The sequence below is a fragment of the Ranitomeya variabilis genome, chromosome 4 (genome assembly GCF_051348905.1).
Source record: "Ranitomeya variabilis isolate aRanVar5 chromosome 4, aRanVar5.hap1, whole genome shotgun sequence".
Classification (NCBI taxonomy): Eukaryota; Metazoa; Chordata; class Amphibia; order Anura; family Dendrobatidae; genus Ranitomeya; species Ranitomeya variabilis.
Window position 1 is genome coordinate 319,341,019 of NC_135235.1, and position 267,540 is coordinate 319,608,558.

Below are 267,540 nucleotides of genomic sequence, written 5' to 3' on the forward strand. Positions count from 1 at the left end.
CCAAATCTACAATTACAGCCACATGTGTAGTTCCCTAAATTCCCACTGGATGTCAGCAGAGCACCAGGGAGTTTTCTCAAAAGTTGAATGAAAACTCCCGTCTTGGGTCATGTGACTATATTGGCCGCGACTTCATCTGCATGTTTCTTGGCAAAAATAGAAAATGGATCCCTGTAGAGAAAAGTGGAGGGCGTTCCGCTCCTTTGAGGAATTAGAATGTGTTTTTGGTGAGTAATCTTGTTTAGATGCTACTTTGCAATCATGGAATTACACTGGCTGTACAGATTGCTAGCTTATTCAGACAGGCTGACTTGTGTTCTGATGCGCACAGAATCGTCCTTGTTCTCGGCAGCACAGTTCCTGTTCACACAGGACAATGTGCTGCCGAGTGATTATTATTATTAAGCTAGCTCAGCAATCATTTCATTTTTAGTGTTTTACTCATTCGCTGGATGATCGGTATCTGGTTTACACTGCACATTGTAGGGAATTAAGCGTTATGGGTGTCATTACACCCTGAGGCTGTGTTTACACGTCGCATCTATTCAGTGGTTTTCCTGCTAAAAATGCAGCGTTTTCCTGTCCAGATTTCTGGATTCTCATTCACACGATGCTTATTGTTTCCTTCCAAAAATTGACCGATCTAAAACGGCTTCACATCTGCAACATTTTTCATCTATTTTAATGAATGGAAAAAACACATTAAAAATGCGGCAAAAATCTGCATTTCCTGCCATCACATCAGTATTTGCAACAGATTTGTAGCAGATAAGACTTACAAGAGGCCAGAAACAGCTCACTGACTGGTTCCTAGTTAGCCCTTTCTGCAGCAGCAGTCTATCATCTGACTAAATCTTTACAAGACAGCACCATATATTTTATAGTGACATATCAAAGTCTTGGACAACCCCTTTAATCTTGTTCATAATACAGTTTGTCATTTAAAGGGAACCTGTCACTATGAAAATGCCGTCCAGTCTGCAGTCTCCATGTTGTAGAGCAGGGAGCTGAGAAGACTGACATACAGTTTTGTGAGAAGAGGTGCAGCATGACCTGGGTTTTAATTGTGTAAATGGCACCTGTCATGTCCCCAAACACTATTAACCTGCAGATATCAGGTTAGGCCTCATTCAGATGTCCGTAGTTTTCACATATGTAAATAAATGGTGCGTGAGTCATCGGTGTTTTATCAGTGATGGAGTAATAAATTACAAAGGTTCTCCTGTTCATTATAATGCTAATTATGAAGCGCACAGATTTGACATTGTTGCCATCCATGTGCGGTCGGTGATTTTCACAGTCCCATAAACTTTGCATTGGTACTTATCTGTGCTGTTGGAAAAAACAGACATGTGAATAGCTGCCGAGATTTTCATAGATACGTGTTATATCCGTGAAAAACATGTATGTACAGCAGGGACGTCTGAATGAGGCCTTACTGAAAGTGCGGCTACAGGGAGAAAATGAACTTATTTCCTCCCAGGAGCTGCCGGCTTTCAATTATAGAGGTGTTACCGGAGCAGCAGCGGAGAGAGCTGTCAGTCAGTCCTGGGGCGTGCGTATAGCTGGGGCGTGCCTATAGCTGGGGCGTGCCTATAGCTGGGGCGTGCCTATAGCTGGGGCGTGCGTATAGCTGGCGCATAATGTGTGATGAGCCGTGACTGCAGCCTTTCCGAGCACTGCCTCTGTGACTGAAAGCTGGCGGCTCCCTGGAGGAATCAGGTTAGTTTCCTCCCAGTAGAAGGTCTTTTGGTGCTGCAACCGGGCAGCCTTAGAACACAGATTAACCCTATAGCTGGTGTTAATAGTGTTTGGGAACATGATGGGTTCCCTTTAATCCTCTGCTCTTTCGGGGATTTCCAGTCTGGTGGGCGGTACTATCAGTGCAAAGAAAGCTGTCAGTCACTGATAGGACCACCCACTATACTGGAAATCCCAGAAAGAGCAGAGGATGAAATGATGAAAGCACAGGTTATGTCCATCTACTCTGCTCCCTCCTCTATAGCATGCTGCCTGCAGATTGGGCAGTGTCTCCTGGTGAAAGGATCACTTTAATAAACGTTTCTTATTAACCCATCGCTTTTGGATAAAACCATCCTGCCCTCCACGCTCCTCCGATTTATGCTTCATTCTTGCCTTTTGCAGAGCTTTGGATGATATCCGAGAAAGCATCAAGGAACTTCACTTTTACAGGCAGCACGTTTTTAAGAAGGTGACCGATGAGAAGTAGGACTGCGAGTCTCCCGGCATCTGGCAGTGTATCCAGCATCGACCCCGGCGTTATTACTATGCACGTTCATTGGTAAAACCCAAGTGTGATTGTTTCTTCCAGGGTGATTGGGGGAAGGGTTGGAGCACAGGAACATTTTACATGTTTGATAAAGTTGCTTATTTTGAATTTTATTACCAATAAACTGTTCCCCCAACAGTCTGTATTCATTGGCATATAAATGTAATAGCGGCGTATATCATCATCACCGACTGGTAGTAACTAGGGTTGAGCGAAACGGATCGGACAATTTCAAAAGTCGCCGACTTTTGGCAAAGTCGGGTTTCGTGAAACCCGAGCCGATCCCAGTGTGGGATCGGCCATGCTGTCGGCGATTTTCGCGCCAAAGTCGCGTTTCATATGACGCGTTCAGCGCCATTTCTCAGCCAATGAAGGTGGATGCAGAGTGTGGGCAGCGTGATGACATAGGTCTCGGTCCCCACCATCTTAGAGAAGGGCATGACAGTGATTGGCTTGCTTTCTGCGGCGTCACAGGGGCTATAAAGGGGCATGCACGCCGACCGCCATCTTACTGCTGCCGATCTGAGCATAGGGAGAGGTTGCTGCAGCTTCGTCTGAAGCAGGGATATTGTTAGGTAGGAAAGATAAAACCCAAACCGCTTGTGCTGTAGCGATTTCCACTGTCCAGCACCACCTTTTCTTTGCAGGGAGGCTAGATTTCTGTGCATCAGCTCTGTAGCTTATAAGACTCCCTGATAGCTGCATTGCTGTTTGTACGCCGCTGTGCAAACCAACTGCTTTTTTCAAAGCAAAAATCCTGTTGCTTCTTTCTGCACAGTTCTCTTGTTTCTTTGTCCACACTCTTGTGTGCAGCAGTCCTTTTTATTGCTGCCATACTTGTCCTTTGATCATTGTAGGGAGATTGAAATTCTACTACAGCCCTTGTATTTTTTGATATATCTGCCAGTCACTTTCTGCCTTTCAAACTGTGTAGTGTAATACAGTGGGCCTGATTTTTTTCCTGCATTCTCCTACACATAAAAAAGGGAGATTTATACTGCCACTGAGTGCATCTGCGTCAATCCTGTTTGGCGTATATCTGCCAGCCACTTAAACTGTGTAGTGTAATACAGTGGGCCTGATTTTTCTGCTGTCTCCCACACATAAAAAGGTAGATTTATATTGCCACTGAGTGCATCTGCTTCAGTCCTGTTTGTGGCGTATATCTGCCAGTCATTTTCTGCCACTCAAACTGTGTAGTGTAATACAGTGGGCCTGAATTTTGCAGCAGTCTCCCACACATATAGAAAGGGAGATTTAAATTCACAACAAGTTTACATACACCTTCTACCTTGTTTTACAGTACCATATAACGGTTGTTAGTTTGGTTACATTTTCCCAAGAATGAGGAAGTCTGGTGGAAGAGGTCGTGGCCGTGGGTGGTCATTGCCAGCTGGTAATGATGGTAGTGGTGGTGGTCGTGGAGCATCAGGTGGTCGTGGGAAAAAGCAATATAGCACCTAAGTCTCCAGTTGTTGAGCCAGCGTCATCGTCTAGCTTCACAAGGCCTCGAACGCTCCCTTTTCTGGGAGTAGGAAAACCGCTTTTAAAGCCGGAGCAGCAGGAAAAAGTTTTGGCTTTCCTTGCTGACTTTGCCTCTAGCTCTTTCGCCTCCTGTTCGGAAAGTGCAAAATTTAAAAACAGCACGTCGTCAGTGGATTCTCCCGGTCAGGAACAAGTCGCTTCCTTGTGTCCTTCACCCAGAACAACAGTGAAGGATGCGTCAGGCGACACAACAGGTTACTCCATGGAGCTCTTTACACATACCGTGCCTGGGTTAGAAAGGGAAATTAACAGGCCATGCCCATTACAAGATGAATCGGTCATGGAGTGCACAGATGCACAGCCACAGCTAGATTATTATGCTGTTCCATTGACTCAGATCACAACATTGCCCACGCAGTGTACTGAGCCAGAATCTGACCCTGATGAGACTATGGTGCCCCGTCCCGAACGCTATAGCACCGGCTTACACGGTGACACAGAGGAAGGTGCACAGGACATAGAAGAGGAGGTGATAGATGACCCAGTTGTTGACCCCGATTGGCAGCCATTGGGGGAACAGGGTGCCGCTGGCAGTAGCTCTGACGCGGAGGAGGAGGAGCCGCAGCAGGCATCAACATCGCAACAGCTTTCATCTGGCAGGCCCGTATCTGGCCAAAAACGTGTGTCAAAACCAAAAACAGTTGTAGATCAGCGTGGCCATCCGGTTAAAGTAGCACAGTGTGCAATGCCTGAAAAGGTATTCGATAGTAGGAAGAGTGCAGTCTGGCAATTTTTTAACCAAGATCCGAATGATCAGTGCAAAGTGATCTGTAAGAAATGCTCAAGGACCTTTAGCAGAGGTCAGAATGTCAAAAATTTAAATACAACTTGCATGCGTAGACATTTAACCAGCATGCACGTGCAAGCCTGGACTAACTACCTAACGTCCCGTAACGTTGTTGCACCCGCTCACAATGAAGCTAGTCAGCAACGCTACATTCCTTCCCTCACTGTAAGCCCACCGTTTACGACACCACCTGCAGCAAATGTGGAGGTATCGTCGCAAGGCCAAAGCAGTCAGGGAATCACCAGGTTCTTGGTAGGAAACACTGCATGTAGGCCAACAGCAAGAATACCATCACCAACCCTCTCTGTCTGCCATGTCCACCACCACCCCCGCTAATTCCACCATATGCAGCTCTCCAGTCCAGCTCACCCTACAAGAGACTCTCGTTAGGAAAAGGAAGTACTCATCCTCTCATCTGCGTACACAGGGTTTGAACGCCCACATTGCTAGACTAATCTCGTTAGAGATGATGCCCTACCGGTTGGTTGAAAGCGAAGCTTTCAAAGCCCTGATGTTCTACGCAGTGCCACGCTATGACCTACCCAGTCGACACTTCTTTGCGAGAAAAGCCATCCCAGCCCTCCACCAGCATGTCAAAGACCGCATTGTCCATGCACTCAGGCAATCTGTCAGTAGAAAGGTGCACCTCACAACAGATGCATGGACCAGTAGGCATGGCCAGAGACGTTACGTGTCCATCACGGCACACTGGGTTAATGTGGATGCAGGGTCCACAGGGGACAGCCATATTGGCACAGTTCTGCCTAGCCCACGGTCTAGGAAACAGTTGGCTGTAGGCGTTCGCCACCCCTCGTCCTCCAGCAGAAGCGAGAGCTCGTCCACAGACTGCAGTCGCACGACCACTCCATTCGCAGCTGCCAGTGTTGCCCACGAGGTGTCCCATTATGGAACAGCTAGTGGTAAGCATCAGCAGGCTGTGTTGGAAATGAAGTGTTTGGGCGACAACAGACACCGCGGAAGTTCTGTCCGAGTTCTTGCAGCAAGAAACTCAGTCATGGCTGGGCAGTGTACACTCACCGGCCACTTTATTAGGTACACCATGCTAGTAACGGGTTGGACCCCCTTTTGCCTTCAGAACTGCCTCAATTCTTCGTGGCATAGATTCAACAAGGTGCTGGAAGCATTCCTCAGAGATTTTGGTCCATATTGACATGATGGCATCACACAGTTGCCGCAGATTTGTCGGCTGCACATCCCAAAGATGCTCCATACAAGGCAGGATGGATCCATGCTTTCATGTTGTTTACGCCAAATTCTGACCCTACCATCCGAATGTCGCAGCAGAAATCGAGACTCATCAGACCAAGCAACGTTTTTCCAATCTTCTACTGTCCAATTTCGATGAGCTTGTACAAATTGTAGCCTCAGTTTCCCGTTCTTAGCTGAAAGGAGTGGTACCCGGTGTGGTCTTCTGCTGCTGTAGCCCATCTGCCTCAAAGTTCGACGCACTGTGCGTTCAGAGATGCTCTTAGGCCTACCTTGGTTGTAACGGGTGGCGATTTGAGTCACTGTTGCCTTTCTATCAGCTCGAACCAGTCTGCCCATTCTCCTCTGACCTCTGGCATCAACAAGGCATTTCCACCCACAGAACTGCCGCTCACTGGATTTTTTTTCTTTTTCGGACCATTCTCTGTAAACCCTAGAGATGGTTGTGCGTGAAAATCCCAGTAGATCATCAGTTTCTGAAATACTCAGACCAGCCCTTCTGGCACCAACAACCATGCCACGTTCAAAGGCACTCAAATCACCTTTCTTCCCCATACTGATGCTCGGTTTGAACTGCAGGAGATTGTCTTGACCATGTCTACATGCCTAAATGCACTGAGTTGCCGCCATGTGATTGGCTGATTAGAAATTAAGTGTTAACAAGAAGTTGGACAGGTGTACCTAATAAAGTGGCCGGTGAGTGTACATCTTGAGGCAGGCAAGGTAGTGATAACGGAAGGAATTTTATGGCTGCCATAGCCCTTTTACAACTGAAACACATTCCTTGCCTGGCTCACACCTTGAACCTGGTGGTGCAGTGCTTCCTGAAAAGTTATCCGGGGTTACCCGCCCTGCTAGTGAAAGGTGCAAAGACTTTGCTCGCACGTCCGCCGTTCGCCCGTACACTCCAGCCGTATGCAGAACCATCAGCGATCTTTGAAGCTTCCCCAGCACCGCCTAATAATCGACGTTGCAACAAGGTGGAACTCCACACTGCACATGCTTCAGAGGCTGTGCGAACAGAGGCGTGCTGTTATGTATTTGTGGGAGGATACACATACACGGGTAGGCAGTTGGATGGCAGATATGGAGTTGTCAGGTGTGCAGTGGTCAAAGCTACAAGACCTGTGTCAAGTCCTTCAGTGTTTTGAGGAATGCACACGCCTGGTTAGTGCAGACTTCGCCATCATAAGCATGAGCATCCCCCTAATGCGTCTGCTGATGCAAAGTTTGACGCACATAAAGGAGCAGGCATCTGCAGCCGAGGACGAGGGAAGCCTTGATGACAGTCAGCCATTGTCTGCTCAGGAAAGTCTCCCGGACGAGGTGGCGGACGAAGAGGAGGAGGATGATGGGGATGAATATTTATGGGAGGAGGAAGCTCCTCAGGGGGCAATAGAAACTGGTGGCGTTGCAAGGTCAGGTACAGGGTTTTTGAGGGAGACAAGTGAGGTTGATTTGCCAGAAAGTGCTCCTCAACCCAGCACAAGCAGTGAATTGACGCCTGGAACATTGGCCCACATGGCGGATTATGCCTTGCGTATCCTAAAAAGGGACCCCCGCATTATCAAAATGATGACCGATGACGATTACTGGTTGGCCTGCCTCCTGGATCCACGCTATAAAGGGAAATTGCAAAATATCATGCCACATGAGAACCTTGAGCAAATATTGGCTACCAAACAAGCAACGCTTTGTTCAGGCTTTCCCAGCACACAGTGGCGGTGATGGTTCTCACACGAGCTGCAGGGGGCAACATGGCAGAGGTGTTATAGGTGCACAAATCAGAAGTGGTGTTGGACAGAGGGGTTTTATGACCAGGTTGTGGAGTGATTTCGCACTGACACGACAGGTACTGCTGCATCAATTCGAAGTGACAGGAGACAACATTTGTCCAGTATGGTTACTAACTATTTTTCCTCCCTTATTGATGTTCTCCCTCACACGTCATTCCCATTTGAATACTGGGCATCCAAAATAGACACCTGGCGTAAATTGGCAGAATATGCTTTACAGGAGCTTGCTTGCCCAGCTGCTAGTGTGCTATCAGAAAGAGTATTCAGTGCTGCTGGTTCAATACTGACTGAAAAAAGGACTCGTCTGGCTACCCAAAATGTTGATGATCTAACCTTCATTAAAATGAACCAATCATGGATTTCTAATTATTTTGCCCCACCTTTCCCTGCTGACACCTAGCTTTCCTGTAAAAAGGCCTACTACCTGTGTCTGTCTGCGCCACTTAATACAGCTGTCCTCCTCTGAAAAAAGCTGAGCTTCAATTGTCAGGTTCTCAGCCTATAGGAATTTGAAAACTGCATTGGGGCCACTAGTTTGGTTGGGCCTACTAACGGTGTCTGCTGCTCCTTGGTGTTCCCAGGTTTTTTTTCCTGAGCTTCAATCTTCAGGCTTTCGGCCTATATTTTTAATATGAAACTGCATTTGGGATACTAGTTTGGTTGGGCCTACTAACGGTGTCTGCCGCTCCTTGGTGTTCTCCACTGAACAAAGCTGAGCTTCAATCTTCAGGCTTTCGGCCTATATTTACAAATTTTAAACTGCATTTGGCCTACAAGTTTGATTGGGGCCTACTAATGGTGTCTGCCGCTCCTTGGTGTTCTCCTCCACTGAACAAAGCTGAGCTTCAATCTTCAGGCTTTCGGCCTATATCAGATATTAAACTGCATTTGGCCTACTAGTTTGGTTGGGGCCTACTAACGGTATCTGCCGCTCCTTGGTGTACTCCTCCACTGAACAAAGCTGAGCTTCAATCTTCAGGCTTTCGGCCTATATTTACAAATTTTAAACTGCATTTGGCCTACTAGTTTGGTTGGGCCCTACTAACGGTGTCTGCCGCTCTTTGGTGTTCTCCACTAAACAAAGCAGTGCCGCCTGTTTACTCCTATTACCAATTTTGAACTTTATTTGGGCCTACTAACTGTGTCTGCCTCTCATTACAGTTGTCCTCCACTGAACAAAGCAATACCACCTGGTTAGTCCTGTTACCAATTTTGAACTGCATTTAGCCTACTTTATTCTTTGGGACTATATCTGTGTTTCCTCCTCATCCTGCCCATTGCCCAGCCACTGCTAGATGAGTCTGCTGGTACATTGACCCAGACCACTACATTCCCCTTGCACTCTACACAGCCAGAATCTAACCCTGCTGAAAGTCAGGTTCCCCTTCCCGCATACTATACCACCTTACATGGGGACAAAGAGGAAGGCGCAGATGAAAGTGCAGGTTCCTTCATCAGGTGGGGAGGGCATACTCGTTGGCAACGTCACTGTCACAGGGCCCCTCATAGTACGCAAAAGTATCTCTGCCGGTGGGAGGCGCCCCCGCCGTCAAACACAACGCCGTACTTTGAGGGGCCCTGTGCCAGTGCCAATGCGAACGAGTGGGCCCCCACTGCTTGCTCAGGATCACAGCACTTGCAAAGTTGAAATACTGACCTCTCCCTGCTCCACCACCGTGACGTAGTCCGCGTTTCCTGGGCCCACGAAAAACTTGAGCCAGCCCTACCTACCCCCCCACAACTTTAGCCAAATGACCCCCAATTTTCAATGCCTAACTATTATTATAAGGTAAATTAAGATTCACAAGCTTAAGTGACACGAATTGATGCTTTTGACATTAAAATGGGCACTGTTGGTGTTTTCCTGTCCTCCACTCACTGCCGACTTTGCTTCCCCATTGACTTACATTGGGTTTCGTGTTTCGGTCGATCCCGACTTTGCGCGATAATCAGCCGATTTCACTCGACTCGACTTTTGACAAAGTCGGGTTTCGCAAAACCCGACTCGATCCTAAAAAAAGTAAAAGTCGCTCAACCCTAGTAGTAACGCATTCACCGCCAATAATGCTTCTCTCCAGCTACTATTCCACGCAGGTGTACAGTGAGGAAGAACTTGGGGGCCCTTCTAGAAAGTAATAGGGGGATCAAATGGGGCCCCCACAGCTGACACATGCTGAGGATCAGTGGCGGACACAGACAGAAAGGGCCCCTGTGCAAGAAAAGTATATGGGCCCTTTCCAGTCCACTAGTTCTGCTATGACAGGAGCTCCTTGCTGCCTTGGAGGTGGTAGTGGCCCCTTACTGCCCGGGCCCCTATGTGACTGCACAGGTTGCTGTAATGACACGTCCGCCCCTGCTGAGGTTAGGTGCCCCATGCTGGTGCAAATTTGCATCCTTCTTGCAAGGAGTTTAATTGAAAAATTCACAACAGGTATTTGATCTATGAATCGCCAAATAAATTTCAAGGTTCAATTAGAATTGGTATTAAACAGTCCTCATCATCTGCCTGTTCACATATTGACATCATGAGACCAAGACGACACCTAACAATTGATGAACAGGACCTCGCCATTGCAAGGCTTCAATCAGGATGTTCCCAGAAGGAAGTGGCCACCGAGCTTATCACAGTCATCAGCAGGTGACAACAGAGATACTGGAAGAGTCACAGAAAGGCAGAGACGTGGACGTCCTTTTGTAAAGGTCTAACGGGCTGTCATGTGTCTCTTCCTTTCTAAACAGTGTTGGTACAAAATGTGTGCTGGTTTGTGACTGTTATATGGTGCTGCATAGAGTTCTATGAGCACTAATGTACGCGGTTAATGTGATATATTGTGATTCATGTATAGTGTTATTTATGGGATAAGTGCAGGGCATAGGTATAGCATAGGGTTCATGGTTTAGGGTAAGATTGGGTATACTGCAGTGGTGGCACAATAAGTTCAAGAAGTAGGCAGGTTTAGGATAGAAACAGTGAATGTGTTCAGTAACAGCCCCAGTATGGGAGAGAAAGGGACAGTTAGCTAGATGAACACTTACTGGTTAGGTGAGATAGTTGGGGATCAGATTGGAGGATAAAGTGTTAGCAGTGCTGAAGGCCAGAGGGCTGGACCGCTGTATAAGTACAGACTGTTCGGGCAGCATGAGGACATCGGCTACTGTTTTCACCAGACATCCCTGCAGTGTTTGGGGCCTTTGGCCAGCACTAGACACTGAGAAGTGTGTCTTGGTCTACGTTCACATTTGCGGTTTGCGCCGCAGCGTCGCCGCATGCGTCATGCGCCCCTATATTTAACATGGCGCATGGACATGCGTCGCACTTGCGTTTTGCGCCGCATGCGTCCCTGCGGCGCACGCGTCCGGGCGCAGAGGACGCAGCAAGTTGCATTTTTGCTGCGTCCAAAATCAATTAAAAAAGGACGCATGCGGCGCAAAACGCAGCGTTGTGCATGCATTTTGCTGCGTTTTTGTTTGCGTTGTGCGTTGCGGCGCCGACGCTGCAGCGCACAACACAAATGTGAACGTAGCCTTATTCCCCTCCCACAAGGGGAAGATGGAAGGGGAGACGTGTGAAGGAAACTGCACAGGACTCATGCGAGCCGCGAGGCCAAATAGATTATCCCAGGGGCCACTAAACACTATACATATAGAAAGGGAGAGGCATCTGACTGCTCCTGTCACACTCTTACACTTTGGCCAAGTCCCACACCAATGACCGCTTCATTGTGAACAATGCCCTTCTGAACTGGATGATGCATGAATGATTTACAGCTACTAGCCTGCTTGATTGCATGTGGGAATTCCATAGCAACCAGGCAATCCCCACATGTACTCAGGCTGGCTAATAGCTGTAAATCATTCAGCTGAGGCGATGAAAACAATCTCCGAACACTAACAAATACTCTGAGGTCACCCGAGCAACGAGTATACTTGCTCATCACTAATTGAGCACTTTTCAGTTATTAAGCTGTCTTATTTTGATCCACTGTATACATTTCGTGGTCTTCCATGTTTTTACCTTTTTCTTGCTTGCAATGTGGGTGCAACTGACGTAATTTTCAATGTATTTAAAGTCGGCCAAAGTGTCATGATGTTATGCCATCTCTTACATGATAGAGGCCTGTGAGCCTTGAAATGCGTTGTTGGAGACTCTGCGAGTAGTGTCCCTGTGTGAGCTATTTAATAATACCCCCCGTTCCTGTGAAGCATCTTTGGTATACCTGCATCGTTTATCACACCAAGCTGAGTCCAGCCACATTTTTTTTCTACGCCATTCTTGGAGATGTGCCCTCTTTAGCACAACCAAACATGGTGAGCCCTCAGTTACCTTCTTCCACTGTTTTGCCGTACTAACCCTGTGAGCCCTTGTATTCTGGTTCTACTTTAATCCTGGTTTCCTGTTCTGTGGGATAGGATCAGGCAGAAGTGTGGTTAAGACGTCCAACTGCACTTCCCAAGAATTGTGGTGGCCGATCTGAGCGGAGGAACCACAGGGAGTAAAATGGAAGGCATCAGGTAGGATGACAATACATGTGGAATTTACAGTCACTCTTCAGTCCCAGGGTGGAAGGTGGTTTGGCTCCCATGTATATTGACCATGTTGCCCCCTCTGGATGGCTAGTGGCCCAGTTTTTATATGAATCTACAGAATTCATTCCATTCCATGAAGCGCCTGAGATTGTGGACGTCCACATTCCTTCTAGTCACATGCTACTTTGCCCAAGATCCTTCCTCCGCAGATGTTGGATAAACAGAAATGTATCTATCACACACACATAATACACTGAACACCAGTTGTTTCCGCCTTGTTCAATGGATTATTATTAGTGATGAGCGAATATACTCATTACTCGAGATTTCCCGAGCACGCTCGGGGGTCCTCCGAGTATTTTTTAGTGCTCGGAGATTTAGTTTTTATTGCCGCAGCTGAATGATTTACATCTGTTATTAGCCAGGCTGAGTACATGTGGGGGTTGCCTGGTTGCTAGGGAATCCCCACATGTACTTATGCTGGCTAACAGATGTAAATCATTCAGGTGAGGAAAACAAAATCTCCGAGCACTAAAAAATACTCGGAGGACCCCCGAGCGTGCTCGGGAAATCTTGAGTAGCGAGTATATTCGCTCATCACTAATTATTATATATTGTATTTACATCACGTTCCATAAAAGTCAGACTCGTCTGATTTCCAATACAGTGACTCAAAGCCAAAATCACCTTTTCAGCACAAAAGATCATTCCTGCCGCACCAGCCCTATATTATATGCAGTAATCAAGGGAAGAGATGGGGGAGATGTTTGAATGCATTGTAATCAGATTTTGGGCAAAAACAAAATCTGTACACTGAACCACCAATGTGACAGAAGTACCCTTATAATTTTCAAAAGTACTCCTGTGGTCAAATATTCACCCACATGTGACGTGTCTATAACACCCTACCCAGGTATCACATGTACATTAACATGAACATCCGTTTGACCGATTAACAGACTGTGGCCCAAGCGGCGACCCGTATTCTCTGAACGTTCAGTTTGCAAACCATTCCTCTTTTCACGTGATCTGTTACGTCACGGCAGGTCCTGCTCCGGAGAGCGTTAACGCCAGGGAGCAGAGAACTCTACAGAAGCCGTGACACACCCAGGATCTGAGAAATCCTTCACCGAGGATACAGCGAAGAAAGGACAACTACAACGTATGAGCTCCATCGAAGGTAACAGGTGGCACGTATAGCGGGATTCCGACCTGGTTTATCCGGCGTCCATACGTTGCTACACCTGGTTCACTGAAGTTATGCTACCGGCCGGGGCAGCTTCGTAGAGTACTTTGGGCTCCATACCCTCTGTTGTGCATGGTGCACTTTACCGTTTTGTTGTTTTTTCCTACGTATGCGGTTTATTGCCGGTTTTATCGCTTTTTTTTTTAGAGATCTCTCTATGTTTTTTAAAGACATTTATTCAATATGAATTGGTAGGTAGGAATCCATTGGTGCATATAGAGAGGATACTAGTCACTCCCATTCATTTCTATTGATATCACATTCAGATTAGGGAATCAGGCTAGTGCCTTCGTTTATACATTGGTGCATAATCTCATTGTTTTTTCGCATGCGCTTAATATCAATTAGTGTTGTGCAATTACTATTTCTTATTTTTCTATTAAATACATAAATATTTAATATTCGTATATTGGGTTTTCTGCGCAGATTTAATTTATTATTTATCATATAGAGGATTTTTCCTTCAACCACAGTGTGGTGGTGGTATTAATCTGCAGCATTACATCCAAGCTGGTCTCTAAGCGCCACTGAATAAAACCATAAAAAGGAAAATGGGCCAATGCCCATTGGACACCCTTGGAGATTTGTGTGCTCAGATAACTTTGACCAAGGTTTCAGACCTTTATTAGCCTGTTAGGGTTATGGTTTGTTCACCATCATCGTTAGGAAAGACTAAGTGATGCAAATTTCTGAGCTTTATAAAAAGCCAGACTCCTCTAACGTTGTGCCAAAAACAGCCATGGGTTCTTCTGGGCAGCTGCCTAGCACTTTGAAAATGAAAATGGTGGAGGTCCACAAGGGAGAAGGCGATAACAAGATAGCAAAGTCTTTTCAAGTTGACCGTTCCTCAGTTCCAAATGTAATTAAGAAATGTCAGTTAACAGGAACAGTGGAGGTCAAGATAAGGTCTGGAAGACCAAGCAACATTTCAATGGGAGCTGCTCATAGGGTTGCTAGAGAGGCAAATCAGAATCCCTGCTTGACTGTAAAAGACCTTCAGAAAGATTTAGCGGACTCTTGAGATGTGGAACATTGTTCTACTATTCAGAGACACCTGCACAAATATGGCCTTCATGGAAAAGTCATCAGAAGAAAACCTCTCCTGCATCCTCACCATAAAATTCAGGAAGTAGGCAAAAGAACACCTAAACGAGCCTGATGTATTTTGTAAACAAGTCCTGTGGACCGATGAGATTATAATAGAACTCCTAGGCTAAAATAAACAAAGGTATGTGTGGACAAAAGAGGGCACAGAGTTAAAGAAAAAGAACATCTCGCCTACCATAAAGCATGAAGGTGGATCAATCATGCTTTGGGGTTGTGTTGCAGCCAATGGCACGGGGAACATTTCAGGGTAGAGGCAAGAACAGATACAATGAAATTTCAAGCTGAACATTTACAATGGCCCTCTCTGTCCCCTGATCTGAACATCATTGAAAATCTGTGGCTAGAAATCAAATAGCAGTGCATGCAAGACGACCCAGGAATCTCACAGAACTGGAAGAATTTCCCAAGGAAGAATGGATGAAAATCCCTCAAGCAAGAATTAAAAGACTGCTGTCTGGCTGCAAAAACCAATTACAAGCTGTGATACTTGCAAAATGGGGTGCTACTAGGTACTAACAATGCAGGGTGCTAAACCCCTTCGCAACATATGCCATACATGTCAGCTGATTTCATCAGCTGACGTGCTCCTAACAGCCACGGGTGTAATTGCGATCCACCCGCAGCTGTTAACCTGTTAAATACCACTGTCAATCTCTGACATCAGCATTTAACATGATCGCGAAGGAAGCGCGTCACTAATCCTGCCCATCAGCACCTGAATTACAACCCGCGGTCTGCAGGACACCCCTGTGGTTGTCATTGCTGGAAGCAATGATCTCTGCCCAGCGCTCATAGCGATCGGATGATAGCAGCTTCTAGTCTCCCATGTAGACTATTGAATCAGGTGTAAAGTAAAACATTTTTTTTAGTATTTTTAAAAAATAATAATAAAAAAAAATATATAAAAGTTTAAACAAATAAAACAAAAAAGCACACACTTGGTATCGCCGCGATGAGAATCACCCGATCTATTAATAAAAAGAATTAGTACAATCGGTAAATGGTGCAACGAGAAAAAAAGTGAAAACGCCAAAATTATGTTTTTTTGGTCACTGCAACATTGCATTAAAATGCAATCACAGGTGATCAAAACATCGGATCTACACCAAAATGGTATCAATAGAAACGTCAGCTTGCAAAAAATAAGCCCTCGCCCAGATCATAAAAAATGGAGACGCTATGGGTCTTGGAAAACTATGCAATTTTTTTTTAGCAAACTTTGAATTTTTTTTCACCACTTAAAAAAAACAAAAAAAAAACAACCTAGACATGTTTGGTGTCTATGAACTCACAATGACCTGGAGAATCATAATGACAGGTCAGTTTTAGCATTTAGTGAACATGGTAAAAAAAAAAAAAAAAACAATTGTGTAATTGCACTTTTTTTGCAATTTCACTGCACTTGTCAATGATATCATTCAAAAGTGCAACTTGTCCTGCAAAAAACAAGCCCTCACATGGCCATATTGACGGAAAAATAAAAAAAGTTATGGCTCTGGGAAGAAGGGGAGTGAAAACACCCTCATGCACTAAAGCATGCAATTTGTATATACACATTATGTATGCATGAACGCATGGAACACAATTATGCATAGTACACACTTATCTACATAATACGTAGAAACATACATTTTACACACACGCCATATTTCCCTGAAATACTTGGAAAATTGATCAAATAATGCTAAGTTCAAACCAGGTGTTTTTGCAGAGTTTTTTTTAATGTAAATTTTCAGCTGCGTTTTACAGTACCAGCACAGTATATAAGATTTCAGAAATCTCATGCACACACCTTGGTTTTTTGCCATCGGGATTTTGTGCTCTGCATGTTTTTTTGCACAATGAAGCATGCAGATTATTTCATGGTTTTTTTTCCGCGTTTTTCACCCACTGACATGCTTTGGTGGTGAAAAAACCTTGAAAATCCACAGCAAAAACGCAGATATCAGATTTTGCAAAAAAAAAATTTTCTGCAGCTTCTTTCCTGCCAAGAGATCAGGTTTTGCTGCAGATAAAAAAAACACAGGAAAAAAAAGCCCAGTGTGAACTTACCCCAAGTGTACGTATAGACAACTGTATGATGCAAATCTTGCTTTCTTCCAATGAACAAAAAAATATTTTTGTTTTCAACTTTTCACATCCATAACTGTAACAGCAATAACTATGTTATTTTTACATCAACATTTGCTGCATCTGGTCTTGTTTTTGCTGTACTGTCGTTAGCTGCTGTATAACCCTTTACATATGTTACCGTAACATTTATGTTAACTTTTATTATGCACTAGATGGTGGCCTAATTCTAACGCATCAGGTATTCTAGAATATGTATAGTAGTATATAGCACAACCCACGCAGTATATAACACAGCCCACGTAGTATATAACACAGCCCCCACGCAGTATATAACACAGCTCACGTAGTATATAACACAGCCCACGTAGTATATAACACAGCCCACGTAGTATATAACACAGCCCACGCAGTATATAACACAGCCCACGTAGTATATAGCACAGCCATATAGTGTATTGCACAGCCCACGTAGTATATAGCACAGAGACGTAGTATATAACACAGCCCAAGTAGTATATAACACAGGCCACGTAGTATATAACAGCCCATGCAGTATATAACACAGGCCACGCAGTATAGAACAGCCCACGCAGTATATAGCTCAGCCCACGCAGTGTATAACACAGCCCATGTAGTATATAATACAGGCCACGTAGTATATAACACAGCCCACGCAGTATATAACAGCCCACGTAGTATATAACACAGCCGACGCAGTATATAACAGCCCATGTAGTATATAACACAGGCCACGCAGTTTATAACACAGCCCACGTAATATACACTCACTGGCCACTTTATTAGGTACACCTGTCCAACTTCTTGTTAACACTTAATTTCTAATCAGCCAATCACATGGCGGCAACTCAGTGCATTTAGGCATGTAGACACGGTCAAGACAATCTCCTGCAGTTCAAACCGAGCATCAGTATGGGGAAGAAAGGTGATTTGAGTGCCTTTGAACGTGGCATGGTTGTTGGTGCCAGAAGGGCTGGTCTGAGTATTTCAGAAACTGCTGATCTACTGGGATTTTTGCGCACAACCATCTCTAGGGTTTACAGAGAATGGTCCGAAAAAGAAAAAAAATCCAGTGAGCGGCAGTTCTGTGGGCGGAAATGCCTTGTTGATGCCAGAGGTCAGAGGAGAATGGGCAGACTGGTTTGAGCTGATAGAAAGGCAACAGTGACTCAAATCGCCACCCGTTACAACCAAGGTAGGCCTAAGAGCATCTCTGAACGCACAGTGCGTCAAACTTTGAGGCAGATGGGCTACAGCAGCAGAAGACCACACCGGGTACCACTCCTTTCAGCTAAGAACAGGAAACTGAGGCTACAATTTGTACAAGCTCATCGAAATTGGACAGTAGAAGATTGGAAAAACGTTGCTTGGTCTGATGAGTCTCGATTTCTGCTGTGACATTCGGATGGTAGGGTCAGAATTTGGCGTAAACAACATGAAAGCATGGATCCATCCTGCCTTGTATGGAGCATCTTTGGGATGTGCAGCCGACAAATCTGCGGCAACTGTGTGATGCCATCATGTCAATATGGACCAAAATCTCTGAGGAATGCTTCCAGCACCTTGTTGAATCTATGCCACGAAGAATTGAGGCAGTTCTGAAGGCAAAAGGGGGTCCAACCCGTTACTAGCATGGTGTACCTAATAAAGTGGCCGGTGAGTGTATATCACAGCCCACGCAGTATATAACACTGCCCACGTAGTATATAACACAGCCCACGTAGTATATATCACAGCCCACGCAGTATATAACACAGCCCATGTAGTTTATAACACAGGCCATGTAGTATATAACACAGCCGACGCAGTATATAACACAGCCCATGTAGTATATAACACATGCCATGTAGTATATAGCACAGCCCACGCAGTATCTAACACAGCCTACGTAGTATATAACAGCCCACATAGTATATAGCAATGTGGGCACCATATCCCTGTTAAAAAAAGAATTAAAATAAAAAATAGTTCTATACTCACCTTCCGGCGGCCCCCGGATCCAGCCCAGGCATTTAGCGATGCTCGTCGTTGACGCTCTGTAATGCATTGCGGCAATAACACGTGATGATGTAGCGGTCTCGCGAGACAGCTACGTCATCTGAGGTCATTGCCACAATTCATTCTTGGGACCGGAGCTTCGCGAGGAGCCGGAAAGGCTGCCGCGGATGACGGAAGGTGAGAATATAATGATTTTTTATTTTTTTTTATTATTTTTAAACATTAGACCTTTTTACTATTGATGCTGCATAGGCAGCATCAATAGTAAAAAGTTGGTCACACAGGGTTAATAGCAGCGTTAACGCACTGCGTTACACCGCGTTATGCCGCGGTGTAACTCAGTCCGTGTAGCGGACTGCTAAACCGCTATGGAGGCACTGAGTGGAGGGGAGTAGGGAAGGGGAATTCGCAGCCGGACTGTGCCTGTCGCACCGATCAGTGACCCAGGATTTCCGTGACAGACAAACAGGCGGAAGTGACCCTTAGACAATTATATAGATAGATTAAATGGAGAAAACAAACAAAAACGTGGCCAGTGATTGGCTGCAGTGGTGAAGTGTCCTGTCGATGTGACATCACCTCTGTAATGAAAACACAGACAGCGGCAAGGAGCTGGCTCCGGACTAGGGAGGATGAGTACTATCTTTCTTTATTATTTAAAATTACTGGAATCATGAATGCTCCACTTTTCTAAAAAGTGGAAAAGCCCTTTAAAGTGAATTTGTCACCAGGTTTCCTCTATGCCATCTGAGAGCAGCATGATGTAGGGGCAGAGACCCTGAGTCCAGTGATGTGTCACTTACTTGCCTGCTTACTGCAGTTATGATAAAATCCCTATAACCCCTCCCACACCACTGATTGGCTGCTTTCTGTGTACACTTTGAATAGGCAGAAAGCTGCCAATCAGCAGTGGGGGCGGGGTTATACAGAGCTCATGAATATGGAGGACTACATGGCAGCAGGTTTATTAGACCACTTGTAATAATCTTATGTGGATAAAACAATGATTTAATCAAAACTACAGCAGGCAGCCCCATAGGTGACATCGCCAGAGTCAGCGCTTCTGCCTCTTTATTATGCGGGGTAGCAAACACCTGGCGACAGATTCCCTTTTAGAGCACTGATAGCTACCCCAGCCTCATAAGTGCAGACGTAGCGTTCCGCTTGCATCACAAGCCCCCTCTCTAGGAGCACTCAGCTTGTATTGTAGTAACTTATTACAGAGATTTCTGGCCGGCTCCCCCCGCATTCCACAAGGTTTCCTGCCACAAACAGACTACGCCTTCCCACCAGAACTTTGGACGTAACACACAGACAGGATCTGCTCAGTTTGCAGCTTGCCCCTGTTGTAAAGCTCCCGATCAATATGTCGGATTTTACAAATACAAGTGAATATGAAGAGCAGTTTGATCCACGGCTGTATCTGGAAACATATTTCCATTTGGGATCTGGCAGCCTGGGTGATGAGTTCCTGAAGTTTGTTCTTGGAAATTTTAACAAGACTTTAAAATCAGGTATGGATTCTAATGAGAAACTTCATTTTCAGCGAAGTGAACAGAACTTGTATGTAACCCCTTGTGATCGCATTATAACAAGCTTACCAGTTCATCAATCAGGTCTGGGAGGTTATTTTGGAATTAATTCAATTAAAGGGAACCTGTCACAACTCAAAACACTATTAACCTGCAGATTTGGGGTTAATCTGCAGGTTAATAGCAGTATACCCCCTTCACGACATGCGCCGTACTAGTACAGTGCATGTCGTGTCCCTCCCTTTGATGTGGGCTCCGGCGCTGAGCCCACATCTTTCCTGGCACATGTCAGCTGTTTTGACCAGCTGACATGTGCCCCTAAGAGCCGCGGGTGGAATCGCGATCCACCCGCGGCTGTCAACCCATTAAATGCCGCTGCCAATCTCTGACAGCGGCATTTAATGTGATCGCGTCACTAATCCCGCCCATCGGTGACCCCGTCACATGATCGTGGGTCACTAATGGATCAGCATGACAACCAGAGGTCTCCATCAGACCTCTATGGTTGTCATGGCCGGATTGCTATGCGCGCCGCCCGGTGGTCGGCGCTCATGGTAAGTGAGCATTTCTGCTACACACAGGCAATCTGATCATCGTCTGTGTGTAGCAGAGGAGATCAGGCAACTGTAGCTTCTTGTCTCCCATGGAGACTATTGAAGTATGCAAAAAGTAAAAAAATAAATAAATATTTAAAAAAAATAAAAAATATAAATGTTCACATAAACCCCCATTCACCCCATTCAAAATGAAACAATTAAAAAATACATATACACATATTTTGTATCGCCATGTTCAGAATCGCCCAATCTATCAAGCTATAAAAGGAATTAATCCAATTGGTAAATGGCGTAATGAAAAAAAGGAAGTCGAAACACCAGAATTACGTCTTTTTGGGTCGCTGCAACATTGCATTAAAATGTAATAACAGGCGATCGAAAGATCATATCCACATCAAAATGGTATCAATAAAAACATCAGCTTGCCATGCAAAAAATAAGCCCTCACCTGGTCCCAGATCACAATTTTTTTTTTTTTTTTTAAACAAACTTTGGATTTTTTTTCACCATTTAAATGAAAAACAACCTAGAAATGTTTGGTGTCTATGAGCTCGTAATGATCTGAAGAATCATAATGGCAGGTCAGTTTTAGCATTTGGTGAACATGGTAAAAAAAAAATCCAAAAGACAGTTGTGGGATGGCACTTTTTTTGCAATTTCACTGCACTTGGAATTTTGTTCCTGTTTTCGAGTACATGACATGGTAAAACCAATGGTGTCGTTCAATATTACAACTCGTCCCGCAAAAAATAAGCCCTCACATATTGACGGAAAAATAAAAAAGTTATGTCTGCGGCATGAAGGGGTTAAACTTGTGCGGCTGCTCTACTGAAAGTGTGGCTACTGGGATGAAATTATCTTTATTCCTCTTGGTAGTATTGGGCTTTCAGTTATAGAGGTGCAGCCCGGTGCGGCTTAAGGTATTGCTCAGTACATAGCGAGCGCTGGCTGTGGGTATGTGCACACGCTGCGGATTTTGCTGCGTTTCCGCAGCTGCGGGTCTACAACAGTTTCCCATGAGTTTACAGTACAATGTAAACCTATGGGAAACAAAATCCGCAGTGCACATGCTGCGGAAAAAGACGCGCAGAAACGTAGCGGTTTATATTCCGCAGCATGTCAATTCTTTGTGCGGATTCCCCTGCGGGTTTACACCTGCTCCAATAGAAATCTGCAGGTGAAAACCCGCAGAGGAAACCGCACTAGAAACCGCGATAAATCCGCAGTAAAAACCGCAGCGGTTTTGCACTGCGGATTTATCAAATCCGCTGCGGAAAATTCCACAATGGAATCTGCAGCGTGTGCACAAGCCCTGTAACTTCCCCCAGACACTGACTGACAGCCGACTCTGTACTGCTGTACTGCTGATCCAGCTGTCAGTCAGTGCCAGGGGAGTGGCTACAGCCACCACTCGCTATGTACTGAGCTGTGACTGAAGCCACGCCTCTGTGACTGAAAGCCGCAGGCTGCTTGGAGGGATACAGTTCATTTCCTCCGGTAGCCGGGCTTTCAGGGTGGCTGTATGGGTTTAGAACGCTATTACCCTGCAGATTAACCCCATGTCCACAGATTAATAGTGACTTGGGACATGACAGATTACCTTTAAACACTGTAGATCTTGAAGGTATGCGAGTGGCGTCTTCATCAGTCTTCTACAGTCTTCTACTGAACTAATTGTCCCAATATCTACAAAATCCTTAATTTGCCACCTGTCATGAATTGTGTGAAGTCATTCAATGGACAGTATACAAGAAAATTGATTTCAGCTCGCGCCACTTGCTAAGATAATGATCTCAACCACGTGGGTTAGAACCAGGTAAGACACCTGTGACGATACACGTATAAACATGAATTTTAAAAAGGACGGAATAAATATTTGACCAGTTGATGGGTGACGCTGATAATTGCATTGGGATTTACCGTGGAGCCCCAAAATCAGGATTCCAATAGAACCTCCCCCGATGGAACCATACTGTGAGGCAGAGAGTAGCATAGGACGCCATCTGGCCTCCATCTTGACTGTGTTTGTGTTTTTCAAAAAGATGCAAATATGGGGCAGAACATGTTTGTGTGCAGATCTGAGAAAGAAAAATCACTCCTGACATGGTGGCCAGACAGTGTCCACAGTACCCAGTAGTGAATGACTACTTTGGAACTTCCATCCCAATCCACTTTTAGGGGGACTCCGACAAAACCCCAATGCAGCGCTCAGTGGAGGTTCAGCGTATGTATAGCCTTAGCCTTAGGCTGCCGTCACACTAGCAGTATTTGGTCAGTATTTTACATCAGTATTTGTAAGCCAAAACCAGGAGTGGAACAATTAGAGGAAAAGTATAATAGAAACATATGCACCACTTCTGCATTTATCACCCACTCCTGGTTTTGGCTTACATATACTGATGTAAAATACTGACCAAATACTGCTAGTGTGACGGCAGCCTTAGAAATAAGGCTTCAATGTTCAAAACAGAAAATCTGAGTTACCTTTCTTCAAAAGCATGAGGTAGCAGCTGGATGTGTGCTGTTGTTTACTTACAATGAAGGTTTTATCACTAGGAGATATTCACTGCCAGGACAGCAGCTCCTGTGAGCTCCTCCCCCTTCTCTGATAAGCAGCTTACTGTCAATAGACAGTGTACACAAAAGCTGTGATGTGGGTGGGGGCAGCTTTCTCAGCTCTGCTGCATTCTACATCTAATAACCCTGATTGTGTCCAACTGCTGCACCCAGTAAACTAAGTCATACATTGTTGGGATCAGGATTTCCTGCCCTATATTATGCTGCTCTCAGATTAAATAGCAAAAACCTGCTGACAGATTCTCTTTAAATACTCTACTCACCCTGGTAAAAATAAAAATACCCTATAGTCATTTACAGTAATGCCGGCACCAGTCTCCACAATTGTTATGCCACGTGAGCCCTGCAGCCAATCAGACGCCACTATTGAACTGCTGTGCTGTCACATCCTTTGGAAGAACTTCAGATATCAAAAGACAATGAGAGAATTGCAGCTGCGGGTATGCTGCAGGGTTCATGGGGCATAACAATGCCACACCAGCCGTGGGAGATTGTCACCGACATCGCTGGCATCAAGCTTGGACTGTCCAACTGGAGAACAGGTAAATCCCCCGATGGGCCTCTGGGTAAAAGTTGGTCCTTCAACACCTTATATGAGCAGTAGTTGACACAATACACTTGATTCACTATCTATAGACAAAGGCAACATCTCATCATTCACTTAACAGTGCCCAGTTTATTATATGGCAAATTGTTGAATGCAGATATTGTAATATATGTATGTATGTGTATAGAGGGCCTCCAGAGTCAATATCACCGGTGGGCCCTTGGTACCCCAGTCTAACGCTGGCTGGAATGATAAGTTTCTTCCAGCCAATCCCCTTTAGCCAGGAGTTCTTATCGCAGGGCGCCCAGCGCTTTGTGTCCATTGTGGGAAAAGCGTACTACAAATGCTTGCTGTGTAACATCCTTCTCTCCCCCGGGCTGTAGTGGGACGGAGAAGACCACATTCACATGTTTCTGCAGCTCCATCACAGGAGACATTAGCCTTTGATGTGACGGATAACCATACTGGGTCCTCTGGATCGGAGGAGAGATGCTGTTTGCAGACCTGTCTCATGACGCTCTACGTCCTGGTACATATAACATTCGCTCTGTTCACCAGGTGCCGTGAGAGGATCCACCCTTATTGATATCGGCACAGCTCCTTCCATCTACCAGCTTCTCTCAGCCTGCGAACACTTTGATGATATTACGGTTACGTGGCATACTAACCGAGAACGGCTGGAGCTGCAGAAATGGCTGAATAACCAACCTGATGCGTTTGACTGGTCCTCTGTAGTGAAACATGTCTGTGAAATAGAAGGAAGCAGGTTGGTATGAAGGAACCGGCCGAGATACACCACAGCACGTACGCCATTAGTGTTGGTATAAGGAAGTCATAAGCGTGGGAAACACTGATTGGGCTGTAGTGGATATTTCAGGAGCTGCAATAATATATTGTCATTGCTTGTGCTATTGGAAGACTTTTACTAAATTTATGCTTTTTATGGCAGATACGGACGCCGGTATCTTCTCTCATCCAAGAAAATCGGGACAATTATGCAAATTACATTGTGACCAGAGCGTCATCATAGTATGATCCGATTCTCTCAGATGAGAAGATGGAGAAAATAAATTTTCCATCTTCTCCATTGTGTCAGTCCGCAGAAATTGGCCTGCACTTAGACGTAATCCGAGTGCAGTCCGATGGTTTTAACGCACTCATTGACTTGAATAAATCAGATCAAATTCAGGCATGCAGCGATTTTCTCCTTGGACAGACTCTGTGTGTATACCTGTATATACACAAGGCAAGCATGTGTGACCCTCATTATGTAGCATCTACTGCCTTCACTTTAAAGAAGCACTCTTCCTCCTCCTCCTTCTCGCAACAAAGCTTTTATCCTCTTAGTATATTGCAGTCATCATACTATATAGCACTATGTACTTGCAATTGCTCATTTTGCCTTTCTACCTAGCTAATTCTTCTCTTGTCTCTGCTCTATGTAGAAACAGGAAGTCTATTGTCCCTGCATTTATCATTTCCCTCTTCAAATCCTGACCAAGCTACGACCTTCTCCCCCACCATCGACTTTTTCAGTGATTCATGGATGGCTCATACAGGGAAAATTGACCTCCTGTTTCCTCCTAGAGCTTAGTAGGATTTAGCTAGTCTGTTTTTTATCATGTGATGTCAGAGACTTAATGGAAAGGAGAAGAATTAACTAGGTAGAAAGGCAAAATGAGCAATTGTAAGTACACTATATAATATGATGGCTGCAATATATTAAGAGGATAAACATTTTCATGGGAGGAGGAGGAGTGCTTCTTTATAGAGGTCGCCTGGTCAGAAGTTACTGATGACCTATTCTTGAGATAGGTTATCAATATCAGAACGATAGGGATCTGACACTCGGCTCTCCCACTTCAGCTGCTGGATATAAACACATTTCTGGAGAAATTTACACCACCTTACTTTTCATCCATCAGACAGGTGGGCATAGCCTCACCCTGTTCTGCTCATGCGCCTCCCATTTTGGTGGAACTGACTGGGACTGGCCTGAAAACGCCAAAACTTTTTTGACTTGTTAAAATGTTTTAAGGCAGAAAACTGTTGAAACCGCCTTAATAAACCGGGATTAATGTGTTTACTTCTTGTCGCTGATGGACAGTATAGCAGCTCGGGACAAAAGATGTGAAAAGAAAGATGGTTGGTAGAAGATAGCCATGATTTATGGCCTGGAGATCCTTATGGGGATGGTATAGTGGGAGACATGAGAAAGACTTTGGTGAGGATATTGTAGGGAAAAGTTTCCAGCTTGTTGTGAAGCCTTTGGCTCTATGACAAGATATGCAGATGCCTCGGAGTTGATAAGAGCAATCACCTTCATGTTACACCAGACCTGACCTCTGCAGTGATTGTGCAAGGCGATAAATCCTGCCCAGGACTTTGTGGTTGGAGGACATGTCAGACTGGGGTTGTATGGGTCAACCAAGGGGAATTACTGTTGGACTAAGCGTCAGTTTTACAAAACCAATGTCCAGCGACATTATTTGCTTCATTGCATCACTTACAGGTCGTGGTATTGATAGGAACCAACGTAAGAGTGAAGTAACTCAAATTGTGAAAAACAAGAAAAACTTCACTAGCTTAGTTTTACCAACAACTCAATAGCTTGAACATCCAGTCTCAATAACACATCACTAGGGCAGTGCTTTTCAATTTCTTACCAAGGACTTCTCAGGCATCTGCTCCAGGTAGAGAAGTGCCCATCATTTATCTATGCCATGCTCTGTGAGTTCAAAGGATCGGCAGAAGCTGGAAAAACCTCTCCACTGGTTTTCTAGGAAGTATGGACTGTTTAGCTCACAGAGTACAAGTACAAAATGGTGTTTACAGTATGTTTACTATGGTCTCAACCACGGCAAGGACAACATCTGCAAGGAGTTTGTATGTTCTCCCCATTTTTGCGTGGGTTTCCTCTGGGTTCTCCGGTTTGTTTCCACACTTCAAAGACATACTGATAGGGAATGTAGATTGTGAGCCCGAATGGGGGCAATGACCATCATGTCTGTAAAGAGCGGTGGAATTAATGGCGCTATACAGTATAAGAGAGACAATAAAGAAAACTAGATGGGTATTTCCTGAAGGAACTACAGATAGTGCTTTGGAATGGTGCACGGGCTGCCCCTGCAAGACTTTCACACTTGGGTGCCCCTCAGGCGGTCCGATTTGGTGGGTTGGGTCAATCTGGGTCTGATTTTGTGGGAGGGGTAAATCTAGGTCCGATTCGGTGGGCGAGGTCACTTTTGGTCCGATTCTGTGGGCGCGGTCACTCTGGGTCCAATTCGGTGGGCGGGGCACCTCAGGGACCGATTTGGTGGGCTGGGCATCTCAGGGTCCGATTTGGTGGGTGGGGCCACTCGGGGTCCGATTTGGTGGGTGGGGCCACTCGGGGTCCGAATTGGTGAGCGGGGCAATAATTATAATATGACTACAGATAGTGCTTTGGAATTATGCTGTGCTATCACTTTAAGAGCTGATATTATCTGACAAAACTTGTGTGCTGGGCTCATGTAGAGTTCATAGGCGTTGGCATAGTAACTGGGTCTGACTGCGCTGTACACTGCGCGGCTCTGCGCTGTATACTGCGCGGCTCTGCGCTATATACTGCGCGGATCTGCGCTGTATACTGTGCGGCTCTGCGCTGTATGCTGCGGGGCTCTGCGCTGTATGCTGCGGGTCTCTGCGCTGTATGCTGCGGGTCTCTGCGCTGTATGCTGCGCGGCTCCGCGCTGTATGCTGCGGGGCTCCGCGCTGTATGCTGCGGGGCTCCGCGCTGTATACTGCGGGGCTCCGCGCTGTATACTGCGGGGCTCCGCGCTGTATGCTGCGGGGCTCCGCGCTGTATGCTGCGGGGCTCTGCGCTGTATACTGCGGGGCTCTGCGCTGTATGCTGCGCGGCTCCGCGCTGTATACTGCGTGGCTCTGCGCTGTATACTGCGTGGCTCTGCGCTGTATACTGCGCTGTATACTGCGGGGCTCTGCGCTGTATACTATGTGGCTGTGCAATATACTACGTGGACATGCATATTCTAGAATACCCGATAAGTTAGAATCGGGCCACCATCTAGTAATAATAATAAGACTACAGATAGCTGCGCGGCTCTGCGCTGTATGCTGCGCGGCTCTGCGCTGTATGCTGCGCGGCTCCGTGCTGTATAATGCGCGGCTCTGCGCTGTATACTGCACGGCTCTGAGCTGTATACTGCGGGGCTCTGCGCTGTATACTGCGGGGCTCTGCGCTGTATACTGCGGGGCTCTGCGCTGTATGCTGCGGGGCTCTGCGCTGTATACTGTAATAATAATAAGACTACAGATAGTGCTTTGAAATTGTGCTGTGCTGTCACTTTAAGAGCTGATATTATCTGACAAAACTGTGACCTGGTGGAGTTGGTAGGCGTTGGCATAGTAACTGTGTCTGACTGCGCATATCAATGAGCTAATCAGCCAGGTGGCATTTGGCAGTTAAGTTATTTTTAGAAATTGCCTCAGAAACCAGCCCATTTTAAACGTATAGGAAAATTTCCCTATTGAAATGCATTGAAACAATGCTTTCCAATGAGGGGGAAACAATTTTCAAATGCAAATTGCACCAAAACTACAAATCCGATCGACATGAAAATAACTTAGCACACCTCTCGTGGACGCTGGCTTCAAAATGACACCTCACTGGAGTCTGTGCGTTCAGCGGTTCGGGCCGCATTAACTGCGAAAAAAAGCCTAATAATAATAATAAGAAGAAGAAGTTTACCACGATGGAATAACAGTATAGTGCTTTGTTCCAAAGCACTATAATAATAAATAAGTTCAACCACTGTGAAGTCCCACCTTAAATCAGTAGTATCACAAAAATTAATGTACTGTATGTATCTACTTATCAATAGATTTGAGATAGACAGATACATATATATGCATTATCAACAGAATTATCACATAGTTATTGAAAAAACAACAACCAAGAAGCAATGGTAGAATTATGTTTTGCACATTACACTTTAAGAAATAACTAAAAATTAACCAACAGATTTTTTGTAATGAAAAATTATAAAAAAAAATAAAATACCCCAGATATATAAAAAAAATGCAGCTTTGTGCCTTCAAGTCAAAATTATCTACATCCGGGTATTGCAGTCTGAAAAAAATTACTCCCTATAGTCAGAACTCCCACCGATCACCAAAACTTTTATCCCCTTTTTCTCTTGATCACAAGGCCAAAGCCGGCAAGACTTGAATGGGGTGGCAATTATAGTGACTGCCATGAAAAAGAAATGAGAGAAATGGTGATGGCCGTCCGACAGTGATCTAACAGTTATCAATTATGGGATCATTTTTGTAGGTTAAAAAATCCCTTTCATTGCAGCAAGCTATAGAATTGCAGTATTACAGTGTGTTGTGCTGGATGTAGATTATAGGGTTTTATTGTAAACGACAAATATCATGTTGTGTAATCCAAGGTCCGATATGTGGGGAAATGAAATGTGAAATGCATCATTTAGTTTCCAAGATTTATTTATTATATGATGTTTTAATTTTCCTCTGCAGCATGGACCAGAAAGCGAAGGAGGAGAAACTGAAAGGAAGGATAAAAAAAGTTTTGATGTGCGACGTCAGTAAGAGTAACCCATTGGCCCCTCATGAAGCACCCAAAGCCGATTGCCTGGTTACAACCGTATGCCTGGAGGCCGCCTGCCGGAGCTACGATTCTTATGGGACGGCCCTGAAGAACCTTTCTAATCTTCTTAAACCAAAGGGGCACTTGCTAATGGCAGGAGACATTGGGGCCAATTATTATGAAGTTGGTTCCAATAAAGTTTTTTCTCTGCCCGTTAATGAGACTTTTCTGAAAAAAGTAATCAGTGAAAGTGGCTACAAGATCGTAGAGCTGGTGTCTTTCGGGAAGCCAGAAGATGCTGAATTTGATAACTCTGATTTTGAGGGCTTTTATTTTGTTCATGCTCAAAAAATATAAGAAATTCATCACTTTGTGGAAAAATGAATTTACCTAAATGTATCTCACCAGAAGTAGGATAATTAAATACATCCGTATATGTTGGGGTTTTTGGGGGGTCTCATCATGTAAACAGTATAACAGAAAATAAACAGTTTTTCTCAAAGTCTGGCTGTTCTCCTGTCCTACTAGTTATGTGCTATTGTTGTAACACTGGAGACTTGTAATTTAGGATTATAAAACCACATGATTGAAGAATAATCTCTCCAGGAGCTGAGGATTCAGCTTTCATAGATATAAAAATAAATACCCCTCCTTCATTATTACTTAGAATTGTATTTTGCTCTGCATGTACGGTGTTGCCTTTACTTATCTGGCCTTGTGTACTTGTATGTAACCACAGATCGACCAAACCGCTGCACGACCAGCTCTACCCTCACCTACTGTATCCTCACCCATCCCTTGTAGATTGTGAGCCCTCGCGGGCAGGGTCCTCTCTCCTCCTGTACCAGTTGTGACTTGTATTGTACAAGATTATTGTACTTGTTTTTATTACGTATACCCCTCCTCACATCTAAAGCGCCATGGAATAAAGGGCGCTATAATAATAAATAATAATAATATACAGTGCCTTGCGAAAGTATTCGGCCCCCTGGAACTTTTCAACCTTTTCCCACATATCATGCTTCAAACATAAAGATACCAAATGTAAATTTTTGGTGAAGAATCAACAACAAGTGGAACACAATTGTGAAGTTGAATGAAATTTATTGGTTATTTTACATTTTTGTGGAAATTCAAAAACTGAAAAGTGGGGCGTGCAATATTATTCGGCCCCTTTAACTTAATACTTTGTTGCGCCATCTTTTGCTGCAATTACAGCTGCAAGTTGCATGGGGTATGTCTCTATCAGTTTTGTACATTGAGAGACTGAAATTGTTGCCCAGTCTTCCTTGGCAAACAGCTCGAGCTCAGTGAGGTCTGATGGAGATCGTTTGTGAACATGCCTCAATCACACCTATCTTCAAAAAGCCCTCTCTTGACCCATCCGCTGTATCTAGCTATCGCCCTATATCACTTCTCCCTTATGCCTCAAAACTACTGGAACAACATGTCCATCTTGAACTGTCCTCCCATCTATCTTCCTGCTCCCTCTTCGACCGCTTACAATCAGGCTTCCGGCCACACCACTCCACTGAAACTGTCCTAACTAAGGTCACCAATGACCTATTAACCGCCAAGAGCAAGCGACACTCCTCTATCCTCCTCCTCCTGGACCTGTCCTCTGCCTTTGACACAGTGGACCATTCCCTGTTGCTGCGGACCCTCTCATCCCTTGGCATCACAGACTTGGCCCTATCCTGGATCTTGTCATACCTAACTGACCGAACATTCAGCGTCTCCCATTCACACACCACCTCCTCACCTCGCCCCCTATCTGTCGGAGTCCCGCAAGGTTCAGTTCTAGGGCCCTGCTCTTCTCCATTTGCACTTTTGGCCTCGGACAACTCATAGAATATCAAGGTTTTTAGTATCATCTCTATGCTGATTATACACAGATCTACATCTCTGGACCAGATATCACCACCCTACTAACCAGAATCCCTCAATGTCTATCCGCTATTTCATCCTTCTTCTCCGCTAGATTTCTAAAACTTAACATGGACAAAACAGAATTAATTGTCTTTCCCCCATCTCATGCGACCCCCCAATGAACCTATCCATTACAGTAAACGGCTGCCCACTCTCCCCAGTCCCACAAGCTCGCTGTCTCGGGGTAATCCTCAACACTGATCTCTCCTTCAAACCGCATATCCAAGCCCTTTCTACTTCCTGCCGCCTTCAACTCAAAAATATTTTATGGATCCGTACATTCCTAAACCAAGAATCTGCAAAAACTCTAGTCCATGCCCTCATCATCTCCCGCCTCGACTACTGTAAACTCCTGCTCTGTGGCCTCCCCTCTAACACTCTCGCACCCCTCCAATCTATTCTAAACTCAGCTGCCCGACTAATCCACCTGTCCCCCCGCTATTCCCCGGCCTCTCCCCTCTGTCAATCCCTTCACTGGCTCCCCATTGCCCAGAGACTCCAGTACAAAAGCCTAACCATGACATGCAAAGCCATCCACAACCTGTCTCCTCCATACATCTGTGACCTCGTCTCCCGGTACTTTCCTGCTCGCAACCTCCGATCCTCACAAGATCTCCTTCTCTACTCCCCTCTTATCTCCTCTTCCCACAATCGCATACAAGATTTCTCTCACGCATCACCCCTACTCTGGAACTCTCTACCACAACATATTAGACTCTCACCTACCATCGAAAACTTTCAAAAAGAACCTGAAGACCTACCTCTTACGGCAAGCCTACAACCTGCAGTAACCACCGATCGACCAAACCACTGCACGACCAGCTCTATCCTCAGGTACTGTATCCTCACCCATCCCTTGTAGATTGTGAGCCCTCGTGGGCAGGGTCCTCTCTCCTGTACCAGTTGCGACTTGTGTTGTTCAAGATTATTGTACCTGTTTTTATTATGTTACCCCTCCTCACATGTAAAGCCCCATGGAATAAATGGCGCCATAATAATAAATAATAATAATAATAACAGCAGTTTTCAGCTCTTTTCACAGATTCTCGATTGGATTGAGGTCTGGACTTTGACTTGGCCATTCTAACACCTGGATACATTTAATTGTGAACCATTCCACACAATTGGAACACATTTGTGAAGTCGAACTAAATTTATAGGTTATTTTAAATTTTTGTGGAAATTCAAAAACTGAAAAGTGGGGCGTGCAATATTATTCGGCCCCTTTACTTTTCAGTTTTTGAATTTCCAAAAAAATTTAAAATAACCAATAAATTTCGTTCAACTTCACAATTGTATTCCACTTGTTGTTGATTCTTCACCAGAAATTTACATTTGGTATCTTTATGCTTGAAGCATGATATTTGGGAAGAGGTTAAAAAGTTCCAGGGAGCTGAATACTTTCGCAAGGCACTGTATAAGGCTGGTTTCACATTTGCAGTTGTGTCCGCAGCATTTGTGCCGCAATTTTCCGCATGTGTTGTGTATTCCTATCTTTAACATTAGCGACACATGTGTCTGCGATTGGTTGCGTTTTGCCGCATTTGATGACGCATGTGTAGTTTCGTCGTCTGCGGTTTGGTGTGGTAAACGCTACATGTAGTAATTTTAGAGGCTTCAATTTGCCGCCTAGAAACGTATACGGTTGTTAGCGGAAGGAATGTGGCAAAAAAACGCATTACGGTCTATGTGAACCCATGCGTTCACAAGCACATGTGTTTGCATGCGTTTGTGAACGCATGCGTTGCACCACAGGAAAACATGTCTGGACACTGATTAGCCACCCCCACATACAAACTGATAAAAGGAGGGAGTGGGCATCTGCAGATCACTACCCAGCAGACAGAGAAGCAGAGCAGATGCAGGCAAGAACCTTGGAGCAAATGGAGCGCCCCCACACCGCCGCAGGGCCGAGGGGTACCCGGAGCCGGGCCTCAAGTTCTCAGTCTCGGGGTTGTCACGGTGGCTAGACCCGGTCCGTGGCCCTGTCCGTCAGTGGGGGACGTCCGGTGCAATAGGTGGTAGTAATGGTAGCGATGTAGCGGTGCAGTTGTGGGGTGTAAGTCGCGGTAAATAACGAGGACACCAGGTTGCAGTCTCTTTACCTCTTTACTGGAGATCTCTGAGTCCTCAGTCCAGAACACGGTTCACCAGGCTGCGCAAGTCCGGCCGGTCCAATGGCACCTCCAGAGTTCTCCTCTCAGGTGGAAATCTGTGCCTTCCTTCTAGCGCTATGTGTTGTAGTCCTTCCCTGCTGTGCTCACGGAAAGTGACCCCACAACGGTTGTGTCTGTTTCTTAAGTTCCCTCACAACTCGATTTGATGTTCCTCTGTAATCCACCCCTTCCCTGTATTCAGGTTGGAATGGCACCCGTTTGTCAGGTAGGCCTGGAGTTCTTCCGGGACCCTAGAGTCGCCCCTCTCCCGCAATTGCCCCCCAAGACTTCATAGGTGATATGTGGTAGACAGCCCGCCTGAGACCGACTGTCCTGCCGCTGTTTGGAGTATGGCTTGAAGCTGTATTCTAGTCCACTCCCTCGGCGTTCCGGCCACCGGTATTGCGCCTCAGCAGGGTGCTGCCTCTTTCAACAAAACCCCTGCTGGTATTCTCCTTCTGCTTGATCTCGTTTCTCACTCAGCACAATCTATCTCGCTTCTAGTCCTTTCTTGAGTCCCGCCGCTTCCAGGAGCCTGCGCGGACCCGTTACGTTCTTTCAATGCCAAGCCTCTGCCAGGATCCCACCCCTGGCAGAGACCCTACAGTCTCTCCCTTCACAACACCCCCTGCCACAGGGTGTTGCTCCGTTCAATCCCGTCAGCGTTCTCTCTAACTTCCTGCCTGACCCCCAGTTTACCCACTATGGTGGGGAGTGGCCTAATGAATAGCACCCTTAGCTCCCCCCGGAGGCCCTGCTGTGAAACATATTGGTGTCTGTGATACCTGATTGGAGGAACTCCTTCGGTGCCATCGAACGTACCATGGCTCCCCTTAGCGGCGAAGCCACAGCACTGCAACGACCAGGACTCTGGGGCGCTGCACTCCCCCCTGGTTAAACACAGTACTCCGGGACTGGGAAGAAAAACAACAATACAGATTAGCAAAAAGACATACAATTTTGTTGAGTGCAAAACGATAAGTATACTTGAACAGGCTTCCCTTTATGGGAGGTGAGGACACTTTTAACGTTACAAACATAGTCAACTTTATAAATTACAGGCTATACATAACTCCTGTTACCCAACCGGGTATTCTACTTAGTGCAAATTCTGGAACAATAAATTAACATTGCCTTTAAGAAACATACACTCTTAGTTTACCAAAGGCCTTCCTATAATCACATTACAGGGTAAGGTAACTTCACATTCTCCTACTTTGAACCTGCAGGACCGCCTGTCCCTATGGCACCAGACCTACTGCCTCTCCTTTCTTTTACAGGACCGCCCCGTTCAGCCAGGGCCTACTGCCTTTCGCTACTATACATAGTATAGACATAACATTCCTTTCGTTTAAAGAACTCTGAGCCCGCTCTACTCGGCTCCTTTAAGGACTCACTCTCTAACCCTTACGGGTTCGCCTTCTGTCCTTAGTAACAAAGTAACTTTCTATGGGGACGCAGGGTTGACCTTCTATCCTCACCTTCATCATTACTTCCTTACTTTCAGCTATGCAGATCTCTATCTCTACCCCTACGGGCTCTCTGCATCTTTTCTTTCTGCAAAACATTATTTAGATTTCACATGTCAACAAATTCAACACATATAACTTAGCATGTAAAACAGTTACATTTCTTTTCAAAGCATCATCATGGCATTACTGTTCTGCAACAGTATCTTTCTCAAGTTCAATTCTTCACATCCCCTTTAAGAGGGGACCAAGTCTTTCCGAGGTAGCTCGTCTCCTCAGCCTACCAGCCCACGCAAAGGTTCCGGTATGGTATCTTCGCAAAGTGTCTTTAACTAGAACCGGTAGGAAAGGTATCTTCACAAAGTGTCTTTAACTAGAACCGGTAGGAAAGGTATCTTCACAAAGTGTCTTTGGCTCAAACCAATAGGGCAAATATCTTCGCAAAGTGTCTTTGGCTAAAACCAGTAGGGAGCACCTTTAAGAAGGTGCAAACTATTTACAAAAGAAAGTTCGAATCATGCACAGTCCATGATTTCTGCAGTTTGTATAACTTTGTGCATAAACTTCAGAAAAAGGAAAACAAACAAACAAAGGGGATCCCGGGTCAACAGAGGGATCCATTAACCCTGGACGGGTTTAGCAGCAACTTAAAAGAACAAACAGTAACTATTTACATTTTTCATGGTATCGAGGTTTATTCTTCTTCCGGTGGCTGGGGCTCCCGGCCCCCGGCCACTGCAGCACCAGTGTCCTCGGTTCGAACATGCAGATGGACTCGACTGGCCAACTCCGGGGCTGCCACTAGGCGTACCGTTGCGATGGTGACAAGTTCAGGCGCTCCCGGGACCAGGTCTGGGGCTGCAGGTGCCGCAGGCCCAGACATACACCGCCGAACATTCCGTGCATACCACCCAAGTGGGTTCAAGTGGCGGCTGTAGGTCACAGGATCCCCCTTCTGTAACGGTTCTCCGCTTCGGCCACAACAGGGAGCCCTCACGTTACAATGCGCAACGAAAACATCAGTATCCAGTCCCGGCTCGTGTATGAGGCCCCACCCCCTTTTTACATGGTAGGCCAACACAGTGCCTCGCCTTACCGCGTCTCTGTCATCCCATGCCAGGGGGGGTTGTTGTACTTTCGGTGGGCCCATCGACTCAGCTCCTCTCCGTCCTTTCCACTGCAGAATCAAGCACTGTCTATATTGTTCCCATGTAAGCACCGCAAGAGTGGACCCGTTCTCCCGGGATCCATCTGCTCTAAACCAAGGGGTGTCCCACCGAAGAACCACTCCATCTAAGCTCACATCCACAGGCTCCCCCACTCCAGTCGACAGCGGTGGCACCATCCTCCCCAGGTCGTCGGGGGATAGCACCATTAGCCCTGCCGAGATAAGTCGCTCCCTACTGCGATGGAGGTGGGCCATGGAAGCGGGCTCGTGAAGGGGAGCAGGGGCGTCGGCCATACCTGCGTCTAATGTGGTTCCATCGGTGTCGCTCCGGTCCGTTAACAAGGACGCTGGAATCGGCTGCAGCCCGGACCGGGGCCCCGCCAATGGGATGCTCGGATTCCGCTCCGCTTGCAGTGGTTCCTCCTCCTCTAACTCCAAGGTCGGGATTGGTGGACATAGCTCCGCTGTCGGATCCGCAGGCTTCCGGTCCGTCTCCGGTGAAGAAGGGCAGGCCGGAACCACTTCTTCCTCGCTCAGGCACTCGCCGTTCATCATCGCTGCCTGATAGTCGGTGGCAGTGCATGCACCTAGCTCCGCCATTTCTCTGAGGTCGGGCTTCTCCATCACCCGCTTCCCGCCGTTGCATATCAAGGGGTGTTTCTCTTCTGCTTTGGGGCAGGTCATTCCTCTGCAGCCAGAAGTGCAGGGGGCGGTAGCCATTTCTCACGCCACACTGGGAGTCTCCGCCCATAACACGCCCTCCTTTCCCTTGGGTGTAGCAATGGCGGCGCCTTTTGGCGGGAACTTTTGGCGGCTAATGGCGCAGCACAGTCTTTGTAATAAAGTACAGTCCAAGCACAACAAATCACAGTCTTTAGGCACACATGACCTGATTCTTCAGGCTTAAGTAGATCCTGTTCGTGACGCCAAGTTGGAGCGCCCCCACACCGCCGCAGGGCCGAGGGGTACCCGGAGCCGGGCCTCTAGTTCTCAGTCTCGGGGTTGTCACGGTGGCTAGACCCGGTCCGTGGCCCTGTCCGTCAGTGGGGGACGTCCGGTGCAATAGGTGGTAGTAATGGTAGCGATGTAGCGGTGCAGTTGTGGGGTGTAAGTCGCGGTAAATAACGAGGACACCAGGTTGCAGTCTCTTTACCTCTTTACTGGAGATCTCTGAGTCCTCAGTCCAGAACACGGTTCACCAGGCTGCGCAAGTCCGGCCGGTCCAATGGCACCTCCAGAGTTCTCCTCTCAGGTGGAAATCTGTGCCTTCCTTCTAGCGCTATGTGTTGTAGTCCTTCCCTGCTGTGCTCACGGAAAGTGACCCCACAACGGTTGTGTCTGTTTCTTAAGTTCCCTCACAACTCGATTTGATGTTCCTCTGTAATCCACCCCTTCCCTGTATTCAGGTTGGAATGGCACCCGTTTGTCAGGTAGGCCTGGAGTTCTTCCGGGACCCTAGAGTCGCCCCTCTCCCGCAATTGCCCCCCAAGACTTCATAGGTGATATGTGGTAGACAGCCCGCCTGAGACCGACTGTCCTGCCGCTGTTTGGAGTATGGCTTGAAGCTGTATTCTAGTCCACTCCCTCGGCGTTCCGGCCACCGGTATTGCGCCTCAGCAGGGTGCTGCCTCTTTCAACAAAACCCCTGCTGGTATTCTCCTTCTGCTTGATCTCGTTTCTCACTCAGCACAATCTATCTCGCTTCTAGTCCTTTCTTGAGTCCCGCCGCTTCCAGGAGCCTGCGCGGACCCGTTACGTTCTTTCAATGCCAAGCCTCTGCCAGGATCCCACCCCTGGCAGAGACCCTACAGTCTCTCCCTTCACAACACCCCCTGCCACAGGGTGTTGCTCCGTTCAATCCCGTCAGCGTTCTCTCTAACTTCCTGCCTGACCCCCAGTTTACCCACTATGGTGGGGAGTGGCCTAATGAATAGCACCCTTAGCTCCCCCCGGAGGCCCTGCTGTGAAACATATTGGTGTCTGTGATACCTGATTGGAGGAACTCCTTCGGTGCCATCGAACGTACCATGGCTCCCCTTAGCGGCGAAGCCACAGCACTGCAACGACCAGGACTCTGGGGTGCTGCACAAACAAGACACTGAACAATGTGAGTGTATCCTAGCCAATGTCTTTATTTACTATTTTCTGTCTCTATATGTCCTAATTTCTGGCATTTTATTTCTTTCTGCATGCATCAGAATGTCATCTTCTTCTTCTGAGGAGCAACGTCCTGGGCCTGCACAAGCTGAACATGTCAGTGAAGTGAGTACTCACCTCTTCAGATTGGTAAGTACTCACTGTCATATCTACACATATGACAATTTTTTTTTCCTTTTTTTAGAGCACTTCTTCCACTGCGGCAGAGGCTGAGCAGGAACAGCGGGTTCATGGTCGAGTGGCTAGGCAGTAGCGTGTAAGTATACCTGGCTGACTGTTTATTGTATCCTCACTTTACTATTCTTGAATGTTAATTTCTTTACATTCCTCTTTCTTTACCTTTTTCTTCTTGACTCCTGTTTTTCTTGACTTTCAATATTTATGCCAGTTTTCTGTCTCTTTTCTTTCTTTTCCTTATGTTAATGTCTCCTACATTAATGTCTTTATGTATTTTTTAGGTTCCAGAACGGGATGAGCACCTCATTGAAAATGACCTCCTAATATCCCTGGTCCATGAGCGAGTCCCGTTGTGGGACACCCGGGTTCCGCAGCACTCGGACAACGTGACGATCCGGCGCCTGTGTGATGCAGCAGTGACCTTGGCCGTGATCACACAACTGTGTGTGATGAGAGAAACTCTCAGGAGTTTCTCTCCTCACACACAGTTGTGTGATCATAGTCCAAAGTGCTTTGTCTAACCATCATTTCTATTTTCCAACAGTGCTCAAAGTCAAAAAACTTTGGCGTTCGATGAAGGACCGCTTCAACAAGGACCTTCGTCAAGAGAGCCGGGTTCCTAGTGGTTCTGGAGCAAGGATCTGCAAATGCAAATATCACCGAATCCTGACATTTTTGAGACCGGTCCTTACCCAGAGAACGTAAGTATTTTTTTGGTGTATTAGGTTGTGTTGTATTGCCTAAATCTGTATGTTTGTATTCCACAGGAGTTGGCGCTTAACTTTTATAAATGTTTGGTATTTTTTTTTCTTCTTTTTTCACAGCACATGGAGCAGCACTGTTGACCCTGGTTCTGGAGCGGTCCTTCATCAAACAGCCACGGACCCGTCCCAGCCTTCCAGCAGCGCTGCAGCAAGTGAGCCTGCCACACAGACTGGAGACCAGGAAGCTGGTCCATCAGGTGTTCCCCTGTCCAAGTCCTCTGCCTCTTTTTTGGGGGGCTCTTCCCGGCAGCATGCAGAGGGCCTCGGATAGGTCACTCATGCCCGAGATTTTGCACTTGAGCTCGGTCTTTCATGATGGACTCAAGGCGATGGGTGACTGACTGGATAGTGCCATAAACCATATGAATACACTTATCCAGGAGGTTACCAAAAGCCTTGACCAAGTGAAAGCCGACCTCCAGAGGCCAGCACATAATTTTTTTAATCAAATAGAAAAGGGCATGTCGGAACACCTTACTCCTGATCTCCAGCTTAGTGTTATGCAGGCCTGCAATGTTGCTTACGTGCAGGCTATGCAGCAGAGTCGGTATTTTCAGCAGACAGTGACGGCATATCCACCTGTGCCTACACTGTCATGCCTGACCTCAATGCCGAGCTCTGCTGCATACCACTGCATGGCCACCTCCATTCCAAGCAGTGCCGGACACCACTACAGCACCACCACCATGCCGAGTGCTGTTGGACAGCTCACCGCCACCACATGACAACTGCTGCTCCTGCTTGGACCTCCTCCACTGCCACCACCATGCAGCAGCAGCACCCAGGTCAGGACAGGTCGGCCACCATCACCAGGTCCCAGCTGCAGCAGCAGCAGCAGCACCCGGATCCTGGCATGCTTTTCAGCACCAGCATGCAGCAGCACCCGGACCCTGGAATGGCTTTAACCACCACCAGGATGCAGCAGCAACACCCGGATCCTGCCATGCTTTTCAGCACCAGCATGCAGCAGCAGCACCCGGATCCTGGCATGCTTTTCAGCACCAGCATGCAAGAACAGCAGCAGCACCCGGACCCTGGAATGGCTTTCACCACTACCAGGATGCAGCAGCAGCACCCGGATCCTGCCATGCTTTTCAGCACCAGCAAGCAGCAGCAGCACCCAGACCCTGGAATGGCTTTCACCACCACCAGGATGCAGCAGCAGCAGCACCCGGACCCTGGCATGGCCTTCCCCACCACCACAACCATGCAGCGGCACATGGACCCTGACAGGTCACCCACCACGACCAGGCCGCAACAAATGACCCCACCGAGGCTCCCCAGACCGCAGCGCCGATCCCAAAAAGGGAAACAAAATAAAAAACAAAGGACGATCTCAATTCTTCCCCCCGCACCTCCCAATGTGTCTGTAAAGCGGGGGGGGGGGGCTGTAGGAACGCAGTTAAACGAAAGCTCCCCATGACTGCGTTGCCAAGGGAACTGGGGGAGCATTGTTTAAAATAGGTCAGGGGCAGTGGGGATTGGTTTAAGGGGTAGGAGGAAAGGGGTGGTCTGGAGCTTGGAGGGCGGGTCTTTAGGGAAAAGTGTGGGAAAGAGGGGCATTACCTTCTGGTCAGCGAAGAGAGAAGACGTGCATGATGTCCTCCGTGGAAGCCATACTGGGGCAGCTGCGGGAGATGGCTCGGTCCAGGCATGGCGGCTGGCTGGAGGACCAGCTGGCAACGTTGCTGGGTGGTCCTGGAGGCTGGGGGACCAGATCGAGGAGGACCCTTCCCCCGGAGCGTTTTTCCCCGGAGCGAGGAGCACGCGGCAGACGCCGGCCACGGAGCCCCTACCGGGACCCTGCGGAGGGCGCGGGACGCGGGTCACCAATCCATCCTGGCCCGCCCTCCGGCAGGAATCCTCCAGCTGGGTGGCGGTCGGGAGCAGCAGCGGTGCAGGCCCGAACAGAGGCGCGGGCTGCACCGGAAGTACTTGCGGCGGATCCGGGTCAAGGGCCAAACATGGCGGCGGTGAGAAGGAGCACTACCCGGCGTGGAGCAGCACGGGCTGCAGCGCCGGCACCGATGAGGGGCCTACAGGGAGCAGCGGCGGTGCAGAGGGTCAGCAACGATGGTGGCAGTAGTTTGGCGGCGGATGACCCGGGGTCAGACTCACCGCGGGTGCCTGGCAGGACCGGCGATTTGAGAGGCCGGGCGACGGGCAGGCATATCTCAACCCCTCAGCCTGGCCCAGTTCGGAGGGGTCGCAGTTTAACAGAGGCTGGGGCTCGTGGCAGGGCACAGCAAGAAGACAGGCCTGGAGACGGGCTGGCAGCCGCCAGGTCCAGGTCGCCCAGGAGGTCGAGGGAGAGGTCCGTTTCTTCTGCTCCGGTCCCCCCTGGTGACGAGGAGGCCAGGGGCGCGGGCCAGGAGCAACACAGCGGCGCGGATTCTGGATCCGGGAGTGACCCACGCGAATTCGGTGATCGCATGGCTGGCGGGGATACAGCACCTGCGCAGCTTCGTGAGTATGAGGCTGATTCTTTTGCGGTGTTGGATAGTGGAGTTCGGTCTGGGGATAGCTGGTATGGGGGGTCAATTTGGCAGGGAGAGGTGGGGCTAGCACTGTTGGGGTCCCGGGGGTCAGGGAGCTGTTGGCGGGTATGTCACAGATTTTGAGGAGATTGGATGGGGGGGGCCCTGATAGCTCGCGGCTGTCTCCAGTAGGAGCATGGTTGCCGGCATCTGGCCAGGGTGCAGGAGTGGTAGTGGGGTCCGATAGAGCGAGTGGCGTAGAGCAAGCGTCGGCTGCAGGGGTGTCGGTGTCGGTTCAGACGGAAAAGGACAAAAGGGATACGATTAAATTGGATGATAGAGCAAAAGGGGAAGTTTGTGTGTGTTTTGAGGGGCCGTTAGGGGCTCATTTAAAGAAAGAAATAAAAGAAAAAATTTGGAAAGATGAATATGAGGAGATTTTCTCCCTCCTGCCTTTGGAGAAGTTTAATTTAGACAAGGGTAAGAAGGAGGATAGTAAAAAGGAGGAGGAAGAGAAGAGGCGCTGGCGATTAATACCGCAGACGTTTGTGAATTGGCAGCAGGCTTTTACAATTTTGACAAGTGTTATCGGGAAAAAGTTTCCGGAGAACTGTTGGGGCCTGTTTTGCTACTTGGATGCTATAGGGGAGGCATACAGGGTGTACGGGGCCAGGCGTGGCTACGGTATGATGAGCAGTTTCAGCAAAGGAAGGCGGTCAGGCCTGAGATAAAATGGGATCAAAAAGATATAGGGTTGTGGTTGAAAGTTATGCCTCCAACACGGTTTGGGCTGTCCTTTCATGGGGGGGAGGGAGTAGCGGTCAACAGTCAGGACAGGGAGCTGGGGGACAGGGGTCGCAGGGGGCTAAGGACAAAACAGGAATGTGTTGGCAGTTTAATGACGGCCAATGCAAATACGGCAGTACATGCAAGTTCAAGCATGTCTGTTCTCACTGCAGCGGGGCCTCGCATGGAGCGGCCAAATGTTTTAAAAAGGCGAGGGGCAAACCAGCAGTGGGAGGCGGTCAAGGGGGTGACACCAGTGAAGGATGGCCCCTTATCTAAGTAGGTATCCAGATCGGGAAAAGGCGAGGCTGCTGTGGGAAGGTTTTTCGGAGGGTTTTCAGATTCCTCATCCGGCTCATACTATTCCATTTTCAAAAAAGAATTTGAGGTCGGCCAATTTACAGGCGGACATAGTTACGGCTAAATTGGCGAAAGAGGTTGAGTTAGGGCGTAAGGCGGGGCCGTTTAGTGTTTTACCGGTGGAGGGGGTGGTTGTTTCGCCTCTGGGGGTTGTCCCTAAGAAAGAGCCTAATAAGTTTCGTTTGATCCAACATCTGTCATATCCAAAGGGCCAGTCTGTTAATGACGGTATCGCTGATGAGCTTTGTTCTGTGGTATATACTTCTTTTGATGCTGCGGTACAATGAGTGCGTAGGTATGGAGCTGGTGCGTTAATGGCTAAGACAGATGTTGAATCGGCTTTCTGTTTGCTTCCGGTTCACCCTGATAGTATCCCGCTGTTGGGATGTTTTTGGAATGGGGTTTTTTATTTGGATAGGTGTTTGCCTATGGGCTGTTCGATTTCATGCTCGCTGTTTGAGTCCTTTAGTACTTTTCTTGAGTGGGTTGTTCGGGATGTTTCCCAGGTTCCGTCTGTCATCCATTACTTGGATGATTTTTTGTTTGTCGGCCCGCCGGATTCTTTGTTGTGTGGAAATTTGTTGGCTACCATGGAATGGGTGGCGGGACAATTTGGTGTGCCTTTGGCGCGGGAAAAAACGGAGGGCCCTTGCACGGTTTTGAGTTTTTTGGGTATTCTCATAGACTCGGAGAGGATGGAGTGCAGGTTACCTGAGGAGAAGTTGTTGCCTTTACGGCAGGAGGTGCTGAGATGTGAAAAGTTACGCAAGGTTACATTAAAAGAGTTGCAGTCGCTGTTGGGACGTTTGAATTTTGCGTGCCATATCATGCCTATGGGCAGAATATTTTGCAGGAGATTGTCCGGGGCGACTGCTGGAGTGCGGTCGGCACATCATTTCATGCGTTTGAATAAAGAGCATAGGGAGGATTTAGTCATCTGGTGGCGTTTTTTGGATAATTATAATGGTAGAGCTTTGGTTCAACAGGAAGATTTGAATGATTTTGATTGCAAAATTTTTACGGACGCAGCGGGCAGTGTTGGCTATGGGGCCTATTGTGCAGGAAAATGGAGTGTTGGAAGATGGCCTGATTGGTGGTGCGAAACTGGTTTAACGAAAAATTTGGCGTTGCTTGAGCTGTTTCCAATTGTGGTTTCGGTGTTTATTTGGGGTGGTATGTTTAAGGATAGGCGGGTACATTTCCATTGCGATAATTTGGGTGTGGTGGCGGTGATTAATAGTCTTTCTTCTTCCTCTCCCCCGGTAATCAGACTGGTTCGGGAGTTAGTCTTGCGGTGTCTGGAGTTAAATACATGGATTTCCGCTGTACATGTTCCCGGCGTTCAAAACTCTATAGCGGATGCTTTGTCTCGTTTGCAGTGGGAGCGTTTCCGGGAGTTGGCTCCAGAAACGGAGGATGCAGGAACAACATGCCCTTCTCATTTGTGGCGGATTGTTGTGGACGAGGAGGTCGGTTGATACAGGCCTCGGTGTCAGAAAGGATGTGGTCAGGTTCCGAATCATCATGGCATATGTGGGAAGAGTGGTTGGAACAGTTGGGCTCGGTTGAATCAGATGGTGACAAGGTGATGGCGATTTTGCTTTTGATTGGGTCGGCGGAGGAATGGGGTTGGTTGGTGTCAAAGCTGAACAAATTTATAGCTGCTTTGGCCTTTGGTTTCAAGCTTCAGGGTTCCGTGGATGTTACTAAGGATTTCTTGATTCGGCAGGCGTTAAAAGGTTTTCGGAAGGGTTCGTCAACTTGCGATGCGCGTAGGCCCATATCTTTTGGGACGTTGGAACGTTTGGGGGAGGCGTTGGGGGGAATTTGTAGTTCTCACTTCGAGGCGGTTTTGTTTCAGTTGGCGTTTTCATTGGCCTTTTTCGGGGCGTTGAGACTCGGAGAGTTGGTGTCCCCTGATAGGTTTAAAGCGGGGGGTTTGTTAGTGGAGGATGTGGAATTTGGGGCTGGTGGAATCGCCTTTTGGATTAGGCGGTTAAAGACCGATCAGTTGGGTAAAGGAAAACGTGTGGTTTTAGGGAAGGTGGTTGGGGGTTTGATGTGCCCTCATCGGTGTTTGGAGGATTATTGGGGATTGTGGCCTGACAGGTCTGGCCCACTTTTACGGCACCGACAAGGTGAGTTTTTGTCGCGGTTTCAGTTCACGGCAGTATTGAGGAAAGGTCTGACATTGTTAGGCCTTGACCCATTTTCCTTTGGGTCACACTCATTTCGAATTGGGGCGGCATCTGAGGCTGCTGGTTTGGGTTTGGGGCCGGAGGTTATTCGGCGTATTGCCAGGTGGTCATCTAATCGGTATTTGTCTTATGTTCGACATTGATGTTGGTTACTTGATTGATGGGTATTAATTGTTGTTGTATTTTGCAGGTCGGACCCCACTGCTGGCCTGGATATTCGGACACTCTTTTGTTCATTGGGGTGCGATTCATGCCGATGCTAGGCAAGATGGTAGGCAACTGGGTTTTAAGAGAGATGCGGTGGTGGTCCGATGGTTGGGTTTTCGGGGCATGTTGTGGTGCAGGATTTTATCAAAGTTTGCCCGCGCTGCTAGTTTGGATCATTCCCCGGACATTGTTGTGGTGCATTTGGGTGGGAATGATTTGGGGTCTAAGCTGGTGAGAGAGTTGATTCGGGATATCCGTTTTGACTTTTTGAGATTGTGGGTATCCTTTCCAGGGATGGTTACAGTTTGGTCGGACATCGTGCCTAGGAAAACGTGGAGGGCGGTACGTTCCCTTAAGGGGAACAATAGGGCCCGGGTGAAGCTTAACAGGGCCATGACAAGTTTTGTCTCCCGGAATGGGGGTGTGGCAGTTCGGCATTTCGAATTGGAGGCTGGTGTGGGAAATTTTTGGAGGAATGATGGCGTTCATTTGAACGATATTGGTTTGGATTTGTGGATGTTGGCCATACAGGAGGGTGTTGAGAGAGCCATGGCGGTGGTGGGGCACTTGCGAGCCTGAGGTGTTCAGTGCTGCTCGTGGTTGGCGGGGGGCGGGGTTCTTGGAGTTGGTGTTTTATGGGGCTGATCTGGCTTTGGTTTACTGGCTCTGGACGGGGAGTTTACCTCGGGAGTTTTGGGATTTGCTTGCCCGGAAAACGGGTTACATGGTGCCCTCGAGCTGGTGGTTACGGCTGAGGGTAAAGAAGATTTTCGTTTAAAAAGTTGGTTCGGGCTTTTGCCTATTGGGTGCCAGATTTATTAGCTCCCTCCCCTCAAGTTTTTATACAAATGTATAAATGGTGTTATTTATGTTTGTTTTGTTAATAAAAATGGCCGCTGTGGCCAAATTATCCAAAGAAATAATGGTCATGTCTTAATTGAGAGTAAGAAGAATAACTTTGGGGGAATGTGGTCGGGGTTAGGCCCTATGCGGATCTCGAAGAACCAATCTTGGCGATACGCAGTCATGTCAGGTTTGTCTCACCCTTCCAGTGTGTCTCTGCCCTCTCAAGCATCAAGCCCCATCCCCGAACTCCCAGACCCCACTACCTTAATTGCTCCTTCTCCTGCCACCCCTGCGTCGTCCACAGTTAGCCAGGCCTCACAGCTACACCCCCCCCCCCCATTTCCGTCACTCTACCCCAAGTAGGCGCAGTTAAATTAATTGTTTTGTTAAAGAATAAATAATAATGTTTTTTGCCCCCAATAATGTTTGGTTAATTGTGTATTTCGCCGCCGACAACACACACCGTGTGCCAAATAAAACACTGCGCCGCACACTTTATTTTTTGGCCAACTCATAACTCCAGTAGTTATTAAGTAGAACACTGTACCTTTGTGTGTTTGGTATAGAGCTATGAGGTGGCAAGAAAAAAACAAATTACTTGTATTTTCTCCATAATCTCTTCAGTCTGATTAATCTGTGTCGCAGACTGAAGAGAAAATGGCGGTAATACAAAGCAGAACTATACTCAACAGGTCATGTTTCAAAAAAATAATTATTTATTACATCTGACCTGGTGAGTAGAGAACTGCCATGTATAACCTCCATTTTCTCTTCTGTGTATGTAATCTATTTCACACAAAGTGAAGAGACGATGGCTCTCATACAAGGCATATCTATACTCACCTGGACAGGTGTCAGAAATAGTGAATTCATGAGGCTGTTATTTGTGCATCATGAAGTCATTATTTATGACACCTGACTTGATGAGTGTAGATCTGCTTTGTATTATACCTCCATCGTCTCTTCAGTCTGCGTCCAATAGATACTGCAGAACAGAATCAGAACGTAATAACGTCAGCTACCTTACCACTAGCAACCTTAGTGGTTTTTAGAGGAAATACATAGGAGACTTGGTCAAGATATCAAAACACGTAGTTTATTAACAAAAAATATTAGTAACATTTAAAACATAACTGGTACAGACCCAAACCCAACAGGACATTTTACACTATATTGTCTTGCCATGCCACACGTCCAATATCAGGATCAAAATAGGCAGCAAATTGGTCCCGCATGTGGCCAACTTCAACAGTTGACCGCAGCTGGTGGTGCTGGTAATCTGGCAATGGGTTTGCAACTGGTTCATCCAGTTCAATGTTGAGTCACTCCTTAGCCATTATGTAATTGTGGAGAACCACACAGGCTTTGACAACCTCATCGACTGTCTCCATTTTTAGATTAATGGCTGTCCCAAGAATGCGCCATTTTGAGACTAGAATCCCAAAGGTACACTCTACTGTTCTTCATGCCCTGGTCAGTCGGTAGTTATAAATTCTTTTAGTGTGGTTGAAGTCCCGACTGGAATATGGCTTCAGTAGGTTTTCACACATCTGAAAGGCCTGATCCCCAGCCATAACAAATGGCATCAGTGGGCCTTGAGTGTTGGGGAGAGGTCGTGGCAGTGGAAAATTAAATTTTTTGCCATACACACGTTGGCCCATATCAGAGTTCTTGAAAGTCTGGGAGTCATTGCCAGGGCCAAAAGCTCCAATGTCCACAGCGATGAAGCGACAGTCTGTATCTGCTATTGCCATGAGCACAACTGAAAAATATTTTTTGTAGTTGAAGTACTCCGATCCTGTTCTGGCTGGTTTGATAATGAATATGTGCTTTCCATCCACCGCACCCAAACAGTTGGGGAAATCACACACACTCCAGAATTTCTCTGCAATTTCCATCCACATGTCCTCGGTCGGTAGGTGTATAAACTCATCCCGGAGAACATTCCACAAAGCCCGGCAGGTGTCCACAACTATTCCAGACAAGATGGAAATTCCAAGCCGGTACTGAAAGTGGAGGGATGATAAGCTCCCTCCGGTTGCCAGAAATCTGAAATAAAATTACAATCAATTCTATTTATGGTGGTGTTTAGCTAAAGACATAAAGGAAAATACAAAGAATACATGTCAGAACAACCAAAATTAGGACTGGCATTTGTTTAGAATTATTACGTACCTTAATGTAACCAGGAGACGTTCCTCTGGTGGATTCGCTCTACGGAGCTGGGTGTCCTGTCTCCGGATGGCTCCTTGGACACGACCAAGCAAATCCCAAAAAGAGTCTTGAGACATCCTGGTATATTCCGGGAACTTGTCCGGGTTGGCATTAAGCTCGCCATATAGCGTGTGATAGGCTCCACGGCTCTCCCGGAGTTCGATAATGGGGTGTCGCCAAAAACGCAGACGCCGTATCCTTCTCTGTCTTTCTGTATTTCTTTGCTGCTCCCAAGCAAATGCACAGGCAAGAAACAGCTTGATGCTTAAATCCAGGTTGAAATAAAAGCTCTCCATGCGAAGATCCATCATGACACAGGATACAGTAGCAAACTGTGAAGATTTCAGCAGTCCAAGGGTCTATATATAGAGATCCCATAATACACGCCCTCTGTAGTCCCATTGGCGGTGTCTGTTTATCTAGATTTTTCTCCTGTTAAATTTTTCACCATGCATACAGAAAACACAAACGCATGCAAAACGCATGGAAAAGCGTGAAAACGTCACGTTTTTTAAACGCATGCGTTAACGTATGCGTCTAAAAAAACGCTGCATTTGTATGCGTTTCAATGCGGTTTTTCCTGCATTTGCGGTTGCGGATTAAACGCTGCGGATTCTAATGTAAATGTGAAACTAGCCTAACATGGCTGCAATTTTTAGCTAAATTCTACAAATTAAAGAAAAAATATATATCTTTAGACATTGTTTAAAACATAAATATGCACAATGTGCTAATATTCTTGTATTAAGGTACCTTCAATCTCAACATATCAGTGCAGGTCACAGGAACTCCACTTCTGACTCAAGAGAGGATCGGGTGTTGTCCGGCGACCAGAGCTGTGCGTGAAGATGGCTGGATGACCGGCTCATTTTGAAGCCCTTTTCTGTCTATCGGCCATGACAGAGAAGTTGCCTGTCTTCGTTATTAATATGCAAGTGTATTAATATGTTTTATATATTTAGATCTTCCAACTATCCAGTGATTTTTTTTTTCAAATTGACAACCCCTTTAGGCTGCCGTCACACGCTCAGTATTTGGTCAGTATTTTACCTCAGTATTTGTAAGCCAAAACCAGGAGAGGAAAAGTATAATAGAAACATGTCACCACTTCTGTATTTATCACCCACTCCTGGTTTTGGCTACAAATACTGATGTAAAATACTGACCAAATACTGAGCGTGTGACTGCAGCCTAAAAGGGAATCTGTCACCCCTTTTTTTCAATTTGAGATAAAAATATGGTTCAATTGTGCCTGAGCTCTGCTTTACATTAGTACCTTTCATATCCCCCGATTCCCCACCTTTGCTGAGAAAATAGCTTTGTAATCTCTCCGTTTTCCTATGTAAATTACCCCGGTCCGCTCCGATAGGTGGGGCCTATTCACCGTCTCTCCCCCAGCTCCTCGGCGTTCTCGACATAACGAGATCTTTGAATAGCACAGATCCCGTACAGTTTCTGAGCTCGCACATTGAATTGGCCTCTAGCACCAGCGCAGTATGCTTTATCCAACTGTGGTCAAGGCATAAAATCACTATTGCGCATGCACCCGCATTTTTCATTACTTTCTATGCCTCCTTGCATGGCAAGACTTCCGGGGCACAGAACGTGATGTAAAATGGCGCATGCGCAATAATGATCTTTATACTTTGCCCACTGTTGGGCAAAACATACTGCGCACGCGCAGGAAAACAGCGCCAAGCAAGGCAGGAGGTGGGGAGAAACAGCAAATAGGCCCTGCCCATTGGACCGGACCTGGGTAATTTACATAGGAAAATGGAGAGATTACAAAGGTATTTTCTCAGCAAAGGTGGGGAATCGGGGGATATAAAAGGTACTGCTGTAAAGCAGAGCTCGGGCACAATTGAACCATATTTTTGTCTCAAATCGAAAAAAAGGGGTGACAGATTCCTTTTAAGGTCTTATGTACATGGCAGAAGACTATGCCCAAAACCAGTATAATTTTTTTTTTAAAGTAATTCCCATCTTTAGAAATGATCACATCTGCACGACAGGTTATAACTTGCTGATTGGTGGGGGTCCGGCTGCTGGGACCCCCCACTGATCCCGTGAACAGGGCTCCAAAATGCCCCATGCGGATGAAGCGGAGGCTGAATATGTAGAGATAGTCAAGTACAGAGCACTGAGAAACAATGGAGCCGTGGTGGAAATGCCCAGCCACTGGTCGATTTAGAGTCTCGTTCTATGATCAGAGGGGCTCCCAGCGGAAGAAGTATATCTACAGCCACTGTATATGGACACATTCCAGCAGACTTTTGGGGTACAGAGATATTCTCACCTACATGCATCGTTTATAGAGGAGAGAACCTCTGTACATATGGAGGCCATAGGAGCGTGCCACAATTTCTTTCATTCAAATTACAGAAAAACCAAAATGGAGCCTTAGTACATTCACTCCCTCTTCTAGACGAGAATATATAGGCACAGAGGACCCCATACAGTGGTCAGCACGGTGGCTCAGTGGACTCAGTGGGGTCCTGGGTTCAAATCCCACCAAGTGAAACATCTGCAAGGAGTTTGTATATTCTCCCCATGTATCGTGGGTTTCCTCCAGGTTCTCTGTTTCCTCCCACATTCCAAAGACATACTGATAGGGAATCTAGATTGTGAGCCCCATTGGGGGCAGCGATGATGTCTGTACGGCGCTGTATTATGAATTAATGGCGCTATATAAGTGCATAAAATAAATACAGGAACCACCTAATGTGTATCTCTATGTGCCCCCCTGTAAAGCCTCCATGCACAGGGCTCAGTTTTGTTTATTGATCACTAATATTTATTTAATTTAGAAAATGATTGACACACGATATAGAAACCTGATAGTCAACAGTAAATAAAGACACAATGTTATTTTTGCCTTCATTTTATTAATTTAACATTGAAAATCAGAATAATGGCAATATTTGCATTAAACGTTATGAATCTGAAGCATGAACGTGTAGCGTTAAGAGGGATATTTTTTTTTTTTGCCAAAAAACAAGAATCTGCACAGAAAAGCAATAAATACCAGATGTTATATTGATATTTACATATTATGGCACATAATTACGTTCGGGTGCCTAGATACAATACTTGTGATACCTGCCTCCGAAGAACCAGTGCATTTGCTAATCCCCCTAGTGGAGGCGCAGGTGCAGCGTATCGGTCGGGTGTATGAGTAGAACATATTGGGGTGGACATCTTATTGTTTATAGCATCTGATTTTGATGCTGGGACTCTCACGTATCGTCTTGGGTGTCCCTGCCTTCTAGTTTGCCATCCCTTTCCTCGGAGGAGCTGGGTGTAAGGTGTTTGTAGTTGACAGAATTGAGGAAGAGCGCTGGACTATTAATATAACGTTTGGAAATCAAGAGTGTAAAATATTATAGGAAAGACGTGTCTTAAACGGAAAGGTGGTAGTGATTCCTAAAATTCTGCTGAAATAACATTTGGCACCATTCAGGGTATAAACGGGGCACATTTGCTCCTTAGGTTCCGAGTAGAAAATTTATGTCACAAATTGTCAATAAACCGTTAATCCACAATCGTAATCTGTGATAAAGTCCACATGTAATATTTAGCCACAGATTTCACGGACAGATTCTTTTCAGTCACAGTGAGTTAACTTTAAAATGAGACTATTGGCACAAAATGACTGTTCAAACCAAGCGCAACATCTGGTCGGGAGAAAAATCCCTAATAAAAATCCTCCTTACGTGTCTAAATCAAAAGCTGCGTTTATCAGAAATCGTTCTCTTTTTCAATATGGTAGTGAGGCGCTTGGTGCACCCCTGGTCCACCAGGTTAGCGCACTTTATCATCTACTTGTTTTCCATGCCGGCTGTCCGCTAGCTCTACTACTGCCAGGTCTGTAAAGAAGAGGGGTCTAGATAGATGGAAAACAGGTAGCTTGGAGGTGCACTGAACCGCTCGGCCATGGCGAGGGTGCACCGGGCACCTAATAAACATACTTGCCTAGAGAAGAATTTCTGCCAATCACAGCAATGGATTTGGGCTATGCCCCATACAAGGTGCCGCGCTTGGTTTGCACAGTCACCCTATGCTTACTCCATATAAAGAGAATAGAAGAACGTATATAGACTAATAGGATATCGATAGAAGTTCTGTGTACGTAATTCAGGAGATATAGGTGAGGCCAACAGCTCCTGGCTGCTCTACAGCTAATATACGTCTGCATCTGCCTTAGGAGTGGGTGGGATTTGATCTGCATTTATAAGTGCGATTAAAGGGAATGTGTCATCAGATTTTGCTATGCAATCAGAGAGCAGCATGATGTAAGGGCAAAAATCCTCATTCCAGGGATGTGGCACTTACTGGGCTGTGTTTTGCTGCTTCAATACAATCAGTGTGTTATCATCAGTAAATTATCTATATAATTTTATCACAGCTGCTGAACACAGTAAACTACTGTAAGTGACACGTCACTGGAATCAGGGTCTCTGCCTCTACATTATGCCGCTCTCAGATTATATAACAAAACCTGCTGACAGATTCCCTTTAATGTATTAAATCCTAATGTCAGGCTGAAAGAAGGAGCTGCTGGGGGAAACGATGCATTTTGAATAATGAGAAATACATACTGCTCTGCCCAATGACATTTACTTAGACCTCTGCTTTTCTATAATGGTACATACAGAAGTGTTTCGAGAGTCTCAGCACTACAGAATGTCAATAACGAATGATACATAATGATTTGGGGTATTTGTGCCAGTAGATGAAAGCCGAACTGGTGATAGCTGAAATGTACAAATGCGATTCACGTATAGTATACAGTGTTTTTGATCTTTGATTATAAGTGTGATATAGTTTGTAGGGATCCTAGGGGTAATGTTTCTCCTTGTGGAGAGTGACATGCCCCTGTAAGGAGACTTATAGGCCGTGCAATGCTCCTCTGGGAAATTAAATATGCAAAGAGAGGAAGTGGACTAATTTGAGCACCACATGTTGGAAGTAGGAATCCTAAAAGTCAATATCGACCCTTTAACGAGCCTTGCCTCATGACTTAGGAAAGAAGCAAAACCAGAATCTCAATTTGCAGACACCCCGAAACACAGTGTCTGTGAACTGAGATTCTGGTTTGGCTGTTATCCTAAGTCATGTGACAAGGGTCGATATTGACTTTTTTGCTACTTCCAATAGGCAGCACTAGACTTCAAGTCTTTGTCATCTCTGAAGTGGTTATTTGCATAGTTTATAGGAACATTGCTGTTACACAAAAGTATAAATCCTCTTACTAATCACACACTACGTGGCAGACATATTGACGAATTATGAAAAAAAATACTTTGCCAAATATCGCAGCACTCTTGTGTCCGATATTGCACTTGTATAAGGATGAGCTGCAATAACAGACACAGCCTGTGAACGGGAGTGGCGCTGTTTCTTTAAAAAAAAAAAAATCACAATCATTTTCCGTGTCCTAGATGACATCCTTCACAACATGTGAACGCATTTACAAGTACAGGAATGCAAAAAGAAAAAATAATGTTACCTATAAACAATAATGTCCTAGTTGTTGTGCCTAATATTAGATTGCTTTTAAGGACATGAAAAAATAATAATTAAAAAAAAATAAATGCCAAGCCGCGTTTCCTTTATAATGTGCAACTGATGTATTAATCTAAATTCTAGCACAATAACTGGTGGCAGCCAATATTAATGTGAATTTCATCATCATCGCTTCTATCTCTTTAGCTAGGATGTAATGTCTATATGGTGTAAGTTCAAGCTTTTCCTGAGTTTCCTTATAGTCACATATTGATATAAGATAGCACACAACCTCAGATTCACTCAGTCCTGTCCTAAGAAATTCCCCGGAGTAACAGCAGCTTCCTTCTGTTACTTCATTTTCGGTTATATAATATTTTAATGGTTTTCAATGCGAAGTTACGTACAATTTGTGATCTACCTTACATTGTTTCCTACTATTCTGTAGATTTTTAGACGACTAATGTTTCCGTACATCATTTCAAGAAATGCAATGAGATGGCCCCCACTAAAAAAAAAATATAAAAAAAAAATGATTTTTTTTTTAACTGAAAGTAAATAAGTAAAAAAAAAAAAAAAAGACTTAATTAACTGAAAGAAAATAAGTAAAAAAAAAAAGATTTAATTAACTGAAAGTAAAAAGTGAAAAAAAAAGTTTTGTGAAGTCTTGAATTTAAAGTGTAGATAAATGGTTGGCCCGTGAAATGTGATAGAGTAACCTGACGAACCCCAGTTGGGGAAAGTTAACAGGTTACACATACAGCCATTTATTGCTTGGAAAAATCACTCAAACTGCGTTTAATTAAATATCTGAGTATACATTGTAAGAATGTCTTTTTATTCTCTCTCTTGCACATTGCAGAATTTAGTTTCCGGGCCTACAGTTTCCCAAATAACATCTTCATTTCCAGTCCCTTCGTTAGGTTAATTTTCAGTTTTATAAATAAAATCCAAGCACGGAGATCGGGCATAAGAGTAGGTAAAACAACCAGGTATTGTGATGCACCGGAGAAGAGCTGGAGACTAAAAGAAAGGAAGAAGAAAACATAAGGTTAAACGTAGACGACAAAGTTCAGTTGGTAAATTATAATTTTTTTTTTTTATTTAATGATTTCTAATTAAAAAAAAGGAAGGAAAAAAAAATCAGATTCTATCATTAGCTGGTACAAATAGCACCAGATTGTGTTATGAGGACTGGTAACAATCCAATTTGTAAGACGGTTCAGTGCTCAGGGTAAAGACATGTGGAAAGAATCTGACTCCCTTTGTCATAAAGGACAAGAGACAAAAGGAGGAAATTTAATGAAATTGTGGAACCCTGAAACGGGAGATCAAATGCGTGAGAATTGTGAGCGGTGAAGACGGTTTCCTTAGTCATATTATAATGCCCTATATACATTTCCTAGGTCACGAGTGGTCAAGCTGACTAAATGTGGTCCTCAACTTTATTAACCCCTAACAGACCAAGCAATGTTCTGTCTAAAGAGTAGGACATGACACATTTTTTATTTTTCCTGATCGTAAGCTTGTGGTCTGTTTTTTTTACCCGTAGGATATGACAATGATGACCTTTGCCAATTTCCTGTGATCGGAGAACCGCTTTAATATTGGTTAATTTCATTTTAGGGGTTCACAAAGAAGAAAGCACAATTCCTCCATGCATTTTATTTCTTTTACCAGTTCATCGAAGACCAAAGCGAAGGGTATATAAAAATGGGTAGACTGTTACAGGGGTACTCCAATCTTGGAGTTGGAAAGTGCTTCTTAAAATATGTGATTTTTCAATGTACATCTTATTAACAAGTGAGACAGTTCCCAATTTATCTTGTCCTTGCTGCCCAAGAAACCAGACTAGGGAATTAGGCTGAACATGCACAGTGCTTATACTCTTTTCTATTGAACTTGTAAGCACTACTCTGAAGTAGGCTGAGATCTCCGGAAAACACTGTTAGGCCACCTTCACACTATCAGTATTAGATCAGTTTTTTTACCTCAGCATTTGTAAACCAAAACCAGGAGTGGGTGATAAATACAGAAGTCGTGATGTGTTTCTATTATACTTTTTCTCTGACTGTTCCAAACCTGATTTTACAAATACTGAGGTAAAATACTGATCAAATACTGATAGTGTGTCCGTAGCCTTAGCTATAGAAACGGGTCATCTTCAGTGCTTCCAAAAAGTCACATCTCCACCAGGACCTGGTCCTGAAATGTATGCTTCTGTCACCAGGTGTCGCCGTATTTATTTTGCAGGTGGTGCTGATGATAGAAAAGACATCAGAACCGGAGGTTGTGGATGGCTCAGTCTCTGTCCAGCCATTAAGATCGGGGTGGCTGAAATCTGTATGTGTTGTACTCACTGCTCCAGGCAATTGGAAAGCACCACAGCCTATTTAAGCTTCCAGCTTTCTGATAGAAGCTGCCAGATATACTCTTGTTCTCCCCTGGTTTAGTCATGTCTGTTCAGCCCCGGTGTAGTGTATTTCTTTCCTGTTTTGACTTCTGCTTGTCTTACTGACTATTCTTGCGTCTTCGGATTTTGCACTTTTCCTGGTGTGATAATAATGTACAAAAGAAAATGGTAATCACTGTCCAAAGTCCAGAGCAGACTGTCTATGTTGAAACTGTTTTAGTACATACAGGCTATCCTGGAGTTGCGTACATCCGACTTACATTAGACTTGTAGTTGTGAATGTGAGATGTACAAAAAATTATTCAGAACACGGACTTATAGTCATTTCAATGCTCATCTCTCCTTCTACCCTACTGCTCACTGTCCGTTTTTCTTCTTTTCGCCATTGTGTGCTGTATCTCTGAACCTTTCAGTATAAACCATGATTTCTGGCCACATCCAGGCCTCGGAGGCCACTGCGTGTTGCAAGATCGCAACATCAAGATATGTGCTGCAAGCCTGCTACCTTATAACTCGCAGTGACATACAAAGTCTGGATGCATCCAGAAGTTCTGGCCTATAGTGAAATGGACAGAGATGCATCTTGTGACAACGGAAATAACAAGGGGCAGCGAGCAGTGGGGCACATGGAGAAGTGAGCAATGAGGTGAGTATTACGTTTTTACTATTTGCCGGACTTCTATGGTTCAGCAAAATGGCGTCAAATTATGAAAAATGTGTTTTTTGGAATATACAGATTTTTGTAACATTTGAGTAGAATTAAATTCCACTGAAATAAATTTGTCCAACTTGAATATTAACCTTTCTATATGCTATCCAACACAAAACAATAAAAAATTGTCTGCTGTTACTCTTAAAAATGTACCTAAGCCAACTTACAAACAAATTCAACTTAAGAACAAACCCACAGAACTTATCTTGTTTGTAACCTGGTGATTGCCCGTAATTAGATGACCAGAATTATTAGCAAGTGGTTCCGAACTGGTTCCAGCTTCTCTATACAAATCACTGAAATATTATTTTCAGCATATAAAAATAACTTACTGAGACTAAAAGACTAAAAAATGGCTATGAAAAATATTCACTAATTGCGGTAAGGTAATGTTTATGTTAAAATATTTTTTTTAGTACAATTACTAACATACAGTAAGGAACCAGCTATAAAGCTTGTAATTCACACAGGTCTGTTTCACAGACCAAGGCTATTTAATTGCTCACAGCAAGTACATCAAAGTTCAGATGAAATATGAGCTCGGTATGTGTTAAACAAACCACTTTAGTGTACAATTTAGGCTGGGGTTACACAGTGACATAGGCTGCGACACAGGTGGTATGGCCAAAGATCATTCTGTGCAGCTACTACATTGCAGCGTAATGCAAGCGAATGGGGTTGCTGTTGTGAATTCCGTTCTCGAACTCCCTCCTGTGGTCATGAATGGTACTTCGGTGAGTTCTGTCCTTGGACTCCCTCTGGTGGCTGTGAGTGGAGCTGCTGGTTCTGAGATTCCTTCCCCAGCTGCCCTCGTTTAGGGCTAGGCTAGGATTCTCTATTTAACTCCACTCAGATCGTTACTCCATGCCAGCTGTCAATGTTCTAGTACTGGTTCAGATCTCTCCTGGATCTTTCTGAGGACCTGTCTACTCCAGCAAAAGCTAAGTTCCGGCTTGTTCATTTGTTACTTATGGTTTTTCTTGCTAAGTTCTAGTCCAGCTTGCTATCATGAAACTGCCTGGCTAGCTGGAAGCTCTGGGGGTGCAGAGTGGCACCACCACACCGTGAGTCGGTGCAGGGGTATTTTTTGCACACTCTGCGTGGTTTTCGTAGTTTGTTGTGTTGACCGCAAAGATCCCTTTTCTATCCTCAATCTGTTTAGTTAGACTGGCCTCTCTTTGCTAAAGCCTATTTCATCCTGTGTTTGTGATTTCCTCTTAACTCACAGTCAATACTTGTGGGGGGCTGCTTTTACCTTTGGGGAAATTTCTCTGAGGCAAGTGAGGCTTTGTTTCCTTTCTTTAGGGGTAGTTAGCTCTTAGGCTGTGAAGAGGCGTCTAGGCAGAGTCAGGCACGCTCCACGGCTATTTCTAGTTGTGTTCATAGGAGTAGGGTTTGCGGTCAGCAGAGTTCCCATTTCCCCAGAGCTCGTCCTGATTCCGTGTTTAACTATCAGGTCATTCCTGGTGCACCTAACCACCAGGTCCATAACAGGTTGCATTGCGTACCACTTGGGTACCACAATGAAGAAATCGCAAAAAGCCAGAACAAGGTGGAATTTTTGTAGCTAACTTGTCAAAGTACTCTAGAAGTCACAATTTAACCCCATTTACCTGAAATATGTTGCAAATCATCATTGATCATGGCCAAAATTGCCATATAGCCCCAGTGAGACTTTAGGCAAAACTTATGCTCTGTGTTTTGCCACTTTCACATGTTTAGTTTTTGGTCATTATTTTGCTTCAGTATTTGTAAGCCAAAACCAGGAGTGGAACAATCAGAGGAAAAGTATAATAGAAACATGTCACCACTTCTGTATTTATCACCCACTCCTGGTTTTGGCTTACAAATACTGAGGTAAAATATTGAGGAAATACTGAATGTTTGAACATGGCCTCATGACCAGTTTTTGTTCAAAGTGCATGATGCAGAACCTGGCATTCTTTGTGACGAATACAACCCCATGTATCATAGACCGCCCCCTTCTAACCTGCATATGGCAGAGTAATAGAAAGTATATCAGTTATTTAAATCCTTGGGCCTAACAATGTTGTCTATATTTTCATAGGTGAATTCTCTGTGAACCCTCCTATAACTTTGGAATAACTTGGGGCGGCGCTCCATCTAATGCCAGCAAATCCAGTATACCGTAAATGTATCCAATGCACCAGAATTTTTCCTCAACTAGATTCAATATTCAGATGAATAACATGTCAAACCCCAAAACAGTAATAATATAGCCTCAAGCGGCCTTTGTCAGGACAGATTATAAAAAAGACAATTATACACATGACATATAGAGATATTTATCCAAATGGATCAACCAGTAACTCATCCAAGTGGAGTTCATACACCTTTCTGTACTAACATGTCTAGTGGTTACAATGTGATTTTTTTTTTAGATATTTTATTTTAATTATGAGCATGCCTAGACTATATCAGGAGTGCATACAGTGGGTACGGAAAGTATTCAGACCCCTTTAAATGTTTTACTCTTTGTTTCATTGCACCCATTTGGTAAATTCGAAAAAGTACATTTTTTTCACATTAATGTACACTCTGCCCGCCATCTTGACTGAAAAAAAACAGGAATGTAGAACTTTTTGCAAATTTAATAAAAAAGAAAAACTGAAATATCACATGGTCATAAGTATTCAGACCCTTTGCTCAGACACTCATATTTAAGTTACATGCTGTCCATTTCCTTGTGATCCTCCTTGAGATGGTTCTACTCCTTCACTGGAGGCCAGCTGTGTTTAATTAAACTGATAGGACTTGATTTGGAAAAGCACACACCTGTCTATATAAGACCTCATAGCTCACAGTGCATGTCAGACCAAATGAGAATCATGAGGTCAAAGGAACTGGCCAAGGAGCTCAGAGACAGAATTGTGGCAAGGCACAGATCTGGCCAAGGTTACAACAGAATTTCTGCAGTCAACTATCAAAGTCAACTATCACTGCAGCCCTCCACCAGTCAGGCCTTTCTGACAGAATGGCCCGACGAAAGCCTCTCCTCAGTGCAAGACATATGAAAGCCCGCATAGAGTTTGCTAAAAAAAACACATGTAGGACTCCTAGACTATGAGAAATAAGATTCTCTGGTCTGATGAGACAAAGATAGACCTGTTTGGTGATAATTCTAAGCGGTATGTGTGGAGAAAACCAGGCACTGATCATCACCTGCTATGGGGGTGTTTTTCAGCTGCAGGGACACGATGAATGCAGCCAAGTACAGAGATATCATGGATGAAAACCTCTTCCAGAGTGCTCTGGACCTCAAACTTGGCCTAAGGTACACCTTCCAACAAGACAATAACCCTAAGAACACAGCTAAAATAACAAAGGAGTGGCTTCAGAACAACTCTGTGACCATTTTTGACTGACCCAGCCAGAGCCCTGACCTAAACCCAATTGAGCATCTCTGGAGAGACCTGAAAATGGCTGTCCACCAAAATTCAACCTGACGGAACTGGAGAGGATCTGCAAGGAAGAATGGCAGAGGATCCCCAAATCCAGGTGTGAAAAACTTGTTGCATCATTCCCAAGAAGACTCATGGCTGTACTAGCTCAAAAGGAGCTTCTACCCACTACTGAGCAAAGGGTCTGAATACTTATGACCATGTGACATTTCAGTTTTTTTTTTAATGTGCAAAAATTACTACATTTCTGTTTTTTTCAGTCAAGATGGGGTGCAGAGTGTACATTAATGAGAAAAAAATGAACATTTTTGAATTTACCAAATGGCTGCAATGAAACAAAGAGTGAAAAATGTAAAGGGGTATGAATACTTTCCGTACCCACTGTATAGGCATGTGGAGGTGGGGTACATACACACTACTGAGTCTTAAGAGTTATTATTATCAGTGGTGTAAATAGAGTCCAATGGGCCCCGATGCAAAATTTTGACCTGTCCCCTCCGTGCCCCTACATGTTGGTCAGATGTATGAGCCCTTGTAACGTTCTAAATCCTATAAGGAGATACAGTACAAGCTCCACCCTCCCCCATTATGTAGTAATGTCCACCATCTTGGGTTCCTTCCTAGTATATATGTCCCCTATCCTGGTATATATATATATATATATATATATATATATATATATATATATATATATTCCTCATCCTAGTATATATGTTACCGATCCTGGCCCCATCCTGATATATATGGTATTCCCCATTCTGGACGCATCCTGGTATTTATGACCTCCATCCTCGTATACATGTTCCCCATCCTGGGTCTCATCCTGGTGTATATGTTCCCCACCCTGGTATATATGTCCCCAATCCTGAGCACATCCTGGTTTATAAGATTCCCCTTATCCTGAGCCCTGTCCTGGTATATATCCCCCATCCTGGTATATGTGTTCCCCTTCCTGGCTCCATCCTAGTATTTGTCCCCTATTCTGCCACTGCTCTTTAATGAACAAAAATAAATGATTATATACACCTTCCCTCCGCCGCATGGTGTACTCTCCTGAAGACAGCAGCTGACTTCAGTGTGCAAGCGACAGGAGCGCATGGCATCACTGCCATGCGCAACCAGTCACGTGTATGCCGATGTCAGCTGCTGACCTCTGATTGGCCAGCAGCGTGTATTGCAGAGGGCTGAGTCCCCTACACCACAATACACTCCAACTGAATGTGGGTCCGAGGACACGCATCCAGTTGAAGTTTGCGCCGGTGTCAGCGGGCCCTTTACCTGCGCAGGCTCGATTGCGACCTCTGTGGATATTATAAAACTCACACAAATGGGATCTGTCATTAAAATTGTTTTACTTGTATTCTTGGGTGATTTGAAACTTAATTTTGTTCTTAACAAATTAAACAATTTCTATCAGTAAAGATTTTCAATTTAAATATTGTTCATCAGATTGGACGTGTGATTTAAGTGTTCCCTTTTTTAGCACTGTACTGTGTATATACATGCATTTTCTTACTTGTCTTTTAACAATCAAGATTTTTTTTGCAGCATAAATATTTTGTGCTTTGTACTTTTGTTGTCGATACAGTGAAGCAATTCTCATGTCCTAGTCCATTGGCCATAATGGTGGTCGGTAGTCACTTTTTTTTATTTGCTGGCCTGCTGTGACATCACATACGCATCACGCTACAACAATGACATCACACCAGGTTGGCTAACCAAAAACAGAGCTGCAGATGGTGTGGGGTACGAAGAGGCTCCTCTGCTCCCATCCAATGGCTACAGAAAACTGTTGTGACTGATATGTACAAACCGATTCACACTAATAGTCCCTGTTCTTTTAACTTCTTGTGCTCTTTTTTTTCAGAAAAAATCTGTTTTTCCTAAAATAATGCAATATGTTGGAAAAATAATGAACCTATTACCAAGATATTTTCAGATAAATTGACGCATCGAAGATTTCTTAAAATGAGTTAGGTCCTGATGATAACAGTGTGGAGCCGAGGCATTTTGTCATGCCATTCCTTTTCAGGCTATGTAACCTGTTTTTGATTTTCCTAAAAATGGGAAGTCTGAGAAAAGGGGAAATGGTGATCCTCTTTACATTGCACATGTAACCGTGGGTGGAGGCTGGCCTCAGCTGGGTCCTGTCTTCTTTCAATGGGCCACATTGCAGCTGTCTCGACTGTCTGTATGGTATGTAAGCTATTGATTGATTATTTCAAGAGCAGACAATGCTCACACATTTCAATGTAAAGACGTTAATATAATACTACTAGATGGTGGCCCGATTCTAACGCATCGGGTATTTTAGAATATGTATGAGTAGTGTATAGCACAGCCCACGTAGTATATTGCACAGCCACGTAGTACATTGCGCAGCCCACATAGTATATTGCACAGCCCACGTTGTATATTGCACAGGCCACGTTAGTATATTGCGCAGCCCACGTTGTACATTGCACAGCCCACGTTGTACATTGCACAGCCCACGTTGTACATTGCGCAGCCCACGTTGTACATTGCGCAGCCCACGTAGTATATTGCACAGCCACGTAGTACATTGCGCAGCCCACGTTGTACATTGCGCAGCCCACGTAGTACATTGCGCAGCCCACGTAGTATATTGCGCAGCCTACGTAGTACCGTATATTGCTCAGCCCACGTTGTATATTGCCCAGCCCACGTAGTATATTGTGCAGCCCACGTTGTATATTGCGCAGCCCACGTTATATATATCGCAGCCCACGTTGTATATTGCGCAGCCCACGTTGTATATTGCGCAGCCCACGTTGTATAGTCATGTAGTATATTGCCCAGCCACGTAGTATAAAGCACAGCCCACGTAGTATATTGCCCAGCCCATGTAGTATATTGCCCAGCTCATGTAGTATATTGCCCAGCTCATGTAGTATATTGCCCAGCTCATGTAGTATATTGCCCAGCCCATGTAGTATATTGCCCAGCCCATGTAGTATATTGCCCAGCCCATGTAGTATATTGCCCAGCCCATGTAGTATATAGCAATGTGGGCATCATATTCCTTTTTTTTTTAAAAAGAAAGAAAATAAAAAATAGTTATATACTCACCTTCTGGATTCAAGCAAAGCGGTTACCGACGCTGCTCTTGCGCTCCGGTCCCAAGAGTGCATTGCGGTCTCGCGAGATGATGACGTAGCGGTCAGCGAGACCGTTACCTCATCATCTCACGAGTTCGCAGCATGTGCTGGTTACCGGAGCATCGCGAGCGGGGAAGGCCTGTTGTCGATCCGGGGGCCGACGGACGGTGAGTATATAACGATTTTTTTATGTTTTTTATTATTTTTAACATTAGATCCTTTTACTATTCATGCCGCATAGGCAGCATGAATAGTAAAAAGTAGGTCACACAGGGTTAATAGCAGCGGTAACGGAGTGCGTTACCCGCGGCATAACGCGGTCCGTTACCACTGCCATTAACCCTGTGTGAGGGCAAACTGGAAGGGAGTACGGAGCGGGCCCTGACTGCGGGGAGGAAGGAGCGGCCATTTTTCCGCCGGACTGTGGCCGTCGCTGATTCAGCGACTTGGATTCCATGACAGACAGAGGCCGCGACCAATGAATATCCGTGACAGACAGACAGAAGGACAGACAGACGGAAGTGACCCTCAGACAATTATGTAGTAGATGAAAATGACCTGACAGCAAAATACTACTAAATACTCCATAGATATTTGTGTTATGGTTTCCATTTGGGCAGCACGGTGGCGCAGTGGTTAGCACAGCTGCCTTGCAGCGCTGGAGTCCTGGGTTCTAATCCCACCTTGGACAACATCTGCAAAGAGTTTGTATGTTCTCTCCGTGTTTGCGTGGGTTTCCTCCGGGCATTCTGGTTTCCTCCCACATTCCAAAGACATACTGATAGGGAATTTAGATTGTGAGCCCCATCGGGGACAGCGATGATAATGTGTACAAACTGTAAAGCGCTGCGTAATATGTTAGCGCTATATAAAAATAAAGATTATTAAATAAAGATTATTATTACAAAAACCATAATACGGATCAGTTATATGACTGATACCTCTGTGCACGGACTTCCAGTGGGGTCCACCAGATTCCTCCGAGTCATGCTTTCTGTCATATATGACGGAATCCGGGCAGGTTATTACGGTGCATATATCAATGAAGCCTAAGATGTTTCTAAAACAGATTTTTTTTCTTTACGAAACCTTGGAAAAATGGTTTCTTTCATAGTTATCAAGGATTTGTCTTACCTCGGCAACTTCTTCCATCGTCCTGAAGGGTCCCGGTCACGCAACTACAAATTGGTCCATCCAGTCTACTTGTACAGATTTGCTCACACCCTCCATTTTCCTCACACCAGTCCAAACCTAAGAGGTAATAAGAGATTCGATCATACTCTTATAATATTGATACCATGGTTTCCCTTACATAGTGTGTGCGAGTAAGGTAGGATATCTAGTTTGTAGACTGTCCTAGCGTGTGAAGCAATATGAATGAAGTCCTACACTCACGTCAAATAGAAATAAGGAAACAAAGAAAACTCAACTCTTTTCTTAAAGTACCAAAATACTCTGTTTGTTCTACATTTCTTTGGTGCCAAGTACAAACTTATTGCACATCTGTATTCTGCATAAGACAAGAAAATTAAAGAAGAAAGATAATAGCAAAGCAGCACAGAGTGAAAAGCAAAAATAGAAAATACTAACGTTTTCTTCTAATCGGGCCAACAGAAATTATTTGCTCTTTGGAGTCTTGCACATGATCGCTGGCACTCCTGGAATTCTGTGGACAATTCTGCCAAAGCGTAAAAATATAGAATTACATGAGCATTTATACATTTGAATAAGTACATAGAAGGGGAATTAGAAATTATTTCTTGATTTGATACCTCCTGAGGAAGCGAGACCTCGCGAAACACGTGTTGGAGAATATGTGTCTCTGGTAACTCTGCATTGTGTATTAGATTATGGGAAAGAGCATTTGTGTCATGTGCAAGTAAATAGATGAGTATATGTGTGTTTATATGTATAAAATGTAGGTTCTGATAATTGTGTCTATTATTTGGAGGTTAAAATATTGACCTCAATTGTAAATATCTTATATTGCAACATGCAGCACCCAGTTGCCAATGTTCTGGTTTTCGTCATCTATGTTTTTGGTATAGATGTAATTGTAATAAAAATATTTTTTAGCTAAAAGCTCCTTTCTTTGTTATTGTATAACATAGTAAGAGAATTAGAAAAAATCTCTTGTTTCCACTCCAATTCTGGATTGTATTAGTAAAAAAATGAAATAAAACATATACCGGTAATAGTTACATTTTTAAATGGAATCACACATTAATTTGTGTACTGTATGTATGGATCGCCTTTTGGCTTCAATGGGGCTTCTAGAGAGGGGTAAAACACAGGATGGCCAAGTTGCTTATTTTAATAGGTGGTGAGAACATATGCAGAGATCCAGTAAACACTGGTGATCATACAATTTTAGCAAATGGATGATGTAGTGAAATCGATAGCCTGCTGTGATGACTCAACGTGTTTTCTTAATTATGCCAGACGTAAATTGTGTAGGCCCAGAATCAGAAACTGTTGTCTGAAGTATTGTCTCTTCTTGTAGGACGAATATTAACCCCTAATATTATCTCCTACAGTTTATCTTCTGTTATCTTTGTAAAACAGTAAAGCTGGAGTCACACTAAACGACTTACCAACGATCACGACCAGCGATACGACCTGGCCGTGATCGTTGATAAGTCGTTGTGTGGTCGCTGGGGAGCTTTCACACAGACAGCTCTCTCCAGCGACCAACGATCAGGGGAACGACTTCGGCATCGTTGAAACTGTCTTCAACGATGCCGAAGTCCCCCTGCAGCACCCGGGTAACCGGGGTAAACATTGGGTTACTAAGTGCAGGGCCGCGCTTAGTAACCCGATATTTACCCTGGTTACCATTGTAAAAGTAAAAAAAAAAAAAAACACTACATACTCACATTCTGATGTCTGTCACGTCCCCCGCCGGCGTCCACAGGGTTAAAACTGCTTTCGGCAGGAGCGCTGCTAATGCACGCGCTGCTGCCGAGAGCTTCCCTGCACTGAATGTGTCAGCGCCGGCAGTAACAGCGGTGACGTCACCGCTGTGCTCTGCTTTACGGCCGACGCTGACACAGTCAGTGCAGGGAAGCTCTCAGCCGGAGCGCGTGCATTAGCAGCGCTCCTGCCGAAAGCAGTTTTAACCCTGTGGACGCCGGGGGACGTGACAGACATCAGAATGTGAGTATGTACTGGTTTTTTTTTTTTACTTTTACAATGGTAACCAGGGTAAATATTGGGTTACTAAGCGCGGCCCTGCGCTTAGTAACCTGATATTTACCCTGATTACAAGTGAACACATCGCTGGATCGGCATCACACACGCCGATCCAGCGATGACAGCGGGTGATCAGCGACTAAAAAATGGTCCTGATCATTCCCCAACGACCAAAGATCTCCCAGCAGGGGCCTGATCGTTGGTCGCTGTCACACATAACGAGATCGTTAGCGGGATCGTTGCTACGTCACCAAAAAAGTGACGTTGCAACGATATCGTTAACGGTATCGTTATGTGTGACTCAGCCTTAAGGCATGCCACTGAACAATGATGTTTGCTGATATGCTAATTATGTATTGTGTTATGGAGCCAGTTTGTTGACTTCGAAAGCAGAAAGGGAAAACTATGCAAATAGTTTAAATAATCAAGTAATGCTACTTGAGCTAATCACCATTCTTCCACTTATCTGTGGGACACTTGTTAAATATAAAAATAGGTTACATGCCACTATATAAAGAGACTTCTTCTTCTGGTTGTTGTGTCTCTTTAGGATCTCAGCTTAGGGTACTACGGACCCAGCTGGTAGAAAACAGGACTTCTTCATTTACCATTACTGAAACCCGAGAGACCAAAGCAAGTAAAAAACAGCTGACAGCACATCAAGGTAGGATGCCTGCTCCAGTCCAATGACCCAATTGGAAAAAGAACAGTACATCAGAAAAAAGGTACAGCATCCAGTCCAGGTGATGAAAAAATCCCAATAAACATGCTTGACAAAGACCTATACGAAACGTTGCATCATCTGCAGAATGTAAGCCCGCAAGGGCAGGGTCCTCGCCCCTCTGTATCAGTCTGTCATTGTAAGTTTGTCTACTGTAAGTGATATCTGTAACTTGTATGTAACCCCTTCTCATGTACAGCACCATGGAATCAATGGTGCTTTATAAATTAATAATAATAATAATAATAATAATAATAATAATAATAATCATGGCAGAATAAAGTTTATTGGGATTTTTTCATCACCTGGACTGGATGCTGTTCCTTTTTTATGCGTGAAGCCCCAGAGATGTCTTAAAAAATCCAGATTGGAACAGTCGGTTCACCTGGCCACATACCTCACTGCTCTCAGCTTCCTAAGCATGTAGTTACCTCCTCACTGTGGGGGCCTGCCAAAAGTGGGGAGCCACTGGTGGGGGTATGCGACCCTGGAAGCAACTGTAATCCTGGTGAGTCAGCAGAACGGTAAGACTCTGTAATTTCACCATCTTGGGTATTTTCTGGGTCTGTTCTGTAAGCTATTGTGTGTTGGTGGTTCAATAAATTATTGCCACACCATTTTACCTTCACCCTGTTTTGTCTGAGTAGTGTTCTGCCAACATTAAAAGGAGAGCAGGCGATCAGCGGGATGATCCCTGGTTCATGTGGTTCCGGCCAGCGGACCTGAGCGCCCACTGATCCCCCGTGTCTCCACACCTGCTCGGTTTTACAGGATACAGTGATTTTAGCTATATACTGCAATCCTATGGTCTTGCAGTAAATAGTACAAGCGATCAGATGATCGCCGAATCTAGTCCCTAAAGGGGACTTAAAAGTAAACTTAAAAATAGTTCTTGAAAATATAAAAAAAATCTAAAAATTCAAAATCACCTCCCTTTTACCCCTTTAAAAATTTAGAAATATGAAAAACATATTTGGTATCACAGCACCTGTAAAAGTCTATCTATCTAGTCTAAATAAATATAAAATGAATTAACCTGTACAATAAATGCCATAAAGAAAAAAACTTCCAGAATTCTGTTTTTTTTTATTTTGTTTGCCCCAACTCCATCAAACAATGCAATAAAATACAATAAAAATGTCACATGTACCCAAAAATGGCATCAATAAAAACTTCAGCCTCCATGCAATAAAACAAGAACTCAAATCGGTCAATTAATGGAAAAATGAACACGATGCGGGTCTCAGAATATGGCAACACAAACCATCTTTTTAATTTTCAAATATCGGCGCTTTTTTTTACCACTTTACAAGTTTGGTATTGCCGTAATGGTACTAACCTGAAGAACCATGATTTCTGGTTCCTTTTTTTTACCACACAATGTATTCCAAAAGAAAAAAAAAAACAAAACAATGCCAGAATTGTTTTTTTTTTATTTCACCATTTCACCGCACTTTTTTTTCTTTTTTCCAGGACATTGTATCTTAAATTACATGGTGTCATTCAACACCACAACTTGTCCTGCAAAGAATTAAGCCCTCAATTGGCTACTTCGGTGGAAAAATAAAAAGAGGAGAAGCAAAAAACAAAAACAAATGAAAAATGGCCGACATAAAGGGTTAACACTAATGTAACACTTCCAGTCCTACCTAGGTTCCAATGTGGCTGTAAAGAAATAGTGCATCCGACATGGCTATAATCCCTCTTGGTAACTGAATTATCACCACATGAGGCGTATGACTTCATAACCCCGCATATTTCAATAAATGTTATTTTTTCAACGGTTGTTAAAACTTTTTCTGCTGTAGAATCCAAGACAATTCCGCACATGAGGTTTGAACTGATCAGTATTTTTCTTTTTTTTTTTATCAGTGCCCCAAATGTTATTAACATCCAAGACAATCTCCATATTTAAAGAGTAATCGTTATTTTTTATTTTTACTTTTTTACAGAAATCATGAAAATAAAAAGCTTTGTAATAGATCTTATCTGAGCAATCTGCTTCTTTCTCTTTCCAGACTGATCTTTCATTTTTAATTAATGGGAAAGGATGAGATAAGTGATGACAGTTGGTGCTCATTAAGTTCTATGGAGAACCATAGCTGTCATTTCAGTAGAACCTCCCGCAGAACGTCTGTCTCCGCCTCTAGCTCCGCCCCTCTCCATAGAATTGTAAAGCACCAACTGTCGTCTCCTATCTCAGTAATGGCAAAGTCTGTCTCCACTGAATATAGATTTTACCCATGAATTAAGAATTAATGATCCATCCAGGAGGAGAAAGAAGAAGGTTTTTCCGATAAGATATATTATGAAGTTTTTTATTTTCATGTCTACTATTGATTTTTTAAACAAAAATTAAAACACCGTTTACACTTGAAGTTTGGCACATTGAGAAAAGCAAGCAAGTTCAGGGTCCCCTCCAAAAAACACTCGAGACCCCCAGAGTCACCATACATTACACGCCGGTCCATTTAGTCAGCTTTGATTGGCCCGAGGGGTGTCCTTTGACCAGTAATATCTCCATAGAAGCTTTGTACTTACAATTTTGCAGGAGTATTTCTCAGAGTCGCACAACGACACCGCACAATGGAGATGGACTTCATCATAATCCCCTATGAATTTAAATACTGTGACATGAAAGCGGCAGGTTAGAGAAATCCCGTTCTCTTCAATTCCAATGGTGTTGTCTTTGATATTCGGACACCTAATAGAAATACGAATAACATAACCTCATATAAAATAATGAAATAACAATAAAGGACATTAAAAAATGTTACGAACGACATGAAAAAATCAAGATGTTTGTTCAAGTGAAAGTCCGGGCAAAATAATATAATTCTGAATCCAGACGTACAAGGGTCATATAACAGCAGGATCGGTAATTCTTTGTCTCTTGTCACCACAAGCTCACGCTTTATGACCTTAGGTCCTTCTAGAATTACTTCTTTCCAAAATGATAAGTTATCCCCTATTCATCATCTCTGCTCTGGAGGTCTCGGCAGTTGGACCCCCAGTGATCAGTACGTTTTCCTGGGAATAACTCCTTAAAGATGTTGTCCACTACTTTTACATTGATGCCCTTTCCTTAGGATAGGTCATCAATGTCTGATCGGGTGGGATCCGGCACCTGGCACACCCACCGATCAGATGATATCGGTGGAAGTACATACTTGCGGTGCGGTCGTCTACTGGTAGCGGCCGGGACTTGTTATTGCTCATCCACATCCTATTGATTTGTATAGAAAGTGGATATGTAGTACCCTGCGGTGGTCACTACAAGTAGAAGGCCAGCTCTGCAAGTAAGTACTTCTGGCCAGCATCTGCTGCTCCCGATATCGGTGCTGGACCCTGGCTGATCAGACATTGATGACTTATCCTAATGATAGGCCATTAATGTAAAAGTCGTGAGCAACATCTTTAAATAGGATAAAAGTTTGGGCACCCTGCATGGTTAGTAATTAGTAGCATCCCCTTTTGCAAGTATCACAGCTTGTAAACGCTTTGTGTAGCTGGACAAGAGTCTTTCCCTTCTTGTTTGAGGGATTTACATCCATTGTTCCTAGGAAAATTCTTCCAGTTCTGTGAGATTCTGGGCTGTCTTGCATCCTCTGTGTTTTGAGGTCTAGTCACAGATTTTCAATGATGTTCAGATCAGGGGACTGTGAGGGCCATTGTAAAACCTTCAGATAGTCTATTGTGGATTTTCATTTTCAGAGTGCTGGGCAGCTGCTTAGAAGAACCCATGACTGCTGTTTTTTTGGCACAATGTTAGAGGAGACTCAATTTGTATAAAGCCGGGAAATGTGCATCACCTAGCCTTTCCTAACGATGATTATGAACAAGTCATAACCCTAACAGGCTATTAAGGTCTGAAACCTTTTTCAAAGGTGCCTGAGCGCACAAATCTCCAGGGGTGCCCAAACTTTTGTATCTGTCCATTTTCCTTTCTGTAATTTTTAAAATTTAAAAGATGAATGAGTATATATATATATATATATATATATATATATATATATATATATATATATATACTACCTGAAATACAGAGGAAATGTGCCATCTCTAACTTTAGGCCTTTTAGAGGTCATTTCATGTTCACAATAACAGTAATTTTGACCAGGGGTACCCAAACTTATACTTGCCACTGTATCTGTACCTTGGGAGAAAGGCTCAGGGCTATGTCGCTGCCATATAAGTATAATGTGAGCTCATTGTCTCCCATTTTTCGAAAGTATAGTCTTAGTGTATATGCTTAGTGCTTTTGTAAAATGTGCTTGTTATTTTGGCCCTCCTCTCAGGCTGCACAATTCTCTAGCTGCTGGCGGAAGAGCATGTGGCCAGATCTGTCCACGGCCTCCTCCAATGAAAAACACCTTTCCCATGTGCAGTGTCTTTCTATTGGAGGAGGCTGAGGACAGGTCTGGTCACATGCTCCTCCACCAGCGGCCATTGTAGGGACAGAAGAGCTGTGCAGTCTGTGAGGAAGGTGGCACTAATAAGTGCAGGAGGAGAACCTGTCATTCTTATATATACCGTATACACTCGAGTATAAGCCAAGATTTTCTGCCAATTTTTTTAGGCTGAAAGTGCCCTTCTCGGCTTATACTCAAGTCATTGTCCCAGGAGGGTCGGCGGGGGAGGGGGAGCAGCGGCTGTGACATACTCACCTGCTCCCGGCGTGATATCTGCATCTCTGATGGTCTCTGGGTGCTGACAGCTTCTTCCAGCGTTGAGCGGTCACATGGTACCGCTCATTACAGTAATGAATATGGACGCGACCCCACTCCCATAGGGGTGGAGCCGCATATTCATTACTGTAATGAGCGGTACCGGTGACCGCTCAACGCTGGAAGAAGCTGTCAGTGCCTGGAGAAGACCATCAGGGAAGCTGCCAGGGACCGCACTGGGAGCAGGTGAGTATAATGGGGAGGGTGAGCAGCATTTTGTGATATTCACCTGTCCTCGTTCCACCGCCGGGCACCGCTGTGTCTTCTTCGTCGTCTGCTGTGATGCTCAGGTCAGAGGGCACGATGACGTGTATAGTGTGCGCACCCTCTGCCTGAACATCAGTGCAGAGGACGCGGAAGACACAGCGGCGCCTGGCGGTGGAACGAGGACAGGTGAATATTGCAAGTGCCGGGGGCCTGAGCAATGAGAGGTGAGTATTTGTGCAGCATTATATGGGGCAAATATCTCTATGGAGCATCTTATGGGGCCATAATCAACGTTTGTGCAGCATTATATGGGGCAAATCTCTCTATAGAGCATCTTATGGGGCCATAATCAACAATTGTGCAGCATTATATGGGGCAAATATCTCTATGGAGCATCTTATGGGGCCATAATCAACGTTTGTGCAGCATTATATGGGGCAAATATCTCTATAGAGCATCTTAAGGAGCCATAATCAACTTTTGTGCAGCATTATATGGGGCAAATATCTCTATGGAGCATCTTATGGGGTCATAATCAGCATTTGTGCAGCATTATATGGGGCAAATATCTCTATGGAGCATCTTATGGGGTCATAATCAGCATTTGTGCAGTATTATATGGGGTAAATATCACTATGGAGCATCTTATGGGGCCATAATCAGCATTTGTGCGGTATTATATGGGGCAAATATCACTATGGAGCATCTTATGGGGCCATAATCAGCATTTGTGCAGCATTATATGGGGCAAATGTCTCTATGGAGCATCTTATGGGGCCATAATCAACATTTGTGCAGCATTATATGGGGAAAATGTCTCTATGAAGCATCTTATGGGGCCATTATTAACCTTTGTGCAGCATTATATGGGGCATATTTTAATATGGAGCATCTTATGGGGCCCATCATAAACTCTATGGAGCATTATATGGGGCGTATTTTGTATGGAGCATCTTATGGGGCCCATCATGAACTGTATGGAGCATTATATGGGGTTCCTGATTCAATATGGATATTCAAAAACACTTAACCCACTGATGTCTCAATTAATTTTACTTTTATTGGTATCTATTTTTACTTTTGACATTTACCGGTAGCTGCTGCATTTCCCACCCTAGGCTTATACTCGAGTCATTAAGTTTTCAGTTTTTTGTGGCAAAGTTAGGGGTCTCGGCTTATACTCGGGTCGGCTTATACTCGAGCATATACAGTAAGTAAGTGGCACCAAATGATGTACCCAATACATTATACATTTTTAAAAAATAAAATGAACAACCTCTTTATTAGTTATTTGTCTTTAGGTAAAAGTGAATTTCACCTCAGCCAAATAAAGAAAATGATCTATTCAGGATCTGTCATAAAATAAGCAGAAAATTACTGCAGACTATTGTGCGGAGACACATAGAACACGATGCTTTATTACATTTGCGCCTGATTTTTTTTCTCAAGTTTTTAGCATTTTTCTCCTATTTTTTTTCCTTTGCGTCATATTAATTAATCTTTCCATTTGCATCTTTTTGAGGTCCTGTTTATGTGCCTTCACCTATTTATTTTTTCACATTCTTAATTATGGGTGCAGCTTAGAGTTTCCAGCTGGTTTTTGCCGACTCATCATTTACAACTCTTAGAAAAGTCGCAAAATCTGTTGCAAATCAATGCCAGGCTCCCCCTCCTCAGAATAATTTTATGTATGCCAGATATTTTAGCGTAATTTATGTACCATTTTGCAAAATGTATGACATTTTGTGATGAAGGGGGTCGAAATAGGGAAAAGGCAAAAATATAGATGATTTTTTAATTTGCACAAAATTTAGAAAACAGTTAAAACTTTTTGAGGAATTTGGCACAAAAAGAGATACAGCAAATATTACAAGATGAGAAAGAGTTGAAAAAAATTGAAAATTATGTAAAACCAATGTATGTTTTGGTTCAGACGGGTGCCAAAAGTATCCTTTTCAAGAAATGGACTGCAAAAATAATATACAACACTTCAAATACATCAAATAACAGAAAAGCCCTAGCAAAATGAAAAAAAATGACAAAGAAAAAAAAGATAAGAAAGTTGCAATTTTAACTTTATTGAAGGAAAACTATCAGACATTTTTTGCTTTTTAATCTGAGAGTAGCATACTGTAGGGGAAGAGAGCCTGATTCCAGGGATGTGTCACTCGCTCAGCAGCTTGCTGTAGTTTCAATAAAATTAATGTTTTATGAGCAGGAGATGATCACTGCAGGACTAGGTGTCGCGTGCCAGACAGTCCAGCTAATCTGTGTAACCCCGCCCCCTCCACTGATTGGCAGCTGCTGACAATGTACAGTGTACACAAGAAGCTGCCAATCACTGGTGTGGGCGCGGTTATACAGAGCTTAGTATTCTCAGTGCTGCAACATCTACAACAGATAAAACAGGGATTTTATCAAAACTGCAGCAAGCAGCCCAGTAAGTGATACATCGCTGGAATCAGGTCCTCTGCCCCTACAACATGATGCTCTCAGATTCCATAGCTAAAATCTGCTGACGGATTCCCTTTAAAGAGTTACTTGCTTCATCTGACTTTTGGACAGGTCACATGCTTGTCCATCACCACCAATTTTGAGAAACCAGAGAGCTGTGTAGTCTCTGAGGAAAGCCACAGTAAAAAAAGCAGGAGGAGAACCTCTAATACTTTCCACAAAATCATATACCCAACAGAATTGTACAAATAAACTAAAGTAGCCAACCCGTTCTAAGTATTTTCACAAGATTCTGATATTCCGGACACCGTGCACGTCAGGTACTGACCCTCCCTCAATGATGAAGTAGCGCAGCTTGTCATTACTGTCTCTGGATGGTGTCGCGTAGCATTTATTTAGTATCAGTATAAGATGAGTAGAGTCCGCGCCAACCACAAAGACCCCAACAAAGAGGACATCTCGAGTCGTCAGCACCACTTCCCCCTGACGATATGGATGCTTATATGAGGCATTTTTATATAGCGCCATCTTGGTAGTAAAACTTCCTTCTTGAGTGGGGACAGTCAGGTTTATTACACTGGAAAAAGAGATGAATTGCATTGATTAATGTTTATATACGACAAATCCACTCAAGATATCTAAACTGGCTTGTTTCATTCTCATTCATGTGAAAGATAATACAAATCATTCCATTCATAGCACAATAGCTAACAACTATACAGTACACTCCTCAACACTGAGATTGCAACACCAAGAAGTAAAACTGGTGGAATTATGGAAGTCACAGAATCAATAGACATGTTACTAATCTGCAAATGATAACAACATTTCAAAAACATCAGTAAACCTAATTTGGACGTGTCCGTGTGTCTGTGCACTATGAGCCATCCACAGCTGAACAGTAACTTAGGTATCCATAGTTACTACCACTAGCAGCTAACTGCGTGGGCGTAACCATGGATACCTAAGGAGAGGAGCTCTCCCTGGTGGCGAGTAAAGTTAAGGCATAAGCCTTTTTTGAACGTTAGCTTGTGAGGCAACACTGTGAGGCAACATTGTGAGGCAACACTCAGACAACACTGAGGCAACAGTGTGAGGCAACATTGCAAAGATGGATCAAATTGAGTGCGCTGCTGCACGTAGAGAAGCGAATTGCATACGGATGCGTAACCTGCGTCTTAATGAAACAGAAGATGAACGAAATTGTCGAAGAACTGCTGATTCAGCCCGACAGAGGGTGGACAGAGCAAGAGAAACAAATGAAGTAACTGAATTATGTAGAGCATCTAATGCTGCACGACAACGAGCAACACGCAATGCACAAAGTGATACACATATTTCACAAAAAAGAGAGCAAGATAGAATACGTGTCCAAAATGCAAGAGCCACTCGACGATGGCAAGTTACATTTGCGGCTAGAGGACTTCTGAATCAAATTGATGAGACACGTATTGAAGAGCACTATGCTGGCAAACTGACATTTCAATGTCAGTTCTGCCAATCTAAAAATTTCAAATAAGAAATGGCGCAGGACAAAACATTCCCTTCCTGCTGCAAGAGAGGGCGCATCCAATTACGTCCCATTCGTATGGATAATCAATTAGTCAAGTTGATGAAAGGAGAGCATCAGCACTCCAATAACTTTATGGCTAATATAAGGCAATACAATAGCTCGCTTGCTTTGGCATCAATGAGAGCACAAGTAGAGCCACCTCCTGGGCATGGTCCATACTGTTTTCGAATTCATGGACAAATTTACCACAGAACTGCCCCATTGCATCCCGCTGTGGGAAGTACTCCCAAGTTTGCCCAGATTTATATCTTGGACAGTGAAGAAGCATTAAGTACAAGAAGTAAAGCAAATAAAAAGTGCCTCCCAGCACTGCTATCATCTCTTGGTGAGAAAATGAAAGCAAATAACCCACTCGCAAGAGCCTTCACAATGATGAGGGAATTTGAAATAGAGAAAGAGAGGATTGCTGAATTAGAAAATCGTGATCCACTCGAAATAATGTCAATTATAAATGACTACAACGATGACCAGAGGCGCTACAAAGCACCAAGGTGCAATGAAGTAGCTATAATTTATCAAAATGCAATGGGTGAACCTCCATTTAATAGGGACATCAGAGTTCACCTCAAAAGTGAAAACCAAACTGTTCAAATCAGCTTTTTTCACAGAAAGTGTGATGCAATGACATATCCACTTCTTTTCCCATATGGGGACAGTGGATGGACAATGTATTTGACAACTCCAATTGCACTAGGTGTGCAACATCAAGGAATTGGTGACATTCATCTACCATCCATACCAATGGATCATGATCGACAAGAAAAAATCACCCTGTTGCAGTACTATGCATACAGGCTTGCCATTCGTGACCAGTTCAATCCCTTTTAAATGCTAGGAAGTTGACGCAACAATTTATCGTTGAAAGTTACATCAAAATTGAATCCGACAGGATCGAATATATAAAACGAAATCAAAAGGTATTACGCGTCGACAGTCATGCCGGCGTTAGGCTCACATCCATAATGCTGCGTTACACCAAGGGCTAAAAGCTGGGACACCAGTAATTTTACCTTCCACATTCATTGGAAGCCCAAGAGCTATGCAGCAAAATTACCAAGACGCCATGACAATTGTCCGAAAATTCGGAAAGCCAGATCTTTTTGTTACGATGACCTGTAACCCAAAGTGGAAAGAAATTACTGAAAACTTAGAACCATGGCAAAGGCCAGAGTTCAGACCAGATTTGGTTGCACAAGTATTTAAAATCAAACTCCAAGCCGTTCTTAATGAGATTTTGAAAAAAACACATTTTTGGCCGTGTAGTTGCCTATGTGCATGTAATAGAATTTCAAAAGCGTGTATTACCACACGCTCACATGCTCTTAATCCACGGAGAGGAAGATAAACCGGGGGACAAAGAAATAATTGATGAATTGGTCTCTGCTGAAATCCTAAATGAATCAGCAAATCCAAAACTGCATGAGGCAGTGATGAAGCACATGATTCATGGCCCATGTGGCGAAGATCAACCTGGTGCTATATGCATGACAGATGGTCAATGCGCAAAAAAATTCCCAAAGGAATTTAATACAGAGACAATCCCCAATGTTGATGGTTACCCACAGTATCGTGGACGCAATACTGGGAAAACCAGACAAGGAACACGAGAAATAGACAATAGATGGGTAGTTCCATACAACCCCTATTTATTACTCAAGTACAATTGCCAATATGAGAACGTCTCAGGACGAAGTTGAGTACAACTCATGGTTACTGAAACTTGGCAATGGAGAGTTGTCAAATGTACAGTTAGGTCCATATATATTTGGACAGAGACAACATTTTTTTAGTTTTGGTTATAGACAATACCACAATGAATTTTAAACAAAACAATTCAGATGCAGTTGAAGTTCAGACTTTCAGCTTTCATTTCCGAGTATCCACATTAAAATCGGATGAAGGGTTTAAGAGTTTCAGCTCCTTAACATGTGCCACCCTGTTTTTAAAAGAACCAAAAGTAATTGGACAGATTCAATAATTTTAAATAAAATGTTCATTTTTAGTACTTGGTTGAAAACCCTTGGCTGGCAATGACTGCCTGAAGTCTTGAACTCATGGACATCACCAGACGCTGTGTTTCCTCCTTTTTGATGCTCTGTCAGGCCTTCACTGCGGTGGTTTTGAGTTGCTGTTTGTTTGTGGGCCTTTCTGTCTGAAGTTTAGTCTTTAACAAGTGAAATGCATGCTCAATTTGGTTGAGATCAGGTGACTGACTTGGCCATTCAAGAATATTCCACTTCTTTGATTTAATTAACTCCTGGGTTGCTTTGGCTTCATGTTTTGGGTCATTGTCTATCTGTAGGATGAAACGATGACCAATCAGTTTGGCTGCATTTGGCTGGATCTGAGCACACAGTATGGCTCTGAATACCTCAGAATTCATTCGGCTGCTTCTGTCCTGTGTCACATCATCAATAAACACTAGTGACCCAGTGCCACTGGCAGCCATGCATGCCCAAGCCATCATATTGCCTCCGCCGTGTTTTACAGATGATGTGGTATGCTTTGGATCATGAGCTGTACCACACCTTCGCCATACATTTCTCTTTCCATCATTCTGGTAGAGGTTGATCATGGTTTCATCTGTCCAAAGAATGTTCTTCCTGAACTGTGCTGGCTTTTTTAGATGTTTTATAGCAAAGTCCAGTCTAGCCTTTTTATTCTTGATTCTTATGAGTGGCTTGCACCGTGCAGTGAACCCTCTGTATTTACTTTCATGCAGTCTTCTCTTTATGGTAGATTTGGATATTGATATGCCGACCTCCTGGAGAGTGTTGGTCACTTGGTTGGCTGTTGTGAAGGGGTTTCTCTTCACCATGGAGATTATTCTGCGATCATCCACCACTGTTGTCTTCCGTGGGTGCCCAGGTCTTTTTGCATTGATGAGTTCACCAGTGCTTTCTTTCTTTCTTTCTCAGGATGTACCAAACTGTAGATTTTGCCACTCCTAATATTGTAGCAATTTCTCGGCTTGTTTTTTTCTGTTTTCGCAGCTTAAGGATGGCTTGTTTCACTTGCATGGAGAGCTCCTTTGACCGCATGTTTACTTCACAGCAAAACCTTCCAAATGCAAGCACCACATCTCAAATTAATTCCAGGCCTTTTATCTGCTTAATTGAGAATGACATAACGAAGGGATTGCCCACACCTGTTCATGAAATAGCCTTGGAGTCAATTGTCCAATTACTTTTGGTCCCTTTAAAAACAGGGTCGCACATGTTAAGGAGCTGAAACTCCTAAACCCTTCATCCAATTTTATTGTGGATACCCTCAAATGAAAGCTGAAAGTCTGAACTTCAACTGCATCTGAATTGTTTTGTTTAAAATTCATTGTGGTAATTGTCTATAACCAAAATTAGAAAAATGTTGTCTCTGTCCAAATATATATGGACCTAACTGTATATGGTCTACCAGAAGACACAATTGAAATCCTGAATTCTTTTATTGAAGAGGGTGATTTAATCACTACTATTTTTGGCGACTCAATTGAGATTACCGATGCAACGGTAGAAGCAATTGCCAATAAAGCAATTCTTACACCATTGAATGATGACGATCACGCCTTGAACAACAAAATTCTTAGTCAAGTTCAAGGTGAACACTCAACATATCGCTCTGTCGACACAATTGCGGAAGAGGTGGGTGTGATTCTCACAGATTACCCTGTAGAGTTTCTTAACTCTTTGAATCCCACTGGGATGCCTCCTTATGAACTAAAGCTGAAACCAGGAGCTGTAATTATGCTCCTGCATAATCACAACAGAAAGCGTGGCCTTTCTAATGGCACAGGGCTTTATGTGAAAAGCTTAAAAGCAAACATTATTCATGCCGTTGCTTTAAATGGAAAAGCAAAGGGTCAGACAGTTCTTATTCCAAGAATTGACATGATTTCCAAAGATAAAAACATTCCAGTCCAGATGCAACGGCGGCGTCAGTTTTCTGTCATGTTGGCTTTTGCAATGACCATCAATAAATCTCATGGACAGTCCTTGGATATTGTAGGAATGTATTTGCCTCTCCCAGTGTTTTCACACGGACAGTTATATGTGGCTTTCTCCAGGGGAAGGAAGAGCCAACAAATTAGGGTCAAAATATTTGAGACACAGAAGCAGGGTAAACTTATTCCTAACATTGACAAATGGTTTACTGTCAGCTGTGTGTACAAAGAAGTCATTTATTACGCTTTTCAACAATTGTAAAAGCCAAAAAAATGTGTACACAAAAGTGGGACTAACTCCTAGCTGCGGTCTACGGACCAAACATTGGGCAAGGGCAGGGCCTGGGGGCAGATCCCAAGGGTGCTCAACCATGTGAAATAGCTTACGCTCAGGAACATTGAGGAATAGCACTGTCGGATAGCTCTACCAGTTCATTTCCTCTAGTAATAGGGCTATGGGATAGCTCTAACCGTTCACTTTCTTCATGGATAGCGCTATCGGATAGCTCTACCCAAACAGTATTAAAGGGAACCTGTCACCTGAATTTGGCGGGACCAGTTTTGGGTCATATGGGCGGGGTTTTCGGGTGTTTGATTCACCCTTTCCTTACCCGCTGGCTGCATGCTGGCCGCAATATTGGATTGAAGTTCATTCTCTGTCCTCCGGAGTACACGCCTGCGCAAGGCAATGGTCCCGCCAAATTCAGGTGACAGGTTCCCTTTAACTACAGAGCTTTTTCATACACAAGGTAGGAGTGGCAGGAGAGGTTCCCCAGGTATTTATGTTTGCTATTAGTCTGGACATACGCCAGTCTGGTGCGTGGTTACACCCCATTGCGAGGTCAGTCTGCTGCGTGGTTACACCCCATTGTGTGGTGCGTAATCACGGCGCGCAATCATTCATTCAATATCGAGTATAAGCACCACATGGAGAAATCCATAAACTTACACATATTGGCTGCTAGCTATTAATGAGATTAGTAATGGTTGTCTGAGGAATCTTTCACCTCACTGAATGCACGAGAGCAAATCATCAAGATCCGCTGTTGGCGGCTCCCTGTGCAATTGCCAACCCATGACATCATAGATGTGCTTAATGGGAGACAAGACCAGAGACGCCGCAGGCCATGGTAGCTTATATAGGCCACACAAGCTGCTGTTGAAAGCGAGTTGAAAAACAGCTCCTGGGACTCATTCACTGTCTCTTGTGAAGACCTATACATGGATAACTTTTTCCTTTTTTTTTTAAAATAGCCTTTTGCTCAGTCCCTTCATGGATAAACAAAGATCGATCTTGTTCAAGCCTAGATAGGTCCACCAGGGTTTTCTCCACCATTATCTTGATAGTATCAAACCATTGAGTTTCTGGTCTTCCTCTTCACCTTGTTCCTTCTATTTTTCCAACCATGATGTCCTTCTCCAGTAATTGCTCTCTTTGTCTGATGTGTCCAAAATAGGCAAATTGTGTCTTGTGATCCTTGCTTCCAGTGACATGTCTGGCTTGACTTGTTCCAAATTTGATTTGCTTGTTCTTCTTGCCATCCATGATATTGATAACATCCTTCTCGAGAACCACATTTCGAAGGCATCGATTTTTCCTCTGTCTTGTTCCTTTGTAGTCCAGGTTTCACACCCGTATGTTGCTACAGAAAACACCAAACTATGTACAAGCCATGTCTTCATCGCAAGTGAAATGTTCCTCAACTAGTAGGTGGGAATTCCTCGGCCATGCCCAAGGTGAACCAAGTGCCTCCGTATCAGGTTTGAATAAATATGTGACACTAAAACCACGATTTTTATTACAGCTATGTGTCCTGCAATAATGGTCAAATACATGTATATTACATAACAAGAAGTCACATTCAGCATGAATTAGTGAAGATTACCCGTGGTCTCAGGACTTACCTAAGCATGGGTCGGATGACAGAATCCAGAGAAATTTTGATGTCTAATTCGTACGCACATGAGAACTCCACATTGATAGTTCGGTCCCGAGTAATGATGTTACCGGTGTTGTTTGCACTCTCTATCCACACGGTGTTTTTGTACAGTATATGAGTGCCATTAGACTGTAAGGTAAAGCATAAAAAGCACAAGTCTTCCTGATACCATTTAATGCAACAACCGATCATATTAACATTTTTTGGCCAGGATTAGGACAAGGAGACCAGAACTGTCGTAGGAAATATTTATGGATTATGACACGCAAGCTCTACTGCCCTGTGGCTTCCTCTATGATTGCCTATGATGCAGCGGCGAGGTGCAATCTTTGGTCTTGTATTTTGTGGCTATAATCTCTGTGTAACTCCATCATTATTAGTGACAGAATGCGTAGGTGTAAATTCACACCAACCATTAAATGAATCACTCAATTATAGTATTTCTGGTATGTTAACACATGGTGTTTGGCAGCAAAAATCTGAGTTTTGGCATGAAAAAATGTTGTGTAAATGATGAACGTTTTTGCCATATTTTGGGCTCTTTTTTGTGCATTTTTTTCTAATTCTTTAGAAAACGCTGAAATAATTAGCATGCAAAAAAATTCCCAGCAGCTCAAAAAACGTAAGGAAAAAAACCCCCACAAGCACGCACATTAGAATTTTGAAATCTCATTCATTTTGCTGATAATGTGATACGCAGCATTTTTTCCGCAAAAACTCCATGTGTGAACATACCCTTAGGGGAGAACAAATGTAGGAATGTTCATCCCTTAAAAACGTGTTTTCTTTCATTAAAATATCATCTCAGCTGCTGTAGATGGGTTATGTCTGGACCCTACAGGCTGAAACGGGATGACCAGATGTACGACATTTACAAAAACTGAGCTGTTGTCCAATGCAAATCTTGGAGAATAAATCAGGCATATGCCCAAGAAGATCGGCGCTCCTGTACCTGCACGATATTCCCACAGTTGCCTTTTGTGTTATTTATTTGGAAAGATATGAAATCTTCTCCCTCGATGCCGGGGCAGTGTCTGTCATTAATCCGTACTCCTTCCCTCTCGAAACCAAGCTGGAACAATTTGCATTTTGATATTGATACTTCCATTTGTGCCGCTTTACATGTAACTTCGGCATCAATAATGTCGTGGGTGTCTAGAAACAAAGCATAAAACGGCGCTAAGTACAGGGTTTCGCATCACTCATTCTCCAACAGCAAGGTATGCCACTTTCTAATTTTCTTTCTGCCTGATGTTCAGCCATTCGTGTGTCCATCACGTAACCAGGACTGAATTTTAGCTTCTAGAAGTAATCAGTGAAGGTTCTCATGCAATAAGTGTAAGCAGAGGTAAAAGCACCTAACGATAGATCCGAGAGCATTGTAAAGACTTAGTAATGCAAGCTAGATGTACCGTTTCCATAGACAGGAGGGTCCATGCAGCCACAAAGCTCTCCTCCATTGTCCACCTCACAGCTTCTGTTGGGGCAGTCCGCTCCTACACAAGGGTCTTCAATCACTCCTGCTATAGAAAAGAAGTAGAGGACAAAATTAGACTGTTTCAAAAATGGACATTTTATTAGCTATTATATGCAGCATCATTAGCAGTATTGTTACACTCCATGTCCATAGTAACTGTTTTAAAAAAGTCAATGGTCAGTAGAGAACTTTTGTCTATGAATTTGTGCACCCCTTCTAGTTAACCTTGGTATTTTGTTTTGATATTTTCCTTGATCCCTTTCTTAGCTGTTGTCTATCACTTAGGGTAGGCTGCCAACACCAAATTAGTTGGGATTTGATAGAAAAATATTTAGAATTGAGAGTCCTCAGTGGTTGATACCTTTTAATGGCTAACTGAAAAGATGGTAACAAATTGCAAGCTTTCGAGACTACATACATCTCTTCATCAGGCAAAGACTAAAACAAATTCGGAAGAATCACATATTTATGCACAACATAGTATAGAAAAAAAAAAAAGGGAGAGGGGAAAAAAACCATGGATAAGCCAGGTGACATGAAGCAGAATTACCATGGGTGATAAACAGTTACGTCCATAAATATTGGGCCAATTCTTAGATAAGGATTGTTTTATTGTCCTGTGATTAGGGTCTGGTTCTGTTGTGATGACCCCACATGGTCATTGGGATTTGATAGCACTTAGTTGGGATAGCACGTAGTTGGGATAGCACGTAGTTGGGATAGCACGTAGTTGGGATAGCACTTAGTTGGGATAGCACTTAGTTGGGATAGCACTTAGTTGCACTTAGATAGCACTTTGACTAATGTTATGCAATGGGCAGTACAGATGACTGAGTTTTTTCAATACATTTAAAAAAACTGACCGTCACATCCAAACATAGACTAAGTATGAACATTCTCTCTCTCCGTGGAGGGGTACTGGACCTGTTGCGATTAAAACACCTGTGGCTAGGAGGCGGAGTGCTCGGTCAGAAGGCTAAAGAATACATTTCAAAAAACTGACTGTCACATCCAAACATAGACTAAGTGTGAACAGGTGCTGAACCTAGAGTCACCAACTCATATACAGTCAAGTAAATAAGGTAGCACACTGCAGCGCTGAAACATGCAAACATGAAACATGAAAACTGAACTGCATTACTGCACTAGAAATATGAAAAATGAGAGCTTTAGCGCATAAAAATGGCCAATTTTATGTGTATCTGGTAGCCACTTTAGGGCATCTCTCGTATACCAGGTCCTACGCTTTCCTTTCCTCGCTGAGAATAAATGTCTCCATCTGAATGGGTGCCTGTGAAAACCTCTTCTTAGACTAACATTCTCTCTCTCTGTGGAGGGGTAATGGACCTGTTGCGATTAAAACACCTGTGGCTAGGAGGCGGAGTGCTCGGTCAGAAGGCTAAAGAATACATTTCAAAAAACTGACCATCACATCACAGGTACCCATTCAGATGGAGAGAGAATGTTAGTCTAAGAAGAGGTTTTCACAGGTACCCATTCAGATGGAGATGTTTATTCTCAGCGAGGAAAGGAAAGCGTAGGACCTGGTATACGAGAGATGCCCTAAAGTGGCTACCAGGTACACATAAAATTGGCCATTTTTATGCACTAAATGCTCTCATTTTTCATATTTCTAGTGCAGTAATGCAGTTCAGTTTTCATGTTTCATGTTTGCATGTTTCAGCGCTGCAGTGTGCTGCCTTATTTATTTGACTGTATACGAGTTGGTGACTCTAAGTTCAGCACCTGTTCACACTTAGTCTATGTTTGGATGTGACGGTCAGTTTTTTGAAATGTATTCTTTAGCCTTCTGACCGAGCACTCCGCCTCCTAGCCACAGGTGTTTTAATCGCAACAGGTCCATTACCCCTCCACGGAGAGAGAGAATGTTAGTCTAAGAAGAGGTTTTTACAGGCACCCATTCAGATGGAGACGTTTATTCTCAGCGAGGAAAGGAAAGCGTAGGACCTGGTATACGAGAGATGCCCTAAAGTGGCTACCAGGTACACATTGTTTCAGCTGCTGGGGTCATCTGAAGGCAACTGTCTATGCTGTGAAGATATGAGATGTGCAGCATCTGAAACAACGGATACTGGAAGTCTGTGCTAGCATTTCTTCTGCGGTGTTGCTATCAGTGTGTCAAGAGTGGGAGAATAGAGTTGCATTGACAATCCAACACAATGGGCAGCACTTTGAACACATTTTATAAGTGGTCATAAACTTGTAAATAACTCATGAAAGAATAAAGTTATGTTAAAACCAAGCACACCATTGTTTTTCTTGTGAAATTCTCAATAAGTATGATGTGTCACATGATCCTCTTCCCATTGGAAAAAATAAAGTTATATATATATATATATATATATATATATATATATATATATATATATATATATATATATATATATGTGTGTGTGTATCACTGACATCTATATATCCTATGTGTATATATCTATTCTATCTATTCTAACTTGTCAGTGTGATTTTACTGTACGCGGCACATGAATTGCCGGCTTTTCTTCTATCTATCTATATAATATATACATATATGTGTGTGTTACTGACATCTATATACTGTATATGTCTTCTATGCATATATATCTATTATATCTATTCTAACCTGTCACGCTGTGATTATATTGTACATGGCACATGAATTGCTGGCTTTTCTTCTATCTATCTGTCTATCTATCTATCTATCTATCTATCTATCTATCTATCTATCTAATATACAGTGGGGAAATAAGTATTTGATCCCTTGCTGATTTTGTAAGTTTGCCCACTGACAAAGACATGAACAGTCTACAATTTTAACATTGAGAGATAGAATAGCAAAAATAAAATCCAGAAAATCACATTGTATAAATTTTATAAATTTATTTGCATTTTACAGTGAGAAGTAAGTATTTGATCCCCATTAAGAGTTCTGGCTCCTACAGACCAGTTAGATGCTCCTAATCAACTCATTACCTGCATTAAAGACAGCTGTCTTACATAGTCACCTTTATAAAAGACTCCTGTCCACAGACTCTAACCTCTACAACATGGGCAAGACCAAAGAGCTTTATAAGGATGTCAGGGACAAGATCATAGACCTGCACAAAGCTGGAATGGGCTACAAACCATAAGTAAGATGCTGGGTGAGAAGGAGACAACTGTTGGTGCAATATTAAGAAAATGGAAGAAATACATAATGACTGTCAATCGACATCGATCTGGGGCACCATGCAAAATCTCACCTCGTGGGGTATCCTTGATCATGAGGAAGGTGAGAGATCAGCCTAAAACTACATGGGGGGAACTTGTTAATGATCTCAAGGCAGCTGGGACCACAGTCGCCAAAAAAACCATTGGTAACACACTACGCCGTAAAGGTTTAAAATCCTGCAGTGCCCGCAAGGTCCCCCTGCTCAAGAAGACACATGTGCAGGCCCATCTGAAGTTTGCCAGTGAACACCTGGATTATTCTTTGAGTGATTTCGGAAGGTGTTGTGGTAAGATGAGATGAAAATTGAGGTCTTTGGCATTAACTCAACTCACCGTGTTTGGAGGAAGAGAAATGCTGCCTATTACCCAAAGAACACCAACCCCACTGTCAAGCATGGAGGTGGAAACATTATGTTTTGGGGGTGTTTCTCTGCTAAGGGCACAGGACTACATCATCACATCAATTGGAGAATGGATAGAGCCATGTACCGTAAAAACCTAAGTGACAACCTCCTTCCCTCAGCCAGGACATTAAAAATGGGTCGTGGCTGGGTCTTCCAGCAAGACAATGACCCAAAACCTACAGCCAATGCAACAAAGGAGTGCCTCAAAAAGAAGCACCTTAAGGTCATGGAATGGCCTAGCCAGTCTCCAGACCTTAATTCCATAGAAAACTTATGGAGGGAGTTGAAGCTCCGAGTTGCCAAGCGACAGCCTCAAAATCTTAAAGATTTAGAGATGATCTGCAATGAGGAGTGGACCAAAATTCCTCCTAACATGTGCACAAACCTCATCATCAACTACAAAAAACGTCTGACAGCTGTACTTGCCAACAAGGGTTTTGCCACTAAGTATTAAGTCTTGTTTGCCAGAGGGATCAAATACTTATTTCTCACTGTAAAATGCAAGTACATTTATATAATTTATACAATGTGATTTTCTGGATTTTATTTTTGATATTCTATCTCTCAATGTTAAAATTAACCTACCCTTAACGTTATACATTGTTCATGTCCTTGACAGTGGGAAAACTTACAAAATTAGCAAGGGATCAAATACTTATTTCCCCCACTGTATATACAGTACATACGGTATATATACAGTATATATATATATATATATACATATATGTGTCTCACTGACATCTATACATATATGTATTCTATGTGTATATATCTATTCTAACCTGTCAGTGTGATTTTACTGAAAAAATCATGAGTAAAAATTAGACAACACTCGCATGGTCGGAGTGCTGTGCGATTTTTTTTCTTGCACCCATAGGCTTGCATTGGCGAGTCTCGGCTGAGCCTCGGTGACAATCGCAGCATGCTGCGATTTTACACGCACGCAGAATACTCCGGAGAAAAAATACGGTGATGTGAGCTGCCCCATAGATTAACACTGGGCTGAGTGCTATGCAATGTTTTCACACATAGCACTCGCCTGTATTATAAGGTAGTGTGACGGCGGCCTAAGGGTAAAACTGTGGGTAACAGCGCTCTCATCAATCCCCACAGTCTACAGATGTGCGCACGTGGCCTGTTTTAGATGTCAGCATACCTCCTGAGTTTTCCATAGGAAGTAACTTTAGGACATGCCAACATCTTTTGTGTTGAAGCGTCTTTTTCTGACATCTTTTTTTATATTTTGTCTCCTTGTTTTCGCCAGCGTTTTTTTTCTTTTACATAAATTATTGAGCAGCTTCCAAGTTGCAGCTGACTTAAAGGGGTTATCCTGGACTTTGCTTATTTTTCCCTATGGGCTATAAACTTACAGGCAGGTAGTTGCTAACTACTTGCCTGATCTGTCTGGTGCCAATCTCTGCTGGCTCAGAGCTGTCATGGATCACTCCTGCCAACTATTCTGCAATTTTTGGTGATGTCACGTTGACAAAGTAGCTTCTTTTCTTCATCTCTGCTCTGTCAACGGAACATCACTGCTCTGTCAATGGAGCATCACTGCTCTGTCAATGAAACATCACTGCTCTGTCAATGGAGCATCACTGCTCTGTCAATGGAGCATCACTGCTTTGTCAATGGAGCATCACTGCTCTGTCAATGAAACATCACTGCTCTGTCAATGGAGCATCACTGCTCTGTCAATGGAGCATCACTGCTCTGTCAATGGAGCATCACTGCTCTGTCAATGGAACATCACTGCTCTCAATGGAGCATCACTGCTCTGTCAATGGAGCATCACTGCTCTGTCAATGGAGCATCACTGATCTGTCAATGGAACATCACTGCTCTGTCAATGGAGCATCACTGCTCTGTCAACGGAGCATCACTGCTCTGTCAACGGAGCATCACTGCTCTGTCAATGGAGCATCACTGCTGTGTCAATGGAGCATCACTGCTCTGTCAATGGAACATCACTGCTCTGTCAATGGAGCATCACTGCTCATGGAACATCACTGCTCTGTCAATGGAGCATCACTGCTCTGTCAATGGAGCATCACTGCTCTGTCAATGGAGCATCACTGCTCTGTCAATGGAACATCACTGCTTTGTCAATGGAGCATCGCTGCTGTGTCAGTGGAGCATCACTGCTCTGTCAATGGAGCATCACTGCTCTGTCAATGGAGCATCACTGCTCTGCCAATGGAGCATCACTGCTCTGTCATGCTGATTGACAGTCGTCTCCCACCTGCCTGACTGCAGCAGGAAGGCGGTGGACCCACTTGAAAGACACCGTGTGCACATACACAAAGCAGGAGTCCAGACCTTTTGTTAACAGTTCTGTTCAGTTGACCTTAAAATAAACATAATTCACAATATTTCTCAGACTTACAGCAATTCTCCTTCTCAATCCACTCTGTACTTAGAATTCCAAATGACCGGCACGCTTCTCCATAGGCGGCCAAAGAGCCACACAACTGAATCTTCTTATTATTGTAGCAACCATCCAGAAAACAAGATTCATAGAAAGGAACAGGATCCAGTAGACCATAACATGGCTGGAAGAAGCCTTTCATATCGGTCAGTTTTAGGCAGTATCCATCACTCTGAAGCGTTTGGATTTGGACATTGTCACAAGTAGATGCATACTGAGAGTACTGAAGCTCATTGCAGCTGAAAAACAAGGTCACTCCATTAGCAAATACTACCACGATGATATTTTGTTCTGATTTTCTTTACATGACACCATCATCTACACAAATTAATAGAGTACAGGAAATACTAATTTGATTTATGCGGAAAGTACGCTGACCTGTTACTGCAAAAGGACCTGCACACACCAGGACATAATCATATGTGGTATTTCCATTAACAAGATTCTATCCCAATATGTAGTAGATGTATAATAATAATAATAATATTATCAAATATCTCCAAATACCTCTAATTAGAAATGTAGTATAGTTTTCCTGATTCACTATGTCTCTTTCTTCATGTACCGGCATTGCAGGACCTTAGATATCCATGGTTACGACCACTGATATAGTGACAGCTAGTTGCTAGTGGTCGTAACCATGGATTCCTAAGGTCCTGCAATGCCCTGCACAGGAGGAATGAGACATACCAAGTCGAAAAAACTATACTACATTTCTTATTGAAGGTACTTGCTAATATTATTATTATTATTATTATTATTATTAAACGTACTACATATTGGGATAGGATCCTGGAGATGGGAATACCCCTTTAAGCCAGAGGACAAGGCTACATTAACCAGAGAATGAGTAGCTGTATGTAAGCGTCTGGGGTGAGAAATTGTTCAGATGGTCTGGCTCAATATCTGTATTTTTAGGGTGTCTGAATTTAAGGGTTCTGGTCTGGGATCTAGCTTATAGGTCTGTAGTTGTTTAGGGAAATATGAGTGTCTGTATGTATATAGAGAGTCTCATCTTGAATCTGTTTTTATTTTGGGGAATTGGTCAGGGGGTCTTGTTCCGTAATCTGTATTTAGGAGGATCTACAGGCTGTTATAGTCCAGGAAGTATTATTTTAGTTGGTTTGATCTGGGGTCTATAATTATTATGGGGTCACTTAGTTTACTGGGTGCAGCAATTGTGATACAATAAAAGTTTTTAGATGTAGCATGTAGCAGAGCTGAAAAGCTAACCCCACTCATACCACTGATTTTTGTGTACAATATCTATTAACAGTAAGATACTAATCAGTGATGGGGTGGAGCTAGACCAGGAGGCACATGGGCAGCTAGTATGACAGTGATAATCTCCTGCTGATAAAACACTCATTATATTGAAAAAAACAGCACCCAGCCTAATAAGTGACACTTTGCAGAAATCAGTGTCTCAGCCCTGATGATGACCGATCCCCTTCAATCAGCCACTGAGAGGCACAGCATGGATATATGCTGAAAGGCAAATCTAAAAAAAATTCTATATAATCAACCTTGAGTATTGGTGTAGATTATCTTGAGTATCTGGTGTGGATTTGGCCATGCTAGCCCCAGGTGCTTGGAGTCATTGGTGCCCCCTTTAGTTATGAACCACGTAAGGAGGACAAGCCTTGGTGTATGACCTGAAGTGTAGATGCGGTACTGTCTTGGTTTAGCAAATCCCTTAATTCTATTAACAGAGCCAGCAAAGTAAATGGTAATAATTCTGCTGACTGTCGCTTCAGAGTTTACTGAAGATGGATTTAATCCTTGCCCATTTTTACAATACTATTGAAAACAGAGCATCCTGTAATGCCAGGAGAAGGGCAATTTGAAGTAATAACGAAGCGATCTCCATTTCTGTTATATACACCACTCATAGCTCCATCACAGTACAAAGTTCATGCTCAGTACAGGAAGAAATATACCTTTTTTGCATGCCATTGGTTTTCCAGCTCTGTGCCAGCACTACGCTGCTTACTACAGGCTTTCCTCGTAAAGTGACATAATCATCAGTTAAATCTCCATTAAAGTTGCCACAGAGGCCACAGACTTTGTTCTGCAGTCTCTCACTGATGGTAATTTTAATGATGTTGAATCCATTGTAGTGAATCTGAATGTCAGGGCTTGTGTCAATTACCAAGAATCCCTCCATGCTGTATATCTTCGTTGACAGTCCAGTAACAAAGGGGACTGTCACTTGTGTTCCATTTACCTGTAATTATACCAAAAAGATTCCATGAATTTTCAAAGTTGCACATTTTATAATGCTATCGTGACAGCATGCAGCCACATAAAGTGAGACCAATCGCAAAGTGAATATGTGAAAAATGTAAAAATGGGAAAACTTTATCCTATCATTTTTGCATTGAGAAAGAACTGTTGTGTAAAAAGGAGTGCAGAAAGTCTTTATCTACTGTCTTGGTATTTTCTTTTGGTGCATGTCCATGGGTTTTATACTGTAGTGATTCTATGTGGAGGCCTAAATTGAAGCTTCTGAATCCCAATCCAAAACTTGTAAGTGGACTCTATCATTCAGCTTTTTTTTTTTTTTTTACTGATGTCTTTTTTTGGCGTAGACACCAGCGCCTCAGTGATACCGAAATCTCTGCACCCGCTGTAGTATATGACTCAGTTTACTAGACTTGCTAATTGCTAATACGGTAGAGCTATTCTAATTAGTGTCACATTTTTGGAAAATATCTGAACCCAGTGAATTCAATTTGTGATTTGATTTCCACCAATTGCCAAAAAATGTCTACTGAAATATAACACAAAAAAAGATGAGTTCACAAGATTTCAGGCGGGGCCATGTAAGTTTCTCTATAATGCCTTTCAGCTATCATGTCACATAGTTTAGTAAAGGCAATCAGGAGAAACTATCATAGCCTATATAAAAGTAGAGGCAGGGAACGAAGCAGCGATTTTGTAATGAATCTGGATGGTGAAAGGCTATCACAACTCACCGCTTAGCCACAGAGATAGAGAGAGAAAGCCATAAAACACTGAATAAACATTACGGATAGACTCATAGTTTCTTCATTAGAGCAGAAGGCTTCTGCCTATATCACACCCAATGCAATCTGGGAATCACATTAGTCTACTCCAGTCATGGCAAGTTTCATGGAGATTTGTTCTGTGTCTTAATAACACCTGCTATGGGTCATTTGTCTCACTGGTTTTTGCACATTCTATATTTATGATGTGAAAGGCCAACTAGAGAGATAACTAAGATGCATTTATAGAAGACCTATCACTTGCTCAAAAAAACTGCGTTAAATACTGTTAGGGTTTGCGGAACGCACCGAATATATTTATTGATGGGATTGGTGCGTTCGCAACCCGGGATCCACCGTGCAGGAAAGATCCTGCTGCTAGTGAATGGCGGCACAATATGGCGGTATGAACCAGCTCTGTTAGCTTCACAGAGCGGCCCAGAAAGCAAAGCTCTGTGCCCTGTTAGACTCTCACAGAGGCACAGGCTAACTACCCAAATGAGAGCAGTCAGTGGTCATGCATGCACACAACACTCCTCGCCGGAGGTGCCAGCATTCTAGGGGCTTATTTCAGCCGGGTCCCTGAATACTCTCATACACAATCTCCTCGCCGGAGGTGCCAGCATTCTAGGGGCTTATTTCAGCCGGGTCCCTGAACACATTCAAACACATGACCACAGTGGCGCAAAGCACATAACTTTGGAAGATACTAGTGCATGGCCGTGTGGCCATGCGAGCCTTAAATAGCTGCAGCACATACAGGACCTTCCTAAAAGGACCAATGAGAGACTGCTACAGAGACTGCGTACCTACAGGACCTTCCTAGAAGGACCAATAGATTTGGCTGCAGTACCTGAGCATGTGACCCTTGATCTCCACTGAGAGATCTTACCCTGGGCATGCTCAGTGTGTGCAAAGCAGGACTTAGTCCCAGAAAAGCCTGCTCGCCGCAGATCAGTGCAGGGTACAATAGCAGAGCCTGGAGAGGCAGCAGTAACCCTTTGCACAGAATCAGTCCCAGTGAGACGCTGGGACCGACGTCTCGCTGAGCAGACTCCATTGCGGCCTATGGAGAATGGGAGACCGCAGCAGACACGGATCGAGATTCCCCCTGTGCAGCAGAGGAAACTCGACTCCTAACATTACCCCCCCTCCTAGGGCCCCCCCTCCTTGAGCCTCGCTACGCTCAAAAGCTGCAATGAGCAGCGGAGCCCGAATGTGCTCTACAGGCTCCCAGGTTCTATCCTCTGGACCGTGACCCTTCCAATCCACCAGATAAAATTTCTTGCCACGTACCACCTTGCACCCTACGATAGCATTCACCTCAAACTCATCCGTGGATGAACCCGATGTCCCGGTAGATGACTCAGAAAACCGGGACAAATGAACGGGCTTTAAGAGGGAAACGTGAAAAGTATCGGTGATACCAAGGCGTGGAGGAATAGCCAAACGGTAGACCACAGGGTTGACCTGTTCCAGAACCTTGAACGGGCCAATGTAGCGAGGCGCAAACTTAGTAGACTCAACTCGCAGCCTGATGTTACGGGCGGAGAGCCACACTAAGTTGCCAGGAGCAAAGGTCGGAGCGGGGCGCCGGTGTGTATCAGCCAAAACCCTCATTCTCTCCTTGGAGGCCCGGATGGCATCCTGTGTGCGATCCCAGATGTCACGTGCCTCCACCGCCCAGTCTGCCACCCTAGAATCGGTGGATGACACGGGCATGGGCACTGGGACACGCGGATGCTGGCCGTAATTGAGGAGAAAAGGAGTCTGACCAGTGGAATCGGCTACGGCGTTGTTCAAGGCAAATTCCGCCCAAGGTAGCAAAGATGCCCAGTCATCCTGCCTAGCAGAGACAAAATGTCGCAAGAATGTCACCAGATTCTGGTTGATTCTCTCTACCAACCCATTCGTCTTGGGATGATATGCAGAGGAGAGATTCAGCTCTATGCTGAGTAAACGGCAGAGCTCTCTCCAAAACCGAGACGCAAACTGGGGACCCCGGTCGCTGACAATTTTATCAGGCATTCCATGTAAGCGGAAAATATGTTTAATGAACAACGCCGCCAAGGCCCGTGCAGAAGATAACCGTGGAAGCGGCACCAAATGCACCATTTTAGAAAAATGATTGGTGACTACCCAGATAACGGTGCAGCTACGAGACTTGGGTAAGCCCACCACGAAGTCCATCCCAACCATTTCCCAGGGCCTGTCTGCCACCGGCATGGGGTAAAGTAACCCAGCAGGCCGTTGCTGAGGGGACCGATTCTGAGCGCAGGAGACACACGCCCGAATATAGTCCCCGACGTCACGAGCCATATGTGGCCACCAGTACGTCCTCGCCAAAAGCTGAGATGTCCTCTTGGTCCCAAAATGTTCACCCACTCTGGACGAGTGAGCCCAAGAGAGAACCTCCGGTCGCAAATTCGCTGGTACGAAAGTCTTGCCCGGGGGCACGGACTCAAGCGAAACCGGAGCCACAGTTCTCAGGCTCTCAGAAGGGACAATAAGCCGAGGCTCCTCCTCCTCCTCAGATGACACTACGGAGCGGGAGAGAGCGTCGGCACGAATGTTCTTCTCCCCGGAGAGAAAATGAAGAGTAAAATGGAACCGGGAGAAGAACAGGGACCATCTAGCCTGGCGAGAATTCAGCCGCTGGGCCGTCTGTATATACACCAAGTTCTTGTGGTCAGTGAACACTTGGAAGGGAAAGCGAGCTCCCTCCAAGAGGTGTCTCCACGCTGAAAAAGCCAACTTCATGGCTAGCAACTCCCTGTCCCCGATGGAATAATTCCTCTCCGCTGGTGTGAAGGTCTTGGAGAAAAAGAAGCAAGGATGCTTCCGACCTTGAGCATCCTTTTGGAAAAGGACTGCTCCAGCACCAACGGATGAGGCATCCACCTCCATGATAAATGGCTTATCTACATTGGGGCGATGTAGGATGGGAGCGCTAGCGAAGTGTGACTTAATCGAGAGAAAGGCCTTGGAGACCTCCTCTGACCACAACTTGGGATTTGCTCTCTTCTTGGTGAGGGCAACCAAGGGAGCTTCCAAAGTTGAGAAGTGTGGAATGAACTGGCGATAGTAATTTATGAACCACATAAAGCGCTGCACCGCTTTAAGAGAATGGGTTTCCTGCCAGTCCATCACAGCCTGTAGCTTGGCAGGATCCATAGCCAAACCCTGGGCAGAGATGATATAACCAAGGAAAGGCAAGGACTCCTGCTCAAACACACACTTCTCCAACTTGGCGTAGAGGGAGTTTGCCCGTAAGAGGTCGAAGACTTTGCGAACATCTCTCCGATGGGAGTCAATATCTGGAGAGTAGATGAGAATATCAACCAGATAGACTACGACCGAGGTAGTGAGCATATCCCGGAAAATGTTGTTCACAAAGTCTTGGAAAACGGCTGGCGCATTACAGAGCCCAAAGGGCATCACCAGATACTCATAATGCCCATCCCTGGTGTTAAAAGCCGTCTTCCATTCGTCCCACTCACGGATGCGAATCAGGTTGTAGGCACCCCGCAGATCTAATTTTGTAAATACCCTTGCTCCCCGTAGCCTATCAAAAAGCTCAGAAATCAGGGGTAATGGGTACTTGTTCTTAACTGTGATAGCGTTAAGACCCCTGTAATCTATGCATGGAAGTAAGTCTCCTGTCTTCTTCTCTATGAAGAAGAACCCTGCTCCTGCAGGTGGCACTGACTTTCTAATGAATCCTCTTGCCAGATTCTCTTGGATGTACAGAGACATTGCCTCCGTCTCCGGGAGAGATAACGGGTAAACTCGACCCCGGGGAGGCTCAGCACCAGGCAAGAGGTCAATAGGACAGTCATAGGGATGGTGAGGCGGAAGGGTCTCCGCAGCCCTTTTGGAGAACACGTCTGCATAGGGCCAATAGTGTTTGGGGAGAGAGGAAAGATCTGCGGGTACCTGTGTTGTAGCAACCTGAACGCACTCCCTCTGACATCTACCCTCGCAGGATTTACTCCATCTCAAAAATCTCCCTGAGGACCACTCTATATGAGGAGAATGGTAGCGTAACCATGGTATCCCCAACAGGACCTCATCAATTCCCTCAGGAATGACTAATAGGGAGATAATCTCCTGATGTGATGGAGACACAGAAAGCGTGATAGGAATGGTTTGGTGGGTAATCTGAGTGGGTAGTGTCGACCCATTTACCACTCGAACGGTTACTGGTTTGGCGAGCATAACCAGGGGTATTGCATGACGCTGGGCGAAAGCAGATGACATAAAATTACCCTCCGCCCCAGAGTCCACGCATAGCTCTACCATAAGAGTAGATGGGCCAAAGGTAATTGTCCCCTTGAAGGACAACTTTGAGGCAAACGTCGCCGTGTCTAGTGTACCTCCTCCTACTGCCACTAGACGCTGACGTTTCCCCGACCGCTGAGGACACTTGGAGGCAAGATGTCCTGACTGCCGGCAAACATGACAGACCTTATGTGCACGAGCGGACTGGGACTTGGGTCCCGCTCGTGTCACCTCTATGGCCTCATGTGACGGACGCCTGGACTGGAGATTCCAGAGGTCTGGCGAAGGTGGGAGGCAGCCGAAACCTCTGCCTACACTGGGCTCGCTCCAACCTTTGCTCATGAAAACGAAGGTCTATGTGAGTTGATACAGCTATGAGATCCTCCAGTGTGGCGGGAATCTCCCTAGTAGCCAAAGCGTCCTTCACATTGTCAGCCAGCCCCCTCCAAAATATGGGAATGAGGGTTTTATCTGGCCACTCTAACTCAGACGCTAACGTCCGGAAGTGAACTGCAAAATGGCTGACCATGTCTGAACCCTGAGTCAAAGCCAGCAGCTGGAGCGCTGTATCATGGGTGACTTGAGGTCCTACAAAGACCCGTTTCAGAGTGTCCAGAAACTGAGAAACACTCCGCACCACATGATCGTTGCGCTCCCACAGTGGCGTAGCCCACTCCAATGCCCTGTCCGACAAGAGAGAGATTATGAATCCCACCTTTGCCCGCTCTGTGGGAAAACGTGCAGCCAGGAGCTCGAGATGTATACCACACTGGCTCACGAAACCCCTACAGGACTTACTGTCCCCAGAGTATCTCTCAGGCAATGGGAGGTGAGATATGGTCAGAACAGAGGTGGCAGTGGGTAAAGCTGCTGCAGCCACGCTAGCAGCCTGAACAGCTATTATAGCGCCCCCACTGCCGCAGGGCCGAGGGGTACCCGGTACCGGGCCTCTGGGTCTCTGCTCTGGGATTGTCACGGTGGCTAGGCCCGGTCCGTGACCCTGCTGAGGGGCGTACAATGAAGGGTGTGGATGGAACGATGATGATGTTGTGGTGGTGCGATGCAGTGCCGGTCGCAGTAAATAACGAGGACACCAGGTTGCAGTCTCTTTACCTCTTTACTGAAGGCTTCAGGATCCTCAGTCCAGAATACGGTTAACCTGGCTGCGCAAGTCCGGCCGGTCCGATGGCACCTCCAGAGTTCCCTTTACAGGTGGAAATCTGTGCCTACCTTCTAGCGCTTGTGTGTTGCGGTCCTCCCCTGCTGTGCTCACGGGATAGTCCCAACAACTGTTGTGTCTGTTTCTCGTGTTCCCTCACAACTGGATTCTGATGTTCTTCTTCGTCCCCCAGATGATATGGCTAGGACGCACCCGTATGACGGGTAGGCTCGGAGCTCTTCCTGGACCCTAGTGTCACCCTTCTCCTAGTGTGCCCCCCATGTCTTCATAGGTGATTGGTGTGAGACAGCCCGCCTATAGCTGACTGTCCTGCCGTAGGTTTGAAGTATTGCTTGGAGCCTGATACTTCCTCGGCGTTCCGGCCACCGGCTACGCGCCTCAGTAGGATGTTGCCTCGATCTTACAGCACGACTCCTACTGGTATTTCTCCTTGTTGCGTTGATCTCGTTTCTCACTCAGCACAATATACCTCACTTCTTGTCCTTTCTTAGGGTACCGCCGCAATCAGGTGCAGGCGCGGTCCCGTAACGTTCTCTCTGTTCGCTAGGCCTCTGTCAGGATCCCACCCCTGACAGGGACCCCTCTGAGTCTCTCCCCACAACACCCTCTGCCACAGGATGTTGCCTGTTCGATTCTCAGTCAGCTTCTGTCTAACTTTCTGCTTAACCCCCAGTTTTACCAGATTGTGAGGAGTGGCCTAATACATAGAACCCTTAGCTCCCCCTAGAGGCCAGACTGTGAAGTGTATTGGTGACTGTGATACCTGGTCAGAAGAACTCCTTCAGTGCCATCAGACGTACCATAGCCCCCCTTAGCGGCGGAGCATCAGTACTGCAACGACCAGGACTCTGGGGCGCTGCACTCCCCCCGGTTAAATCCAGTAATCCGGGACTGGGAAGAAAACAACAATACATGTCAGCAAAAAGACATACAATTTTGAAAATGCAAATAACAATAAGTATACTTGAACAGAGCTTCCCTTTATGGGAGGTGAGGACACTTGAACGTTACAAACATAGTCAAATACTTTAAATAACTTACTATAAATAACTTTTCTTACCCAACCGGGTATTCTACTTAGTACAAATTTCTGAACAATAATTTAACATTGCCTTTAAGGACGTACACACTGAATCCACTAAAGACCTTCTTATAAAACATTATAAGGCTAATCAACTTTTTTTCTTCATTTTCCATCTTTACATCTGCAGGACCGCCTGTCTATCTGCCCCAGGCCTACTGCCTCTCGTTCTGTTGCAGGACCGCCCCTTTCTGCCCGGGCCTACTGCCTTTCTGCTACTATACACAGTATAGAACGTATTATCCATCTCTCAGTTCAGGATCACTGAGCCATCTCTGTATGGCTCCTAGGAGGACTCACCGACTAACCCCGTACGGGTTCACTTCCTGTCCTCATTCTCTAACACATTATTAAACATTTCTTACTATCAACTGTCTGACTACATATAACTTTTTATACGTAAGCATTATTAGTACTTTCTTTTAAAGCATCATCACTCTTTAAGTGCTATCGATGAACGTTCCCTTTAAGAAGGAACCAAGTCTCTATGAGGTAGTGCAACTTCTCAAGCTGCAAGTCCGTACGCAGTAAGGACTCCGATGCTGTTTCCAAGAACAGCTTCTTCGCAAAGAGTCCTTTCTTTTATAAAACCAGTAGAGGGCACCTTTAAGAAGGTGCAAACTATTTACAATAAGTTTGTAATCATGCAGTGTTCATGATCCAGCAGTTCTTTCCACAATGATAAAACAGGAAACAAAAACAAAAAGCAGAAGAAGGGATCCCGGGTAAACAAAGGGATCCCTTTAAGAGTTAACCCAAGTCGGGTTGTAGCAGCAGAAACAAGCAAGAAGACAAACAATTAAATGAACTATATACATATCCATGGCATCGAGGTTTACTCTTGCTCTGGCAGCCGTAGCTCCGCATAGACCTCGCTCAGCAAGGTGATCGGCGAGATCGGGGCCTTTAAGAAGTGCTCCATACCCGTGGCCTGATCCCAGGGTGTAAGGCGCTGGAGTCTATAGGTCCCAGGGAGAGGGGCTGCCGCGACGGGGCCTATCAGCAGGTCCTCTGCTGGCGGGGCAGGGTCGTTCTTCATACCTGCTTCAGATGCGGTCCCTCCGGTGCAGATCTGCTCTGTCTCCGCTGGGATCTGGAGCGCTGGTTGCAGGGCCTTGCGCTGCGGCGTTGTCATCTCCGTTTGCAGCATCTTGCTTTCCGGCAGGGCCTTGCTTTCTGGCTTCGGAGCGCTGGAACTTCTTTCCTGCTCTGGACCAGACGAGGCTGCCGACAGACGTCTGGTGAGGCTCCCGATGACGGTCTTCTTCCACCCGGCCTCAGTGCTCAGCTGCATCCGCAGGAGTTGGTCGCTGAGCTCGTCCACTCCGGCCTGCAGGAAGTCAGAGCCAACAGGTGATGCCTGGCTGCGGTATCTCTCTGGGTAGCTGGGGGAGTCCTCTGCTCCGACCCCACGCTCCGGCTCCGGGCGGCTGGCCATGGCGTCCTCCATGTCGCTCACTTCTTCTTCCTGGTCCTTTTCCCGCTCTCTCCTTCGTGGGCGGTTTCGTTTTCTTTGTCTCTGCCCACCATTGAGGATCAGGAGGCGGATCTCGGCTGCTGACGGACACGTCCTCAAGGGGCCGAAATATTTAGACTGGGCGGCCATTGTCTTTCGCGCTCTTCAGCTTGTTTACGCCCACTTCACGCCCCTCTTCTTCTCCTGCGCTCTCCTTAGCGCTGTAATGGCGGCGGTTTTGGCGGGAACCTTTGGCAGCAAGTGGCAATACACAGTCTTTGCAATAAGTCACAGTCCAAGTCCAATAAATCACAGTTCCAAGGCACACATGACCTGATTCTTCAGGCTTAAGTAGATCCTGTTCGTGACGCCAGGTTGTAGCGCCCCCACTGCCGCAGGGCCGAGGGGTACCCGGTACCGGGCCTCTGGGTCTCTGCTCTGGGATTGTCACGGTGGCTAGGCCCGGTCCGTGACCCTGCTGAGGGGCGTACAATGAAGGGTGTGGATGGAACGATGATGATGTTGTGGTGGTGCGATGCAGTGCCGGTCACAGTAAATAACGAGGACACCAGGTTGCAGTCTCTTTACCTCTTTACTGAAGGCTTTAGGATCCTCAGTCCGGAATACGGTCAACCTGGCTGCGCAAGTCCGGCCGGTCCGATGGCACCTCCAGAGTTCCCTTTACAGGTGGAAATTTGTGCCTACCTTCTAGCGCTTGTGTGTTGCGGTCCTCCCCTGCTGTGCTCACGGGATAGTCCCCACAACTGTTGTGTCTGTTTCTCGTGTTCCCTCACAACTGGATTCTGATGTTCTTCTTCGTCCCCCAGATGATATGGCTAGGACGCACCCGTATGATGGGTAGGCTCGGAGCTCTTCCTGGACCCTAGTGTCGCCCTTCTCCTAGTGTGCCCCCCATGTCTTCATAGGTGATTGGTGTGAGACAGCCCGCCTATAGCTGACTGTCCTGCCGTAGGTTTGAAGTATTGCTTGGAGCCTGATACTTCCTCGGCGTTCCGGCCACCGGCTACGCGCCTCAGTAGGATGTTGCCTCGATCTTACAGCACGACTCCTACTGGTATTTCTCCTTGTTGCGTTGATCTCGTTTCTCACTCAGCACAATATACCTCGCTTCTTGTCCTTTCTTAGGGTACCGCCGCGATCAGGTGCAGGCGCGGTCCCGTAACGTTCTCTCTGTTCGCTAGGCCTCTGTCAGGATCCCACCCCTGACAGGGACCCCTCTGAGTCTCTCCCCGCAACACCCTCTGCCACAGGATGTTGCCTGTTCGATTCCCAGTCAGCTTCTGTCTGACTTTCTGCCTAACCCCCAGTTTTACCAGATTGTGAGGAGTGGCCTAATACATAGAACCCTTAGCTCCCCCTAGAGGCCAGACTGTGAAGTGTATTGGTGACTGTGATACCTGGTCAGAAGAACTCCTTCAGTGCCATCAGACGTACCATAGCCCCCCTTAGCGGCGGAGCATCAGTACTGCAACGACCAGGACTCTGGGGCGCTGCACTATTGCGGTAACATCCACTGCCGAGGATGCACGCTCAAGAGACGTCAACCGACCCTCCAGCAGCTGGATGTACCCCTGCAATCGCTGTTCACCCACCATTACTTAGCTAGATCCTGGCGCTAGTATACTGTTAGGGTTTGCGGAACGCACCGAATATATTTATTGATGGGATTGGTGCGTTCGCAACCCGGGATCCACCGTGCAGGAAAGAACCTGCTGCTAAGTGAATGACGGCTCAATATGGCGGTATGAACCAGCTCTGTTAGCTTCACAGAGCGGCCGCGAAAACAAAGCTCTGTGCCCTGTTAGACTCACAGAGGCACAGGTTAACTACCCAGATGAGAGCAGTCAGTGGTCATGCATGCACACAACACTCCTCGCCGGAGGTGCCAGCATTCTAGGGGCTTATTTCAGCCGGGTCCCTGAACACATTCAAACACATGATCACAGTGGCGCAAAGCACATAACTTTGGAAGATACTAGCGCATGGCCGTGCGGCCACGCGAGCCTTAAATAGCTGCAGCACGTACAGGACCTTCCTAAAAGAACCAATGAGAGACTGCTACAGAGACTGCGTACCTACAGGACCTTCCTAGAAGGACCAGTAGATTTGGCTGCAGTACCTGAGCATGTGACCCTTGATCTCCACTGAGAGATCTTACCCTGGGCATGCTCAGTGTGTGCAAAGCAGGACTTAGTCCCAGAAAAGCCTGCTCACCGCAGATCAGTGCAGGGTACAATAGCAGAGCCTGGAGAGGCAGCAGTAACCCTTTGCACAGAATCAGTCCCAGTGAGACGCTGGGACCGACGTCTGCGCTGAGCAGACTCCACTGCGGCCGATGGAGAATGGGAGACCGCAGCAGACACGGATCGAGATTCCCCATGTGCAGCAGAGGAAACTCGACTCCTAACAAATACCCTGTAAGAATCCCCAAGCACCCCTGATTCTGCAGCTCTTTTCTGTTTTTTGTTGTGTCACTCTATTTCAGAGATATTCACATCTGTGTCTTCTGGAGCGCAGCAAGTGAAATCTCTGCTTGCAGTCCAACTGGGCGTTTCTTCACAGGCCTCAGATGCTGCCAAACTGTGATTTAAGAGAAAGAGAGAGGTGAAAGCGCAAGCCCCAAGAGAAAACAGTGAAGAAACGCCCGGTTGGACTGCAAAGCAGAGATTTCATATATTACACTCAAAAAAAAATATCAAGAAATGTGAATATTCCTGCAATAGAGGAACTCGTTGAAAAACAGAAAAGAATGTCGGAATCAGGAGGGCTTGAGGATTTTTAGAAGAAATTTAAGTCAATTTTTTTCGTGCAAGTGACAGCTTCTCTTTAAGAATGAAAGTTCCTTAGTGAGTGCCTGTGAGAACAGAAAAAAAGAATTGTAGGCTTGAGAGATCTTTGTGGAGAGTCTTCCAAATTTAGACAATGAGATAGCATAGTGTTTATCCACTCCATTCTTTGAAATTGGCAGCGAATTGTCTGTGGATTCCAGCATACAGGCCTTGAGTCGGATCTTCTATGGGTTTAGCATTTGGATTTCAAAAGAGCCACAGGATTTTTACTTTTCTTATTGCCTATTCAATATTCTGACACTTATCCTTTGTGATTAGAATCTGTGTCATTTAATAGGGTAGAAAAGCCTTCCCTCCAGGACCCCAAGCCTTTCTTCTCCATCACAGTTCTTGTTAGGTCAGAATCCAGTAGAGCTGCTGAAATAATGACCATACAGTTCAATTGTTCGAAATCTCATTTATCTTAGTTAATGCTGTTAATAATCCTTACTATCACCAGTAAAATCTCATTAATATTTCTTAGAAAACGATTCAGAATTCCATTAGCATTTTGTAATTTGGCTTTTATGCAGCAGTTAATTTTTTTTGTTTCTGGTAATTGAATTACAGTCTAGTCATGAACGTGGCTTAATCTCATTTGTTCTTGGGTGACAATAACGCTTTTTTACGAGCCAGTACAGAGTGTCACTTTCTAAGAGCAGCTTCTACTTAATATCTATTGATGACTTATCCTTTTGAGGAAAGTCTAAAACCCGACAACCCAACCGATCATCTGTTATTAGAAGGTCCTGGAGATCAGCTCCAATTCAAAAGAGTAGGCGCAAATAATTCATGATCCTGGACATAGGTCATCAATATTAGATTCAACCCCTCCATGATATCCATATATTACTGTACATGGACAGTCATTGAGAAAAAAAAAAGAATTCATGGCACATCCACTAAATTAAAAATTTATCGGTATTTAATTACTATCCATTAAAAAGACAGTATCCTACATGATGTAAAAAAAGCTTACACATCTCTGTTGGTTGTGTTAAATGCCCTTAGTCAAAGTTTATCACATGGGAATAGGATTTAAAAGCCTTTTTAACCCATCATACATATGAAGACATGTACAGTACCTTGAAAAAGTATTCATACCCCGTGAACATTCCCCATTTTTCACATTGTACCCACAAACGTTTATCAGGAATTTATGTGGTAGATTAACAAAAAGCAGCAAGTATTTGTGAAGTATAAAGGAAATGGTTCAGATTTTTCTAATTATTTTAAGAATATAAATCTGAAAATTGTGACATGCATTTGTATTCATCCCCCTGAGTCAATACTTTGAAGGACCACCTTTGGCTGCAATTACTGTTGCAAGTCTTTTCGGGTATGTCTCTACCAATTTTGCATATCTAGAGCTGAAAATGTTGCCCATTCTTCTTTGCAAACTAGCTCTATCTCAGTGAGATTAGATGGAGGCGTCTGTGAACAGAAATTTACAAGTTACAAATTCTCAATGGGGTTTAGGTCTGGACTGTGACTGGGCCATTCACACACATGGATATGCTTTGATCTAAACCATTCCATTGTAGCTCTGGTAGATCCTGTATGTGTACTTGCAACACAGCTTCTGTCAGTTGAGACATAGGTCTCAAGAGGTTTTTGTTTTTTTTCAGACTTCAACCCATACCTGACACATCTCTAGGATGGACTGCCATACGAATTACATCATGGGGTCATTTTATAAAAGTTTTATGTCTGGAATGTGATTGGGCCATTAACACACACTTGGATATGCTTTGATCTAAACCATTCCATTGTAGCTCTGGTAGATCCTGTATGTGTACTTGCAACACAGCTTCTGTCAGTTGAGACATAGGTCTCAAGAGGTTTTTGGTTTTTTTCAGACTTCAACCCATACCTGACACATCTCTAGGATGGACTGCCATACGAATTACATCATGGGGTCATTTTATAAAAGTTTTATGTCTGGAATGTGATTGGGCCATTAACACACACTTGGATATGCTTTGATCTAAACCATTCCATTGTAGCTCTGGTAGATCCTGTATGTGTACTTGCAATACAGCTTCTGTCAGTTGAGACACAGGTCTCGGGAGTTGTGTTTTTTCAGCCTTCAACCCATACTGACTAGCATGGGCTGCCATGTGAATTACATCATGGGGCCATTTTATAAGTTATGATATGTTATATAATTATAATTTGGAGGCAGATCTTCAAATAGACCGCTTTTTTCTTGTATGGTGGCACTCCAGTACAACAGCAGTGCATTGACCATCAGCACAGCTCTATCAGGTCATTATGACTATGTTGACCTTCCTTGCATTGCTGCTGAAGAAGTTCATTCTTTTCATAGTGTGATGGCAGTTGGATCTCATTAACTGGAAGCACATACTTTAGCAATAATAATATGAACGAGTAACATCAAACATATCTATTATGCAGCCTGGTTAAATAACGCAGAATTCAAGAATTAATAACAAAACATTTATAATGAATGGCAAAACCCATTACCTTTACAGTATTGCGATCATTAATGAGGATTTGCTCTTCGTTAATGTAAAAATAAACTGGAGATATGACAGTCAAGTTCGGTGAAGACCATTTGTCAAAATTAATAATCAACTGGAAGGAGATATCAGGGAGCTTTTGGCAAATGGTAGAAAGTACAAATGCGCAGTTTGCCGGAAAACGGAGAAAAGCTCCATCAAAGGTCCTGAAGACGCCGCCTCCTGCGGCAATGCAGTAAGAGCTTTTCTTGCTAAAACAGCCTCGGACTCCATTCCTTAGGGCACATTCTTCATCTGACTTGCAGTGTCTTGGATCGCACTGGATGAGATTTCTCCCAAAGCAGCGGCAGCGTCTCGTACAGTCACTATTCCAGAATAATTGCTTAGGCTAAAAAATAAAAACAAAACTAATTATCTCCCAAAATTTATTCATATGATTTCTAAATTTACAGCACTGATCAAAAATAATGTTCATCAGTAGAATGATTCCAGGTGTAGTCAGCCACTGCAATATTTTAGTGCAAATTGCTGTCATATTCAAAACAATTAATGACTTCAACATTTTGCATGTAAAAAGGCAGCTTTACCCACAAGGCTGTACAGCTATTAATCTGAAAACGGAGCCAGTCTGCAGTAAATCTGGGCGTCCGCGCAGCTTTCCACTGCAGTGAGGCCTCACCTTAGCTGCGCTAAGGTTTCTGCAGATTTTAATTTACATTTATGGATACCAATTGGGTAAAATGGTGTCCATCTGGCTAAAGTAGGATTTTAGGCCTCCTTTAACCCCTTCATGACCCAGCCTATTTTGACCTTAATGACCTGGCCGTTTTTTGCAATTCTGACCAGTGTCCCTTTATGAGGTAATAACTCAGGAACGCTTCAATGGATCCTAGCGGTTCTGAGATTGTTTTTTCGTGACATATTGGGCTTCATGTTAGTGGTAAATTTAGGTCGATAAACGCAAAAATTATTTGTGAAAAAAATGGAAACTTGGCTAAAATTTTGAAAATTTCGCAATTTTCAAATTTTGAATTTTTATTCTGTTAAACGAGAGAGTTATGTGACACAAAATAGTTAATAAATAACATTACCCACGTGTCTACTTTAGATCAGCACAATTTTGGAAGCAAAGTTTTTTTTTGCTAGGAAGTTATAAGGGTAAAAATTTGACCAGTGATTTCTCATTTTTACAACGAAATTTACAAAACCATTTTTTTTAGGGACCACCTCATATTTGAAGTCAGTTTGAGGGGTCTGTATGGTTGAAAATACCCAAAAGTGACACCATTATAAAAACTGCACCCCTCAAGGTACTCAAAACCACATTCAAGAAGTTTATTAATCCTTCAGGTGCTTCACAGCAGCAGAAGCAACATGGAAGGAAAAAATGAACATTTAACTTTTTAGTCACAAAAATGATCTTTTAGCAACATTTTTTTTATTTTCCCAAGGGTAAAAAGAGAAACTGGACCCCAAAAGTTATTGTACAATTTGTCCTGAGTACGCCGATACCCCTTATGTGGGGGAAACCACTGTTTTGGCGCACAACAGGGCTCGGAAGGGAAGGAGCGCCATTTGACTATTTCAATGAAAAATTGGTTCCAATCTTTAGCGGACACCATGTCGCGTTTGGAGAGCCCCTGTGTGCCTAAACATTGGAGCTCCCCCACAAGTGACCCCATTTTGGAAACTAGACCCCCCAAGGAACTTATCTAGATGCATAGTGAGCACTTTGAACCCCCAGGTGCTTCACAAATTGATCCGTAACAATGAAAAGTACTTTTTTTTCACAAAAAATTTCTTTTAGCCTCAATTTTTTCATTTTCACATGGGCAATAGGATAAAATGGATCCTAAAATGTGTTGGGCAATTTTTCCTGAGTACACTGATACCTCATATGTGGTCACAAACCACTGTTTGTGCACACGGCAAGGCTCGGAAGGGAAAGCGCGCCATTTGACTTTTGAATGAAAAATTAGCTCCAATCGTTAGCGGACACCATGTCGCATTTGGAGAGCCCCTGTGTGCCTAAACATTGGAGCTCCCCAACATGTGACCCCATTTTGGAAACTAGACCCCACAAGAAACTTATTTAGATGCATAGTGAGCACGTTGAGCCCCCAGGTGCTTCACAAATTGATCCGTAAAAATGAAAAAGTACTTTTTTCTTCCCAAAAAAATTCTTTTAGCCTCGATTTGTTCATTTCCACATGGGCAACAGGATAAAATGGATGCTAAAATTTATTTGGAAATTTCTCCTGAGTACACTGATACCTCACATGTGGGAGTAAACCACTGTTTGGGCACACGGCAGGGCTCGGAAGGGAAGGAGCGCCATTTGACTTTTTGAATGAAAAATTAGCTCCAATGGTTATCGGACACCATGTCGCGTTTGGAGAGCCCCTGTGTGCCTAAACATTGGAGCTCCCCGACATGTGACCCCATTTTGGAAACTAGACCTCCCATGGAACTAATCTAGATGTGCAGTGAGCACTTTCACCCCCAAGTGCTTCACAGAAGTTTATAACGCAGAGCCGTGAAAATAAAAAATCATTTTTCTTTCCTCGAAAATTATTTTTTAGCCCGCAATTTTTTATTTTCACAAGAGTAACAGAGAAATTAGACCCGAAAAGTTGTTGTCCAGTTTGTCCTGAGTACGCTGATACCCCATATGTGGGGGGGAACCACTGTTTGGGCACACGTCGGGGCTCGGAAGGGAAGTAGTGACGTTTTGGAATGCAGACTTTGATGGAATGGTCTGCGGGCATCATGTTACGTTTGTAGAGCCCCTGATATGCCTAAGCAGTAGAAATCCCCCACAAGTGACCCCATTTTGGAAACTAGACCCCCCCCAAGGAACTTATCTAGATATGTGGTGAGCACTTTGAACCCCCAAGTGCTTCACAGAAGTTTACAACGCAGAGCCGTGAAAATAAAAAATCATTTTTCTTTCCTTAAAAATGATGTTTTAGCAAGCAATTTTTTATTTTCACAAGGGTAACAGGAGAAATTTGACCCCAATAGTTGTTGCCCAGTTTGTCCTGAGTACACTGATACCCCATATGTGGGGGTAAAACCACTGTTTGGGCACACGTCGGGGCTTGGCTGGGAAGTAGTGACTTTTGAAATGCAGACTCTGATGGAATGGTCTGCGGGCATCATGTTACGTTTGCAGAGCCCCTGATGTGCCTAAACAGTAGAAACCCCCCACAAGTGACCCCATTTTGGAAACTAGACCCCCAAGGAGCTTATCTAGATGTGTGGTGAGCACTTTGAACCCCCAAGTGCTTCACAGAAGTTTACATCGCAGAGCCATGAAAATAAAAAATAATTTTTCATTCCTCAAAAATGATGTTTTAGCAAGCAATGTTTTATTTTCGCAAGGGTAACAGGAGAAATTGGACCCCAATCGTTGTTGTCCAGTTTATCCTGAGTATGCTGGTACCCCATATGTGGGGGTAAACCACTGTTTAGGTGCACGACGGGGCTCGGAAGGGAGGGAGCACCATTTGACTTTTTGAACGCAAGATTGGCTGGAATCAATGGTGGCGCCATGTTGCGTTTGGAGACCCTTGATGTGCCTAAACAGTGGAAACCCCTCAATTCTAACTCCAACACTAACCCCAACACACCCCAAACCCTAATCCCAACTCTAGATATAACCCTAACCCCAACACACCCCTAACCACAACCCTAACCCCAACACACCCCTAACCCTAATCCCAACCCTAACCCTAATCCCAACCCTAACCACAACCCTAACCCCAACACACCCCTAACCATAACCCTAACCACAAGCCTAATCTTAACCCTATTTCCAACCCTAGCCCTAATTCCAACCCTAACTCTAATTCCAACCCTAACCCTAAGGCTATGTGCCCACATTGCGGATTCGTGTGAGATTTTTCCGCACCATTTTTGAAAAATCCGCAGGTAAAAGGCACTTCCTTTTACCTGCGGATTTACTGCGGATTTCCAGTGTTTTTTTGTGCGGATTTCACCTGCGGATTCCTATTGAGGAACAGGTGTAAAACGGAATCCGCACAAAGAATTGACATGCTGCGGAAAATACAGCACAGCGTTTCCGCGCGGTATTTTCCGCACCATGGGCACAGCGGATTTGGTTTTCCATAGGTTTACATGGTACTGTAAACCTGATGGAAAACTGCTACGAATCCGCAGCGGCCAATCGGCTGCGGATCCGCAGCCAAATCTGCACCATGTGTGCACATAGCCTAATCTAACCCTAACTCTAGTTCTATCCCTAATTCTATCCCTAATTCTATCCCTAGCCCTAACCCTAACCCTAGCCCTAACCCTACCCCTAGTGGGGGAAGAAAAAAAAAATTTTCTTTATTTTATTATTGTCCCTACCTATGGGGGTGATAAAGGGGGGGTTCATTTACTATTTTTTTATTTTGATCAAAATGTACCTGGAACGAATCTGCCGGCCGCCCGCCATTTTGGAAGATAGTGGCGCCCATGAAGAAGACGGACGGACACCGTGAGGCTCGGTAAGTATGAGGGGGGAGATCGGAGCACGGGGGGGATCGGAGCATGGGGGCGTGGATCGAAGCAGGGGGGGAGCGGACAGGAGGACGGGGGAGCGGACAGGAGGATGGAGGGGAGCGGACCACAGTACGGGGCAGAAAGGAGGACTGGGGAGCAGATCGGTGGCGGTGGGGGGGGGGGGCAAATCAGGGTTTCCAGCCATGGCTGATGATATTGCAGCATCGGCCATGGCTGGATTGTAATATTTCACCATTTTCATAGGTGAAATATTACAAATCGCTCTGATTGGCTGTTTCACTTTCAACAGCCAATCAGAGCGATCGTAGCCACAGCGGGGTGAAGCCACCCCCCCTGGGCTGAAGTACCACTCCCCCTGTCCCTGCAAATCGGGTGAAATTGGAGTTAACCCTTTCACCCGATCTGCAGGGACGCGATCCCTCCATGACGCCACATAGGCGTCACAGGTCGGATTGGCACCGACTTTCATGACGCCTACATGGCGTCAAAGGTCGGGAAGGGGTTTTAAACACATATTTCAGCATTTTTAAAATGCTTGTAAAAATGACCATGCATTTCATGCATTCTTCATATACATCCCTTGGTTTTCACTTACTTTCATGCTTACCAACATTTCTGTTGGGGCAGTATGGCCTTTATGTCCTATCCCCCGCCCAGGAGCATGCCAACCCTCTCAGAAATGTCCCTGCCAAACCCATAGTGCCAAGATTATATCTCAAGATTCCTGATAAATACAGGATAGTTGGCATGTGAGTATTTGTAAAACGTGTATAAATATTTCTGTTCGCACCGGCAAGTATTTTGAAGGCTGTAAAATACAAACTACAGGTGAAATTGATTTCTGAATCTGTCAGAAGGAACAGCTCTCCTTGGCCGTCAATATAGTCATATAGGTCATAGGAAGCTGAGTACTATGATACCTTGATATCTGTGATCCGATATTTTATAAGATAACGCGGTCTAGTGATGAGCGCTAGGCTGGTGATGATAAGAGCCAGGAAGGATTAAAGGTGCAAACCTTTATTGACTCATAAGTCCACTGAATAATAAGTCCACAACGTGTTTCAATGGCGTTCTGCCGTCTTCATCAGGTGCCACTAGTCCTGCTCATTCGCCCCCCTGTTCGCTTTTTTATTGCAATTGTAAATGACAGGTGGCGTTACCAGTGTGAGACATGTAACTAACAAAGGACAGTAGAACTGAACTTTATCTCCTAACAAACATATTTGCTGTAGCTCTCACAGCTCTGCTGTTTTCTAACACTGTCTACCTGTGAGGTGGAAGCTTACTGAAAGGACACCAGCAGATGTATTTAAATTGATTGTCCGGCCTTAAGCTACAAGTCTGTAGTCACTGTATGTGATTGCAGTCTTGTGAATCCTCACAGTGTGCTCACTCTGCGCTCTGAGGATTCTTTGAAGTCGGAAATGGGCGGTCATGTGACTGCAAGTATGTGATTTGCATACTTCTGACTACATGCCGACTAGACTGTATCCATCCTTGCTCAATATACTTGCTTTGAGTGAGTCCGTAGCCATCTAGTCAGTACTTGACCGTATGTATGCAAATCACATATTTTAAGTAACACACCAGCTACTCTGAAGAATCGTCAGAGCGTGCGTGGATTGTCAATTCACAAGACTGCAGTCACATACAGTGACTGAATACTTCTGGCCGGACAATCACTTTAATGCTGTCCTGTGTACAATCACACACAGCTCTGCAGTGAGATCAGGAAAGCAAAGAGCAGCCGTTACACATCACATTGGTAACTCCCCCTTCATGTAAAATAAGCTTCAGAGGCAGATTCTCAGGGAGATCTATGTCAGCCCATAGATCTTAATCGCTCATTTACATATTGAGAAAAATGTGGATTTCTCTGGAATAAGACATCAGATTGCAGATATCAAGATATCATTGTATTCAGCTTCCTTTGTCCTGTATGCCCATTTAGATGGCTTTGGAGGGTGGATCCTACTGACAGATTCCCTTCAATAAAATTTCAGTTGTTATTTTATAAATATAATAAAGATAGATGGATTCTTACCTCATAGTATTTGCCATCAGCATAACAGCCGCAGTTATGAGGGAGAATACAGCTTTTTCCATTTAGCACATACCCAGGATCACACTGACAACCCTCCACACAGTAATGATTGCAGTCACTTTTCAGTCGAATAGCAGCACAGCGAGGTTGGCACACACTAACACAACTCTCATAGTGACTGTACGCAGGACACGTCACAACTGCAGGCAAGATAGACAAGTTACTAGATGCATATGCTAGAAGAAAATGACAATCTGACTCTTCTCTGCTCAGTTACGTCTACCATAGTGGAATTTGTATGCTATAAAGCAGTGGTTTTAATCTCATGGCTCCCCAGGGGTGGCTGATGCCCATCTGATGCCAAACTCATACTAAGGCCACGTTCACACGGTCAGTATTTGGTGAGTTTTTTACCTCAGTATTTGTAAGTAGGGTTGAGCGAAACGGATCGGACATTTTCAAAAGTCGCCGACTTTCAGCAAAGTCGGGTTTCATGAAACCCGACCCGATCCCACTGTGGGATCGGCCATGCGGTCGGCGATCTTCGCGCCAAAGTCGCGTTTCATGACGCTTTCCCCGCCATTTTTTCAGCCAATGAAGGAGTGTGGGCAGCGTGATGACATAGGCTCCGGCTTGCTTTGTGCGGTGTCACAGGGGGTAAAACCGCCATCTGAGAGAGAGAGAGAGAGAGAGAGAGAGACCTGCATTGGGTTTCGTGTTTCGGTTGGCCCCCGACTTTTCACAATAATCGGCCGATTTCACACGATCCGACTTTCGAGACAGTCGGGTTTCACGAGACCCGACTCGATCCTAAAAAAGCAAAAGTCGCTCAACCCTATTTGTAAGCCAAAACAGGAGAGGAGCAATCAGAGGAAAAGTATAATAGAAACACATCACCACTTCTGGATTTATCACTCACTCCTGGTTATGGCTTACAAATACTGACGTGTAAAACTCACCAAATACTGAGCACGTGAACGTGGCCTAAGGGTACCGTCTCACAGTGGCACTTTTGTCGCTATGACGGTACGATCCGTGACGTTCCAGCGATATCCATACGATATCGCTGTGTCTGACATGCAGCAGCGATCAGGGACCCTGCTGAGAATCGTACGTCGTAGCAGATCGTTTGGAACTTTATTTTGTCGCTGGATCTCCCGCTGTCATCGCTGGATCGGTGTGTGTGTGTGTGTGCATTCGCTTGTAACCAGGGTAAAGTAAAAGCAGAGCACAGCGGTGACGTCACCGCTGTGCTCTGCTTTCACTTTACGGCCGGCACTCAGTCAGTGCGGGAAGCAGACGGCTAGGGACCTGATGGACACCAGAATGTGAGTATGTACGTTTTTTTTTTTTTTTACATTTACGATGCTAACCAGGGTAAACATCGGGTTACTAAGCGCGGCCCTGCGCTTAGTAACCCGATGTTTACCATGGTTACCCGGGGACTTCGGCATCGTTGGTCGCTGGAGAGCTGTCTGTGTGACAGCTCCCCAGCGACCACACAACGACTTACCAGCGATCACGGCCAGGTCGTATCGCTGGTCGTGATCGTTGGTAAATCGTTTTGTGTAACGGTACCCTTAGAGTTGTAGTTTTACAACAGCTTGAATGTTGTAGGTTGGATACTAATCATTTTATTAATCTCAGGCACAATTCAAAGATTAATAATGTAGAGCACATGTTCGTTCTGTCGGCACCATTATAGTCTATGGTCCAGTCAGCACATATATCCGAATCCCGTTTTGCGGGGAGATTCAGACATAAGCCCCGACTGAACTGATGCCTAAACACAATGTGAAAGCACCTTTACTTGAAATGTATATATATTGGAAAGCCCCTTTAATAGGACAGATGGACAGATGCCTGTGAGCATGTGCTGTAGGAAGCTCTGTTCCTGTCCCTCATGTCTAGGAAGATGTGCACTCAATGCATATATAGGTGTAATACTAGAGATACGAGGGGTACTAAGGTAAGAAGAGGCTCCTCACACTGCTGTCCATCCTGTCTATCTGGTCAAATACAGGAGATACTAGGCATGTAGAGGCAAAAAGAGGCCACCCACACTGCTGTCCACTCAGTTTATCTGATCTAACACTTTAGATACCAGAGGTGCAGAGGTATCTGAACTAATACTGGAGATACAAGGAGTGCTGAGGTAAGAAGAGGCTACTCACACTGCTGACCACTCTGTCTATCTGATTTAACACTGGTGGTACTAGGGTTGCTGAGGTAAGAGGAGACTGCTCACACTGCTGTCCATCCTGTCTATCTGATCTAACAATGGTGGTACCAGGGTTGCTGAGGTAAGATGAGGCTGCTCACACTGCTGTCCATCCTGTCTATCTGATCTAATGCTGGAGATAACAGAGATGCTGAGATAAGAAGAGGCTGCTCACGCAGCTGTCCACCTTGTCTATCTGAAATAATACTGTAGATACCAGGGGTGCTGAGGCAAGAAGAGGCTGCTCACACTGCTGTCCACCCTGTCTATCTGAACTAATACTGGAGATACAAGGAGTGCTGAGGTAAGAAGAGGCTACTCACCCTGCTGTCCACTCTGTCTATTCGATCTAACACTGGTGGTACCAGGGTTGCTGAGGTAAGAGGAGGCTGCTCACACTGCTGTCCACCCTGTCTATCTGATCTAATACAGGAGATACCAGTGGTGCTGAGGTAAGAGGAGGCTGACCATGCTTCTGCAGTGCCCCAGGGTCCTGATCGTTGCAGTAATATCATTCTCCTCTGGGGGGAGTGATGTTACGTTTGGAGGAAAATAAAGATAACTGAATCCAGGTATCACAAACATGCAATACATTTTGCACTCCAGGCCACCAGGGGGAGCTATGCTCCTATTTATTAGGGCACTTCTCACACTTAGGTAAAACTGGTTGCCTGGAGTGGAAGTTAGGCAGTTGCTGGCTGAGCTTCGCTCAGGTAGTTGGTCCCTGACAGGGGTGGGATCCTGTCAGAGGCTGAGACAGAAGGACACGGAGCTGTGCCTGCCCTGAGTGCAGCAGCCTCCCAGAAAGAGACATTGAAGGAGAATTGTACTGTAGAGAGGGTGAAGAAGTCGTAGCAAAGGAGTGGATATCAGAGGAGTTCTGCCCTGCACAGGCTGCCTCCTTCTGGGCACAAGATCCCGGTAGTCGGCACACCGAGGGAGCAACAGTCCTTTATGCCTTGCTCCAGAGACCGGCAGGACAGCTAATTTCATGTTACCTGCCCACCCTATACCCAGGAGGCAAGGTGGCACCCACGAGAGGCAGGGGCATGATAGAGACCCTGTAAAAAGCCTCAAGCCACCGGTCATACGGGTTTGTCCTATCCATCCTGGGGACAGAGAGAGAGACATTACATCTGTAACATCTTCAACAGTTGTGAGGACCTTATGAGAAGCTTAGCAGTAAGGTACTACAACACGCGGCGCTAGAGGAAGGCTACTGATTTCTACCTGGATAAGGGGACTCTGGGTTTGCCTCTAAACCGGCCTACCCTGTGGTCTGTGCTCTGGACTGTGGAATGCGAAACCTTCAGTAAAAAGGTAAAAAGACTGCAACCCTGTGTCCTCGTTCTTCACTGCGCTTCGCATCATCCACCATCTACACACTGGGAAGCCCTGGGGACATACTTCACCTGTGGGAAGGTATACCATCTAGCTGCCATAACATCACCCCAGCGGACCCCTTAAAGCAGTGTCGGTCATCCTGACCGAATACCACAGGTGGCGTCATGAACATTCCCTTTAAAGACCTTTCCCTTTAACACGGACGTCCCAAGGGCCTCGGACTGGGTCAGCCACCGTGACATCCCCCTTGAGAACTGAAGGACCCGGTTCCGAGTACCCCTAGCCCTTGGGTGCGCACCACTTCTGTCCACCATTTTTTCTTTTTTAACTAATACAGGAGATCCCAGGGGTGGTCTGGTCACACTTACAGCAAGATGTATGGTTCCTCCAACCAGTGACAGCAATTCCTTGTGTTTGGCATGTACTTGCGTAGTTCTGTAGCCAGCTACAAGCAGTTTCCACAGCACCTCCATCAATGCATGAGTCAAATAAGCAATTTTTGAAGAAAAATCTTGGATTTACTTTGCTGTGACACTTGGCAAATACCCCATTTCTGTTGGGAATAAAGCTGCAAAGCTGTTGTGCTTTCCAAAATCCATCCACCTTTGTGCAGGTAGGACATCTATCACCACATCCAACTTGGCAAAAGGTGTCTCTTTTCACCCAACTGTGGCCAAACTCATTGACGTTCATACTTATGAAGCCACTAGAAGTCTGCAGGTCATCTTCCATATTACCATTGTACCTTCCACAAAGGCCATACGTGCTGTTTTGCATGTAACGTGGAATTGTGACAGAGAGGAATGTCTTCCAGTCATATACAACTTTTAAGCCAAACTCAGTTTCAATAACAATATGGAAACCAAAGGCAAAAATATTAACTTTTCCATGACTTAACTTTAGAGGCAAATACAGCCTTTCATTATTTACCTGCCAAGGGAAGGGCACATATATAGTTTAGGGACATTAGAGCATGCCATGTTGGACAAAAAAGGTTAAGAACTCACAAAACCAAAGTTATAAATCCAATAATGTCAACTTTGTTCAATTTTATAATGCAAAAGCGATTGTTCAGAGTTATGATAAATGTTCTCGGCAGACACCACTTCACAGTGAATGGAGCTGTTCTGGCTTCATTTACAGTTTACATTCGACTGCTGGAGCTGAGAACAGCTGATCAGTTCGGGGTGCTGGTGTCGGATCTTCACCGATCTGATATTGGTGACCTATCCTAAGCATAGATCATCAATAAATTCAGTACCGAGATCTTTCTATTGACATTTTTACACCTAGGCCTGTAACAATTAGAAGGGGCCATGCTCTAAATCTACTGGAAAGGAGATTCTGTCATCACAGACGTGGACCATGTTGTGATGGATAAATTCATTGGCAAAATGTAGGGGTCTGGATGATTTTCTTGGAAAATATACAATTACAAAGGGGAAATTGTCATCATCTTCCATAATAGGGGGTATTTTCTTCTCTTAAATATAGTAGTATAATAGATTCAGGTGATCAATTTGTTTTATATTTTCCAACTATGGATTTAGTGTTTTATTTGTTTGGCGATTTACATTCTAAAAATGTCTCTTTTTCATCAGACATTGTACAGTATTTTGGTGCTGGAAAAACTATTTGGATTGTATTATACGTCACACAATCAGAATATTAAAACCACTTGCCTAATATTGTGTTGGTCCCCCGTGTGCCATTAAAGCTGTTGCAGCTATGCTAGGCATGGATCAGATTTGTATTTCCAGTGTATTCCACAGATGTGTGCAGATTAAAATCTGGAGAATTTCAAGGTTAAATCAACACCTTAAACTTTTTTCATATTTCTCAAACCATTCCTGAATAATTTTTGCACTTTTGCATGGCGCAATACCCAACTAAGAGAAGCCACTGCCCTAAGGTAATACTGGTGCCAAGAAGGGGTCTACATGGTCTGCAACAGTACGTGTCACAGTAACATCTTCATGACTGCCACTACCTAAGCAGAACATTACCCAGAGCTTCACACTGCCTGAGCAAACCTACCTACCTTCTATACCTCATCCTGGCAATCTTCCTAAATGAAGCAATGCACATGCACCCAGTCATACTGAAAAGTGATCATAGGCTTAGGTCCACCATGGTTCCCCAAATCAGGCCACCTACTACTATTTCTCCATGCTCCAGTTCTGACTAGTTGTCCATTGTCGGAGCTTTTGACGCTGCTCAGGGCTCAGCATCGGCATAGCATCTGTCGCTATGCACGCTCATATGCATCAAGCCATAATGGACTGTATGTTCTGTCATTTTATATTCTAGCAAGCATTAATTATGCATTCATTCATTAGTTGGGTTACCCTTGATTGCCCATAGCCCTGGTGTCAGTTCACTAGTTGTCCTTCCTTGAACCACTTTTGGAAAGCACTACCCATTGCACACCAAAAACATCCCAAATGACCTGCCATTTTGGAAATGCCCTGACACTTGCCTATTTTTCCAGTTTCTAACAGAAGAACATTAGATCCTGACCAGAAACTAACTGTTTAAATGGGTTATCCACTAGTAGGAAAACCCTTTCTTACTCTGAATGTTTGTCCTAGTTCAAATAAAAACACTTATACTCACCTCCTGTGCCAGTGACATTGCAGAGATGTTGGAACTCACGTTCCCAGGGCTCCCATGCAGTTGTTACCACACATGAGCCCTACACCGAATCAGCGCTGGCGTCACTGTCCCACCTTTGGATGTATAAGTCATCCAGAGGAAGTGAGATCTGCATTTTGGCAAGTAAGTGTTTATATTTTAATGGTGGCAAACATTCAGAGTGAGAAGGGGTTGTCCTAGTAGTGGACAGCCCTTTTAATACATCCCACCCTTTGACCGGTGTCATTTCTCACTAGTTAGTAAATATTATTAATACACTTCATCTGCCAGTGGTTTAGTGCCATGGATGAAGGTATGGAAGTTCAGGCAAGCTGATCTATAACCGGATCAGCACACGATAAGTAATGCAACGCTATTACAAAGTTCTTAAACTTTTTCTCAGTTGATCATAGTGTTCTTAAAGTTCTTAAAACATGAAGTTCACTTACCAGGACGGTGTGTTTGTATGCACGATAGATGACAATATTGAAATTGTAGACTTCTACCTCCACTTGCTTTACCCATAGGGCGAGAGAAGCATCTCTGTCCTCGTTCTTAGCGGTAACTGTAAATCTTGGGACGGTGTCCGCTTTAGAATTAGTAACCGTAGTGCAAAGAATTAGAGAGCAGCTGCTCTGGAAATCAAATGGAAGGCCATCGAACGTAAGGTAATGTCCATATCCTGAGACGATGCATGAAGCATCTGTACGCGGCTGGCAATAAAAGAGGCCATTGTCTTCCATGCAGTACTCTTCATCCCTACATGGCATAGTCTCACAGTACACACTGTTGTCTGACCCATTACAGTAACAAAAGGATTTACAATCGAGGTCAATCCAGAATGTCTCATTAGTGGAAACCTGGTGGCCATCAAAGTTACAGCCACATTCACTCCTTGGGACACACCGGGTACCCTGTAAAGCAAGTCCTTCATCACACTGGCATCCTTCTGTGCAGCTGTCAGAACAGACTGGGCCTGTGGCTAACGTTTCACAAGTTTCAGAACAGGTAATGCATTCTTCAAAATGGCTGTTTTCAGGGCACATGAGAGCTGAAACATTGAAACACATTAAATTGAGAATGATATATCGCTCCAAAGTAACAGCGACTACTCTACAATAATTCCTTACAACAAATAACAAGGGATGATACACAGGTCAATTTGATATACAAAATATAAACTTTATTGTTAAAAAATCAATTAACAACTGGTGAGGGTGAAAGGGATATACAAAAACCATCACACACAATGTACTGTGAAGATGGAAGCGCATGGGCCTGGGCAAGTGGCAATGGGAAATGTTCAGCATCTACCTGTGTATAATATCCAATTTCAATCTATACGTCACATTAGACAGTGTGTTCAACACGGGGCAAATCACTAAAGGATTGAAATCCTTGCGCCATGGTGGGTGCCAAGCGCCATTAAATATATAAGCAACTTAGTAAAGACAGTATAGGGGTGGTCACTACCAAAAATAGGGCGCATTCCACAGCCCAGGAGAATGCGCGTCCGCCCCAACACGCGTTTCGGTCCTGCCTTCGTCAGGCCCCCAGTGTCCATTGTGAACATAATAATTATTTAAACAATATGTCATTTTTCCTGATGCATTTCCTTTAAGACCCAACTATATAATCGATGGTAGAAGAAAGCTAAGAATGAGCAGCAGGGTTGCCAACTTGTTTTATTTTTTCTGTACAACTTATCCACAAATGATGGACAGACCAGTGGCGTATCTAGGGGGGGGGGCAGCCGGGGCATGTGCCCTGGGCGCAGCCGGCAGGGGGGCGCAGTCGGGCCGCCTAATTCGGCAGTCCGCAGTGTCTCCCCCGGCGGCAGCATTCTGCCGCCCCCGGTCTGGGAGTCAGCTGTTCTCTGTGCCGACTGTCAAGCTGACAGCCGGCACAGAGAAGCTGCAGAGCGCCGGCTCCCAATGTGTGCAGAGGGGGAGGGGAGCCCCTGCAGAGTGGCTGCGGCGGGCAGGGAGAAATCCCTGCAGCTCCGCTGCCCAGCGATCTGTCTTCCTGCTTCCTCTCACACAGACGCGCCGCTGGATGACGTCATCATTCAGCGGCCGGCTGTGTGAGAGGAAGGTGATGGAGATGCTGCGGCAGAGCGCTAGGAGAGGTGAGAGGTGTGTGTGTGAATGTGTGTGTATGTGAGTGTGTGTGTGTATGTGAATGTGTGTATGTGAGTGTGTGTATGTGAATGTGTGTGTGTGTGTGAATGTGTGTGTGTGAATGTGTGTATGTGTGTGTATGTGTGTGTTTGTGTGTGTGTGAATGTGTGTATGTGTGTATGTGTGTGAATATGTGTGTGTGTGTATGTGTGTGTATGTGAGTGTATGTGAATGTGTGTGTGTGTGTGTCTGAATGTGTGTATGTGAATGTGTGTGTGTGTGTGTGAATGTGTGTGTGTGAATGTGTGTGTGTGAATGTGTGTGTATGTGTGTGTGTGAATGTGTGTGTGTGTGTGTGTGTGTGTGTGTGAATGTGTGTGTATGTGAGTGTGTGTGTGTATGTGTGTGTGTGTGTGTGTGTGTGTGAGAATGTGTGTGAATATGTGTGTGTGTGTGAGTGGCTCAGTATTGGGTGTGTGTGTGTGTATCGCGCTGCAGGGGAATGTGCAGAGAAGTGAATGGTGTGTGTGTGGGGGGAGGAGAGGGCAAAGATCGGGCTGACGGGGAGAGAGCAATGATGGGGATGGTGGAGGAGGAGAGGACAATGATGGGGCTGATGGGGGGGGGGGCACCAAAATGAATTCTTGCCCCGGGTGCCAGAAATGCTAGATACACCTCTGGGACAGACAACATACTTTATGGACCCAGTGGAAGGCCATAATGAATCATTAAGATTTTTAAATCATACATGACTATTAGTAGCATTCACTGTGAATTTTCATCAATATCCGATGTCACGTAACCACTGCTACCAATCAGCGACCACTGATTGGCTGCAGCTTTCATATTTTGTCCGAGCAGGAAGAGAAATATTTCTTCCTGTACAGGCAAAAAGTGAAGATGTCAGGCGATCAGTGGACACCGATTAGCTGCAGAGGAATTGTGTAGGTTTGGGAGGAGAGTATACAGTAGTTTTTTTTTTTTAATATCTCCCACCACTCTGGGTCAGGATGGCCAACTTGACTTTTATTTTTTCTGCACGGCTTCTTAAAAATTTATAGACTTTTTTGTTATGGACACATTAGATGACCCTCGTTATGATTAGTAATACGTGTCTACATACCATAAATACTATATGGACACATCAGCCGCATTCACTGTGAACTATAAAAGGGTGAAAAATACAGTAGTAGAATCTGTACAAGTCTCTGCAGCTGAAAAAAAATCACGGACGTATCAAATTTTTTTTTTACTGACAGGGGAATAAAGTGCCCTATTTTTACGGACTGTCCAGGTATGTCTGAAAAATTTGCAACCCAGTTATGGGTCCATTAAATTTAACTGATAAAGTAGGTGACAATACCTTTACATATTGTAGCCATTTTTTAAAACATTCCCAAGGTGGCCAAATTGGATTGTCTGTGTTGCTAGTTCAGTAGGGAGTCAGCTTTACAGTATGTCAGTTCCAATAAGTTGAAGTTAACTGTCAGAAATGTCATAAAGTGATGGAGTGCTGCTCTTGTCCTTGAAGTGACAGGAGAGGTTCATACAGAGCCCATCTGTGGATATAGTGTTACTATCCTGCCTCTTTTAGGCCTCCCACGGTACAATACATCTGTAATCCCTCACCCTTTGCTGTCTAAAAAAAACAGATAACAGACATGGCACAAAACTAAAGTCATTTAAAATGGCAACTTTCTGGCTTTAAGAAACAGTAAAATAAATCAAGAACAAAAATGTGGTAGTCAGTAATGGTTACTTTTTGTAACCAAGCATAGGGTAAAAATTATGGAGTCACTTTATGAGGGAAAAAATTATGGAATCACCCTGTAAATTTTCATTCCCAAAACTAACACCTGCATCAGATTAGATCTACTCGTTAGTCTTCATCTAAAAAGGAGTGATCACACCTTGTAGAGCTGTTGCACCAAGTGGACTGACATGAATCATGGCTCCAACACAAGAGATGTCAACTGAAACGAAGGAGAGGATTATCCAACTCTTAAAAGAGGGTAAATCATCACGCAATGTTGCAAAAGATGTTCGCAGTCAGCTGTGTCTAAAATCTGGACCAAATACAAACAACATGGGAAGGTTGTTAAAGGCAAACATACTGGTAGACCAAGGAAGACATCAAAGCGTCAAGACCGGAAACTTAAAGCAGTATGTCTACAAAACAGGAAATGCACAAAAAAACAAATGAGGAACAAATGGGTGGAAACTGAAGTCAATGTCTGTGACCGAACTGTAAGAAACCGCCTAAAGGAAATGGGATTTACATACAGAAAAGCTAATCAAAAGCCATCATTAACACCTAAACAGGAAAAAACAAGGTTACAATGGGCTAAGGAAAAGCAATCGTGGACTGTGGATGACTGGATGAAAGTCATATTCAGTGATGAATCGCGAATCTGCATTGGGTAAGGTTATGATGCTGGAACTTTTGTTTGGTGCCATTCCAATGAGATTTATAAAGATGACTGCCTGAAGAGAACATGCAAATTTCCACAGTCATTGAGGATATGGGGCTGCATGTCAGGTAAAGGCACTGGGGAGATGGCTGTCATTACATCTTCAATAAGTGCACGAGTTTATGTTGATATTTTGGACACTTTTCTTATCCCATCAATTGAAAGGATGTTTGGGGATGATGAAATCATTTTTCAAGATGATGATGCATCCTGCCATAGAGCAAAAACTGTGAAAACATTCCTTGAAAAAATACACATAAGGTCAATGTCATGGCCTGCAAATAGTCCAGATCTCAATTAAATTGAAAATCTTTGGTGGAAATTTAAGAAAATGGTCCATGACAAGGCTCCAACCTGCAAAGCTGATCTGGCAACAGCAATCAGAGAAAGTTGGAGCCAGATTGATGAAGAGAACTGTTTGACACTCATTAAGTCCATGCCTCAGAGACTGCAAGCTGTTATAAAAGCCAGAGGTGGTGCAACAAAATACTAGTGATGTTTTGGAGTGTTTTTGTGTTTGTTTTTCATGATTCCATAATTTTTTCCCTCATAATTGAGTGACTCCACAAATTTTACCCTATGCTTGGTTTAAAAAAATTATCCATTACTGACTACCACATTTTTTGACCTTGATTTCCTTTACTGTTTCTTAAAGCCAGAAAGTTGCCATTTCAAATGACTTTTAGTTTTGTGCCATTTCTGGGATCTGCTTTTTTTTCTACAAAATTAAACAACTGAATGAACATCTTCCAAGGCCGGTGATTACATAGCTTTTGCCAGGGGCTGTATGTCCCTCATCCTGGTATATAAGTTCCTTATCCTGGGTCCCAACCTGGTGTTTGTTCCCCATTCTGCTGCCGTTCTTTAATGTATAGAAGAAAATAAACCATTATGCTCCCCAGGTAAGTACATAAATGTCATGGGGCTCCATAGAAGAAGTATAATGCAGTCCCCTTAGTCTTCTATATAGTGTAATGCATCCCATAGTCCTCCATAAAGTATAATGTACCCCTCCAATCCTCCATATAGTATAAGGCATCCCATAGTCCTCCATACAATAAAGTGCACAGCCCACAGTCACCGATAAAGTATAATGCACCCCCATAGTCATCCATGTACTACTATGGTGTCACGGGGGTACTGGGTAGACTACAGCTGATTACCCGGGCCCCTGCGATATCCCTCAGATTAGGGAAAACCCTGTCTGTCCCTCTCCCAGAATTTATACTGATGTTGTGCTTGTCTGGGCCGCCAGGCCTGACCCTGACTCCTGTTTCAGCCCTATGCTGAAACCTCCACCCGCCACCCAGCGATTAGACCACACACCAACCTCCACAGAAAGCACAGACAGGGAAAACTAAAAAGCGCACCACGCCGCAGACACACAGGAAAACACTATAATGTGCACAGGGCAAAACAAACACAAATATAGGAAGGAGAAATATGACAAAGGATAATACACCACCAAATACGATATTTCTTCTCCTAGACCACCACTCCAGACCGAGATCACCAGGCACAAGACACAAGCTATAATCGGCGACGCCCAATGTCCAGAATGACTATTTAAAGGCCACGGGCGTGACCCAGCCTCCAACCAGATTACCAGCTAGATTAACCCTGGACAACCTGGTTAAAATCTAGCCGGTGCCACTGAGCGTATAGTGGACGAATGTGGAATTACCGCTGTCTGTCGGACGCCCTAGTGTGAATAGCGTCCGACATGACAGTACCTGTTATGATCCTTAGTGGCTGAGGATCACGAATAGACCAGCAAGTGAATAAACTAAGGACAAGCTCTAGGGAGATGGTAACTGGACTGTTGTGAAATTGGATTCTGGGCTCCCCCGGTGGCCACTGGTGGAATTGAACTTGTGTGCATCATCCTCTCTGTTCACCTGTTCCCATCAGGATGTGGGAGTCTCTATATAACCTTGCTCCTCTGTCAGTTTCATGCCGGTCAACAATGTAATCAGAAGCCTTTCTTTGCATGTTCCTGCTACTAGACAACTCCCAGCTAAGTTGGACTTTCGTCCTTGTTTGTTTTTGCATTTTGTTCCAGTTCACAGCTGCTGTTTCGTTACTGTGTCTGGAAAGCTCTTGTGATCTGAAATTGCCACTCTGGTGTTATGAGTTAATACTAGAGTCTTAAAGTAATTTCTGGATGGTGTTTTGATAGGGTTTTCAGCTGACCATGAAAGTGCCCTTTCTGTCTTCCTGCTATCTAGTAAGCGGACCTCGATTTTGCTAAACCTATTTTCATACTACGTTTGTCATTTCATCTAAAATCACCGCCAATATATGTGGGGGCCTCTGTCTGCCTTTTGGGGAAATTTCTCTAGAGGTGAGCCAGGACTGTATTTTCCTCTGCTAGGATTAGTTAGTCCTCCGGCTGGCGCTGGGCGTCTAGGGATAAAACGTAGGCACGCTACCCGGCCACTGTTAATTGTGCGGCAGGTTTAGTTCATGGTCAGTTTAGATTCCATCTTCCAAGAGCTAGTTCTTATATATGCTGGGCTATGTTCTCTCGCCATTGAGAATCATGACAGTTTGACCGGCCCAAAAGGGTTAAATTATTGGCTGAGAAAGGAGAGAAAAAAAAGTCTGCTGAAAATTTTTTTTTTTTCCTCTAGTTCTGAGTGTGCTCATAATTGAATCACTTGCTAGTCTGCCTATACTGCAGCCTTCCTCTCTTTCTCTCCTTCTAATCCTTGAATGGCTCTGTGTTCACCTGTTTGAAATGGATCTTCAGAGTGTAGCTACAGGTTTGAATAATCTCGCCACGAAGGTACAAAATTTGCAAGATTTTGTTGTTCATGCACCTATGTCTGAACCTAGAATTCCTTTGCCTGAATTTTTTTCAGGGAATAGATCTTGCTTTCAAAATTTTAAAAATAATTGCAAATTGTTTTTGTCCCTGAAGTCTCGCTCTGCCGGAGATCCTGCACAGCAGGTCAGGATTGTAATTTCCTTGCTCCGGGGCGACCCTCAAGATTGGGCTTTTGCATTGACACCAGGGGATCCTGCGTTGCTCAATGTGGATGCGTTTTTTCTGGCCTTGGGGTTGCTTTATGAGGAACCTCATTTAGAGCTTCAGGCGGAAAAAGCTTTGATGTCCCTATCTCAGGGGCAAGATGAAGCTGAAATATACTGCCAAAAATTCCGTAAATGGTCTGTGCTTACTCAGTGGAATGAGTGCGCCCTGGCGGCGATTTTCAGAGAAGGTCTCTCTGATGCCATTAAGGATGTTATGGTGGGGTTCCCTGTGCCTGCGGGTCTGAATGAGTCCATGACAATGGCTATTCAGATCGATAGGCGTCTGCGGGAGCGCAAACCTGTGCACCATTTGGCGGTGTCTACTGAGAAGACGCCAGAAAATATGCAATGTGATAGAATTCTGTCCAGAAGCGAGCGGCAGAATTTTAGACGAAAAAATGGGTTGTGCTTCTATTGTGGTGATTCAACTCATGTTATATCAGCATGCTCTAAGCGTACTAAGAAGCTTGACAAGTCTGTTTCAATTAGCACTTTACAGTCTAAGTTTATTCTATCTGTGACCCTGATTTGTTCTTTATCATCTATTACCGCGGACGCCTATGTCGACTCTGGCGCCGCTTTGAGTCTTATGGATTGGTCCTTTGCCAAACGCTGTGGGTATGATTTGGAGCCTTTGGAAGCTCCTATACCTCTGAAGGGGATTGACTCCACCCCATTGGCTAGTAATAAACCACAATACTGGACACAAGTAACTATGCGTATTAATCCGGATCACCAGGAGATTATTCGCTTTCTGGTGCTGTATAATCTACATGATGTTTTGGTGCTAGGATTGCCATGGCTGCAATCTCATAACCCAGTCCTCGACTGGAAAGCTATGTCTGTGTTAAGCTGGGGATGTAAAGGGACTCATGGGGACGTACCTTTGGTTTCCATTTCATCATCTATTCCCTCTGAGATTCCTGAATTCTTGTCTGACTATCGTGACGTTTTTGAAGAACCCAAGCTTGGTTCACTACCTCCGCACCGGGAGTGCGATTGTGCCATAGATTTGATCCCGGGTAGTAAATACCCTAAGGGTCGTTTATTTAATCTGTCTGTGCCTGAACACGCTGCTATGCGAGAATATATAAAGGAGTCCTTGGAAAAGGGACATATTCGTCCTTCGTCATCTCCCTTAGGAGCCGGTTTTTTCTTTGTGTCTAAGAAAGATGGCTCTTTGAGGCCGTGTATTGATTATCGGCTTTTGAATAAAATCACGGTTAAATATCAATATCCGTACCACTGCTGACTGATTTGTTTGCTCGTATAAAGGGGGCCAAGTGGTTCTCTAAGATTGATCTCCGTGGGGCGTATAATTTGGTGCGAATCAAGCAGGGGGATGAGTGGAAAACCGCATTTAATACGCCCGAGGGCCACTTTGAGTATTTGGTGATGCCTTTTGGTCTTTCAAATGCCCCTTCAGTCTTCCAGTCCTTTATGCATGACATTTTCCGCGATTATTTGGATAAATTTATGATTGTGTATCTGGATGATATTCTGATTTTTTCGGATGACTGGGACTCTCATGTCCAGCAGGTCAGGAGGGTTTTTCAGGTTTTGCGGTCTAATTCCTTGTGTGTGAAGGGTTCTAAGTGCGTTTTTGGGGTTCAAAAGATTTCCTTCTTGGGATACATTTTTTCCCCCTCTTCCATCGAGATGGATCCTGTCAAGGTTCAGGCTATTTGTGATTGGACGCAACCCTCTTCTCTTAAGAGTCTTCAGAAATTTTTGGGCTTTGCTAACTTTTATCGTCGATTTATTGCTGGTTTTTCTGATGTTGTTAAACCATTGAGTGATTTGACTAAGAAGGGTGCTGATGTTGCTGATTGGTCCCCTGATGCTGTGGAGGCCTTTCGGGAGCTTAAGCGCCGCTTTTCTTCCGCCCCTGTGTTGCGTCAGCCTGATGTTGCTCTTCCTTTTCAGGCTGAGGTCGACGCTTCTGAAATCGGAGCTGGGGCGGTGTTGTCGCAGAGAAGTTCCGACTGCCCCGTGATGAGACCTTGTGCTTTTTTTTCCCGTAAATTTTCGCCCGCCGAGCGGAATTATGATATTGGGAATCGGGAGCTTTTGGCCATGAAGTGGGCTTTTGAGGAGTGGTGTCACTGGCTTGAGGGGGCCAGACATCAGGTGGTGGTATTGACTGACCACAAAAATTTAATTTACCTTGAGTCTGCCAGGCGCCTGAATCCTAGACAGGCGCGCTGGTCGTTGTTTTTCTCTCGGTTTAATTTTGTGGTGTCATACCTACCGGGTTCTAAGAATGTTAAGGCGGATGCCCTTTCTAGGAGTTTTGAGCCTGACTCCCCTGGTAATTCTGAGCCCACAGGTATCCTTAAGGATGGAGTGATATTGTCTGCCGTTTCTCCAGACCTGCGGCGGGCCTTGCAGGAGTTTCAGGCGGATAGACCGGATCGTTGCCCACCTGGTAGACTGTTTGTTCCTGATGATTGGACCAGTAGAGTCATCTCTGAGGTTCATTCTTCTGCGTTGGCAGGTCATCCTGGAATCTTTGGTACCAGGGATTTGGTGGCAAGGTCCTTCTGGTGGCCTTCCCTGTCACGAGATGTGCGAGGCTTTGTGCAGTCTTGTGACGTTTGTGCTCGGGCCAAGCCTTGTTGTTCTCGGGCTAGTGGATTGTTGTTGCCCTTGCCTATTCCGAAGAGGCCTTGGACGCACATCTCGATGGATTTTATTTCGGATCTGCCTGTTTCTCAGAAGATGTCTGTCATCTGGGTGGTGTGTGACCGTTTCTCTAAGATGGTCCATTTGGTTCCCTTGCCTAAGTTGCCTACTTCTTCCGAGTTGGTTCCTCTGTTTTTTCAAAATGTTGTTCGTTTGCATGGTATTCCGGAGAATATCGTTTCTGACAGAGGGACCCAATTCATGTCTAGATTTTGGCGGGCATTCTGTGCTAGGATGGGCATAGATTTGTCTTTTTCGTCTGCTTTCCATCCTCAGACTAATGGCCAGACCGAGCGGACTAATCAGACCTTGGAGACATATTTGAGGTGTTTTGTGTCTGCGGATCAGGATGATTGGGTTGCTTTTTTGCCATTGGCGGAGTTCGCCCTCAATAATCGGGCCAGCTCTGCCACCTTGGTGTCCCCGTTTTTCTGTAATTCGGGGTTTCATTCTCGATTTTCCTCCGGTCAGGTGGAATCTTCGGATTGTCCTGGAGTGGATGCTGTGGTGGAGAGGTTGCATCAGATTTGGGGGCAGGTAGTGGACAATTTGAAGTTGTCCCAGGAGAAGACTCAGCTTTTTGCCAACCGCCGTCGTCGTGTTGGTCCTCGGCTTTGTGTTGGGGACTTGGTGTGGTTGTCTTCTCGTTTTGTCCCTATGAGGGTTTCTTCTCCTAAGTTTAAGCCTCGGTTCATCGGCCCGTACAAGATATTGGAGATTCTTAACCCTGTGTCCTTCCGTTTGGACCTCCCTGCATCTTTTTCTATTCATAATGTTTTTCATCGGTCATTATTGCGCAGGTATGAGGTACCGGTTGTGCCTTCCGTTGAGCCTCCTGCTCCGGTGTTGGTTGAGGGTGAGTTGGAGTACGTTGTGGAAAAGATCTTAGACTCCCGTGTTTCCAGACGGAAACTCCAGTATCTGGTCAAATGGAAGGGATACGGTCAGGAGGATAATTCTTGGGTGACTGCCTCTGATGTTCATGCCTCCGATCTTGTCCGTGCCTTTCATAGGGCTCATCCTGATCGCCCTGGTGGTTCTGGTGAGGGTTCGGTGCCCCCTCCTTGAGGGGGGGGTACTGTTGTGAAATTGGATTCTGGGCTCCCCCGGTGGCCACTGGTGGAATTGAACTTGTGTGCATCATCCTCTCTGTTCACCTGTTCCCATCAGGATGTGGGAGTCTCTATATAACCTTGCTCCTCTGTCAGTTTCATGCCGGTCAACAATGTAATCAGAAGCCTTTCTTTGCATGTTCCTGCTACTAGACAACTCCCAGCTAAGTTGGACTTTCGTCCTTGTTTGTTTTTGCATTTTGTTCCAGTTCACAGCTGCTGTTTCGTTACTGTGTCTGGAAAGCTCTTGTGATCTGAAATTGCCACTCTGGTGTTATGAGTTAATACTAGAGTCTTAAAGTAATTTCTGGATGGTGTTTTGATAGGGTTTTCAGCTGACCATGAAAGTGCCCTTTCTGTCTTCCTGCTATCTAGTAAGCGGACCTCGATTTTGCTAAACCTATTTTCATACTACGTTTGTCATTTCATCTAAAATCACCGCCAATATATGTGGGGGCCTCTGTCTGCCTTTTGGGGAAATTTCTCTAGAGGTGAGCCAGGACTGTATTTTCCTCTGCTAGGATTAGTTAGTCCTCCGGCTGGCGCTGGGCGTCTAGGGATAAAACGTAGGCACGCTACCCGGCCACTGTTAATTGTGCGGCAGGTTTAGTTCATGGTCAGTTTAGATTCCATCTTCCAAGAGCTAGTTCTTATATATGCTGGGCTATGTTCTCTCGCCATTGAGAATCATGACACTGGACTGATCGCAAATCTGAACCTATCCAAGACAACTAGAGGTAGCCGGTGAACGTGCCTAAAAAATTCCTAGACGTCCCGAGCCAGCCTAAGGAACTAGCTACCCCTAAAGAGAAAGAAAGACCTCGCTTGCCTCCAGAGAAATAATCCCCAAAGATATAGAAGCCCCCAACAAATATTAACGGTGAAGTAAGAAGAAGGCACATACGTAGGGATGAAATCAGATTCAGCAAAAGAGGCCCACTAGTACTAGAAAGCAGAAAATAGAGCAGGGGTCTATGCGATCAATAAAAAACCCTTACAAAATATCCATCCTGAGATTTCAAGAACCCACGCACCAACTAATGGTGTGTGGGGAGAAACTCAGTCCACTAGAGCATCCAGCCAGCGAGGGAATCACATTTTAGCAAGCTGGACAAGAAAACATGATAAACACTGCTGATCAAAAAATGAGCAAGGAAAACTTAGCTTGTCCTGGATGGACTGGGAGCAAGGTAGTCAGAAGGAATCTGAGTAGCACTGATTACATCGACAGCCGGCAACAAGTGGAAGTAAAACAGAGCTATATAGGAACCTCCCAGAGGATAACGAACCAGCTGATAGCCAGAGACCAGCAGGATAACAAACAAAGCCACCAGGGGGAGCCCAAAGCAAAAGTCACACCATACCACCAGTGACCACAAGAGGGAGCCTGAAAACAGAGTTCACAACAAGTACCCCGCCTTCTACGATGGACCCCAGGGCCCTCACGACTTATAGGACCCGGCTTGTCCGGATGGCGGCGGTGAAACATACTGACCAGCCGGTCCGCATGTATGTCCGAAGCTGGTACCCAAGACCTCTCCTCTGGCCCATAACCACGCCAGTGTACCAGGTACTGTAATGTGCGGCGCACTATACGAGAGTTAACCACCTTGGAGACTTCAAACTCCAAATTGCCATCCACCAAGACTGGAGGTGGCATCGGTGCCGCGTCCACGGAACCCACCACCTTCTTTAAAAGAGATCTGTGAAACACGCTGTGTATTTTATATACCGTAGGAAGCTCCAATCGGTAGGCTACTGGGTTAATGATGGCGGCGACCCTAAATGGACCAATAAACCTTGGACCCAATTTCAGGGATGGTACTTTGAGTTTTATGTTTTTTGTGGACAACCACACCCAATCACCCACACTCAGGTCCAGACCTGGCACACGTTTACTGTCAGCCACTCGTTTGTACCTTGCACCCACCCTCAGCAAGCGCTGTTTCACTTTCCTCCAAACAGATGACAGTTGTGCTCCTAGCTGGTCCTCCTCCGGAACACCAGCAGAGCCACCCTGACGCAGAGTACAAAATTGAGGATGGTGCCCGTAAACACAAAAGAACGGGGACTCCCCAGACAATTCCTGGTGGTGATTATTAATGGCAAACTCAGCCAAAGGAAGGAACGTCAACCACTCCTCCTGGTTGTCAGAAACAAAGCAGCGTAAGTACTGCTCCAAATTCTGGTTCATACGCTCGGTCTGACCATTTGACTGAGGATGAAACGCCGAAGAATGCGACAACTTGATCCCCAGCCGTGAGCAAAATGCTTTCCAAAACTTTGCCACAAACTGAGTACCCCTATCCGACACTATGTCAGACGGGACCCCATGAAGTCTGACCACCTACTGCACAAAAACCTGAGCCAGAGTCTTCGCGTTAGGCAACGAAGGCAAGGACACAAAGTGCAACATCTTTGAGAACCGATCAACAACCACCAAGATGACCGTGTTCCCAGCTGAGGAGGGTAGGTCTGTAATAAAATCCATGGAGATCTCCGTCCATGGCCTACTGGGTACCCCTAGAGGATGTAATGAGCCAGCAGGATGGGAGCGAGGCGTCTTATCCCTAGCACACGTGGTACATGCTGATACGTACGAGACCACGTCCTGTCGGATTTTGGCCACCAAAACCGACGCGACACCAACTTCAAGGTACCCCTAACCCCTGGATGGCCAGCCAGAACAGTATCATGATGCTTACCCAACACATTTAGGCGAAGATGGAGCGGTACAAATGATTTGTTAATGGGAAGCTCTGGTGGTACTTCTTCCTGAGCCTCGGCAATCTCAGCCTCAACCTCTGTCATGAGAGCCGAGACCACTACACACTTTTGGAGGATGGGTACCGGATCTTCCCGAGGTTCTCCCCCCGGAAAACACCTGGATAAAGCATCTGCCTTAGTGTTCTTAGACCCCGGACGGTACGTGACAAAAAAGTTGAATCGCGTGAAAAACAATGCCCAGCGAGCCTGCCTGGGGGACAGACGCTTGGCTGACTCTAAATAAAGCAGATTTTTATGGTTGGTGATAACTGTAACCTGGTGGACCGACCCCTCCAAGAAGTGTCGCCATTCCTCAAAAGCCAACTTGATAGCCAACAACTCCCTGTTGCCGATATCATAGTTACGTTCGGCGGGCGACAGCTTCTTGGAAAAGTAGGCGCATGGACGCAACTCGCCCAAGGATGAGCCTTGTGACAGCACCGCCCCCACTCCAACCTCAGACGCATCGACTTCCACGGTAAATGGTTTTGATACATCCGGTTGCACCAGAATGGGGGCCGAAGCAAAACTGTTCTTCAGAAATTCGAATGCGCGCACAGCAGCCTCAGGCCAGGCGGAGAAATTGGTACCCTTTTTCGTCATGTCAGTAAGCGGTTTAGCAATGGTAGAAAAATCTTTGATAAATTTTCTATAATAATTAGAAAATCCAAGGAACCGCTGGAGTGCTTTTAGGTTATCAGGCCGTTCCCAATGCAGCACCGCTTGCACCTTAGCATCCATTTTAAACCCTGAAGCAGACACAATATAACCCAAGAAAGGCAACTCCTGAACCGAAAAAACACATTTCTCCAGTTTTGCATAGAGCTTATTTTCTCTGAGTAGCTGTAACACCTGCCTCACATGCTCTAAATGAGTATCACGGTCGCATGAATAAATGAGAATGTCATCTAGGTACACAATAACGAATTTCCCCAGTACATGCGAGAACACATCATTTATGAAATGTTGAAATACAGCAGGCGCGTTTGTCAACCCAAATGGCATCACCAAATTTTCAAAATGACCCTCAGGAGTATTAAAAGCCATCTTTCACTCATCACCTTGACGGACTCTTATGAGGTTGTACGCCCCCCTGAGGTCAAGCTTGGAAAACCACTTAGCACCAGCCACCTGGTTGAACAAATCAGGTATCAGTGGCATAGGGTATGGATCACGAACCGTAATCTGGTTTAACTCCCTGAAATCCAGACACGGGCGTAGTCCGCCATCTTTCTTCTTAACGAAGAAGAACCCCGCTGCCACCGGCGAGGACGAAGGCCTGATGTGCCCTTTGCTCAAACTCTCAGCAATGTAGTCTTTTAAAGCTTGCCTCTCAGGACCAGAGATGTTAAACATCCTAGCTTTCGGCAATTTGGCCCCTGGTTTAAACCTAATAGTACAGTCATAGGGTCGATGTGGTGGCAATTCTGAGCAACCCTTCTCAGAGAACACATCTGCGAAATCCAGCAGTGACTCAGGAATGCTAGGAGTCACAGCAGACACACATGTGGCCAGGCAATTCTCCTGGCAGAATCGGCTCCACTGAATTATGTCCTGAGTTTTCCAGTCAATCACAGGGTTGTGCATAGACAACCACGGAAAACCTAGAACCATTTGTGCAGGAAGATTACTGAGCACCCTACATGTAACTTGCTCAGAATGTAGGACCCCAATGTGGAGTTTAACCTCAGCCACAAACTCAGTAATCTCCCCCTGTGGGAGTCGAGTAGCATTGATGGTGACCACCCGGATAGGATGAGGCAGTTTTTCGACCGTGAACCTGGCCGTGCGCGCAAACTCCTCATCAATGAGATTAGTGGCCGACCCACTATCCAAAAAAACAGTGATTGGCAGCTCTCTGCCAGCGACCATAACTCTGGCAGGGAGCATACATTGAGAGATTACCATGGAGGATATGCATAAGCTCAGATTGGCCTCCTCCACACCCTCTGAGCTTAGTAGTTTTCTTAGAAAACAGAGGACAAGCATTTACATAATGCCCTTTTTTACCACAGCAAAAACAGGCTCCCTGCTTCCTGAGTGAGGGGGCTCGATGATGTGACACCCCTGCGATTTGCATAGGCTCCGTGGGCTCACCTGCAGCAACCTCACGTGCACCTACGCCCTCCTCCATAAGAGGCATCTCTTGCACCCCCTGACGCAAACGGCGATCAATGCGGACAACAAGACTCATGGCAGACTCTAGAGAAGCAGGAGTCTCATACATCAGGAAGGCTTGTTTAACCCTTCTCGAAACCCATTGTACAAACTGACTCCGCAGCGCCGGGTCATTCCATTGTGTGTCCACCGCCCAGCGGCGAAATTCAGAACAGTAATCCTCCGCCATTCGCTCTCCCTGGCGGAGAGCGCGTATTTTAGATTCTGCTAGAGCCAATCTGTCAGGATCATCATATATGAGTCCAAGAGCAGAAAAAAATTTTTCCACTGAGTTAAATGCAGCTGAATCAGATGGTAATGAAAATGCCCATGCTTGAGGGTCTCCGTTCAGTAATGACAATACCAGGTCCACACGCTGAGCCTCATTACCTGAGGAAACTGGGCGCATACAAAAATATAATTTGCAAGCCTCACGAAAAACAACAAATTTACTGCGTTCCCCAGTAAACCTCTCAGGTAAAGGAATCTTTGGCTCTGCAACTCTACCTGCATTTTCAGCTTGCACATTAGATACTACAAGACCCTGTTGCTGAACTGCCCCCTTCAACTCAGTGACCTGTAAGGACAGCGCCTCCAACTGGCGGGTTATGGAAATCATGGGATCCATGGCATCCAAAATTTATTTTGGCCGATTATAATGTCACGGGGGTACTGGGTAGACTACAGCTGATTACCCGGGCCCCTGCGATATCCCTCAGACTAGGGAAAACCCTGTCTGTCCCTCTCCCAGAATTTACACTGATGGTGTGCTTGTCTGGGCCGCCAGGCCTGACCCTGACTCCTGTTTCAGCCCTATGCTGAAACCTCCACCCACCACCCAGTGATTAGACCACGCACCAACCTCCACAGAAAGCACAGACAGGGAAAACTAAAAAGCGCACCACGCCGCAGACACACAGGAAAACACTATAATGTGCACAGGGCAAAACAAACACAAATATAGGAAGGAGAAATATGACAAAGGATAATACACCACCAGATACGATATTTCTTCTCCTAGACCACCACTCCAGACCGAGATCACCAGGCACAAGACACAAGCTACAATCGGCGACGCCCAAAGTCCAGAATGACTATTTAAAGGCCACGGGCGTGACCCAGCCTCCAACCAGATTACCAGCTAGATTAACCCCGGACAACCTGGATAAAATCTAGCCGGCGCCACTGAGCGTATAGTGGACGAATGTGGAATTACCGCTGTCTGTCGGACGCCCTAGTGTGAATAGCGTCCGACATGACATATGGCCTCACCTTTCCTACTATACTCACTTTTTCTTCACTCCACTGTCACGCGCATTTTCTTGTGAAGCCAGCAGCTGACTTTGGCGTGTGATGGGAGCATATGACGTCACTGCCATGCACACCGTTAAGTCAGCTGCTGTCCTCTGATTGGCCGCCAGCGTGTATTGTTGCGCATGGACCCAATGAGTATGTGCAAGGCAATACACTTCACCTGGATGTGTATCCAAGGATGCACATCCAGCTGAAGTTTCTTCTCGTCTGGGTGGGCCCCTGACACGCTGGGCCCAATCGCAGCTCCTTACTGTTTCCTCACTTCCTGGTTTCTATCAAGTGCTTTATTTTGGAGCATGTGCACTGCTATCTTAGCATTTACACACAGAAATAACAGGGCATTTGAACAAGCACAGAGATCTAACAGCTAGATCAGAGATCCATGATTAGAAGACCTGCTGTGAAAGCTTACGACTGGTGAAATATAACTGCATCTCTTCAGAGGATGAGACAGGAGGGAAGGAGGCAAACAGCAAACTGCTATATAGAAATCAATGAGCTGGAGAGAGCTGGCTGGTATGCTAGGAGTCAACTCGTCTCCTGAAATGTAATCACTGCACACTCTCAGCTAGGGTATGAAGACCAAGTTTCATGGAAACCAGCTGTACACTAAAAAAGGTATAAAGTATCACAGCAGGAAAATTACAGCAGTTAGAAAAAAGCAAGTGAATTGTAAACTTGCTTATTTTTATGCTGTCTAACAAACTAAAGCAATTAAAGAACACATCTTTAAGTTAATTCCATTGATATGGTCAAAAACATTTATCTAAACTAAAACCTTAAAATGTAAATTGTATGGACTTACGGCAGAAATTTCTACTCCTCCACTGGCCAACATCTACTGCAGCATTTTGGCAAGCCATGGCATAACGGCTGACTGAGTCACAAAGTTCTGTTTGGTTCCCTCCACTTTGGCACAAACGAAATAAGCAGGTCCTATAGTAAGCAGACACATTAACCACAGCATGGCAGTCTAGAAATGAGCTATTGCTGGGATCATTAATTATTCCGCACTTGGATCGGCTTTTGTAATACTTGAGCAGTTCCGAATCATTGTTGCAAGCCTTCAGCAGATCTCCACATTCTCCATTGCAAATCTCGTCAAAAGTGGTCCAGCTTTCTAAGAATACGGCCACGTTGTCTGTACATTTACCATTTGGGAAGCAAAATTCATCTTCGCTATTTCCGTTGAAGTAACCACATAGTCCTCCGGTGCAGTTGTAGTAAAATGTGGAGAGAGTGATGTGAAGGAGACCTTGGTCTGAATACTGTATTCGAACCAGTCCTTCAGACTCAATTACTGTGCCGTTTTTGTTACGATATATTTCCAGCTCACCAGATGGCAGATAATATGGAAGCTCCACTTGAAATCCATTAACCTGGAAGATCAAAGCAGAACTTGTTAACATGAGGCAAAGCACAAAGACGGGGAGAAGTGTAGTATTTATCACAAAATACTTATAGCATTATTTCATATAGTTAAAGGGGTTGTCTGGGCAGAGGCATTTTTTGAAAATTCTGTGAAAAAACAACAATACTTGCATTATCAATCCCTTACGTTCAGTATTTGGTCACAATTTCATGTTAGTATTTGTAAGATAAAACCAGGAGTGGGTGATAAAGTGGTGATGACGTGTTTCTATTATACTTTCCCTCTGATTGTTCCTCTCCTGGTTTTGGTTCAGAAATACTGATGTAAAATACTGACCAAATACTGAAGGTGTGAATGTGTGAATGTGGCCCAAAGGTGAGTTAAACATAGCATTTTGCAGAAAAATGCTACTTTTCTAATGTCATTTTTCATGGTGTTTTTTGTTTTTGTCTTTGCCTTTGGGACAAAACTCTGTCCCCAGTTGTCATTATATATTCTGCTATGAAATTAAGAAACCACTACATACTACATATTTTATATTCTAACTTATTTGTGGCAGTCTAGAACAGTAACCTCTGCGGAACGCTGTAAAAAATGGATATGATATAACTTCCTGATATGTGCCATAAAGTGGCTGCATTTTTTCTTTGTATGTGAAGAACCTTGATTTTATATATATATATATATATATATATATATATATATATATATATATATAATTTTATATATATAAAATTGGGGTCACACGTGGACGCTCTACATCATGGATGCCATAATACAGCCATGTGTTCATTAGTTTTACCATGACCTAGAGGGAGGCCAGAATACATTTGTTTTTGCAAAAGCCCAGATGCATATTCTCAATTCAAAAAACGCTATTTACCTGCAGATATAGTGATAATCTGTAGGTCAACAACATTCAGATTACATGTTGATGCCTTATTGGATCAGCAGCTACAGGGACAAAATAAACTTACATTCTCCATGCAGTTACAGATATCAGGACGGTGCAGGGAGCGGTTACAGTTCCCATTCACTATGAGGTGAGCTGTAGTCACTCCCCATGCATATTGATTGATATGCTGTTCTGCACAGACAAGCTGCACACACACGTTGAGGTGTTACCTATCAATTAATGTGCTAGGGAATGATTACAGATGCATTCATGATGTTGGAAGTGGTGATTGTAACCCCTCCCTGCACTGCAACAATGACTAGAGGAGAGCCGCTGCAGAGAGGATATAAAACATGTAAACATGTACACTAGATTACCATTGATGACCTATCCTTAGGATAGTTCAGCAATGTATGATCGGTTGGGATCTGGCACCCAAAACCCTCGCCAATCAGCTATTATCAGTGACAGCAATGTCCGTCGGCCGTAAGTACTGACTTGTAGAGATGGCTGTCTTCTGATAGTGGCCGGGGCTTGGTACTACCCATCCGCCTCCTATTCAAATCAACAGGAGGTGGATGTGCAGTATCCTGTGGTGGCCACGATCAGAAGACGGAGCAGCTCCGCAAGTGAGTACCTCCAGCTGGTGGCCGCTGCCACCAACGACAGTTGATCGGCAGGGCTGCTGGGTGTCAGAGTCTGAACGATCAGACATTGATGACTTATGCTAGGAAAAGATAAAATCAATGATAAAGTAGTGGACAACCTCTTCAATTTTCTCCCTGTAGCCACTGCTCTAGTATGGCAGTCAGTTACGATTTAAATGCTGTTTAGCGGTAGATTACCATTATATCTCTAGGCAAACAGCATTTTTGTTAGTGATAGATTCACATTTAGTAAGGATCACATGAGGATACGAAGAATTATCCTATTTTCATCGATATTGCTATTGATGCTCCATCTGTGTGCCCTCCTTGTATTCGTGTGCCCTCCTTGTGCCTGTGTGCCTTCCTTGTGTCTGTGTGCTCTCCTTGTGCCTGTGTGCCTTCCTTGTGCCCGTGTGTCCTCCTTGTGCCCATGTGCCTTCCATGTGTCCATGCGCCCTCATTGTATCCGTGTGCCCTCCTTGAGTCGTTGTGTTCTTGTGTCCATGTGCCCTCCTTGTGTCCGTTTGCCTTCTTTGTGTCCGTTTGCCTTCCTTGTGTCCATGTGCCTTCCTTGTGTCCGTGTGCCTTCCTTGTGCCCGTGTCCTCCTTGTGGCCGTGTGCCCACCTTGTATCTGTGTGCCCTCATTGTGTCCGTGTGCCCTCATTGTGTCTGTGTGCCCTCCTTGTGTCTATGTGTCCTCCTTGTGCCCATGTTCCCTCCTTGTGTCCATGTGCCCTCCTTATCTCTGTGTGCCCTCCTTGTTTCCGTGTGCCCTCCTTGTGTCCGTGTGCCCTCCTTGTGTCCGTGTGCCCTCCTTGTGACTGCGTGCCCTCCATGTGCATTCCTTGTGTCCATGTGCCGGCCTAGTGTCCGTGTGCCTTCCTTATGTCCGCATGCCCTCCTTGTGTTCGTGTGCCCCTTTGTGCCCATGTGCCTTCCTTGTGTCCATGTGCCTTCCTTGTGTCTGTGTGCCTTCCTTGTGTCCGTGTGCCCTCCTTGTATCCATGTGCCTTCCTTGTGTCCGTGAGCCCTCCTTCTGTCCTTGTGCCTTCCTTGTGTCCGTGTGCCTTCCTTGTGTCCATGTGCTATCCTTGTGTCCGTGTGCCCTCCTTGTGTGCATGTGTCTTCCTTGTGTCCGTGTGCTCGCCTTGTGTCCGTGTGCCCTCCTTGTGCCTGTGTGCCTTCCTTGTGCCTTCCTTGTGTCCGTGTGCTCTCCTTGTGTCCATGTGCCTTCCTTGTGTCCTTGTGCCTTCCTTGTGTCCGTGTGCCTTCCTTGCGTCCCTGTGCCTTCCTTGTGTCCATGTGCCTTCCTTGTGTCCGTGTGCCTTCCTTGTGTCCGTGTGCCTTCCTTGTGTCCATGTGCCTTCCTTGTGCCCGTGTGCCTTCCTTGTGGCCGTGTGCCCACTTTGTATCCGTGTGCCTTCATTGTGTCCGTGTGCCCTCCTTGTGTCTATGTGTCCTCCTTGTGCCCATGTTCCCGTGTGCCCTCCTTGCATCTGTGTGCCTTCCTTGTGTCCGTGTGCCCTCCTTGTATTCGTGTGCCTTCCTTGTGTCCATGTGCCCTCCTTCTGTCCTTGTGCCTTCCTTGTGTCCGTGTGCCTTCCTTGTGTCCATGTGCTATCCTTGTGTCTGTGTGTCCTCCTTGTGTGTATGTGCCTTCTTTGTGTCCGTGTGCCCTCCTTGTGTCTGTGTGCTCTCCTTGTGTCCCTGTGCCTTCCTTGTGTCCGTCTGCCCTCCTTGTACCTGTGTGCCTTCCTTGTGCCTTCCTTGTGTCCGTGTGCCTTCCTTGCGTCCCTGTGCCCTTCTTGTGTCCATGTGCCTTCCTTGTGTCTGTGTGCCTTCCTTGTGTCTGCGTGAACTCCTTCTGTCCTTGTGCCTTTCTTGTGTCCGTGTGTTTTCCTTGTGTCCGTGTGCCCTCCTTGTGTCCATGTGCCTTTCTTGTGTCCATTTGCCTTCCATGTGTCTGCGTGCCCTCCTTCTGTCCTTGTGCCTTCCTTGTGTCTGTGTGCCCTCCTTCTGTCCTTATGCCTTCCTTGTGTCCGTGTGCTTTCCTTATGTCCGTGTGCTTTCCTTGTGTCCATGTGCCCTCCTTCTGTCCTTGTGCCTTCCTTGTGTCCTTGTGCCCTTCTTCTGTCCTTGTGCCCTCCTTCTGTCCTTGTGCCTTCCTTGTGTCCGTGTGCTTTCCTTATGTCCGTGTGCTTTCCTTGTGTCCATGTGCCCTCCTTGTGTCCATGTGCCTTCCTTGTGTCCATGTGCCTTCCTTGTGTCTGCGTGCCCTTCTTCTGTCCTTGTGCCTTCCTTGTGTCCGTGTGCTTTCCTTGTGTCCGTGTGCCCTCCTTCTGTCCTTGTGCCTTCCTTATGTCCGTGTGCCCTCCTTGTATCTGTGTGCCTTCCTTCTGTCCGTGTGCCTTCCTTGTGTCCGTGTGCCCTCCTTCTGTCCTTGCGCCTTCCTTGTGTCCGTGTGCCCTCCTTCTGTCCTTATGCCTTCCTTGTGTCCGTGTGCTTTCCTTATGTCCGTGTGCTTTCCTTGTGTCCATGTGCCCTCCTTCTGTCCTTGTGTCTTCCTTGTGTCCTTGTGCCCTCCTTCTGTCCTTGTGCCCTCCTTCTGTCCTTGTGCCTTCCTTGTGTCCGTGTGCTTTCCTTATGTCCGTGTGCTTTCCTTGTGTCCATGTGCCCTCCTTGTGTCCATGTGCCTTCCTTGTGTCCATGTGCCTTCCTTGTGTCCATGTGCCTTCCTTGTGTCTGCGTGCCCTTCTTCTGTCCTTGTGCCTTCCTTGTGTCCGTGTGCTTTCCTTGTGTCCGTGTGCCCTCCTTCTGTCCTTGTGCCTTCCTTGTGTCCGTGTGCCCTCCTTGTATCCGTGTGCCTTCCTTCTGTCCGTGTGCCTTCCTTGTGTCCGTGTGCCCTCCTTCTGTCCTTGTGCCTTCCTTGTGTCCGTGTGCCCTCCTTCTGTCCTTGTGCCTCACTTGTGTCCGTGTGCCCTCCTTGTATCCGTGTGCCTTCCTTGTGTCCGTGTGCCTTCCTTGTGTCCGTGTGCCCTCCTTCTGTCCTTGTGCCTTCCTTGTGTCCATGTGCCCTCCTTCTGTCCTTGTGCCTTCCTTGTGACCGTGTGCTATCCTTGTGTGCATGTGCCTTCCTTGCGTCCCTGTGCCCTCCTTGTGTCCATGTGCCTTCCTTGTGTCTGCATGCCCTCCTCGTGTCCGTTAATAATGACAATGTACTGTATATGTAAAAATCAGATGCTATATGAATGTTCCATGTTTTTTGTGCACCCACAGACTTGAATAGACAAGTCTCATCCGATATACGGAGGAGTATATAGCTACATGCTGCAATGTTTTTCACATGGACCTCGTGAAAGAACTGTCATTGAGTAACATTGGTCAGTATGCTATCTCAGACAGCACACGTCCCTATAATACCCTCGTCTGAATGAGCCCTTAAAGTGAACCTATTTCTTTAGGTGATGTTTAATAGAAGTTGTGTGTTTGTTTGAGGAAATACATTATTTCAAGCCATTGTAGTCCACATTTTGTTAGCATTTTTTTCATGCTACAGACTAGTCACTTATCAGAAAAAGTAACAAAGGAAATGCTAATTGATAGTGAGGGTATCCGTAATGCGTAGTGCGTATGCGGTTATAAAAAATAAAATAGAAACCCTACAACCAAGAAAGCCGGACCAAGTGATACAATGTTGACAATCGGATATAAATACAAAACTAAAAAAGGTCAAAAAAAGTCCAAAAGTAAATAATTTATTATTCAATACAGGTTAAAAAAAATGACGGATAATGAGCAAAGAAAAGGGACGCACAGCCCAGGAGTATACAAAGATGAAAAGCTATGGTGTTCAAAGAAATAACCCAAAACAATATACTCACAAAAATTATGTATAACTCACAGTGCAAAAGAGCACATGGTTACGATGGAATGGAAGTAAGTTCAATAAAATATAGTGCAAAGTGTAAAAAATATATACAACAGTGAACAATAAAATCTAATAACCAAGTAGTCACCAAAAGTAAACGCATAATAAATAACAGTACCATAGCAGTAACAAAAATTAATTCATACCATATAGTGATAGGAGCGACATTGTATTAGCATAAAAAGGGGGTGTAGATGAAACGTGCAGTGAAAACAGAAAAGGATTGTAAAAAAAATATATAGCCAAAGTGGGGAATCACTTATACATAGTGTGGTACATTTTGCTCCTGGATGGCGCCTGTATTGAATAAATTATTTACTTTTGGACTTTATGATCAGTTTCCTTCTTGCTTTTTTAGACTGTAGTCACTGGACGGTTCAGCGGCCTATTTGTATATATCTTTGCCTCTCTCCCAACCTAGTCCCTTCTCCCTCCATAGACTTCTATAGACAGCGGTTATAATTTGATCAATCACTGAAAACAAATCTGAAGACAAGTAGTTTTTGTGAGTGAATGATCATGAGTGCAGGTACAGGGAAGGGATAGAGAAGAATTGACTGATATGTGGAAAATAAATGTTCTCTAATAAGATACATTTTTGTGCAAAAGTTTTAGGTGGACGTCGGGCACTCAGACCATCATCATGGAGTCGGTTTCTAACTGTTTGTGCAGACACATGCACATTTGTGGCCTGCTGGAGGTCATTTTGCAGGGCTCTGGCAGTGCTCCTCCTGTTCCTCCTTGCACAAAGGTGGAGGTAGCGGTCCTGCTGCTGGGTTGTTGCCCTCCTATGGCCCCCTCCACATCTCCTGGTGTACTGGCCTGTCTCCCGGTAGCACCTCCAGCCTCTGGACACTACACTGACAGACACATCAAGCCTTCTTGCCACAGCTCGCATTGATGTGCCATCCTGGATGAGCTGCACTACCTGAGCCACTTGTGCGGGTTGTAGAGTCCATATCATGCTACCACGAGTGTGAAAGCACCACCAACATTCAAAAGTGACCAAAACATCAGCCAGAAAGGATTGCTACTGAGATGTGGTCTGTGGCCCCCACCTGCAGAATCACCCCTTTATTGAGGGTGTCTTGATAATTGCTAATAATTTCCATCTGTTGTCTATACTATTTGCACAACAGCATGTGAAATTGATTGCCAAACAGTGTTTCTTCCTAAGTGGACAGTTATATATATATGTATATATATACACTCACCGGCCACTTTATTAGGTACACCTGTCCAACTTCTTGTTAACACTTAATTTCTAATCAGCCAATCACATGGCGGCAACTCAGTGCATTTAGGCATGTAGACATGGTCAAGACAATCTCCTGCAGTTCAAACCGAGCATCAGTATGGGGAAGAAAGGTGATTTGAGTGCCTTTGAACGTGGCATGGTTGTTGGTGCCAGAAGGGCTGGTCTGAGTATTTCAGAAACTGCTGATCTACTGGGATTTTCACGCACAACCATCTCTAGGGTTTACAGAGAATGGTCCGAAAAAGAAAAAAAATCCAGTGAGCGGCAGTTCTGTGGGCGGAAATGCCTTGTTGATGCCAGAGGTCAGAGGAGAATGGGCAGACTGGTTCGAGCTGATAGAAAGGCAACAGTGACTCAAATCGCCACCCGTTACAACCAAGGTAGGCCTAAGAGCATCTCTGAACGCACAGTGCGTCGAACTTTGAGGCAGATGGGCTACAGCAGCAGAAGACCACACCGGGTACCACTCCTTTCAGCTAAGAACAGGAAACTGAGGCTACAATTTGTACAAGCTCATCGAAATTGGACAGTAGAAGATTGGAAAAACATTGCTTGGTCTGATGAGTCTCGATTTCTGCTGCGACATTCGGATGGTAGGGTCAGAATTTGGCGTAAACAACATGAAAGCATGGATCCATCCTGCCTTGTATGGAGCATCTTTGGGATGTGCAGCCGACAAATCTGCGGCAACTGTGTGATGCCATCATGTCAATATGGACCAAAATCTCTGAGGAATGCTTCCAGCACCTTGTTGAATCTATGCCACGAAGAATTGAGGCAGTTCTGAAGGCAAAAGGGGGTCCAACCCGTTACTAGCATGGTGTACCTAATAAAGTGGCCGGTGAGTGTATAATAGCAGTACAGACAGAACAAACATGCATAGTTTTCATCAGTCTATGTTGTTTTATATCAGTTTCTATAACTATGAAAATATAGTACCATCTTTTGGAAGCAAAAATCCTAAAATACAATATCAAGCCTTTAAAGGGTCTTGTCACATGTCTTAAAATAAGAAGCCAAAAAAGACACTCCATTTGTATACTCATGTTTCAGGGTCTTTGCAACTCATCAATGCAGAGTAGGAAAGAACTGATTTGTCTGGGTAGGAGGCCTCCTCTAACACAGGATCTAAGGGGTAATATTTCTTCTGGTGGAGAGCACCAAATCAGCTTAGGGATACTTAAAAGCCACACAATGCTTCGCTGGGAACTAAAATATGCAAATATCCTGTTCAGAGAGGAAGATTAATGTAACTTTTGTGCCACTTATTGGAAGTAGCAATCCTAAAAGTCAATATTGACCCTTAAAGTGCCTTACCACATGACTTAGGATAAAAAACTGAACCAGATAATCTATTTGCAGTAATGTGTTTTTGGATGTTTGCCCCTTGTCAATGAAGGTTTTGGTTTGTTATGTGGCAAGGCCCTTTAGAAGGCCAACATTGACTTTTTGGATCACTGTTTCGAATAGCTGGTGCTAGAGATCCTGTCTTCTTGATCTCTGAGGAGACTAATTGCATACTTAAATTCCCAGGAGCTTTGCATGAACTAAAAGTCTCCTTACACCAACTTGGTACTCTCCACAAAGAGAAAATGTACCCCTCAGAACCCCAGTTTCTACAAAGGAAAACAGCTGTTGTTGAATATTGTGCTCACCACTTGCTTCAGTTCTCAGCAGCTTCTTATCAAAGTTACGGATGCCAGTCATTGATACATTTGTGCTAATAAATATCTTGAAGCTCTTTACCTTGATTTCAGATGTGCTACCCCCAGCGATCCTTATTTCTTGCTTAGCCACTTGGATTCTTAGAGGCCGCAGCCAGTAGGGCCCCGAGTCAGGTTTCTTTTTGCTAATGTCAATTTCAATAAACTCCGATTTGTCAGGGCAAGTCTTCAGTAAAGTGTAAGAATATTCCATTGGGTACGGGAAACTTACTGAGTCAAAAGTATGTATCACTTGATTTTGGCTGACCAAGCAGACACTTTCTCTTTTTGGGAAACAGCCTTGAAATCCGTTCTCCACAGAGCAGATCTCCCCATCACGACAGGTAGTGTTGAAGCATAGTACGTCCCCTCCATCTTCACACCAACACTGTACAGTGCAGTCCGCTGTTGTCCAGAATGAGTCGCCAACTGCGTAATATTTCCCGTCCATCTCACAGCCACACTTGTGCATAGGGACACACTCATCTGCACTAAGAACATAGCCATTATCACACTCACAGCCTTCTGTACAGGGGGTGCTGCAGAGCTGCGGAGCCGTCAGGTCAGAACAAGTTACCGGGCAACTGCTTGTGCAAACCGAATAGTGGCTGAACTCAGGACATTGCACCGAAGCCGCTGAAATGCAGAAAGAGAAGACAACAAAATGAATCATGTCAACTCCACACAAACGTACAGTATGTCTCATGAAAAAGGTATTTATCCCCATTTTGTATATCAATGTATACCGATTTGGAAGGATCCTAACTTCACACAAGGAACACAAAATAAATTATTTGGAGTATGGAAGGGGAAAGGAATTAAACTTTTGGAAGATGTATTAAAAACAGAAGACGGAAGGCTATAAAGCTGGAAAGAATTCTCAACCAAATTTAAACTAGAAAATAGCCACTATTTACAATTTTTGCAGGTGACTAGCCAAACAATTTTGACACTTTAATCAGTAGGGAATTAAATCTGGATTCATTATCCAACATACAGGTGCTTCTCACAAAATTAAAATATCATTAAAAAGTTAATTTATTTCAGTTCTTCAATACAAAAGGGAAGCTCATATATCATACTGACTCATTACAAACAGAGTGATCTATTTCAAGTGTTTATTTCCGTTAATGTTGATGATTATGGCTTACAGCCAATAAAAACCCAAGTCATTATCTCAGTAAATTAGAATAATTAACAAAAACACCTGCAAAGGCTTCCTAAGCGTTTATAAAGGTCCCTTAATCTGTTTCAGTAGGCTCCACGATCATGAGGAAGACTGCTGACTTGACAGATGTCCAGAAGGCAGTCATTGACACACTCCACAAGGAGGGTAAGCCAAAAAAGGTCATTGCTAAATAAGCTGGCTGTTCACAGAGTGCTGTATCCAAGCATATTAATGGAAAGTTGAATGGAAGGGAAAAGTGTGGTAGAAAAAGGTGCACAAGCAACCGGGATAACCACAGCCTTGAAATGATTGTTAAGAAAAGGCCATTCAAAAATTAAGGGGAGATTCACAAGGAATGGACTGCTGCTGGAGTAATTGCTTCAAGAGCCACCACACACAGACGTATCCAGGACATGGGCTACAAGTGTCGCATTCCTTGAGATAAGCCAATCATGACCAGTAGACAACACCAGAAGGCCAGGGAGAAAAATACCTGGGCCATACATGGCCCCATTCCTGGGCCAAGGAGAAAAAGAACTGGACTGTTGCTCAGTGGTCAAATGTGTTGTTTTCAGATAAAAGTAAATTTTGCATTTCATTTGGAAATCAAGGTCCCAGAGTCTGGAGGAAGAGTGGAGAGGCCACAATCCAAGCTGACTGAGGTCTAAATGTGAAGTTTCCACAATCAGTGATGGTTTGGGGAACCATGTCATCTGCTGGTGTAGGTCAACTGTGTTTTATCAAGACCAAAGTCAGCGCAGTTGTCTCTCAGGAAATTTTAGAGCACCTGTCTACACTGCCAAAAGTACCAAAACCTGGTTTAAAAACAACAGTATCACTGTGCTTGATTGGCCAGCAAACTCGCCTGACCTTAACCGCATAGAGAATCTATGGGGTATTGTCAAGAGGAAGATGAGAGACACCAGACCCAACAATGCAGATGTGCTGAAGGCTGCTATCAAAGCAACCTGGGCTTCCATAACACCTCAGCAGTGCCACAGGCTGATCGCCTCCATGCCAAGCAATTGATGCAAAAGGAGCCCTGACTAAGTATTGAGTGCATTTACTGAACATACATTTCAGTAGGCCAACATTTCAGATGTTAAACTCATTTTTCAAGCTGGTGTTATAAAGTATTCTAATTTCCTGAGATAATGACTTTTGGGTTTTCATTGGCCATAAGCCGTAATCATCAACATTAACAGAAATAAACACTAGATATAGATCACTCTGTTTGTAATGACTCTATATAATATGAGTTTCACTTTTTGTATTGAAGAACTGAAATAAATTAACTTTTTGATGATATTCTAATTTTGTGAGAAGCACCTGTATATAACCATATTAAGACACAAACACAAGTCCTCTGGAAAACCAATAATTTTGAATCATGGGGGATGATTACAGCAGATTAAGACTTATATGAAAAAATGATGTTAGGTTGGGCGAAGATTAGAAGAATAATGATAAATGAACAATGGAGAGAAATGCACTTCAAATTGATGCATTGTGCGATATACGCCTTTAATTTTTCATACAAAAGTGCTCCTGCTCATTTCCTTAACAGCTGTCCGAAATGTAATCTACAGAAAGCTAATTTATTATATAGCATATGGGAGTGTCCATACATTCAAGAAGTCTGGGAAGACGCAATTATACATATCCAAAAATATGGAAAGTGAAAATCCCCAAAACCCTACAATCCTGTTTATTTCATTTTATCAAATTGGATAGTAAAAAATAACACAAAAGTTGGTGTTGTACCAGATAATGTTCATTTAGGTCTTTTAGTAGTAAAAAAAAAATTTATTCTTAGACACTGGTTAGAACAACAAGTACCTAAAATGCCAGAAATAACTGGTACTTTGAAATTACTATTACTATTAGACATAATTGACACAGAAACACAAAAGGAGAAAAACACAGGAAATTTTTTTAGAACATGGAGAACATTTATTGAACAGAGCTATGCACAGACAGAAATCACACAGTTGATGAAGGTCTTTAGAGGCACATCATGGTACAATTTGGAAGATCTAGGGGAAACGTGGGGACTTTGAAATGTTATTTTTTATATATTTGATACATGGTGATCAGCTGAAGTACTGTAATATTTTAAATGTAAAAAAAATGATGGGACTGATTTTGTAATGATGACATATGTAAATTTTGCCCATCTATGTGGACATGTTTATCTGTGTTCTCACCAAATAAAAAAAATTGCTAAAAAAAATAGTATTTATCAAAGGAGACATGGATTTATATATGTAGTATAAAAGATTTCTCCACCATCTTTCCTGTCATTGGTACCTAACCTCTTAAACATGGTTGCACTATCATGGACAGCTGTAATTGCATTCAAACAATTTATAGAAATTGTTATTACATTCTTATTACAGTGCAAGCAATTTTACCTACTCTAATTTAGAGAATTGCTTTAACTTTGACACATGGGTTTGCAATTATGCAGAAACTCATTGGTCCCGATTCATCACAGCTTTAATGCCAGAATTCTGGATTAGAAAGCTTTGAAAAGTCACAACACTTTTGGAAATGTTGCAAGTTTTGGCATTTTCAAGCCAGTTTTGGCCAGTTGCAGCAAAGTAAGCAGAGCTTGGGCTGAAGTTGGGCGCGTTGAGGGTGTGATGCTAAGGCTTGTCTAATTCAATGATGAACTGTGACGTTCTTTACATCAGAAATCCTACTCTGGTCTCCATTTAAAAAAAGATTTGTGGTGAGGCGCATGAGTTTCGTCCCCTCAACAAAACTGCAAGAAAATTGCTGGTCTTGATGAGTTGGGGCCATTGTTTTAGGTCTAGAGATGATTGAATCTGCAATCCCTTCAATAAATTGAAATGGTAGTGCCTTTTCAGAAAAATCTTGCTCTTCAGGTGGAGTTTGGTATAAGAAAACCAAACAAACCGTGCTTTACTGATTGTCCCAGGTCCAACAATGAGTCTCTGCTTCTGATGTCTCGTATTGGCTGCAGTGATGATGTCACATTATCAGCACGGCATCCAATCACTGAGCTCAGTGACTTTGTGGGGGGCTGCGGTATCAACGTGACATCACGTGATTTTTTTGAAAGGGGACAACTCCTTTAAGCCACTCCCAAAATGGGAAGGTTCTGCATCTCATTTAACTGTTAATTGTGTCCTTGCTGCAAGTTCTGGATGTAACTTTTTAACTTTTCCCTGACCCTCTGTCAGTGTCAGTTCCACTTATCCCCAATATCATCACATTCAAAAGGCATTATAATAAAATAAACCGTTATATCAGGCATCAACCAGCAGATAATGCGTTAGTGTAACACGTTACAGCATTAATTCATTATAGCAAAATCTTCAGGCAGTGCCTACAATCCTTTACAAAACTGCCATACATTGCAGTACCTCTGCTAATCAGAATGTGCTACTTAGTCAAACTATCAAACCACAAATTACACCCCAAAAGGAATAATACCATAGGGTGCCAGGAAATGTATAGAAGGTTACGTGCCACAGTATGTATTAAACCAAAGCGAAAAATAGCACCAACAACCAAGAATAAAAGTTAATAAATTGTATCAATATCACAAGAAAAAACAAAGGAGAACAATTAAAATAGAGTATAACAGGAAAATGACAAGGGATCACTCAAAAAACGGATGGCAGAGGGGTTATCCACAGGCGCGCATATAATAAGTAGTCCACTGGTGCAAAGATAGCAAGTCCGCAGAAAGGAGCAAAATCTGTATTCCTCACAAAGTGCACATATATAGAGTAATAGAGGTATCAAAAAAGAGTCTCAAGCGGATATAGGTTATAAATTGCACACAGCCCAAAAAGGTGAATAGATGGTAAGTATAGCGCCTAATTACCTGTGGGACCACGCTGCCAGCCACCCCAACGCGCGTTTCGGCAATGTGCCTTCTTCCGGGGGCATGGCATCATGGGATATAGAGGTCATTATAACCAGTGCTGCGTCCAATCAAAAAGGTACGACGTCAAGACCAAGAACTGCCAAAAATTTGATGGAAGAGGGACTTAGATACACCCTGTATTAAACATAAAGGAGGGCCCCATACACATTGTGTTCAAATTGTCATGTAGAGATACTTCTAGACCCATAAAGGCTATGCATTAAGTGCAAAGCCTGACAAAAATTACAAGCAGGATCATCCATACATCCTTAACCCCTTCACCCCCAAGGGTGGTTTGCACGTTAATGACCGGGCCAATTTTTACAATTCTGACCACTGTCCCTTTATGAGGCTATAACTCTGGAATGCTTTGACGGATCTTGGCGATTCTGACATTGTTTTCTCGTGACATATTGTACTTCATGTTAGTGGTAAAATTTATTCGATATAACTTGCGTTTATTTGTGAAAAAAATGGAAATTTGGCGAAAATTTTGAAAATTTTGCAATTTTCCAACTTTGAATTTTTATGCCCTTAAATCACAGACATATGTCACGCAAAATACTTAATAAGTAACATTTCCCACATGTCTACCTTACATCAGTACAATTTTGGAACCAAAATTTTTTTTTGTGACCGAGTTATAAGGGTTAAAAGTTGACCAGCAATTTCTCATTTTTACAACACCATTTTTTTTTAGGGACCACATCTCATTTGAAGTCATTTTGAGGGGTCTATATGATAGAAAATACTCAAGTGTGACACCATTCTAAAAACTGCACCTCTCAAGGTGCTCAAAACCACATTCAAGAAGTTTATTAACCCTTCAGGTGTTTCACAGGAATTTTTGGAATGTTTAAATAAAAATGAACATTTAACTTTTTTTCACACAAAATTTATTTCAGCTCCAATTTGTTTTATTTTACCAAGGGTAACAGGAGAAAATGGACCCCCAAAGTTGTTGTACAATTTGTCCTGAGTACGCTGATACCCCATATGTGGGGGTAAACCACTGTTTGGGCGTATGGCAGAGCTCGGAAGGAAAGGAGCGCCATTTGACTTTTCAATGCAAAATTGACTGGAATTGAGATGGGACGCCATGTTGCGTTTGGAGAGCCCCTGATGTGCCTAAACACTGAAACCCCCTACAAGTGACACCATTTTGGAAAGTAGACCCCCTAAGGAACTTATCTTGATGTGTGGTGAGCACTTTGACCCACCAAGTGCTTCACAGAAGTTTATAATGCAGAGCCGTAAAAATAAAAAATCATATTTTTTCACAAAAATGATCTTTTCGCCCCCAATTTTTTATTTTCCCAAGGGTAAGAGAAGAAATTGGACCCCAAAAAATGTTGTGCAATTTGTCCTGAGTACGATGATACCCCATATGTGGGTGTAAACCATTGTTTGGGCGCATGGCAGAGCTTGGAAGGGAAGGAGCGCCATTTGACTTTTCAATGCAAAATTGACTGGAATTGAGATGGGACGCCATGTTGCGTTTGGAAAGCCCCTGATGTGCCTAAACATTGAAACTCCCTACAAGTGACACCATTTTGGAAAGTAGACCCCCTAAGGAACTTATCTAGATGTGTGGTGAGCACTTTGACCCACCAAGTGCTTCACAGAAGTTTATAATGCAGAGCCATAAAAATAAAAAATCATATTTTTTCACAAAAATGATCTTTTTGCCCCCAATTTTTTATTTTCCCAAGGGTAAGAGAAGAAATTGGACCCCAAAAAATGTTGTGCAATTTGTCCTGAGTACGATGATACCCCATATGTGGGTGTAAACCATTGTTTGGGCGCATGGCAGAGCTTGGAAGGGAAGGAGCGCCATTTGACTTTTCAATGCAAAATTGACTGGAATTGAGATGGGACGCCATGTTGCGTTTGGAGAGCCCCTGATGTGCCTAAACATTGAAACTCCCTACAAGTGACACCATTTTGGAAAGTAGACCCCCTAAGGAACTTATCTAGATGTGTTTTGAGAGCTTTGAACCCCCAAGTGTTTCACTACAGATTATAACGCAGAGCCGTGAAAATAATTTTTAATTTTTTTCTCAAAAATGATTTTTTAGCACCCAGCTTTGTATTTTTACAAGGGTAACAGAATAAATTGGACCCCAAAATTTGTTTTCCAATTTGTCCTGAGTACGCTGATACCCCATATGTGGGGGGGAACCACTGTTTGGGCGCATGACAGAGCTCGGAAGGGAAGGAGCGCCATTTGGAATGCAGACTTAAATGGATTGGTCAGCAGCCGTCACGTTGCATTTGCAGAGCCCCTGATGTACCCAAACAGTACAAACCCCCCACAAGTGACCCCATATTGGAAACTAGACCTCCCAAGGAACTTATCTAGATGTGTTTTGAGAACTTTGAACCCCCAAGTGTTTCACTAAAGTTTATAGCGCAAAGCCGTGAAAATAAAAATTCTTTTTTTTTTTCACAAAAATGATTTTTTAGCCCCCAGTTTTGTATTTTCACAAGGGTAACAGGATAAATTAGACCCCAAAAGTTGTTGTCCAATTTGTCCTGAGTATGCTGATACCCCATATGTGGGGGGGAACCACTGTTTGGGTGCATGACAGAGCTCGGAAGGGAAGGAGCGCCATTTGGAATGCAGCCTTAAATGGATTGGTCTGCAGGCGTCACGTTGCATTTGCAGAGCCCCTGATGTACCCAAACAGTACAAACCCCCCACAAGTGACCCCATATTGGAAACTAGACCTCCCAAGGAACTTATCTAGATGTGTTGTGAGAACTTTGAACCCCCAAGTGTTTCACTACAGTTTATAATGCAGAGCCGTGAAAATAAAACATCTTTTTTTTCCCACAAAAATGATTTTTAGCCCCCCAAATTTTTATTTTCCTAAGGATAACAAGAGAACTTGGACCCCAGAAGTTGTTGTTCAATTTGTCCCAAGTACGCTGATAACACAAATGTTGGGGTAAACCCCTTGCCATGTTTTTTTTGTGCATCTCACTCCATTCCTTACTTGGAATAAGGTTTCCGATGGAGTTTGGTGCATTTCTGCAAGTTTTAAAGAAAAAGTTTTTTGTTTTTTTTTAATTCGTTTATTAATTTCAGAATAAAACAAACATTACACATATTTGCATTTGTCATTGTCAATTATACCATAGGATACAAACAATTGCAAAGTTTCATCTTATCCAAAGTTTACAGGGCAATAAACTGTGCATGTTGAATCACTAGTATCTTATAAAATACCTATTTAACAACTTTAACCATCTATAATAAGTCGCCGAAAGGAAATCATACGTGAATCCTGCTCTGCAAGCGATGCCCCCAAAACCACACGTCTACCTCCCTGTGTAAGTATTTAGTCAGTGTAGACTATAGGGTATGATAAAAGGAATTCCATCTACCCCAGATCTTTTCAAATTTACCTGGACATCCTCTATTTCAGTACAGTGTTTTTTCATACGGGATAATCGAATTTACCAAATCTATCCAAGCCCTGAGAGTCAGGGGGGAACCACCCATCCACCTTAATGCCAGCACCTTCCGTGCCATGAAGAGGGTTTCTTGAAGAAAGATCCCAGTATAATGATCCCAAGTCTCCGTATCCCACACCCCGAATAAACAGGTCAATGGCTCAAGTGAGACAGGAATCGACAACAAAGATGTTAGTAGTGTCGTCACCCCTTTCCAGTAATGTAGAACTACCGGGCATTCCCAAATCATGTGGATAAAATCTGCATCATGTGTATGACACCGTAAGCAATCTGACGAGAGGAGGCGACCCATTTTGAAGAGTCGTGTCAGGGTCAGATAAGTCTGGTATATAATATATAACTGGGTCATCATATTATTTACTGAAGGAGAAACTTTAGTTAGAGATTCCAGAATCTCTTCCCATTCCTCTCCCAGTACATCGGGAAGACGTCCCTCCCACTTCCCTTTGATAGAATTGATGGTGGACTCATCTCCCACAGATAATAAATATGTATATAAAGAAGAAATGAGTCCTTGGGGGCCCTGTGATTTGAGGATACCTATCAAAGGTAAAGATGAAATCGCCCGACCTGTACCCACACTTCGTATGTGCGATTGGATAGCTGACCTTAGCTGTAAATACCGGAAGAATTGAGATCTTGGGATGTTATAAGTATTTTGTAGTTGTTCAAAGGATACAAAAAACCCCTGGGCATGTACGTCACCTACCGAGAGAACACCATATGAGATCCAGAAGTCAGTAGACGGGTGATTCAGTAGCTCTGGGAAACAACTATTGTTCCACAATGGCATTTCGGCTACTATATCTACAAATTTAATGACTCTTAATTTGTCTCCATATTAATCTCGCCAGTCAGAGTAAAGGTAGCAAACGAGGAGTACTGACTTTCTCCATCTCCAAGAACCCCAGTGGACAATCAATCCGGGCAGAATGAAGTAAATGACTCTCAGAATTAGGTAGGGAGTTATTGGGCATCCATTTATTTATCGCCTTAGCTCGTCCGGCAAGATAGTACAGATAAAAATTTGGCAGGGCCGCCCCACCCCCCTTTTTCGGTCTCTGCAGAGCAGAAAACTTAAGTTTGGGCCTAGTTTTCCCCCATATAAAGGATGTGATTAAGAAGTTTAAACTTGCAAAGAAAGACTTGGGTATTGATACAGCACTATGTTGAAAACAGTAATTATGTTTGGGAAGCAATATCATTTTTATTAAATTAATGCGGCCTGCAACAGAGAGAGGGAGTTTGCTCCAAGTTATAAATTTAGATTTGACCAAATTCAGTAGTGGATAAATGTTAAGTTGTAGGTCCAACCGACTACATTGAGACATATGGATACCTAGATATTTGAAATTAGAGACGATAGGCAAAGATGAGAGAGTTTCGAGACAAGGCATCGGAGCATGAGATAGAGGCATCAGAGCAGATTTATCCCAATTTATATAAAGACCGGAAAATGTACTAAATTTATCTATGGTTGCTATTACTTGTGGTAATGTTTCTTCTATTTTATCTATAAATATTATCATGTCATCGGCATAGAGTCCTATGTTATCCACACGGTCCGCAATATTTATTCCCTTAAGATCCATAGAGGATCTTATGCGTATTGCCAAAGCCTCTATCGCAAGAGCAAAGAGGGCCGGAGACAGAGGACATCTTTGGCGGGTTCCTCTATGCAGGGCAAAAGAGTCAGAGATGGAGTTATTCACAATTATACGTGCCCTGGGATTCCTATATAGTGTGTCTATCCCTCTAATAAATTTCTCGCCAAAACCGTATCTTCGCAGACATGCAGAGAGGAAAGACCACTCGAGAGAGTCAAACGCCTTGGCTGTGTCTAATGATGCTAGTGCCCAGTTATTATCTGACTCTAGAGGACTATATTGAATCACCGATTGGACCCGACTGATATTGAAGGAAGTGATTTTTCCAGGCATAAAGCCAGTTTGATCTGGGTGTATAAGGTCTAGTATGATCGTATTCAACCTAGTAGCTAGAATTTTGGTAAAGATTTTATAATCTACGTTCACCAGTGATATTGGCGATACGATCGGCACTCCAGAGGGTCCTTCCTCTCCTTCTTAAGTACAATAATATTTGCATCATAAAATGTTTCAGGCATGGAGTCTCCCTCCCATATATTCCGGAGTACCTTCAGTAAAAGTGGTGCCAGGTGACCTCGATATTTCCTATATAACTCAACGGGAAATCCATCAGGTCCAGGGGCCTTCCCAGTGGCCATATCTGTTATAGCATGCTCCACTTCCTCCAAAGTAAACTCAGCCTCCATAAAGGCTTGTTGGGCTGGACTCAGCGAGGGGAACATTATGTCCAATAAATAGTCTAAACATTCAGGGACACCAAGACCACTACCAGACTTGTATAATGATTTATAGTAATCATGAAAACACCGGAGAATTCCCTCAGTAGAAGATACCAATGTACCATCAAGTGCCCGGATTTGTAGTATTGTATTAGAGGTGTTATGTTGGCGTACTAAAAAGGCTAGAAGTGTACTGGCCTGATTTCCCAATTCAAAGTAGGATTGACGGGTAAAGAATAATTTACGTTTTGATTTAGTGTCTATATGTTGAGTATATAACCTCTGGGAAGTAAGCCATTCCGCCCTGTTACCACTGGTTTGACTAGTCACATATGCGGCCTCCGAGTCCCTCAGCCGCCGCTCCATCTCTTCATCCTCCTTTAGATATAAGAAATCGTGGAGGACAGACATCCCCTTAGGTATGCTTTTAGAGTATCCCAGAACAAACCAAGATTTGAGGGTCTGGATGGGTAGAGATAAAGCAGTTCAGCTGATCAACCGTTCTATCACTAGAATCTATTAATTTCAACCAGAAGGGGTTCAATTTCCAGGGTATATTATTATTTGATTGACCGTATTTAAGTTTAAGAATAACTGGACTATGATCCGATATCCCCCTGTTGCCATGTTCAACACTATCTACCCACAATGCCAGACAGCTAGATCCAAATATGTAGTCTATACGAGATAGAGACCTCCTAGTTGATGAATGGCAAGTGTATTCCTTTATCTCATGGTGACGTATTCTCCACAAGTCCAACCATCCACTACCATCCATAAACAGTGCCAGTTGTGAGGGGGACTGGGGAGAAGGCCCCCCAGATATTACGTCATCTAGTCTCAATCTGTCCATGGAATTATCCATGACTAAATTAAAATCCCCCATACAAATAACGCTAACATCAGGATAATTTAGGGAGAAACCCATTGCCATGCGAAGAACCGATATATTAGCCGGGGGAGGGTTATAGACACATAATATCATATATTCCCGTGTGTTAATAAAGGCGTGCACAAAAACGAAGCGACCCTCGGGATCTCGTCGTGCATCCCTAGCTTCCCATCTAACATTCCTATGTATCAGCAGAGAGACCCCTCTTGAATAACTGGTATGGAATGCGTGAAGGGACCACTGCACCCAGGGCTTTTGTGTACATTTAACTGTGTCTCTGGTCAGGTGTGTCTCTACAAGAGCTACCACATGGGGATGATAACGTTTAATCTGCCAAAATACTTTGATTTTCTTTCGGGGAGTCTTAATACCCGGTATGTTCCATGTCATGCATATAATCTCAGACCCCATATCCACACTTAGAAAAAGAAATAATATACACCATAACCTGAACAGGAATCAGGGACATCCCGCAGAGCACAAAATTACCAATGGTGACTAACAAACATATCAAACAATCAAAACTGATGTAAAAACCTATACAAAACAAAACTTGAACAGTGGAGGAGTAGAATCCTATACTCCTATAGTCAGATAGAAAAGGGGATACCCTCACTGGAACCAGCGTCCGGTATTGTTGATAAGCTCAGCACCAATACGGAGAGCTCCAATTTGTGTTGCCATTAAACAAGTAGAGCAACTCAAGAGTCCGGTGCATTAGACACCCTGTATGACCGTAACCATTCAGCTGCCTCCGCCGGATCTGTAAAGAACAAGGAAGAGCCTTCATGGACAATGCGGAGCCAAGCAGGATAAAGCATGGAATAGATGATATTTTTATCCCTGAGCTGCTTCTTAACCTCCACAAACTGAACCCGCTGTTTTTGGAGCTCCATGGAGAAATCAGGAAAAATTGAAATTGTAGCGTTATTGAACTTAATAGGGCCCTTCAAGCGAAGAATCGCATCCCTGTCTCTGCAATTGAGGAGACGCTCCAAAAAAGGCCGGGGCGGAGTTCCGGGGGGAAGAGGCCTCGTTGGGACCCTATGGGCCCTCTCCACAGAAAATGTTGAGGAGAATCCATCTCCCAAGGAGGTTTTAAGCCAGTCCTCTAGAAATTGCTCAGGTTGCTGACCCTCCGATCGCTCCGGCAGGCCGATGATTCGAATATTATTGCGGCGCAATCTGTTTTCAAGGTCATCTGCTTTTTGTTTCCAGGCATTCACGGAGTCGGCAGCCTTTGACAACTTAGCTTCCATAGGGGTAATGGTGTCCTCTATATGAGACACTCTCGTTTCAACCTCCGAGATACGCCCTCTCATAGCTTGCATATCATGGCGCAGACGACCCACTTCCGTATGTACGTCCTCTATCTTTTCAGTAAGAGAGGATCTAGTAAGGGCTATGGCCTGCATTAATTGCTCAGATGCTTGAGTCAGTTCGTCTTGTTCTCTCTCCTCATTACTGTCAGAGAGACGATTTTTCCGTTGGTTCTGCGTAGGATTATTTCTGAGAGTGCGTACATTATCAGAGGTATCCTCTCTGGCATATTTCCTTAATTTGTCAGCAGCCCCCGCACCTTTGGAATGCTGCATGGCGATCAACAGAAAGACCCCACAGAAGGATCACCTTTGTAATTATGGCTAGTCAATTCCCCAGCAACAGTCCCGGCAGAGTTAAATACCGAAGTAGATCTCAAAAGGTTACTGGCCAGGCAGAAAGGTTATCAGGGGTTTATCAAGTAGCAACTGAGGATCCGCCCAGGCACTGCGCCCCGAAACAGCCCCACAGCCCTCACAGGTGGAGCAGCAGGGAGGGGGTTAATCCCTCCAGAGTTATGGCGCCAGCAGGAGTTTATCTGATAAGAGGGGTACAGGGCCCAATCTTCCATGGCACACACTGCACCGCCCCCCTACTATTTCAGGTCACGAGCTCACCTCCTGAGCTGCACCGCAAGTGTATTATAAAGTGCCGCTCTCCTTGCTGCTGGAGTGCACGCTGCAGTAATATCCGCTGCCTCCCCGGGCACCGCCGACCACTCCGGACCCCTGCACCTGTAATCTGGCGTTTCCCAGCGCTCCCTCGCTGCAGTGCAGGTATCCGCTGTGTCTCAGGGGAAAAGCACCCGACTGGCGCTGTGTCCTGCCCGCCGGAGCGCGCTTTCAAAGATGGCCGCCGCAGCTCAGGGATTCTGCCGCCCTTCCAGGCTGCCTCCGCGTCCGACGTCCCAGGGCTCCAAAACTGCCAATCAAAGAAGCCACCGGGCTCCTGAGGTCCCGAGAGTACCGTTCCAGCCGGTACAGTCGATGAATCAGGGGTTCTTTATGGCAGGATGAGGATCAGGATGGCCGGAGCTCCATGAGGTGCGTCCTCTCTCTAGTGCTGCATAGCCACGCCAGAAAAAGTGACTTTTGGTGCTAAAAAAATCGCAAAACTTATTAAAGACAAAAATAAAGAAGATTCTTTACTTTGCACTAAATTAATGAACTGTTTGAATACCGTAAATGAACGTTTTGAGAAATTTTGCACAAAAACGTCAATGAAAATCACAAGAAAAAAAAAGTAAATTTACAATTTATTGAAGTCAATTATGAAACGGGCCCATAATATTGTTGACTAAACCTTAGGATAGGTCACATCCTAACAATGATAGACCAGTAGATCACCTGGAGCAGTGCGGCGAAGCTGATTGACAGATTCCCTTTGATGTAACTTTTTAACTCAAAGTAACCTCTAATAACTTATATTTAATGCAAGATATAAAAAATAGGTCAGCTGGTCAGTTCCATTAAATGTTAAGGATTGATAGGACACTCAAACAACTTTCCTTTATCTTTTTGCAAGAACATGATTTGTTCCATGTGGTGTCCATAGTCTTTACTAACCATAACTTTGCTGATATAATTCACACTGACTAGAACCTCTGTACTTAGCTGACAGATGACCTTATTTATCGATCATATTGATGTTTTTTTATTATTTTGCTAATGCAGATTTATCATTTATTTTTGTAAATTTATGCTCCAAATGTCACTCATGAATTGAATTAATAAGAGAATCCATACTATGGCACAGTATAGGCTAAGCTGCTCTTTTTTAGATTTTAATATTCTTGTTTCGTCTTGTCTAGACCAGAGGGACGTTTATGTGATGAATAGGATTAACCCCATGTCACAAAAATGTGAACCCTGCAGGTTGTACCTTTTCAAGTTCCCCTAAGGGTACATTTGCATTCGTTAAAACACATTTGTAGTATTTTCCACAGTTGCAAAACATTGGAAATGAAGACTCCTAAATGAAGGCAAAATACACGTTGTGGCTTGGCACCACACAAGACAGAAGTAAATAGATGCCATTCTATTGCTACAGAGATGTCTCCAATCTACTTTAACTATGTTTCTATAGGTATTTCGATGGTTGTGTAGTCTTATGTCGGCTTTTCATTCCTATTTTTCAGAAATATGCAATCATATTACTTTATTGGTATCTGTATATCTCATTGGCCTGGAGTTCCTTACATGCACTTTACATTTGGTGTGTTTTGATGCCATCCGTTGGATGACTCACTTTTTATCTTCTTTTTAAATGTTTTTTCTACTCAAAAAAGTTATATAATTTTTGGTTCTGTGTGCACTATTTTTTTAACGTTAATAAAAAAACGGAAAGTACAACCCACAATCAAATCATGCATTGGTCTTTACAACTTTGACTTCATGGATAGCTTTTCACATGGGGTTTCAAAAGACAATACAGCGGTGGGATAAGCTTTAGTGTCACCATGTATGCAGATGACTTCCATTTTTCACGTCTATTCTGCAACTTTCTAAGTTGGCATGAACAAGCGTCACCAGGCTACCTGAGTCCAACAAACCATTAACCAAGTGTCCTTCTGACATCAGATGGCAAGTTTATCTCTATGTACTATGGGATGGCAAGGCAAAATAGGCAGAACTAACAAATATTGACTTTCACCGCCAACTATCACACTCCAAGGGTTTATCCACTAGCGGACAATAGGCAGTCACAATACCTAATCCTTGACAGCACCAGAGAAAATTGTTCTTGCCATGTGAAAACATTTAAATACTAACTGGCTTAAATGCCCTGGCTACAAGGTAATCAGCTCCAACTTTATGGATTTCCTCTACCTCCTATAAATTGGAAATGTCCTTACCCAGTTCAGAGGTCGTTTGTTTTTTGGGGATCGGCTGGGTAGGAGAGATACCCTTTAGATAGCTATAAGTATTTAAACATCGCTCCACTAGGGCAACTAGGTGATCAACTAGGTGGAGTCCACTTGTCTCACACAGAGTTGTATCTGAAATGGAAGGGCTTGAACAAATCGGTCCAGGACCACTCTTTCCTCCACTTGTCCAGCAGTAGACACTTCCGGTGGCAGTCATTTTTATGCCCTATGGAATAGATCATACATCTGCGATCTCACAGGCTTGTCCAGCTGGATTGTACAGGTGTGAACCCTCTGGGCTCTGAAAGGAGGTATAACAACTAAGTGAGCAAGAAGTTCACCCTTTAAACTTGTGTTATTGTCTTACATCTTACTTGCTTAAGTCAAAGTATGCCTTCTGGGGCTCCCCATTCAGAAAAGGAGCAACTGTATCCACCAACTGCTGGAAGTTCCTCTCTCTGCAGCTCTCTCAAAAATATTGAGAAATGGTTCAGCGTCATCCTTCAGTGTCATTTTCTGCAATGAAGCTTGTTGTCTCCAATGAGAAGATATGGATTCTGCCTGGACTAGAGGTTTTTCTACCAATACCTTTTTTTCTGCTTCAACAGACATCTCTGATACTTCTTAAGAAAATGGTTAGTTTCTTGCTAATTAATGTTTGCAGTTTCTTGCTAATTAATGTTTGCAAGTTTCAACTGTTTAACAAGTTCCTCCATTTCTGCGGTGTTTGGTTTTGCACATGTTTGGTTTAATCCATGACAATTCGCTGGATATTTGCGTCAGCGCAGACTCTACCATATATAACAGGTTAGCGGATTAGCTGATGGGATCACCTTCTTACTAGATTTTTTACACTGTATAAGGGAGGGACCTAACCTAAGGGAAATGTACATACCATCAAACCCTTTTCCCCTGGTCCTATTGAAATACATAAAAGTTAAACAAAAATGCCTCAAAAAATGTCCAGAAAGACTCCAAAAAGAACCTTTAGAACAAACACTGCCAGTGGTTTCCTGAAGTGTCTTCTGCATGAAAGCCTGATGGTTCACTTGGGTTTAAAAGTTGTCCTGTGTGCATACCCTTACTCCCCCCTCCACCAGTCTGAATTGTCAACACTTGATAGAAAGAAGAAGCCATTGATTCGTATTGCTATTGCTAAATTCTGACCTTCACATCAACAAGCCAAAGAGCTTGATATAACAGGTTCAGCAGAACTAATAGGTTATTTTGAGCAGAGACGTATAGTTTGTATAGATAACAATGGTGGGCACAACGATGCTAGTGCTCATGTCACTTTGCACAGGCCCTGCTGGCACATTCTGCTTTAGTAACTTCTCCCTTACTTTGGAATAACCTTCGTTACAACAGTCTGATGGCACTCTTTCTTCAGCACTATGTTTCTTCAGGGTATAGGCCTACAACATTATTTATTTGCCGTCGCATCCAATAAGTTTTGCAAGCAGAAGATGCGTCTTGAAAATGCCGACTCTATTTTTCCTGAAGCATCTTTTCTGACAACTTTCCAGGCTTTTTTAATGGCGACACCAACATTTATTTTTTAACTTGTATGCAATAAATAGTGGGCGACTTCTATGCAAAAGCCATCTCAAGAATGGTCAGGTCACTTTGAAAACCTACAGCTGTTAAAAGACTCTCAAAAGATTACAGATATGCACAGCAAGTCATCTTAAATTGCAGTGCATATGTTTATTTCTTTACGCATTTCTTTGGCACTTTTTGAGGTGGTTTAGGTGGTGGAACCGCTGGAAAAAGATGTGTGCACATATTGTGAGGCAGTGTCCGGTGTCATATGTGAGGGTTGTTATGTGTCCCCCAGGATGTGCTCAGAAGCGTATTAGATCGTTGGAGAGCCTTGTGCTCACAGCAAGTTGCCTGTCAGTCACAAGGAAGAATATAAGTGAGTTTGAACCTGGTCAAGTTATTTTTTATCAAGGAGCTTGTTCAGGAAAACCCGGTATGGGACCGTTTCCTCCAGCTCAGATCTTATAAGTGGCCCGTGGCCACAGAGTGGCGGAAAGGAAAAAAAAAACCTGCAGGAAGGGTTTTAGGTGTGTCAGTTTTGGTCTTGCGAGCAGACAGAGCAGTTGGTCTGCAGAGCACTCTCTGTGTGAGGCAACAGAGGGTCAAGAGGAGCCAAAGGGTCTGGCATCCCTGCGTACAAGGCAGTGTCGATGCTCACGGCAACCGAACCCGGACTGTCTTGTGTTTTCCCGGCTGTGATCCGGAGGATACAGCGTGCTGTGCACTGTGTGAGTTTTGGACATTAAACACGTTTTGTTTTGAACTTGTGTAACACCCCAGGTTCCTGGTTGTTACAGTGGCATTGCTTACCTCCCAGGGAGAGTGATGTTACGTTTGGAAGCGAGGAAGGATCTCTTTTGGCAGGTAATCACAAGCATGCAATATGTTCATATTCCAGGCCAGAAGGGGGAGCTCTGATCCAGCTTGTGGTTGGCTCCCCTATATATATTCTGGTCTGGAGGGGAAGTGAGGGAGTTCAGTTCAGTTAGTGAGTGCCAGACAGCAGACTGGAGCAGTCTGAGACAGAGAGGAAAGAGAGGGGCCGTGCAGCCACGAGAGGTGCTGCAGCTCCTGGAAAAAGAGAAGAGAAAGCAGAACAGATTGTAGTGAGCGTGTAGGGGAAGCAGAGCGCAGGAGAGTGAAGAACTGGGGAGTTAGCTGCAACTGGACTACCTCCCTGCTGAGTGCAGACACCGGTAGCCGGAACACCGGGGTTGTGAGGGACTCCACGTCTCACAGCAGAAACCATCAGGACAGCTGGATTACAAGTCACCTGTCCACCATTGAAACCTGAAGACACAGCGGCACAGAGAGCCCATGTCGTGATAGAGATCCTGTAAAAAGGCTCGAGCCACGTGTTATACGAGTTAGTGTCCTACCAACCTGGACGACAGAGAAAACGTGAGGACCTTGTGAGAGGCTTAAGGCAGCAAGGGACTACACCACAGCACTAGAGGGAAGGCTTCTAACCCCACCTGGTAAGGGGGACTCCCAACTCGCTTCCAAGCTGGCCGGACATTTGACACCTGTGATTCGGTACCCTGGACTGTGACTGTCTGAATTCTCCAGTAATCCAGGTAAAGAGACTGCAAACCTGTGTCCTTCGTTTCTTGCTACAACATTCACCATCTCAATCTATACACCGGGAGCCCTGGGGACCCAGCTTCACCTGTGGGAAGCCATACCATCTCTGCTGCCACAACATCACCCGAGAAAACCCCTTTATGCAGCGTTGGTCACCCTGACCGAATACCACAGGTGGCGTCACGAACACAAACTTTATTCAAACCCATTTAAAGACCTTTCCATTTTACTTGGGCGCCCAGGGCTACGGACCAGGCCGCCGCCGCTGTGACACATCCCCTTTAAGTGCCGGACTCGGTACTGAATACCCCACAGCCCTGGCAGGCATTACACTTGCTTGGGTCACTGCCTCATCGCTGCACAGCGTGGACACCGCTGCACTACAATACCCTTAGGCTATGTGCACACATTGAGGATTGCATGTGTTTTTGCCACGTTTTTCGAAATCGTGGGGAAAACGCATGGACAACACAGTCCATTGAATTCAATGGGATTCCGCAATACTGTGCTAATGCTGCGTATTTTTCCGCAATGCGATTCCGCCACGGAAAAATATGCAGCATGCTCATTCTTTGTGCGGAACCGCAGCGATTCGGCACACATAGGAATGCATTGATCCACTTACTTTCTGCATGGGGCTATGCCGACCATGCGGGAAGTAAGCGGATCATATGCGGTGGTACCCGGGTCTGGAGGAGAGGAGACTCTCCTCCAGGCCTTTGGGAACCATATTTCTGTTAAAAAAAAGAATTAAAATAAAAAATATTGATATACTTACCTTCCGATGGCCCCGGAGTCCTCCCGCCTCTCAGCGGTGCATGCGGCCGATTCCGTTCCCAGGGATGCATTGCACGAAGGACCTGGGATGACGTCGCGGTGACCGTGACTTCAGAAAGGTCCTTTGCGCAATGCATCCCTGGGAACGGAAACAGTCGGGAGTGCCGCTGAGGAGATCGGGGGCCGTCGGAAGGGGAGAATAACTTTTTTTTTTTTTTCATTATTTTTAACATTAGATCTTTTTACCATTGATGCTGCATAGCCAGCATCAATAGTAAAAGTTGGTCACACTTGTCAAACACTATGCTTGACAAGTGTGACCAACCTGTCAATCAGTTTTCCAAGTGATGTTACAGATCGCTTGGAAAACACTAGCATTCTGCAAGCTAATTACGCTTGCAAAACACTAGTGTTTAGCGGTAAAACGCATGCGAATTCTGCATGCGTTATACCCGTGGCAGGGAGTTGCAGAATTGCCGTGGAAATTTCCGCGGCAATTCTGCAACGTGTGTACATAGCTTTACACTTTCTGCTGTACCTTGAAACAGTCTCTGTGTCACAGCCATCGTCAAAGTCAACTCTCTTGCCAGCCATGCCCTTCCAGTAGCTATTGCCTGACAGTTTGCGTGCTCTTGCAGCCTACTCTCCTACTGTAGTTACTAGGGTTGAGCGACTTTCACTTTTTTAGGATCGAGTCAGGTTGAGCGAAACCCGACTTTGTCAAAAGTCGAGTCGAGTGAAATCGTCCGATTATCGCCAAAAGTCGGGGATCGACCGAAACACGAAACCCAATGCAAGTCAATGGGGAAGCATAGTTGGCAGTGAGTGGAGGCCAGGAAAACACCTACATTGCCCATTTTAATGGCAAAAACATCCATTCTTGTTACTGAAGCTTGTCAATCTTAATTTACTTTATAATAATAGTTAGGCATTGGAAATTGGGGGTCATTTGGCTAAAGTTGTGGGGGGTAGGGCTGGTTCAAGTTTTTAGTGGGCCCAGGAAACGTGGACTACGTCACGGCGGTGGAGAAGTGAGAGGTAAGTATTTCAACTTTGCAAGTGCTGTGATCCTGAGCAAGCAGGGGGGGCCCACTCATTCGCATTGGCACTGGCACAGGGCCCCTCAAAGTACGGCGGTGTGTTTGCACGGCGGGGGCGCCTCCCACCGGCAGCGACACTTTTGCGTACTATGAGGGGCCCTGTGCCAGTGACGTCGCCAATGAGTATGCCCCCCCACCTGATGAAGGAACCTGCACTTTCATCTGCACCTTCCTCTTTGTCCCTGTGTAAGGTGGTATAGTATGCGGGAAGGGGAACCTGACTTTCAGCAGGGTCAGATTGTGGCTGTGTAGCGTGCAAGGGGAATGTAGTGGTCTGGGTCAATGTACCACAAGACTCATCTAGCACTGGCTGGGCAATGGGCAGGATGAGGAGGAAACACAGATATAGGCCCAAATAATAAAGTGGGCTAAATGCAGTTCAAAATTGGTAACAGGACTAACCAGGCGGCATTGCTTTGTTCAGTGGAGTAGAAAACCCAGGAGCAGCAGAAACCGTTAGTAGGGCCCAACAACACTAGTAGGCCCAATGCAGTGTAATATTAAAAATATAGGCCGAAAGCCTGAAGATTGAAGTTCAGGAAAATAACACCGGACAACACCAAGGTGCGGCAGACACCGTTACTAGGGCCAACCAAAGTAGTAGGCCAAATGCAGTTTAAAATTCCCTATAGGCCGAAAGCCTGAAGATTGAAGCTAAGCTTTATTCAGTGGAGGAGACAAGCAAGGAGTGGCAGACACCTTTACTAGGGCCCAACCAAACAAGTAGCCCAAATGCAGTTTAAAATTCCCTATAGGCCGAAAGCCTGAAGATTGAAGCTAAGCTTTATTCAGTGGAGGAGACAAGCAAGGAGTGGCAGACACCGTTACTAGGGCCCAACCAAAGTAGTAGGCCCACTGCAGTGTTATATTAACAACTACTTAATGAGAGCCTGATGATTGAAGCTCAGGCAAGTAAACCTGGAGAACACCTTGGAGCGGCAGACACCGTTAGTAGGCCCCAACCAAACTAGTAGCCCAAATGCAGTTTAACATTCTAAATACAGGCCGAAAGCCTGAAGATTAAAGCTCAAGAAAACCAAACAGGAGAAAACCCAGGAGCGGCAGACACCGTTACTAGGCCCACCCAAACTAGTAGCCCAAATGCAGTTTAACATTCTAAATACAGGCCGAAAGCCTGAAGATTGAAGCTCAGGAAAACCAAACAGGAGAAGACTCAGGAGCGGCAGACACCGTTACTAGGCCCACCCAAAGTAGTAGCCCAAATGCAGTTTAACATTCTAAATACAGGCCGAAAGCCTGAAGATTGAAGCTCAAGAAAACCAAACAGGAGAAAACCCAGGAGCGGCAGACACCGTTACTAGGCCCACCCAAACTAGTAGCCCAAATGCAGTTTAACATTCTAAATACAGGCCGAAAGCCTGAAGATTGAAGCTCAGGAAAACCAAACAGGAGAAAACCCAGGAGCGGCAGACACCGTTACTAGGCCCACCCAAACTAGTAGCCCAAATGCAGTTTAACATTCTAAATACAGGCCGAAAGCCTGAAGATTGAAGCTCAAGAAAACCAAACAGGAGAAAAACCCAGGAGTGGCAGACACCGTTACTAGGCCCACCCAAACTAGTAGCCTAAATGCAGTTTAACATTCTAAATACAGGCCGAAAGCCTGAATATTGAAGCTCAGGAAAACCAAACAGGAGAAAACCCAGGAGTGGCAGACACCGTTACTAGGCCCACCCAAAGTAGTAGCCCAAATGCAGTTTAACATTCTAAATACAGGCCGAAAGCCTGAAGACTTAAGCTCAGGAAAACCAAACAGGAGAAAACCCAGGAGCGGCAGACACCGTTACTAGGCCCACCCAAACTAGTAGCCCAAATGCAGTTTAACATTCTAAATACAGGCCGAAAGCCTGAAGATTGAAGCTCAAAAAAACCAAACAGGAGAAAACCCAGGAGCGGCAGACACCGTTACTAGGCCCACCCAAACTAGTAGCCCAAATGCAGTTTAACATTCTAAATACAGGCCGAAAGCCTGAAGACTTAAGCTCAGGAAAACCAAACAGGAGAAAACCCAGGAGCGGCAGACACCGTTACTAGGCCCACCCAAACTAGTAGCCCAAATGCAGTTTAACATTCTAAATACAGGCCGAAAGCCTGAAGATTGAAGCTCAAGAAAACCAAACAGGAGAAAACCCAGGAGCGGCAGACACCGTTACTAGGCCCACCCAAAGTAGTAGCCCAAATGCAGTTTAACATTCTAAATACAGGCCGAAAGCCTGAAGATTGAAGCTCAAGAAAACCAGGAGCATTCCCAGGAGCGGCAGACACCGTTACTAGGCCCACCCAAACTAGTAGCCAAAATGCAGTTTTAAATTCTAAATACAGGCCGAAAGCCTGAAGATTGAAGCTCAGCTTTTTCAGTGGAGGACAGCGGTATTGAGTGGCGCAGACAGACAAAGGTAGTATGTGTTAAATAAAAAAGTTGGCTCTATGCAGTTTTAAATTGGTTACAGGTGTACACAGGCAGCATTGGTGTGTTCAGCGGAGGACGATTGCAAGGAGGGACTGCAGACAGACTTCCTAGGCCTAAAATAAAAAAGCAGGCTCTATGCAGTTTAAATTAGGCTACAGGGGTACACAGGCAGCATTGGTGTGTTCAGCGGAGGACGACTGCAAGGAGGGACCGCAGACAGACTTCCTAGGCTTAAAATAAAAAAGCAGGCTCTATGCAGTTTAAATTAGGCTACAGGGGTACACAGGCAGCATTGGTGTGGTCAGCGGAGGACGATTGCAAGGGGGGACCGCTGACAGACTTCCTAGGTCTAAAATAAAAAAGCAGGCTCTATGCAGTTTAAATTAGGCTACAGGGGTACACAGGCAGCATTGGTGTGGTCAGCGGAGGACGATTGCAAGGGGGGACCGCAGACAGACTTCCTAGGCCTAAAATAAAAAAGCAGGCTCTATGCAGTTTAAATTAGGCTACAGGGGTACACAGGCAGCATTAGTGTGGTCAGCGGAGGACGATTGCACCGAGGGGCAGACACAGTTAGTAGGCCCAAAAACGTAATAGGCAAAATGCAGTTAAAAATAGGTTACAGGAGTACGCAGGCGGCCTAGCTTTGTTCAGTGGAGGAGAACTGTTAGGAGTGTCTGACACAGTTAGTAGGCCAAAATAATAAAGTGAGGTTAATGTCTGGCAAAAAAAAATAATTCACAAATAAACTGGTGGCATACCTAGGTACAGGGGTGGGCTCCTCTGCTGACTTGCAGACAGTGGTAGTTGGCGCAAAGTATTAACTGGTGTAAATGTAGGGCAGGGCCCCTGAATATTTTTACTATCAACAATCATGTCAACAAATTGGTATTGGCAGTGCCATTGAAGGATTTAACAGCACAGACTAAACAGTGGTGGAGCAGTGAGAGGTAATTTTGCAAGTGGCAGAGCACAGTTTGAGCTGGGGGGGGGGACACTCTCTCGTGGGCGGCGGTACTGGCCCAGGGCCCCTCATGTTACAACGGTGTGTCCGACATTGGGTGCGCACCACCACCGCCAGAGACACTTCATTGTACTATGAGGGACCCTGTGCCAGTGCCGTCGCCCAAAAGTGGGCACACCCACCTGTTCAGCCAAACGGCACTCGCACGGGTGCTTGCGCCAAGTGGTGCCCACGGCCCCGTGGGGGGAGTCAGCCCATTTAGGGAGGTGTAAAAATGGCCTATGGTGGACATACAGCAGCTGCAAATGGAGAAATTGGAGCAGTCAGTAAGACGAGTCCAAAAGCAAGACCTTTTTACAGGAAAGCTAGGTGTCAGCAGGGAAAGGTGGAGCAAAATAATTAGAAATCCATGATTTGTTCATTTTAATGAAAGTTAGATCATCAACATTTTGGGTAGCCAGACGAGTCCTTTTTTCGGTCAGTATTGAACCAGCAGCACTGAATACTCTTTCTGATTGCACACTAGCAGCTGGGCAAGCGAGCTCCTGTAATGCATATTCTGCCAATTCAGGCCAGGTGTCTATTTTAGATGCCCAGTAATCAAAGGGGAATGAAGTGTGAGGGAGAACATCGATAAGGGAGGAAAAATAGTTAGGAACCATACTGGACAAATGTTGTCTCCTGTCACTTTGAATTGACATAGCAGTGTAGTTAGTTTAGTTCTCGTAAGTACACCGTACATGACTTACCGTTTGGTCTTTAGGTCCATATGAGCTGCCGCTTGTCCTATGCTGTTGCCCGGACACCTTCCCTTATCTAAAATGGCCGCCGCGATGGTGCGCATGCGTGGTGGGATCTCCGGCAGTCGGCGCCTCCTAGGGCATCATTTAACAGCGTCGCGCAGTTCTTTGACGTCACGGGAGCTTTTCTCCCTTTCTGTGCGCCGCTGTGATTGCCGGTGGAGGCGCGTGTCTGGCGTGGGGTCCCTCCCGCATGCGCCGCATAGGTCGCGTGTTAATTGGCCGTGACAGCGGCATGCACCTATTTAACCATCACACATTTAGTTTCCACACAGCCCCCCGAAGAAGCACATCACGCGAAACGCGCGTCGGGGCTTCCTGCTGGACACCGACCACATTGGAACACACATGGGTAAGCCCAATAGATGCTATGGCCTTTAATCACTTGTGCACTTTATGGGCATTGCTGCAATATTAGAGGTACTTAGGAGTGATTGGGATAGGCATAGTATATGCTATTTGCTGCTACTCTTTTCAGATATCTTTGCCTTTCCTCGGCTCCCCTCTTATTTACACCCAGCAGTATATTTTACTGCTTGGGTGACATAAATTGCTTGGGCTACTTACATTCAAAAAACCCTTACTATATTATGTGTATATTCCTACGTGGCTGGTTGTCCTTTTGAGTTATTCACCTTGTCCTCATCCATTCTGTTATTATATGTATTTGATATTTATGAATGTCATTCATTAATAAATTTACACTTGTTCAGCAATAAGTGTCATGAGTTTATATGGGGCAACAGGCTCTTGGTAGTTGATAGGATCATTGCATTTGGGGAGTTTTGCCCCCCGTTTCCCGTGTAGGAGTGCTATGGGCACTCCCTGTCACAGGGATTGTTCGAGTATATGTCACGTCCATAGATTCGGTTTTTGTAAAGTGTTAATATTTTTACTGTGTATTTTCACAGCCTCTCCTACCGATCGCATGGATCATAGAGACCGTGAACAAAAGTGGCTCACTAAACTGGATGAGGTCTTTGGTGATGACTCATGTGTGGTTTTTAAATCCAGAGAAGCAGAGGATTCTGTTACAAAACTTAAATTTTTATTAAATAAAAAAACACGTCTTTGGTGGAATAAGGCCTTCTTAGAACGCTATATTAGTAAAGGCCTAATCCCGAGAGGGTTGCGGATTCAAGTATTCCCGTCATTCACCATGGCTGATGAGCTCCTTAGAAAACAATGGGAGGAATTATCATCGAATTGCTCTAGAGGGTACATGGAGTTGTTGGTGAAATCAAACTCGACCTCCTTACAAGAAGTAGAGAACGAGATCAGTACCATTCAGGAGGAACTTGTTAGCACCCTGTCGGTGGCTGCTAAAACAAAATTAAATGAGGAATTAGAGGGAGATTTCCAAAAGTGGGAGAAAGATATTGTTGCATCAAAGACCAAAAAGTATCATCGTGATGTATTGGACTATAAGAATGGTCAGGTGTACAGATGGAGGAAGAAACAGTCCATTCAGACTAAACCTCCGGTTCACCGCAATTCTTTCTCATCCGCTTCATCTATGGATGAAGAACCAGTGGGTACAAGTCACTCCAGTAATACCCTCAATGAGAGATTGGGACTGGGTAAACCTGGAAACTATAAAGGAAAGAATAAGCGTCGCTTTACTCCACCCCAATCTCGGGAGAAAAAATCTAAACCAACAAATAGTCTGGAGGTAATAAACCTGTCTGAACGAGTGTTGTCTGAGGATCAGATACAGGTTCTAGGTTTAGGGTTAACTTTTGTCCCCACTAACAATTTCAATTACTTTACAGCTATGAAAGACACACAACTTTTTTTAAGGAAGGTCATCTTACGAAAACTGCATGCGAAACCTTTTGACACGTTTAACCCTGATACTTCCTTGGAACAAGAGGCGTTGGAGGCTCTGGAGGGGCTTGCAGCAGAAAACGACTCACCAGCTACAGGTATCTTCCCTGCTTCCGTTGCACCGAGATGCACCACATTCCCTCCCTTTTCTTTGTGCCCCCAGATTGATATTTTCAACAAATTGGTATTGGAGGATTTTTAAAAAATTCCAAGTGATAGGAGGGGCGATAATTTGACATTTGTACAACGCAGGGCCCTTAAAGAATTGGGGTCGATGCACGATGTCGTGATTAAGCCGGCAGACAAGGGAGGGAATGTAGTAGTCTGGCCTACGGTGAAGTATGAAAGGGAAGCCTTTCGCCAGCTCCGAGATCCGGAGGCGTATACACTTCTGACTGCCAATCCAGTATCTGGCTACTCCGGTATTTTATTTGAAATTTTAGATCGGGCCCTGACACGGGGGATTATATCTAAAAGAGTGTTTGAAGGCTTAATGGTGCAATATCCTGTGACTCCTACCTTCTACCTGCTGCCGAAGATTCACAAAGATCCGTTGGAACCCCCGGGGCGTCCGATTGTTTCTGGCATGGGAGGATTATGTGACCCTGTTTGTAAGTTTATTGAATATTATCTACATCCATTGGTGGAGTCGCTCCCCTCCCATGTCAGGGACACTACGGACGTCCTGAGGAAACTCAACGGCCTTACACTGGAACCCGACATGGTATTTGCGACGATTGACGTCGAGTCTTTGTATACTTGTATTAAACATACGGATGGTCTGGAGGCTGTGGAGTTCTTCTTACGCAGCAGTAATATGGACACCCTGATGTGCACCCTGACCCTGGAGCTACTACAATTCGTATTGACTCATAACTTTTTCACGTTCAAAGATCGATATTATTTACAGAACCGCGGCACTGCCATGGGCGCGGCGTGTGCGCCCTCGTACGCTAACCTCTTTCTCGGTTTTTGGGAGAGGGAGGTTTTTGGCGGGGGCGCATCCGCCGCTTCCCATGTGCAGTGCTGGTATCGGTATATCGATGACGTGTTGTTGATTTGGCAGGGTCCTGAGTGTGGCCTCTTGGACTTCATCCGTGGACTAAATCATAATAATCGTAACATCCGCCTTACATATAGGGTAGCTGTGGATAATATAGATTTCTTGGACATCAAAATTTGTAGATGTACAGATGGGGAGATACAGACTGATGTATTCAGAAAAGAAACATCAGTCAATGCTCTGTTACATTCTACCTCAGCACATACTAGATCTACAATACGTGCCATACCGATTGGCCAGTTTCTTCGTATGAAACGGATTTGTTCCACGGATGAGGTCTTTGAGTGCCAGGCTCGGGACCTTTCCTGTCGCTTCCGGGATCGGGGGTACAGTAGGAGGTCCATTAAAAGGGGATATCTTCGAGCTAGAGGCACTCCCAGAGATCGGTTACTCTGCGGACCTCCTGTGTCTGTCCCTCAACAAAGGGATCAACCCTTGAGATTTATCTCCCCATTTAATAACAAATGGGACGACATCAGGGAGGTTCTGCAGAGACACTGGCCTGTGTTAAAAACAGAACCCACCCTAAATAAAATTCTGCCCGACCGTCCTCTTATGACGGCCAGGAGGGGGAGGAGTATCAAAGATCAGCTGGTGAGGAGCCACTACAGCCCAGCCCCTCCAAGAATCTTTGGAGCAGGACCACCAAGGTGGGGCTGTTATCCATGCGGATCCTGCAAAGCATGCAGAAATATTGTGCGGGCTACCACGTTCTCGGCGGCAGGTGGGGGTAGGGAGTACAGGATCACCAGCTACATCTCTTGTAGCACCACTTATGTGGTCTACTATGCCACTTGTACATGTGATTTGATTTACGTGGGTCTTACCTCACGTGAACTCCGTGTCAGGGTCCGTGAGCATGTCAGGGACATTGTGGCAGCTAAGGAGGTGACCGATGTCTTGGAATTGAAAACACTACCAAGGCATTTTAGGGCATATCATGACTGCAACCCACGGGCACTCACGGTACGTGGCATTGATAAGGTCCACTCTGGCATCAGGGGTTGCAACCTTAAAAAGACACTATCACAAATTGAGTGTCGATGGATAGTGTCATTGGGGACAATGGCCCCCAATGGCCTGAATGAGAAGTTGTCCTTTGTTCCATTCCTTTGAGAAGTGTTTTACAGTAATCCTCTTTCTCTATATGTGTTTTTATTATTAGTGTATGTGGTATTAATTTTGTTGTTTTACTACTTTTTTCTTTAGTGATTGGTCTGTCATCTATTTATTGTGTTTCATCTGTCTACATCTACACTTTCGTGCTCGGTGCATCATCTCAAGAGATGTCTAACAATTATACATGGGAGGAATTATCCTTGACACCTGGAGCTGCCATCGTATGGGGACTTTTACATCATGATGAGAAAGAAATTAATCTCCTTTTTGGCTGCAATTATATGTCATACTATCACTTTATACCTCTTTGTGTAATTGGATATATGTTCTTTTATATGTATATACACTGCTTGTATACAACAGAGCATTCGTTTAGCAGTGTAGTTAGTTTAGTTCTCGTAAGTACACCGTGCATGACTTACCGTTTGGTCTTTAGGTCCATATGAGCTGCCGCTTGTCCTATGCTGTTGCCCGGACACCTTCCCTTATCTAAAATGGCCACCGCGATGGTGCGCATGCGTGGTGGGATCTCCGGCAGTCGGCGCCACTGGGCCAGTGTTCCAGGTGTCAAATCAATGCTTGTGCTGGGTTGAGGAGCACTTTCTGGCAAATCCACATCACTTGTCTCCCGCAAAAAACCTGTACCTGACCTTGCACCACCAACACTTTCTATTCCCCCCTGACATGCTTCCTCCTCCCATAAATAATCATCCCCATCTTCCTCCTCCTCCTCTTCATCCGCAACCTCGTCCCCGAGACTTCCCTGAGCAGACAATGGCTGACTGTCATCAAGGCTTCCCTCCTCCTCGGCTGCAGATGCCTGCTCCTTAATGTGCGTCAAACTTTGCATCAGCAGACGCATTAGTGGAATGCTCATGCTTATGATGGCGTCGTCCGCACTGACCAGTCGTGTGCATTCCTCAAAACACTGAAGGACTTGACAGAGGTCTTGGAGCTTCGACCACTGCACAGCAGACAACTCCATGTCTGCCATCCAACTGCCTGCCCGTGTATGTGTATCCTCCCACAAATACATGACCGCACGCCTCTGTCCGCACAGCCTCTGAAGCATGTGCAGTGTAGAGTTCCACCTTGTTGCAACATCGATTATAAGGCGGTGCTGGGGAAGCTTCAACGATCGCTGATGGTTCTGCATACGGCTGGAGTGTACGGGCGAACGGTGGATGTGAGAGCAAAGTCGTTGCACCTTGAGGAGCAGGGCTGGTAACCCCGGATAACTTTTCAGGAAGCACTGCACCACCAGGTTCAAGGTGTGAGCCAGGCAAGGTATGTGTTTCAGTTCTGAAAGGGCTATGGCAGCCATAAAATTCCTTCTGTTATCACTGACTACCTTGCCTGCCTCAAGATGTACACTGCCCAGCCATGACTGAGTTTCTTGCTGCAAGAACTCGGCCAGAACTTCTGCAGTGTGTCTGTTGTCGCCCAAGCACTTCATTTCCAACACAGCCTGCTGACGCTTACCACTAGCTGTTCCATAATGGGACACCTCATGTGCAACACTGGCAGCTGCGGATGGAGTGGTCGTGCGACTGCGCTCTGTGGATGAGGTTTCGCTTCGGCTGGAAGAGGAGGAGGAGGAGGAGGAGGGGTGGCGAACGCCTACAGTCAACTGTTTCCTAGACCATGGACTAGGCAGAACTGTCCCACTGTGGCTGTCCCCTGTGGACCCTGCATCCACCACATTAACCCAGTGTGCCGTGGTGGACACGTAACGTCCCTGACCATGCCTACTGGTCCATGCATCAGTTGTGAGGTGAACCTTTCTACTGACTGATTCCCTCAGTGCATGGAGTATGCGGTCTTTGACATGCTGGTGGAGGGCTGGGATGGCTTTTCTCAAAAAGAAGTGTCGACTGGGTAGCTCATAGCGTGGTACTGCATAGGCCATCAAGGCTTTGAAAGCTTCGCTTTCAACCAAGCGGTAGGGCATCATCTCTAACGATACAAGTCTAGCAATGTGGGCGTTCAAACCCTGTGTACGCGGATGAGAGGGTGAGTACTTTCTTTTCCTAATGAGAGTCTCTTGGAGGGTGAGCTGGACTGGCGAGGTGCATATGGTGGGACTTGCGGTGGTGGTGGTGGTGGACATGGCGGATTGAGAGAGGGTTGGTGATGGTATTCTCGATGTAGGCCTACATGCTGTGTTTCCTACCAATAAACTTGTGATTCCCTGACTGCTTTGCCCTAGCGACGACACCTCCACATTTGCTGCTATTGTTGTTCTAACCAGTGGGCTTACAGTGAGGAAAGGAATGTAGCGTTGCTGACTAGCTTCATTGTGAGGGGGTGCAACAACGTTTAGGGACGTTTGGTAGCTTGTCCAGGCTTGCAAGTGCATGGTGGTTAAATGTCGATGCATGCAAGTTGTATTTAAACTTTTGACATTCTGACCTCTGCTAAATGTCCTTGAGCATTTCTTACAGATCACTTTGCACTGATCATTCGGATCTTGGTTAAAAAATTGCCAGACTGCACTCTTCCTACTATTGAATACCTTTTCAGGCATTGCACACTGTGCTACTTTAACCGGATGGCCACGCTGTCCGTAAAATGGTTTTGGTTTTGCCAAACTTTTTTGGCCAGAGACGGGCCTGCCAGATGAATGCAAATGTGATGTAGATGGCTGCTGCCGATCCTCCTCCTCCGCTTCTGAGCTACTGCCAGCGGCACCCTCTTTCCCCAATGGCTGCCAATCTGGGTCAACAACTGGGTCATCTATCACCTCCTCTTCAATCTCATGTTCAGCTATCTCTGTGTCACCGTGTAAGGTGCTATAACGTTCGGGAATGGGCACCATCGTCTCATCAGGGTCAGTTTCTGGCTCAGTACACTGCGAGGGCAATGTAGTGATGTGAGTCGATGGAACAGCATGACAATCTAGCTGTGGCTGTGCATCAGTGCACTCCATGTCCGAATCATCTTCTAGTGGGCTGTTAACTATTTCCCTTTCTAACCCAGGCACGGTATGTGTAAAGAGCTCCATGGAGTAAACTGTTGTGTCGCCTGACACATCCTTCACTGTTGTTTTGGGGGAAGGACACAAGGAATCTACTTGAACCTGACCGGGAGCATCCACCAACGACTGGCTACTTTTTAATTTTGAACTATCCGAACAGGAGGTGAAAGAGCTAGAGGCAGAGTCAGCAAGGAAAGCCAAAACTTTCTCCTGCTGCTCCGGCTTTAACAGCGGTTTTCCTACTCCCAGAAAAGGTAGCGTTTGAGGCCTTGTGTAGCCGGACGATGACGCTGGCTCAACAACTCGAGACTTAGGTGCTATTTTGATTTTCCCTCTACCACCCGATGCTTCACCAGCACCACCACCACCACCATCAGCATTACCTGATGGCAATGACCACCCACGGCCATGACCTCTTCCACCAGCCTTCCTCATTCTTGGGAAAATGTAACCAAACTAACAACCGTTATATGGTACTGAAAAACAAGGTAGAAGGTGTATGTTAACTTGTTGTGAATATAAATCTCCCTTTTTATGTGTGGGTGAGTGCTGAATAAATCAGGCCCACTGTATGACAATATAGTTTCTGTGGCACAAAATGACTGACAGAGATACCACAGACACGACTGGCACAGATGCACAGATTTGGCAATATTATTCTCCCTTTAGTTTTATTATTTTTATATGGGAGACTAGTGAATAAATCAGGCCCAATGTATGACAGTATAGTTTCTGTGGCACAAAATGACTGACAGAGATACCACAGACACGACTGGCACAGATGCACAGATTTGGCAATATTATTCTCCCTTTATTATTATTTTATATGGGAGACTAGTGAATAAATCAGGCCCAATGTATGACAGTATAGTTTCTGTGGCACAAAATGACTGACAGAGATACCACAGACACGACTGGCACAGATGCACAGATTTGGCAATATTATTCTCCCTTTATTATTTTTTTTTTATATGGGAGACTAATGAATAAATCAGGCCCAATGTATGACAGTATAGTTTCTGTGGCTGAAAATGACTGACAGAGATACCACAGACAGGAATGGCACAGATGCACAGATTTGGCAATATTATTCTCCCTTTAGTTTTATTTTTTTATATGGGAGATTAGTGAATAAATCAGGCCCAATGTATGACAGTATAGTTTCTGTGGCACAAAATGACTGACAGAGATACCACAGACACGACTGGCACAGATGCACAGATTTGGCAATATTATTCTCCCTTTAGTTTTATTTTTTTGGGGGACACTAGTGAATAAATCAGGCCCACTATATATACAGTATAGTTTCTGTGGCACAAAATGACTGACAGAGATACCACAGACACGACTGGCACAAATGCACAAATTTGGGAATATTATTCTCCCTTTAGTTTTATTTTTTGGGGGGACACTAGTGAATAAATCAGGCCCACTATATTACAGTATAGTTTCTGTGGCACAAAATGACTGACAGAGATACCACAGACAGGACTGGCGCAGATGCACTGATTGGCAATATTAATCTCCCTTTTCAGGTGTGGGACAGTGCAGAAAAATACAGACCCACTGTTTTACACTACACAGTTTCAGAGGCAGAAAGTGGCTGGAAGATATATAAAAAAAAAATAAAAGGGACTGTACTACAATTACTATCTCCCTACAATAATCTCTGAAAAGTATGGCAGGCAACAATAAAAAGGACTGCTGCACACAAAAAGTATGGACAAACAAACAAGATAGCTGTGCAGAAAGGAAGGAGCAACAGGATTTGTGCTTTTAAAAAAGCAGTTGGTTTGCACAGTGGTGTACAAACAGCAATGCAGCTATCAGGGAGCCTTCTAGGGCAGCCCAATAAGCTACAGAGCTGATGAAGAGAAATCTAGCCTCCCCTGTCCCTGCAAAGAAAAGGTGGTGTTGGACAGTGGAAATCGCTACTGCACAAGCGGTTTGGGGGTTAATGTACCCTGCCTAACGCTATCCCTGCTTCTGACGAAGCGGCAGCAACCTCTCCCTATGCTCAGCTCGGCAGCAGTAAGATGGCGGTCGGCGTGCACGCCCCATTAGAGCCCCTGTGACGCCGCAGAAAGCAAGTCAATCACTGCCATGCCCTTCTCTAAGATGGTGGGGACCGAGAGCTATGTCATCACGCTGCCCACACTCTTGCGTCCACCTTCATTGGCTGAGAAAAGGCACTGAAAGCGTCATACGAAACGCGACTTTGGCGTTAAGGTCGCCGACCGCGTGGCCGATCCCACACTGGGATCGGGTTGGGTTTCACGAAACCCGACTTTGCCAAAAGTCGGCGACTTTTGAAAATGTTCGATCCGTTTCGCTCAACCCTAGTAGTTACTGTTGATCAGTCCTTCCCACAAAGTTATCAGCTTTCATCCACTTTACCCTCAGTCAACACTCAGACTCTTCTGATGTGGCAATCCTCACAATCAGTATTAAGCTTATATTCTTTCCTCTGCTCTGACAGATCCTAGCCCTTTAATGGCAACTATGGTGGCTTCATGAGTAAGTCTACATACACCACCCTCTCTGTTAGGCCGGTTTTACATTTGCGGTTGTGTCCACAGCGTTTCTTCCGCAAATATCCGCATGCGTTGTGTATTCCTATCTTTAACATTAGGGACGCATTCGTTTGCGATAGTTTGCGTTTTACCACGTTTGACGCCGCATGCATCGTTTCGTCGTCTGCGGCTTTTCGCGGAAATGCAACATGTAGTAATTTTTAGAGGCGTCAATTTACCGCCTGGAGACATATGCGGTCGATTGCGCAAGGAATGCGCCAAAACGCATTGCTGTCTATATGAACGCATGCATTTACAAGCACATGCGTTTGCTTGCGTTCGTGAACGCATGCGTTCCACAAGAGAAAAACATGTCTAGACACTGATAAGCCACCCCCCACATACAAGGTGATAAAGGGAGGGAGTGGACAGTTGCAGGTCACTACTCAGCAGACACAGAAGCAGACGAGACGCAGGCTACATCCTTGGAGGAAAACAGGACACTGAACAATGTGAGTATATCCTATCCAATGCCTTTATTTTCTATTTTCTGTCCCTACATGTCCTAATTTCTGCCATTTCTTTCTTTCTGCGTGCATGCATTCTGATGAGGAGCAACGTCCTGGGCCTTCTGAAGTAGAACATGTCAGTGAGGTGAATACTTGCCTCCGCAGATTGGTAAGTATTCACTGTCACATCTACACATATGACAATTTTGGTTTTTAATTTTTTTAGAGCTCTTCTTCTAGTACGGCTGAGACTTTCGCAGGAGCAGCGGAGTCACGGTCGGGTGGCAAGGCGGCAGCATGTATGTATACAAGGCTGACTGTTTACTGTAACCTCACTTTAGTATTCTTGAATCTTCCTTTCTTTACTTTCCTCTTTCTTTACATTTTTCTTCTGGATTCCTTTTTTATCTTGACTTTCCTTATTCATGCCATTTCTCAGCCTCAGCCTCTGTTTTCTTTCTTTTCCTTATGTTAATGTATGCAACATTTAATGTCTTCATTTATGTTTTAGGTTCCAGAACGGGATGAGGACCTCATTGACAACGATATCCTCATCTCCCTGGTCCATGAGCGAGTTCCGTTGTGGGACACCCGGGATCCACTGCACTCAAACAACGTGACGATCCGGCGCCTATGGAATGAGGTGGCCATAGCAATGTGGGATGGCTGGGACAACGCCCCGAACCGGGTCCGAAGTGCATTTGGTAAGTATTGCAATGCAGTGTGAAGCAGCAGAGACCTTGGCCGTGCTCACACAACTGTGCGTGATGAAAGAAACTCTCAGGAGTTTCTCTCATTGCACACAGTTGTGTGAGTACGGCCAAAAGTCCTTTTTCTGATTTTTTTTTTTTTTTTTTAACAGTGGCCAAAGTGAAAACACGTTGGCGTTCGATGAAGGACCGCTTCAACAAGGACCTGCGTCAAGAGAGCCGTGTTCCCAGTGGTTCAGGAGCAAGGATCAGAAAATACAAATACCATCGCGTTCTGGAATTTTTAAGACCGGTCCTTGCCCAGAGAACGTAAGTATTTTCCCCTTGCATTTGGTTGTATTGTATTGCCATAATCTGTATATTTCTTTTCCACAGGATTTTGCGTCTGGTTAATTCTTGGTATTAATTTTCTTTTTTCTTTTTTCACAGCACATGGAGCACTACTGTTGGCCCAGGTTCTGGAGCGCTCCTTCATCAGACATCCACGGACCTGTCCCAGCCATCCAGCAGCGCTGCAGCAAGTGGGCCTGCCACACTAACTGGAGACCAGGAAGCTGGTCCATCAGGTGTTCCCCTTTCCCAGTCCTCTGCCACTGCCTCTTTTTTTGGAGGCTCCTCCCGGCAGCCGCAGAGGGCATCGGACAGGTCCCTCATGCCCGAGTTTTTGCACTTGAGCTCGGTTTTTCACGAAGGACTCAAGGCTTTGAGTGACCGAATGGATATTTCACTTAGCCACATGAATACACGTATCCAGGAGGTCACCAAAAGTCTTGACCAAGTAAAAGCCGACCTCCAGAGGCCAGCACATCATTTTTTTAACCAAATTGAGCAGGGCATGTCGGAACACCTTACTCCTGATCTCCAGCTGAGTGTCATGCAGGCCTGCAATGATGCTTACGTGCAGGCTATGCAGCAGAGTCAGTATTTTCAGCAGACAGTGGCGGCATATCCACTTGTGCCTTCACTGTCACGATTATCCTCAATGCCGACCTCTGCTGCATACCACTGCACGGCCACCTCTATTCCTAGCAGTGCCAGACACCAGTACAGCACCACCACCATGCAGAGTGCTGTTGGACAGCCCAATGCCACCACCATGACAACCACTGTTCCTGCTTGGACCTCCTCCACTGACACCACGATGCAGCAGGACCCTGGCATGGCCTTCCGTACCGCCACCACCACGATGCAGCAGGACCCTGGTATGGCCTTCCGTACCGCCACCACCATGATGCAGCAGGACCCTGGCATGGCCTTCTGTACCGCCACCACCACGATGCAGCAGGACCCTGGCATGGCCTTCTGTACCGCCACCACCACGATGCAGCAGGACCCTGGCATGGCCTTCCGTACCACCACCACCACGATGCAGCAGGACCCTGGCATGGCCTTCTGCTCTACGAGCGCTGTGGACTCTGGCATGGCTGCACGCTCTACGACCACTATGGACTCTGGGATGGCTGCACGCTCTACGAGCACTATGGACTCTGGCAAGGCTGCACGCTCTACGAGCACTATGGACTCTGGCATGGCTGCAGGTTCTACGAGCACTATGGACTCTGGCATGGCTGCACGCTCTACGAGCACTATGGACTGTGACACAGTGCAGCCAGACCTTGACAGGTCACCCACCACGACCATGCCACGCCATATGAGCCCACTGAGGCTTCCCAGAACCCGGCAATCCCAAAAAAACAAACAAAAAAAAAAAAACAGCGGACTCTAAGTATTCCTGCCCCTTCACCTCCTAGTGTGTCTGTAATGTCAGGCTTGTCTCACCCTTCCAGTGCGTCTCAAGCCTCTCGTGTGTCAAGCCCCATCCCCGAACTACCAGACCCCACTAGTTTAATTGCCCCTTCTCCTGCCACCTCTGCGTCGACCACGGTTAGCCAGGCCTCAGTGCTTCACACCCCCCGTTTACATCACTCTACCCCAAGCCGGCGCAGTTAAATAAATATTTTTGTTGTTTAAAAATAAAAACTATTTTTTTTGGCACAATTATGTTTGGTTTACTGTGTCTTTCGCCGCCGGCAACACACACCGTGCGCCAAATAAACTTTGCCACACACTTTATTTTTTGGCCACATCATATCTCCAGTAGTTAGCAAATAAAAGACTGCAGCTTTGTGTGTCTTTAGTATAGAGATATGAGGTGGGCCAAAAAAGTAATTAATGTATTATCTCCATAATCTCTTCCTTCTGCTTAGTCAGTGACTAGTGTAGCAGTCTGAAGAGAAAATGGCGGAAATACAATGCAGAACTATACGCAACAGGTCAGGTGTCAAAAAAATGTTTAGTTAGGACACCTGACCTGGTGAGTGGAGAACTGCCTTGTATAACCTCCATTTTCTCTTCTGTGTACATAATCTACCTTATATACTCGAGTATAAGCCGACCCGAGTATAAGCCGACCCCCCTAATTTTGCCACAAAAAACTGGGAAAACTTATTGACTCGAGTATAAGCCTAGGGTGGAAAATGCAGCAGCTACCGGTGAATTTCAAAAATAAAAATAGATGCTCCATACCGTTCATTATTGCCCCATAAGATGCTCCATATAAAGCTGTGCCACATGTAATGCTCCATACATTTCATTATGGCCCCATAGATGCTCCATATAAAACTGTGCCATATATAATGCTCTGCACCGTTCATTATGGCCCCATAGATGCTCCATATAAAGCTGTGCCATATAGAATGCTCTGCACCGTTCATTATGGCCCCATAGATGCTCCTTATAAAGCTGTGCCATATAGAATGCTCTGCATCATTCATTATTGCCCCATAGATGCTCCATATAAAGCTGTGCAATATATAATGCTGCTGCTGCAATAAAAAAAAAAATGACATACTCACCTCTCTTGCTGCCCGCAGCTCCTCAGCTCCTCAGCGTCCTGTCTCGGAGTCTCTCCGCACTGACTGATCAGGCAGAGGGCGGCACGCAGCTTAGTACGTCATCGTAAGAGGACGGGAAGACGGAGCGGCGCCCGGTGGGTGGAAAGTGGACAGGTAAATATGTAATACTCACCTGCTCCCGGCGTCCCTGGCTCCTTATCCCAGACAGATGGTCTCCGGGTGCCGCAGCCTCTTCCTCTGTCAGCGGTCACCGTTACCGCTCATTAGAGGAATGAATATGCGGCTCCACCCCTATGGTAGTGGAGTCCATATTCATAACTTCAATGAGCGGTCCCACATGACCGCTGAACAGGGGAAGAGCTGCGGCACCCGAAGACCATGGGACAGGCAGGGGGAGTGCCAGGAGCCCCGGAAGCAGGTGAGTATATGACAGACCTCTCTCCCTCTCACCCGCCGACAGTGAATCGAGTATAAGCCGAGAGGGGCACTTTCAGCCCAAAAATTTGGGCTGAAAATCTCGGCTTATACTCGAGTATATACGGTATTCCATACAAAGTGAAGGGACGATAGTGGTCATACATGGCATATCTATGCTCACCTGCACAGGTGTCAGAAATAGTGAATTCATGAGGCTGTTATATGTGCATCATGAATTCATTATTTCTGACACCTGACTTGATGACTATAGAGCGCTTTAGTGTGACAGTCATTGTCTCTTCAGTCTGTGTCCAATGGATACAGCAGAACAGAATCAGGACGCAATGATGTCAACAAGCTTACCACTAAAGCAAGATGACTGCCGTCACACTAGCAGTATGTGGTCAGTGTTTTATATCAATATTTGTAAGTCAAAACAAGGAGTGAACAAATTATAGGTAAATTATGCTATTAACATAATAACTAGCACCTCTGCCTTTATAGCCCACTCCTGGTTTTGGATTACATATTGTAGCATAGCGCCTACTACGTGTCTTGGGGAACACTCGCTTGGCAGCAGAATCAAAGCACTTGGGCACGGTTTTCTATCAAAAACAGTCTTTTCGGTTTATTTCACATAATGTAAACCACATCCACAGGAACCTGGTAACAGTTTGAACACAGTCTGCATATATTCATCTTTACCACAGTTCGTCTCTTACCCCGGTCAGCATTATACACGGTTTTCAGACCGTTACCCGTTGGCAACCTTTACGGGTTCCTGGACACCCCTTGGCCTCCGAGGTGCCCATACACAATGTCTCTCACTCTGACCCCCGTCAGTGTCACACGGTTCCTTCCCGTTACCTGTTGGTGCCGCACAGGTTTCCCGGATACCTCTTCTCCACAGAGGTATCCATCAGACGTTTCTCACTCACACTGACTTCAGGTCAGTCCCAGGTCCTCAACACAGACCTCCCAAGTCTACGGTCTCCAGGTGCTTCCAGGACGACTCCACTCGCCAGAGCCTCCAACACCAACCGTCCGTGCTATGTCCAGCACGCAGGCTCTCCAGCCTGGAATGGTCACTGTGTGCTTCCAGGACGTCTGTCCCCACCTGGGACCCTCCAGCACACAGGCCACTTTGCAGTGTCCTGCCAGGACACACGGAAGTGTGTCCACCCTGACGGACACTTACCCACTAACACTCACATTCCACCATGTGCTCCACACACCTCCTTTACATAGGTGTAACCACACCCAGGTACCTGTCACATGGCTAGTCAGGTGAGCGTGACATCACCACAGGTCCTTGCACACCATATATATGCCTCAATGCATATCTCAAGGAGCACACACAGCGCCCCCCTAGCTGCCACAGGGGTCGCTATACCACATATTCCCCCCCTCTGTTCAAACCCGTAGGGTTGAACACTTATCACACACCATCTTCATCATCACACCTTTGTCAGGTCTTTTCCCCGCCCCCAGCGGTCAACATGTAAACCCTGAGCTTTAGCCGACAAGTCACAACATTTTTGTAACAAGTTCTCCCACCAATGTCATGTCCGTAAGTTGGGATCGTCCACCTTCTTCCCCGGTCACGCCCACCCAGGACCGTCAACCACAAGGGCACTCTCCGCACCAACCTCCATACCCAACAATTCATTTGCCCTGGACAACAGTCCGACTGCATCACCCTTTTGGGACGCTCCGCCCCCTTTTGGGAAACCACCATTTGGCAGAACTCCACCCTTTTTTGGAAACCACCATTTGGCAGAAATCCACCCCTTTTTTGGGAAACCACCATTTGGCGGAACTCCACCCCTTTTAACAACCATCTTTTGGAAACCACCATTTGGTGGAACTCCACCCCCCTTTTGGACTCCGCCCCTTTTAGGGACACCAGCTCCTTCCCTGGGGTACACCCAACAGTACCAGTTCACACAGTACAGAGAAAAAAAACCCATGTCTCTTTGGGTCGCACTGGCCCTTTAAGAGTCTGCACAGAGAAAAAAAATGTTTTTTTTGTTTTTTGTTTTTTTTTCAACACTTCACCAGCTCCTGCTGGCAAACACAAGCTGCTGCTGCTGAACCTCTTGCTGCAACTGCAGCCGCACTCCACAATGCTCTGCACGGCTCCACCGCAGACTTCGTGGACCCGCCGATCCACAGCAAGACGCTTGTCACCTTCGTAACCCCGCCGAGTTACAGCAATACGCTTGTCACCTTCATGGACTCGCCGATCCACAACAAGACGCTTGTCATCTTCGTAACCCCGCCAAGTTACAGCATTACAGCACAAACACATTTTGCTCACTGATCCCGATCAGTATCCCACGGTTGTCAGACCATTCGACTCCTCTGGCTTAGCCAGCACCGCCCATGTGCTTCTTAGGGAACCGTTTGCCCGCTTCGAGCACCAATTGTAGCATAGCGCCTACTACGTGTCTTGGGGAACACTCGCTTGGCAGCAGAATCAAAGCACTTGGGCACGGTTTTCTATCAAAAACAGTCTTTTCGGTTTATTTCACATAATGTAAACCACATCCACAGGAACCTGGTAACAGTTTGAACACAGTCTGCATATATTCATCTTTACCACAGTTCGTCTCTTACCCCGGTCAGCATTATACACGGTTTTCAGACCGTTACCCGTTGGCAACCTTTACGGGTTCCTGGACACCCCTTGGCCTCCGAGGTGCCCATACACAATGTCTCTCACTCTGACCCTGGTCAGTGTCACACGGTTCCTTCCCGTTACCTGTTGGTGCCGCACAGGTTTCCCGGATACCTCTTCTCCACAGAGGTATCCATCAGACGTTTCTCACTCACACTGACTTCAGGTCAGTCCCAGGTCGTCAACACAGACCTCTCAGGTCTACGGTCTCCAGGTGCTTCCAGGACGACTCCACTCGCCGGAGCCTCCAACACCAACCGTCCGTGCTATGTCCAGCACGCAGGCTCTCCAGCCTGGAATGGTCACTGTGTGCTTCCAGGACGTCTGTCCCCACCTGGGACCATCCAGCACACAGGCCACTTTGCAGTGTCCTGACAGGACACACGGAAGTGTGTCCACCCTGACGGACACTTACCCACTAACACTCACATTCCACCATGTGCTCCACACACCTCCTTTACATAGGTGTAACCACACCCAGGTACCTGTCACATGGCTAGTCAGGTGAGCGTGACATCACCACAGGTCCGTGCACACCATATATATGCCTCAATGCATATCTCAAGGAGCACACACAGCGTCTCCTAGCTGCCACAGGGGTCGCTATACCACAATATACTGATATTAAAGACAGACCAAATACTGCCAGTTTTAGGACAGCCTTGGTTTGTAGAGGAAATACATAGGAGACACGGTCAACACAAACAAAAATAAAGTTTATTAATGAGACATATTATTCACATTTAAGAAAATTACTTGTACAGATAAAATTACAACAGGACATTTACACAACATTGTCCTGCCATGACACACGTCCAATATCAGAATAAAGAAAGGCAGCAAATTGGTCCCGCATGTGACCACCTTCAGCAGTTGACCGCAGCGGGTGATGCTGGTAATTGGGCAGTGGGTGTGCAACTGGTTCATCCAGTTCAATGTTGGTTTGCTCCTTTGCCATTATACAATTGTGCAGAACCACACAGGCTTTGACCACCTCGTCGACTGTCTCCATTTTTAGATTAATGGCTGATGCAAGAATGCGCCATTTTGAGACTAGAATGCCAAAGGTACACTCTACTGTTCTTCGGGCCCTGGTCAGTCTGTAGTTAAAGATCCTCCTAGTGTGGTTCAAGTCCCGACTGGAATATGGCTTCAGTAGGTTTTCACACATCTGAAAGGCCTCATCCCCAACCATAACAAATGGCATCGGTGGACCTTGAGTGTTGGGGAGCGGTTGTGGCCGTGGAAAATTAAAATTTTTGCCATACACACGGCGGCCCATATCAGAGTTCTTAAAAGTCTGGGAATCGTTGCCACGGCCAAAAGCTCCAATGTCCATGGCGATGAAACGACAGTCCGCATCGGCTATTGCCATGAGCACAACAGAAAAATATTTTTTGTAATAGAAGTACTCCGATCCTGTTCTGGCTGGTTTGATAATGCGAATGTGCTTTCCATCCACCGCTCCCAAACAGTTGGGGAAATCACACACATTCCAGAATTTTTCAGCAATTTCAAGCCACATTTCCACGGTGGGTAGGGGTATAAACTCTTCCCGGAGTACATTCCACAAAGCCCGGCAGGTGTCCGCAACTATTCCGGACAGGGTGGATATTCCGAGAAGGTATTGGAAGTGGAGGGATGATTAACTCTCTCCGGTTGCCAGAAATCTGTAAGAAAAACAAATAAAAAAAAGGGAGTGAGGGAGTGAGGGAAGTGCTTTGACCTTATTCTTATCTAAATACTCCCCATACCTACCTGTGTTATCATTGGTCCCTATATTATCTCATACCTATCCTCTTTCCCTCACTCCCTCTCTTTAGACCCATTATCCCATTGTATTTATGGCATATGGGTCAGGTAAAACATAATAGGGTTACTGAGGGATAGTCGACGAGACCGGGGGCGCCATTTGCGTGATTATTTAGGGGTGCCAACCTCCGCATGCTAGGTAGGGACAGGGGCTATAGGGATTGGTAAGGTTAGACTATAGCACCTTTACAGCACATTATTAACCCCTATTCCAAATATTGCGGGTGTCCTACTATCATCTGGGAATATTAGGCTAGTGTGTACTTTAAACCATAGATAAAGCAATAGGTCTGTGGTATCGTGACAATTTGTTATCATTATTGCACATATCTTCTTTATGTACCATCTATCTTCCGTTTGCACATTTCTGTAGCGGCATACCCCTATAGGTACGAGATATGTTGTAGTCCTGGGGGCATTAGGGCCGACTATTGTTTTGGGTACAAACAACTAATAAGTAGGGAGGTGATATGAGATATCGGATGTGGTATCACCCCTAACAGATAGGAAAAGTACATTAGGGAAGGATATGGTAACGGTAGTCCTAAGTATTTGGTTTTAAATTTTGGTCACATTGTTGTAGGGCTACGGGTTTTGTCTACTACAATTTTAAATAATTTTCTAAATAAAGGTATTTTTGGTATTAGTTGTTTATGAATAATATGTTTGATCACTACACCAACTCATTTGTTATTTGTATAATTCTCTTTTAACCCTGAAGCCATGGTTATCTTCGACTACGAAGTAAGAACAACACAACGTATAGCACAATATATATAATGTGCCATCCCAGGGTGTGAGTCGGTCCCACAATTCACAAGTTTCACCCAGTGTGCCATCAGGGAAATGTAGCATGCCTGTCCACAAGCACTTGTCCACGTGTCGGTCAATAAGTAGACCTTCCCCAGTAACTGCATTGGTCAGGGCGCAGGTGACGTTATGCGACATGTGCTGGTGTAAGTCAGGGACGGCACACCAAGAAAAATAGTGGCGACTGGGGACCGATTGACGAAGGACGGCCGCCACCATGAGGTTGTGGAAAGCCTCAGTGTCCACAAGACTAAACAATAACATTTCCAGGGCAAGCAGTCTGGAAATGTGATGTTTAGTGTTTGGGCCTTTGGGCGGGATGCTGGATATTTTTGCTTGCATTCCAAGGCCTGGGGTAGGGACAGTTGAACGCTGTGCTGGGACAAGGAAATGGACATGGTTGTTGATGGTGTTTGCAAAAGTGCAACGACAGGTGCAGAGCAGGAGGCATCCATACCTGCATCATGGACAGGGAATTGGCAAACATGTAGCACATTGGAAGAGGCATTGGTGTCACCTGCAGACACTGATAGTGGACCTAGGCATTCAGCCCACCTAGTTGGGTGCTTTGATGACATGTGCCTGAGTATGTTGGTGATGGTCAGGCTGGTAGTGGTAAGACCCATGCTGATCTTAGTAGGGCACAGGTTGCAAATGACCATTCGTTTATTGTCCGCGCTTTCTTTAAAAAAGCGTCAGACTGGGGAACACCTAAGCATTGGCCTGGGAACTTGATGCATGAGGGTGCTCTGGGGAACAGTTGCCCGCCTTCAGGGCTGCCACCAGGAATTTAAGGGCCCTTTACTAGCAAAATGTATGGGCCTCCTTGAGACTCTGCCCAGATTCCACCCCAGCCCCGCCTCCACCCCTCAAACCTTCCACAGTCACACCACCCACTCTTGGAAAAATTCCGCTTCTGCAACACATCCTCACCAGACATTAACAGTTCCCATCTAGCACCACATCACATACATAGCAATCAGCTTTTCTTTTGGCCAAAAGATTTTTTCAATCTGCCACCATGACAAGGTAGAATTTTTTGGCTGGGCTCTACTCTACTATATTAAACATTTCTTATAATATCCAATACTCTTTTAAGGTATATTTTTATTTAATTTTCAATGTATAAAATGACCAATAATACCACATACAAGGGACAAATACTGTCATACTATGGCCGGACCACATATTACAACACATAGTGATCGAATAATACCAATTACAAGGAACAAATACCGCCACACCATGACCAGATTCCATATTACCACCACGTATAGATCAAACAATACCACATACAAGGAACAAATACAGCCATACCATGACCACACTACATATTACCAGCACATAGGGACCGAATAATACCACATAAAAGGAACAAGTACTTCCACACCATGACCAAACCACATATTTCCACCCCATAGTGGCCAAATAATACCACATATAATACCACATACAAGGAACAAATACCGCCACACCATGACCAGACCACATATTCATGAGGTTTGTATAACTCCGCCCCCATTACTGACTGGCTATTTTCTGTCTATGCACAGTGTTCAAAGAAAGCTGTCAATCAGTGGTGTGGGCGGGATTATACAGAGCTCAGCATTCAGGGAACTGGTAGATCTGCCACAGATAAAGTGATTTTATCAAAAGAGCAGCAAGCAACCCAATAAGTAATACACCACTGAAATTAGGGTTTCTGCCCCTACATTAATTCAGATGGGTTAGCAAAATTTTTTTGATAGATTCCCTTTAAAGGTGTTGTTTAACTCCTTTCTGACGTTGGATGGGATAGTATGTCCGACATCAGAAGCCCCGCTTTGAGGTGGGCTTCGGCGGTGAGCCCACCTCAAAGCTGCGACTTGTCATCTGTTTTCAAGAGTTGACATGTGTCTGCAATAGGCTCGGGCGAGAATCGCGATCCGCTCGCCCCTATTAACTAGTTAAATGTCGCTATCAAACTCTAACAGCAGCATTTAACAAGCGCTTCCTGCCATTGGGATGGAAATACGCGCACCGCTGACCCCGTCACATGATAGGGGGTCAGCGGTGCATCGGCATGACAACCAGAGGTAATGCAGTAATTCTGCTACATAGGGGCGATCTGAGCATCGCCTCTATGTAGCAGAGCCGAACAAGTTATGGCAGCTTCTAGCCTCCAATGGAGACTATTGATAGCAGATAGGAGACGTGGAAATAATCTGCGCTGCTGTTTTGGTGGTCACCTTTCTCGTCCGCTTGCTGTGGTTCAAGTCAGTGCGCTGCTGTCTGACAATGTGGACCTCTGTAACCGTCTCCACCTGCAGAGCCACACTCCACATAAAGAATAATGGAGCCTCCAGCACCGACCTCAACCTGAGGTTACTGTGATTGGTTGGCCACATCGCTTCATGGTGTCTTATATAAGACCCAATGGCACGATGCTCGGCATACTGTCCTCAGTAAGCAGTTCAGGGAGGGTTGTTATAGGAGTGAGAGCGTATTTTAGAGCAGACATATAGGATAGGCTGTGTTTAATATTGCTATTGCAGTACTTGTATACTGGTGCTGCACTTTTAAAAGAAAAGTCCTATTCAGGGCTAAATATTTACTTTCTCTAGTAAAACCACTGTTACCTGCATTTATTGGACGGATAGTTTGGACTAGAGGCATCTAGGCAGGGTTTAATATTGCTATTGCAGAACTTGTATACCACTGCACCATTAAAAGAAATATTCTTTTCAGGGCTAAATATTTTATTTTCCCTATTAGTACTGTAAAGTTTGCAGGCACATAAATATATCTAATTTAAAATGAGCAAGGTGTGCAGTAAGGCTGCTTTCAAATTTGCATCTGTGTACGCAGCGTTTCATCATTCTGCATAGTTTATCCTTCAATGTTTGCAGGCCAACAAGCTGCATGGACTGATACAATGGGTAATCAAGATTTTAGCAAACATCGATTGTTCAATGATGACGCTGTGTCCCTATCCTCCAAGGACAGCAGCACAATAAGCTGCAACAAACACCCATTCAAGAGTCAGCATTCAGGCTCATATGAACAATGGCCTATGTCTCTTGACCTCATGGAAAATACGTCTGCATAATTAAGAAAAAATGCTATGTCAGCACAGAAGCAGATTTTCACCCACAGAGCATGTTTTCACATTTCCCCCACAGAGGCTGATAACAAATTTCACCCACAGAGAATGTTTTCACATTTCTTCCAAGCTTATTAAAAATTTCACACAGGGTTTTACATAACTCTACTTACATTACCTTGGACATGAAAGATGTTCATTGTTTTCTATGGCCCGGAACACAGAAATGGCAGCGAAATACTTCCGGTACATAGAAAGCAATCACGTATGCTTGGGCATGCGCAATACAGCTTTTCTGCTTTGCCCACTGTTGGGCAAAGCATACTGCGCATGCGCGAGATGCCTTTGGAATGTGCATGCGCAAAAACTACGCAATCACCGAAATTCACTGCAAGGAATGCGTAGAAGCAAGTGAGGGGGGGGAGAGATGGACACTAAGACCCGCCCATCAGACCAACCATATTAACATACAGCGCTGGAGGAATAAAAAAGGTATTTATGGATCATACGTGGGGAGTCAGGGGGTATCAGAAGTACTTGTGTAATGCATAGGGGGCACTGAATTGAATGGTGTTTTTACCTAGTAGGCCAAACAAGTGGTGACAGATTCCCTGATGTTTTTAGTCTGGGAGTGGGCCAATTTCCATGGCCCCTTCCTAGGCTATTAATATCATCCCACAGCTGTTTACCTCGCCTTTGCTGGTTATTAAATATAGGGGGACCCTGCGTCATTTTTTTGAGGGAAAATCGCATGACACTTTCATTACACTCATCCCATTTTTCTGTACCAAAATCCGACCTTTTTTTCATGGCAATGGGTATTAGCCCTACTAGTGTTGCTGCTGCTGCTATTTGGGGGTTCCACATTTTAATTGTCAGATGCCGTGGTATGTTTTGTTTCTCTTTTATATTACCCAGTGCATTGCCATTGCAAGTTTATCTTATACCATAAGTTTTTATTACACTAGATTTAGCCACAATTTCCACTTTCCCAAAAAGTAGCAACTAAAAATGCAAAGTAAACAGCAAAAAAAAATAACAGAGGCAACAAGCACAGGCAGCAGAGTTGGTGTAGCATGTACATGTCAAATTTGAGGAGTAATGAAAGTGGTTAAAAAAATAAAGCATTGTGTATGACGGACACAGAGTTAAATGTTTTTTTTCTCTTTTAGCAATATTGGTGGCATGCCGTGACATGTGCCGTGATGGCATGCAATGATGTCAGAGGCCTTACTCAGTAGCAGAAGACCTGGCATAGAGTGAAGCAGGCCAACCACAATGCGGGCAATGAAGCATGAGAGAGGGAAGGCAAAAAGAAGAGGTGCAGAGAACTAGATGGTGGGTTGGGTGAGTAACAGGACAAGTGAGCATTGAGGTATTATTGCTGTTTTATTTTAACCTTTTGCCGACCCTCTACCGCTCAGTAGATTGGCGGCCTCAAGCTGGCCACCATATTTCTGAATTCACATGAAAGCAAATTGCAAAAAATCTGCATTCTGGAGAAAACTAATCATTGTAAAATTCGATGAGAATATAATTCTATTCCAATAAATTTGCTATTGCTATTAGTTGATTTTCATTTATTGGGATGCAAATAAGTATATTAAAATATATGTATAAAAAAGTACTGTACAATTCTAAAACAATATATACGGTAAATTCTGTAAAAAAAAATAAATAATGATAATAATGAGTTAATGCTGGTGAACGCCCTGATGCGCTAGCCAAAACTGTATGGACCATGGATCGTCCCTCCGAACACCCGCTCATCTTTAACTGTGGGCATAAAGCTTCTCAGAGAACACAGGGTGAGGGCAAAACAGGCAGATGACACGTACAACAGTTCCAACAAAATACCCCCAAAATGGTGCACATTACAGAGTCTCACCCTTCCACTGACTTGCCGGGATAACGGCAGCTGTTACTTCAGAGCTTCCAGGGCCGAATACCCCTCCTGTGGCACACACAGAAAGGACTTAATGACAAGCTTAGGAAGATGACAGTCCATTGAGGTACAAGGTCAGTTGACCGGAGGGTCACAACCTGGCTTCTCCGAACATCTCCATGGTGCCAGGTGACTGGATGGTCCCAACCTGTTCTCTCCAAATGTATCCATGCTGCATCCTTTAGAATGATTAACCAGTGTCCGTCATGATGGAGCCATGAGGTCTTGGCTGCCATCCTGTCTCTGGTCCTTTGGATGTTTGGATGTCTTGATGAATCTCTCTCTCTCTCTTACAGAGGCATATAACCTCTTTTTATGGTTAATAAGTGTCCTTCATTCCAGCATTCACAGTTAAGGGGAAGAAAGGCGACAGATCAAGTGGCATTATTTGCTTACTTAATATATTTGCATAGATTTTCCTCCTTTGTTTTAAAAGTCAACAAACTGGCTGGCTTGTAGAATGTGTTATCAGCATATCAGCAAACATCACTAGTCATCCAGGATAAGAGCACAATGTGTCACAACAAATTGTCAACATTACAGACTTAAGGTACCGTCACATTAAGCGACGCTGCAGCGATATAGACAACGATGCCGATCGCTGCAGCGTCGCTGTTTTGTCGTTGTGTGGTCGCTGGAGAGCTGTCACACAGACAGCTCTCCAGCAACCAACGATGCCGAAGTCCCTGGGTAACCAGGGTAAACATCGGGTTACTAAGCGCAGGGCCGTGCTTAGTAACCCGATGTTTACCCTGGTTACCAGTGTAAATGTAAAAAAAACCAAACACTACATACTTACATTCCGGTGTCTGTCGGGTCCCCCGGCGTCCGCTTCCATGCACTGTGTAAGCGCCGGCCCTAAAGCAGAGCGGTGAAGGTCACCGCTGTGCTCTGCTTTACGGCCGGCCAGCGCTGACACAGTGCAGGGAAGCGGACGCTGGGGGACCCGACAGACACCGGAATGTAAGTATGTAGTGTTTGGGTTTTTTTACATTTACACTGGTAACCAGGGTAAATATCGGGTTACTAAGCGCGGCCCTGCGCTTAGTAACCCGATGTTTACCCTGGTTACCAGTGAAGACATCGCTGAATCCGCGTCACACACACCGATTCAGCGATGTCAGCGGGTGATCCAGCGACGAAATAAGGTGCTGGCCTTCTAGCTCCGACCAACGATGTCACAGCAGGATCCTGATCGCTGCTGCGTGTCAAACACAACGATATCGCTATCCAGGACGCTGCAACGTCACGGATCACTATCGTTATCGTTGTTAAGTTGTTCAGTGTGAAGGTACCTTTACACAAGCAAAAGTCTGTTTTCTTGACCAACTAGAAAGAAACACAAATTCAAAAGTCAACATATAGATAACAGTCTATTCTTCTTGGCATACCGAAAATAGACGTCTGGTTAATTAAGATACAATGTCCTCACACTTATGTGTCAGGTTTAAAGCTAGGGCTATATGCGATGAGACACATGACAAAAAGATCTAAATTTCACATTGTGCAACATTGCATAACAATAGTTGCCAAAATAAAATCCAAACCTGTTGGATTTTTGTTTGCAGGTTCTTAGTCCAATAAATGTTTTTTTTATCATGATACTTGTCTAATACTTTGTATAACAGTGCCCTAGCCTTATGCATTTGTTTTATGTATTTGTATAAATCCTATTATTTTAGTTTGAGTCAACTTTTATGCTTCAATTTTCCCTGAATTACAAATCCCAAGAATATTTTATAGCCCATACGTATGTGGGAATTTAGCAAGGAGAGGCGCTGGTATTTCAAACCACCTGGAAACCAATGAATGTCTCCATTGTGGGTGACAGCTGTAATAGGAAGCTGTGTTGTGGCTGTTTAACGTAACCTGTTTAATTCTAGCAATTCCACTGAGTCCTAGTTAAAATCTGGAGTCTTCATTTCAGTCTGAGATTGGTGGGATAGGGGAGCTTCCCTCAGTCTATTCCATTGCCAATCAGATCATGAAAAAAGGGAAATTTGCTGAATAACTAATAAAGAAAAAGGGCGTAGAGCAGTGTTTCCCAAACTCCAGTCCTCCCGGACCCCAACAGGTCATGTTTTCAGGATTTCCTTAGCATTGCACAGGTGATGGAAGTATCAGGAGTTCTCCCACTTGTGCAGTACCATGGAAATCCTGAAAACATGACCTGTTGGGAGCCTTGAGTACTGGAGTTTGGGAAATACTGGCGTAGAGGAAGCAAAATGTTTCAGGAGAAGAAAATAGTTAGATTGCAATTTGCAATTGCTAGAAACAGAGAGAAAGGGTCGATTAATACTTTGTCATTATGTCACGCTTTTTCCACATTTGTCACAAAACCATATTAAAATTGTAGTGCTTTGCTTTGTTCTGCAGGAACATAAAAGTAATAAAGTAAGTAACGATGAAAGATAACACGAAAATATCAACTTCAATCTATGGTCCAACAGTGTTGATCCATAGTAGGTGGTTTAATGTAGATAATGGTTCAGCGTCCTGTCTGTATACTTGTATTAGATTATTGTAGGAAACATAGAAGGAAGGAAAATCACAGTGTCCCCACAGCAAGCAGAGATAGTACTGGGTCATGGGATTTACAGCGGAGCATAAAGCAGGGATCTGAAACACTTAGCCCAAGGGCCATATGCACCCCCCTGAGGCTGTCATCTGCGGCAAATGCGGTACCAGAGTTACTGAGACATTCTGGGGACAGCATAGACCAGGACCAAGGAGTAGCGTGGAAGCACCCCTTAATGACTTGACTTTGGAGCACAGGGTTGTGTCAGAGCACAATTTTTCAGAGAGGAAGCATCTCTTCCCCACTCTATTGCATTGCTGGTCGTAGGTCAATTCCCTTCCCAATATCTGCTGTACATGTAAGGTGCAACGGGCGGAGACTACCCACAAACCACTGTACACGTACGACATGATGATGGCATGACTCACAAGCATAGCCAACACAATCATCAGCAGGAGTCAGCTGTATATCACAGCTTACACCGTGCTGCAATGGTCAAGATTGGTATTAGTACTGATCACAGCCATTTAATTCCTTAGATACCGCTGACAGCAGTATCTAGATGGTAATTTGAGGCAGGGGGCTCCCTCTTTAAGCCTATTGACACCCCGTGATCAAGGGGTACCGATAGTTGCCATCAGCCCAAGGCCAAATAATGGCTTTCTAGTCAGCCAGCTATAAGGTCCTGCAATACGCTGCGTCTAATAGATCAGCAGTCAAACAAGTAAAAGTCACGTATAGGGACTAAGTAAAAAAAGGAAAAAAAAATGTAAACATTAAGAAGAAAAAAATAAATAAAGTATGAAAAAAATGTCACCAGTAAAATACTATTTTCTGAAAAAATGAAAGTAAATGAAAAGTACACATTTGGTATTGTCATATAAAACTGTACCATAGCTTATACAATGAACACTATAAAAAAATAAAAACACGATAAAATGTAGCTTTCTCATGATGCAAACACACAAACAAAAAATTGTATAGAAAAAAAAAGGGTATAACAAACTCCAAGGTCTTTTTCATGTGTGGCCCATTTACCTGGCAGAGTTTGAAACCGCTGGCGTAAAGGAATAATAAGCAGGATGAAATCTGGGAATTAAGGGTGCAGTCAGACAGCTGTATTACTCGCAGGAGGATCACAGCGCAATCCTCGGACTGGCTGTCGGTCTTGTGACCTGAGTGTGACAGTTACAGTTGTGGCCAAAAGTATTGACACCCCTGCAATTCTGTCAGATAATACTCAGTTTCATCCTGAAAATGATTGCAATCACAAATTCTTTAGTATTATTATCTTCATTTAATTTGTCTTAAATGAAAAAACACAAAAAGAATTGTCCTAAAGCCAAATTGGATATAATTCCACACCAAACATAAAAAAGGGGGTGGACAAAAGTATTGGCACTGTTCGAAAAATCATGTGATGCTTCTCTAATTTGTGTAATTAACAGCACCTGTAACTTACCTGTGGCACCTAACAGGTGTTGGCAATAACTAAATCACACTTGCAGCCAGTTGACATGGATTAAAGTTGACTCACCCTCTGTCCTGTGTCCTTATGTGTACCACATTGGCAATGGAGAAAAGAAAGAAGACCAAAGAACTGTCTGAGGACTTGAGAAACCAAATTGTGAGGAAGCATGAGCAATCTCAAGGCTACAAGTCCATCTCCAAATACCTGAATGTTCCTGTGTCTACCGTGCGCAGTGTCATCAAGACGTTTAAAGCCCATGGCACTGTGGCTAACCTCCCTAGATGTGGACGGAAAAGAAAAATTGACAAGAGATTTCAACGCAAGATTGTGCAGATGTTGGATAAAGAACCTCGACTAACATCCAACCAAGTTCAAGCTGCCCTGCAGTCCGAGGGTACAACAGTGTCAACCCGTACTATCCATCGGCATCTGAATGAAAAGGGACTGTATGGTAGGAGACCCAGGAAGACCCCACTTCTTACCCCGAGACATAAAAAAGCCAGGCTGGAGTTTGCCAAAACTTACCCGAAAAAGCCTAAAACATTTTGGAAGAATGTTATCTGGTCAGATGAGACAAAAGTAGAGCTTTTGGGGCAAAGGCATCAACATAGAGTTTACAGGAGAAAAAAAGAGGCATTCAAAGAAAAGAACACGGTCCCTACAGTCAAACATGGCGGAGGTTCCCTGATGTTTTGGGGTTGCTTTGCTGCCTCTGGCACTGGACTGCTTGACGTGTGCATGGCATTATGAAGTCTGAAGACTACCAACAAATTTTGCAGCATAATGTAGGGCCCAGTGTGAGAAAGCTGGGTCTCCCTCAGAGGTCATGGGTCTTCCAGCAGGACAATGACCCAAAACACTCTTCAAAAAGCACTAGAAAATGGTTTGAGAGAAAGCACTGGAGACTTCTAAGGTGGCCAGCAATGAGTCCAGACCTGAATCCCATAGAACACCTGTGGAGAGATCTAAAAATGGCAGTTTGGAGAAGGCACCCTTCAAATATCAGGGACCTGGAGCAGTTTGCAAAGAAGAATGGTCTAAAATTCCAGCAGAGCACTGTAAGAAACTAATTGATGGTTACCGGAAGCGGTTGGTCGCAGTTATTTTGGCTAAAGGTTGTGCAACCAAGTATTAGGCTGAGGGTGCCAATACTTTTGTCTGGCCCATTTTTGGAGTTTTGTGTGAAATGATCAATGTTTTGCTTTTTGCTTCATTCTCTTTTGTGTTTTTTCATTTAAGACAAATTAAATGAAGATAATAATACCAAAGAATTTGTGATTGCAATCATTTTCAGGAGGAAACTGAGTATTATCTGACAGAATTGCAGGGGTGTCAATACTTTTGGCCACAACTGTACATAGAAATACATGCTGTCAAGCTCAGTTCAGGAGAGCTGACGATCAGTCCGAGGATTGTGATGCGATTCTTGCGTAAGTGATACGGCTGTGTGACTGCACCTTAAAATGAAGCCGCAAGGGAAGAAAACAGGTGTAACATTTTCCATTCCTATGTGAGTGGTGGATTATTTAACATTACTGATTATAACAGGACGCCTGAGACGTGTACCATGCTATTAGCGAAGGAGCAGAGTAGTGAAGATGTACCTCGGGAGAAGTTTTCATAAATAAGAATATAGACAATTGATTTTTGGTGTAAATCAATAAAATTGGTCTTACCACACCCAGTTGGAGTTCTCCAGTCACCCACTGTAATTCCAAGTGCTTGACACACAAGAGCGTAAGCTTGAATAGCTTGGCAAAGGCTGGTGCCATTATCCCTGGCACCACAAAGGTCATAAACACAGCTATGGACAAAGGCGGTGGGGTCCAGTACAGTGCCACAATCCCAAAGAGGACTCCCTGTAAGGTTTATAAATCCACAATATTCGGAGGTAAAGTAAAGCGATTCCATTGCTGCGTCACAAGAGCTACAATTATCTACACAGCCAGAAGAACATTTCCAGTCTGGGTGGTAGACTCTCCAACTCTCTCCTAGATCTATCACAGAGACCGCCAGTCTTCCGTCAGAGCGAAGAGTATCATCCTCTGGATTTTTGTTGTAGTTTCCACACATTCCACAAGTAGAGTTGATGTAAGTTCCTGGGACTGATATAGAGGCATAGTGTTCCCCATCATAAATTACTAATAAACCAAAATCAGTCTCCACAGCTGTCGATAAACCACTTTGATAAATTTTTATGGCTCCAAATTCCAGAATTACTGGAAGAGAAAATATCAAATCGTTTACCTGCAATAAGAAAAGTACAGTATCACATTAAAAAAAAGTGATTCCACCTGAAAGAATCTGTAATCGGAAAACTACATATTGTTCAAATCAAATTTTACAGAAAAAATATTTTTAAAATGATGGTATTTTTATGTGAGCATCCACATAAAAGAAATCTTGAAATATTGCAGTTTTCACATTGACTATAGTAATATTCCTCTTTCTCTGTAAATATTTTGCCAGCTTTGTTGTTTAACCTTGGGAAGGATGTGCAGTGCCATTTCTTCATCATTAGAAATTAGTATGTCATCTATATTTATTTAGTAATATAATAGCATTACATAAATAAACTGCATAAATACAAAAAGAGCTTCACGGCACTCCAAAATTAAGGGGTGCAAAAGTAGGATACAACGACAATAATATAGAAGAATAAAATTCGGCACTCCCAATTGAGATGCAAAAAACAATAATAATTTTATTGGTATAGGTATATCCACTGTTTGACATTGTGGCCAACACTAGGCCTTCATCAGAAATTGTTTTCAGCTCTTGAAGATGAAAATGTCAGGTACACCTGAGCAAAGAAAACATGGAGAATCCAAGACGATCGCTGGAGATATGCATCGCTCGTCCCCATGGCATGGCAGAGCATATCTCCAGTGCTCGTCTTGGATTCTCCATGTTTTCCTTTCTCAGGTGTATCTGCCATTTTCATCCTCAAGAGCTGAAAACAATTTCTGATGAAGGCCTAGCGTTGGCTGAAACGTGAAACAGTGGATGTACCTATACCAATAAAATTATTTTTGTTTTTTGCATCTCAATTGGGAGTGCCAAATTTTGTTCTTCTATACTGCATAAATATACACATAGCCAGGGAAAGAGAGGACTTGAACTCTAGTGCCACTTATTGGATGTAGCAATCCTGAAAGTCAATAACGACCCTTTAATGAGCCTTGTCACATGACTTAGGATAAGAAGTCAAACCAGAAGCTCCTTTTGCAGCCATGTGTTTTGGGGTGTTTTCAACTCATTAGTGAAAAGCAAGAGATCTGATGTGGCAATACTAGATTATCGTTTTCTGTGACTGCTTTCACACAGTATGACTATTTTGCATCCCTATTTTCCTGTCCATTCAGTCTACTCTAATTGTAAAGCAGGTAGCCCATGTAGAGTATTTTTTATTTGGAGGCGACTGATGGATAGGTACGGTCACATGCCCCTCCATCAACTGCCTTTCTGAGAGCAGGTCACAAAAAGAAAAGAATTTATCCACCACTTCAAATACAATGCAAAATTGTATTCCATTAGTATTCCATTAGTGAAAACATGATTCAAGGGAAATCAACATTCTAAAATGGATAAATGTATAATCCGAGGAGAAAGTCTCAAGAGAGAAAATTCTAAGTCCTGGTTGATGAGTTTCGAAGTGATACTTCTTGTTCATAACCAAAGGTTAGGCCTTTCCTTAGATTTGGGATCCTGTGCACTCGTGGATGGGTGAGCTGATCACATCTCTTTTTCCTTTTTTTTATTGCTTTCTGAAAGTAGAAGCTCTGTGCAGTCAATTATGAAGAAATGAAGAAGACTGCTTTAAGAAATGCAGGAGGAAGACGTGTAATTTGTCAAATATTTAAGAAGCTTTAGTTTTTCACTTTAATTGTGCACTTAGAGCGCTCCAGCTAGGCGTGGGAGCGCTGCTAGGATTCCACAACCTATTCAGCGACCTTTTTTGATAAAGACTCGGGAAGAGTCGAAACGTCAGCTTGTACTTCTGGTCGCTCTGTACGGTTTTGAGTTCTATGTTTAATGTAACAATAATAAATTTCACTATACTTGCATTATATGCTCCTAGAGTGTGCGGTGTATATTGTTCATATTGACACTTAGAGGGGCCTACACTTATCCTTCAAGTCCAAGAAGAAATAGATCCAAAAGATGATATTGTAACATAGTCTAAATACATTAGTTGACCACTGACCTCTCTGCGTTGATGGCTCACTTCAAGTATTTCACATTGTTAGCCAAGACTATTGCCTTCTCTGCTGCAGGTATATGTGATTTCTGGCCTAAACCCTAGGTCACGGATAACGTTTCCAAGTGCACCTTGTATGGATTAGAGTTTCAGTCACGTAGACTGTCTGGCTGTGATCAAGACAAGATCATTGACAACCAAGACTCTTTGATAAGATTGCCGTCTCCTCTAGAGGTTTGGGTTCTGATCCAGCTACTGATACCAGAAAGCTGAATTGAAATTCCTGCAGGAAATTGAGGATAACCTCATATAAACATAACCTCAAATTCCTGTGTTTTAATGTTGTTCAGTCCAACTATTCAATAAGTTTTCATTTTTGGAAGACTCCATTCTACAATCTCTGAAGGTCCTAAAAGAGGTCCCTACCACAGAAAAAAAAGAACAGAAGTTTTTTTCTCTTGTAGCTCTTGATCCTAAGTCTTTGGGAAAATTAATAACAGTTATCAAACTACAGTAAGTGTTCTGCATCACAGAATCTAAGAATAGTAGTATCTGAGAATAGTAATGCACTAGAAGGCAATGTCACACTCCTGAAATGAAAACCCGGGGTGGTCAGGATCCCTTTTACTTTACACCTTTACAGATGCAGTGGCCACTATAGCTGCCACTTTGAGAACACAGGAGATAACTATAATTCCATAACTGGATGATTGCCTGATAAAAGCATCATCAGGGGATGGGTTATCTTCAAATTACAGTCCAGTTATATCTAAGCTTGGTTTGCAAAATAAGTTGGAAAAAGTCAGACATCCTTCCATCAAGAACAATGATTTGGTATGCATTTCTAAGAGATTCTCTTCCTTCTTCCCTCTCAGTGGGACAGACTGTTGGCAATAGAAGGTCTTAAATGTTATGTCAGAAGGTGGAGAGGAAATTCCTTGAGCTTTATGGCACTTTCACACTTTATAAAGAGAGATCTTGAGAGCTTGTGAGATCACAACCTGTAGGGGCTGAATGGTAGATTCTCTCTGACACTTCTAACGCATCAATCACTCAACTGGAGGAAACATCTCAGAGGTGGAAGGCTGTAGATCCAGCCTCCTTGAATCCTGTTGTGTCCAAGCTAGTTTGGGTGATCAAACTGGGGGAAAATAAAATTGCTCATTTTGCTCTTCTACCCAGATAATTATTGTCTTCCATTAGGTCTATGACATCACATGACTAAAAACGGACTAGCTGAATCCTTCTAAGCTCTATGTAGAAACAGGAGGTCAATTTTCCTTGCATGAGTCATCAGTCACTGCAAAAGTGGTGGACGGGAGGAGGGAGCAGCTGGGTCAGGAGTTGAAGAGGAGAATTATTTGTGCAATAAAAAGTGACTTCCTGTTTTACATGGAGCAGAGAAAAGAGAAGAACTAACTGTGTAGAAAGGCAAAATGAGCAATTGTAAGTACACTGTGTCAAATAATATGATGACTGTAATGTTTTAATAGGATACAACTTTGATGTGAGTGCTATTTTTTTAAATCAGACGATATGAAATAGGAAATATTACATCAATAAACAAGGTGGCACCTGATCAAAACCAATTATAAAGGAAATTGAAAAGATATTGCCTCACTGCCCCAATGCCTATTTTGATGGAGACTTCCCCTGTCTAAGAGCTCTCTATTCTGCCAGTCTAATGGTTGACCATCCCATGTACAATGTAGAGAATTCTCTTATTCAGTCATGCAGACTGAATGCAGTTTGGCCCAAACAGGGTTCTTCAGCCTGGTGTTTTACTCAAGATGTAGATAGTAGCAACCTGCAGATTACAGACATACTAGACTTCCTTCAGATAGAATTTCAGAAAGGCCAAAGTGCATTGTACTTAAAGATCCAAGTACCGGCTATGTCTGTCTTTTTGAGCCTGCCATGTAAACAAAGCCTTGAGTGTAAAAGTTCCTTAAAGAGTCTGTTAGAAAGAGACATACCATCTCTAGCCATGTGACAAAGCTGTTCTTAGTCCCAAAAGGTTCATAGTCATTTAAAGACATCAGGAAGGTTGAGAATTGTTTCATTCTGTTTTCTGAGAGAAACAAAGTGTGACGAAACCAGATTGTATCTTAATTTCCCAGACAACCATGTTTTTGCAAATCCAAAAGAACTGGCTTTTTATCTGTATATTGGCTTGTGAATTTAAGTGTTTATGTCTGGTGGATCAAGAAGACAGACTTGCCAACTGATATACTATCTAATACACTGTGTAAAGGTACCGTTACACTAAACGAATTACCAATGATCACGACCAGCGATACGACCTGGCCGTCATCGTTGGTAAGTCGTTGTGTGGTCGCTGGGGAGCTGTCACACAGACAGCTCTCTCCAGCGACCAACGATCAGGGGAACGACTTCGGCATCGTTGAAACTGTCTTCAACTATGCCAAAGTCCCCCTGCAGCACCCGGGTAACCAGGGTAAACATCGGGTTACTAAGTGCAGGGCCGCGCTTAGTAACCCGATATTTACCCTAGTTACCATTGTAAAAGTAAAAAAAAAAAACACTACATACTCACATTCTGATGTCTGTCACGTCCCCCGCCGGCATCCACAGGGTTAAAACTGCTTTCGGCAGGAGCGCTGCTATGCACGCGCTGCTACCGAGAGCTTCCCTGCACTGAATGTGTCAGCGCCGGCAGTAACAGCGGTGACATCACCGCTGTGCTCTGCTTTACGGCCGGCGCTGACACATTCAGTGCAGGGAAGCTCTCGGCAGCAGCGCGTGCATATTAGCAGCGCTCTTACCCAAAGCAGTTTTAACCCTGTGGACGCCGGGGGACGTGACAGACATCAGAATGTGAGTTTGTACTGTTTTTTTTTTAACTTTTACAATGGTAACCAGGGTAAATATCGGGTTACTAAGCGCGGCCCTGCGCTTAGTAACCCGATATTTACCCTGGTTACAAGTGAACACATCGCTGGATCGGCGTCACACACCCCGATCCAGCGATGACAGCGGGTGATCAGCGACCAAAAAAAGGTCCTGATCATTCCCATCGACCAACGATCTCCCAGCAGGGGCCTGATTGTTGGTCGCTGTCACACATAACGAGATCGTTAGCGGGATCGTTGCTACGTCACCAAAAGCGTGACATTGCAACGATATCGTTAACGATATCGTTATGTGTGACTCAGCCTTAAGTCTGTAATAGTGACTGTACATTGAGTGGGTTAAGCTTTGTTTATTGATTTGTGCTTATATGCTAATAGTGCTACTTAATCCCATCACCATTGTTTACCTTATCTTGATGTTGAACTGAAAGACCCTGGGTAATTCTAAAAATAGCTTACATGCCTTGGGTATAAAAAGACTCAGAGATCACATCCTGGGAGACTGAAGTAAGACAGAGCTACCAGCCAGACATTCTGCAAACCACCCAACAGACAAGAGAAAGCACTGCAGCCAGTTCATCATGGCACCATCACGAGGGACACTGATCTAGGATTCTATAGGATACAACCTAGGGGTTTTCGGCTCTGGTTGGAAGGACACAGATCTGATCCAGTGACCATCTCTGAACCATGGATATGTTTGGAGAAAGCCAGGTGTGGGACCCGCTGGTCGCCTGGTTCCATGGAGATGGTCAGATAAGCCAGGTGGTGACTCTCGTGTCAACTGGCTTTGGACCTTGTATGGACTCTATGGACAGTTCTTGGTCATCTCCCTATGCTTGTTGTTACCCCTTCTCTGTGCATTTATCCACAGATGGAGTAGCGACAATGGGAGCTCTGACATCATGTCATACTGGAAATACATGGAGACGCAGTGATCTTTTATATGCGCCCATGTGACCCTGGGAGCTCTGACATCATGTCATACTGGAAATACATGGAGACGCAGTGATATTTTATATGCGCCCATGTAACCAAACAATTCCAGCCATGGTGGGATTGTTCTGTTTGCTATTGTGTGTTGTGGTTCAATAAAGTATTGCCACACTGTTTTACCTTAACCCTGTGTTGTCTCTGTAGTGTATTGCCCACGGGGAGATAGAGCGGGCGTTCGGTGGTATGAGCCGTGGTCCATGCAGTCTTGCTAAAGACAGCCGGGCCAGCGGACGAGAGCACCCACTGACCCCGTTTCTCCACACAAAGGCTTAAAGGCAGCACAGGCAGTCTAATGGCCTCTTTAATACATCTTCCAAAGATAGGCCTGTGCCTTTTAGATCCTTGATCCACCTAGTCTTGTTAAAGCCTTCTCTAACTTGCTGAATAACGTCTGAACCCATTGGATAATATCCACCATACGGATTCTAGAATCTTGCATTATATATTTATCCGCACAATACTGGTTATATGTAGAGTTCTCAGGAACAACCAATTTCAACCAATTTTGAGTTCCGCCAAATAATGGGACCATCCCTACAATGTCATTTATTGCTAAATTGTCATTGTTGTGCTACAGTTAGGATTAGTGATGAGCGAGTATACTCGTTGCTCGGGTTTTCCCGAGCACGCTTGGGTGATCTCCGAGTATTTGTTAGTGTTCGGAGATTTAGTTTTCATTGCGGCAGCTGAATGATTTACAACTACTACCCAGCCTGAGTACATGTGGGGGTTGCCTGGTTACTAGGGAATCCCCACATGTAATCAAGCTCACTAGTAGCTGTAAATTATTCACCTCCGGCAAGGAAAACTAAATCTCCGAGGAGTTAAAAATACTCGGAGGTCACCCGAGCAACGAGTACACTCACTCATCACTAGTTAGGATATATATAAGTTTAATTCTAATGTTAATCTGTTTTCTTTTCCTTAACTGCAGCACAAGTTCTTAATAATAAACACATTTTGGGAGGGCTGTCACCAGGTTTTCCCCACATAAAGTACGGCCACCACCTGTAAGCCCATTCTAGACTGCTGTATATAGTATATGTCTCCAATGTGCTCTGCAAGGCACAAAAAAGACCTTTTATTATACTCACAAACAGCGCGGCGTGGTCTGGTCCAATGGGCATCTCTGATCTTGATCCGGCGTCTCTTCTCTTCTTACGGTTGCCATCCTTCTTCCCTGCTTTGTGTGGATAACGCATCCTACTTCATCCACACAGTGTCCTCCATGGCACTCCTACGCAGGCGTTCGTCTCTCTGCCCTTCAAGGGCAGAGCAAAGTATTGTAGTGCACATGCGCCAGCGCTCTTTGGCCTTTCCCAGTGCATACGCATGAGAGTACTTTGCTCTTGCGCAATGGAGGAAACTGTGTGGATGACGCAGGATGCGTCATCCATAGGAAGCAAGAAGGAAGACAGCGATCACAAGAAGAGAAGAGGCCCTGGATGAAGACCAGAAATGCTGGACCACGCCATCTGTTAGTATAATAAAAGTTCTTTTATGAGCCTTGCAGAGGGGATTGGGGACACATATACAGCTCTCTACAATGGGCTTACAGGTGGTGGTCCTACTTTACATGGGAAAAACCAGGTAACAGGTTCCCTATGAGTTTACTTGGACTAATAAAAAATGCGTTTGTCCTACTAGTACACAAGTGTAAATGATCTTATTATTGGTAAGGGAAAGCAGAACACCAATGGTTTTAATCTTATAATCTTTTTTCCTTTTTTGCTAACCATGAAATAAGTACATTCCAAAGCCAATAATCATTGAAGAAGTGAAATAAGGAATTGGACTTCTGAGGGAAGAGGATGACGGTTATACCACCTAGGTCCTGCACATTGTATCAAATCATTATTGCAGCTTAATTTGTCTTTCTAGATTTTGGCAAGATTTGTCAGGGGTAACAGACTGTATTATAGCCACGGCCGTCTCTAAATTCTTTACTGTTCTCTATCGCATCTCTCAGATAATTGACTTGGGGTGTTAAATGTCTCTGAGCTTTAAGCATTTTTTTTTAAAAGCCCTCTTTGTCTGTTTTTGTATAATCATTTGGTTAGAATTCAACCCACTTTTCTGTTTCTCTTCTGTTCTTCTTACCCCTAATGAACCCTTAAGTTACAGGATGTAACAAAATCACTTTGGAAGAAAAAGCTGGACCGGGGCCAGAGATGCTAACAGGCTCTAAGTAGAGCCAACTGATTCTGCTTGTTGAAGTAAATTGACAAGGATGTGTCTCAAAAAAGCCTTCATCTGACTTAATGAGCATATTAGAGTAGCGAGCCTTGGGAAGCACAGCCGCATACGTACTATGACTTCGGCACGGTATTGGTAAAAACGGGCCTGAACCTCTAATCTGCTGGCTTATTCCATTGTAGGTAATTGTACAGGATTAAACTTCATGATTATGCAAATGAATGGTCTAGAATGAAACCTTGTGACCATTTAAATGAATTGTCTAGAATGAGATCTTATTGAAAAGAAACCTTATTTAAAAAAAATGTCTGGGATTTAAAAGTGTTTGAAAAATGTCCAAAGTCTGAGTAGAACCTTAGTGGAAATCAAGTAAAAAACAGGTGCTATTTTTTAAACTTGGATTTTGCTTGAGAAATTGGATAATTCCATGTTTTGTTTGACATTCATTCATCTACTGAAGCTTGGTGATGTCTCAATAACACTAACCTTAGCGGAGTTTTCTATTTTAGTTACGGTAAATGGGCTGTTGGTTAATGGAAGAAAGGGTCTGTTTTTCTTTGCAGAGTAAGGTTTAGTTAAGACCTTCTATTTTTACTTTCATCAGAAGTAGGAGATGGAAGTATTCCCAGATATACAGTACCTCTGATTGAAGCCGCTGATGTATGCCATTATATGCGCATATGTGGACCATAGACTCCCATTAGACGCAAAGGATACTTCATGGGGAACCCAATCCAAGCTGGGCATCAATCACATGTTTCTACCTCTTCAGTCTGATTCAATGTTGCTGGGTATATATCTATGCTCTACCCCTTAAAAGTAAATGTTACTGGCATCCAATCAATATCCTCCCTCTAAAGTAATGCCGCTGGGCAGAATTTCCACATCGCCCCTTTGGTCAAATTCAGTGCTTCTCTGCATCCATTCTATGATCCGGCAAGCAGAGTCACAAGTGATGTCAATTGGGGGCCAGCGCTGGTCTATGTTTGCCGGGTACTCTACTTGTAATGCTCACTGACAGTGCGCTCTCTTGCTGACTCATCACTTATCAGAGCTGAGGAGGGAGTGCACTGTCACTGCACACTAAGAAGAATAGTTCACACTGACAAGATCCTACTGAGCACACTTTGGAATTGACATCCGACGCATACTCAGTAGAGCAGGGACTAGCCCAGCCCCAGAAATAGACATCACAGATGACACTTTGTTTCAAGGTGGGGGACGCAGCTCTGTCCCATGATGGCGACTCGTTTGAGTTTCCCAATATGCACTGGGGACTCTCAAATGAAGCATCATCAAATAGGAAGAAGGGAAAAAAATAGAGCAGTTAAATAATGTATTAAGGAAATATAGGGAACTTCTACTTCAAGTAAATTAGAAAAAAGTAGATTATGACATTAAATAGATAGCGATTTACGAATAAAATAAATGTTAACTTTGGACCACCCCTTTAAATTCAGAGCTTCCTGGCATCCATTCCCCGCGTTTCTCCCTCACAAATGCATTCTAATCAAATCAATTTCAAAGTGGCATTGTTGTCACCATGAAATCGAGTAACAGCTTAACCTATCGTAGATTGGGACAATTTTCGTCTCGAGGATCTGAGCAATTTGTTTTTCATTTCTCCTTTTTTTGTTGATGAACCTGTATGAGGCTTTGTTCATTTGTGGGTTGAAATTTCCTTTTTGTAGTTACCATTCATGTGTTATAGTGTATATTACATGATATAAATAAAAGTGAAATGTCAAGTGCTCCAATTTGATAATTAAAAGGTATGTAAAAGGAATTACAAAAGTAATGAATAAACATATTTAGCAAAACATACATTTATATAATATACATAATGTATATATAATGTGATATATAAAATGTTACTGCATATATTTTCCCAAATTTGTTTAAACATTAATTTCTAATACTTTTTCTATTTAACCCCTTCACTTCGGCCAATCTCCTTTTCGTGCTTCTGTTTTTTCCTCCCCTTCCCCCCCCAGAGCCATAACTCTTTTATTTTTCTATCTTCATAGACTTTTGCAGGACGAGTTGTACCTTTGATTTACATCATTCATTTAACCACAGAGGGTACTGGAAAATGGGAAAAACAATCCAAGTGCTGTGAAATTGTGAAGAAAACACAATTCTGACATTGTTTTTTGAGAATTGTTTTTACGGTGTCCATTTTGTGGCATAAATCCCCTTGTAATGTGATTCTCCTCATCAATACGATTATGACGATACTAAAAATGTCTAGTTTTTTTTAAATTATTTTAGTGGTGAAAAAAAATCTGAATTTTATTTTTTTTTTTAAATGTGTTTGGTTGTGTCACCATTAGTGTTGAACGATACCGTTCGATACTTGAAAGTATCGGTATCGGAAAGTATCGGCCGATACCGGCAAAGTATCGGATCCAATCCGATACCGATACCCGATACCAATACAAGTCAATGGGACTCATGTATCGGACGGTATCCCTGATGGTTCCCAGGGTCTGAAGGAGAGGAAACTCTCCTTCAGGCCCTGGGAACCATATTAATGTGTAAAAGAAAGAATTAAAATAAAAAATATTGCTATACTCACCTCTCCGACGCAGCCTGAACCTCAGCGAGGGAACCGGCAGCGTTGTTTGCTTAAAATTCGCGCTTTTCTTTCCTTACGTGAAGTCCCGGCTTTGTGATTGGTTGCGTCGCAGTCACATGGGCGACGCAACCAATCACAGCAAGCCGTGACGTAATTTTAGGTCCTTCAGGATTTTAAAATTACGTCCCGGCTTTGTGATTGGTTGCGTCGCAGTCACATGGGCGACGCAACCAATCACAAGCCGTGACGTCACGGGAGGCTGGACATGCGCGCATTTTAAAATGCGCGCGTGTCCAGCCTCCCGGCTTGTGATTGGTTGACCGCGACGCAACCAATCACAAGCCGGGACGTCACGGGAGGCTGGACAAGCGCGCATTTTAAAATGCGCGCGTGTCCAGCCTCCCGTGACATCACGGCTTGTGATTGGTTGCGTCGCCCATGTGACTGCGACGCAACCAATCACAAAGCCGGGACGTAATTTTAAAATCCTGAAGGCCCTGAAATTACGTCACGGCTTGCTGTGATTGGTTGCGTCGCCCATGTGACTGCGACGCAACCAATCACAATGCCGGAACGTAATTTTAAAATCCTGAAGGACCTGAAATTACGTCACGGCTTGCTGTGATTGGTTGCGTCCCGGCCACATGGGCGGCACGCGACCAATCACAAGCCGGGACTTCACGTAAAGGAAAGAAAAGCGCGAATTTTAAACAAAGAACGCTGCCGCTTTCCTCGGTAAGGTGCAGGCTGCGTCGGAGAGGTGAGTATAGCAATATTTTTTATTTTAATTCTCTCTTTTACACATTTTTACATTAATGTTGTTTCGATACCGATACCCGATACCACAAAAGTATCGGATCTCGGTATCGGAATTCCGATACCCGCAAGTATCGGCCGATACCCGATACTTGTGGTATCGGAATGCTCAACACTAGTCACCATTTTCCGAGACCTGTAAAAATTGTTGTTTTTGTCCGATGGAGCTGTGTGATGGTTTATTTTTTGTGGGGTGAGACAATGTTTTTATTAGTACCATTTTGGGATAGATGTGACTTTTTAATCGCTTGTTACAGCTTTTTTTTTGCGAAAATGCAGTGACCAAAAAGCAATTTTGGTGTTCTTGAATTTTTATCGTTGATGGTGTTTACAGATCAGGTTAGTTGCTTTTATATTTTGATAGATCGGACTACCACATATATGTATTTTTTATATCCTTATTTTCAATGGGGAAAAAGGGGGCAATTTGAACTTTTAGTTATTTTTTAAATTTTTTAAAACTTTTTTTTTTTACTTTTTACTTTTATTGTTAGCCCCCTTGGGGACTTGAAGATATGATTGTCCGATCGCTTGTCCTATATACAGTGATGACACAGCATATGGCAGAAATCACCATCTCCTGTGAAGCTTGGCCACAGGCAGGGCTTCAAAAAAGCTCTGTGATGACAAGTGTGTGGGTAGTACACAGCCTCACTTGTCGGGTATGGTGCTCCATACATCCACTTCCGACTTCCGTACATGTACAGCGGATGTTGTGAAAGGGTTAATAACAATATGGGGTGATTTGATTTTTCAATTTTATTTCTCAGCAATAATGTTCTAGCATTATCTTAATAAGCTATGGAAATCTGCGTGCTTTATCTCCCCATTCAATAAAAAGATCTGGCATTTACTGTCAATTTAAACTGCCCTGGCATCATATATGCTGTATGTTATAAGATGGTCATACAGTCTAGCTGAAAACGTTTCAGCTAACTTTATTCCAATATCAACAAAAAGCGGATTTAGATCCCATTAACCGCACGAAGAGAACCATACGGATAAGAATAAAATATCTTTATTTGTTTATAACCATAATAAACGGAAGAAGCTTTGGGCGAAACGCGCGTCGGGGTGCACGTGAGAGAAAGGACCTGCTCTATTACGGTACTATCCTATCCTTATATTTATTTTCCATTTTAAATGCATATCACTGTAGCTAGAAGGAGGATTATGGTGGCAACTTAGGACTCTATGTATGGACGGGGTTATTGCTTAGGCACGTGGGAGAATTGGTACTTCCCCCTGTACTTCTATACAATGCACAATACTATGGTTTACCAGCATATATTGTAATGTACTCATCTAATTCGGTGTATGGCAAGTCATATGGACATACTATTGTTATGAGCTATATTGCCGCTATTTTTATGGATAGTGTGTAGGTCCTTTTATCTCCCTTAGGACACCTTGTTATAATATATCAGGTCTTGTTTATTTTCTTGTTTTTATGGTTATAAACAAATAAAGATATTTTATTCTTATCCGTATGGTTCTCTTCGTGCGGTTAATGGGATCTAAATCCGCTTTTTGTTGATATAGTAGTTGGAAGTGCCATGTACAATTTATTTTAAGACATATGTTGAATAACTTTATTCCAATGTCTGATCTTGCTCGTTACTTCTGATCAGAGCCGGCGAGAGAGCGCACTGTCACTGTGCATATTGCATAGTGACAAGATCCTACTGAGCATACGTTGGAATTGACAACTGGCACATGCTCAGTAGAGCGGAGACTAGCCCAGTCCCTGAAACAGATGTCACTGATGGGGCTTTGTCTCAGGGAGGGGACAGAGGCTGCGGCAGTGGCCGCTGATGACAATTCGCTTGACTATCCAGCATTCACTGCTATTTTCAAATGAAGCATCATCAAAAAGGAAGTAGTAAAAAAATGAAAAATAAAGTGGTTACATAGTGGAGTGAGGGAAGGATAGTGACTCTTTAATTGAATTATATTAGAAAAGAAATTAGATTATGACATTAAACAGATGGTGATTTAGGATTAAAATAAAGGTTAGTTCCAAACCACCCCTTTAATTTCCATCCTATGGACGTTTCATGTCTGGCTGATAATTTATCAGGGCTTCTGATCGCTTCGCCAGTCAGCAGGGCTTGTACTAACTGCAGGGAAAGGGCAAACACATTTTTTCTTACATCTACTTAATAAACGGTGTATTTTACAATGCGGGCGCATAAGCAACTGCGATGGCCATGCCCCACAATTATCTGCAGTAGGAGTGCCATGCGGGGGGCCAGTATGAGTAGCCTTTTATTGATTTTGAAAGAGGAAAGAGGGGTGTTCTTAGAGATTCGTCAGTTCTCCAATGAGTCCCCCATAGGATAGGCGATTATGTACACTTTATCGCTGGGGGTCTGACTGCAGTGAACCTCAGTGATCGCGAGAAAGGGATTTTGGAACTAAGGATCCAGGATCTGCAGGGACCCATCTAGAATGGAGCACAAGTTCACATCCTCGACCTCCACTCCATTCATTGTCTATGGGACTGCTCATTGTCTATGGGACTGCTTGAGAAAGCTGAGCAGAGCACTTAGGGAAAGGGGACAACTACAGCTTACTATTTCAGTTAGAAAGCTTAGCAGTAAATGAGTATAGGGGAAATAAAAATATACAGTACATTTCTATACAGTATATTGAATCAGATATTGCATGCCATTTTCCTAATGTTAATACAGTGAGAAAAATAAGGTTCATTTCTTCACTATAAAGCTCCTGCGCTGCTATATCAGACACTCATCAATGATTGAAAAAGTGAGAGAAGTTTCATGGTATGTTCCCACATGGATTTTCCAATTTGATTTGGGGACAGAAAATCTGAAGCGTATTACAATAATAAAGATTTTACAGAAATGTGGAAAAGACCCTCAGGGAAAATTAACCTGTGATGTGGACTTTAAGTCTATAGCAAGCCACATTTTCACCTGGCATTTCACATTTGCAATGCTTGTATAAGTGTAGATTTTGTAGAGGATTTTGTTGCAAACTAGCTGAGGATACGATACAAAAAAACACTGCGGAAAATATATTTGTGAATATTGGGGCTGATTCATCAAGACTGATATAGCACACAATCACACTGAAATTGAAGGTACCGATTTCATTAAGAGGAGCTGAGTCCAACCGGCAGAAAATGGCAAAAATTGCAAACTTTTGCACATCTCCTCCACTTCACCCCCTGAAATAAAGTCAGTTTTCAAAGCTTTTAAGAATCGGCTTCATATTCTTGGTCATAGGCCCTGGAATCATCATCGCCTTCACGCCTATTTTTTGTCTAGTTTTGTGCCTTTTTTTTGTTTCCAGCCAATTCATTATTCTACAGTATTTGCACCTTTTTTTAGGTCCATTTTATATGTGCTCGCCTTTTTTCGGCTTTGTCTAGCGATGTTTCACCCCGATTCATGAATTGTGACTTTTTAAAAAGTTGTAAAATTTGGCGCATCTTCACTCCAGCCCCCCTTGGAGTAGTTTTAAGTACACCAAAATTTTGGCCATTTTTGCACCTTTTGGCACCAAAAAGTCACCAAAACAGTTCAAGAAAGGAAGAAAGACCATTTGCTACTTTCCACCAAATTCATGAATTGCGTGTACTTTTTTTTTAATGAATTTGGCACTAAAAACAGTAACTAACACCACTAGACAAAAAAAGTGACTTAAACCCCCCCACAAATGATGAATCGGGCCATAGAGTATAGATGCACCAATGTTCCTCATTTGTCCTCATTGCCAATTTGGAGTTCTGCCTTGTTCCCCGTCTGAATGAATCGGACACACGCTGCGTATGGGAGAGATGATGGTGTATATCATACAGTGCAAAAGTCATAAAAATCTCCCGATGTGATCGCAGCAGGGCACCAATTAATGTCATCACTATTATTTTAATTCTTATTCTTACCTTTATTTTTCCAAAACTTTCCTTGAGTATGACAATGCTATATGAGTAGACTTCCACAGAGATGTCTCTCAGCCATGCTACTGAAGACCCTCCTCGGTTTTCATTCTTTGCCTCGATGTTAAAGTATGGTAGGTGATTCCCTTGGTTGCAGTTCCGTGCTAGAAGATAAGAACAGGATCCTTGGAAGTGGAAGAGAAGCCCATCAAATGTGTGATAATGAGGGTCTCCAAAGACCACACAAGTACTGCTTTCAACTGGTAGACATTGGAAATATTTCTCCTTTGGTTCACAGACTTCATATGGGCCACAAATGGATTCCTGGCATGATATTTCATTATTGAAATCAAGGCAGCGACACCTGGTGGTACAGTTACCATTTTCCCAAAACACTTGTCCTTGGCGCACAAAATGACCTGAGATGAAAATATTAAGGAAATGTAATTAAAAAAATTGTTGTAAAGAAAAATCTGCCAACGTGGCAATCAGAAAAAGAAAGTGGGACTTAAAACTCTTAGTTCATAGATGCATCATCTAGATGTATGAATTTTGGAATGGTTTTTAACAATAGTACGACTGATGAAACTTTGAAGGTAACTCAATTTTTTAAGAACCATATTCAACTCGGAAAAAGTAAGATAATGACAAAATTATGGTTGAAAAGGTGTAATCCTTGAGAAAGACAACATACAGTATACCTATAATTTTGTCCAGAATATCTCACAAATATAAGGAACACTCACTATGAGGAAATATATACTGCAGTCATCATATTATCTCTGTGTACTTGCAATTGCTCATTTTGCCTTTCTACCCAGCTAATTCTTCTCTTTTCTCTGCTCTATGTAGAAACAGGAAGTCTTTTGTCCCGGCATTTATCATTCACCTCTTCAATTCCTGACCCAGCTGACCCAGCTGCTCCCCTTGCCAGGGACTTTAGCAGTGACTTGTGAAAATGTATCTCCTGTTTCTACCTAGAGGTTAGAAGGATTCAACTAGTCAGTTATTAATCAAGTGATGTTATAGACTTAATGGAAAAGAGAGGAATTAACTGGGTAGAAAGGCAAAATGAGCAATTGTAAGTACACAGTGCTGTATAATATGATGACTGCAATATATTAAGGGGATAAAAACTTTTATGGGAGGAGGAGGAGTGCTTCTTTAAAGGTGTAGTCCAGGGCTAAGATATTAATAACCTATCCTTAGAATAGGACATCATTATCATTGGAGGTTACAAAATCCCGCTCTAACCAGAAGTGAACGGTGTACAGAGCCAGAACACCGTAGCGTCGCTAAGCTGTGTCATCACACGTCATTAGGATTTCACAGTGACCTCTGCTTACCTTTTAGACTACAGCCATTAGCAGGATCAATTTCCTTCCCATCTATTTTAAATAACCAGCGTCCTGGGATGTTCACATTAGTACTTTCTTCAATATTGACAACCTCAGGAGACCGGGACCCAGGTACACTAAAAAAATTAGTACTGTTTCCACCATTAAATCCAGCCTAAAAAAATGAGAAATTATTTTTGCATTTTTGACAGCATCAAACAATCCAGATTAAGAATCTATTTTGTGTTCTGTGGTAGTATACCTTTAAAGGGAACCTGTCAACAGGTTTCCCAATTTCAACTGCGGTCACCATCATTAATGCAAACTGTTCTCTAGGAAACTGAATGCAAGTCCCAACCCCCCTCTGCATAGCTCAAAATACCTTATGTAATCCCCCCATACAATAATGTGCATGGGCTGGCTTTACTACGCTCTCTGGCCTCTCTTGGCGCATGCGCCTTGCAGTACTTTGCTCTGCCCTCAGCTGGACAAAGAGAAGTGCGCCTGCGCTGGAGTGGATTGGGGATATAGCGCGGATGACGTAGGATGCGTCATCCACATGAAGCAGGGAAGGAAGACGGCAATCATAAGAAGAGAGGAGGCATTGAAGCAACACCAGTGATGCCCATAGGGACAGACTGCACCATTAAGGGGAATTATGAAAAGTATTTTTTTGGGGTAGGGGACCTGAATACATCTTGCTAGAATACTGTAAAGAAGCATTAAAGGTGGTGGCCATAGTTTACATTGGTAAAACCTGGTGATGGGTTCCTCTTTAAGGGCATTCAGGTTGCCCATGGTTCAGGCAGCATGAAGCAGAGGCCGGATCATACATTGCAAACATGTATATTTTACTTGGAAATGCTGTGGAATTTCAGAGAACATCATATTTGAAGGTGTTGGCCAGGGACAAGAAGACTAGTCCAAGAGGTCTTCCCAGTGGGGACATACATCTTAGATTATTCTTGGCAGCATTTGTAGCGATGTTTCTCTCTGAAATGCCACAATGTTTCAAAATAAAACATACATGTTTGTAATGCAAGAACTTGTGGTTTGGGCAGCATGACTCATGCAGCAGGTTCCTTTAAAGGGAATCTGTCAGTTTTTTTTTAAAGTAATCTGATGACAGCATGGTGTAGGGGTTAAAACACAGATTTCAACAATGTGTCACTTGTCAGGCTATATGCTGTTGTTTACTTGCAATTAAGGTTTTTCACTAAGACATTATCGTTGCTGTGACTGGCTGGCATGTGAGCACTGGTCCGACTCCGCCCCCTCCTGTGATAAGCAGCTCATTGTGTATAGGCACTGTGTATACAGAGCCTGATATGGGTGGGATTAGCTTTCTCAGCTCTGCTGTTTTGCTAAATCTAAGAAATCTGATTGTGTCCCAACAACTATACCCATTAAACTAAGGCTACGTTCACATTTGCGTTGTGCGCCGCAGCGTCGGCGACGCAACGCACAACGCAAACAAAAACGCAGCAAAACGCATGCACAACGCTGCGTTTTGCGCCGCATGCGTCCTTTTTTTGATTGATTTTGGACGCAGCAAAAATGCAACTTGCTGCGTCCTCTGCGCCCGGACGCGTGCGCCGCAGTGACGCATGCGGCGCAAAACGCAAGTGCGACGCATGTCCATGCGCCCCCATGTTAAATATAGGGGCGCATGACGCATGCGGCGACGCTGCGGCGCCCGACGCTGCGGCGCAGATCGCAAATGTGAGCGTAGACTAAGTGATACATTGCTGGATTCAGGTTCTCTTTGCCTAAATCATGCTTCTCTCAGATGATGCAGCAAAAAATCCACTATCAGATTTCCTCCAAAGAGAGCATATATTGTTTTATGAGCTGCTGCAGCTCAACCACATTCACTTCAGTAATGCTCAGCAGAAATAGCACATGTGTGCATGGACAAGGTGGCACTATTTATGAAAGACAGCATTTTTGTTTTTCTTATATGGTACAAATCCTGTACTGAAATCCCATGGATGTGTCATGGAATCTATGCATGTGTAATACTTGCCCTTCTCTGTACAATTTCATATTCTGGGTGTCCAGCACGGGTATGTGGCACAGGCTCAATGGCTAGAACCATATAAAGGGTTTTTGTGGATATTGTCCGCGTTGCTGAACAAATGGAAATCCAGACGTATTGATGAAAAGGAATGGTGGTTTTATTCAACGCGTTTCGAAGTCTGTATATGACTTCTTCCTCAGGAAATACCACACACATATGTTTGTGGTATTTCCTGAGGAAGAAGTCATATACAGACTTTGAAACACACATATGTGTGTGGTATTTCCTATGGAAGAAGTCATATACAGGCTTTGAAACACACATATGTGTGGTATTTACTGAGGAAGAAGTCATACAGACTTCGAAACACACATATGTGTGGTATTTACTGAGGAAGAAGTCATATACAGGCTTCGAAACATACATATGTGTGTGGTAATTCCTGAGGAAGAAGCAGCCAGCGTGACTGTTTGTGGGCGGAGAGAGAGCACATTCTCCTGCTCTGCTCTTGGCCCCGGGCTGGCTGCACTGCTGAACTGCAGATTCCGGAGGAGGTCCGAGCCTGAGTGAGTGCAATGATATCCCTCCCTGTATTTGCAGTTGAGCTGCTGAAGTATACACACTGTACAGCACCACTCCTCCTGTATATATATACTGCACAGTACCACTCCCCCTGTATATATATACTGCACAGTACCACTCCCCTGTATATATATACTGCACAGCACCACTCCCCCTGTATATATATACTGCACAGTACCACTCCCCTGTATATATATACTGCACAGCACCTCTCCCCCTGTATATATACACTGCACAGCACCTCTCCTCCTGTATATATACACCGCACAGCACCTCTCCTCCTGTATATATACACCGCACAGTACCACTCATCCTGTCCTGTATATATATACTGCAGAATTTACAATAGCTATCACTCATGTAAGAAGTGAAATCTGGCATTGTACTAAACCTATATTTCTCTGCTGTATCTGTGCATCATAAATCATGGTATGTGTTAGGCTAGGTTCACATTGCGTTAATGGGTGTCCGCTAGCGGACTCCGTTACATGGCGAAATTGTCGCACTTAACGCCATGTAACGGGTCCATTAACGCACCCATTGACAGCAATGTGCTAACGGGTCGCCAACGCATCGCTAGCGCGTGCCATTTTCGGCACGCGCTAGCGATGTCCCGTTACTTTCGGACGAGGTCCGTTCCTCGCTAGCGCAGATCGGGCATCTGCGCTAGCGGGATCGGCAAACGCGATCCCTAAAGTGACATTGCATTAGCACAATCCGCTAGCGCTATGCGCTAAACGGATTGCCCTAACGCAATGTGAACCAACCTAGCCTAAAAGGGGCCCACTGAGACTCTTTCGCCCGGGGCCCTCAAAAACCTGGAGCCGGCCCTGGAAGAAGTCATATACAGACTTCGAAACACACATATGTGTGTGGTATTTCCTGAGAAAGAAGTCATATACAGACTTCGAATCACACACATGTGTGTGGTATTTCCTGAGGAAGACGTCATATACAGACTTCGAAACACACATATGTGTGTGGTATTTCCTGAGAAAGAAGTCATATACAGACTTCGAAACACACATATGTGTGTGGTATTTCCTAAGGAATAAGTCATATACAGACTTCGAAACACACATATGTGTGTGGTATTTCTGAGGAAGAAGTCATATACAGACTTCGAAACACACATATGTGTGTGGTATTTCCTGAGAAAGAAGTCATATACAGACTTCGAAACACACATATGTGTGTGGTATTTCCTAAGGAATAAGTCATATACAGACTTCGAAACACACATATGTGTGTGGTATTTCTGAGGAAGAAGTCATATACAGACTTCGAAACACACACATGTGTGTGGTATTTCCTGAGGAAGACGTCATATACAGACTTCGAAACACACATATGTGTGTGGTATTTCCTGAGAAAGAAGTCATATACAGACTTCGAAACACACATATGTGTGTGGTATTTCCTAAGGAATAAGTCATATACAGACTTCGAAACACACATATGTGTGTGGTATTTCTGAGGAAGAAGTCATATACAGACTTCAAAACACACATATGTGTATGGTATTTCCTGAGGAAGAATTCATAAACAGACTTCGAAACTCGTTGAATAAAACCACCATTCCTTTTCATCAATACGTCCGGATTTCCATTTGTTCCGCAGCGCGGACAATAGCCACAAAAATCCTTTATATGGTTCATTATATGGTCAATCCTTGACCCGTGGATCTGCAGCAGCTGGCGTTTATATGCCCTATCAATGGGCCCCAGGTGAGCAGTTTTCTGAATAACAGATTCTGAAATTGTCGAATAAGACCCTATGTGCGCTTCTTCTCTCCTACAGTTTTTTTGTTTGAGGCTCAATGTCTAGTGACATTGTGCAGAGCAGGCAGATTACTGAGCAGGTTCCATTCTGGGATTCTTCAGCATTGAAACCATGTACATGTGCAACAGAGAGAGATAAATGCCGGAGCACCCGAACAGAGGGGAGGTAAAGGAAGGGCTTACTGAGGAGAGTCAAGTACTTGCCTGGGTTAAGATTGCTCATTAGACAAGTGCAACCTCATCAGCATATTAGACCTAGCTTACTAGACCACAAGATAATTCTACACTCCTGTTTAAAGTATAATTTTACACTCCTGTTTAAAGTGTTATTCTCAACTTGTGCTTTGAGCAGCACACATCTCTCCTGTGTCTTTTACTTCCGTGTTACTGGGGGCGGTTGCTCCTCCTTGAATGACAGTTCTCATCAATAGCAGAACTTGTGCTGGGCTTTATCGTTCTACTGTAAGGCATTCAGCTTGTGTGATTCTTCTGAAGTCTACACTGTTGTCACTACCTTTACATATAGAGATAACAGAGTCTTTCAACAAGTGCAGCGCTCAGGAAAGTGAGAGCAGTGCTTAGGAGAACTGCACTCGAAATAGCCACTGGGCCTAGTACTTGTAGTTTTGCATGGATAATACCAGGTCAGGCTCTGACAGGCAGGGAATGAGGGGTGGAATAAAGGATCATTACAATGTCAGGCATTCCTGACTGAGATAGAAATAACTGTGTCTATGTGTCATCCACAGGAAGGTGGAACTACAGAAACAGCCGAGGTGGCAGTGCTATGTGGTTTCTGTCACTGCCATTCATGTGAATGATGTATATAAAAAAAGCTTGCTGAGCTATGCGGTTTCTATAAATCCTGTTAATTTTCATAGAGGTTATGGAAACAGCATAGTTTACCCGACCTTTTGTGGCCAACACATAGGCACAGTTAGGGCCCCTTCACACTGGTCGATTCTGCTACGATTACGACGCATTTGCGTCATATTCGACATCGCAGTACGAGCTCGTAGCCAGCGGTCACACTCTACGATGTTAACGCTTTTTCTGACGTAGTTGCGATGTGAACGTCACGCGTCGCAATCGTACGCTACCCTTCACACCGCCATAGTCCTACGACTCCGAGCGTGACGTATTACCAGCATGGGCGTGCTAAAACGTCACGCCCAATCAGGAGACAGGTATGCGGAAGCCCAACCCACGTAGTCGCATTACGAGCTCGTATGACCGCCGTCACATACTACGATTTCGACCGCCACAGCGAGACATTTACGACGAAAGAAAGTTCTGCTCTTTCTTTCACATCGTACGATGCTGGGCTGCGTCGCAAATCGTAACGCCATGTCACACTTTGCAACCTCGGAACGAGGACGGATAAACGTCACAAATCGAACGCTCGTTCAGACTTTGATTGCACAGTGTGAAGGGGCCCTTATTCCTTTCTTAAGGCCCCGTCTCACATAGCGAGATCGCTAGCGAGATCGCTGCTGAGTCACTAGTTTTGTGACGCAACAGCGACCTCAGTAGCGATCTCGCTATGTGTGACACGTACCAGCGATCAGGCCCCTGCTGCGAGATCGCTGGTCGTGTCGGAATGGCCTGGACCTTTTTTTGGTCGTTGAGGCCCCGCTGACATTGCTGAATCGGTGTGTGTGACACCGATCCAGCGATGTCTTCACTGGTAACCAGGGTAAACATCGGGTTACTAAGCGCAGGGCCGCGCTTAGTAACCCGATGTTTACCCTGGTTACCAGCGTAAATGTAAAAAAAAACAAACAGTACATACTCGCCTTCTGATGTCCGTCAGGTCCCTTGCCGTCTGCTTCCTGCTCTCACTGACTCCCGGCCGTACAGTGAGAAGTGAGAGCACAGCAGTGACGTCACCGCTGCGCTCTGCTCTCAGTGTGCGGCGGCTCAGTCAGAGCAGGAAGCAGACGGCAAGGGACCTGGACACCGAAAGGCGAGTATGTACTGTTTGTTTTTTTTGGTAACCAGGGTAAACATCGGGTTACTAAGCGCGGCCCTGCGCTTAGTAACCCGATGTTTACCCTGGTTACCCGGGTGCTGCAGGGGGACTTCGGCATCGTTGAAGACAGTTTCAACGATGCCGAAGTCGTTCCCCTGATCGTTGGTCGCTGGGGAGAGCGGTCTGTGTGACAGCTCCCCAGCGACCACACAGCGACTTACCAACGATCACGGCCAGGTCATATCGCTGGTCGTGATCGTTGGTAAATCGCTTAGTGAGACGGGGCCTTCAGTCATGAATGGCTGGGATTAGAATAACTTTAAAGGCCCCGTCTCACATAGCGAGATCGCTAGCGAGATCGCTGCTGAGTCACAAGTTTTGTGACGCAACAGCGACCTCAGTAGCGATCTCGCTATGTGTGACACGTACCAGCGATCAGGCCCCTGCTGCGAGATCGCTGGTCGTGTCGGAATGGCCTGGACCTTTTTTTGGTCGTTGAGGTCCCGCTGACATCGCTGAATCGGTGTGTGTGACACCGATCCAGCGATGTCTTCACTGGTAACCAGGGTAAACATCGGGTTACTAAGCGCAGGGCCGCGCTTAGTAACCCGATGTTTACCCTGGTTACCAGCGTAAATGTAAAAAAAAAACAAACAGTACATACGCACCATCTGATGTCCGTCAGGTCCCTTGGCGTCTGCTTCCTGCTCTGCCTCTGACTGAGCCGCCGTAAAGTGAGAGCACAGCAGTGACGTCACCGCTGCGCTCTGCTCTCACTGTACGGCGGCTCAGTCACAGCAGGAAGCAGACGCCAAGGGACCTGACGGGCAACAGATTGTGAGTATGTAGTGTTTTTTTTTTTTTACATTTACGCTGGTAACCAGGGTAAACATCGGGTTACTAAGCGCGGCCCTGCGCTTAGTAACCCGATGTTTACCCTGGTTACCCGGGTGCTGCAGGGGGACTTCGGCATCGTTGAAGACAGTTTCAACGATGCCGAAGTCGTTCCCCTGATCGTTGGTCGCTGGAGAGAGCTGTCTGTGTGACAGCTCTCCAGCGACCACACAGCGACCACACAGCGACGCTGCAGCGATCAGCATCGTTGTCTGTATCGCTGCAGCGTCGCTGTGTGAGACGGGGCCTTAAGATGCAATAAATTCTGTATGTTGTAAGGGCCCCTTCACACTGGTCGATTCTGCTACGATTACGACGCATTTGCGTCATATTCGACATCGCAGTACGAGCTCGTAGCCAGCGGTCACACTCTACGATGTTAACGCTTTTTCTGACGTAGTTGCGATGTGAACGTCACGCGTCGCAATCGTACGCTACCCTTCACACCGCCATAGTCCTACGACTCCGAGCGTGACGTATTACCAGCATGGGCGTGCTAAAACGTCACGCCCAATCAGGAGACAGGTATGCGGAAGCCCAACCCACGTAGTCGCATTACGAGCTCGTATGACCGCCGTCACATACTACGATTTCGACCGCCACAGCGAGACATTTACGACGAAAGAAAGTTCTGCTCTTTCTTTCACATCGTACGATGCTGGGCTGCGTCGCAAATCGTAACGCCATGTCACACTTTGCAACCTCGGAACGAGGACGGATAAACGTCACAAATCGAACGCTCGTTCAGACTTTGATTGCACAGTGTGAAGGGGCCCTAACTCTCTGCAGTACAGACATAAGAAGAGGAGAAAGACAAACCCTGCGCCAAGTTCATGTGCTATGGTTGTCCCCCCCAATATCCCGCATCCTGTATTGCCCCTGGAATATACCATAATGAAGCAGATGAAAAACATAAGCAGTAATTGGTGCTAGCTCTGTTTGCTGCAGTTAGAGGCAGGTGCTGGCTGTATACTACAGCTGGCACCCACTGTGTAGGAAGTCGGTTCAGCCCCTGAATCCGCTAAGTAAGTGCAACTGCACCCAACATGCATCAAACACCTACAGTAGATGTTGGGAAGGGGATAAGAATACATTCACATATTAGAAAGTTGTTTTAGAAATGTCTGCAAATTGGTAAATTCAGTTCAATAGATCTAGGAAAACTGCAAGCACATTCTGCAGAAACAAGTCCACACAGACGTATGTAATACATTTTTTGAAGCAAAAATTTCCACAGAAAATTTGCCGTATTGTAAATTTCAATGTTAAATAATTTTCCTCATTCCATAATTGTGTGGAGTTAAAGCTGGTTGACATCTGTTCCTTACCTGAGCCATAACTCCCCCTAAGCCTGTAAGAGGGTCTCCTCCACTCGCCGTCCCCGTGGTCCATGTTATTTCCTCATAATTAAACATTGCAAAGCTGGACGTGCCATCTGAAATCAGCAGAGCTTGAAATGTATTCACCTGTCAATGTAATGAAAGAATCGTGAAAAGCTTTCCCTTTTCTTGCCGTCTCTTTCTGATTGGCAGGTAACATGGAAACATAAAGAACATGGAACAATGAGATTATCTTCTAACTCAACAATTAACAAAGAGCTACTTCAAATCTAGAGCCTTTATCTTATGTATGTCGGCCTTTACAGAGAGAGCAAATATAAAAGAGGGTATGACCTAGCAAGCGAAGAGAAATAGGAGGAGGTCACACCCATAGATCTTCAAATTCTACAGGAGAAACCTATGAGATGTGTATTTCTCCGGGCTGAAGGCAAGGGTCTAGTCTGAAGACCACATTTAAATACAGGATACTTAGCTGAAAGGGAAGCAGTCAGCACGTTTTTACATTTGGAAGATGTGGTACTGCTTGTCCCCAAACAAAAAAGTCTGCGGCCACTTCACGAGAGTACCGGCTCTTACATGATGGCCTCCGTGGCTCTACTTTTGATTAGTTGGCCTGGCACAGCATCATTGTTGTGAGGTGACACACTTGTCATGTAGCACCAGGCCAGCTAATCAAAAGTAGAGTCCCAGATGCCGTTAGGTTAGAGGCGATATTGTCGTGAACAGGCCACAGATGGCTGTTGTGGTCAATGGAACAGGATGTGCAAATCGCTTCACATCAACTCTTATCGATTCTCCATTAAAAGGCATCTTTTTTAATGGGGACAAGTGCCTACACAGCCACACAACTACTAACATATGTAAAACTGGGCTGACGGGTTCTTTTAAGCAGATTTCTGGCACTTTAATATTAATGGCCACCGAAATGCACGGGATGACTTTCAGAACTCAGTGTAGCCCCTTGTAAAGATGACGTGCTGTAACTTTGCAGACAAAGATTTGGGTAAAATTCTAATTTTACCCAAACTGACTTTTAAGTAGAAAATCAGATGAATTGATAACATTTGAAATTTAATTATTTCTCAAAAATAATTTTTCCTCAAAAATGTTCAAGACCATAAAAAACTAAAAGCAAATTTACTTTAATGAAGATAATCTTAATTCCAGGCTGCATGCAACCTTTCAGTGACTTATTCCATACTTGTACGGTGGATATGTGTATTATATGTATTTGATTGGTCCTAGGACCTGACAGATGGCCCACCCCTGACGGCCTCCATGTCTTTTATGAAGTCCTGCAAGAGGTAGGTCATGGGCAGAACTTCATAGGAGAATGGCAAAAAAATGACAATGCAATGCACTACAGAAGTATTGCAATTAATTGCAAAAGCGATCTCAGGCTCAAGCCTTTTGAATAGCACTAGAGAAAAGTAGAATTAAATAAAAATGTTAAAAAAAATCTCTGCATATTCAAGGTGTTAATAAAAAGGAAAAATATATTATAATGGCTCTGACTGAAAGGTAGCGACAGATTTACAGTGGTTTGAACTCTACAGTAATAAAGCTCATTGCTCAAACATTTCGTTTGAGCAGCGAGTTCTTGCAGAACATAGGCTCTAGGTACAATCCAAATGCCCCAGCATCCAATCCCCCTCAAATATTTTAATATTTTGAGTTATATTCTAACTTATAAAATTACAGGAGTGGTACTGCTTCCTCCATAGAAGGTGACCTCATCCCACGTGACCAGGAAGACCCAAGTGGCTGAGAAGTGGGTAAGATTCCTGAAATGCTTCCTAATTTCCTTAGATGCCATCTTCAAAATAGTAGGATCTGTAGTTTCCCGGTAGTAGATTTCTCCTCGTATCCCATTATGAACATCTGCCCAAAAAGGAGCAATGAAAGCACGCCCATCAGCTAGCGGAAAAGGTTCTGGAGTGAACTGGCTCACAAGTACATTGAAGGAGATAACCCCATTGTTGTTGACCTTGGGAAATAAATAGAATAGTCATTGATCAAAAGAAGACCACTGTAAGTTCACGAAAAGTTATGAATTTGTACAGCCAAGCAAACAAACAAACTTCTCAACATTTGTATTGCATCACCAAGAAAAGTCTGGGAGATATGGAAATCACAGGATGGATAGACACTTTAATAATGTGTAAATGATGAAAATATGGAACAAAATTTCAAAAACATTTCAATTTATCGAGTATAAGTGCCATATGCAGAAATACCCATATGCCTTGGCTGCTATCAATGAGGTTATTAGTGATTGTCTGAGGAATATTCTGCCATGATGAATGGACTTGGGCAAATCATCAAGAGCCTCTGCTGGCAGCTACCTGTGCAATTGCCAACTAAAGATGTGTTTTATGGGAGACAAGACCATAATCACTGCAGGCCATAGTACATTGTTTAGGCCAAGCAGACCTCTCACAATGGTATGAGCAACATGCGGCCTGGCATTGTCTTGATGAAAAATGGCTTTAGGGACATTTTGAAGAAATGTCAGTACCACCAATGCCACATCTAAAACAATGTAACACCGAGCTGTTAGTGCAATTGGAATGAAAACTAGAGGGGTACAGTTACAGTAAAGTAAAGTAATGTAATCAATTCTGAAGAAAACAGACCTCCATTTGTCTCCATTGCTCCATTCGAGCCTCCATGCTCTATCTTGAGACCATGTGGGCAATGCTATGTGGCAGAACGTCCCTGAGACAATCATTAATAACCTCACTGATAGCAGCCAAGACATGTAAGTGTGGAGATTTCTCCATGTGGCGCTCATATTCTATAATAAATCAATATTTTTTGAAAATTTAGGTTCCATTTTTATGGTGCATGGTACATTTTTTCTGCTCGGTTTAGGCTGAATCAATGATTCATTAATGTCCAAAATGACATGTTCTGACAAATCCCACCACAACAGGAAAGACTTTGTTCTAGAGATTGTTAGAGGTTACATACATTGATCCCCATGATTAGCAACCTTTAGCTAATCGTATCCTTCAAATACTGCTACCAAAGTGTTCACAGCCTCTATAACGGGGGCAGTGGGAATCCCAGCATTCAGATCTCCAGTGATTGAAAAGTTATTTCCCATCCCATAAATAGAGGGTAATTTCCATACTTTGTACAACCCCTTAAATGTAAAGTGACCATTAGTACATAGATTAGTAACACTTAGACTAGCGTCATAAGACTGCTTTTCTCTCATCCAACTTAGATCACAGTTTGATCAGAGTGTGCTCAGAGTCTTATCTAATGTTCTTGGATCTGGAGAATTAAAAAATAAATCTACATCTTCTCCATTCAGTGTTTTCATGAAAATCGGACATCATCTGAGTTCACGCCGATATTTTCCAGGGACCCATAAACATGAATGGGCAAATGCCATCTGATCAGAGGCAACTCGAGCATGCTGTGATTATTTTCCTTAAATCAGACATGTGCACAGCCCCATTGAATACCATGGAGACGAGTGCTGTTTTTCATAACATACAACACTCATCCAATTATTATGGTCGTGTGCTCAAATCCTAAAAGCCATGAGGGGACAAGTGTGGCCTGATTTTTACGGACACACTGAATGGAGAAGATGGAGATTTGTTTTTTAATTCTCCACGTTCAAGAAAATCACATCATGCTCTGATCAAACTCTGATCTTATGACCCTAGCCTTATATGGAAACATCTTTCTCTACTCATTAATTCCTCGGTTGTCCTTCTGCTCTACCTGCTCAGTGGTGCTGGAAGGTTTGTGACCTATTCAGAATTTTCCATTTTTCTGCATTTTGGCCTAAAACTACATTAGATTTCACATAAATCCTAAAAGTAGATAGAGAGAACAAAATCAATCAAACGAAAGAAATATATTGTACTTTGTAATTTTTGATATTCAGGCAAATTATCTAATATCACATATCTGTGAGAGTCAAAAGTATGTGAATCTTTACTTTCAGTATATGGTCTGACCACCTGGTGCAGCAATAACTGCAACTAAATGTTTCCAGCAATTATTGATTAGTTCTGCACATTGGCTTGGAGGAATTTAAGCCCATTCCTCCCTACAAAACAGCTTCAACTCTTAGGCTGGTGGGATTTCTCCTGTGAACTGCTCGGTTCAGGTCCTTCCACAACATTTCCATAGGATTAAGGTTAGTACTGTGACTTTGCCATTCCAAAACTATTATTTTGTAGAATGACTTGTGTGATTTGGGTTGTTGTTTTACTGCCTGAAGCACAGTTTTTTCAGAGTTGGCTCATGAACAGATTTCCTGACATTTTCCTTTACAATTTGCTGATAAAATTCAGAATTTATTGTTCCATTGATGATGGAAATCCATCTTTGCCCAGATGCAGCAAAACAGGCCAACCAATTATAGTACCACAATCATGTTTTCCAGATGTATGAGGTTTCTTTCTCCAAACATAACTCTTCTATTTACACCAAAAAGCTCTATTTCAGCTGCTCATCCATCCACATAACATTGATAGCCTTTTTGCTTGTCCAGGTGATATTTAACAAACTGCAGATGGTCAGCAATGTTCTTTTTGGAGAGGGGTGCCCTTCTCCATACACACCGCGGTTGTTCATTGTCTTCCCGATGGTGGACTAATGAATATTAACATTAGCTAATGTGAGACGAGGCCTTTAGTTACTTAGAGGTTAACTTGAGTTGCTCTTTTGACCTTGCAGACTATGATACACGTTGCTCTTGGAGTGATCTTTGTTGGTTGATCACTCCTGAGGAGGGTAATAATGGTCTCAAATTTTTTCCATTTTATACATTCTATCTGGCTGGAGTACAAACATTTCAGAGAAGGTTTTATAAAACTTTCCAGGCTGATAAACATCCACAACTCTTCTGAGGCTCTCAGAAATCTCCATTGTTTTTGTTACGATATAAAGATATGTTGTGAAGACCAAACTTTGATAGATTCCTGTTCTTTAAAGACAACAGGTCGCCCATTCACATTTGATTGTCATCCCATTGATTGAAAACACCAAACACTAATTTCATTTGAAATTATCTGCTAATCCTAAAGGTTCACATACTTTTGACACTTACCAACTCATGATATTCGATAATTTTCCGAAATAAGACAATGACAAAGTCTAATATTTGTAACTTTTTTGTTTCATTTAGTTCTCTGTATCTACTTTTAGGACTTGTGTGAAAATCTGATGTAGGTTAAAGCAAAAATTTTGCTGAAATGTGGACAGTTATGAAAGGTTCACGAACTTTCAAGCACCACCGTACCTTCATGACAATAGTTTTAAGCCGACAGATCTTCTATTTTGTTAGGGTGTACAGTACTTTAGGAATGTTACCCTGTCGCCATCCATGAGAAAATAGGCATTTACTTTTAGCATGGATCATCTTAATTTGTTTAGGGAGACTTCTTTAATTGGAAAGTAATTTTTTGTTACTTACATAGAGTGCTTTGTATTGAACGCCAAAAAATATAAAAGGAAGAGACAATTTAATTTCAGGAGAACTCCCATCATCCACCTTCGGTGTTTTAGTGTCATTCTGCCAGAACGGATATAATATCGTCTTTGACTGAGCTGTAACAAATTGAAAAATTGTTGACTATGAACGTGCATCAAAGATAATTGCTAAACAAAAGCAATAAATGATTTAATTTTGCAAGTGATTTGTGGGTTACTAGTTTGCTATTTTTTTGTACACTACATGGTCAAATATACTATAAGGTCAAAAGTATTGGGACACCTAAATATTATACTTATCCCATTCTAAATCCATAGGCATTTATACGGAGCAGACCCCCCTGCTTATGCAGTTGAAGCAACTTCCACTCTTCTGGAAACGATTTCTACAAGATTGTCTTTGGAAATTAATTCCTAGAAGAGCATCTGTGAAATCAGATACTGAAGATGGATGAGAGTCCGGGCTCACAATCTCTTCTAGTTCGTCTTAAATTGGATGGGGTTGAGGTCAGAGCCCTGTATGGCCAGACAGGATCTTCCACAGCAAACTCTTGTTTTGTGCACTGGGACACAGTCATGAAGTCCAGAAAAAGGATCTTTCTGAAACAGTTCCTCACTTTCCACAAAGTTGGAAGCCACAATTGTCCAAACTGCCTTAGTATCCTGAAGCACTAAGATTTCTATTCACCAGAACTCAGGAGCTGAAGCCAACCCCCGAAAAATAATATTATAGACCCCCACAAATCCTGAGAACAGGGCTCCGAAGATCCATGTCTGAATGGATCAGTGGCTGGGCATGCGAATCTCTGCTTCATTCTTTCTCTTTTTAGACTGCCCCCTTACCTTCACTTAATAACAAAAATCACATACTTTTGCCAGCTAATATGCAATAGTGCCCCTTTATTGCCCAGACAATAATAAAACTTAAATTTACCTAACCCCAGTCTTATGATATGCAGCCTCTTCTGACCTGTGACATCTGCGGCCTGTGCCAGGCGATTAGACGCAGTGATCTCATGTTACTGCCTGGACAAAGCCTGCACTTTTAGCCCTATTTAATTTGGGATCTGGGAAAAAAGTCCAAGGCATGAGCCCCAGATGCCTGGTGACTAAAGGAAAAACAACGGCATGGACATGCGCCCTATTATATCACAGCGCCCCCCACCACATGACAAAAAGAGTTTCACGATGTTCAACTAGTGCCGATGAGCACAGCCGCCCTTTATAGTACAATTTTCCCTACCTCAGTGGCTCCATGTTTATTCAGCAGCAAGACAATGACCCCAAAATTACAGCCAATGTGACTAAGAACTATTTTCAGCATAGAATGAAAACAAGGAGTCCTGGTATTGATGATATGGCCTCACAGAACCTTGATGTCAATATCATCCAGTCTGGGATCACATGAAGAGACTGAAGGATTTCACAAGCAACATCCACAGAAGATCTGGGGTTAGTTCTCTAAGATGGTTGGAACAACCTCCCTCTGGAGTTCCTTTAAAGGGAACTTGTCATCTGAATTTGGCGGGACAGGTTTGCGGTCATATGGGCGGGGTTTTCGGGTGTTTGATTCACCCTTTCCTTACCCGCTGTCTGCATGCTGGCCGCAATATTGGATTGAAGTTCATGCTGTGTCCTCTGTAGTACACGCCTGCGCAGGGCAATCTTGCCTTGCGCACGCGCAGTATGCTTTGCCCAACTGCGGGCAAAGCCGAAAAGCATTAGTGCGCATTAGTGTTAGTCCCGGAACACAGCGAAATACTTCTGGGACATAGTGCGCCGGAGGCATGAGCACTAATGCTTTTCAGCTTTGCCCGCAGTTGGGCAAAGCATACTGCGTGTGCGCAAGGCAAGATTGCCTTGCGCAGGCGTGTACTACAGAGGACACAGCATGAACTTCAATCCAATACTGCGGCCAGCATGCAGCCAGCAGGTAAGTAAAGGGTGAATCAAACACCCGAAAACCCCGCCCATATGACCGCAAACCAGTCCCGCCAAATTCAGGTGACAGGTTCCCTTTAAGACTGGTGTGATGCTGTATTGAAGGCGAAGGGCGGTCACTGCAAATATTGATTTGATTTAGATTTCTCTTTGGTTCACTCACTTTCAATCTTGTTAATTGATAAAAATAAACTATTAACACTTCCATCTTTGAAAACATTCTTTTTTTGCATACCTGCCTAAAACTTTTGCACAGGGTTGTAGTTTGTGTCACTGTTACGTAAATGAGGATTACAATTACAGGATGACCTTTATTTGTTTGAGAAACACAATATTTAACAGCACTGGCATAGCCTGGGGAGGAGCAAAGGGGTAGTTGCGTTGGGTAGAAGATTCTATAAAGAACAACATTTCACCCATTGCATTCTTATTTTTGGATCAACTCATGGGCGCAGTTAGCGCTCGCCTGACGGCCAGTGAGCTGGATTACAGAAGCAGTTAGGAGAACCTTTGACATCTTGGTTGATGCACTGAGCTACAGGCTGCATTCTTCAGAGGATAGGTAGTAGAGTTTTCAGGATAAATGCTCTCAGTATGATGAAGTGAGCTTTGTACTACTTGCGGTCTGTGCAGAGCACAAGAGCTGATGAAAAACTAATATCGCCAACCGCCCAGCCTGATTGATGGCTCCTCAGTGTCCCTCCTCCCTGCTGCTGGAATCTCATGCTGCTTAGTACAAACTGCAGCTGTCCGTCAGGTTGGGTTGGCGGAGAATGAATTTGCAGGGATTTATGAGCTCTCTCACTCTTTAGCTGGCATTCCCTGCTGAAGAGTTCCACTCAATTTTGGAACATGGCAGATCCATGACCTCCCAGGGGATAGAGAAGTGGAGCACTGATGTGGGATGAAGAGGTTTGGAGTCAGTATTATATTTTATAACAAGAACACTGCAGCAGATCAGTGGGGCACTTGAGGAATGGCCATTGGCCAGATATTGGGACAGTTTATCAGATAGGAAGTTCCCTGGAGAATGTGAGGTAGAAAGAGCGAAGAAGGGGAGGAACTGACCACAGTGTGAGGATTGGTTGGAGGAAGTTCATTGCTGGCAGTCCCTTCTTTTAATCCCTGCCCTGACACAGCTGTTTTGGCCTATTGGAAGGCAATGTCATCCTGATTTCCTTACTGCTACGGTCAGAGGTCATTGACTTGATGATCTCTGTAATTGGGTCTGAGTTCTTTTCCATTTCCCCGGCTTTATGGCAGCGGCCTTTCAGAGGACGTAGAACAGATGATGCGGTAGCCATCCTCGGTCGGTTACAGCACTGAATAGACCTGTTCTTGATTATCCATAGTGACTGTGTTCTTTATACTAGATTTTAGTCAATTGTTATTGATAGGTAGGTCTACGCTTTAAGGGGAAATCACACATGAATCCATAAGAGAAGTATTGCAAAGCTTTTACATAACATTTATATTTTTGTGCATATTTTATATGACATTATTGGACTTTACTATATTTCAACTGATATTACATTTTTTGTGTATGCTAACCTTGTAGCAAGCAAAGCGCAGACCACAATCCCAGCAGAGATGAATAATTCATTCTAGAACAAGAGACATTAATTACTGTTAGGCTTTCACGGGACTGATTGGAACAAATCCACAAATAACACAACGTAGCTTATGTTTGCATTGCGATTAGCGGTTGTTGGTTCATAGCAAATGTGATCAACATCAATGCAATCAACAGCTCAATGATTCAGCCATTTAAATTAATAGCAACTCAAAAATGTTTCCTATATCACTGTCAATAAGTAAATTAAGTGTTTTTGTACACAAGCATTAATGATAGCCGACGGGTGAAAGATTTCAATGTATGCCAATAGTCTATGAACAGTTATTGGAGATTTCCCATGAGAACAACGACTTCATCTCCTTCTGTTATCAACATCCCTCACAACGACCAGCTACAAATGCCTCACATCACGCCACTCATGACTGTACTTTTCGATGTCAGCCGAGCAGGTTTACAAATATGGAAATTAAGCGGAATACAATTGGGCTAATCAGTACTGGAAAGTCATTGCTTTGGGCAGCATGAATCATCTGACAGGATCCCTTGAAACCCTTCATGAAACGTGTTGCACACTTGGAATGGGTGTATAATGCGGGCTCAGGATCTGAGCCTCCTCCACACATGATGGATACGTCTCTGTTTAGGGCTGTATTTAAAGTTTATGCTGCCCCAGGCACTCTTTACCTCCCATTCAGTGGTGCAACTACATTAGGTGCAGAAATTGCAATTGTGCCTGCGCCTTGGAGCTGAAGGGGTCTAAAAAGTCTCTTTGGGCTATATGAAAAGACCAATACTATTAAAGAACTGCAATAATTGTGAGCCTCATTGGAGCTTTTGCATTGGGCCCATGAGCTTCGAGTTACCCCATTGCTCCTATAGGTGATTCAGGCTAAGGAAGCAGATCTCGTCACGGGAAGGGGGCAGTGGTGATGACGATGGGCACCGCAAAACACAACCATCCAGGTTCATATACATGCACTCCTTATCCACAGTATATGTATGATAGATGATTGTGAAGGGGTTATAGAATAGTTCACATCATCTGGAATAAGGGCACACCAGCCTAGTTGACCATTGAGAGCAGCGGCAAAGACGCGCCTCCTGTGCTGCTGCAAGCAAACACGCTTTGCATCTGTAACATGAGAGAACTGCAGGAGCATTTAATCTGGACAAATCCAGCAATTCCACCATCTTCACATCAGCTCTTACATGCTGTAAAGAAGGGATGGTCCTGTCAAACCTACCCCATCGGTTACATGTGACCTGCATGGGCGTAAGGCCCTCACAGCACAAGTCCACACACCAGGACTGACACTTTCAAGTAACGTGCTGGGCCCTTCACCATGTTACATATGCACGCTCAGTAAATATACCCCCTCTGCACCCAGCCGCACACCACTCTATCAAACATTCCCAGTGCTCCCCATACACCAAGCTGAACACAAACAGTTGGAGCACAAACAGCGGCGTTCAATGTGGATCAATAGGAACACTCTTCTAATTGGTGGAGCAGCAAAACGCAGTCGCAGACAGTTGGCTCTGGGTACACTTTACTATGTACACTACCTGCGCTGTAAAAATGACCACTGTGTATATGGGGAGCACTTTGGCGGTGGACATATTATTATTGCACACAGGGATCAAGAGGTACACAGGGGTCAAGAGGTAAGCAGGCCACATCCACCTCCAAAACAGGTGGAATTGTATGTTATGATGAGCTATTGTACTGCAATGGCCAATGACTCTAGACCAGCACGGACAGCGCTGCGAGCGAGCTGACTGCACTCTGATTGGTGGACGAGCACTCAGTGTCCTGCTGTTCCACCAATCAGAGAAGCAGTCCTATTGATGCACATGGAACCCGGATTCCCAACCCCAAACTTTAGAAGATGCAGGTATGGACAGCAGGAAAGATGTAAGCAAGAAAAGCAAAAGAAATGTGTTTGTCACCTTGCCCCCCAAATCCTGCCGCCATAGGCATCGGACCCCCAGTGTTTAGTAGCAAAATGGCTCTGACTGTGTCTGTGTCGGCATATGCCTCTAACAGCAGTGATTGGTTCTCTCTGATCAGTGCTGTTAATCATTTATATGCTGCTGTCAATCTCAGCCAGGGGGTGATGTCAGACTCGTCTTCATAGAGACCACTATATACTGAAATGAAGGGATCACGGGTGCAAGTCCTCCAAGGAGACTACAACAATTAAGTAAAAAATTTAAATAAAGTTTCTAAAAAAATATATAAAAAATTAAAAAAAGTATAAAAGTTTAAATCACTCCCCTTATCCTCTTGTCCTTTAAAAATAAACAAAAAAAGTTAAAATAAACATGTTTGGTAAAGCCACATATATAAATGTCCAATGTATAAAATGTAAAATTAATTTACCCTTTGGGTATATGCTCAAAATTATAAAAGTACCCCAAAATGGTATTAATAAAAAAAGTCAGCACCATATAAAAAAGAAACAAAACACTGAAAAATAAGTATTTTGAATGTCAGAAAAAGGCAACACAAACCAAATTATTATTTTTTTTTTTTTACAAATTTCCTACTTTTTTTGCCTACTTCAGAAACAAAAAACAAAACTATATGAGGTTGGTATCCCCATAATTGTTCTGACCTGAAGAATCATGTTGCCAGGTCATTTTTATTGAAAGCCATAAAATTGTAATCCAAATAAACAATGGCGGAATTGCGTTTTCTTTTTGTCTGTTATTTTACCCCATCTGTAATTATATTCCCATTATTCCAGTATATTGTATGGTGAAAAGAATGATATCATTCAAATCTACAACATGTCCAGCAGAAAATAAGCAAATGTCTATGTCTAGGTCTATGGGTCCTGGAGGAAGGAGAAGGAAAAATGAAAGTGCAAAAAAAAAAAAAATTAACTGGAAGTGAAGGGGTTATGGAAGCAGATTTGTTGCATAAAATTCTGTGAATGCAAAACCTCATTCAAATAAATGAGACTGTCATAAATATAGAGGGGAAAAAAGCATTTAGTCAGCCACGAATTGTGCAAGTTCTCCCACTTAAAAAGATGAGAGAGGCCTGTAACTGACATCATAGGTAGATCACAACTATGAGAGTCAAAGTGAGAAAACAAATCCAGAAAATCACCATCTCTGATTTGGCAAGATTTATTTTACAAATTATGGTGGAAAATAAGTATTTGCTCACCTAAAAACATGAAGATTTCTGGCTCTCACAGACATGACTAAAGCATTAAGCTACTTACGGGTAGCGGCATTTTTCGGAGGCCCATGACAGCACCACGAGAGAGGGGATCCGCCCCCTTTAGGAACAGGAAACCCACAGATACAAAAGGGCGGCACCTCTCCCACGCATCAGTTGGATTACAGAGCCTGAGAGGACTACCGCAGTTAATGACAAGCAAACACAATATTGCAAACAATTAAATACAAATGACTTTAATAAAGTAACAAATGAGATAACACAGGATAAACCCAGGATGTGCAACCCCCATGTGAAAAAAGGGAGGGAACTAAGGGTGCTGTCATGGGCCTCCGAAAAATGCCGCTACCCGTAAGTAGCTTAATGCTTTATTCGGACTCCCATGACAGCACCACGAGAGATTTACAGAGATGTAAGCCATTTTTTAGGGAGGGACCACAGCCTGCAGCACCCTTAACCCGAAGGTGAGATCTGAGGAGAACCCCAAGTCCAATCTATAGTGTTTGAAAAAGGTGGAAGGGGATGACCATGTGGCCGCCTTACATATCTGGTCGACCGACACTCCAGACCTCTCTGCCCAGGATGACGCCATGGCTCGGGTGGAATGTGCCCTCAGATTCTGCGGAGCTGGACCCCCACCTGTCGTGTAAGCAAGAGAGATAGCCTCCCTAATCCATTTAGCAAGTATGTATTTTGATGCTCTAGCCCCTTTCCTTGGACCTTGGAAGGACAGGAATAGTGCATTATCCTTCTTCCAATCATTAGTGACCGAGATATATTGAAGAAGGCATCTCCTGACATCTAAGGTATGGAGCTCCCTTTCTTTAGGGTTAGAAGGATTAGGGATAAACGAAGGTAAAACTATCTCCTGCGATCTGTGAAACTGGGATACTACTTTTGGTAAGTAGGCTGGGTCCGGTCTAAGGATAACTCTATCCTGGAGAAATTCTATATACGGGGGAAGTCTAGAGAGTGCCTGGATGTCTCCTATCCTGCGAGCTGATGTTATAGCTACTAGGAAAGCTGTTTTGAGAGACAACATCCTGACTGAGGCTTCATTCAACGGCTCAAAAGGGGGCTTTGTCAAAGAAGAAAGGACAAGATTTAAATCCCATGGTACCATTTTGTTTCTATAAAGTGGTCTAATTCTACCGACCGCCTTAATGAATCTCGACACCCAGTAGTTTCCCGCAATATTACATGAGAACAGGGCCCCAAGTGCAGAAACTTGTACTTTTAATGTGCTTGTGGAGAGTTTTAACTCTAACCCTCTTTGCAAAAATTCCAATATTTGACGTATTGGTACACCATCATTAATATTAAATTCTGACGAAGTTAAGAACTTTCTCCAGGTTCTGGAGTAGATTCTTGTTGTTATTGGCTTTCTACTTCTTAAAAGGGTATCGACTAATTTAGGAGAGAAGCCTTTATTTTCTAACAATGACCGCTCAAACTCCAAGCCATCAAATGAAGTCCCTTCACTTGTGGATGGAGTATCGGCCCCTGGGAGAGTAAATTTGGGATGTCTGGAAGTACCCAGGGATCGCCCACTGACATCGTCCTGAGCCATGAAAACCAGGTTCTCCTGGGCCAAAAGGGAGCAATCAGAATGAGTCTCGCACGATCTTCTCTGACCTTCCTCACCACTAGAGGTAGTAGGTTCAGTGGCGGGAAGGCGTAGGCCAGAGAAAAATCCCATTTTATGAGGAATGCGTCCACTGCCAGTGGATTTTCCCTGGGATTTAGGGAACAAAAGTTTTTTACTTTTTTGTTTTCTCTTGTGGCGAATAGGTCCACTACCGGTTGACCCCACAAGCGTACAATCTGTTTGAAGATGTCTCCGTTTAGAGACCATTCTCCTTGCTTTAGAACATTGCGGCTGAGAAAGTCCGCTTTTATGTTGTCTTTTCCTGTGATGTGCAAAGCAGTCAAGGATTGTAAATTCTCTTCTGCCATCCGGAGGAGACGATCTGTGATCTGCATCAGAGCCTCAGAGTGTGTCCCTCCTTGATGATTTATATAGGAGACTGCCACCCGGTTGTCTGAGAGGATCCTGACGTGGTGGCCCTGCAGATACATGAGGAGGTTTTTAACTGACAATTCGATTGCTAATAATTCTCTCTGATTGGAAGAGGATGTTGAGTATGGTTCCCATTGGCCTTGCACTACAATGTCATTCATGTGAGCCCCCCAACCTGAGGAGCTGGCATCCGTAGTCACAACCCGGGACACGTCTATCATCCAGGGAACACCTGCTGACAAATTATCCCTATCCAGCCACCAACTTAGGGATTTGAGAGTCGCTGGTTCTAGCGTTATTTTTTCCTCTAATACACCCCTCAAGATCCTATCCTTAACCAAAATCTCTTTCTGGAGGGATCTAGTGTGAAAGTGTGCCCACCTTACCGCTGGAATGCACGATGTGAGGGACCCCAACAGGGACATAGCTTGCCGCAGGGTCATAGAGGGTGTATTTACTGCTTTTAGTACCTGATGCTGAATCTGAGATAGTTTATTTTCCGGAAGATAACACTGTTGTGTAGTTGAATCTAGTAATAAGCCCAGAAACTTCTGAATTTTTTGAGGCTGTAATCGAGATTTTTCAAAATTAATTATCCAGCCCAGGCGTTCCAACTTAATCCTAGTTAGTTCTAGTTGGGACAAACAGTGTTCTACCGAGTTACCTATTATGAGGAAATCGTCAAGGTATGGGACAATAAGGACATTAGATTCTCGCAAGTGAGCCATCACCTCCGCCACTATTTTTGTGAATACTCTAGGGGCTGATGTTATACCAAAAGGAAGAGCTCTGTACTGAAAATGATAAACAACTCCTCCCATTAATACTGCTACCCTCAAGAACTGCTGGAAATCCACATGAATAGGTACGTGGTAATAGGCATCCTTTAAGTCGACTACCACCATAAAGCAGTTTTTGAACAGTATCTTTATTGTTGAGCTGATGGACTCCATCTTAAAGGTATGCTTAACCAAAAAACTATTAAGATGTCTGAGATTTATAATGGTTCTATACGAGTTATCAGGTTTCTGAATAAGAAACAAGGGAGAATAGAATCCTTTCCCTCTATCAGCCTCTGGAACCTGTATAAGAACATTTTTAGAACAGAGAGACCAAACCTCTTCTTCTAGAGCAGATTGTTCTAGGGGATTAGAACGTAAGGGCGTTAACATAAATTTATCCCGTGGGGTATGGCAAAACTCAAGAGTAAGACCTCGAGAAATAGTATCTTGCACCCAGACACTATTCGTGATCTCTGACCATTCTGAACCAAAAAGTAAAAGTCTGCCCCCCACCGGGGCTCCTAGTCATTTGTCCTCCTTCTTCCTTTCTTTTGAGGAACGACGGAACATATATCCCGTACCTCGTCTACGTCTGTCGTCCCACCTAGACCGATCCCTTGAAGGTGAAAAGGTACGCTTCCCTCCACGACCGAACCTTCTTTTATTAAAGGGACGACGGTAGGACCCCAGCAGGTTGGGGAACTTCTTTTTGTCATCTCCCGCTTTCTCTAGGAGTTCATCTAAGGTGGGCCCGAATAGATACTCCCCTTTACATGGAATGATGCAGAGTTTTGATTTTGATTGTATATCGCCTGGCCAACATTTCAGCCAAAGAGCCCTTCTGGCCGCATTCGAGAGACCTGCTGCCCTAGCAGCCATTTTGACAGAGTCAATAGATGCATCTGATAAGAAAGCAGCTGCTTCTTGGATCAGTGGTAAGGCAGTCAAAATAGAATCCCTTGATGCACCTTCTTTTAACTGAGTCTCTAATTGTTCCAACCAGACCATCATTGATCTGGCTGTACAGGTTGAAGCCACCGCAGGCCTTAAAGAACCGGCCGCCATCTCCCAGGTACTTTTTAGAAAGGTGTCCGCTTTTCTATCAAGGGGGTCCTTAAGGGTCCCCATGTCCTCAAAAGGGAGAGAGGCCCGTTTTGCCACCTTGGCTATTGCCGCATCCAACTTAGGGGCTTTTTCCCAGTTGGTGACTGCAGGATCATCAAACGGATATCTGCGCTTCTGCGCTGGAGGTAAGGAACCCTTTCTCTCAGGTTTTTTCCACTCTTTATTGATAAGACCCTGGATTTTTTCATTGAGCGGGAAGACTCTACGTTTTTTCTGCTCCAACCCACTGAACATAATTTCCTCCTTGGAAAGTTGGGGTCTCGGTTCCGTTATGCCCATCGTTCCTCTGACCGCCTTGACCAGCTTATCCACTCGTTCGAGGGGTAGACAGAAGCGGGCGGTGTCCTCATCCGAGGAAGAGGACGACGCAGCCGAACCGGAGAAAACTTCCTCCTTATCCTCTTCTACTGAAGAATCGGAGAGTAACGGAGCTTTGGATTTAGAGCTTCCTCCTTGGGAAAGACCCTTTAAGGATTGTCTGACCTCCATTCTGATCATCTCCTTTAAGCTGGTGGTCATAGTAAGGGATTCCTCCGCCACCTGAGGGGGGTAAGTAAAGCAATCTAATCCCTGTAGATATAATGCTCTCCCCCTCTCCCCTTTCCTGAGACCTCACCGTCTGCTGGATACAGGGGCCACATAACTTTTTAGGGCACGAATCAGGTAGGGGAACCCCGCAGATTCCACATTCCCTGTGTTTCACCTTCCCGGCACATTTCTTCCCCTATAATGGAACATATGAGGGGAATCATGTCACTGAGTGAACTTTCACGAAGATCACTTACCAGCGCTGCCCAAAGAAAAAGTACCGGAATACGAGGGGGATTTCTACTGGCTGATGCTCCAGACCCCTGTCTGGAGGTGCTTTTGTGGCCAGATTCACTACTCATTCTGTCGCGATCCTTCCCTTTAGGCTTCTGGGATACCTCTTCCAGAAGCTGCACGTGCTCGTCCTCCATCTTCACCAGATATGAGGCCAGAAGCAAGGGATCACGATCCGGAGTTCTTTTTATAACCCCTCCTCCGGTCAGCAGCTGTGCCTAGCGCTCCCCTGATTACTTCTTCCGGCCTCCCCCTGGTGCAGGTGGTAAACCCCCGGGGCTCAGAACGCCGGCGACGCTATACCGGTAGGCGCCGCCATCTTGGAATTCACTGCGCATGCGCAGGACCCCGGAAACCCGGAAGTGACTGCCGACTCCTCCCCCGGCGTCACCCGGCCTCCCAGCGCTTCACCATCAGCGCACAGAGCGGCGAGGACGCCGGACAGAGCCGCAGCACACCCGGATGGCGCCAAGCATCGCCGCATACCTGAGACCCCAGCCACCCCAGAAGGAGGGGACCCAGGGGACATACTCACGCGGCGCTGGTCTAGAGACAGGACACCACCGGTGACCGCTCCCTGCTGGAATGTCGCCGATATGCAGCCCTGCCAGGACCATTGCGACATCTACCAGGGACTCCGCACCGGCCGAGGTAGGAGACCCCCTCGCTACCTGAGTCGGCCGGCCGGCCTGGGATCCTTTTGTAAAATCTGTAGGATCCCGTCCCGTTAGGAACAGGAAACCAACTGATGCGTGGGAGAGGTGCCGCCCTTTTGTATCTGTGGGTTTCCTGTTCCTAAAGGGGGCGGATCCCCTCTCTCGTGGTGCTGTCATGGGAGTCCGAATAAATACTTTTTTCCCCACTGTATTTCTTCAACATACATGCCATTCATTAACTGTCATTTTCATTTCATAAATCAGTAATAAACATGAAAACAACTAACTTTATAATACATCTTATCACAGAAATTTGCTTTTCTCCTTCTGGACTGATATTTCCCTCTCAAATCATGGGTAAAATATGTATTTAACAATAGGAGATGGCAGTTGGTGCTTTTACAATTCTATGGACAATGCACCACTCTTGCCTCCTCCAGCAGCGACCATGGGACCCTGCTCCACCGCAGCCGGTAAGGTATATTCGAACTATAAGATGCACCCCCATTTTCCCACCAAATTTGGAGGGAAAAAAAGTGCGTCTTATATTAAAAAAATATGGTATATAGAGTGAATAATACAATGTGAATGTATATTAAAAGCTGTGTAAAGCTTACCCATAGTATATCCAGACCATACATAATCTCCTTGCTGCCCCTGACGTGCGTTTCATGTAGCTGCCTTCTCAAGGGGTATCACTGTGAATTATGCACTCTATATAGCTAATTTGATGTTTATCAGGGGGCCAGTACTGACATTTTGGCTCTTGCTCTCTGATCTAGTCTTTGCTATATATATGCTATGGCTTTCCTATATTGCTTTCCCATGTCTTATTGGATCTTACCCATTCCTTGCATGCTTCCATGTCTCCTCCTTATGTAAATCCTGTTATTCTATATGGCTTATATATAATTTTAATTATAGAGTTTCCAATAAATTTGTTATTTTTTATGTTATTTTTCTGTCTGGTGGTCATGGTTGCTCCAATTCTCCTGGTGTTTTATTTGAGGATTACAGGAAATACTGAAACAAACAATAATTCAGAGGTCGCCCGATACAATCTAGAGGAACTACTGTACATGATAGCAAACTGTGATTGTTGGCAGCGCTGTCTGCTGTGCGCTCAAGATACTCCCTCGAGCATAAGCCTACAGCTGTTGTATACTCTTCTAAAAAATACTGCATTAAGCAGCGGCTGTCGGAGAAAGTTTATGTGAAGAATGGCCGTCTTCACATGTCTCCTGTTTTGAACAAGTAACTTGATCATTTGTATATTTTTTATATTGAATTTTCCTTTTTAATTTGTTCTTTAAAAATGATTTTTTGGGGGGGTTATTCATTTGCAGTTGTGTCCCTGCTAAATCCACTTACAATTATAGATGACATAACTCAAATCTTCCATTAGATGCTGAATGCTGCGGGGTGTTAGGATGATGTCACATGTACAAGTGTGAAACAATATATGCGATGGGTCAATACTCCTACAAAAAAAAAACTTCCCAGACGCCACCCCATGGGTGCACACATTAAGTATTTGCTGCAGAAATTTCTGCACCATTTTTACCTTTCTTGGCAGGAAAATGTAGCGTAAAATACAGGTGTTTTTTATGCATTTTTTACTTGTGTTTTTGGTGCACATTTTTCCCCCACTCATTAGTGCAGGTGAAATCTGCAGCAAAAACACTGAAAGAATTGGCTGTACCAAATCTGCAGGTAAAAAATAAGCGACATGTGCATGGGAGTTCAGGATTCTCATTCACTTTCAGGTTTTGTGACAAAACTGTGCAGAAAAAATGCTTCAAAAATGCAACAAAGACACGTTGTGTGCACACAACCTCAAAGCCAAATCCGTAGCCTTAAAGCCAAATCCGTAGCCTTACATTAAAACAATACTAACTAAAACCAAAACAGCAGAATCATCTAATTTAGTATTTTGAAGACAATATAAGCAAATTGATTATAAGCTGTAAAGCCGGGGAAGTCATACTGTGTCACAACAAAACAGAATAAATCACTGAATATCCCAGCGATTCAGTACTCAAAAAAGGCTGAACCGCATGTAGACAATAGGGGAGACAGATTTTTTTTCCCACGTATTTGAGCAATAAAACCTTATTATTAAAACAAGAATAAATAATTAACAGAAACGTCAGGCCATTTGCAAGAAGTACAATGAGTAATGGGAATAATGAGTAACAATGGAAAGCTACGAAAAAAACCCAAAATAACCAAAGTCCTTTAAGAACTTTCAAACTACAGAAACGATGATCAAAACTAGAGCACAAGCCAACGTAAAGCCAACGATACTCAGCTATCCCACAGTGACACAATGTGACACACAGGACTCGTGGTAATAGAATAACGTCTCTTGTGTCCACTGGAACGTTCCATGTAAAGTAATCATTTCCTGATACATTCTAAAATGAACATAACCAATGGCTTCCAAAATGACAAAAAGTTATCCGAACCTTTTCTAAAAAATGTAGTAAGACAGTACAGTAGATAACTACAATAACACTAATTACCATTGTGCAAAAATACAAGAATCGCAACGTATTCCTGGTCTGAGGCTACGATCCCACGATCAGGGTTTGGTGAGTTTTTGATGTTGTAGATTTTCTACACCCATTAAATAAAATAGGTTACTTACTTGCATTTTTTTTCCGAAAATATGCAGTGTAAAAAAATCACCAAAAAGTCATCATTGCAACATAGCCTTATAGTACTGCAAACAAGAGTTGTTCAGGTAAGATATTCAAGGGTGATAGACATCATATATAATAGATATAAAAGTTATAGACATATATAATAAATATAATAGATATAGACATCATATATAATCGATATAGATATAATAAATATAGACATCATATATAATATAGATATCGATATAATAGATATAGGCATCAGATATAATCGATATAGATATAATAAATATAGACATCATATATAATATAGATATTATAGATATAGACATATATAATAGGTATAGATATAATAGATACAGACATCAGATATAATAGATATAGATATAATAAATATAGACATCATATATTATAGATATAGACATATATAATAGGTATAGATATAATAGATATAGACATCAGATAGAATTCTATCTATAACTGATCAATTTCTATAAATGCTTGAATCCTACAGAATTGAGTTAAAACCCCACTGGGGGGTACAGACAATATATAGCAAAGTATATACAAGACATACAGATAGCCCATAAGACTGCACATAGTACACAGTAGTAAAAAACATACATACTTAAGGAAACAAATCAGTGGAATGGTGTCCTACTGTTCTGGTGACAAACAGCATCTGTAAGCAAACGAGGGGATACTTTTACTATAAAGCCTTCCCTTCCAGTACATGTCCCCATACGTCCATATCATAGGTGATCGTACAATGACTGCGGGGGCTCGGCATACCTGGCCAGGTGTAATAGTTGGACTTCACCAGTCTCTCGGCTCCCGTCTCCTTTTCACCTGTTGTTTCTGAGAATAAAAGTAATTCCTATGGCCTTTGCTCCGGGTCGATACGTTGTGTGTGTATGATGATATAGGAAGGCACGCAGAGAAGAGCAAAGACCCCCGTCTATCGCTATTGATTACGTTGCTCCTACAATTGTGTAGGTTTTTTTTTTTTTATTTGGGCTGTGAAATTAGAGTGGGGTTCTTTCCCTGAAATCTTACCTGCTTAAAAAAAAAAAAAGAAGTCAGATGAAAATGTCAACTCCTTGGACTAGTTTAATCTTCCTGACCAGAAATACTTTCATCTAAAGAACACAACAGAGAAAAAAACCCTTTCACCTTTCCAAAAAAAAAAGAAAAAAAACAACATGGCTATTAAATTACAGAATTAGCATTTGTCTAAAACACCATACAAAAGAAGCCGAGTTTGCATTTAAATGACTAAGTCAGCTTTGCATAGAGGACTTTTTGTTCACAAACAATTTAGCAAATTGATTTTATCTGTATTTTCCTCTTCCTTATAAAATGGAGAGTATAGAAGGGTGAAATAGACAGTTGCATTTATTTTCTGAAATGTCCTCTTCTTTATTCTCTCGTCTTCCACAGAAGGGAATGAATAAAGTGGGATCTTGGACTGAAAGAGTATAGTCATCCATGACCACACCCATTTTGCCTACGTTACTGCTTTTATTACTAGAAAATGAGAAAGCCATTACATTACACATTCATTTAAAGGGGTTGTTTGAGGTTAGAGAAAACAGCCTGCATTATTCTAGAAAGAGCGCCACTTTTGTCTATGGCGCCGTCTGGTATTACAGCTCAAGTGAATGGGGTTAGTTGCAATGTCAGACATATCGGGGTTAAGCTAAAATATCAGAATTAAGCTGCAATATTTTTAAAGCTGATCAAATTGATTTCATGCAAATTGAATGTCTCAAAATTTTTGACTCACAAAAAAAACAAAACTGACCATCACCATTTTACACACTGCAAACGTTTCCAAAGCCATGGTTGGGAGAAGAGGGACTTCCCCTTAATGCTTTGCAGTTATCACATCACATGATATAGCATAGCCAATCAAGAGAGACTATCTAAGCCTGTAGAAAAGCAGAGGCAGGAAATGTAGCAACCATTTTGGGGTGAATTTGTATGGTGAAAGAATTTCACCATTTATACCTTAATAAAGATTGGAAGAAAAAGCCATAAAACAGTAGACAAATCCTACATGCAGTGTGCGTTATACAATGAACACAATTTGTGAAATAGACTGAATAGATAAGAGGATAATATGGAGATTCAATTAATAGCCTGTTAGCGTTATGGCTTGTTCACTATCATCATTAGGAAAGGCAAGGTGATGCAAACCTTGTGCCAAAAAAAACCCCAGAAGCCATGGGTTCTTCTAAGCAGCTGTCTAGCACTCTGAAAATAAAAATGGTGGAGGCCCATAAAGCAGGCGATGGCTATAAGAAGATAGCAAAGCGTTTTCAAGTTGCCCTTTCCTCAGTTCGAAATGTAATTAAGAAATGGCTGTTAACAGAAACAGTGGAGGTCAAGATAAGGTCTGGAAGATCAAGCAAAATTTCAATGAGCTGCTCGTAGAATTGCTAGAGAGGCAAATCAGAACCCCCACTTGATTGTAAAACATATTCAGAAAGATTTAGTAGACTCTGGAGTTGTGGTACATTGTTCTACTGTTCAGAGACTCCTGTACAAATATGGCCTATATGCAAGAGTCATCAGAAGATGACTCTAGCGCCACCTATTGGGGGTAGCAATACTAACAGTCAATATCATCCCTTTATTGAGCCTTGTCATTTAACATAGGATAAAAAGTCAAACCAGACACTCCATTTGCTCACCCATGTTTCAGGGTGTTTGCTCTTCATCATCATCAATCATCATCGTCATCATTAAACTATTAGATCTGATTTGACTACGTGAGTTGCCTCTGATATGAATTTTAAGGGGGTACGTTTCTGCTTATGAAGCGTGCTGATCGCCTCCATGCCACGACGCATTGATGTATTGACCAAGTATTGAGTGCATTTACTGAACGTACATTTCAGTAGGCCAACATTTTGGATGTTAAAATCATTTTTATGCTGCGATCGCGTTTGATCAATGCATTTAGGGGGGTTAAAGTGCTGGGAGTGCAGCGTGACCACTCCTGGTACTTAGTGCCAGGTGTCAGCATCAGCTGACACCCGGCGGCAATCACCCACGCACAGCCCATGTGCGGGGCAATCGCTATGCAGTAATAATATGTCCTGTTCAGATAGGCCCAGGGCACAGGGATGTATTATTACGACAAATGTCAGAAAGGGATTATATAAAATTTGATGTTTTCTCTATATACTGAAACTAGATCATTTACCTTTCTTGGACATATTAAGTCTTAAGGACACAGCACAAATATTAATGAACGTTGGAGTTGAGCATGTGGAATAACTGACATTAAAATGATTCTTTAGGTCAATACCAGATGTAAATACAGTATTTTTAATTTATGTTTATTTTGTTTTGTCCAGCATATTGCCCCCAGTGTGTCCAGCATCTCTGCCCCGGGCCCCCCGGATTGCCGTTCGCAATAAAAAAACCCCAAAAAACGAGTTCTCCTTGCCTGTCCACGCTCCTTCGGCGAAGCTTCCTCCAGCAGCGCGCACTCGCCGGCGACTGACAATGACACCAGACACCGGCGACGTGCGTGCTGCGGCTGACTTCAGCTGCCAGCCTCCAATTGGCTGGCGGCTGTTAACTATTGACGTGCGGGCACACCACTGGGCCCTGGGCTACCTCCCAGATTGACCTCATTATAATCTGCCACTGCCTACAGAGCCCTATACAGTATGGTCACCACAGCCACCAGTATAATGTCCACCACAGCACACTATACAGTATGGGCACCACAGATCCCAACATAAGGTCCCTAACAGCCCCAATACAGTAGGTTCACTACGGACCCCAGTATAATGTCCCACAAACCACCGTATGCAGTTTGGTCAACACAGCCACCTATACAGTATGATGTCGCCAGAGTCCTCAGTATAACATCCCAAAGCCCCTTGTTATGTCACTACAACTCCAAGTATAATGTACTCAACTTCCAGTGTAATGTCCCTGTAACGCCAATGCCATTGCCCCTGTGTGGCACCCAAGGAGTCCGGTTGCCACAGTGGCATTGCCTTCCTCAGGGGGGGTGATGCCATACCTGGAAGCAAAGAGGGGTCCCCTTACCAGCTGATGTCCGCATCCAACATCTTTCCTGACTCCAGACCAGAAGGGGGAGCGCAAAACCCAGTTTTTAGGGGAGCTTCCCTATAAGTTCTGGTCTGGAGGTGGTTAGAGCTTCTTAGTCAGTGTGAGGGAGCAGACAGAGAAGGAGGAAGAGGCAAGAAGTGAGGAGAACCTGAGGGATTGGAGCTGCGACTGAGCTCACCCCAGGACTGAGCATCAAAGTTTGGACACCGGAGTCCATGGTGGTGTGGGAACTGCAGGCCCCGCAACCAAATCCAGAGCACAGGGGATTGCAGGTCTCCTGGCCCCAGCTGACACCCAAAGGAACAGCAGCATACTATAGCCCGGAGTCACCACGAGGGACTTACACTCACAACAGGCTCAAGCTGCCTGCCATGCGGGTAGTATTTCACTTAGTGGACAGATTGAGAGCGGGACTTGAAGAGAACTAAAAGCACCAAGCACCCAGAGAATAGCGCAGCAGGAAGGCCTCCAACCCCACCTGGCTAGGTGGGCTCTGAATTGCTTCCAGGCTGCCCGGATCTCCAACACCAGCTGTGACTTGTGCCCCGGACTGCACCTGCAACCTGGGATTAAAGGTAAAGAAAACTGCAATCCTCGTGTCCTCTAGTTATTCCTGGACCCTCAGTCCTGCATCCCAACATCACAAGTCTGTTACATAACTGTACCGGTAGCCCTGGGGCCCTGCTCCACCTGTGGGGCGCAGAACCATCCCAGCTGCATCACCATCGGCCCCAGCGGTCCCCTTAAGCAGCATTGGCCATTCATAGCCGAACACCAAAGGTGGCGTCACGCACAATGACCTATGAACTTTCCCTTTCTTATTTTTATTGTGCGCCCATGGCCATGAACCGGGTCACCGCTGCCGTGACCACCCCTTTAAGAGCCATGCGACCCGGTTCTGAGTACCCCACGGCCCTAGCGGGTGTTGCATTTTCTGGAGTCACGAACAGGATGGACCATAGAAAAACTGACTGAACAGCCATCTAGTCTGAACTGGTGCATAACCAAAAAGTCTTACATAGCAAATAGACTTGAGTGCAGCCATTATCTATTTGCTATGTAAGACTTTTTGGTTATGCACCAGTTCAGACTAGAAGGCTGTTCAGTCAGTTTTTCTATATTTACTATTTATTGCTTTTTCTGACTTGAACGCCCCGCCCTTCACCATGCTGTGATTTTAATTACATCCAAACACAGTTGGTTCTAACCTCCTCTATAAATACAGGCTTTACCATTTTATTAGCCATAGGTAAGTGTTCACACTAGGCAGACAGGTTAGTTACCCATTCGATCTGAGATTACCTTGACGTTTGGTGAATGGGCTCACAACATTTGGCCAAATTTTGTGCTAAAAATCTCATGTGTTTTTTTCATAAATTTCACAAGCCATTATGCTGTTCACATTTCATGTATTGCACATTTCCTTGCTTTAGCACAATGAACAGGATGGACCGACCCAGCAAACTGGGTCCTGTGCACCATAGACTTTATTAAAATGTGTGATAACTGCCATTTTTCACGCCATGCACAAGGAGCAGAGAGGTGTGTCTTCGTGAGCAAAGCTAAAGAAGGAGTGCGAAGCGAAGCTGCGCTCCGTGTCCTGCCGTCAGTCGGCGAATAAGCAGGAGGCCCGGACTTGAGAACCGGAAGGAGCACCATTCAGACTGCCGGTGGAGCAGAATCTCACGCCGGTAATGGAAGCACCTGGCTGAGGTTCACTAGGGGGGATGAGAAAATGTCCAATCCGGGTGGAGATTCAGCAGCGGCCACAGCCCCCATGATACAGCCAGATCCAGCGGTGGCCGCAGTCCCCATGAACCGGCTGGATCCAGCGGCAGCCGCAGCCAGAGTGTCCATAATGCCATTATCAATGTCGTACATACTGGGAGCAGCGTGGTTACCGCAATACTCAGGGGAGTCACACACCTTTGGGCAATTTTCAGGAGAGGCTCTGCAGTGTGTTTGAAGTGTACCCCCTGTCTGAGAATCAAAAGTGCAGCATCCTAACTGGTCAGTTAATTGGTGCAGCTCAGAGGGAGGTAAAGTCCTGGCAGGACACTGATAAAAGAACTGTTAAGCAAATCTTGGCCAAGCTGAAGGACACCTTTGACACCTGCACTGCAGCAGAGAGAAAAATGAGTTTTTTTGGGTGCAAACACAGGGTGCATGACAGTATACGGGACTATGCCCTTATTCTCCAGGAGGCGCTGTGGGCCATTAAGCATGTTGACCCTGATAGCGTGCAAGATGGGGACAGATTGTTAAAGGAGCAATTTATTGAGGGCTCCTGTCCAGCACCCACAGGACACAGCTGTGCATCTTGGCCCTGAAAAACCCTGACCTAGACTTTGCACACTTTAACGATAGGGCCATCCGGGTATGGCATGAGCCAAATTCCAGCCGCACAGCACCCCCTAGGCGCCTAGCAATTATATACCACCAGGAAGCGGCATCCTTTAATCAGGCCCCCATTGACCATTGAGGTCGATGCGCAGACCCTGGCTAATGACCCTTTTGCAGGACTGCATCTCGAGGTCCAGAAGCTGACTAAAAGTGTGGCTGTGCTAACTAAAACCATGCAGTCCATGCAATTGTTCCCAACGGAGAAGATCCAGCTAGCCTCCAGTCCAGATGGCATCCTGTGGAGACGGCAGAAGAGGATCCCACCGACCAGAAGGAGAGACAACGATCGCTACAACCAGGACGGATGACCCATTTGCCGCCGCTGCAGCAAGCCAGGACACATCGCAAGAATCTGCAATTTAAACAAGCAACCCCTGGGGGCAGAGGGCCAACCCCCAGGAGTAGGATTACCAGGCCCACAAAGCTGGCGAGCCAAGAATGTCGGAGGACAACCGGTCCTCCCAGTTGTGACTGACGGCATCCTGATGAACACTTTACTGGACACTGGCTCCCGTGTGATGACTATGCCATATATTCTTTACAAACGGTACTGGGCTGACTCTGATATTACCTGTGGCCCAGATAATGATCTGATAATAGTTAGTTGCCAGCAATGGTCAGCCTTTGCCACAAGTGGGATATAAGGAGGTGACCATTAAGGTGGGGCGAGAAGAATTGAAAGCCCAAGTCTGATAATTGTAGATATTCATCAGCAAGAATGTAACCCAATGATGATCTTAGGTACTAATGTGATAGAAAATTGTCTTGGTGAGGTTATTGTTTTATTACAACAGGTAGCTAAAACTGCCAGTTCCGGTGAGCAGTGAGTCCTGCAAAAAGAGATCAAAGCATAAGAACGCTAATTCTGATGTGCTGTCCAGGATGCCCAATTTGTCGGATGGGGAGAAGACCCGGAAGAGAGAGAGAAAATCGAGTTACCAGTCTTCCACCGCCCCGAAGAGGCCCAGTGCTCCCATTGCTTGAGGAACAAGTGCTATGTCATGCAAGAGGCCATGTTTAACCCGTTGCCTCACCATGGATGGGCAGAGACGCAGGATAGAGACCTGACAGTCTGCCTGGTAATGGAACTGCTGACACAAGCAGATTCGCACCCTGGCCCAGATGCTCCACAGGAAACGCAATAGTTGTGGAAGGAGAAGGGCAAGCTGTTCATCAATGAGGGTAAGCTGTGTCAGAGAAACATCAAATTGCGCACACACAAACTGTTCTGGTAGTTGGTAGTCCCAAAGTGGGATGCGCCAATGGTCTTAGAGGCGTACCACAATGGAGGACACTTCGGGTGGAAGAAGCTGGAGGTCCTACTTCATGAAAGATTCTACTGGATTGGCATGAGGAAAGCCATTGAGAAGTGGTGCCGAGAATGTGGCCCATGCAACCTATGCAGGAAAGACCATAACAGCCAGAGGGCTCCCCTACAGCCCATTATCACCAAACAACTGCTTGAACTGGTAGCCTTGGATGACGTGAAGCTGACCCCAAGCTGTTCAGGCTATATCTACGCCCTCACCATAGTGGACCATTATTCAAGGTTCCTGGTAGTTGTGCTTGTTAAAGACCAAACAGCGAAGACAACAGCCAAAGCATTCCAAGAACATTTTTATCGACCACACAGTTACCTTGAAAAAGTGCTCACCGACCAAGGCCCAGCCTTTGAGGCAGAATTGTTCCAGGAGTTCTGTAACCTGTCCGGCTGCAAGAAAATCAGGACAACACCGTACCATCCACAGACAAATGGCATGTGCGAGAAAATGGATCAGGTGGTAACTGACCTGTTGAAGACCTTGCCCCTGGAAGAGAGAAACCAGTGGCCAGAGAAGTTGCTGGATCTATACAACCATATCCGGGTAAATTCCACCAACTGCACTCCAGCCCACCTGATGAGAGTGAGATGTGGCAAGTTACCCATTGATTTTGACATGGGAGTCTTAACGCCTGAAACGACATCACCAGATGCAGACTGGGATACAGAGCGGCAGCAGCAATACCGCAAGGTGCAAGAATGCATAGAGAAGAGTTTGTCCCAAGCAAGGCAGAGACTGAAAAAGAGCTACAACCAACAAGTTCCAGCTACTCCTTTAGTACCGGGAGAATAGGTTTTCAAGAGAAAGAGGAGGATGCACAAACTGGATGATTAGTGGGAGGAGGCTGAGCCATACACCGTTAAGCCTTCAAACTTCAATAATACCAAGGTGTGTCTCATTAGTAAAGATGGAGGAGAAACCTCAGCGGCAGTGTCGAGGGATCATCTAAAACCATGCCCTGACCAACTGAAGGAGAGGATTGAAGACCAAGACATTCCTCAGCTAATGGAAGAAGTGGAGGAAAAGATCAGCATAGTGCTCGGCGAGTTCCATCCAAATTGGACAAGAGAGAACTAGGCCATAGTCGTGCCCGTTTTGACCTTTCCCCAGCTAGTAGTGCCAGAAAGAGATGTGACTCAAGACCAGCCTGAAGACCAGCGGGCTCAAGCAGCAGATGCCGCACCAGCAGCGGAGCAAGAGAATCCATCCCCTGCCAACAGTGAATCTGTCATGCCCACAGGGAGCAGGAGTAGTCCTAGGAAATAAGGTATACCTGTGCTACGTAGAATCACTTGTAGCGTAGCCAATGGAGAGTGCACTACACCAGTGGTAGCAAGCATAGTGAATCCGGTCAGGTCACTATCAATACCTGTACTGCGTAGATCCACCCGTAGTACCAGAGGTCAGGTCCCAGCCCGTTATAGGGACTAAAATGTCACTGTATTGGTAATGTAAATAAGTTGAAACCTATATGATTGCAACCACCAAGTATACGAGCCTACAGAGACTCTGTAAGAACTTTTAAAAATAAGCATTATAACCTGTTGAAGGACAATTGGGCCACAGGACTATGTGTGGTCAGGACCTTCATTGTATTCTGCTCAAAAAAATTAAGGGAACACTAAAATCCCACATCTTAGGTATCACTGAATGAAATATTCCAGTTGTAAATCTTTATTCATTACACAGTGGAATGTGTTGGGAACAATAAAACCTAAAAATGATCAACGTAAATTCCAAGTAATATCCCACGGAGGTCTGGAGTTGGAATGATGCTCAAAATCAAGGTGGGAAATTAAGTTACAGGCTGATCCAACTTCAATGGAAATGCCTCAAGACAAGAAAATGATGCTCAGTAGTGTGTGTGGCCTCCACGTGCCTGTATGATCTCCCTACAATGCCTGGGCATGCTCCTGATGGTCTCCTGAGGGATCTCCTCCCAGAACTGGACTAAAGCAACCACCAACTCCTGGACAGTCTGTGGTGCAACGTGACATTGGTGGATGGTGCGAGACATGATGTCCCAGGTGTGTTCAATTGGATTAAGGTCTGGGGAATGGGCGTGCCAGTCCATAGCTTCAATGCCTTCATCTTGCAGGAACTGCTGACACACTCCAGCCACATGAGGCCTGGCATTGCCCTGCATTAGGAGGAAGCTAGGGCCAACCGCACCAGCATATGGTCTCACACGGGGTCTGAGGATCTCATCTCGGTACCTAATGGCAGTCAGGCTACCTCTGGAGAGCAAATGGAGGGCTGTGCAGTCCTCCAAAGAAATGCCACCCCACACCATTACTGACCAACTGCCAAACCGGTCATGCTGAAGGATATTGCAGGCAGCAGATCGCTCTCCATGGCGTCTTCAGACTCTGTTTCATCTGTCACATGATCTCAGTGTGAACCTGCTTTCATCTGTGAAGAGCACAGGGCACTAGTGGCGAATTTGCCAATCCTGGTGTTCTGTGGCAAATGCCAAGCGTCCTGCATGGTGTTGGGCTGTGAGCACAACCCCCATCTGTGGACGTCGGGCACTCAGACCATCCTCATGGAGTTAGTTTCTAACCGTTTGTGCTGTCCTGGTCTGACGCCTACATTGCGGTAAGAGCATGGAGATGGACTTTTACATATAGCTACCTTGGGTATTAGCCTGTGTACAGGGCTCTACCAGTTTTTCTTTATACAATTCATCTATTCTCTACCTGACTCTGTGCTCTGCGAATATATTACTTATATGCATGTGATTTCTTAAACTTATGGCGTTGGTGATGGACAGCACAAGTTGTATTGGTCTGTGCTACCCACCCTGTGTGTAATTTTCTATTTATGTTTTATAGTATTGTCAATTTGTGTATGGCATTTTTACGAATTAATAAAACTTTAAATTTTATGGACATGTACTCCATTTTCTCTTGGTGTGTTCTATAGTAGGAGTGTCCTTTTTCAAAAAAATGTTTTGAGTCCCCTTGTCTCTAGGCTCCCCCACTAGGGTTGTGAGCATGTGGTTGAACTCTCGATGGTTATTATTCTTTTTCTTGGGCTTGTTTGATGCCTTCTGCCAAATCAGCAAAGATAAGTGTCTGGTTTTGTTTCTGTGGCACACATGCTGTGTGCTTAATAATTCTGTGCTATTCAGTGTTTATTTTGGCCAGCTTAGATTGTGTCAGTATTTTCTCAGTCTTGTTGGATTCTCTGGAGTGGCAGATATACATTCCATGTCTTTAGTTAGATTGTGGAACTTTTTGTATTATCTGCTGTGGATATTTTTGGAAGGGTTTTAATACTGACCGCTTAGTATTCTGTCCTATCTTTCCCTATTTAGCTAGAGTGGCCTCTTTTGCTGAATCCTGTTTTCTGCCTGCGTGTGTCTTTCCTCTCCTACTCACAGTCAATATTCGTGGGGGGCTGCCTATCCTTTGGGGTTCTGCTCTGAGGCAAGGTAGTATTCCTATTTCCATCTATAGGGGTATTTAGTCCTCCGGCTGTGTCGAGGTGTCTAGGGTTTGTTAGGCACACCCCACGGCTACTTCTAGTTGCGGTGTTAGGTCAGGTTTTGCGGTCAGTACAGTTTCCACCTACTTCAGAGAAAGTTCATGCGGCTCCAAAGTCACCGGATCATAACAGTACAACTGGCCCACTATGAGTTAAATGCATCTCAGAAGAAGGGAAGAAATGTGTTGAGTCATTTTTTTTTCTGCAGTTTGCTTTGCCTTTTCTTCCCTCTTTTTCTCTGGGTGGCTAAGGAGTCTTGTGTTAGCATGGATGTTCAGGAATTAGATTCTCGTGTAGACCAGCTTGCTGCTAGGGTACAGGGGATTTCTGATTATATTGTTCAGACTCCTGTTTTAGAGCCGAAGATTCCTACTCCTGATTTGTTTTTTGGTGACAGGTCCAAATTTTTGAATTTTAAAAACAACTGTAAACTGTTTTTTGCTTTGAGACCTCGATCCTCTGGGGATTCTATTCAGCAGGTTAAAATCGTCATTTCCCTGCTGCGTGGTGATCCACAGGATTGGGCATTTTCCCTGGAATCTGGGAATCCGGCTTTGCTTAATGTAGATTCCTTTTTTCAGGCTTTAGGACTATTATATGATGAACCTAATTCTGTGGATCAAGCGGAGAAGACCTTGTTGGCCCTATCTCAGGGTCAAGAGGCGGCAGAATTGTATTGTCAGAAATTTTGAAAATGGTCTGTGTTGACTAAATGGAATGATGATGCTTTGGCTGTAATTTTCAGAAAGGGTCTTTCTGAATCCGTTAAAGATGTTGTGGTGGGGTTTCCCACGCCCGTCGGTCTGAGTGATTCTATGTCTTTGGCCATTCAGATTGATCGGCGCTTGCGGGAGCGCAGAACTGTGCGCGCTGTGGCATTGTCCTCAGAGCAGAGTCCTGAGCCAATGCAGTGTGATAGGATTCTGTCTAGGACAGAATGACAAGGACTCAGACGTCAGAATAGGTTGTGTTATTATTGTGGCGACGCTTCTCATGTCATTTCAGTCTGCCCTAAATGGACAAAGAGGATCGCTAGATCATTTACCTTCAGTACTGTACAACCTAAATTTCTGTTATCGGTGTCCCTGATCTGCTCATTGTCATCATTTTCTGTCTTGGCGTTTGTGGATTCAGGTGCCGCTTTGAATTTAATGGACCTTGAGTTTGCCAGGCATTGTGGTTTCCCCTTGCAGCCCTTGCAGAACCTTATTCCTTTAAGGGGCATTGATGCTACACCTTTGGCTAAAAATAAGCCCCAGTTTTGGACACAGGTGACCATGCGCATGGCGCCAGCCCATCAGGAAGATTGTCGATTTCTGGTATTGCATAATTTACATGATGCTATCGTGTTGGGTTTTCCGTGGTTGCAGGTACATAATCCTGTGTTGGATTGGAAGTCTATGTCTGTGACTAGTTGGGGTTGTCAGGGGGTTCATAATGATGTTCCTTTAATGTCCATCTCCTCTTCTTCCTCTTCCAAAATTCCAGAGTTTTTGTCTGATTTTCAGGATGTATTCGATGAGCCCAAGTCCAGTTCTCTTCCACCACACAGGGACTGTGATTGTGCTATTGATTTGATTCCAGGCTGTAAGGGTACCGTCTAACAGTGGCACTTTTGTCGCTACGACGGTACGATCAGTCAGTCAGTGCGGGAAGCAGACGGCGAGGGACCTGACGGACACCGGAATGTGAGTATGTAAGTTTTTTTTTTTTTACATTTACGATGGTAACCAGGGTAAACATCGGATTACTAAGCGCGGCCCTGCGCTTAGTAACCCGATGTTTACCCTGGTTAACCGGGGACTTCGGCATCGTTGGTCGCTGGAGAGCTGTCTGTGTGACAGCTCCCCAGCGACCACACAACGACTTACCAACGATCACGGCCAGGTCGTATCGCTGGTCGTGATCGTTGGTAAATCGATTTGTGTAACGGTACCCTAAGTTTCCTAAGGGCCGACTCTTCAACCTGTCTGTGCCGGAACATACCGCTATGCGGAGTTATGTTAAGGAGTCTTTGGAGAAAGGGCATATTTGGCCATCTTCTTCACCAATGGGAGCGGGATTTTTTTTTGTTGCTAAGAAGGATGGCTCCTTGAGACCCTGTATTGATTATCGCCTCTTGAATAAGATCACGGTCAAGTTTCAATACCCTTTACCTTTGCTTTCCGATTTGTTTGCTAGGATTAAGGGGGCTAGTTGGTTTACGAAGATTGACCTTCGGGGGGCGTATAATCTTGTTCGTATTAAGCAGGGTGATGAATGGAAAACTGCGTTCAATACGCCCGAAGGCCATTTTGAATACCTTGTGATGCCGTTCGGGCTCACTAATGCTCCATCTGTTTTTCAATCTTTCATGCATGATATCTTCCGGACTTATATTGATAAATTCTTGATTGTGTATTTGGACGATATTTTGATTTTTTCTGATGATTGGGAGTCTCATGTGGAACAGGTCAGGATAGTATTTCAGACCCTTCGTGACAATGCTTTGTTTGTGAAGGGGTCTAAGTGTCTCTTTGGGGTGCAGAAGATTTCTTTTTTGGGTTTTATTTTTTCTCCTTCATCTATTGAGATGGATCCGGTTAAGGTTCAGGCCATTCATGATTGGATTCAACTCACGTCCGTAAAGAGCCTTCAGAAATTTTTGGGTTTTGCAAATTTTTATCGCCGTTTCATTGCTAACCTTTCCAGCGTGGTTAAACCCTTGACCGATTTGACGAAAAAAGGAGCTGATGTGGCGAATTGGTCCTCTGCGGCTGTTTCTGCCTTTCAGGAGCTTAAACGTCGATTTACTTCTGCTCCGGTGTTGCGCCAACCGGATGTTTCCCTTCCGTTTCTGGTTGAGATTGACGCTTCTGAGATTCTGAGATTAGGCATTCAGGACCTGAAAATTACGTCACGGCTTGCTGTGATTGGTCGCGTCGCGGCCACATGGGCGGCACGCGACCAATCACAAGCCGTGACGTCACGGAAGGCAGTAAACGCGCGCATTTTAAGCAAAGAACGCTGCCGGTTCCCTCGTTAAGGTCCAGGCTGCGTCGGAGAGGTGAGTATAGCAATATTTTTTATTTTAATTCTTTCTTTTACACATTAATGTTGTTTCGATACCGATACCCGATACCACGAAAGTATCGGATCTCGGTATCGGAATTCAGATACCCGCAAGTATCGGCCGATACCCGATACTTGCGGTATCGGAATGCTCAACACTAGTCTTGACCGATCATAAGAATTTGATTTACCTCGAGTCTGCCAAGCGGCTGAATCCTAGACAGGCTTGACGGTCCTTGTTTTTTTCCCGTTTTGATTTTGTGGTCTCGTATCTTCCGGGTTCCAAGAATATTAAGGCTGGTGCCTGTTGTGAATTCCGTCTGGGTTCCCTCTGGTGGCCTTTAGCGATACTGCGGGTCTGGAGCTGGGCTCAGCTGCCTCATTTCCTGCTATGCTGGTTCCTATTTAACTCCACCTGGACCTTTACTTGTTGCCTGCTGTCGTTGTATTCAGTACTGGTTCTGACCTCTCCTGGATTTTCCTGGTGACCTGTTTATTTCTGAGAAGCTAAGTCTTGCTAGTTCTTTTTGCTCATTGTTTCCTTGAATATGTTTCTCAGTATATGATGTGTTCAGTCCAGCTTGCTTATATGTGATTTTTCGCTTGCTGGTAGCTCTGGGGAGCAGAGGTGCGCCCCTCACATCGTGAGTCGGTGTGGGGGTTCTTGTACTTTCTGCGTGGATAGTTTTTGATAGTTTTTGTACCGACCGCACAGATCCCTGCTATCTTCTGTCTATTTAGTGTTAGCGGGCCTCATTTGCTTAAACCTGTATTTCATTCCTACGTTTGTATTTTCCCCTTAACTCACCGTTATTATTTGTGGGGGGCTGTCTAAACTTTGGGGTTATTTCTCTGAGGCAAGTGAGGCTTTGCTTTCTCTCTAGGGGTAGCTAGTTTCTCAGGCTGTGAAGAGGCGTCTAGGTTTTTAGGTAACGCCCCACGGCTGCCTTTAGTGTGTGTGGATAGGATCAGGATTGCGGTCGGTATAGTTCCACATTCCCGGAGCTTGTCCTACTATTCAGGTTTACCTATCAGGTCAGTTTGGTGATCCTACCACCGGATCATAACAGTACAGCAGGCCAATAAAGAGTTAATGCATCGCAAAAGAGGGATAAGAGAAATCCTGAGTTCATTTTTTTTCCTCTGCAGTGTGTCTAGCCTCTCTCCTCCCCTTAATCTCTGGGTGGTTCAGAATTCAGCTGCAGCTATGGACCTTCAGAGTCTGTCTTCTAGTGTGGATCATCTCACTGCTAGGGTACAAGGCATTCAGGATTATGTAGTCCGCAGTCCTATGTCAGAGCCTAAGATACCTATTCCTGAGCTGTTCTCCGGAGACAGATCTAGGTTTTTGAACTTTAAAAATAAATGCAAACTATTCCTTTCTCTGAGACCTCGTTCCTCTGGTGATCCAGTTCAGCAAGTTAAAATTATTATTTCTTTGTTGCGTGGTGACCCTCAAGATTGGGCATTCTCTCTGGCGCCGGGGGATCCTGCATTGCAAAATGTGGATGCGTTTTTTCTGGCCCTTGGAGTGCTTTATGAGGAACCTAATCTGGTAGACCAAGCAGAAAAGGTTTTGCTGGCTCTCTCCCAGGGTCAGGATGAAGCAGAGGTTTTCTGTCAGAAGTTTAGGAAATGGTCTTTGCTCACTCAATGGAATGAGTGTGCCCTGGCAGCGATTTTCAGAAAGGGTCTTTCTGAAGCCATTAAGGATGTTATGGTGGGGTTCCCCACGCCTACGGGTCTGAATGAGTCAATGTCTTTGGCCATTCAGATTGATCGGCGCTTACGGGAGCGCAAACCAGTGCACCATCTGGCGGTATTTTCTGAGCAGAAACCTGAGTCTATGCAATGTGACAGGATTCTGACCAGAATTGAACGGCAAAATCACAGACGTCAGAATGGGTTGTGCTTTTACTGTGGTGATTCTGCTCATGTTATCTCAGATTGTTCTAAGCGCATAAAAAACTTCGCTAAGTCTGTCACCATTGGTACTGTACAGCCTAAATTCATTTTGTCTGTTACTTTGATTTGCTCTCTATCATCCTACTCAGTTATGGATTTTGTGGATTCAGGTGCTGCCCTGAATTTGATGGATTTGTCTTTTGCCAGGCGCTGTGGTTTTATCTTGGAGCCTTTGCAATTCCCTATTCCACTAAAGGGAATTGATGCCACGCCATTGGCCAAGAATAAACCTCAGTACTGGGCTCAAGTGACCATGTGCATGACTCCTGCACATCAGGAGGTGATTCGCTTTCTTGTGTTACATAATTTGCATGATGTTGTCGTGTTAGGTCTGCCATGGCTGCAGGCTCATAATCCAGTCCTGGATTGGAAAGCAATGTCTGTGTCAAGTTGGGGTTGCCAGGGGATTCATGGCGATGCTCCTTTGGTGTCTATTGCTTCTTCTACTCTTTCTGAAGTCCCTGAATTTTTGTCGGACTACCAGGATGTATTTGATGAGCCCAAGTCCAGAGCCCTACCTCCTCATAGGGATTGTGATTGCGCCATAAATTTGATTCCTGGTAGTAAGTTCCCTAAGGGGCGACTTTTTAATTTGTCTGTACCAGAACATGCCGCTATGCGGAGTTATATCAAGGAGTCTTTGGAGAAGGGGCATATTCGCCCGTCCTCGTCCCCTTTGGCTGCGGGGTTCTTTTTTGTGGCCAAGAAGGATGGTTCTCTGAGACCCTGTATAGATTATCGCCTTCTAAATAACATCACGGTCAAATTTCAGTATCCTTTGCCACTGTTGTCCGATCTGTTTGCTCGGATTAGGGGGGCCAGTTGGTTCACCAAGATAGATCTTCGTGGAGCGTATAATCTTGTGCGTATAAAGCAGGGCGATGAATGGAAAACTGCATTCAATACACCCGAAGGCCATTTTGAGTACTTGGTGATGCCTTTTGGGCTTTCTAATGCCCCTTCTGTGTTCCAGTCCTTCATGCACGACATCTTCCGAGAATATCTGGATAGGTTTATGATTGTGTAGATGATATTTTGGTCTTTTCTGATGATTGGGAGTCTCATGTGAAGCAGGTCAGGATGGTATTTCAGGTCCTGCGAGCCAATGCCTTGTTTGTGAAGGGCTCTAAATGTCTCTTCGGAGTCCAGAAGGTTTCCTTTTTGGGCTTTATTTTTTCTCCTTCTACCATTGAGATGGATCCAGTCAAGGTCCAGGCTATTTATGACTGGACTCAGCCTACATCGGTAAAGAGTCTTCAGAAGTTCTTGGGTTTTGCTAATTTTTACCGTCGCTTCATCACTAATTTTTCCAGTGTGGTTAAGCCTTTGACGGATTTGACCAAGAAGGGTTCTGATGTGACGAATTGGTCTCCTGCGGCCGTGGAGGCCTTTCAGGAGCTCAAACGTCGGTTCTCTTCGGCTCCTGTCTTGCGTCAGCCGGATGTCTCTCTGCCCTTCCAGGTCGAGGTTGATGCTTCTGAGATTGGAGCTGGGGCTGTCTTGTCACAGAGAAGCTCTGATTGCTCTGTGATGAGGCCATGTGCTTTCTTTTCAAGAAAGTTTTCGCCTGCCGAGCGGAATTATGATGTTGGTAATCGGGAGTTGTTGGCAATGAAATGGGCATTTGAGGAGTGGCGACATTGGCTAGAGGGAGCCAAACATCGTGTTGTGGTCTTGACGGATCACAAGAATTTGACTTATCTCGAGTCTGCTAAACGGCTAAATCCTAGACAGGCTCGATGGTCGCTGTTTTTCTCCTGTTTCGATTTCGTGGTTTCATACCTTCCGGGTTCGAAGATCATAAAGGCTGATGCTCTTTCTAGGAGCTTTGTGCCTGACTCTCCGGGAGTTTCTGAACCGGCTGGTGTCCTCAGAGAGGGGGTGATTTTGTCTGCTATCTCCCCTGATTTACGACAGGTACTGCAGGAATTTCAGGCCAATAGACCTGACCGTTGTCCACCGGAGAGACTGTTTGTCCTGGATAGATGGACCAGTAGAGTCATTTCCGAGGTTCATTCTTCGGTGTTGGCGGGTCATCCTGGGATTTTTGGTACCAGGGATTTGGTGGCTAGGTCCTTTTGGTGGCCTTCCTTGTCGCGGGATGTGCGTTCCTTTGTGCAGTCCTGTGGGATTTGTGCTCGGGCCAAGCCTTGCTGTTCTCGTGCCAGTGGACTGCTTTTGCCTTTACCTGTCCCGAAGAGGCCCTGGACGCATATTTCCATGGATTTTATTTCGGATCTTCCAGTCTCTCAGATGATGTCTGTTACCTGGGTGGTTTGTGATCGTTTTTCTAAAATGGTCCATTTGGTGCCCTTGCCTAAGCTGCCTTCCTCCTCCGATTTGGTTCCACTGTTTTTTCAGAATGTGGTTCGTTTGCATGGTATTCCTGAGAATATTGTGTCTGACAGAGGATCCCAGTTTGTGTCCAGATTTTGGCGGTCCTTTTGTGCTAAGATGGGCATTGAATTATCTTTTTCATCGGCCTTCCATCCTCAGACGAATGGCCAAACCGAACGAACTAATCAGACCTTGGAGACTTATCTGAGATGTTTTGTTTCTGTGGATCAGGATGATTGGGTGACTTTTTTGCCATTGGTTGAGTTCGCCCTCAATAATCGGGCTAGTTCTGCTACTTTGGTTTCGCCTTTTTATTGCAATTCTGGTTTTCATCCTCGTTTTTCCTCAGGTCAGGTTGAGCCTTCTGACTGTCCTGGGGTGGATTCTGTGGTGGATAGGTTGCAGCAGATTTGGAACCATGTGGTGGACAATTTGACGTTGTCACAAGAGAAGGCTCAGCGCTTTGCTAACCGCCGTCGCTGTGTGGGTCCCCGACTTCGTGTGGGGGATTTGGTATGGTTGTCTTCTCGTTATGTTCCGATGAAGGTTTCCTCTCCTAAGTTCAAGCCTCGTTTCATCGGTCCTTATAAGATTTTGGAAATCCTCAACCCTGTGTCATTTCGTTTGGACCTTCCAGCATCATTTGCCATTCACATTGTGTTCCATAGGTCATTGTTGCGGAGATATGTGGTGCCTGTGGTTCCTTCTGTTGACCCTCCTGCTCCGGTCTTGGTCGAGGGAGAATTAGAGTATGTGGTGGAGAAGATCTTGGATTCTCGTGTTTCGAGACGGAAGCTTCAGTACTTAGTTAAATGGAAGGGCTATGGTCAGGAGGATAATTCCTGGGTTGTCGCCTCTGATGTCCATGCGGCCGATTTGGTTCGTGCCTTTCATTCGGCTCGTCCTGATCAGCCTGGGGGCTCTGGTGAGGGTTCGGTGACCCCTCCTCAAGGGGGGGGTACTGTTGTGAATTCCGTCTGGGTTCCCTCTGGTGGCCTTTAGCGATACTGCGGGTCTGGAGCTGGGCTCAGCTGCCTCATTTTCTGCTATGCTGGTTCCTATTTAACTCCACCTGGACCTTTACTTGTTGCCTGCTGTCGTTGTATTCAGTACTGGTTCTGACCTCTCCTGGATTTTCCTGGTGACCTGTTTATTTCTGAGAAGCTAAGTCTTGCTAGTTCTTTTTGCTCATTGTTTCCTTGAATATGTTTCTCAGTATATGATGTGTTCAGTCCAGCTTGCTTATATGTGATTTTTCGCTTGCTGGTAGCTCTGGGGAGCAGAGGTGCGCCCCTCACATCGTGAGTCGGTGTGGGGGTTCTTGTACTTTCTGCGTGGATAGTTTT

The 267,540-nt window shown here is 44.5% G+C and overlaps 3 protein-coding genes and 1 long non-coding RNA gene across 4 annotated transcripts in view; 3 read left to right on the forward strand and 1 right to left on the reverse strand.

Annotated features, from left to right (window-relative positions):
• REXO2 (RNA exonuclease 2) overlaps nucleotides 1-2,428 on the forward strand; it is a 13,676-nt gene extending 11,248 nt beyond the window's left edge. Inside the window, exon 7 of the mRNA XM_077250463.1 lies at nucleotides 2,146-2,428. Within this exon, the coding sequence (XP_077106578.1) occupies nucleotides 2,146-2,230 (85 nt within the window). The 3' untranslated portion in view covers nucleotides 2,231-2,428. The remainder of the gene's footprint in view (nucleotides 1-2,145) is intronic.
• A 17,125-nt stretch (nucleotides 2,429-19,553) lies between these two features.
• Nucleotides 19,554-29,940, forward strand: LOC143764658 (nicotinamide N-methyltransferase-like). The gene is made up of 3 exons (XM_077250464.1): nucleotides 19,554-20,128; nucleotides 24,386-24,593; nucleotides 29,369-29,940. Exons 1-3 carry the CDS (start codon nucleotides 19,981-19,983, stop codon nucleotides 29,793-29,795), a joined length of 783 nt encoding a protein of 260 aa, XP_077106579.1. The 5' UTR covers nucleotides 19,554-19,980; the 3' UTR covers nucleotides 29,796-29,940.
• Nucleotides 29,941-53,515: 23,575 nt separating this feature from the next.
• TECTA (tectorin alpha) lies at nucleotides 53,516-236,316 on the reverse strand. The gene is made up of 23 exons (XM_077250468.1): nucleotides 236,284-236,316; nucleotides 232,756-232,914; nucleotides 229,012-229,299; nucleotides 227,301-227,438; nucleotides 218,733-218,898; nucleotides 217,393-217,805; nucleotides 201,499-202,069; nucleotides 146,407-146,999; nucleotides 137,365-137,938; nucleotides 119,348-119,949; nucleotides 116,633-117,194; nucleotides 112,700-112,899; nucleotides 106,127-106,510; nucleotides 91,711-92,011; nucleotides 89,743-90,039; nucleotides 83,681-83,791; nucleotides 83,221-83,423; nucleotides 82,234-82,397; nucleotides 75,147-75,395; nucleotides 69,972-70,134; nucleotides 65,108-65,195; nucleotides 64,652-64,768; nucleotides 53,516-54,874 (listed from the first exon to the last, which is right to left on the reverse strand). Exons 1-23 carry the CDS (start codon nucleotides 236,314-236,316, stop codon nucleotides 54,789-54,791), a joined length of 6,462 nt encoding a protein of 2,153 aa, XP_077106583.1. The 3' UTR covers nucleotides 53,516-54,788.
• Nucleotides 62,154-67,398, forward strand: LOC143764667 (uncharacterized). Its single transcript, XR_013213249.1, has 3 exons — nucleotides 62,154-62,594; nucleotides 64,632-64,775; nucleotides 67,260-67,398. It is a non-coding gene; the product is annotated as an uncharacterized LOC143764667 (long non-coding RNA).
• Nucleotides 236,317-267,540: the final 31,224 nt, after the last annotated feature.

Excerpts from the sequence above, each read along its gene's own strand:
- TECTA (XM_077250468.1), bottom strand. The coding sequence starts at position 236,316 with ATGAATTATTCATCTCTGCTGGGATTGTGGTCT. Across the intron at positions 227,439-229,011 it reads GAGGAAGCAGTACCACTCCT|GTGAATACATTTCAAGCTCT; the intron begins GTAATTTTATAA and ends TTACATTGACAG. Across the intron at positions 90,040-91,710 it reads AAAAAGGTATATTTCTTCCT|TGACCTTGTTTTTCAGCTGC; the intron begins GTACTGAGCATG and ends TTGCTAATGGAG.
- LOC143764658 (XM_077250464.1), top strand. The coding sequence starts at position 19,981 with ATGTCGGATTTTACAAATACAAGTGAATATGAAGAGCAGTTTGATCCA. Across the intron at positions 20,129-24,385 it reads TAACAAGACTTTAAAATCAG|GTGCCGTGAGAGGATCCACC; the intron begins GTATGGATTCTA and ends TCTGTTCACCAG. Across the intron at positions 24,594-29,368 it reads TGTGAAATAGAAGGAAGCAG|CATGGACCAGAAAGCGAAGG; the intron begins GTTGGTATGAAG and ends TTTCCTCTGCAG.